This window comes from Acomys russatus, chromosome 13 (assembly GCF_903995435.1).
Source record: "Acomys russatus chromosome 13, mAcoRus1.1, whole genome shotgun sequence".
NCBI classification, from domain to species: domain Eukaryota; kingdom Metazoa; phylum Chordata; class Mammalia; order Rodentia; family Muridae; genus Acomys; species Acomys russatus.
In genome coordinates, this window is record NC_067149.1 from 12,861,429 (window position 1) to 13,147,903 (window position 286,475).

The window sequence follows — 286,475 nt, forward strand, 5'->3', positions numbered from 1 at the left end:
TTTAAATCACCAGGTTTGCACAACAAGCACTTTCACCTGGTGAACCATCTTGCCAGCTCTGAAAATCTTAATAGTGCACAAGCTTTCACTTTCTGCCTTCCCGTGTCTCCTTTCACTCTTCTCTAAGGCAAGCCACATAAACTAGATCAAAGGAAAAAAAAAAAAAAAAAAAAACCCTCTTCCATAAAGCCAGTCATGATGCCCCAAAAGATCACTTTGGTCTTCCTCTCCTTTTCTGTTTTGGAACTTATAGTGGTTAGTTGTCATTGTCAACTCATCTGGAATTGGAATCACCTAGGAGACACACCTCTGGACCTGCCAATGTGAGCATTTCTAGACAGGCTCTACCGAGGAGGGAAGACTCACCCTGAGTGTAGGCTGCAGTGGTCCATGGCGCTGGCATCCAGGACTGCAGATGGAGAAAGCAAGTGAGAACTCGTGTGCTCCTGCAGAGTCCCATCTGCAAATGCAGTGTGACCAACTGCCTCATGTCTCTACCATCCAAAATAAGCTCTTACTTACTCCATAAAACACCATGGCCAAGGCAACTCAACTTATAAAAGGAAGCATGGGTATCAGGATTCGTGGTGGTGGAGCGAAGGGACAGCTGAGAACTCATCTTCATCCCCACCCATGAGGCAGAGAGAATACACTGTGAATCCTAGGAACCTTTTGACATCTCAAAGCCCATCCCTAGCAATATACCTCTAACTAGGCCACACCTCCTAATCATTCCTGAATGGTTCCACGAATAGGGGAACCAACATTCAAATATGGCCATTCTCAGTCAAACTTTCTCATAACTCTTAACGTTACTTTTGTCAAATATTTTGCCATATAATGAGAAAACGATCATAGACCTAACTATAAAGAAATTCTTTGGGGCTGATAAGATGGCTGAACAGGTAAAGGAATATATTGTGCAGACCTGGTGACTTGGGTTCAATCCACAGAGCCCAGGTAAAGGTGGAAGGAGAGAGAGCTAACACCCCAAATTCACCTCTAGCCTCCACATATGCACTATGGTATAGACATGCCTTCTCCACCCCCACCCCCACACACTCACACTAAAATTAAATTCTAAATTAAAATGAAATTCTCTGGCCTCTTTCATAAAAGGTTGTAAGACTCTCATTTTAGGAAGGGCTACATGAAGAAGTACGGTACAGAGCAGAAGAGACGAGTCTGAGTGGGCAGGCCTTGCTGGGTATTGCCACACAGTTGCTCAGCTCATGCTCTCACCGTCTGTGGTGAGTCTTGTCAACTTGACTGGGTTGGCATGTACCTAGAATAGCAAATCATCTGTGTAGGTTGCTGAAGGGCAGGGAAGATTAAGTGAAAGGTCCGAGATCTGCCCTGTGAGTGGCTAGCACAGTCTCATAGGCTGAGGACCTATGTGAGTTGCTCTGTGGTGCTGCGCCCTCCCGGCCATGACTGAGTAACCTCTGAAACTGTGAGCTAACTGACTCCTAAATTGTCCTGTGACCTCCGCATGAGTTCCATGGCACTCACACCCACAACAAAGGAATGTAATTTAAAAATGAATCCACCCTTAAAAAATTTTTTTTAATTTAAAATTATGTGTATGTCTGTTCACTACATCTGTGCCTGATGCCTGCAAAGGTAAGAAGAGAGTGTTGGATTCCCTGGAACTGGAGTTTTGAGCATTTGTGAGCTGCCATGTGGGTGCTCTTTTGAGCCGTCTCTCCAGCCTGATCCACATTGGCTTCAAGTGCTTGTAGCAGGCATTTCACCACAGCAAGGAGGCATCTACACTATCGAATCACATCCCTGCAACAGCTGCCAATGCATCACTAAACTCAAGTATTAAAATAGGACTGGAAAGATGGCCCAGAGGTGAAGAACACTGGCTGCTCTTCCAAAGGTCTTGAGTTCAGTTCCCAGCAACCACATGGTGCCTCACAAGCACTTATAATGAGATCTGGTGCCCTCTTCTGGCCTGCAGGTGTGTATGCAGGCAAAACATTGTCTACGTAATAAATAAATCTTAAAAAAGAAAAAAGGCTGGGATCAAACCTGAGTTCAGTTTCTAGATCTTGCTCTTCATTCTGAAAGTCTCCTGTGTCATCAAACTATGATCAAATAAATTTGTTGTGTTCTTCTCTTGTTAACCCATTCTTTGGAATAGTGGTGTCTGCTATGACCCTTTAGGTGGGTAGGTAAGATACCACCTTCACTTCTTGCCTCTACACAGGGCTATGGGGTAGGAGGTCAAATTGTTCAGTGTACTTTCCATAGCCATATGTGGAAACCTGATATTTATCCTTTCATGTCTTGGATAAAGGATAAACCTCAACCCACAAAAATCCTAATCACACAGACACACACCTCTTTCTCTGGAGAGTTTTATGGGCTCCATCAGAACTCTTAGCTCCATACTCCCCACTCCTTCCACTCCTGCCCTTATTCTAATAACCCCAAAGGAGAGGAAATAGAAATATTGAACACCAGCGTGCTTAGTAAATCTTTACTTCATAGCCAAAAAGCATCAAGAAATAGAACTGTCTTTTTTACTTTAAACAAAATGTGCGAGAACTCATCACAGAAACAAACAAAAAACCGCAGTGCTGTTGAGATGGCTGGCTGTAGCTATGGCAACCAAGCTGAGGGGAGGGGGAGGGGGGCATTGAAAACTAGAGGTTGAGAGGCCGAGACTTAGGAAATGGGTGGCGCGGGCAACAGGATCCCAGCTGTGATCTCCGACCCCCATCAGGAAAAGGCTAACATTTGCTGTCTGTCGGAGCTTCCACTGTTGACTTCCTAAGGTTCCTCAAGGAATTGAACTCAGCTCTTAGAACAGTTCCTTCTCTGTGTGTGTGGGTACCCCTACACAGTGGCAGGAAGCCCTGGATCTGGAGCTTCCAGGAGTGAGGCAAAAGTTTCCATTTATGAAAGTTTTGGAAAGGGTGTTTATGAAGGCAACGGTAAAAAGTAAGAGCTGGAAATGGCAAATATCTACCCCAAGGACCAGCTCTGCACTCCTGGCAAGGAGGAGTTAAAAAGTGGAAAGACAGTGACAAGAAGGGTTGTAAGTGTGTCTCTGTGTTGTTCCTTAGGCATTTCCTAGTAGGCTAGACTGACTGCTGAGTGAGCTTGGGCAGCCAATTGCCTCTGTCTTCCCAGCACTGGAATTATAAACAAGTATTCCCGCATCTGGCTTTTTTTTTTTTTTTTTTAATGTGGGATCTGGAGGAAGAGGGATTCAATTCCTTATGTTTATACTGTGATTGAGCTGTCATTCCAGCCCCGTAAAGGTCTCTCAGCAACTCTAATTGCCCTCATCTCACATGCTGCTCACTTCTTTTTCAATAATTGAGGCACTTGTCCACTTTATTATGCAGGTGACTCCTGTGGGCCATGTCCCCATTTCTTGGTCCCAATTCCAAATTCATGAAACAGATAATCTTTTCTGTTCAGCTAGAGTGGTTTCAGAGAGAGTGGGGGGTTCTTTCTAGAGAGAAAACATTAAGCATGTCCCATACACTGAGAAATGAAGACCGAGTAGAAAGTTTGAATAACACCTGCTGTATAAAGTAAAAAAGCCAAGGATGGGTAACAGTTCTTTTCAAATTGCCTTAGTCATGCTGTGATGGTTGAAATGGCCCCCATAGGTTCCGCAATTGGTGGAATTGTTTGGACAGGATCAGGAGGTGTGGCCTTGTTGAGGAGCTGTGTCATTGTGGGGTAGGCTTTGGTGTTTCAAATGCTCACACCGTTTTTAGTTCTCTCTGCCTCCTGCCTGTGGATCAAGCTCTCGGCTATTGCTTCAGCACCATGCCTGCCTGCTACCATATACCCCACATGATGGCCATGAAATCACTCTCCGAAAACTGTAAGCCCCCAATAAACTCTTATATAAATTGCCTTGGTCATGGTGCTTTGTCACGGCAGTGGAAAAGTAAGGCACGCATCACATTTGAAGCAGCTAGCTGAGGGCCTCTCCGATCCGGTTTTAGCTCCTCTATTGTGTTACTTCATGTTACATTGAGCATCTGCATAGAGCCAAACTGTACTTCTTTAAAAATAGACTACAGGGGCCTGAAAAATGGCTCCCAGGGCAAAGGTGCTTCTCAGCAAACCTGATGACCTGTGAATCCACACCGTAGAGGCAAAGAACTGACACCTGCAAGTTGTCCTCTTAGCTCAACACGTGTGCTATGGCACACACGCGCACACGCGCGCGCGCGCACACACACACTCATTTAAAATAAATAAAAAATAAAAGTACCCCATAATGTGGGCTCCCTCTGCTGACACTTGGCAGCATCCCTGCAGGTCTCCTGCCTTGCCGGCTCCTGCACCCTTTCACTTAGAACCCGTTACTTTCTTCTCTCTCTCATCCCTTCCGGAGCTCAGTGCAGGCCCTTCCATCCCTTCTTTCTGAGGAGATCGCTTCCTCTGCTCCCACCTCAGCCTTGCACCACAATCCCTAATTGCCCTGCGGGTCCTGTCTAGAGTACTCACTGTCTAGAGACGTCACACAGTTCCCTGTCCGCTTCCACTCTTCTCCATCTTAGGTCTTTAACTGCACTTGTTGGTTTGGATTGGCGTAGGACTGACTTCATCATTCAAGAAATGTCCGATTTTTTCCCCCTAGCGAAGTAGAAGCTCCCTGAGGCCAGAGGCTATGCAGGTTTGCTAGGGCTCTGACAATGGATAGCGGTGACCCAGTGGCTTAAATGATAGCAATGTGTGACCCACGGTGTCAGAGACTAGAAGTCCGAGCTTAAAGACATTGGGAGGCAAGTATGGTTTCTTTTAAAGCTGATCTCTTTGGTTTGCAGTTGGCTGTCTTCTTGCTGTGCGGTCTTCACATGGCCTCCCCCCGCCCCTCCAGCCATGTGCACACATATCTAGTTTATCTCTGTGCCCAAGTTTACTTCTAGAAGGTCATTTGTTGGGTGCTGGAGAGATGGCACAGTGGTTAAAAGCATGTATTACTCTTCCAGAGGACCCAAATTTGGCTCCCAGCACCCATGCCAGGGAGATCAGAACCTCAGGGATTTCCAGCTTCAGGGAATGTGACATCCTCTTATGGTCTCCTTGGGCACCTGCATGTTTGTGTTACACACACACACACACACACACACACACACACACACACGCAATTTTAAAATTAAAAGCAAATCTTAACAAAAATAAGGACACTAGTTAGACTTGATTAGAGATCACTGTAATGGCCTCATTTTGACTCAATCACCTGCTCAAGGAGCCTATCGCCAAATTCAGAGGCACAGGGTGGGGGGTGGAGGGCTAGTGGGCTGGCGATACAGCTCATTAGATGAAGTATTAGCCATGCATATGCGGAGTCCCAGTGCCATACCAAACTGTGGGTACTAACCCATATCTGTAATCCCAGCATTTGGGAAACAGAAGTTGGAAGGTCAGAAACTCAAGATCATCTTGGATCACGTGATCAATTTGAGGCCAGCCAGAAATACACGAGACTCTGTCTCAAAAACAAACAAAAATGGGGTTCAGTTTTTGAGATAGGAATTCTTGGGGAGGAGGCACAGATAGAAGCATAACAGGGACTGTATCACTTCTGCTCGTATCCCCATCATCCAGCACAGTGCTGGATTTGAGACCTGACTTACACCCCTTGGTAAAGTATTGCATTCCAAACCTGCACTTTGCTCTTCCCCGCAAGCATGGCTTGTGTTAGAGGTAAAGAAAATCAGAAGGCATGGATCGAAGCGGAAGGAACTTCTGTGGTCACAGGAAATGTTTGCTGTCACAATCAAGCCACTGTTGCCTTCTCTTAGGACTTCCATATGGAGTCAAACCAGGAACTTATAGTTGGTTGGTTCTAATGCCCTGGTTTGTCTGCTGCCCTAATGGACGGCTGGGGAGGTTCTGCTGACAGCTGGTGGCTCACCCTACGGCCCCTCTTTAGAAGATGAGTCACAGATGAGCTGTGGGAGGATGGATCCCACCAGGTCCAGGAAAGCAGTTTAGTAATGGATACTAGAAGAGGATGAGGAGGAGGAGGGGGGGAGGAGGGGGAGGAGGAAGAGGAAGAGGGGGAGGAGGGGGAGGAGGGGGAGGAGGAGAACAAGAACCAGCAGCAGCAGCAACAGAAGAAGAGGAGGAGGAGGAGGGGAGAAAGAAGAAGAGAAAGAAAAAAATCTTATAATCCCACAGCCAGGAATTCAATCTGAGTACCTGGCAGGGCAGGGGTTCAAGATCAGAGGGGGGAGATCAAGATAGGTTTATATCCCAAAGTTAAATTCTTTTTTTCTTCTTTCATTTTCCTTCCTTCCTTCCTTTTTTTTTTTTTTTTTTTTTTTTTTTTTTAAGATAAGGTCTCTGTAGTCCTGGCCTGGGAGTCATAAAGATCAACCTGCCTTTGCCTCCCAAGTACTGGGATTCAAGGTATAGGGCCACCATGCCCCAGCCCCAACCCCAACCTTAATTTCTTTAGAAAAACATATAAAAAAATCTTATTATAATAGTAGCAAGAATCTGGGGAGACTGCCTAGTATGTAACAAGAGGGGGAAGCTTTGTGAGTTCAGTGAATTGAAATTATTGCAGTTAATGTAGCTATTGGAGATTGTTTTAAGAGTGTGTGTGTGTGTGTGTGTGTGTGTGTGTGTGTGTGTGTGTGGTGTCTCCTGTGGAAATCAGAGAACAACTGGCTGAGCCTGTCTTTCCTTCCACCATGTGGGTCTCAGGAATTGAACTCAGACTTGGTAGCAGGTATCTTTACCTGATTAACTGTCTCATTGGTCTTGAAAAGGTTGTTTATGAAGAATTTGTTTTAGACCTATTGTATGCGTATGGGTGTTCTGCCAATATGTGTGTATGTGCGCCTTGAGCTTGCAGTGCCAGAAGAGGCCAGGAGAGGGCATCAGATCTCCCCAAACAGAAGTTACAGTGCTCTTAACAACTGAGCTCTCTCATCTCTCCAATACTGTTTAGGAAGACTGTTTAATGATACAAGAGGAAAGTTATGTAAAACAGTAGGACATGGCACAGATCCTCTGACTTAGGTAGTCAATGCAAATTGTAACTTGCATGCCTTTATACGTCCAAAGGGGAGCCTGGATTGTTTTTGCTTTTTGGCTTTTTGAAACAGGGTTTCTCTGTATAACCCTGGATATCCTGGACTTGGTCTGTAGACCAGGCTGGCCTCAAACTCATGAAGATTCACCTGCCTCTGCCTCCCGAGTGCTGGGATTAAAGGTGTGTGCCACCATGCCCAGCTATCTGGATTGTTTTTTGTTTACTGTTTTTTTGTTTTTTTGGTTTATGTTTTTTTTCCAGGCAGTGTTCCTCTATATAGCCTTGACTATCCTGGACTCACTTTGTAGACCAGTCTGGCTTCAAACTCACAGAGATCCCCCTGCCTCTGTCTCCCTGACTGCTGTGATTACAGGCTTGCATCACTTGTGCCTGGCTCCAGAGCCTGGATGTTAAATATTCAAATCTTATTTTAATACAATTTTTGTTTTATTTTAAGGATCCAGAGATGTCTGTCTTCCTTTGTGTAGGTTGTGTTTAAGAAGTGGAGGCAGAGGCAGGCGGGTGGATGTGAGTTCGAGGCCAGCCTGGTCTACAAAATGAGTCCAGGACAGCCAAGGCTACACAGAAACCTTGTCTAGAAAAAAAAAAAAAAAAAAGTGGTTTTCAGTCGGTGGGTTGTGACCATTTTGGGATTGAACAACCCTTCTACAAGGCTCACATATCAAATATCCTGTATATCAGATATTTTTACATTACAATTCATAACAGTAGTAAATTACAGTTAATGAAGTAACAACAAAAATAAATTTATGGTTGGGGGTCACCACAATGTAAGGAAACTGTATTAAAAGGTTACAGTGTTAGGAAAGTTGATAACCACTGTGTTAAATTAAGCATGTGTTACTTTTACCACCAGGAAAGGAGGCAAAAATTTTAAAGCCTCTGCGCTGTCCACCAATGAAATTCTGAGCTCTCAGAGAAAGCGCCAGAGGCGCGCCTGCTCCCAGCTTTCTGCCCTGGATCTCTCTTCCTCCCTGGGGCTGTCTGACTACTGGCCTCTGAGGAGCTATCACGTCCCTATGACCACTGCAAGCTACAGGCGAAGCCAAGCTTAGCACAGCTCCCAGCAGAGGTGGAAGGTCAGGGGAGGGGCCGAACTTTCTTCTGTCCGGAGCACTATCTGAGCTGCACTGGGCGCCTGAAGCCCTGGTCCTCCTGCGGGCCGTCGCAGCCACCGCCTAGCCCGCAGCTTCAGGGTCTAGTGCAAAGTGCCGTGTCATTGGGAAAGCTGGTGGCTGGGGCATTGAATTACAGTTCCATGGAGCTGGAATAGGACTGCGTGGGTGGGGAACGAACAGAAGCCCCTGTTCTGTTCGCAACGCACTCTGACTAGCCTGACTAGCTAGCGGGGTGAGGCAGTTGGAGGCGGGGTCCTAGCCTAGCCCACTGGTGCCGCTTGGACTACCCAGTTCCTCTTCAGGACAGCACCTGTGAGGCAGGAGCCATACATCCAAGTCAACCTCGCTCCGCTTGCGTCTTGACCCTGTCCCTCCTGCTTCGCGATGCTGCGAGTCTTCATCCTCTTCGCGGAGAATGTCCACACCCCGGACACCGACATCAGCGATGCCTACTGCTCCGCGGTGTTTGCAGGTAGGACCGCCGCCGGAGACCCAGTCAGGCACTCTGGCAGGATCAGGAGTAGGATCCTGGGGAGCGGATTAAGGCATGGCTGGAAGCCAGGAAAAAAGCTGCCTGGCTCTACCAGACTGTGTTGGATATTGAAAAGATACAGAGGAGAGGGGTAGGGCGACTCGGGAGAAACTGAGGCTGTGGGATAGAAGTGGCCCGACTGATCTTCAGCGAGCCAGGGTAGCATTGTGGCAGATCAGGAGGTCGGAGCCATTAGCCCTCTTCTCTAGATCTCTTAAAAGATCTCTTTTCCCTCTTGGCTACACAACCCTGTGTAGCAGGGTTTTGCCCCTCTCCCCGGAAGGCCTGGGCCTCTGCCTATTTATAACTTCCCTGGGCCTTTGCTCACTATCAGAAGCTAGCCTAGCAGACTGGCGGCTGCCAGTGAAGGCAGAAAGCACAGCCACGCCTCCAGAAATCCTATTCTCTCTCTCTCTCTCTCTCTCTCTCTCTCTCTCTCTCTCTCTCTCTCTCTCTCTCTCTGTGTCTGTCTCTCTCTGTCTCTCTGTCTGTCTGTCTGTCTGTCTCACACACGCGCGCTCACGCGCACACACACACACACACACACACACACACACACAGAGGATGGGGGAAGTTTAGATGTCACCATTACCAACCTTTTAAGACTGTCTTCCTTACTCCACAGAATGGCACCTGTTGGGGTGGTGTTTAGGGTTCCTTAGACTGGGATCCCCTAATGCCAGCAGCCTGCTCCTCTCTAGTCCTGAGACATCCCACTGCAACCTTTGGTGTACTTACGCCTGCACTTTTCCTTTGGGATGTGAAGGCTGGCCACGTCTACTTTCCCAGGACAACACTTCCCCACTTCAGAACCATACCAGGACTTCATAGTCTGTCTTCCAGCTCTTAGACATAACGGGGATCAGGAGTAGAGGGAGAGGGTTTGGGTGATGTCACCGTCTGCCCAACATATCCCCTTCTCAGCCTTCTCTTCCCTGCATGCCTGGCCCAGGAGATTGACAACTTCAGTCAACGCCTGGCCACCCAGTGAACGTGCCCTTTCCGTGCCACCAGTCATCAAGCACGCACATGTGCTCTCAGAATGTGTGCACACCCCAGAGTCCCTGGGACATCTGGGATGCCCGTGAAGATTGGCTGCTCTCAGAAGGCACGCTTGAGGCAAGCATGGCACATGCAGATGTGTTGGGATGCTGAGTGTGTAGAATCGGGTGCATCTTTGGACGGAGACCCAAGGTGGGCGGCCAGGAAAGCAGCCTGCACTAAGAGAAGGAACAGAAGAGCTTAGAGAACATTCCATATGTGTGCCTCCCGGCCCCTGCTCCCCCCACCCCCACCCACCGTGCTTTAACTTTGTCCACCAGGCTTCCCATAGGAGCCTTTGGAAATGAGCTTTTATCAATGCATTTCCAGCAGACGGGACAAGGGCATCTTCCTGAGAGGTTGGGTTGGAGACTTTTGTGTTTCCTATGTACCCTCAGCTCTGGGCAGACCATCCAACGGCCTGGTTTAGCTGCCTAGCCGAGGGTTCTGGACTCTATGTGGTTCTCACCTGTAGGTCGGGACCCCTTTGGGGTTGAAGTGTCCTTTTACGGGGGGGGGGTCACCTATCAGATATCCCATATATCAGATATTTACATTAGGGTTCATAATAACAGCAATTTCTTTCTTTCTTTTTTTAAATATTTATTTATTTATTTATTTATTTTTGCAATTTTCCAGTTGTGAAGTAGCAACAAAATAATTTTATGATTGGGGGGTTCAACATGAGGAACTGCATTAAAGGGTCACGTCATTACGATAGCCGAGGACCACAGTGCTAGCGGGTACCGCTGGCGCTATATCTCCTCCTCTCTACTCTTGCTTCCTGGCTACACTTCCGAGAGGCCAGCCATGCTCCTTCGGTATTAGGCCAGTCCCTGCACCCCTTCCGCACTCACTGTCTGGGAGTCTGAACAGCTTTTGTAAAGGCACACCTCCATACTCCCACCGTCTTTGTCTCCTCTGGTGTCCACCCAGGCAGCCCCGAGTTCCTTTCAGCTTCCCTGGCCCCCTCCCTTTTCTGCAAAGGTTCATAGCATTCTCTTCCTCCTGTCCACCCCACCCCCAGGGCAGACTCAGGAGCTCCAGTGGGAGAAAGGCTACGAAGAATAAATAACCACCGGGAGGGGGCGCTGTGGCTGATGCAGTTTCAGGCCTGTCTTCATGTAGCCTCTGGGACGTCTCTGGAGCCTTCCTGCAAGCCCACTGGGAGGAGGGCATCCATAGTCCTGCCTTTGCTGCCTGGCTCCGGTGGGCATGCTCCCCTTTCCGGGAGCCTAGAGCTCACTGTGTAGAAAGGAAGTGTTTCTTCCGGCGCTCTGAGCCTGAGAAGCAGGCTCGTTGGAACTCTGAAGCCCAGGATGTCATTGTCAGGCAGTAGGGAATGAAATCTCCCCCGCCCCTCCCCCTGGCCCTGGCCACCTTCCACCTCCTGCATTAGCCAAACTCTTAACCCATGTCTAAATTTGGCTGTCTTGCGGTATTTAAGCTTGCTCACCCTTCTGCTGTTCTCGGTCAGTGGCCAGACTGGTGACTGATCACAGAGCAGGCTCTGGCCTGGGACAGAAATGCAAACTGCCCTTCTGGGAAGCCTGTTCTCCCTAGCTGACCTAGAGCTGCCTTCTCAGTGGCGGTCACAGCATCTCACAGGTCCTCTGTGGGAGAGTCAAGTCAGTCATCTCTGTAGGGTGGAAGGGCAAGGCTACCAGTCCCTTTACTGATGAGGATTTGGCCCAGAGAGATGCAGGGGCCTTCACCAAGGTGGTACACTTGTCAGAGCCTTCCTTCACAAGAGGGCCATGAATAGGGCTCTGGAATGCATGCTGTGTGCCACCCACACCAACCAGGCTGGGTGCCCAGTGTAGGCCTGAGTCTAGGAGAGGGAACATAGGCTTGTGAGAACTGCAGTATAAGACGAATGACCCAAAGTCTGAGAGGCCTAACTTCTTTTTCTTGCAGACGGGGCTTTTCTGTGCAGCCTCGGCTGTCCTGGAACTGACTCTGTAGAGCAGGCTAGCCTTGAACTCAGACATCCGCCTGACTTTACCCCCTGAATGCTGGGATTAAAGGCGTGTCTTGTTCTGACTTAGTATGTATTTATTACAAGGAAGGGAAGTGGACATTGGCTAATCATAAGTAAAACAGCATTTTCAGAAATTGTTCCTGTAAAATGCTACAAAAATACCATGGACAAGATCCAGACTTATTATAACTGACGTGCTTCTGTATAAAACATATAACACAAGCTATGTCCTAGTCCAGTAGCAAGCACAGTTGGTAGCAACCTTCATTGCCCCACTTCATCAGACAGGAAACCGAGGCACTAAGCTGAAAGTGACTAGCCAGATGTTTGCTCCAGTACGGACTGGACCTGGGGTTTCATGCCCAGGCAGCCTGGAACCAGAGCCAACTCATCACCATCGTTACTAGCTCTACTGTCTTATTCCAGCTCTAGGTCTGACTCAGAGACAAAAGGAGGAAGGAAGCCGGGCGTGGTGGCTCACGCCTTTAATCCCAGCACTTGGGAGGCAGAGGCAGGCGGATCGATGTGATTTCGAGGCCAGCCTGGTCTCCAAAGCGAGTCTAGGACAGCCAAGGAAGGCTACCCAGAGAAACCCTGTCTCGGGGAAAAAAAAAAAAAGATTGAATTTAGGCACGTTGACTGATACCCCCCCCCCCCCAACCTGTCCCCCCTGCCGCATTACATGCATGGTTCTTACTCACCTAGGGCCAGAGGGCCTCAGTTCTTGCTGTGTGGCCTTAAGGGTGCCTTCTCACTTCAGCAAGCTTCTGTCCTGACTCACCTTTCCATATCTGATGGGCCAGTCAGATACCACTTAGTGCAATTCCCAGGTGTCCCAGCCTTTGTCACAGTCTTCACATACCTCTGGAGGTGGCTGCTTAGGATATGATGCTCTGAGTGCAGGGTAATGGGTCATATGACTCTGAGCATGATAGCCTTTTGTGAGTATAGCAGGGCCCCTGGGGGAGGGGACAGTGGTGTCACTGTGGGCCCTTTTTTTTTTTTAATGAAATAAAAGTTGGGAAGGGGACTAAGGAATACAGAGAGCTGGCAGCCCTAGTCACATCCCAGTATCATAAAATTATTGCGAGAAGGAGAGGGGGGGGAGAGGGGGGTGCCACTTTTCAACTGTGTGACCTTGGACAAGTCACTCAACTACTGTATGTGTCGTTTCTTCCACTGTGACGTGTTGTAGACCCGATGAAGCACTTTCAGCAGTGCCTGGGCCCCCACACTCGTTAACTCCAGGGCTGGAAACATAGCTTGGTTGATAGAATGTTTGCAGAAAGAGACCCTGGGTTTGGTCCCCACCTCTGCATAAAGCCAGGATTGGTGATGCACGTGTGAGAGCCCAGCACTTGGGAGATGGAGGATGAGGATCCAAAGCTCAACGTCATCCTCAGCTACATAGAGTCCCAGGTTGGCCTAGGTTACATATGACTGTCTCAATAAGCAGAGAAAAATTAATGCATGTTAGCTATAATTATTATTTATAATTATATATTTTTATAATTGCTATTATAGTTAACATGTGCATATATCAAGGGATTTTTTGTGCAGTCCTATGAAAGCTTTCAGTATTTGTTTTGTTTTGTTTTTGTTTTTCAAGACAGGGTTTCTATGTGTTAGACTTGGCTGTCCTAGAGTAGCTTTGTAGACCAGGCTGGCCTCGAACTCACAGCAATTCACTTGCCTCTGCCTCCTGAGTGCTGGGATTAAAGGCTTGCGCCACCACGCCCGGTGCTTTCATTATATATATATATATATATGTATATATATATATATATATTTAAGTTATTTATTATTATGTCTACAGTGCTGTGCCTGCACTCAGGCCAGAACAGAGCATCAGATCACATTATAGATGGTTGTGAGCTGCCATGTGATTGCTGGGAACTGAACTCAGGACCTCTGGAAGAGCAGTCAGAGCCCTTAACCGCTGAGCCATCTCTCCAACCCCTCAGTATATTTTTTAAACTGAATCAGTACTATCTTTAGCTCCATTTGTCCATCCAATGGCTGCATGGCTGGTATCTGTCTGCCCATCTGCAGGGACCCTCGTCTCCTCTATCTGCCACTTCTGTCTGTCACCTTCTGAGCCAAGGCGCTGTCCTCCTGCACAATGGCAGGCCATGGACTCACAAGCTGCTATGCCTCTATGAGTGCATGTTTCTATAGAGACACGCCCCCCCCCAACCCCGGGCCCTCAACCCTCCTCAGTCCTTCCCTCTCCTATGCTCTCCCTGACTGTTGGCTTCTGTCCACCTTTGTCTCTCAGAGGAAGTGCTAACTGTGCTGAAGCCATCACCTTTGCAAAGCATCGTCCCTTTGTTTTCACAGATGCTAGGTCAGACTCTGCAAGTTCTGGGTCACCCACCCCATGAAGGAAAGGTGGATGGATGGCCAGGAGCCTGCATCATCTCCATCACTCCATCCGAGGTCACATAGTCATGGCTGTAGCTAGACGACATGAGTCTTTACACTCTCAGCAACGTGAAGGTAGTGACTGGACTGGGGCGTCCAGAGAGAGGCAGGGGTAGAGGAGACAACACATGGGGGCATCCATACTTCTGGAAGATTTAGGGGCTGGCAAGTGTGTCCCGAAAGAACCCTTCAAACTCAGTCGGAGCCTCCCTCTAAAGAGTGGTGTCACTGAGCAGAGGACAAGGTCTTTGCCTCAAGGTACTTGGTGTTTAGGTCTTGGGCAATCAAGGCTCCAGACAGTATGAGAATGTGGTCAAAGAAAGCTTGTCTTCATTCCCGGTCAGGTGGTAGGGCCACCAAGAGATTACAGAGAACAGAATTACAACCCCCCATGTGTCTTGGGAGCCTGGCCAGCAACGCCATCTAGATTAGGCTATAGAGAAAAAGACGTGTGCTCATAGGGTAAGTGGGGGCTAGTGTACCCCAACATGTACACAGGTGTTAGATTTGTGTTAAACTGGCTCCTTTGCCAGGTTCTGATTTTTCTTTCTTTTCCCTTTCTTTCTTTCTTTCTTTCTTTCTTTCTTTCTTTCTTTCTCTCTTTCTTTCTTTTGAGACAGTGTTTCGCTGTATAGCCTTGACTGTCCTGGAACTCATTTTGTAAATCAGGCTGGCCTTGAACTCACAGAGATCTGCCTGCCTCTGCCCCTCTAGTGCTGGGATTAAAGGCTTCTCTGGTTTTTCAAAGGAAGCCATAAGAGGAGATTGGTATGGGAAATCTTCCAATACTTAACTTGGGCACACTTTTGCTATGAAGCATCTGTGGGGGACATCAGTGTGTTGTCTGATGCAGTGGAAACTACAGGATAGCATCCTTCCCCTTATCCGTTAGCACCCGTGAGTGGTGACAAACATTAAACCCAATGAGGACTTTTCATTTACTTTTTTCCTTACCTTTATTGGTATGGAAACATGAAATCTAAACAAAACAAAGCAAAACAAACAAACAAACAAACAAAGCCCCAAAACAGCTGGGCATGGTGCTGCACACCTTTAATCCCAGCACTTGGGAGGCAGAGGCAGGTGGATCTCTATGAATTCCAGGCTAGCTTGGTCTATAAAGTGAGTTCCAGGACAACCAAGGCTACACAGAGAAACCCTGGCTTGAAAAACCAAAAACCAAACCAGACCAAACCAGTCCCACCTGGACTTGTCATACAAACCACTTCACAACTGGTTCCATTCCCACTGGACTTGCAGCTCATGAGCAGGTTGCTGTCTCTGTAGCTGCCAGTCCATGCACACCCAGTATTGGGAGATCCCTAACGCCTCCATGATAAACCATGGTAATTAATCACTTACATATTGGCATCCTACGTCACAAGCTTCTGGTGCATCAGGTTGTCCAAGAGCCTTCTGCCTGCTGCTCTGTTCTCTCCACAAAGTGTCTTTGACAATGTCGTCTGTGATAGCACAGCGTCATAGCTCACATCCCAGGCAGAATGAAAAGGCACTGGGGTACTGTGTTCACAAAGACACATCAGACAGTTACATACGTACTTTCCTCCTCCTATCTCATTGATCTCATAGTCACATCTAGCTGCAAGGGAGGCTTGGTATATGGTTTTCAACTTGGATACCAAGTACCAGGTAAAACTATGGGACAGATCAGTGGAAGAGAGGGAGAACAGATGTGGAGGGTAAATCCCGTTCTTCACTATGGCTTTATTCTGTGTCTATGTGCACATACACACATAAGCAGGCTCTACAGCGCCTGACTTTCCGTTACGTGGGTTCTGGGGCTGGAATTCCTCTCCTCATGTTTTCACAGCAAGCACGTTACCACCTAAGCTATTTCGATAGCCATATTGCAGCTTTATCACTGAGGCAAATCCCCCTGAGTGGCGGCCCCATGGAGTTTCTAGGCCCGAGTCTGAAGTCTACAAGGAAACAGCTCTGTTTGCAAGGAACAGCAGGAAGACCAGGACGTTGGAGGTTCAGATGGGAAGAGGCCTCAGGATGTGTTCAGGGCTTGGGTCACCAGATGTTGCTTTTCTGGTTTATAGAAAAGGTATGTTTTTTGGACACAGGCCAAGGGTTTGTTGAGGTCCCTTGGAATATTCTCTAAAAATATTAGATATACCCCTTGCAGATTTCCTGTGCTGACTGTGGTGGGCTGGAGTTGGGACAGGAATATATATATATATATATATATATATATATATAGAGAGAGAGAGAGAGAGAGAGAGAGAGAGAGAAGAGAGAAAGAGTGTGTGTACACAGAGAGGGTAGGGGTAAAGCTCAGTCTTAAAAAAAAAAAAAAAAAAAAAAAAGAAGCCCACAGTATCTAGAATTTCCTGTAGAGGGCAATGCTGTCCTCTCTGAAGAGCATTGTTGGCCTCAGGAGGTGGAGCCCTTTCTGGGAGCCCTGTGTAATGTCTACTACTTCAACTCCAGGCCAGCCCTGACCTACAGTATACTGGGAACACCAGGGCACTGAGCCAGCCCTGGCCTCTGACAATGAACAAGCAGTTTTGCAGACAGGCCTTCATTACAATTGCCATGAGCACTAGGGAGCAGTGTCTCTGCTGAAGTGGCTACTTACCAGAGTGACCCAACCTAGAGGGAGGTCAGGGACTTTCTTCCCTAGGGGGATTGCTGCTTGAACTGAGACCCCCATGGGTGGATGGAGGTGGAGTTGTGGGGTGTGGTGGGGGGACAGCAGGAAAGCAGCAGCAAGCAGACTTCCAAGCTGGGCGAGAGCTTGGAACATTGGGGGAATGGGTAACTCTCTGGAATTGGAACTCTGGGGTCAAGGACCTGAGTGGCCTTGACCTCTGTCACAAGGATAAGAATGCAGGGTTTTCCCAGCAGAAGACCAGGCAAGGGAGACCTTCATCAGGGCAGTGACCCCACACTGCTTGATGATCTCGTGACTGTGGTGTGGGTAATGGACCATATGTGGTTGGGATGATGGTGACATGGCCAGTTAGGAGCTGCCACCATCCGCAGGCAGAAGCGGATGTCAGTAGGAGGCACCAGGAGCCTGTGGACACACCATAATGAGTGCTAACATAATGAGTATTCAGAAGGGTGACCTAAGTCGCAATCAACTGACATTATTCTTGGCTCAAGTAGACTTAAGTGACAGTTCTAAAGTGAGGAGTCACTCACCTGAAAGCTTGAGACAGGATAAATTCTGGATGTGTTTGTGCACTGTACACTGCCCAGAGTCATCCGGAACCAGGCTGATTCATTGCTTTCTCTGATCTGCTGTCCAGGCTACCTGGATACTTGGGTCTCACTGGCAATTGGCTCAATGCTACCTTGTTTACAGGAAGCAGGAGAAGGAGTTTGGGGTTCTTGGTTCAGGACATATACGTGGGCCTGTGCCCTCACAAGAACTTAGGATGCAGACCCGTGGTGACCTTGTCATTGGCAGGAGATAGAGCAGCATGGAGCCAAAGGTGAGCATCGAGTCAGCTAGGTTCTGCTAGGAGAGAATCGGGAACCACGGGAGCGGAGTAGAGTCAGGGAGAGTAAGAGAATGGGTCCAAGCAGCCAAAGAAGATTCTGGAAAGGAGACAACCTCCGATCCCACTCCTGCAGGAATTACCACCCTTTCAGGGGGCCTTCTTCCTCCTCCTCCTCCTCCCCTCCTCCTCCTTTTCTTCTTCTTCTTCTTCTTCTTCTTCTTCTTCTTCTTCTTCTTCTTCTTCTTCGTTTTTTGTTTTTCAAGGCAGGGTTTCTCTGTGTAGACCTGGCTGTCCTGGACTCACTTTATAGGCCAGGCTGGCCTTGAACTCACAGAGATCCACCTGCCTCTGCCTCTCCAGTGCTGGGATTAAAGGCATGCGCCACCATGCCTGGCTGCCTCCCTCTTCTTAAGAGCTTGTCCCACAGTGCCGGCCACTGTCTACATTCCACGATGTGGAACATCATCATCTGGAGGTGATCAGTGAGGAATGTGGGGCTCAGTGTCCTCTTAGGGAACTGTTTAGAACACACTTATAGAGACCCCACCATGTGCAGAACCCCATTTCAGGTGCTAAGCAGGCCACAGTAGCTAAACAAAACTCCAATTTCTTAGAGCCCATCCAATATTGTACTGGGAAGAGTGGAAAAGAAATAAGATGCAGCCATTACGTAGTGATTGGTGCTGAAAAGCAGCCGTGCAAGGGAGTCTCGGGGTGGGTGGGGGGGAGTGTGCTGTGTGGCTTAGTCTGGCACTGTAGCTCAGGCAAAACAGGCAGTGGCTTCCACCAGGGTGATGATGAGAGAGCTGAGAAGGGTTATCTGTGTCTGTTTTTAAGTTCTTTCTTTTCCTTTTCTCCTTTCTTTCTTTCTTTCTTTCTTTCTTTCTTTCTTTCCTTGAGACAGGATTTCTCTGTGTACCCTTGGCTGTCCTAGAACTCACTCTGTAGACAAGGCTGGCCTTGAACTCATAGGCATCCATCTGCCTCTGCCGCCTAAGTACTGGGATTAAAGGTGTGTACCACCACTGCCCAGACCTAAACCATTTCTTTTAAAAATAATTATTTATGGAGAACCTGCTCATTACAGTTTTTTTTTCCTCCTCCTCCTCTTCCTCTTCCTCTTTTTCTTCTTTTGGTCATATTTTCAAGCAAAGCCCATAGCACCTGTGGTTTTGGTGGTGTGATAAGAGTTGGAAGCATGACTTGACGGCTCAAGAGAGTAGAGGAGACAGAAAGTTTTTGAGGCTCTTTGAAAGAGTGTTGCAAAAAGTGTGTGGTTGGGGTTTGGGTTTAGTGGTTGAGTGGTGTGGTACCTAGCACGTGTGAGCTATCAGGAGCGAGGGAGACTGGGCAACTTGAGAATCACAGTCTGATTGTAAACCGCTAAGCATCCTTTTGAGACGACTGTCTTCCCTGCTGAGCCACACAGGGTGCAGGTGTGGAGTGCACAGAGAATGCTGTGCCCCTCAAAATGAAAAGGGGAGGGACCGTGTCCTTTCCTCAGCTACCTGCTGGAGTGTGTGTGTTGGGGGGGGGCAGCAGAGAAAAAAAGAGGGCCTTCTGTGGAGAGGCCCTTCCTAAGCTGTTAAGGGGTCTGACAACACGCAGAAGCTTGCTATGGACCGAGATGACTTAAGGCTCATGACTTAAGTTAATTTCTCCACTAGAGTGTGAGGAGTGCAGAGATTGCTACAGTGGAGAACTGCAGGAGATCGAATGGGCAGACGCTGAGAATGCGGTATGATTTAAGTGTAGACCTCCACAACTCCAGGCGTCACCGGGAGATCCACTCGGGTGGCGCCGCCGCTGGGAGCAGCGCAGAGCCAGACCTGGCTGCACCCGGCGCACGGGTTCACTCTTCTTCCGCGCTCAGCGCGAGACTCTTTGGACCCATGGTGCCCCAGGCGTCTACCCTGTCTGTGCTGTCCTTGTCCAGCACCCGGCAGCAGCGTTTCCTTCCCGGGAGACCCTTCGGACAAGGGCCCCGCTCTTGCTCCTCCCCAGCCACCGCCCTGAGGGTGGGTCCAGGCCGGGCTGGAAGGGAGGATCCGCCCCGTGGGTGTACCTTGTCCCAAGCGCAGCCCTGCATTCCCGGCTGACCAAGTCTCCGCGGAGTCGCAGCGGAGTCAACCGCTCTCTTGTGTAAGTCATCCCGGATCTGTACCGGCCGGGTAATAGTAGTAGTGGCCCTGTCCCGCGCTCCTACTCCCTCTCCCTCCCGCGCTCCGGTGTTGCAGAGCCATGCTCTGTTGCCTGCTGGCAAGAGCCAGCAACCTCCCCAATGTGAAGAAAGACCGGCGGCCCGACCCTGTTGCTAGCCTGATTTTCCGAGGTAAGAGCCCTGAGGCCACTTTATCCACGCTTGGGCGTCATCCGTTTTTCTGCATCCATCTTCGGGGGTGGGGGGGTTGTCTGTGGACCGGCCGCACTCAGACCAGAATCCACTCTGGGATTGACAGCCAGAAAACCTAACAGCAAATGCTACAGGGCTTAGGGGAAATGGAAGTACTGTGCTTGGCCAGTTGTTCTTACTTTCCTAGGACTATACCAGAAGGAAGGAAGGCTTGTACTTCCTGGGTAGCGGTCACAGGGTGGGTTGGAGGATGGACACGGAAGGTAGAGGTGTAATCAGGGCCACTTAACTGGTCTGTGGGCGTTTTAACAGTTCTCTGGGAAAGTTACGTCTCATCCATCTACCCATGGATCGTGACTGAATACAGTCAGTTTGAATGGCCAAACCTCAAGCAGAAGAAAATGGAACTATGGCTATGGCTTTGGCTCAGAAAGTCTGAGGGGGTACCTGGGAAGCCTCGCTTTGTGCTGCTTAGACTAGAAAGGCTTTCTCTGTTGAGTCTGCACTTTGCTCCACTCACCAGGCCCCTTCACCTTGGCTTCAGGCAGATTCCCAAGGGAGGGGGTGTCTCAGGAGGGGAAAGGGAAGAGGAAGGTCCTGTCAGAATCGGGAGAAGGAACAATTGTGGTGAGTCAGGACCCCAGTTCTGCAGCGAAAGATAAATACGGGAGAGGAGAGGGGCCTTCCTCTCACCAGGAGCTCTGCTCTGGGCCTCTGTGGGATTGGAAGATACAGAAAAAGCCACTGAAGAGGGCTTGTCACAGAAGCGTTAACCTTTGTGACATCAGTTGGCGTCACCAGGGACCCAAGGTTTCTGTCTACTCTACCAAGCCGTCCCCAACCCCCCCCCCCCCCTCAAGTAATAGTTACAGATGAATGACACAGTGAACAAATTGAACTCTAGATCAGGTTGTTGTTCTCGACAAGGGTGACTTAAATGTTTATTTTCTGCAAAGTGTGATTTAAAACATCTTACGTGGTGCTGATAGTTCCCTTGACTGGTGACTTGCCAGGGTGTTCTTAATGTAAGGTAATTTTAAGACAGGGGTCTTCCTTCTCTCTCCCCCCGCTCAGGTGTTGTCTAGAGTTTAACTGAAGAGAAATTGTTGAGAGCAGTTGGATGTAGCTCAGTGGTAGAGCACTTTCTTTGTATGGTGTGTGTATGTGTGTATACATATGTGCACACACATGTATTGGAGGCTGAGGGATAACCTCTGATTGCAGGTGCTATTAACTTTTTTCATTACTTTCTTTCTTTCTTTTTTTAAAAAAGGGTTTCTCACTGGCTTAGAATTTGCCAGGTCAATGAAGCTGGCTGGGCAGCAAGCCCTGGGGTTTTACCTGTTTCTGCCTCCTCCCAATGCTGGCCTTACAAAGATATGCCACTACAGCTGGGTTTTGGTTGTTTGTTTATTTTAACATAAAACTTTGGTCCCTCCTGCTAGCTAGGCAACTATTTTCCTTCATCAGGATCTCGGGCCACTGGCAGAGCATTTTCCCATCACGAATGAATAAGCCCTTCAGTTTTATCCATAGCCCAAACCAAACCAGAATACAATGCCAGATACAGCTTTCAGCACTGAGAATGGGCACTGCCCTTGTGTCAGGTAGGTGACCACAACTACCGAGGCCCCAGTTGGCTGTCACCCTGGCTCAGGTCATCCTCCCCAAATCTCAGCACTCTCACCTGTATGGGGCCTCGCTGTTTATGTGCGCAGATAAGAAGCATGTAACGTGTCCAGCAGAGCTGAGAGTCAACCTCAGCATCCGTATTACCACCTTCTCCAAGAAGGCTCCCAAAAAGTCCCCTGGCTTTCAGTAGGGCCCCTGTCTATAGCTGCAGCAGAACTTTGTTGGGTCTAGTCAGACGCCAGGACTCCTGGGAACAGCCACCTGTCTTGGTAATGGGCTAACCTATCCTCTGCTTAGCAGGATATGGCGTTCCACATCTGGCCCCTAGCCTCCCTCAAACTGGACATGGTCCTCATTCTTCCTGGTACCTGAGAGTCATCTGCAGAGTATGTTTGAAAATTGTTCTGGATACCACCTGGGAACCTAAGAATCTCCTTTAACATATATCTGATACATGCCATTCTGGAGATGCCAACTGGGCAAAATAAGCATTCTTCATGGACTCTGGGGTTGAGTTGACGCCTCGCCACTAGAACCAGACCCAGGGTTTATGAAGCACCCAGTTTGGGGATCTCCACCCTACGGTATACCAGAATGGTGGAAAGACCTTTATTAAAGTCCATTGCCAAAGCTCACTGGCCCATGGGGTGGGGCTCAGCAGGGTATTCCTGATCAGGCACAGTGAGGGGTGATAGGCAGGGCGCTCAATGCCTTTGAGTCATAGAGGGCCAGAGGCCTGCTTGCTGAGAAGCCAGCATGTAGCTGAGATATGTGGGTCTGGACTGGCCCCACCCTGCAGTTGTTGCCTGGGCATTCCAGCTTCAGATGTAATTTCAGGACCTGCCTCCTAAAATAGATTCTGGGCTCTGGGACGTTGGTCTGGCTTCCCCATTTGAGGACCTCAGGATACGGGCTATTAATTAATGCCGGTCATGTCTTTGTTCATGTAGTCAATGAATAAATGACTTAACCGAAATTGCCATGAATGACTGGGTACACATAGATCTTTTTTGGCCATCATTTGTATGAATGAGCAGTTTCGGCTTCCTTTCCTACAGCGCTTGCCGGCTCTCTTCTGCCCTGACCATTTTCCATCCTGTAATGCAATTATTTATATCTCTCTATTCATATGTTCTGTTCACTGAACAAATATTTACTGAGCGCATTTACTAAGCACCTATTGACATTCTGGATGCTGGAGATGCATCTCAGGACAAAACCAGTCCCCTGCTGCTTTGGAGTCCACACGTTCCTGGATTTGCACATCTTGGCTAGGAACCCAGGAGGCCTTGCTCCCCTTCCCTGTCTCTCTCTGTCTCTCTTGTTCATTGATTGGGTCCCCTCTCCCCCTGTACCCCCTTCAGTCTCCCAGGCAGGATCTGGGGTCTTACAGGACCAGGTGTCCCCAGGGAGTACTTGTGCCTCACTTGTCAGGAGGAGCAGGAGGGCCACTGAGGTGATTTGGTTCCTTGGGGGGAAGCTGTGTCAATGTCTGGGAACATTTTGGGTTGACATTCCTCCAGGAGCAGGTGGCTACTGGAATGCAAGTGCTCACAGGCCAGCACTGCTGTTCAACAGTCCACGGTACGTGGTGCAGGCGCCACAGAGCTCACAGCAAGGATTTGCGTGGCTCCAAATGTGAATAGTGCAGGGCACAGAGACTCTGCTGTGATGGATGGCATCGTGGTCCAGGCTTAGAGCCTGGCTGTCTGTGCCCTGCACTAGAGTTCCCCAGACTCCCTTCCTTTTCCTCTGGAGGACCCCAAGAAGTTTGCATATTCAAAAATAAGCCAAGGTAGCACACATAGGGCCTGCATAGGCCTAAGCCAGAAGGGATCCTAGGGCTGAGAGGGGAAGTGGACACAGGCCCCATCCCTAACCCAGAAGTTATCTCCAACAATAACCACTCACAAAGGAAAGATCAGTTTTCTCAAATGAAGTCTCACTGGGTTTACGAACCATATTTAAGAGCAGGCCCTAGGCCCAGCTCTAGATGGCCAACACAAAACAAACTCAGTGGTATTTTTGGAGAATTAAAAAAAAAAAAAAAGATTTATTTCTTTATTGCTATGTATACAGTGCTCTACCTGCATATACACCTGCAGGCCAGAAGAGGGCACCAGGTCACATTATAGATGATTGTGAGCCGCCATGTAGTTGCTGGGAATTGAACTCAGGACCTTTAGAGGAGTAGTCAGTGCCCTTAACCTGTGAGCCACCTCTCCAGCCCAAGAACTTCTTTTTAAACTGTGGAAATACTTAAGGACTCAACGTTGCATGCATAGTAGTTTCCTTGTACTCAGAACCCTGCTTCCCCAGTGGCAACATCTTTATAACCTAAACGCTTTTTTTTTTTTAAAAAAGATTTATTTATTTAATGTAATGAGTACTCTATCCGCATGTACCCCTGCAGGCCAGAAGAGGGCATCAGATCACATTATAGATTATTGTGAGCCGTCATGTGGTTGCTGGGAATTGAACTCAGGACCTCTGGAAGAGCAGTCAGTGCTCTTAACCTCTGAGTCATCTCTCCAGCCTCTTGAGAATTCTTTTCTTCTCGTGATGCTTCATCTGGGAGGGACAGGGAAAGGGAAGAAGGGGAACAAGGCCCCCAGGGTTCCTAGCCAGGCATTCACCATGTAGGGGGCATGTAAGTCCAGGAACGTGTGAACTCCAAAGCACCAGGGGGCTGATTTTGCCCTGAGATGCATCTCCAGAATCTAGAATATCAATGGGTACATAAAATACGATAAAGTATTATCACACACACACATATACATAAATACATATATTGCAATATATAATATATATTGTCTTATAAGTCTTTTGTTCATATATTATGGTTTTCAGTTTCGTGCCTTTATGGGATTTCTGTGTGTGCAAGTATGTGAGCCTCTGTGTCTGTATGTGTTTTCTTTCGCTCTTTTTTTGCTATTTGTTTTGTCCTATTCTGGCTTGTTTGTTTGTTTTGATCTTATCTTATCTTGCTTTATTTTTTAGATACCTATTTATATTATAATGAGGGAGAGAAAGGAAGGATGTGGATTTAGGTGGTGTCTTAGAATTTCCAGCACAGAATTTCCATTGCTGTGATGGAACATCAAGACAAAAACCAAGATGAGGAGGAAAGGGTTTATCTGGTTTGCATTTCCGCACTGTAGTCCATCGCTGAAGGAAGTCAGAACAGAAACTCAGACAGGGCAGGGATCTGGAGGCAGGAGCTGATGCAGAGGGCAGAGGCCATGGAGGGGGGAGGGGGGTGCTGCTTCCTGGCTTGCTCATCATGGCTTGCTCAGCCTGCTTTCTTTCTTTCTTTTTCTTTCTTTCTCTCTTCCTTTCCTTCTCTCTTTCTCTTGGTTTTTCGAGACAGAGTTTCTCTGTATAACAGTCTTGGCTGTTCTAGACTGTCTTTGTAGACCAGGCTGGCCTCGAACTCACAGAGATCCGCCTGCCTCTGCCTCCTAAGTGCTGGGATTAAAGTCACGCGCCACTATGCCTAGTTTCAGCCTGCTTTCTTATACAACCCAGAACCACCAGCCCAGGCTTGGCACCACCCACAGTGAGCTGGGCCCTCCCACACCAATCCCTAATTTAAAAAATGCCCTACAGAGCCGGGCGTGGTGGCACACGCCTTTGATCCCAGCACTTGGAGGCAGAGGCAGGCGGATCTCTGTGAGTTCGAGGCCAGCCTGGTCTACAAAGCTAGTACAGGACAGCCAAGGCTACACAGAGAAACCCTGTCTCCAAAAAAGAAAATGCCCTACAGCTAGATTTTATGGAGGCATTTTTTTTCCTTTAAATTGAGGTTCTCTCCTTTCTGATAACTCTAGCTTGTATCAAATTGATATAAAACTAGCCAGGACAAGTGGGTGGAGAAGTACGGAAAATCTGGATGGGTTGGGTGAGTTGAAAACCATAGACAAAATATATTGTATAAAGTATATTTTCTAAATATATGTATGTTATTTCACATGCATTGGTGTTTTGCCTGCATGTATGTCTGTTTGAGGGTGTCAGGTCCCCTGCAAGTAGAGTTACACACAGTTATGAGCTGCCATGTGGGTGCTGGGAACTGGACCTGGGTCCTCTGGAAAAGGAGCCAGCTCTCTTAACCCCTGAGCCCTCTCTCCAGCCCCTCCCAATCTATTTTCGATTAAAAAACAAGTAATAAAAACAAAATGAAAGAAATAATCTGCCGGGCTTGGTGGCGCATGCCTATAATCCCAGCACTCGGGAGGCAGAGGCAGGTGGATCGCTGTGAGTTCAAGGCCAGCCTGGTCTACAAAGCGGGTCCAGGACAGCTAAGGCTACACAGAGAAACCCTGTCTTGAAAAACCAAAAATTAAAAAAAGAAAGAAAGAAAGAAAGAAATAATCCAAGGGTACTTTCTGTGTTGGTTCTTATTCTTCTACAAAACTCTTTCAGAAAGTCTGTGGAGTGTTTTATTTTGTGGATGGACAATAATTAATTCAATTAATTCTCCTTTGATGGGTGTTTAGATCATATCACTTTTTCTTTCTTCTCCCTTCCTCCCCACCCCCTTTTTGAGACAAGGAAGGTCTTGCTATGTAGTCCAGACTGGCTTTGTACTTTGATGAATCTTCTGTCTCAGTTTCCCAATTGCTGGCATACATGTTTTTACCATGCCAGGCTCTATGTCACCTTTAAATAGTTATAACTTTTGTTTGTTTGTTTGTTTTTGTTTTTTGTTTTGTTTTTTTGAGACAAGGTTTCTCTGTGTAGCCTTGGCTGTCCTGTAACTCACTCTGTAGACCAGGCTGGCCTCGAACTCACAGAGATCTGCCTGCCTCTGCTTCCCAGAGTCTGAGATTACAGGTGTGTGCCACCACCATCTGGCGGGGGCTCATTTTCTTAAGATCTGTAAATTTCTGACTATCTCTTGAGGTTCATATAAATTTGTTGGGCTGCGGGATACAGCATAGGTGGTGAAGTGCTTGCCTAGCCTGCATGAACTTCAGAGTCCTGTGCCCATCACTGCGTAAAACCAGGCATGGTGATTCAGATCCTTAACCCCAGGTTTTGGAGGTAGAAGCAGGAGGATCAGAAGTTCTAGGTCATTCTAGGCTCCACAGAGAGTTCAAGGTCAGCCTGGGTTATCTGAGATCCCATCTTAAAAGGCATTATAAATGATATTTCAAGATAAACTATTAGCATTTATTTCTTACTGGATTACCCTTTAAGGGGTGGGAAGTATTTATTTTTAAAAAGTTTATGTGTGTCTCTGTGAATCCTATGCGTGCCTGGTATCCCTGGAGGTCAGAGGTAGACATTGGCTCCCCTGGAATTGGAGTCAGAGATGTTGTGAGGCACCGTGTGGATGCTAAGATTCAAACCCATGTCCTCTGGAAGAGCAACCAATGCTCTTATGCACTGAGCCTTTTCTTTTTGTTTCTCTAGTTGACAAAACTGCGTAGGGCTGGGTGTGGTGAAGCTTGCTTATTATCCAAGCACGTGGGGGGCAAAGGCAGCAGGAGCTCAAGAGTTCAAGGCCAGCCTGGACTGTATGAGCCCGTCTTTAAAAAGTAGCAACAAGAAATTTTGTATACGACTCTATTCTCCAGTCCCAAGTGGACGTTTTACTTTGGAGAACACCTCTCTATGAGAGTACCCCTGGGCAGCCATGGTAACCATCACCCAGTGTTCTTCCCTGCCACTTCTTTCCTGAGCTGTATGATTCTACCCAGGGTTAGACACATGAGGAGGGGTGATTGAAGGTGGGAGGGGCTGTGCTTTGCTGGTGAGGTGGGTGGCACACATGTAGGTCTTGGGATGCGGAGGCCTGAGTCCACAGACAGGAGATGGCTGTCCCTCATCAAGTTTAGGGTTACCTTTTTTTTTCCCCTCTGTTGACCGTGGTCTACTGACACTGGGGTTTCTATTGTTTTCTTTGACTTGTGACTAACGGGACTGGGGCATAAAGAGAGCACTGCATGTAGCAAGGCCACAGCAGGTATCTGTGGGATGAGCAAGAGGCTCCTGTGGTGTTAGAAGCTCTGTAACTTCTGAGCCAGAAAGTTCTGCCCCCCTGGCTCAGGAGCAGAAGCAGCCATGACCCTTCCCTGAACTGGCAATTTAAGGAAGTTTTGGCTCACAGTTTGAAGCTAGGATCCATCACAGCAGGGAAGTGATAGCTACAAGGTTTGGAGTGTTTGACCACACTTAGAAATCAGGAAGTAGAGAGAGATACAAAAGCTGGCGTGGAGCTAGCCATCTCCTTTTTATTCAGTTGGGCAGTTAAGGTAGGCCTTCCTCAGTCAGCCTTACCTAAGAAACACTCAGACACGCCCAGAAATTTGTGTCCAGGGTGATTCTAGATGTGCCAGGTTGACAGTGTATTAACAGCTAATGTCTCCCTGTTGTTGGTGTTCTCTGTTTTCTCTCTAGTGGGGTTCTCAGGGGCTCCCCCTGTGTTCTCTAGGTCAGAGCCTTTACGCACCCTCTGTCCACTCACACTTGGCAGTAGCCCCCAGGCCTACTGACTTGTCCTTACCATCTTACCCCAAGGACTTTAGAAAGATTGTGATAAGATGCATAATATATAATCTTAATTCTTCCTCTTTCTTTCAAAGGTAGGGACAAGGTCTAGCTATATAGGCTTGGCTGGCCTAAAACTTATATATCGGCTAGCTTTGAATCTACAGTAATCTTTCTGCCTCTGCTTTCTAAATTCTGCGATTATAGGTATGTGCTATCATGCCTGGCTAAAATCTTAACCCATTTTTTTTTTGGTTTTGTTTTGTTTTTCGAGACAGGGTTTCTCTGTGTAACAGTCCTGCCTGTCCTAGAATTTGCTCTGTAGACTAGGCTGGCCTCTAACTCACAGAGATCCCACCTGCCTTTGCCTCTCTAGTGCTGGCATTACAGGTATGCATCACCATACAGCCGTTTTCACCAATTTTAAGTGTTAAATTTGGTGGTATTAAATATAGTCGCGGCCTGGGTGTTGCAGCACATTCCTTAATCCCAGCACTCAGGGGCAGAGGCAGGCCAGTCTCTGAGTTCAAAGTCAGTGTGGTATTAGTAAGTCCATTCACAGCACAGGTCTTGGGGTGAATCTCAGGGGGAAAGCGTGTGCTTGGCGTGCACTCAGCCCTGGGCGTCTTCCTTAGCACATACTTCTCCCAAACAAACAGCAAAACCTTCCCAGAGACAAAAACTAAAACCCAGCAAAACTAGGAAAACCCCATCCAGATGGTGGTGCCTTTGTCACCATCTTGCATCTCTAGAACACTTTCCAGAGTTCCATACTCAGTAAACACTTTTATGTCTCTCTCCCCAACCCCTTAGGCTACCACCATCTTCCTCTGCCCCTGCGATCCTGACTGATCCAGGTACCCTGCACCCAGGATCATACATTTCCTTCCTTCCTTCTTTCCTTGTGTGTGTGTGTGTGTGTGTGTGTGTGTGTGTGTGTGTGTGTGTGTGTGTGTGTGATCAGCAGATCTACACAGTCTGGATGAGACCCAGGCGTCCCTACAGTTATCTTGGGTTCTGGGCACCTGATGAGCTGTGTGAAAATGTTTCTTTCCTTTAAAAAGAAAAAGTTTGATGCCGGGTGTGGTGGCTCAGGCCTTTAACCCCAGCACTCGGGAGGCAGAGGCAGTTGGATCGCTGTGAGTTCAAGGCCAGCCTGGTCTACAAAGTCCAGGACAGCCAAGGCTAACACAGAGAGACCCTGTGTTGAAAAACCAAAACCAAACCAAACCAACCAAACAACAACAACAACAAAACAAACAAAAAACCTAATTCCTACGAACTTATTCCTACAAACATATACACACACAAACACACATGCACACACGTGAAGGCCTTAGGTCAGCCTTGTATGTTATTCCTCAGGAACTGTTCACCTAGTTTTTTGAGACAGGATCTCTTGCACTAGAACCTGGGACTCACCCATTCCATTAGGCTGGCTGGCCAGCAAGCCCCGGGGAATTCTGTCTCTGTCTCCCCAGCACTAGGTTTACAAGCGCAGGCTACCGTACCTGGCTGGCCATGCGTCCAGTGAATAGAACGCAGGCCCTCATGCTTGTACGGCAAGTCACCACAGAGCCTTGGTGTCTCCTTTTTTGCTTGTTCTTCTTTGGTTTTGTAGTCCTGTAAGTGGCTCCTTCGAAGCCCATCTGGAAGGGTCTGAGAGTTCACTCTCCTAGTCAAGACTTCATAAGATCCCACTATGGTCATCATCTGTTGTCTTCATCTTCAGGGAATCCAGAAGGTAGAAAGTAGTTAAAAGGCACTTAGGTCAGGGCTGCCATGCATATTGCCTACTTACGTTAGCAGGGAGCGCCAGGAAATGAGTTTCCAAATGGGCCACTCAAGAGGGACAGTATGTGGAATGTTCCATGGTACTTGTGGAAGCCACAGGAAGTAGATCCATGATAGGGGAGAGGAAGTGGATACTTAGGTTTCATCTCCTGTCTCGTCAAACCTTTACAGTAGACACTGGCCAGTGCGCTGCTGGGAACTGAGGCCTAGGAGGCACACAATGCCACAACGCTTGTGGATGTCAGAGGACAACCTCCGGTGTCAGTTCTCACTTTCAGCCTTGTTTGGGACAGGGTCTGTCTTGTTTACTGCTGCATACGACAGGCTACCGGCCTGTGAGCTTCTGGCAATTCTCTGGTGTCCAGCATCCAGCTCCTGGTAGGGGGGGCTGGGATTGATATTATTGTATTCAGCTTTACCCCATGTGTGATGGAGATCCTAACTCAGGTCTCTAAGCTCATGTGACAAGTGCTTTACCCCTGAACCATATTCACAGACCCCAGGGTTCCTTATCAAGTGAGAGCCATGACAGCATGGAAGCAACCTACCCAGGGCAGGCCTAGGAAAACACTGAGAAGACACCGGTGCCCTTTCCAGCATGCCTCTGTCCCGTGGTGCCTTATTTATTTATTTGTTTATTTTTTATGTACAGTGTTCTATTGCATGTACACTTGCAGGCCAGAAGAGGGCATTAGATCACATTACTGATGCTTGTGAGCCACCATGTGGTTGCTGGGAATTGAACTCAGGACCTCTGGAAGAGCAGTCAGTGCTCTTAACCTCGGGGCCATCTCTCCAGCCCCCCACCCCACCCCCGTGGTGCCTTCTTTGGCCTCTCCATTCATCTGAACCGTCCCATGCCAGTAAACAAAGCCTCAAAAAGTGCTTCTGTGTTTGAGAAGAAAGAGAAGAGTCTGTGCAGTTAATGCCCTGTTACCGGGACAGCTCACTATGGAGTGGGGTTGCTAATATGACAGAGGTGTGGCGTCTGTCCTCTGAAAACAGTCACAACCTAGTCACCACCATATAGATAGAGAGGCACACAGTAGCCTGCTGCCCCAGGCTGGGGTCCCACATGCCTTGGGAGTCCCAGAGAGAAGAACTATCTCTGTCCTCCTCGGTGATAACAGGGCATGTGGGAAGCTTGTCTGGGGAGTGACCAGTAGGATGCTTCCAGACAGTTCGTAGCCATCTCTCCATCCCCACCTGCTGTATTCTTTATGTCTGTGTACTCAGAGTCTCGTTCAAGGAGGCCCTTGATAAAGCAGAAAAACGACTACTTTTAATCCTCAAAAACACACAATATACAATACTACCTGCAGTATCTTAAATAAAGTCTCATAGTTTTATACAATACCATGTCTTGTGACATAAAGTGAGATATATGTTTGCAAAAAATTTTTTTCAAACCCCCAAATGGTGACTATGGAAGAGCGAAGCACAGCGTGACCACTTTAATTACAAACTGTCCTGGCTGGTTTTTGTCAACTCGACACAAGCCTGAACATAGCTGGGAATACATAATATTGACTAAGAAAATGCATCCATCAGATTGACATGCAGGCAGGTTTGAGGGTACATTTTCTTGATTAATGATTGATGTGGGAGTGCCTGGACCACTGAGGATGGTGACCCCACTGGACAGATGATCCTAGGTTGTATAAGGGATTAGAAATGTGCAAGCCGTGAGGAGCAAGCCAGTAAGCAGTACCCCTCCCTGGTCTCTGCTTCACCTCCTGCCTCCAGGTTCCTGCCCTGACTCCCCTCAGTAATGGAGTGTGACCCGAGAGGTATGAGCTGAAATAAACCCTTTCCTCTCCAAATTGCATTTGGTCATGGTGCTTTATATAGATATAGAAACCCTAACTAAGGGCTGGAGGGATGGCTCAGAGGTTAAGAACACTGCCTGCTCTTCCAAAGGTCCTGAGTTCAATTCTCAGCAACCACATGGTGGCTCACAATCATCTATAATAGCGCCCTCTTCTGGCATACAGGCACACATGCAGGCATAACATTGTACACATAAATAAATACTGGGGAAAAAAAGAAAAAAGAAAAGAAAAAAAGAAAAGAAACTCTGAGACACAAGCCACCCAGCCATTGGCCAGTTTATGCTCACGGGACACTATTTTAATGGAAGAAAAGACTGGATAGTTGATTGTTTAGGCTCAGGATCTTGGCAGTTTATTTTTAAAAATAAACAAGCCAGCCTGGCCCATTTGTGGACAATGCCTAACATTTATCACTTGTTGCTAATTGTAAAGTTTGATTTTCAAGCAAAACTAGGAAGAAACTTTAGAAACCCTATCTCTCTCAGCTTTCTACTGTGTAGGTTCCCTCACTGCATCAAAATATGTGAATGCTACACAGTCATGAGGAGGTATGAGATTCATTCCAGAGAGTAGGAGAGAATAACTAATTTCAAAGTAACCAAGAAAAAAATGTTTATTTACCTCACGTTAGAATGCACATCACAGCTTTTAAGGAGTGTTGAGTATGGCCTGTTGAGTATACAATGTGTTATTTCAAAGACGATTCATACTTACCTGCAAGGCCACTAAGGCACATGCCTCCTGTACAGTTACATATCTGGCTGGGTTCTCTTCACAGATGTTCATCAAAACAAAACCTCACTGGATGCACAGACACAAAAGTAGATATGGACACCCAGCCAAACATTACAGAGATTTGCAAACACATAAAAGTAACACTTTTAGTTTCTCCTTGTATTATAAGTCATTTTCCATATAAATATGACACCAGTGCTAATGTATTGAGTTTCTTATCATTATTTTAAATATTTATTTTTTTTAAAGATTTATTATGTATAGTGATCTGCCTGCATGTACACCTTCAGCTCAGAAGAGGGCGTCAGATCTCATTATAGATGGTTGTGAGCCACCATATGGTTGCTGGGAATTGAACTCAGGACCTCTGGAAGAGCAGTCAGTTCTCTTAACCTCTGAGCCATCTCTCCAGCCTCTAAATATTAACTTTTGTTCTTATTACTTTCATTTATTTTGATTACTTGTTTCTCGTGTGTGTGTGTGTGTGTGTGTGTGTGTGTGTGTGTGTGTGTGTGTGTGTGTCTGTGTGTCAGCGTGACTGCTTTGCGTATGAGGGGACATGCATGTGCATGCAGTTGTACTTACTGACCAGAAGGGGGCGTTGTATCCTCTGGAGCTGGGGTTATAGGTGGTTGTGAGCTGTCTGATGTGGGTGCTGGGAATAGAACTGGATCCTCTGCAAAAGCGGTGCATGCTTTCAACTGCTGAGCCATCTCTTCAGCCCCTTACCATTATTTAAAATTGACTACCAGTTTTGCTTTGAGACAGGCCCAGGCCTCAGCCTCCCAAGAGCTAGGATGACAGTCACGTGCAGCTAAATTGATTACTAAGTAAATCAGTTTCAGTTTCTAAATCCCCAGTAATTTAGAAGAACGGCATTCTGGGACCCAGAAGTTTGAGAGTGTGCACAAACTGTTTGCTGCTTTACGCGTCTTCAGAGCCCACCAACCCCAGGGATTTACAAACAGGAGTTGGGTGGGTGCTGGGGGCCTCATCCTCTTCCACAATCTCTAGGGGAACTCGAGCAGGCTGAACAACTAGGAGACTGGCTAAGCCCAGACCCAGCTCAACTCTGGAGGACTCCGGCTCCGGCTCCAGGAACACACTCTAGATCGCTAAAGCGATTTCATGCTCTGTGCACCCGGTGGAGACCACAGGCTTCTTAATGGGGAATCTGTGGGTACTACAGGAAGGGCTGGAGGCCAGGCAGAGGTGAGGGTTCCTTGGCTGGCTGACCCCTTCCCTTCTGTTACTGTGCGGTCAAACACCATGTTCCTGATGCTCCCTAAGAAAGTGGGGCAGGTGCCGCGGTCCATGCGCCTGTCTGAGCAGAGTGGCTGTGCCTAGCTTCATCAGCTCCTCCAAACTCATAGCTATCAGCTCCTTTGCATAGCTGCTTTCTCTCTAGTTCCAGATGTCTTTGCGGGAGGGAGGTCTGTATCATAGTGCACTTGGTGAGACCCTCCTCACTCCGGAACTGTCAACCCACTATAGCCTCTTTCTGGGGTTCACCCTGAGAGGAGAGCAGATCTGCCTGCCCCAGCAGAGACCAGGGCTGCAAGCCAGGCCCAGCTTTGTTATGAACCCAGTCTATCCACATAGTCTAGCACTCATCCCTAGAAACAGTTTTCCCTTGGGCATCTTCTGCATCTTTCCTTCAAAGCTCATTGGCTCATTGCACTAGGGATGGGCACCCAGTCCTTTGTGCTCCCTGCTCCATAAGTGCTGCAGTTGTCTGCCACCCAAGGTCACAGGGGTCAGCTCTCAGGCATCAAGGTGTTAGTTCTTCTAGTTGTCTACCCCAAAGCCAGCCTGCTTTCCTTCAGCGTCATGAGTCAGAGAGGGTTACTTGGGTCTGCTGGTCTCCCACAAACCCTTTTTAGGTTCTCAGTGAGGAGGGCACATTTTGTTTTACTGCAGGTAAAATTCACAATCAAATCCATCATTTTAACCAATTAAAGTGGCCCCAGTGGCATAGATCTGTTATCCTAGTTATTTGGGAGGCTGAGGCGGGAGGATCCAAAGCTCTAGAAGGAGTTTGCTAAAGACACCGACTGAGAGCCGGGCGTGGTGGCGCACGCCTTTAATCCCAGCACTCGGGAGGCAGAGGCAGGCAGATCGCTGTGAGTTCGAGGCCAGCCTGGTCTACAAAGTGAGTCCAGGATGGCCAAGGCTACACAGAGAAACCCTGTCTCAAAAAACCAAAAACAAAAAAACAAAACAAAACAAAAAAAGACATCGACTGAGATTTTATCTTAAAAGAAAAGAAATATAGGTCGTGGCTGTGGATTAGTTGTGGCTCAGCAGTATCAGCAGTAGAGTGCTTGCCTAGTGTCCGAACAACAACCCTGGGGTCCATCCCTGGAGTCACAGAAAACAAAAAAACAAAAAAAAATGGACACTCTAGGTGATTTTAGGTTAACCTTTTTTTTTTTTTTTTGGCTTTTTCGAGACAAGGTTTCTCTGTATAGCCTTAGCTGTCCTGGACTCGCTTTGTAGACCAGGCTGGCCTCAAACTCACAGCCATCCACCTGCCTCTGCTTCCCGAGTACTGGGGTTGAAGATGTGCGCCACCACGCCCGGTTCTTTAGGTTAACTATTACACATCAATTACGATCTAATTTGAGAACATTGTCCTCCAAATTCATAGCTATCAATCACTCCCACTTCCCCTCCTCCCTGCTGTACCCCTGGGAACACCATGTCTGTGGATTTGCTCACTCTGGACATTTTATATAAATGCAATAACATAATATGTAGAGGTATCTGGTTCTTAAAAAGCTTTAAAAGATCTTTAAAAATCTTCTTGGAAGATTCTTCATGTTTGTTTATTAATTTTATTTTTATCATTTAAAATTTTTGTTTGAGACAGTCTCTCAGGTAGCCTAGCCTGGCCTCAAACTCACTCTGTAGCTAAGGATGCTGGTCCTCCTGCCTCCATCCCCTGATCCGCCTCCTAGCACATCACCACACCTAGCACAGAGCACAGAGCCTTGGACCAACTGAGCTCCATCATCAGCCCTTAGTGTCCATTTTCACAAGAGGTCTGAAAAGTCAGGAAGGGGTTGGAGATGTAGTTCAGTAGGATGCTTGCCTAATACAGTGGGGACTACATTAACTTGCAGGGCAGAGTGGTGGTGGGGAGGAGGAGCTGGGAGAATAAAGGGCTAGACATGACAATGGCCATAGTGACTTAACTCATGAGAGGTCAGCGCAGACATTTTCTGTTCTTTCTCCTCCTCCTCTTCCTCCTCTTCTTCTTCTTCTCCCTCATCCTTTTCTTTTTTGAGATAGTCTCCTGGCAGGCCTGAAACTCTCTCTATAGATCATGCTGGCCTTAAAGGCACAGAAACCAACCTGGCCCTGTTTCCCAAGTGCTGGGATTAAAGGCACACACTACCATGCCTGGCAACGGGACATTTTCTTTCAAAAAACATCCTTCTGGTCACACTGTTGTTTAATGGCTCCTAAAATCAAGAGAGAAGAAGTGTGACAACCATTGGGCTGGTGTTCAGAGGCCATACTGGTTTTGTGAACTTTCCTTTGGAGCTGAGTCCAAAGGCAGGTTTCTGCAGCTGAACCTGGCAGGGTGCATGGGCCCAGTTGGGACGCTGTCATCACGCTTCCTTCTTTGTCTCCCACAGGGGTGAAGAAGAGAACCAAAGTCATCAAGAACAGTGTGAACCCGGTGTGGAACGAGGTACAGCAGTTTCTTTTCCCTCCTTCCCCTCTCTGCTCCTGCTGCCTCTGCAGGGGGCTGACGCTAGAGGCCGCATTCCCGGGAGGGTAGGGAACAGCTCCTGAGCATCACCCCACAGGGAATGCTGACCCCGCCCCACCTGGAATGCTGACCCCGCCCCACAGGAAATGCTGTCCCTGCCCCACAGGGATTGCTGACCCCGGCTCACAGGGACTGCTGACCCGCCCCACAGGGTGTGCTAATAGGGGCAGAGGCTTGTTTTTGCTTTTGTTTTGTTTTGTTTTTCTCTGCTTTCCAACTCTGCCAACCACAACTCTCTTGCCTGCCTGGTCTCCCTTTCACAGATCAAAGCTACCTCCTCTCTCTCCTTAGCACTTCCTCATCTACTAAGTCCCCCAGTTCTGCTCCCTCCTGTAGTTTCCTGGAGCTATGGAGCATGAGGCCCTTCTGAGGCAGAGGCACAAGCTGCATGTTTGCTCTGAGGAGGATTAAGGAGGCTCTAACCAGCCTTCCTTAACTCATCACTTACTCATCCTGCCCCCGCAGGGCTCTAGCTTTAGGATGACTGTATGATCTTGTGAGAACCCTGAAGGGTCTCCTGGCTACTTTGTTTGTTTTTCGATACAGGGTTTCTCTTGTAGTTCAGACTGTCCTGGAACTCACGCTGTAGACCAAGCTGGCCTCGAACTCACAGGGATCCTCCTGCCTCTGCCTCCCGAGTGGTGGGACAAAAGGCGTGCGCCACCACTCCCGGCTTTTAATTTAATTTAATTTAATTTTTTATTTTTACCATTGTGCTTTTGAAGCCGGGCGTGGCCTTTAATCCCAGCACTCAGGAGGCAGAGGCAAGCGGATCGCTGTGAGTTCGAGGCCAACTTGCTCTTCAAAGCAAGTCCAGGATAGTCAAAGCTAAAACAGAGAGATCCTGTCTTGAAAACAAACAAACAAACAAAAACGGCTGCGCTTTTCTTCTGGTGTCCTGGGATGAGAGGCTACTGTAGTGTGGCTTCTTCTTTTTTGTTGTCTCTAGTTCTTACCCTCACTACTGAAGCTCTGGAATGCTGGTATCCATCTGTCCATCCATCCATCCATCCATCCATCCATCCATCCATCCACTTATTCATATGTCTACCTTCCCACCCATCCAAACATCTACCCACCCACAAACTCACTAATCTATCCATACAATCACCCACTCATTCATCCTCTTCTCTTTCACTCATCTATCCACCCTTTATACACCATACATCTACCCACTCATAAACCCGTCAATCTGTCCATCCACTCACCCGCCCACCTGTCCACCTATCTATCGTCCACCTATCTATCCATCCACTCACCCAGTCACCCATTCCCACCTAGCTACCTACCCTTTATCCAAGTGCCCACCCATCCATGCAGTCACTCACCCATTCATGCAAGTACCCAGCCATTCATGTTCTACCCTCCATCTCTCCAATCTAGCCACTCATACACCCTTCCATTCACCCTCTTACCTATGAATTCATCCACTTACCCACCCACCCACTCACTCATCTATGCATCTGTACTAGTCTGGGTTACTATTGTGATGAAACACCAAAAGCAACTTGGAGAGGAAAAGATTTATTTGGCTTACACTTTCACATCACTAGCCTCGAGGGAAGTCAGGAGAACTCAAGCAGGGCAGGGACCTAAAGGCAGAGGTTAAGAAAGACTGCTGCTTACTGGCTTGCTCCTCATGGCTTGCTCAGCCTGCTGTCTTATAGAACCCAGGACCACCAGCCCAGGGGTGCCCCAGACACAATGGATTGGACTTTCCCACATCAATCACTAATTAAGAAAATGCACTACAGGCTTTTCTACAGCCAGATCTTATGGAGGCATTTTATCAACTGAGGCTCCTTCCTCTCCAATAACTCTAGCTTGTGTCAAGTTAACATAAAATTAGTCAGCATCCACCTCCCATCCATCCATCCATCCATCCATCCATCCATCCATTCACCCATCCTTCCACCCACCCATCCTTCCATCCATCCATTCTTCCATCCATCCATCCTTCCATCCATCCATTCATCCATCCTCCCATCCATCCATCCATCCTCCCATCTATCCATCCATCCATCCTCCCATCTATCCATCCATCCATCCTTTCATCCATCCATCCATCATCCATCCTCCCATCTATCCTTCCATCCATCCATTCATCCATCCATCCCATCTATCCATCCATCCATCCATCTATCCTCCCATCCATCCATCCTCCCATCCATCCTCCCATCTATCCTTTTATCCATCCTCCCATCCATCCATCCATCCATCCATCCATCCATCCTCCCATCCATCCATCCATCCATCTATCCTCCCATCCATCCATCCTCCCATCCATCCATTCATCCTCCTATCTATCCTTCCATCCATCCTCCCATCTATCCATCCATCATCCATCCTCCCATCTATCCATCCTCCCTTCCATCCATCCTCCCATCCATCCATCCATCCATCATCCATCCTCCCATCCATCCATCCATCCATCATCCATCCTCCCACCCATCCTTCCATCCATCCATCCATCCATCCTCCCATCTATCCATCCATTCATCCATCCTCCATCCTCCCATCCATCCATCCATCCATTCATCCATCCATCCATCCATCCACCAACCCACCTTCCTACACACTTGTCCCCTCTCTTTGATGTCTGCTCTGGGGCCACAGTTTAAGCTGCCCTTTCTTCTTTTCTTCCAGGGCTTTGAGTGGGACCTCAAGGGCATTCCTCTAGACCAGGGCTCAGAACTGCACGTGGTGGTCAAGGACCATGAGACGATGGGGAGAAACAGGTGAGTGGGCCCAAGAGTGATCTGGGAACTTGAAAGTATAGGGTGGGTTTTGATGAGTTTGGACACTGGAATCAAAGCTCCTGAGGACTTGTTCTTTATGTCACATTTGTTGAAGTCTGCTTTTCATGGTCTAGTCCAGTAGTGGATGCTGGCACGAAACCTTGCTGTAGCCTCAGGAATGTGGCTGTCAGTGCTGTTGAGGAGCTGCGCAGGCTGCAGGGGAGGGAAGACTGCTAGGATCAGGTGTCCGGGAGGATTTTGTACAGGAGTGCTGGCTCTGGGGAACAGGCAGGAGCAGGTTCCCTGCTTTTTCTGTAGCCTCTCTCTGGGAGGGGACACTCCTTACCACTTCTTAGCTGGTGAAGGCAGCTACACACTCACTTCAGGGGTGGGTAGACAAAGAGAAACTGTGGCTAGCAGGGAGCAGTGGAGGAGGGCTGCACGGAGGAAGCAGAACCTAAGGTAAGAACTGATGCTGAAGTCAGAAGGGTAATAACAGGCAGTAGACTGCTCCACCCTCTTACCCCCCTCCTCCCACCCCCTCTCCACCTCCGTGTGTGGCTGGAGTTTGGTTGGGTTGATAAATACAGAACTCTCAGAAGCAAAATCTTACTGGCAAAAGCAGTCTCTGTTTAGGCAGATGGTGGGTGGCTTCCTTGTCACAGGCGATCCTAAGCCTAGTACATAGATGGGCAAGACCTCCAAAGCTCAATGGCCAGTTGACTGTGGGTGTTAAGTGGCCAGGAGACAAAGCCTGGGAAGATCTATGGTGACAGGACTTAGGTAAGGATAGGGGGGGTCAGTGGTCCCTGGTGGGTACAACAGGGGAAAGCTGTGTTGGGTGGGCTCAAGTGCATGGTGCTGTTCACTGAAATCTGGCCCCAAGGAGCGTGGGCTGGCTGCCCACAGACCTGCCCACAGGGGAGCCTTTGTTTGGGAACTGGGTCAGCTGTATCTGAGGCAGTCTTGGCAATGTGAACCTGGAGTGGGGGTGGGAGTTGGGGGGGGTGGAGGAAGAGGGGTTATGGGGAAGAGGGTGGGGTCAGGAACTCAGGGATGGCCTCCACCTGTGAAACACCTTAAAAATTTGGAGAAAGAATCCGAACCCTTACTGTTTCTTTGTGGTTCAAACTGGCCCTGAGTGCATGGCCTGGCATCCCTAAGGAAGGAGAGGGCACTGTCCCTGTGCCTCTGAAGTGGTGCTGCAGGGTGGGGAGCCCCTCCTGCTGCCGAGGGTACTCCGTGCATCTCCTGTCTTTTCCAGTCACAACTCACTTTTGCCTGAGAAACGTATACACGACTTTGAGCATATAAGTATATATAGTGGGTAAATGAAATATTTACTGATGATAGCTCATAAAGAAATTTATTTTAGGCCGGGCGGTGGTGGCGCACGCCTTTAATCCCAGCAATTGGGAGGCAGAGGCAGGCAGATCACTGTGAGTTCGAGGCCAGCCTGGTCTACAAAGCAAGTCCAGAACAGCCAAGGCTACACAGAGAAACCCTATCTCAAAAAACAAAAACAAAAACGGAAAAAAAAAAAAAAACCAGAAAGAAATTTACTTTAACCAGCTATGGTGGGGCACGTCTTTAATCTCAGCACTTGGGAGACAGAGGTAGGCAGATCTCTGTGAACTGGAAACCAGTCTGGTCTACGTAGCAAGTTTCAGGCTAGCCAGGCCTACACAGTAAGGTTTTTTTTCTTCTTTTTTACATTTTGGTTTTTAATTTTCTTTTGTTTCTTTGTTTGCTTTTCCAAGTCAAGTTTTCTCCATGTAGCCTTTGCTGTTCTGGACTCACTTTGTAGACCAGGCTGGCCTTGAACTCATAGAGATTCACCTGCCGCTGCCTCCCGGAGTGCTGGGATTTCAGCTGTTTTTTTTTTTTCTTTAACATTTTAATTTTATATTATTTTACATATAATTTTACCAGTTACTGAAGATGAAAGGAAATTTGCCTCTTGGAATAATCATGCTTTAGTTTTACCTGGATAATTAAGTCTTGGCTGAATATTTGATACTGAAGGGCACAGAATAACATTTTGTAGCTGTTTGATATTTTGATTTTAGAACCATCAGTGTTGAAAAAGACATTTCAGAGGCTGGTGAGATGTCTCAGAGGTCAAGAGCACTGTCTGTTCTTCCAAAGGTCCAGAGTTCAGTTCCCAGCAACCACATGGTGGCTCACAACCATCTATAATAAGTTCTGGTGCCTCTGTGGGCAGAACACTGTATCAATAAACAATAAACAAACAAATCTTTAAAAAGAAAACATTTCACTTAAGTACACAGTGCTAAATGACAGAAGAATGGCTAGGGCCATTTTAGAAATTGTTGGAAAGCCGAGTGTGCTGTCACATGCCTTTAATCCTAGCAATCTGGGGGCAGAAGCAGAGACAGAGGCAGAGGCAAACTCTATGAATTTAAGGCAAACCTGGTCTACAAAGTGAGGAAAAATTTTAGAAAATTAAAAAATTTAAAAAAAGAAAAGGAAAAAGATATTATTGAAAACTCTCTTCTAATCTTAATTCAAAATTAAATATTTTAAAAATAAAATTCAAGTCAGCAACTCAAACAGCAGTTATTAAATAAAACATATGAACACACTACAATTTAAAGTTATACTAATCCAGCACTTCCTGTAACAGGACCCACCCCTCCCCGCCAGACCTTAGCACCACTGACTCCATGATGGCAGTACCATTCAGACTGTAGAACTCAGCAGGTAGACAGCACCACTATCCAAAAAGACAACAAAGACCTAATCCACCAAAGCCCATAGTTCTGGCAAAGTCTCTAAATGTACTAACTGTGCTTTTTGGCTTCTGTAGTTTGGCTTCTGGGTAACTCTTCTTGTTGATGAAAGTATGCCAACCTGGAACATGTTTATCAAGAACATGTTTACCTAGACATGTTTACCTCTGTATAGCCCTGGCTGTTCTGGAACTCACTCTATAGACCAGGCTGGCCTTGAACTCAAAGATCCACCCGCCTCTGCTGGAATTAAAGGTGTAGGCCACCACCACCCAGCTCAGAACATGCTTTTTGTACTTAAAAACTCAACAGAGAAAGGCTTGGTGCTACCCTGTAATCCTAAACACCCGGTGTAGCCGCTGGCCAGCTAATAAAGACTTTCCACTGGCTTACCCCGTGTCCCAGCAGTCTTCTCTGGATACACCACCACACTTAGATGCTGAGGGGTGACAGTAATAAAGTAGTAGGAGAATGAATGCTTTCTATAAGACCAGAAAACTTTGTGCATACACTTAAAAAACCCTGGGGTCTCCAACATACAGTAGTCTTAAACCTGAGCCCAGATGTGGGTTTTGCTTGGCGTGGTGGCATGCATAACGTAAGGTGTATGTGTTGTGTGCTCAGAACCAAGGCTTCAGGGAAGCCAAGCTCCTGGAGGGATATGGGCAAACACTGCCACTATTTTATTTTATTTCAAATTATTTTTTGGTCAAGGTAGGCTTAGAAACCTTTTCCTTCCTTCCTTCCTTCCTTCCTTCCTTCTTTCCTTCCTTTTTTTTTTTTTTTCTTGAGACAGAATCTCTATAGCCCTGGCTGTTCTAGAACTCACCATGTAAACCAGCCTAGCCTTGAACTCACACAGATCTGCCTGCCTCTGCCTCCAGAGCACCAGAATTAAAGACGTACCCTACTACAACTGGCTGGGTTTAGAAATATTTAGCGTGGCTAAGTGTTTTGCAATGCCCACGTTGTGTTACGAGATGGTATCTAAACCCAAGGCTTAAGAAACCATTGCCCACAGCTGTTAAGATGGCTCCACAGCTAAGGGCCCAACCATGGCACATGCGATATCTTCCCTTCATAAATACATACAGTAAATAGTAATAGTAAAGTAACAACAACAACAACAACAACAACAACGACTGCGGCTTTTGCTACCATCTCAGGGCTTTGTGAAATGCAGGCAACTCAATGAGTTTGAAAGTAGACCAGAAGTCCAGGGAGGGAACAACCCTGGACCGTGGGCAGTCTGGGAAGGCTTTCCAGAGAAGGGCCCATACTCACCCAGGGCCAGGCTTTGGAGGGAAGAGTAGTTCCAGTGTGTGCAATGTGGGAATTCAGAGTTGTGACAGGGGCAGCTTTGTTGGAAAGGGCGCTGCGAGGCCAGTCCCAGGCTAGGGGTAGCAGTAGAAAAACCTCCCAGCTGGCACTTAGCAGAAGCTTAGCTCGGTTCCTGGCCCTGTGGAGGGCTGGTATATAAGGTGATCTTTCTCTGGCAGATGCTGCTGTTGTCATCCTCACAGAAAAAACAGAAGCTCTCAGGTTAGACTGATGATGCTCCCAAAGGCTGTATTGGAGCTGTGTGCGGCCGGAGGGCAGGCGTTTGTGTCACCTCTGCATTTCACAGGCTCCCAGGGGCCCCAGGCAGCTGGCTTCTAGATGCTCTGCAGCTTAGTTCCTCTGATGACGTAGGAGTTGAGGGTTTAGTGAGGCAAAGGTGGACAGCCTGGGTGTTGCAGGCCGAGAGGAAATGCAGGTTTCGTTTTCATTACTGTATTCAGCACTGTCCTAGGAGCTGAGGAATATGTCAGAGACCCCAGAGGTAGCTGGAGAGCAGGGCATGTGGGCTTAATTTGGTATTTTTGGTCAGTTCAGGGGCCAGGTTGGATCTCCAGGGGGCAGCTCCAGGCTACACAGAGGCTGTCTGGCTTTGTGGATCTTAAGCCTTGCAGAGGGGGTTGAATGCACCCTCCCACTGGGCCCTGGTGTCCTCTGGCTCACTAGTTTCCTCCTGAGCAGGTCATTATAGGCCAGCACACTGGGAAAGCAGTTCCTCAAACCTCCTTGTCCAGAATAGCCAGTTCACTAGGCAACATAGCTTACCAGAAGTTTCTGTCTTGCAGGAAACTTTGATGTGATTTTTAGAAAATTTCCAAGCATTTATCTTCTAAAATTTTTTTTTATTAATTTATTCATATTACATCACAATTGTTATCCCATCCCTTGTATCCTCCCATTCCTCCCTCCCTCCATTTCGCCCCTACTCCCTCCCCTATGACTGTGACTGAGGGTGACCTCCTCCCCCTGTATATGCTCATAGGGTATCAAGTCTCTTCTTGGTAGCCTGCTATCCTTCCTCTGAGTGCCACCAGGCCTCCCCATCCAGGGGACGTAGTGAGTGGTTCACAAGAACTCTGGTGCCCCATATTTGACCAAGCATTTATCTTAATCTGCCTGTTCTAACAATTAAGAATTACATTGCGATAGACCACGTTTAAATTTAAGCCCACATTCATAAATATCTTCCGATTTCAGAAGGAAAGAGCTACCTAAACACCCTATTCTGGTGATGAGAGCAAGCAGATCTGTGGTCTCTGTGGCAGCCAGCTTCAATGGCTGTGCCTGAGGTGACTCTATTTAGAGAAGCAGGAGGCGACCGGGTTGCTGCATGGTAGTTTTGTAATGGCCTCATGTTTGTAAACTACACTCACAAGCTTGTATAAGAAGAAAAGTGGGCTACAGAGGTGGCTCAGCTGGTAAAAAGTGCTTGCTGTACAAAGGAGAGGACCTGAGTTTGGGTCCCCAAACCCACATAAAGTCTGTGCATGACAGTACACAATTCTAATGCCAGTGCTGAAGCACAGAGACAGGAAGCTGGCTCTCTAGTACTCACTGGCCAGCCAGCCTAGCTGAACCGTGAAGCTCCAGGCTCAGGTGGAGAGTGAGTGAAGAAAGCACCCCAAATCAACCACTGGCCTTCCCAAACGCATTCCAGCCACATGGTGGCTCATAGCCATCTATAACAAGATCTGGCACCCTCTTCCTCCTCTGGCAGTAGGCATATATACATGCAGAACACTATATAAGTAATACATAAAGAAATCTTAAGAAAGAAAGCATATGACACATACAAAAAAAGATAATTAACAAAGATCTATTTTTTACTTAAATGTTTGTCCAATACAACTAACACTCACAAGTCATGCAGCTGAAAGAGACACTCCAAATATTGCAGGGACAGAGTTGTGTGTGTGTGTGTGTGTGTGTGTGTGTGTGTGTGTGTGTGTGTGCGCGCGCGCGCGCTCGCGCATGTGTTTCAAGACAGGATTTCTCTGTGTAACAGCTCTGACTGTCCTGGAACTTGCTCTGTAGACCAGGTCGGCCTCAAAATCACGGAGATCCGCCTGCTTCTGCCGCCCAAGTGCTGGAATTAAAAGCACGTGCCACCACCGCCCAGCTCAGGGACAGACATTTATTAAATGATTATTCCGGAGGCTGGAGAGATGGCTCAGAAGTTAAAAGCACTGACTGCTCTTCCATGGGTCCTGAGTTCCATTCCCAGCAACCACATGGTGGCTCACAACCATCTATAATGTGGTATGATGCCCTCTTCTGGGCTGAAGGTGTACATGCAGCCAGAGCACTGTATACATAATAATAACTCTTAAATGGTTATTCCTTGTTTATCTTGCATATACCTTAAGGGGGAATCCCTATTTTATCTGGTAATTTGCTCCCAGTGACTGTGTCTCCCTTGGCTTTAATGAAGCCAAATAGACAGAGATCCTGGTTTACACAAAGAGCCAGGGCATGTGTGATGGCCTTCGCTGGCCTTTCCTCCAGGTACTCACCAATAATATTTTCTGGGGGATGGCATGCCGCCTCACCACCTTCATGACTGGTGAGAATCTCCTATATACACACAGACACCTGTCGGCCTTTACCCTCTCTGAGGTTTAAGCATCGATCATGACACCTGTAACTGGTTGGGCCCAACAGGCAGCTCAGGTGCTCCTTAAGCACTGATGCTCCTTCAGATTTCTCTCCTCCAGCTGCTCCTCCCCAACACCCACGTCAGGCTGGGTAACCGGGTCTCATGTGAATACTGAGGCTTTGAGAAGAGCTAGGGACTAGTCATGTGGCCTTGTGCAGGTCACTGCGCCCCCCCCACCCCCCACGCCCTCAACTTCCAGTTTCTGTAAGGGACCTGCTGCAGAATGGGTACTCCACCCAGGTTTGCGCTTAGCGGTCCCCTCCTCCGTGCTGCTCTTCTGTCACCCAATTGCTTCAAGTCTCCAGTGATGTCGTCATTTCCCCTTGAAGGCTGATCTTGGCTGTGGTTTCAACAGGGACTGCCTCATTCTGGTTCACTGATGGCAGACGTAGCATCATGTTCTTCTGTGGGAATGTGGAGGGTGCTGCTCCAGAGTCCCGTCTGTGCTTGGATAGGATGTGCTCTTATGAGTGTCCAGGCACCACAGTCAGTGAGGAGGGGCCACCTGTGGCAATGGAGGGCCTTTCTCACATAGAATTGTACTGGGTGGGCTTCAGTCTTTGGGGAGGAGGTGAGGGTGACCTAGTGCCATAAAAGTAACTTTTATTCACCTGATGTAACTGTCGTCTCAGAGGCTTACTGCCTCCATCTGCTAACCTAGGCCTAGTCCTGGAAGCTTCTAGCCTCTGTACAATCTAATCTAGGCCTAGAATGTTCTCAGCCTCTGAGACGTCCTGCTGAATAAGTTCACCCTTTCTAGCTCTTTCTGAACTCGGACTGGCTGGTTCAACTCAGCTATTCTGGCTCAGATGCTTCTCCAAGCTGACTGATTCAATCTGGCTTCTCTCTCAACCTCTGACTGAATTGCTTTGCCTGGCCTCAAACTGACACTAGCAATCTGTTCCACTCTTCTGGTTCCTTCTCGTTCTCTGGCTCATGTTGTCTTTACTCCTGTCCAGCTTGTTCTGTCTTTGACTTGTCTCTGTAAAACTTTTCCAGTAAAAGTGCCTCTGAAGTCCGTGAACTGAACTGCCACAAACTCAAGTATACTGCAGTGCCTACCAACTCACTGACCCAACTGACCCGGCTGAACAGCACTGGCTAGAACTCAGAGATCTGTATGCCTCCTGAGTGCTGGGGTTAAAGGTGTATACCACCACACCTGGACCTAAGCTTTTCTTTGCCTGAAACTTGCTCTGCCAGGCTGGCCCTGAACTCAGAGATCTGCTTGCCACTGTCTCCTGGGATTAAAGGCGTGTCTGTATTCCAGCCAGGTTATACAGACCTAGAAGGTCTTTGGATGTGATCTATGGGGAGATCAGCCATGTTCTGAGTTAAAATTCTGCTACACAGTGTAGACTGTGACACCGAGCTTGGTCTAATGTGGGGCTCTGAATACAGTCCTCTAAGGTGTGAAAGGGATGGCAGAATGCCTAGGGAGGGAGGGGCCCGTTGGTGTCTGCCACTGACCCTGGAGGATGCGGATGGAATTGAAAAGTCCCATCCTGGGAGGACTAACTGGTCCAGATCTTCCAGGCTGTCCAGGACCTGGGTAGTGGCATGAGAATGAGGTATGGTAGGGGAGAGGGTCAGGAGGAATGGGCTGGCTCAATGGTTAAGAGCCAAAGACTTAGGTTAATTCCCGGCAGCTACATCAGGCAGCTCACGACTACCCTGATTCCTGTTTCAGGGGATCTAATGGCTCTCTTCTGGCATCTGTGGACACTTGCACTCACATTCACATATGTACATAATTAAAAATAATACATAAACTGAAAGAGAGAGATGGAGAGAGAGAGAGGTTGGGAGGACTTTAACTCTGTTATTAGCAGTGAGTCCCAGGCTAGTACGATATGGGTCTTGGATCCCTCAGACTATTTTCTCACTGGGACACTGGAATAATATAACATATGTGAGGCAAGGCTGTGCTGAAGTGTGAATGACAGCGTGTCTGCCAAAGTCCCAAGGACAGAAATGCTGAAGAGGTTGAGTATGGGGGCCTTGGTTATAGCACAGACATCAATCTCACAGCACACGAGCATGTTCTGCATGCCTTGACGTGCATACTTGTTCTTTTTTTTTTTTTCTGAGACATGGTCTCTCTGTGTAGCCTTGACTGTCCTGGTCTCGCTTTGTAGACCAGGCTGGCCTTGAACTCACAGCGATCCACCTGCCTCTGCCTCCCGAGTGCTGGGATTAAAGGCGTGCGCCACCATGCCCGGCTGCATACTTGTTCTTTCATTAAAAGGAAAGAAATGGGCCGGGGAGATAACTTAGTGTTCTGTACAAACACGAAGACCTGAGTTCAGTCCCCAGAACTCATGTAAAAGCCGGGTGTTGGTGTATGCCTGTAATCCAGGGCTGGAGGACAAGAGACAGGTGGGCCCTATGGCTGGCCAGCCCAGGCAAATTGGTGAGCTCCAGGTCCCAGTGTGAAACCCTGTCTGAAAAAACAAGGTGTCTTGGGGAATGACACCCAGGATTTACCTCTGGTCATACCTGTGTACTTACACATATACGAATATACACACAGGTACCCTACACTTTAAAACCTCCATAAGAATGTACATGTGTGTGTGTACATGTTTGTATGTGTATAAGCATGTATGTGTGTGTGTGTGTGTGTGTGTGTGTGTGCAAGCTCTGTTATTAAAGAGGCATTCTTTCACTCACCCATTTCTTCCCTCTCTCCCATGGTATCCATCATTAGCAACTTGCTTTAGATTCTGCTGCAATCTCATGAGCCAATGAAGCACTTTTTTTTCTTTTTTCTTTTTTCTTTTTTGTTTTTGTTTTTTTTTTTTGAGACAGAGTTTCTCTGTGTAGCCTTGACTGTCCGGGACTCACTTTTGTAGACCAGGCTGGCCTCAAACTCACAGTGATCCACCTGCCTCTGCCTTCTAAGTACTGAGATTAAAGGCGTGCACCAGCACCGCCCAGCATGAAGCTCATTTTCACACACACACACACACACACACACACACACACACACACACACAAACACACAGAGAGCACACCTGCTTATGCAAAGTTGACATCGTATAGTGTGCATTGGCCTGCACTTTGCTTTTCATCACTTTTCATATCAATGTGTCACTTGACAGTATGTCACATTCATTCTTCAGTCATCTCATGTTATTCTGACATGAACGCACCTCTATTTGTGTCATCTTGCTGCATAGGGGATACAGATAACCCACACGCCTCTTGTGTGAAATATGCTGCTGTGCATTCCGGATTTATCTCACCATCATGCTCTTACTGGCTGGAGTCTGGGTTCCTCCCAATTTTTTTGTTTCAAGTGATTATCCACTGAACAATTTTATTCCAATGTTTTCTTATTCAAGTGTTTTTGTATTTTTAGCATTGGTCCCTAGAAGTGCGGTTATTGGGATAAAAAGAATAAACATATAAAATGTTTGAAGGGCTGGGGAACTGCTTGCCGTGCCAGGAGGACCTGAGCTTTATCCCCAGAACCCAGATAAAAAGCCAGGCGTGGTGGCGTACACCTCTAATCCTAGCCTTGGGAAGGTGGACACTCTCGGACAGATCTCTGGGTCCTTGTAACCAGTCAGCTTAGCCTACTCAGGCAATTTCAGGCCAGTGAGTGATTCCGTCACAAAAACCAAGGTGAAAGCTCCTGAGTGTGTAGGCACACATGTACACACACGTGACGCTCCCCCCAACACATAGACGTGCACACACATGTACATTTGCACAAAATAAACCGTGGAGATTCTTCCAAGTTGCTTTTCAAAAATAACCGGATTTATGTCCACCAACAGTGTGGAGAAGAGGTTTGTGCTAGTCTTTTGACTTTTGGACAGTGTGATTATCAAGAAGAGAAAAATTGTAGCTGTGTTTCCTTGACTTACAGTTAAACATCTTTCATATGGTTATTGCCCCGTCTGTGCTTATTGTTCTGTTAATTGATCCTATTTATTATTTATTTACTTAGAGATAGAGTGTAACTATGTACGCTTGCTGCATCTGAGTGCTGTGATCACAGCCCGCCACACCTGCTTATTTTATTTACCAGTATTTACTTAGGCAACTTCTTACTACATAGCCCAGGCTGGCCTCGAACTCTTCCATCCTCTGGCTCAGAAGTGGTGAGATCATGGTGTGACTCTCTACGTGAGGTTTTAGTTTCTTTGACCTCTTCTGACTTCATCCTAACTCTGCACACTTGGGGGCTCATTAGCATTGGAAAACCCTTGGTCCGTTCTGAGCCTGGAGGACTTTTCCCTCTCTGCTCGCAGGCTTGTCTGTCTCAGGGCACCCGCTCTCAGATAGGCACTCACGAGGCTATTTCAGAAGGCAGAGCATCAGGGTGCTGTTGTGGAGTTGAGAAGAGCAGGCACAGCAGGACCAGCCTCCATTTTGTGGAGTGTGTTCTGGATTCCTCAGGAGGCAGTTTGGAGCCTACATACTTAGTGCTCACCATCCCATTGCTCCCAGAGGGCTCAAAAGTGCTGGGCACACCCTCATTTTCAAGGATTTTAAAAGCTATATTTGCCCTGGATTCTGTCCAAGACATCCCTGGATTGCAGGATAATCTTTCTTTTGTCTCTCTCTGGACTGAAGTGGAAAACTATTTAGAGTTACCTCTGGGTACCCTCTAGGGAGTCAGGTCCCGGACGGAAGGCTGCCTGAGGCCAAGAGAAATTAGGGGCCGGGGAAGGCCCTGCCATCGCCCATTTCCTGTCCTTTCCTGCCAGGCATGCATAGCTGAGGACTCATGAGGCTCAGATCACTGGTATTTCTTCCCTGGAGTGTGTGTGTGTGTGTGTGTGTGTGTGTGTGTGTGTGTGTGTGTGTGTGTGTGTGTGTGCACCCCAGGATGGACAGGGGCCTGATTCATGATGACAGGATGTGACTAAGTCACTGGAAATTGAATTGTGATATATATGTGTGTGTGTGTGTGTGTGTGTGTGTGTGTGTGTGTGTGTGTGACACATCAGCTTCTTAGTTTCAAAGATGAGAAACTGACTCATGGTGACCCTCCTTGAATATTAAAAATATGGTTTCAGCCAGGTGTGGTGGTGCACGCCTTTAATCCCAGCACTCGGGAGGCAGTGGCAGGTGGATTGCTGTGAGTTCGAGGCCAGCCTGGTCTACAGAGTGAGTCTAGGACAGCCAAGGCTACACAGAGAAACCTTGTCCCAAAACCCAAATAAATAAATAAATATGGTTTCATGATTATTAAAAAAATCAGCACACAGATGACCCACATACCTTTTACTCAGAAACGTGCTGCTGCACACTCCTTCTGTTGATTTAATGTTCTCTTCATTCTCCCCTCCTCCCTCCTTCTTCCTCCCATTTGAAGATGCCGTATTCATCCTAGTTGCCTGGTCCTGAATAGTCCAGGGCAGCAGATTTCCTAAGATGAGGGCTACTTCTTCTCACAGCTGTGATACCATGTTAATGTCAGCTGATGTCACATGGATAAACTTGATAGGTGGAACCTACAGCTTATATCATCCTATGAACTGACCAAGAAATGCTTTGCAAAACGGCGTCCTCTCCTCCCTCAGAACCAGATCCAGTCCAGAGTCCCACACTGAAATTTGAGTCATATTTCTTTAGTTCTCTAGTTTGTTTGTTTTTAAGTTTTGTTTGTTTGGTTTTTAGAGAATCTCATTGACCCAGGATGGCCTCCAACTTGCAATGTAGCTGGGGGTTACTTTGAGGCCCCAGTCCTCCTATCCTCCTGGCCTCTATCACCCAAGTGTTGGTATTCTGGGTGTGGACCATCAAGATCTTCTATCTTCCTCCCCCTCCTCTTCTTCTTCTTCCTCTTCCTCCTCCTCCTCTTCTTCTTCTTCCTCTTCCTCCCATTTTATTTGTCCAAAGTATTTTTTCTTCTGTCCTTCTGTCTTTACATGAGCTTTGGTGAAGGTCGTGGTGCAGCACCAGCAGGTCTAGACCCGTGGTGGGCGTGCTCCGTTCTTCCTGGCTTCACGGCCTCAGGGGATCGATTCCTGACCACCCAGCTATGCATGGCACAGCTCACGCAGTAATGCAGCTTGACACAGAGCTTGGGAAAGATGTCCCTGACAGCAGCGGCCTCTACACTGTTCTGGCCGATGAACTTAAAGGCCTTGTCCTTGGGCACGCACTGTGCGCTGCTCATACAGAGAATTGGCTGCACGTGGCCGTGGCCCTTTTTAGCATGACCATTGTTTCTCCTTTTTTTTTTGGTCATCTTGGAGCCAAGACCCAAAAGAGCGATCTTACTTTTCTTTAATCCCACCGTCCTTATCTTTTATGACAATTTATGTTGATGTAAAACATTTTAAAATAAGATATATGTATGTTGTATGTGTGTGGGCGCTTGTCTATATATTTATCTCTGTGCCATCCGTGGGCCTGATGCCCACAGAGGCAGAAGAGGGCGTAAGTAACGCTGGCACTGGCATTACCGATGGCTGTGAGCCTCGGGTGGGTGCCTGGAGTTAAACCTGATCTCTATCTCTCCTTCTTTGGAAGTCAGTCAATGTTTTCCCAGGATTAGATCACCGCAATGCTGCTGAGGTGCTGTGTTTGTCTTAGGCTCTGGGGACACAGGTGTCTCTCTGGGTATGTGGCTCTCCATGGCCTGGCTTGGTGCTGATTTCCTGCTGTGTTTTGCTGTGTATTCTTCCTCTTGGAGTTAAAGCTATGTTCTGGGACCATGGAAATGATCGCCAGCACTCCTTCCACCCACCCCCCCCCCCCCCCCCCCCCCCAGCCTCCCTCCCCAGTCCCCTGGGAACTCTTCTATGCAGGCGGCTGAGGTCACAGTGGAAAGCCAGTCCTGAGCACCACACACTGATCCCATGGGCACACTGCGCTTTGTCCAGTGGGGCTTTCCCCGGAGCTCACCCTGGCTCTGGTCCTTTGGTTTCTTGTCTCATCTTTACCATGGAGGACATTCTGGAAGGGGAAGAAGCCATTCCTTGGCTGGGCTGTTCTGCTGACGTCTCCCCCTGCTAGGCCACAGTCCCCCTGTGTCAGGAGGGCTGGTGTAAATCTGAGGCTAATTTTGGGTATTAATCCTTAGGCACGTTTCAGCTTGTTCCTTGAGACAGGGTCTTTCACTGACCTGGGCACCCTCATATGGGCTGCATCGGCTGTCCATCGAGCTGCACCACTCTGGCACTGGGGAGTGCTGTCATGCTTGGTTTCTTACACAGATCCTGAGGATCAAATGCAGTTCCTTATGTCTGAGCAGCAATCACTTTACCGACTGAGCCATCTTCCCAGCCTAGCCCGCACGCTCGGACTTTTGGCATTCAGCCTCCCGCCCGCCCCCCAGCCCAGAGGCCAGACCTAACAGGAGCCTCAAAGCCATTTGCGGCCAGTTGAGAGTGTGCGGAGGGCAGTGAAAGGGCAAGTAGGGTGGGGGAAACGGAAGCAGTCTTTACCCTGCTAGCTGTGCTCCAGGGCATGGCCTGCCTGCTGGGGATTTTCCTTTGTTGTCTCTAGGGACTGGCTACTCTGGGAGGGTCAGTGTCTTCAGGTCAACAAGGCCCAGGATGTTGGAGCATCAGGAATACAGCAAAGCACCAGGCATGCATGCGGGGCTTGTACCTGCGATACCAGCACCGAGGGGGCTGAACTCATGACGCATGAGTTCAAGGGCCATTTGCGTTATGTGATAAGACCTTATCTCAAATAAGCAAAGCAAAGCAAAATCACCAGAAAACAAAAGCATGAATGAGGAATGCAGCTTGGGACTAAATGTTTTGTTTTGAGCCGAAGCAGACCAAATTAATGAGCTGTATGTACCCGTCCCACGACTGACATATAATACACTTTTGCAGGGTCCAGTGTGATCGTTTGTATATACAGTATTCTCTGACCACACTGGGGCGATGAACAGTGCCATCTCCGTATCACGCCTTTGTATTTGGAGCCCTCAAGCCCCTCTCTTCTAGAGCTCTTACTGTGCTATGGACACTAGGGTATATTGCATCCATTTGTGTTTAAGTACCTACTATCCTGCTTGCCACCTCTCCCCCTTCCCCCCTCCCCCTTCCCCCCCCCCCTTCCCCCCTCCCCCCCTTCCCCCCCATCCCCATCATATTACTATTAATCACTTTTATACATTCCAGCCAATTTTTTTTTTTTTTTTTTTTTTTTTTGGTAACAGGGTCTCATGTAGACCAGACTGGCCTCAAAATCACTGTGTATAGCCAAGGATGACCTTGAATTCCAAATTCCCCTTCCTCAATTTCCCAAGTGATGAAATTATGGGTCGCTACCACCATATCTACTTTATATGGTGCTTGAGATCAAACCTAGGGCTTCTAGCATGCTAGGCAAGTGCTTTACCCTCTGAGCCTCTCCTCAGCCCCATAATCAGCTTAAAAATTATTTTAGCTGTGTGAGTATTTTGCTTGCATGTGTATAATATGCACTGCATACGTACAAAGCCTATAAAGACTAAAAGAGGGCGCCACAGCCTCTGCAACTGGAGTTATGGACAGTTGTTAACCACCACGTGGGGGCTGAGAACCGAACCTAGGTCTTCTACAAAAGCACAAAGCGTTCTTAACTGCCGACTCATCTCTCCAGCCTCCCACTGTCGACTATTTGAGCACCCACATATGAGAGGAGATATGCAAAATTTGTCTGCATCTATTTCATTTAATGTAGCTCTCCCTACTTGCATCCGTTTTGCTAACGTGGCCAGTTATTCATTTTCATGGCTGAGTAACATTTTATTGCTATCCCAGATTGTATATATGTATATATGATGTTTAATTATCCATTCACCTATGGATGGGCACCTAAGTGGATTCCACCCTTAGCTGTTGTAAACAGGTACATGCAAGTGTGTCCCTCTTTTTTTTTTTTTTTTTCTTTCGAGACAGGGTCTCTCTGTGTAGCCTTGCCTGTCCTGGACTCGCTTTGTAGACCAGGCTGGCCTTGAACTCACAGCCATCCACCTGCCTCTGCCTCCTGAGTGCTGGGATTAAAGCATGCCCGACTTTTTTTTTGCAGGGGGAGGGTGGCATTCCAGAGCTCTTCTTGCTCAACTACAAAGCTAGCGTCCGGGTTTCCCTTTTCTCATGCAGTGGGTAGTATGTTCTAACTCTTTTATGGGCTTTGCTTTTGCACCTGACCATGGGTCTTGAGAACTTTCCGTAGAGATGCATTATTTTATAGCAAGATTTTGTAGCGCAGCTGCACTATGCAGCATCTGCACAGTCTTGGGTGGTGGACGGCGCTCTTATGCTTTGTTCTTACAAACAACAATGTAGTAAGACGCAATGTTCTTCAGCCAAATTGTTTCCATTTTTTATATTTCATTAGCATAAGCAGGCACCGCCCCCTCAGGTCCCGCCTTCACACATACTGCTCAAGCCTTGGGTGTGCAAGCCCCCACTCTCTTACAGGGCACCGATTGTCATGGGTGAATTAGGGAATCAACTCCTTTTTCCCGTGGCGGGGGAGCTTTGTGTCCTGCCAATCTGCAGCTGCTCCCCGCTGCTCTGCCCATTCTTATCTTCTGCTTCTCTGGGACGTCAGAGTCTCTTTCAGCCCCCACGCATTTGTCCCCACATTCTAGCAGCTCTGAAACAATAGGGCAAGAGAAGTGAGCAGAGGGGGAAGCTAGGAAGGCCTGTGGTGTTAGGTGGGGCGAGGCCCACTGGGTTGCTTCTGACCTCGTAGGCTCTGCACATACCCTGCTGCCTCCCACATCCCTGGTCCCTCCTTGATGCACTGGACTCTTGATGACGCCACAGGGCACCTGCCAGATTGGTTGGAGCTTGGCAGACAGCTGGCCCTAAGCTTGTACTTCAGGGTCTCTCTTCAGGTGAGACAGATCAGGGTTTGGGCCCTGAGTAAAGTCTCAAGGGAAGGAAATTTAGGGAGGGGCTTCAATGCTCTCTTTCCTATGCATTATGCAAAGGAAATACGGAATGGGTGAATCCATGGCTTTCACCCCAGACCTCATTAACCCAGCTCAATAAACCTCTGCCACCTGCCCCTCCTTCCTGAGCCATGGTCCCTCATCACTCACACATATGGGAGGCTCTGTCTCTCTGACTCTTCCAAACTTGTCACCACAGCCTTTCCCTTGGGTCTTTGTTCAGGTAGCCTCCAGACTTTCTTCGTTGGGATATAGGACAACCTAGCACCTTGGAAGGACTGGCCCTAGCACCTACGGAGGCGCCAAGGCCACGTTCAGCTGCCCCCAAAGAGGTATCAGGGAGGAAATAACAGCCATTCCTAGCCAGCTCTGGGGGCAGCCGGAAGGGTTAGGGCTGGCAGAGGTGGAGCCGGGACTTCCTTCTGCATTTCCTGCCATTGTTTCTCACCCCACTTCCGGGAATTCTCCCTGCCTGTCTGGGAGGGCTCTGCCAGCAAGCCAGGCTCAGGTGGCTCACCTTTACTCTGGGCCTCAGAGGTCAGGTCTCCTAAGACCAGCTTTCAGCCACACTAAGCTATTTAGACTCTGTCTGTTGTTTTTCTTCTGCTGTTAGGCCCCATCCTTCCGTTGCCAACGCCAGAAGCCTCAGTTGTAGACACTGCCCACATCTGCCCACATCTGGAAAGTCACTGGGGTGGGCTGCTTGTCTACTTACTTCATCAAGTCACCTCTGGTCTGCTGCCCAGGATCCCTCAAAGAACAGAGTGCTTCTGAACCCTTACATCACAGGGACTCCTGTTTGGGCACACTCTGGTCACCATACTGGGGACAAGCGCTGCTCCCACGATGGTCCTTAGGCTACACCCACCGAAAGCCCTTGCTTGGGAACTATAGTGCAAAGCTTCCTGCAGACGCCAGGGGATAGATTGCCCACATTCTAGAAAGCTTGACCTTCGTGGGAGTTTAGAGTCCTGGAATGCCTCCTTTACATGCTTTCTTTAAAGAAATAAATGCAAAGCCAGCTGTGGCAATGCACGTCTTTAATGCCAGAACTTGGGAGGCTGAGGCGGGCAGATCTCTGTGCATTTGAGGCCAACCTGGTCTACAGAGTGAGTTCCAGGGCAGCCAGGACTACACAGTGAAACCCTGTCTCAAAAAACCAAAATAAAGAGACTTGTAAGAGAAGGGCTGGGGCCCTGGCTCAGAGGTAAAAGCATGTGCTGTGTAAGTGAGGACCCAAGTTCAAATCCTCAGCACCCATGTAAAGGCTGGGTGCTTATTTTGAGCATCTGTGATCCCAGCATTCCCACAGGGACACAGAGGGAGAGGCAAGAGAATTCCCAGGAGCATGAAGGACAGTTGGCATGAAGTATGGAGCAGAAAAACAATGAAGAGACCTTGCCTCAAATGTGTGGGAGGGGAGGACCAACAACACCCTGTCCTTTGAATGCAACACATATGTACACACATACACACCCACAAGCATGCACCCATACACACAAATAGAAACACACAAAATACACATGAACAAAATTCACACATACTCATTAACACATACATACAAATAAACATGTACACATAAACACACACTTAAACACATACACAAACAAACATGCAAATATACAAACGTACACACAAGCACACACTTAAACACACACACACACACACACAGTGTTTATTGTCTTTCTAACAAGGATAACTGTAATGTGATTGAGACCCGCCTGCCCCAAGAGGGCCCAAATACATGTATTTTACTGCCATGGAATTTAGTAATTATTTATTTACACAAGTTTATACATTATTTAGTCATTTTAAAATAATTAATTAATTTTACCGTGTATGTGTGGAGGATGAGCATGCCCATGTGTGCATATATGTGTGGAGCCTGGACGTCAATTGTGGTGTCATTTTCAGGAGGAACACTGCATTCTAGAAATCTTTAAAACGTACAGATTCCTCTGTAGATCTTTTCCCTCTTCCATGTAGAAAACCTGAACCTGTTAAGTAATATTTCCCCCTTTCCTCCCTCCCAGCTCCTGGTAACCAGCGTTCTAATTTCTGTTCTTATGAATCTGACTAGGCTCTTTATGTGCGAGAGGTCAGATGGCATTTATCCTTCTGTGTCTTCAATATTAATCCCTTTTAATATTTTTGCACAGTCCTGGGGATTGAACCTAGTAGCCTCACAGATGCAAGGCAAGTGCTCTACCACAGAGCTCCAGCCCAGCTGTCCCAAGCCTTGTCCCAGGAGAAATGTCAGGAATTCCTTAATAATGAATAATATTCTCCATGTATGTATATTTCATTCTGTTTGTCTACCAAGCGGCTTGGTTGCTCCTATCTTTTATTTATTTATTTTAACATTTATTTTTAAGTTTTATTTGTTGTATACTTTGCTTGCATTCATGTTTGTGTACCGATTCCATGCCTGGACCCTCAGAGGCCAGAAGAGGGCACTGGACACTCTGGAGCCGTAGTTTCAGACAGTTGTAAACCTCTGTGTGGGTACTTGGAATTGAACTCAGGTCCTCTGGAAGAGCAACCAGGGCTCTTAGTCGCTGAGCCATCCATCTCTCAAGCTTTTCACCATCTTTGACCTTTTAAAGACAATGTCTCGTGTATTCCAGGCTCGTGGTCTCTGCTCTCTCTTATCTACCTAAGTGTTTTCTTCAAGAGTCTGGTTTCCCTAGGATGGTACCCTGGAAACCATTTTACATGGGTACATGGCACTCATGGGTACCGTGGGTACGGGGAAAGCCCTAGAGTAGTCCCAGCGGACTGGCCACCCTGGGTAGATGGGTTCTCCCTGGGCTGTGGGGGAGGTGGGAGAAGAGGCAGGCCCATTAGGCCAGGTCTCACCACTGGCCTTCTTTGTCTTCTCAGGTTCCTGGGGGAAGCCAAGATCCCACTCCAGGAGGTCCTTGCCACCCCCAGCCTGTCTGCCAGCTTCAACGCACCTCTTCTGGACACCAAGCAGCAACCCACAGGGGTAAATACCCGGACTCCTTTGCCCATAGCCAGCTTCTGTCTGAGGCCACCTGGACCCTTCCCTGTGCCTTATGTCAGGGGCCAGCTCCTGAAAAGCCAAGCCTGGCTCTCCTTGACTGTAGCTTAGGTTGCCAGAAGAGATTCACAGTCGCGATCTGCAGGGCTCAGTGAAGCCCTCTGCACCCCAACTCTAGCCCACACGGTCACCTCCTGTCCTGTGTTCTAGTCAGCCTTGACTGGCTTCCTTTGTCTGTCTGGCAGACTGCCCTTCTTCATTGCCAACCCCATTCTCCAGATGGGGAATATCTGAGTCATCTGGGTCACAGATCACCAGGGGAGGGAGGGAGGGAGGCAGACAGCTCCCCCTGTCCACCTGGAGCCAGGCAGGACCCCTTCCTTTTCCTCTCTTGTTTGTCTAGCCCCTCCCCCAGCTTTCCCATGTTCTCCTGGTCCACACAGCCCCTTCCCTGTCCTCCTTGCTGGCCTCCTGTTATTTTTAGTGGTCTAAATATATACCCTGCAGGGTTCTTGCATCCTGTTCACTAGAATTTTGGGTCTGCCTACATGACAGGATGCACAGGGCCACTGCTGAGATCGGGATGTACTTCGTTCCGGTGAAGCTGTGGACTGTTAGCCTTCATAGACTCTCTCTCTCTCTCTCTCTCTCCTCTCCCTCCTCTCACTCCTCTCTCCCTCCTCCTCTCTCCTCTCTCCTCCTCTCGCTCTCTTCGCTCGCTCTCTCCTCTCCTCTCTCTCTCTGAGTGTGTGTGTGTGTGTGTGTGTGTGTATGCGCGCGCACGCGCACGCGCACGCGCCTCTGACTGGTTGGAAGAGTCAAGAAGAGATTAATTTGGGTTAGCCTGAATGGGACCACAATGGGTCCTTTCATTGAGAAAAGAGAGCAGCTGGGGCTCCAAGTGACCAGGTGTGTAAATGGGGATGCGACCCCCCATTCACCTTTAGAATCTTTTTTTTCTCCGGGGTGGGGGGGGTGGGGTAGGGGTTGTTGTTTTTGTGTTTGGTTAGACAGTGTTTTTCTGTGTAGCCTTGGCTGTCCTGGACTCACTTTGTAGACTAGGCTGGCCTCGAACTCACAGAGATCAGCCTGTCTCTGCCTACCGAGTGCTGGGATTACAGGTGTGCACAACGATGCCTGGCTCATTTTAGGAGTCTTAGGGAGGAAGATTGCAGAATGGGATGCTAGTCCCTGTGTTCCTGGACTTGCTCCTAAGGCGTCCTAGGCCAAGGATACCGGTTGCTTCCTTGATGTGATGTAATTCCCAGCCGCAAACCACCTGCCCCAGATAATGTCACTCCTTGTGGAATTCCGTTTTGCCTTGGACAGTGCTCAATGGTGGCTCTTTTGCTTTAGTGTAGTGTCTTCTGAGATGGTCTCAGTCATCTCCGGAGTCACCTCTTGCCTCCCTTGGAGCTCTGCAGCCAGCTATCACTACGCTAGTCTAAGAGGCTTCCAGAGGCTTTTGAAGCTGGCTCTTCTGGGACCCTGAGGAAACTCCCAGCTGGCTGTGCAGCCTGGGACACCAGAGGATCTGCAGACATCAAGCTTTCTGTGGAGAGCAGCCCTTTGAGTCAGGGGACCTATTTGATGCTTTCCGATTACCCCTCAGGTTGGAACTGCCTCCTCCCCACAGCCTTCAACCAAAAGGTCTTACCTCCCTGACAAGACGTCTGTATTTCTCCGCTCCATTCTCTGGCATCTATGACACAGATGTTTTCTGTACTTGTTCCTTCCAAACTCATCTTGCTCTGGGATGGAATCTTTCAGCCTGGTTTTTGTGTATTGCCTGCATTCCCTGCCCTTGCTCTGGCTTTCGTATTTTGTCTACGCTTCGTACTCACTAGCTGAGAACCTTCTGCCTCCTCTCCATTGGCCTGAGACCCCAGGCTTCCTGTGGAGCTTGACAATCCTTCACCAATAATGGCTCCAAGATGAATACATGAGTGTCAGGATGTGGTGAACGGGAGAGGGGGGCTGGGCCCCACAGCTAAGTCTGCTCAGAGGTGGGGAGAGGTGAGGAGTGGCAGGGAGAGGTGAGGAGCCCTCTTTGCTGCCTGGAATGCAGTCGTCACCTCTTGGAGAAGGTCCAGGAACAGACTGCCATCCCACCGTGGTCCTGATGCAGCACTGGCAGGCAGAAAGAACCTCTGAACTAGGGTTTCCTGCTAGGACTCCTGCTGCTTGGCCTTTTGCTCCTGGGAGCATCCCCAATGTCTCTTAGCACCTTTAGCCTTCATATAGGTGCACACTATATATATATATTTTTTAAATGAATGACTAAATTAATGGAAGAATGGACAAGCCAAGTAGTCAGGCAGGGGCTGTCATTCCCTGTTGTCAGATGTGGCCAGGACTGCACTGGCCCAAACAGGCACCCCTCTCAGGCATGCCCCCAAAGGGCCTTGGGCTCAGTTTAATTCTCTGTTGCTACCATCTTGCAGTTCCAGACAATTGGTTCGTTTGGGTTTTGTTTTGTTTTCTGTTTTTTTTTTTTTCTGAGACAGAGTTTTTCTATGTAGCCTGGACTGTCCTGGATTCCCTTTGTAGACCAGGCTGGCCTCAAACTCACAGTGATCCACCTGCCTCTGCCTCTCGAGTGCTGGGATTAAAGGTGTGCGCCACCACACCCACCTCATTTATTTCATTTTGTACCAGGCCTGAACCTGGAGCCAGTGTCGTGGGTGTAGGCTTTATTTATCTCTACGGAGTTCAGTTCCTGTGGCACTAGCATCACCACCACTTTCTTATCCCACCCCCACCAGCAGGGTCTCTCTGTATAGCCCTGGCTGACCCGGAACTCAATATGGAGATCAGGCTGGCCTTGAACTCAAAGAACGTGGCCTGCTTCTGCCTCCTGAGTGATGGGATTAAAGAGGGCGATCAAGGCAAGCACAGGATACAGGGCAACATAATAAGAGATTCTGTCAGAGACAGTGGGGGAAGAGAGAAGCTTCCAAAAGTAGTCCAAAGCACTCAATGTCCCCAGGCACCTGAAACCATGTTATCACCTCCTAGCTATCACCATGGATGCCAGAGTGTGTGTGTGTGTGTGTGTGTGTGTGTGTGTGCGTGTGTTTAGTTATTACTTTCTCCTATGTGACCCTAGCATCATTTTAAAGGGATGGAAGCAATGTCAATATAGGCTTACCTCAGCCCATAGACCTCCTCCTGGAGGCTTATCAGGTGTGTGTGTGTGTGTGTGTGTGTGTGTGTGTGGTGTGTTGTATGTACCTGTTCGTATGTATCTGCATGCATCGATGGAGGCCAGAGGCTGAGGTTGAAATATCTCCCCCCTTCACGCCCCACCTGGTATTTTGAGGCAGAGTCTCTCACTGAGCCTGGTGATCACAGATGTGGCTGGCTGACTAACCAGAGGGTTTGCCTGTCTACATGTCACCAATAGTATGGCTATCTAGGCATGTGCCACCATGCCTGGCTTATGTAATACTGGGGATTAAACCCAATGCTTCATGCATGCTATTGGGACCCGGGCCCTAGTCCCCTGGAAGAACTGGCAAGGGCTCTTAATCCCTGAGCTATTTCTCCAGCTTCTTCTTGTCCTTTGGTTGTGTTTCTGTAATTTATTGAGACTTTCCTGGAGCAAAGAGATGCTTCTAGACATATCTTGTACAGTTAGTGAATTCTCCAAATAGCCCAATTTGGCTTTTGTTGAATTAGGGGAAAGATAACCAGCTGTGAAATACCCAGGTGCCCAAGCTCACCCAAGTGGTTCTTCAGCTGTAGGAGGGAGGGCATTGGGGCCTGAGGAGTTGCTTCAGGTTAAATTACCAGCTGACCCATATTAACACTCACTGCTCAAGTGGCGACACCTGGTGGTAGCTTCCAAACATACAGGGTTACAGCAAAGCCTTGACAGGGAGATTAATAGGGTGCCAGTTACCCCTCGGCCTCCTTCCTCAGTGTTCTGAGCCTGAACTGTTGCCTGTCCTGCCTTTGTTAGTCTGTTTCCCCCCCTCCCTGGTCCCCAGTCTGAAGGATGCAAGCCTGAGATCTGGATACAGTGGGGCCTGGCAGCTTCTCAGCCACAGGGCAGGGTTTGACCCAGGAGTCTGGGTATCTACCTCACTACCGATGCTCTGCTATGATGTCCAGTCACTCAGATGAAGAGTATGTTAGTACACTCTTGTAAAGGATTTGCCAAAACCATGGCAAATGCTTGCAAACGCCAAGCCAGCTGCTTGTCTAAAAGAGGGAGGTGGAGGGGTTGGAGAGAGATGGCTCCAGAGTGGCTAAGAGCACTGTCTGCTCGTCCAGGGTACCTGGGTTCAATTCCCAGCACCCACATGGCAGCTCACAACTATCCATAACTCCAGTTCCAGGGCTTCCAGTGTGCTCTTCTGGCCTCTGTGGGTACTGAACACACACACGCGCGCGCGCACGCGCGCACACACACACACACACACACACACACACACATGCAGCTGTACATATAAAATAAAAGTGACTAAATCTTAGAAAGAGGAAATTGTATCCACATGGGAGGGAGGCTGGAAGGACTCCCACAACTCCTGTTACATAGGTTTTCCTCCTGGGGCTGTCTTAGTTTCTTTTCCTGGTGCCGTAACAAAAATGCTCTGAGGGTGAGAGGGTTTATTTGAGCTCACAGTTAAAGATGCAGTCTCTCATGGCAAGGACGTCAAGGCAACAGGAGTGTGAAGCTGCTGGTCACACCAAATCCACAACTAGGAGGCTGGGATGGATGACTATTGGGCTCAGCTAATTTTTTTTCTTGGACCCAATTTTATTGAATGGAGGAGCCATTTACTTTCAGCATGTGTTTTTGCATCTGAATTAACCTAATCAACAAATCCCCGCCCCCCACAGGCCTGCTTAAGGCTTGTGTCCTAGATGATGCCGTCGCAAGAGGTTCTGTGCTTTCTTAAATAGAGCTCTTGTTATTTGGGTGTGGGATGGGGAGGGAGGTGAGAGATACATTCTTCTATGTACAGGCTGGGCTTGAACTCCTTAAGTAGCTGAAGACGGCCTTGAATTCTTGGTTCTCCAGGTCCACCTCCCAAGTCCTGGAATTTCAGGTGTCTACTCCCACACCTGCTTTTACTTAAGTTTTTTGTTTTTTGTTTTTTGTACACAGAGACAGGGTTTCTCTGTGTAGCCTTGGCTGTCCTGGACTCACCTCAAACTCACAGCGATCTGCTTGCCTCTGCCTCCCAAGTGCTGGGATTGCCACCGTGCTTTTCCACAAAGGCTTCTTCTGGCTCTGGGATAGACTCAGCCAGGTCTCTAATGGCTTCTAGGCAGGAGGCCCCGAGCCTCTGGTTTCTCCTGGGCTCCCAGCCGCCTCTCTGGAAAATGGAATTGCCAGGGAGGAGGTGACCCCAGGCAGCCTTCCCTGCTCCCCTGAGAAGCGTCATCTCTCTCCTTGTCTGAGGATGTGGTAGGGGCAGGGCTTCCAGGAGAGAAGAGGGTTAGGGGAGCTGCACCCACAGGTGTCTCAAGTGTGAGCTGCAGCTGGAGCAGAACGTACGTGGGGTGGGGGCTCGGTGGTGAGCAGAAAAGTCGAGGAGCTTCTTCCCAGAGCTGGGCAAATCCTGTAGGAGAGGTGGGATCCCTCACTCAATTTCAAACTCATGAGACCTGTTGCCATGGCAACCCTCTTCTTACAAGTGAGGAAACTGAGCCTCAGTGAGGTTACAGCAACTTGTCCAGTGTCACATGCCTCCTGAATGGGGGAACCAGACCCAAGATGATGCATCCATAACTGCTTGGCTGTGCTTACAGGCTGTAAGCACACTTCATCTCCTCCCTGGATGGCATCACTCCAGCCTCTGGAAGCCCTGACTTTGGAGAGGGATAGGGGCCTAGAAAGGATGCTGAAGGGAGGATGTTGTTTCTCCTTTATATTTACCTGTTGCTAACTCATCTCTCCTAGGCCTCTCTGGTCCTGCAGGTGTCCTACACGCCACCCCCTGGAGCTGTTCCCTTGTTCCCACCACCCGCTTCTCTGGCACCCTCCCCGACGCTGCCTGACATGGACCTGGTTGCTGGTGAGGAACCCACTCACCGCCTGAGAGGGCAAGGTCCCCAGAAAGACAGCCAGCATGTCTCCTCAATCCTGGGGTTAGGAGATGGCTACTATGGAGACAGGCTATAGGAGGGTGGAAAAGAAGAAACAGGAAATGGGTCCCTAAAGAGGCTCCTCAAATCCAAGATGTCTGGGAAAGGCAGGGTCCAGCCTGTACTCTCCGCTGCCCAGCTCTGGCAAGAAGTGTGACCTGAGACCTAGCGCTTCCCTGCAGCAGTGATACAATGTAACTATACAATGTAATTAAAGAGCTACTCACCCCACCTCCACCCCCACCCCACAAAGAGCCTTGAGCCAAAGTGAAGGAACAGGAGTTTCCATCTTGCCTTTGACACTGAGTAGTTGTGCGGCTTTGGGCTGGTCATTCTGGGTACAGGGATGCTCAAACGAGAAGTGAGAGTCAGCCATGTTCTGTGCCTGCCTCCAGTCTCTGCTGGGCTTGTTAAGTAAATGTGCAGGCCAAGAAGGTGGTGCCCCGGAAGAGCTAGCCTGACTGCTGGGCAGTCTGGTAGGAAGCAGCTTGAGACAGGACAGTGCATTTGCTTAAGGGGACGATTCTAGAGTTTATCTTCTGGTGAAAGTGGTGGCAGGGTGGCACCGGGGGGGGGGGGGCGGTGTGGGGGAGCAGAAGCAAGTCATAAAAGCTTGAGAAGCCTTTGCCCTCCCTGGGTAAACCTAAGCCTGTTTTGTTGGACAGCCCTGTGTGGGTTTCTGGGGAGACGGGAGGCAGAGGGAAGTCTTAGTCTATCCAAGCCTGGAGATCACTAGGCTTAGGATGCTGAACTGGAGAGAGAAATAGTTGGGCTAGGCTCAGAGAGGAAAAGAACTGTTTCTGGGGGTGGAAGTGGGGGTGGGGTGAGGATGGGGATGGAGGACAGAGGTCCCCAGATGCTCTGAGTGTGACCAACTCTGCCTCATTGGCAATGAGAAGGGCCAGCCATTTCTGAGCATGGTGCTCAGGCTGGCTGGGTGGGTGGGTGGTGAGGGTGGGGATTCGGAAGGATGGGCTTTGCTCATCCCAGCTCCTTCCTGCCCCTCCCCCCTTGGGCTATGCCCTGCTGCATGCCAGGTGGGGGACAGAGCCGGGCTGAGACTTGGTCCCTGCTCAGTGACAGCACCATGGACACACGATACTCTGGGAAGACCTGGCCAGCCCCCACGGGTGAGACTCAACCAGATCCCACCACCTGTAACAGTCTCACCTGGCGAGGTGTCTAAAAGGGCCTGATCTCAGGGCCGGGGTGGGTGAGTGAGGGCCATCCTGTCATCTTCCTGCTGACTAACTGACTACTGACTCTTTTCAAGGGCCACCTGTGGCAGCTGCTCTTCCTTGACTTCATCCATCTTGGGGACAGGAGGGCAGGCTTAGGGTGCGGTACCAGAACATGCATGCTCTTTGGTCCTCCCTCCGAGGGACATGGTGCTCATGAGGGGCCTGTATCCCCACAGACACAGGAGGGGAGGAAGACATCGAGGACCAGGGGCTGACTGGAGATGAAGCCGAGCCGTTCCTGGATCAGAGTGGTGCTGTAGGCCCGGTGGGACCGACCACACCCAAGAAGCCACCTTCCCACCCTCCTCCACATCACCCAGGGGCTAAAAGGAAGAGAAGCTCAGCCCCGCCCAGGAAGCTGCTGTCTGACAAGTCACAGGACTTTCAGGTGACAGTGGGGGCCTCTGTGGTCCCTGTCTTCTTTAGTTCCTCAGCGGTTAGTAGTGTTCTGTGCCTGGCTGGGTTGTCTAGTCTCTGGGCAACGTACTGGAATTCCAGAGGCCTCCCATGAAGACGTTAGGCTGCCCTGGACCCTGGCAGCTGACCTGGGAGTATGTATTTTGGGGGGGTCAAAGCATACCTCTGCCAAGTCCCAAGGAGTTTGATGTATGGACAAAGGATGAAGGAGTTAGCCTGTCTCCTTTGTTTTGGTAGCTGGGCTTTGTCCTAGGGCTGGCTGGCTCCCTGCTCTTCAGGGAGTGCATGCACCAGTGGCTCCAGTCGCATCAGCAGTATCAGTGTCCTCTGAGCTTTTCCAAAAAATCAGTGATTATTTGTTTGTTTATTTGTTTATTTATTTATTCTGTGTGTTAAGGGAAAGCATACAGGTGCCACTGTGACCTCCACTGGAGGTCAGAGGAAAACTTGTGGGAGTTGGTCTGTCCCTGTGGATCCTGGATTTTCAGACTTGGCAGCAAGTGCCTTTTCCCATGGAGTCATCTCGCAGGCCCACTGTTTAAAAATTTAAAAAAAATTACATTTATATTCATATATGATGTGTCTGTGTGTATGCACTTATGTGTGCCACAGCACGTGTGTGGAGACTGGAGGATGACTTTCTGCTCATTCTCTTCTGTCCTCTTGTTGGTCCTGTTTTGAGACAGCGTCTCCTGTTACTCAGGCTGGCCTCTAACCCTGTATAGCTGCAGATGATACTGAGCTGATCCCCCAGCTCTGCTTCCAAAGTGGCGGGATTAGGCCTGGATGGCTCTCATGCCTGGCCAAGGTCCTTAGAAATGTAGACCTCTGTCCCTACTCAGAGGTGCTGAGTCAGGTGCCTGAGGCTGAGGATCTGTGTCCAGCAGTGGAGGAAGAAAGACTACTCCAAGTTTGAGGCCAGCCTGGGCTACATAGTGAGTACCAGGCCAGTCTAGCTACAGAGTGACCTATTTAGAAAAATAACAACAGCAGGGTGTGTATTAATAGGGTCTCCGATGATGATGTCTGTTCTAAAGGAAGGCAGGGCTGGCTTTGTCCTTCTCCCTGAAGGTGGTATGCAGGTGACCCAGCTCTTCTGGGAAGCTCTGGAATTTTCTAGATGCAAGGGGGAGCTGGGTAGGAAATTGGTTGTTTTTTTTTTTGTTTTTTTTTTTTTTTAATTTATTTATTATTATGTACACAGTGCTCTGCTTGCATGTACTCCTGCAAGCCAGAAGAGGGCGCCCTATCACATTACAGATGGTTATGAGCCACCGTGTGGTTGCTGGGAATTGAACTCAGGACCTTTGGAAGAGCAGCCGGCGCTCTTAACCACTGAGCCATCTCTCCAGCCCGGAAATTGGTTGTTTTTGAAAGCACTCTTTCTAGTATCTTTTGGTAATTCTTTCTGAAGTTGTCAGTGAGCTGGTCCTGAGGTTTCTGCCTCCTGAGGCCAAGCAATGGCTTCCTTTCTCACTTCTTTTTGCTTAATCCCTTCTCCTGGCTTTCAGATTAGAGTCCAGGTGATAGAGGGACGCCGGTTGCCTGGGGTGAACATCAAGCCTGTGGTCAAGGTCACAGCTGCTGGGCAGACCAAGCGGACTCGTATCCAGAAGGGAAATAGCCCACTCTTCAATGAGGTGAGCGACCCCGGGCACCAGGCATGGAAAGCCCTTGAGAATGACTCTCAGGAGAGCAGATTGCAGGGCATGCATCCAAGAGTGCCGTCCTGTGGTACCAACCTTGAGTGTGTGAGCCAAGACCAGTGTAGATGATCACAGATCTGGAGAGCCCTGTTCCCCACAATCCCAGAATCCTTGTCCTGGAAACGCTAGCCTCTGTGAGACAGAGATGGAACAGCCAGGCCTGTTAGATCCCTATACCTTGGCACTGGGCTGCTGAGCTCCACCAGGCTCCTCAACTCAGGCTTGAACATTAGTGGGTGGCCACGTCCCTCTGCATAGCCCGAGGGTCAGAGACACCTGATTCTTTTTCTCTTCCCCATCAACAGACTCTTTTCTTCAATGTATTTGACTCTCCCTCAGAGCTGTTTGATGAGCCCATCTTCATCACGGTAGGCCTCAGGGGTTCTTCACGGGCTCTGGGTATGCACGGCAGCCGGCAACGGTGTGATGTGATATCCACAGACGTGTTGCCGTTGTGCCTGTAAGCCTGTGTATGTATGTGCGTGAGAGAGATGGTTGAAGAGCATTCCCCTGAGTGAGTGAAAGATTCACAGAAGCTCTGCCAGTGGCAGAAAAATGCCCAGGTGCCTTATTAGAGGCCCGAAGAGCCTGGCTTTTGGCTTGGTTTCTCTGTGCTGTGGCCTCAGATTCCTGCATGCTGCTGGGAAGGGATGTGCGCTAACTGTACGGGTCCACCCCGGCTGTGTGCCCATGTGGGTCTGCACATGCGCCGTGATTTCCCTGTGGGTTTGTCCCTTCATTTGTGAGGTGGGGATCACGCTGGCACGGTCAGGGTTCTGAGAGCTGAGACATGGCTCAACACCATCTCTGGGATGGAGATAGTGCCAGCTGCTGCCTCTTATTGTCTGGGAGAGACCCGGCCAGAACTCTCACAGGAAGATGATCTTTCCTTGCAGGTGGTGGACTCACGCTCCCTTAGGACAGATGCCCTCCTTGGCGAGTTCCGGGTAATTGTTCCTTAACTTGGAAGCAGCTGGTTCTCACTTCCCCTTCAGGGGCAGGCTGTGCTGGGAGAACGTAGTATCAACCCAGCTTCCTAAAAACCCCATAAAAATATCCCAACTCACAAAACCGTTCACCAGAGGTGGAGAAGTAAAACACGTAGTATTTTGTTTCAGTCAGAGTTCTCATCTTGTAGTTCAGACTGGCCTCAAACTTATGGTGCTCCTGCCACCTCAGCCTCCAGGAAGTGCAGAGGAGCGAGCCACCATGTCCGGCCTCACTTTTTATTATTGAATATGCAAGTCTACCAGGAGGGGGATGTGTGTCATAGGCAGTCTCTGGGACTGGAAAGACAGAAGGAAGTCAGGTGGGTGGAGCCCACATACCCCATCACCTCAGCCCAGTGTCCCTCCTAGGCTCCTGTGGTAATTGCCGTGGCCATGTAAGTCTGTGTTGTTTTCTTTTTATTCACAGAAAAAAAACCAAAACTTTGGCCTCTATGACAGGTTGCTTGGCTCTCTGGAGCTTGGTACCCTCTGAGGTCAGGCTCCCACATGTCTCTGGGTTCTTGAATGGCACCCCACAGCTGGAGAAAGTGCTTATACATTTCCATTTTTCCGAGGTCAGGGTGTGACAGAAAGAGAGGGAGTAAACATACCTTCATCTCCACCAGAGTGGATTAACCGCCCCCATTTTAAGCCCCCACCCCCATCCCTGCACCCTGGAAGGGAAGCAACCCTGACTCACTTTTGGCTATCTTGCATGTCTTAGTTACTTTTTTTTACTGCTGTGATAAGACATCATGACCAAGGCAACTAATTTGGGACTCACAGTTCCAGAGGGCTGGTCCATGACCATCATGGGGGGGAGCATGGCAGCAGACAAGGTCGGCGTGGTGCTGGGGCAGTCGCTGAGAACTTACATCTGATTCACAAGCATGAGACAGAGAGCGCTAATATGGAATGGCCCGGGCTTTTGAAACCTCAAATCCCACCTCCAGTGACACACCTCCTCCAACAAAGCCACACCTCCTAATCCTTCCCAAACGGTTCCAACAACTGGGGACCAAGTATTCAAACATATGCGCCTATGGGGCCATTCTTGTTCAGAGCACCGTATCATATGATGTGGCGCTCTCCTCCCCGATCCCCAGCTTCCCTGTGGGTCTGGAGTGGAGTTCTGAAATGCACCCAGGTCAGGAAGCCTGCTCTAGCCTGCTTACTTTTCCCAAAGGCCAGAAGTGGACAATGGATAGTCCACTTCTAAAGTACTGAGTCCTGGAGACTCCAGGGTGGCTTTAACAGACCTTACAGACTGTAAAATTGGGGTAGGAGAGATGGCTCAGTGCTTAAGAGCACTTGCTGCTCTTGCAGAAGACCCAGGTTTAGTTCCCAGCATCAACATGGCAGCTCACCACCATCCATAAAGTTCCAGGGGATCTGATACCTTCTTCTGAGCTCCTCAGGCATAAGGCAAATATGTGGTGCACAGGCAGACATGAAGCAAAACACACATACACATATATTAAAAACAAATAAATCTTTAAAATATATTAAATGGCATTATGTGGCTATCCATCCAACTCAACTCCTTGGATAGATTTCTTAGTCTGTTAAAGACTTATTTGTTTTATGTATATGGGTGTTTTGCTTCTGTGTAGGCAGTGTTTTACTTCTTTATATGTCTGTTTTGTTTTGCATTTATTTATTTATTTTAGCAGTGGAAGCAAGGCATTTATCGGGGGATGAAGAAACACACACAAGCTGGCATACAGAGAAAGCAATCCTCTGCAAAGTAGAGGAGGGGACTCAGGAAACCAAAACTCCATTGTTTGATTGTGTCTTATCTCTGTTTCAGATGGATGTGGGCACCGTGTACAGAGAGCCCCGTGAGTTCTTCTTCCCTTGGCCAAATCCGGACATTCTGGTTCTAGAAGCTGCTTGGGGGCACTCATTTGGGGGACTCCCTTTTCTTCCTGGTGCTTTAGAATCTAGGGTGGGGGCTACACTTGGAAGAGAAGGTGGGGTTTTCTTGTGCAAAGCAAGCCTCCAGGCACTGTGCGCTGGTGGCTTCTTCAAAGAGGATTATTCTGGAAGGTATGGCCAGGGTAGCTGGAGGCTGGGCTCCTTCAGAGTCACTTTATGAGTCCAGTGCTTTTCCTTGCTTGGGTCTGCTGATTTACCAAGAAAGTGGAAGAATGGGCCTGAGTTTGGCTTTTACCACCTCTAGTAGAAGTTTCTGGTAACACTTCTCTTCTCTGAGACACAAATGTTCAAAGTACTTTTGGATTGTCCAATATCAGCAGTCATGGATCCTGTGACTGCCAGTCTTCCATGCTCCAGGAACTCTGGCTCTGCCTAGGAACCATGGTATGCATCCTATGGGCAACTCTTGGCCTCACACATCCGTGGGGTGTGAAGCCCAGGTCCTCTGCCTGGTAGTCAGATCTTCTGTCTTATCCTTAATGGTCTACCCTAAGCTCCTGCCTGTCTGCAGACTGGAACTTCCACTGTCTCCTGCAGGACACGCTTATCTCCGGAAGTGGCTGCTACTCTCTGATCCTGAAGACTTCTCTGCAGGGGCCAGAGGCTACCTCAAAGCCAGCCTGTGTGTGCTAGGGCCTGGAGATGAAGCTCCTGTAAGTATCTGCCTCACAGTATAAAAATACTTAACTTGATTTTTTTTTTTTTCTTGTCTGAAAGGGGTACATGGTAGTCATGAGAACTGCATAACACACAGAAAATATAAATAACAAGCAAACCACCTGAAATTCTACTGCTGGGATGGCAGGGCTGCACTCTCTGTCCTTCCTTGCAAAAGAAAGAATTTTTGTTATTGTTGCTGTTGTTTGTTTTTGAGACAGGGTTTCTTGGTGTAGCCTTGGCTGTCCTGAAACTCACTCTGTAGACTGGGCTTGCCTCAAATTCACAGAGACCCACCTGCCTCTGCCTCCCAAGTGCTGGCATTAAAGGTGTGGGCCACCACCTCCTGGTAGCACACATGGAAGACCACGTTAGGGGGGAAGGATGCTTGAGGTTAAGCCAATTTTGTCAAAGCTCTCCTTAGCTATAAGCCAGGAAGGGGCAGGTCAGGAGTGGTGAGAGGTGAAATGGTCTCAGGGTCTTGAGCCTGAGGAAGGGAGGGAGGAGGGGTGAAAGGAGATGCGTGGAGGACAGCTCAGCCACTTGAAGGTTGCTGAAAGTGGAGCTACAGTAGATGGGTTGGTCTGGAGACACTCACAGACGCGTACCCCACATTAATAAGTGCCACAGGCTCTCTCGCTCTCTTCATTGTAAATGGCTTGTACTTTTCTCACCCACCTATTCAGCCATCCCTCCTGCATCTCCTCTGTTTCTTTCTGGAGCCACACAGCCAGCCCCCCAACCCCCCCAAACCCCCCCATACCCCCCCCCCCCCCGCTTCTAGGAGGCTCTCCCTTGCCTTCCTCGCACTCTTGCCTTGCTGCGAGCACACGGAATTAGGGGAGCCGCACCCTCTTGAGTGTGCTGGGATCAGATGTTTTGCTGCAGATGCTGAAGTGGGGTTCCACGTGGGGAGCAGGCTGAGGAAGCAACAGGCTACAGCTCTTTGGGCTAGCTTGCTAAGGAGTGGGCTGCTGGAGCAGCCTGACCTCACCCTCTCCTGGGCCTCCACTGCCCACTTGCCCGAAGAAGCCACAGGCTGCCCTGTGTGTCCCTCTGGTGTTAGGCACTGTGCTTACACAGCATTACTCCCTTCCTTTGCAAAGATGCATGATCTTTCTGCAAGGGGTGAGCTCTCAATGGAGCAGAACCTCACTCTCCCTTAGGTGGGGTGTCTCTCACCTTTCAGCAATGTGCTTGACTCTGAGGTCACTGGGTCAGTATTTGTGTGAGTGAACACATAGCTCCAAAGATAAAGTGTGTTTAGCTTAGACCCCTGCAACTACTATGTTGCTCATTATTATTATTATTATTATTATTATTTTGGTTTTTCAAGACAGAGTTTCTCTGTGTAGCCTTGGCTGTCCCTGACTTGCTTTGTAGACCAGGCTGGTCTATGTTTCTTTTTAACAGTGGGGTGGGATGGGGGGTGCTAAGGGAAAGAGGATGCTAAGGGTCAGGTTGGTTGGCTGGGATGCCTGCTGTGTGCCAGCTATAGTTGTTACTGTTGGAGATGGTCCTCCATGCAACTAGGAAGTTTGTGTGTGTCTTTGTCCCCGCTACTCTGTTGAGAGCTAAGCCAAGAGACGGACCAAGGGGCAGTGGGTGCAGGAAGAATTCACGATGCCGCTGATGAAGAATCCTGAATGTTTCCTTCATAGCTTGACAAGAAAGACCCTTCCGAAGACAAGGAGGACATTGAAGGTAACCTGCTTAGGCCCACCGGTGTGGCGCTTCGTGGAGCTCACTTCTGCCTGAAGCTCTTCCGGGCTGAGGACTTACCCCAGAGTGAGTGTGGCGCCCCCTTCTGGAGGCCTACAAGATGCTCCTGTCTGTTTGGGAAAAGAAGAGGCCTGAACCCCTTCTCCCTGCTTCTGTTCCTAGGGACCACCCCCTGATCCTCACTTCCCCCCCTTCCTCCCCTAGAGTCTGGTAGTGTTGCCAGTGGTACCCATCTTCTGCTGTCTGGCTGATGTTGCAAGCCTTTATTTTACACCCTGCCCTGGTGGTGTTAGGTTTGACCCCAGAGCCCCATGCAAAACTCCATAGTGAGTGTCACCCTCAGCAGAGCAAACAGGGTTTAATGGAAAGCAACACATATAGGTGGACTTAGGCAGATGGAGGAGCCTTGAGAGCAATAACTGCCTCATGGCTCTACTCCAGCTTTCCCGAGCCTGGTCTGGTGGCATAAGGAAATGGGAAAACTTAGACTACACGCTGGGCCTCTTTTCTTTTCTATTTAAAGCAAGGTTGGCCCATGGGATGACCTACTAACAGATCATTGCAGCCATGGCATTAAGGGTATGCTCCCAGAGCACCTCCACTCTTTTCCGGATTGCTTACTGCTCTTAATGGCGTGGAGTTTGGATTAGCCCCACAGGCATTCACCACACGTGGACAGGCTCTGAAGCTCTGGGTGTGAGGGGGCAGTGACAGATGTGTGTGTTCGGGGGAGGGGCGGCGACTCCTGAGCTGCTGTCCTGAGTGCCTTCTTCCCAGAGAACCTGAGCTGATTCCCTCCTGAGGGACCACAGTATGTCACTGCCTGGAGACACGGGGATGGGCATGTGTGGCGGGCGACAGAGGCTGGCAGGAAAGGATGTGCCGAGGGATGGTGGGGTCTGGAGGGGTTAGCAGGAGGCCAGAGATGGGTACAACACAGGGCAGTTGGTTCTGGAGTGGGCAGCAGAGAGGCAGTGACCAATGTATTGTGGGGACATTGGCAAGCAGTGACAGGCATGTCCCTTCCCCAGTGGATGATGCTGTGATGGACAACGTCAAGCAGATCTTTGGCTTTGACAGCAACAAGAAGAACTTGGTGGACCCCTTTGTGGAAGTCAGTTTTGCTGGCAAAATGGTGAGGAGCAGGCGTCAGGGGGCTTGTGGGTGGCAGAAGGCCATGGGGTGGCAGTTCCAGATAGAGCAGGGCACCCCTGGCAGAGGTGCACATAGAGGGGCCTCTGAAAGCAACATACCAAGCCAGGTTGGCTCTCTGGGATGCTACTCCTGAAAACGGGCAGGTGTACCAAGATGTCCAGGCTGAGAGTAGTTGTGGCTGGACAGAGAGGAGGGGTGGAGGTTTGGCAGGGAGCAGTAAGTGGAAATATTAAGCAGTAGTGTGGGGGCAAGAGGTGAAATGCATCAAGACAGAAACTTAAAAAAATAAACTCATTTATTTCTGTGTGTGTGTTGCTGAGATGGGGGTACAACCACAGTGTACATGTGGAGGTCACAGGATAACTTGTGGGAGATGGTTCTCTCCTCCTTTCCCAAGGATTGAACTCAGCCTGTCTGCCAGGCTTGGCACTTTTACCTGCTGAACCATCCTGCTGGCCCATAACAAAAAAAAAAAATATGATTTGTGTGCATAATGTGTGTTTATGGGGGCAGGCATGCCATGGTGTGTGTGTGAGGTCAGAGGACGTCTTTGTGGAGCTGGCTGTCTTTTTCCACTGTTGCTTCTGAGGATTGAACAAGTGTCTTTATGCTCTGAGTCATCTTTTTGGCTTCCAACTTTTTACACACACACACACATACATGCATGCACACATGCATGTGCACACACACACATGTGCACGCACACATATGCACATATGCACACACACACATGCACACGCATGTGCGCATACACACACACTTATTTGACACTTTAAAGAAATAAATGGATTGTTTGTCCTTCTGAGCGAGCCTGCCTATTTCACCTTATAGTGGTGTCCAGTTACACCCGTTTCCCTTTGAATGCTGTAATTTCATTTTCTTTAAAGCTGCATAGAACTCCAGTGTATATGCACCACATTCTCTTTTCCATCCATCTGTCAAGACAGGGAAACTCTTTTCTTCAAAGTGTGAGGAAGCATAATAATTATTTTATACAGTTGTGACAGAAGGGGGAGAGAGAGAGAGAGAGAGAGAGAGAGAGAGAGAGAGAGAGAGAGAGAGAGAGAGAGATATTTAGTTGTCACCCAAGGTTGTCACTTGCTCATCCCTATCTTCTTGCCCAGGGTAGGGTAGGGGTACCTGTCTCTGTTGATTTCTGTCCCACACCCCACAGCCTCAGTGTTTTCTCATATGTGTCACAGGTCTCTCCTGTAGCCATGGCCACACCCGGGCTCCTGCTGCCTAGCCGCAAGGACTCCACTGACTTCTACCCGAATAAGCCAGTACTTGGAGTTACCCAGGGCCCACTTTCTCATTTCTAGCCCTCTATTTTATTTAAGTTTTTAAAATTTAATTTTTTCCAATGTGTATGAATGACTGTTTGTGTGTGTGTGTGTGTGTGTGTGTGTGTGTGTGTGTGTGTGTGTGTTGGTTGTTGTGGCCTGGCCCTACACAAGCACAGAGGCAGGAGGAAGATGTTGGGTGTCCTGCTTTCTACCCATGGCACAGGATCTCTTACTGAGGCTGGAGCTAGGCTGTCAGCCGTTGAGCCCCATGATCCTCTTGCTTCTGCCCTGCAGGGTTGTAGACCCTTGCAACCATACCTAGCTTTTTACATGGGTGCCTGGGATTTGAACTCAGGTTCTTACAATTGTTTAGAGAGCTCTTTTTCCCTCTGAGCCACCTCCCCAGTTCTCTTTAGACTTAAAGAAATACTTAAAAAAATATATTTTTAGATTATAGTATGGTTACATAATTTCTTCCTTTTCTTTTCTCCCTCCCCCCAAAACCTCCCCTCCACCCCCTCTTTCAAATTCATGGCCTCTGTTTTAGGTCTCCACTCAGCATGCTTTTTCCTGGGAAGGACTGTTGAGCCCTATCTGAGCTATCGTGGGCTCCCCTCCATGTTAGCATGTCCATTGGAGTCGCCCTCATTCAGGTTGTGTGTAGACAGCCATATTGGTGAGACTTCATGGGTGTAGCTTCTGACATGCCTGGGGGTCACAGTCTCACAGCAAAATCCCTGTTCTTCTGGCTTCTACAATCTTTCAACCGCCTCTTCTTCGATGCTCTCTGAGCCCTAGAAGTTCTGTCGCAGATGCCTGGGTTGGGACTAGACGCCTCTGCAGTACAGAAGCGCTTCCTCAGTGAGGGTCGGGTTTGGCTGGCCTCGAACTTGCTTTAGTGAGGATGAACTTTGAAGATGAGGATGACCTTGAACGTTTGATCCTCCTGCCTCCAACCCCTGGAGTTCTAGGTCTGTGTGGTGCTTGGGATTGGACCCACAGCCGCATGTGTGCCAAGCAAGCACTTCACTAACTGAGCTACTGTGTTAGCCTGCTCCTGACCTGTTGGTGGTGGGAACCCCCCTGTAGCATGCCCACCTCCCCAAATTCACAGAGCCTAACACAGAGACTTGGGGCCCAGTCCCTCGCTCAGCTTGCAGGCTTGATCCCTCTGAGGTGGCAACATTCTCTACAGATCCTTACTGGTTCTGGGCAGCTGTTAGCTTGGGCTTGGGGTCTGTGTATGCTGCTTTCGAGTTGGCCTCCTGAAGGCAGGAGGGGATCATAGTTTTCCTGGACATTTGTGCTCCAAGGCTGAGGATTTGACTTTCCTGTTGACAGCTGCTGGAAGCTTCCTAGTGTGAGTCAGTAGTGGCGTCACCATGTCACCTTCAGGTCACCTACTTGCCTTGGAGCCCAGGCTGAGCCCTGCGTCCCACCAGCACCTGTCAGTGCTCTGGGCCCTCCCTTCTCTGATGCTCTTATCTGGCCTTGGGGATTTTTCTAGAGTCCTGGTGTCTGGGTTGGGTGGGGGAGAGGGTTACTTGGGAGCTTAGATAAAGCTTGAGAGGGTCGGGGCTGAGGAGGCAGCTGGCAGAGAGGAGCAGCCAGCTGTTTCTGTGGTCCTTAGGCTTTCCTGTCTTCTCCGACCCTCGCTCCAGTCTCCCTCCCACCTTCACCCCATTCTGCTCGCCCTCATCTCTGGCTCTAGAGCTATGTTTTTATTTTTATTTTATTTTAATCTTCTCTTTATACCTATTTAATATCTGGGGAGCCTGGACTTTGCCAGTGTCTTCCCAGCCACACTCGGATGCTTCTGCATTTTTGCTTATGGACGCTTGGGGGCACTGTTATCCAACATATAGCCAACTACACAGTGGGTGGAGTTATTGAAGGGGCTGGTGTACGTGTGTACATTGCATGTGGGACAAGGAAAGGGGCATACATACTTCAGGGCAGGACAGACGCTTTAGACTTTATTCTGGATCAAAGAATGAAACCCATTTATTGTAAAATTTAAAGAATATGACAAAAGATCAGAGAGGGGGAAAAAGTGTCTATGTGCCTGAGGCAAACCTTTTTGGTCTGTTCTCTCTGTGGCTCTCACTTCCCCTTTCACAGTTCTGTGACCGAAAGCTGGGTGAAGGGTGGAGTAGCACTCAGCTCTCGTGTTATACATGGGGCCTTTCCTTGATAGATTTGGTGGCAGGCTTTTGAGGGGCGAGCTACTTTCTGCCTCTTGTCATCGCTCAGCGTGCCACGAGTAATGAGAATCAGTTTTCTGTGAGCCGCTGGGGACAACTTGTACTGTTTTTTCAGGTACTTCCCAGCCCATGTGTGTCCTGTAGTATGGATGGATGCAATTCAGCTTTTTTCTTTCTAACTCCGTCAGCACACAGACATCTTTGTGCATGTTCTGCTTTCCATAGAAAAGTGTCTAGAACTAGGATTATTAGTCAGAGGTCATAGACTTAGAGCCTGAGACAAGAAGCTGTGTTGGCAGGACCTGCCGCTGTGTATGTTCTTTCACTTTTATTTAAAATTTATGTTAAGCCGGGCGTGGTGGCGCACACCTTTAATCCCAGCACTCGGGAGGCAGAGGCAGGCGGATCGCTGTGAGTTCAAGGCCAGCCTGGTCTACAAAGCGAGTCCAGGACAGCCAAGGCTACACAGAGAAACCCTGTCTCGAAAACAAAAAACAAAAAACAAAACAAAAAAAAAAATTTGTTTATTTTTAGATTAGATACTGCTTGTATCTACTACATATGCTCTATCTACCTATCTATCTATCTATCTATCTATCTATCTATCTATCTATCTATCTATCTATCCGTCATCTCCCTCTGCTCTGGCTGCCATTCAACAATCTTCCCTTGAAAGTGAGTTTCCCTTACAACATTTTTTGGTTTCCTTATGTCACATCAGTGACTGGGATCCCGGATTCCCAGCTTTTACCACTCCAGTCCAAGTGTTTGCACGCTGCTCACTGCTCTGCCCTTGCTTTTCTACTTTGTGCTACAACTCGGAGCTTGTTTTAGGTCTGTACACATAGGGCGTCCTCCTTTTTGAAGCTGCAAAGCACTGTAGGTGGACTGTACTTTCTTTAACTCACCGTCTATACTCACTGTGGATACCTGGGCTCTTCCAGGTCCTTGCTAGCTCTAGCCATGCTGCAGTAGTCGGTGTCACTCTGAGCATACAGGTATTTCTGGAGAGAGTACGAGGGGTGTGTGTGTGCGGGGAGGACTGACAGGTAAAGAGAAACAGGAGTTTCTTGGTTTGGTAGCTCTCAGCTGCTTCCTCTCAGCACTCAAATTACTTCCCCTGCAGTCTTGCTGACAGTGGGTGTCTGGCTAGAGAGGCATTTATAGATCTGAGGTGGGAGTAGGCAGTCTTTGGCTTTCTTCTCTGGTCCAGCACCTTCACATGATCCCGAAGGATGGTGGCTGCTTTCCTGCAAATGTCACTCCTTCTTTTCCTGCTCCTCTCCCTTCCCCCTCTTCACCCTGCCAACCTCTTGTGCCCCACCCTGGCGCCTTTGGCTGGGCTCTTTCTCCAGGGAAGAGGGAAATGGGAACAGGGGCTGAAACTGGATGCTTGGGAGCAGAGCTGAAGCCTTCGCCCCCAGGGACCCAAGTTCTGCATCTAATTCAAATGCTTATTATTGAGATAATGCACTTTAATAAAACTCCAGATGAGCATGTGTCAGGCCTATAGGCCTGTTCACTGTTGTGAGGGGTGGACTCACTTGCCTTCCAGAAACTGTGTAATCAAGACCAAGGCTCTTAAACTGTTCTTGTTCTCTGTCTCTGTCACTGTCTCTGTGTGTCTGTCTGTCTCTGTCTCTCTGTCTGTATTTCTCTATGCATGTTTGTGTGTGCATGTGTTGTACGTCATGTTAAGATGTGAATGTGCACATATGCTTGTGTGTGTGTGTGCTGGTGTCGTCCACAATAACTCTTCACCTTATTTTTATTTTTTCATTTTGAGACAGAGTCTCTATTATGTAGCTCTGGCTTGTCATGGAACTTGCTGTGTAGACCAGACCGGCCTAGAACGCACAGAGATCTGCCTGCCTCTGCCTCCCGAGTGCTGGGATTAAAGCTGTGCACTGCTACCACTCCCAGCTGTTCACCTTCATTTTTGAGACAGAGTCTCTCACTGAACCTGGAACTGATTAGAACTGCCTGGCCAGGGAGCCCTAGGACCCTTCTGTCTCTGCCTTTCAGGAGCTGTGGTTCTAAGCGTGTGCTACCACGCCCGGCTTCTACATGGTTCTCTGGACATAGAACTTGAGGCTTCATGCTTCGGTGGCCAGGATTTACTCACTGAGACACCTCCCCTGCCCTTGAAGCGGAGTCTTTGCCTTTTCCCCACTTGTGGATGCAGGCTACCCTGGGGCTTCACGGGTGCCAATGTGAAGCCCCTGGCTTAGAACTCTTTCCATTCTTGATGTTTCTTGTTTATAACAAACCTAGTCCTTCAGGCAGCATTAGTCTGAAGCAAGCTGTGGCTTCAAGTTTTCCTTCCCTCCTTCCTTCCTTTCTTACTTCCTCCTCCCTTCCTTCCTCCCTCCCTTTCTTCTTCCTTCTATGCTGAGAATTGAATGTAGAGTCTTGTTCTTATTGGGTCAGTGGTGCCTCCCCAGTGCCTTATGGAGTTTGTATCTCCACTGAATTCTGTTTCTCTCTTGGGTGCTGGGTGTGTGGGCCTGGGCATCTGGTCTTAATGGGAGGTGGGGGTGGGGCTAAGGGTGCCTCCAGCCAGAGCTGTGGGTTTAGGGCAATGGGGCTGTGGCATTTGTACCAGCCACCCTGTTCTGGGTCTTATCTTGCTTTGGTCCTTGTCCCTACAGAGACTCCCTGCCTCTGAGCCTGCCATGCAAGGCTCCGAGACCCGGGGTCTCAGGCCCAGCTATAAGAGCAGCCAGCATGGCAGAGGATGGCTTCCGGGTCATATGGTCACCACAAAGCTGAGCCTCCACACGGAGTTCCATACCCCAACCCTTTGTGTCTCCTAGCTCTGCAGCAAGATCCTGGAGAAGACAGCTAACCCTCAGTGGAACCAGAATATCACATTGCCTGCGATGGTGAGTGGCCCTTGAGGGGGGACTCAGCACTCCTCAGTCCCTGAGTCCTGCAGATGTCCTTGGCTGCTGCTCAGTGCGGGGCCTGCTTCCTTCTAAAACTCTGTTCTCACCTGGCTCCCTTTCCTTCTCCAGTTTCCCTCTATGTGTGAAAAAATGAGGATTCGGGTCATGGACTGGTGAGTTCTGGGTCCTCGAGGGGGTGTCTCCAGGGGTCCTTGGGCCTGTCATTTTCACGCACTCAGGCTGATGATATGACAGAGGGTACATGTGTCAAGGAAGGATATGAGGACTGTGGAGAGTTATAGGGCAACCCGGAGCTGGGATGCTGTGCTGACAGCAGATACAGAAGGCATGGCCAGGGGGCAGTGAAGAGCCTGTCTCTGGAGGGTTTCTGAGGATGTGCTTGATAAGTCATCGGTAAGGGCCCATGTGCAAGGGGTGGAAGCCACGCCAGCTGCTGTGTCCCTGTGGAATGGAATGGAAGATGAGTCACCCCACCCCCCAAGTTGGAAATGTGGGTTATATTTCCTGAGTAGGGGGTCATTATTGTAGGTGTTGAGTAGGTCAGGACAGTAAGTAGCCTGTGAAGGTCTTAGAATTTTACCGCTTGGTGAACACCAGCTTGCAGGCCAGGCCTGTGTGCAGTGAGCACCCTCCACCCATAAGAGTCTATCTGAGGACTGGAGAGATGGCTAGGAGTTAAAAGCACTGTCAGCTCTCCCAGAGGTCCTGAGTTCAATTCCCAGCAACCACATGGTGGCTCACCACCATCTATAATGAGATCTGATACCCTTTTCTGGCCTGCAGGTATATATGAAGGTAGAACATTGTATACATAATAAATAAATGAATCTTTAAAAAAAAAAAAAAGAGTTTATCTGACCCTCGGCAAGGTGATATGGTCCTACTTCCCAGAAGAACGCACAGGGAGCAAAGACCAGTGACAGTTCAGAGGCCCAGTGTGAATCCCAGCCAGGGCTGGGATTTTACCTGACCATGCTGTCTCTCATGGCAACAGCAAGGAGGTGACCTTTCTTACACTTGAGGGGACATCGGGGACTAAGCTCTTCGAGTAGCTCGGGGACACTAGGCTTTCCACAGAAAGCAAGCTGTCCTTTCTCTGCCCTCAGAAGTGCTGGTCATGCGGCTCCCTGGCCATTTTCCTTTGGTTGCAGGCCCATGGCACCCCCAACCAGGAGGATAATGAGAGACCAGGGGAAAAACCCCAGGCCGCAGAGCCATTAAAGTGTGTGCCAGTTCCCCAGGCCTAAAGAAAACAGATTGAGAGAATTAGAGGGAAAGACGTGTGGGTAGGGGGCAGGGAGAGGTCCCGAGGTCCTCCGTGGCTGGTGTGAGCCTCGGGAAAGGGGAAGCGGTTTGCTGGAAAGGGACACTTTGCGTTTCCAGAGCCATCTCTGCATGTCAGCTGGCAATGACTGTACTGTGTTGACTGGGACAGCCCCGTGTACATGTGTGTGCGTGCCTGCATCTGTGTGGGTGCGTGTGGGGGAGAGGTTGGCCCCGTGGATTGCGGCTGTGCCTGGCCTGACTCCGTTGGAGCTGTGTCAAAGCTATCAGCATACTGTACAATCCAAACACATTACGGAATCTGGTGGCTGCATCTCTGGCTTGGGTTGAAGTGGCACTTTTATTGTGAGTCTATTTTGAGACTCACTGTTTTCCAAAAGCCCTAAGCCCCCAAACCCAGCTCTTGGCCAGAAAGCATGCTGCTGCTGGAAGTTTCTATCCAGAAAGCCCCTTCTTCCCAGAACACACAGATGAACTTCTCCTTAGCCTTAGACACATGAAGCCGTCCATGTAGCTCCAAAACTTAATCTTTCATTGGAGTCTTCAACAATTCCTTTTTCATTAAAAAATGAAAATTGCTCAGGGCTGGAGAGATGGCTCAGTGGTTAAGAGTGCTTACAGCTCTTGCAGAGGATCAGGGTTCAGTTCCCAGCACCCACTATGTGCAGCTCATGATTGCCTGTAACTCCTATTCAGAGATTTTGACATCCTGCCCCCCCCCCCACTTTTTTTTTTTTTTTTTTTTTTTTGCCTCTGTGAACAACTAAATCATACAGTGTACATAAACTTGTTCAGGCAGATATACGTAGATATAAAAAAATTTTCAAAAAACCCTCCTCAGTAGGAGCCACCTCTGTAGAAACAGCAAATCCCACCCACGCGTAGTCTCCTCCCTGTTTAGATAGGGCTTGAAGTTGGGAGCCCAGTCCCCTTTAAGGATGGGCTTAGAAATGTTTAAAAATGCCTCCAGCTTGCTTAGTGTCTTTGAGGCCTTGGGTTAGATTTTCATCCGCGTGAGAAGAAACCAAGAGAAGGGGCACCCAATGTCGGGCCCTGGTGCCAGTCCCCTCTAGGAAGTTTCCTCATGGCTCGGCTCACTAGGAACCATGTTTTGGATCTGGGCTGCCTGGCCACTCACTCCTCATTGCAAGTCCTGTGCCAAGGGACACCTCAAAACTCCAACTGAATCCTCCTTTCTGGGAAATCCAAAGAGGGAGGAAGGAAGGGCTAGGGCCCGGGCTATCGCCTGGAGTTAGGGTTAAGAGAAAAGTGAAAGCAGCCTGTCTTGGGTGTCTTCAGAAATGGTGTTGGATGAATCTGCCATGGCCAAAGTGCTCACAGTGGAAACCAAAAAGAAGGGTTGGATGTGTGATAGAGAACCTTCCTGAGGGATCCAGGCCTGCCCTGGCGGCACTGCTGACCTCTGGTGTAGTAATTCTTGTCTGTGGCTCTGTCCCTTGCATTAAAAGTTGTTTAGCACCTGTGGCCTCTGGCCACCGGAAACCTGGGACCCTCTTCTTCTCATACAAAAATGTCCCCCGACATAGTCATATATGCTCCGGGGTCAGAGCCACTAGGTGGAGAATCCTGGGCCCACCCTCCAGAGGAAGGGACAGGAAGATGGGGGGGGGGGTAGTTAGGGCTCTGGATTTCACACAGGTATCTTGTCTCAGAGCCCTGTCTGTGAGATTTTGTGTGTGTGTGTGTGTGTGTGTGTGTGTGTGTGTGTGTGTGTGTGTGCGCGCGTGCACGTGCAAATACAATGCTTTGCCTGTGGAAGTAAGAGGACAGCTTGGTGGAGTCTATTGTCTTCTCTGTTCTTTCACCTCTATTGGATTACCAGGGCTCAAACTCAGGTTCCGTGGCTTTCAAGGCAGATGCCTTTACTTGCTGAGCCATCTCACCATCTCTCTGAAAAACGATTGATTGTCTCAATGCCAGCACCATCACCTGAAGCTGGGTGTGTGTGTGTGTGTGTGTGTGTGTGTGTGTGTGTGTGTGTGTGTGTGTGTGTGTGTGTGTGTATCTGCTAGTGATGAGGGGATCCTGAGAGCTAAGTAACGGGGTGCCTTTATTGACTGGTTGATTGATGGCATATGTGTGCACCTGCATGTGGGGGCCAGATGTCAAACCCTCAACTTTCTCTACTTTATTTTTTGAGATAAGGCCTCTCAGCAATCCTGTGGCTTGCGGTTTAGATGACTCTGGCTGGTCGGTGAGCCTTGGAATCCTCTCAGGCATGGCCTACCACACCTGGCTCTGCTCCTCCCTCCCTGACTGGGAGTGGGGGTAGGGTGGGGAGGGTGCTGCATGCCTCTGCCCCTAAGTTTCCTCACTCCATAGAGGATGTTAAGGGACATTTGGTCACTAAGAAGTTGTGAGACTCCTGCAGCATACAGGTTGAACATGCCTTGTCACAGCTAAAGTCTCTGTACAAGACACAGTACGCCAGCACTAAGCCCTGACTTGGAGGTGGCTTCCGGGAACACCTCTGGAGCTTAGCATTTCTTGAACTCCCAGGACCTTTTGGGTCTGAAAACTGCTCTTCATCAGCAGCCTCCTTCCTGCTCCCCATCCTGCCTGCCTCTGGCCTCCTCCCTGTCAACCTGGGATGGTGGCCTCGCGCAAGTCAGCTGACGTGGTGGCGCACAAGGCTGTCAAGAGGAACAAGTTTCCCTTCGAAACGTCTGGAGCAAGCTTCCCCTCTACTCTCTTCTCTCCTGGCCTTTCCAGGCCTCAGTAGAAGACTGGATCCCTAGCAATCTGTCACCAATGTCACATTCTTCTTGAGTAGGCTGTGTCCTGTGATGACCTCTCACTCTTTGCATCCTTGTTCTAGGGACCGCCTCACTCACAATGACACTGTGGCCACCACCTACTTGGGCATGTCGAAAATCTCTGCCACTGGAGGAGAAATAGAAGGTATGCTTGCTTGCCCTGTCTGTCCTCACTCTAACTTATAGCTCAAGACTTGAGAGCCTCAGGAACATTGTAAGGCCCCTGTGATTTGTTTTTCAGTGAGCGCTCACTTACAGATACTTTAGGGTGCTGTTCACTAAATAGAGGGTACACACTAGATAGTTCAAAGGGGGTCCTCTCAGTCCCAGGGGGGGCATTATGTGCTGGGTTTCACCCTGGCCCTGAGTGCCCCAGTGGTTCCTGTTTTGCAATGGCTTTTGATTGGTCTGTTGAAATGTAACCCATTGTCAGTTTGTTAAAAAGTTAACTAGTGATCTGAAAAAGACAATGACATTTACCTATGAGGCACCATTAAGCCCATCGCTGCAGGCAAAGTGGTACCCTGAGCCTTCTGGGGACACACACACACATACACACACATACACACACAGCCACACACACACAATCACACTCCACACACACATATGACACATACCTATATACATTAGAATGAGTTATTTGGTTATTGATTTTAGCAATATATTTGGCAATATTAGGCTGAGATCTCAGTTTCTTGTGATTAAGTATTTTGGCAGTACTGGGGATTTGAACCCAGGGCTTTATACATGCCAGCTGAGCACTCTTATCAACTGAGTTATGCCCCTAATCCTTAGAATACAATGGTAGTAAATGTGTATTCCATTGTGTATGTACACAGTCACCTGAGCTAGTTAATGTGCAGTGCTCAGGCATCTTCTGATTTTTCTTACTTATAAATAGCTTTGCAATGAATGTTTTTATAGCCATGCTTCCTGCTGTGCATAGTTACAACAACAACAACAACAACAGCAACAATAGCAACAACACAGGTCTGGAAAGATGGCGTAGAGTTTAAGAGCATCTTCTGCTCTTGCCGAAGGCCAGGGTTTGCTCCCCAGTACCCACATTAGGCTGCTCACAGCTGCCTGTAGCTCCACTTCCAGGGGATCTGACACCTTCATCTGGCCTTGGAGGGTACTTACGTGCGACTGGTATACATACATACGTGCAGGAAAGCACATAAAACGAAGTGAGTTTGTGCTGTTGGGGAACCAGACTCAGTATCTCAGATGTGCTAGGCAAGTGCTCTCCCACTGGCCTGCATCCCCAGCTCTGGAGCATCCTATCAGGTATATGTCTAAAATCAAAGCTGTCAAAGGATTTAGCACTTTCAAGGCTTTCGGTCAGCACTGAGTTGGTTGACCAAGAAGGCTGAATTTATGCTCAGAAACTCCCATATACTTGATGTATAACACACTGTTTTTACATGGCTGAAACAATACTAGAGTCGAGAGTGGTTGTGCGTGCCCGTAACATCCAGTACTTGGGATGTAGAGGCAGGAAGATCAGGAGTTCAAGATCGTCCTCAGTGACAAAGTGAATTTTAGAGCAGCCTGGGCTACCAGAGGCCCTCACTAAAAAGACCAAACCAACCAAAGCAAACCCAGCTACAACAAAACCCCGAAGACAATAACAAAGAAAATTTTGTTAATTTGAAAGTAAAAAAATGAATGATTTCGTTTCATTGACACAGTGAAGTGGGCCAACTGCATACATTTCAGACTTGTATGTGTTGCATATTGTATATACATACATGTGTATGCTATATACGTCACATATATTACATATTACAATTATTCTGCTATAAACACACATTCCTAGGATGTATTTCTGATAGTGTGTTTGTCTTTAAAAAAAAATTTTTTTTTTCCCCACTATCGTCTATGACCATGGGCACTAACTTTGAGCTTGTTCATAAATAGTTCTTGTCAGTTATATTTGAAACTTTCTGGCAGATAGAAGTTAAATTTGCATCTTGCTAACCCTGTTAATCTCTTACTTAGTGGGCAAGACAGTAAACTACCATCGGCTCCTCAAAATTGGTCTTTGGTGATGTCAGCGATGCATTTTGACTGACCTGTTTCCTTTTCCAGATGTCATCCTTCTCACTTCCTAAATCCCATGGCGTCTCTTGACCTCAACCCTTGAGTTTCTGTTATCTTCAGCTGGTCTTCTTATTAGTGTTGCTTTTGGTATCTGGGTTCTGCTGGCTCTGTAAAATTAATCGGAAAGATTTAAAGTCATTTAACATCTGGGAACAGTTTATATAACATAGACTATAGTCTTTTGAGGGTTTGAAATAGTTCACCCATAAAACCATGTGGGCTCGGTGCCCTTTCTGAGTGGGCGTAGTGATGGCTCGTTATAAACTTTTCAGCTTCTCCTGTGATCACTGCTATTTTTAGGTTGTTATTTTTGCTCTTGTCAATTTTGATAATTTGTATTTTCCTAGCAAAACACCCATTATGTTGAGGTCTTAAAATATGTTCACAGTGTTTCTCACAGTGACTACTAGAATGTAGGCACTTTCCTCTACCTGTGCTGTTTGTCTTTTCTTTAACGTATTTGAATTTTCTTCTTTTTCCCTCAATTAGTCTCTCAGCTTTTAAATAAAAAACTTTATTGGATGGTTTAGCTCTGGGTTTCTTCGTTCTGTTCAGACTTATTTTACTATTTCCTTCTCAGGTTTTCTAACTCGCTTATGCTTTAAAATTTTTCTTATTTCAATAACAGAAGCTTGGTTTCTGCTTTATAGGCCACGTATAGATATTTGGCAAACCTCTAGGTTGCATTTAAGCTTTTCTCCCCCTTTTGAGTCAGGGTCTTATGTAGTCTAGGCTGCCCTTGAACTTGCAAGGATGACCTTGAATTTGCAAGGATGACCTTGAACTTGCAAGGATGACCTTGAACTCTGGGTCCTCCTGCCTCCACCTTTCAAGTGTTGAAGCGCTGGGACACAAGAGGGCGCCATCACACCTGGTTTATGTGCGGCCAGTGAAAGAAGCCAGGGCTTTGTGCATGCTAGGCAAGCACTCTGCCAAATGAGCAATACTCCCAACCTTTACTTAACTTTATTTACTTATTTTTGGTTTTTTTTTTTTGAGATAGAGTTTCTCTGTGTAGTCGTGGCTGTCCTGGACTCCCTTTGTAGAACAAGCTGCCACCGACCCGACAGCGATCCGCTTGCTTCTGCCTCCTCGAATGCTGGGATTACAGACATGTACCACCGAGGCCGGCTTTAACTTCATTTTAAAACTTATTTTCCTCTTCAGTACTTAAAACACTTGGAATTTGTTTTGGTGTATTTTCTGAGAAAGGCCTTGATTCATTTCCTGCATGGGAATCTGACTAGATTATGAATGTGTCCAGAAGAAACCAGCCATGCAGAATTTATCTGTAACTTCCCAGAACCAGTGTGTTGGGTGATCCTGCTGTGTGAGTGTTGCTGAGTGTACCCGCACAGACCGAGACACCATGACATGCTGTGCGGCCACCCTTGTGCTGGGAGGTCATGGGTAGCCAGAGCATCTTCTTAGATAAGCCCTTGCCACGACTCTGCCATGGACCGCCGAAGGCGCGATAGGGTTAGTGGGAGAGAACTCTGGTTCTGCAGCCAGATGGGGCTCAAGTTCTCTGTAACCTGGAGAGCCGCTCAATCTCCTGTCTGTAAAGTGGAGCTCCTCAGCGTCTTCCTCTTAGGGACCCGTGGGTTACCCACTTGCAGGTCCTCGGGTGTTGTCAGATATTCATGCCACCTCACCCTCAGCATCCTGCAGCTGATGGTTTCTTTTCTGTCATCAGTTCTGCTCCTCTTTGGTCCAGCCCGTCTCTCCTCAGAAGTTATCCCAAAAGGCTGCATCTCCTTGTCTTCTTGCCTGAACGTGAGAACCCCACACGATTTCTTGTAGCGTTCAGATGGAGGCTCCCCTGGACCTTAGGGACACGTCCCCCTGATTTGAGGCACCCTGTCCCCTTCTAAGATGGGGGCTTTCATGGATAGCAAAGCCCTGCCTGGCGTTCCATCCCCTCTTCCACTGTTACTCACTTACATGCTCTGTGATGGTATTTGCAGACAGGCTAGGGTCTCCGTAGCTCTGTTACCCTGCAGCTTTGGTGGTTTGTGTGTCTCATTCCCTGTGGTCTCGCATTTCTTCTTTAAAAAAAAAAAAAAAAACAAAAAAACTCCTCTGAAACATTTTTCAAAATAAAATACTTTTTGAGAAAGAGTCACACTATGTAGCCCTGGCTGGCTTGGAACTTGCAGTTCCTCTGGTGCCTGGTGTACAGCGTGGCTTTTAACACATAGAGATCTGCCTGCCTCTGGCTCGAGTGCCTGGATTAAAGGTATATATTCCACACTTTAAAGGTAGGGTCTCATGTATCCCAAACTGTCCTTGACCTCACTGTCTGGTAAACTTCTGATCCTCCTGTCTCTGACCCCCGCCCCTTCCCCTAAGTGCTGGGATTACGGGCATGTGCCACCATGTCCAATTTATGTAGTGTGGGAGACTGAACACAGGATTTAATGTATGTTAGGCAGCTACCCAATCAGCTGAGTTATATCCCCAGTCCTCAAAGGCTTCTAGTTACAGAAAATCCCAAATGCACTGCAAAGTTGAGAATTATCCAACACACTCCTTGGCGCTCTCCCCTCGGTGTCTAGCATTGATCTGTGGTTCTGACGCATCACTGAGTCTTTGAGCGGCCTAACGCATACAGAGATACTGTTAGAAGGTGTGCATTTGGGGAGTGGCCTTCCCTCCCGGCTGTGAGGACTCTGTCCCAGGGTGTAGCCCGCCACAACAACCTGGTCATAGGGTTTGGTGAGCTGTGGCTTTGCACATACAGGCAGAAGCGTGAGACAAGGACAACATCTTATGTGGGTGATGCTCAGGCAGCTCTGGCCATCCTCAAATGTCACGAGTCTTCTTCAGTTTTCAGATTGGGTACTGTCTCTGATTACAGGAACTAATGATGGTCAGGGCACAATATAGCATTTTTGCATGTTTTTTTTGGGGGGGGGCAGGTTCTGCTATGACACAGCTGTGCCTCTGCCCTCAGCCATATGATGAGAGTTTAGGCTCTTCCCCAGCCCCATTACCCTCCATTTCTGATGTATTCTTTTAATTGTATAATTATTTATTCTTTTTACTGCCTTTATTTATTTATTTGTACTGGGGATTAGGTTTAGGGCAGGCACCCTACCACTGTGTGGTGTGTCCAGCCTCCTGTCACCTTGGTTTTAATGAGGTGAGAAAGTTGTCTTCATGGTCACTAGGTGGTGCTCAAGCCCTGAGCAACTCCAGTGTGCTTCAGAGATGGTGTCAAAGGCTGGACCACAGATTGTTCTTGCAACCAGATAACCACTTCTAGAATCTTCTAGAATGTTCATAGAAATACCTAGATCAATGCGACAACAGCTGAACTTATTGTTCAAACTGGGTTATTCTTTGGGACTTCCCAGGTTCTCTGAGGGTCCCTTCCTGTAGAGGTGGGTCCCTTTCTCAGGTGGTAGCCCCTGTCTAGTCTGAAGGTTGTCACTTTCTTTGCTCCTGGCTAAGTTTCTTTCTTTAGCACAAAAACCCCACTTGGAGCATGTCCCTGCCATTTTTTTCTCTCCTCTTTTTTTTTTTTTTTTTTTTTTTTTGCATTTCTTCTTACTGTGGTGGGAAGGCATACTGCCTTATTTTCTAGTTTGTCCCAAAACACAACACAAACTGGCCTGTACGTTGGTAGAGTGCTTGCTCAGCATGCAGGAAGCCCTGGGTTTCACTTCCAGCGCCATGTAAACAGGGCATGGTGTCATGTGCCTGGTAGCCCAGCACTTGAATGGTAGAGGCAGAAGGATCAGAAATCTGAGGGCATCCTTGGTTATATAGTGAGTATAAGACCCACTGGAACTAACTAACGGAGATCCTGTCTCAAAGCAACAACAAACCAACCAAACAAAAGCCACTTTTTTCTCTTCCTGGCTCCAGGTTCCTGATGATTTGGTTCAGCCTGGAGGGTGTGTGTGTGTGTGTGTGTGTGTGTGTGTGTGTGTGAGAGAGAGAGAGAGAGAGAGAGAGAGAGAGAGAGAGAGTGTGAGTGTGTGTGTATGTGTGTGTGTTCGTTCTTGTTTTTTGTCCCCAGTAAGGACAAGACCTGCCACTAACCTCTTAAGTACTTCTGCCCACAAGTTTGCCTGGGCACTCTGAAGTATTCTTTGGACCCTGTGCACCAGCGCATTAAGGGAAGACTTTATTTTTTATTTTTTTTATTGAAAAAAGGAGTGCACCCTCTCCTTGGATGTGGCAGCTCTTTTTGAAAGGTAGTCGGCATATGGGACCTGTGACACTGGCAGGCATCTTTGATGTCCTCACCTACAAAGACATTGTGCCACAGAACAGCACCGAGAAAGGCAAAGTTGTCTTTGGACTATGGATGATAGTGAATTTCCCAGCAGTCTCTTTTTCCCCCTCCTGCCTGGCCTGGCCGAGTGTCGGGCAGCCAAAGCCGTGGGCTTGGGGCTCTGCCGAGCCTTGGGAGCTGGCAGGGCTGGCTGAAGGTAATGGCTTGGCTTCTCCAGGGTACACACGTGTCCCCAGGGACCGCCTGCTGAGCCGTGTGACTTGTGGCTGGCAGCCTGCTCTGTCCCCTCCAGTTCCTCCAGGTGAGGGAACCGGGCCTTCAGTGTCACAGTAAAAAGCTGGGTGTGTTCACTGGGGACTTGGGGCTTCCTTGGGCCCAAGTCTCCAAGCTCAGGGAAAACACAGCGAAAGAAACACTTGTGTTTTGGCAGAAAGACGACCAGGACTAAATAGTGGCTTTGTGTTGGGTTGCTTCTCTGCTCACCCTGCCCTTGACTTTATGAGCTGTCTGCAGACACAGGGGCGAGAAGCTGGGGTGAACTGCATCATCAGAGACTTATGACCTGATGTTGAGCTGAGAAGCACAGGCCTAAGACGTCAGCGGGGCCGTGCCAAGGTCTACTGTCATCTCTGCTTATGGTTCCTAAATGGACAGATGCATGGACGAACAAGGAGGCCTGTGCGGGTCTAGCCACCAGCAGTAGGTATTGGTTAGCTTGCTGGTGGGCCTGGTAAACAACTGTCTCTGACTGGCTGCCAGATTAAAAGTCAGTCCCTGAAGCCAGGCAGTGGTGGTGCATGCCTCTAATCCCAGCACTCGGAAGGCAGAGGCAGGTGGATCGCTGTGAGTTCGAGGCCAGCCTGATCTACAAAGCGAGTCCAGGACAGCCTAGGCTACACAGAGAAACCCTGTCTCGAAAAACCAGAAAAAAAAAAAAAAAAAAAAAAAGTCAGTCCCTGGCAAGAAGCACACAAGGGTCCCATCTAGGACTCTGGTTTCATTAATCCAAGAAGCTCCTCCTGAAAAGCATCCTTTGGAAGGAATGTAATGTAGAATCCAGGGACCAAAGCTGTGCCTATGTAGGTCACCCTTCCAGAACTCACCTAGGTCAGGGGCCCAGCTCAGTTCCTGTGGACAGAAAAATCTTAGTGAGATACAATCTCTGCCACACTGATTGTGCCAGCCAATACTGCTAGCCGAGACCTGGCTGCAGAGATCTGAGGGCCAGCCCAGGGCCTTGCCCTCTTTAGGCCTTTGGCCTCAGTTTCTCCAGCCCTGTCTTTACCTCTAGATGACTGTATCTGTGACGTACTCTTCCTTCACACCCCCCCCGCCCCAGAGCCTTCCAGAGCTGTCCAACCTGGATTCTCTGGGACACACAGGATGAAGAATCATCTTGGGCCACATTAAATACAGTGTGTCTAGGCCACACCTTGAGGGTTATGAGAGAATACATGTATTTATTTTAAGTGACACTGGAATATGACAAGCCATTCTGGGCTGTACATGACCCGTGGACCGCTCATTGGGCAACCTCTGGCAGCTCCTAGCAACCATCATGAGTCTGTGGGAAAGTAAAAGGGTTAGAATATATATTTTTAAAGATTTATTTATTATTATGTATATATTATAGATGGTTGTGAGCCACCACGTGGTTACTGGGAATTGAACTCAGGACCTCTGGAAGCGCAGTCAGTGCTCTTAACCACTGCGCTATCTCTCCAGCCCTAGAATATTTTTTATTACATTTGTTTACTGCGCATGCATGTATACGCTCATGCGCATATGCTAGGTGACAGCAGCTGTCTCTTATCTTCACTGGCAGTGGCTGATGCTAGGAGCAAGACCCAGGTGGCCACTGTTGAGAAAAGTTGCCGTCTGTGGCAGTACTAGAAATGCCCACTAGGTGGAGATGTTGTGCCTTGAATGGCCTTGGCTCAGTGCGCTGGAACCCAAGTGTCCATCTGATGCTTGGGTATGGAGGCCCGGGTGTTTGCTTGTCCACAATGGCTCTTTCATGTTTCCCTTTTCGTGTTTCTGATTCCGCACCATTCCACTAATTTACCTGTATATAATGTAGAAAAGCCACATTTTTCTTCTTTGTATTGTTTCTTGAGTATATTGAATGGAGAGGTTCAGGGCACAGAGATGCTGAGGGCTCATCTGGTTGGAGTTGTGGGGGGGGGTGTGTCAGGGTGTGTGCCTTCCTTTGTTGTACCTTCACAGCGCCTGTCTGCCAGCTCTCCATCCATCCAGACTCCTGTTCATGTAATCATTCTCCACCCAGCCACACCCATCCTAACCCCTCTTCCATTTCTTTATGCTTCAGAGGAGCCTGCAGGTGTACTCAAGCGGCCACAAGCCACAGACCGTACGTTGCTGTCACCTAGGGGACCGTGAGGGGATGGGACATTGGGGTTTCTGCTGAAGGGGAATTTTATGACTTGCATGAAGGGGGCTGAGCAGCAGCCACCACTGGGGAGTCACAGCCACTGGGTAACCAAGGGCAATTGCTTGTGATGCTTTAAGGCCAATTTCCTCTAGCTCTCCCAGACCTTTCCTATGCTTGTTGCCCCGGCTGATGCTTCTGACAGGAGGACATAGTGGGACATGGGGACTGTGAGGTATCTCGAGGATCTGGAGATGGCCAGGGGAATGAGAAAGGCTTGAAGCATAATTCACAAAGGAAATCGTAATTGTGATGACTGACCCAGCAGTTAGAGCTGTTCCTCCCGAGTTCCAGTACTCCAAGGATTCCTCGTTCGCTTCTCAAAGCTGAGCCCTGTCTGCACTGGGGTCTGGAGGAGAAAATATGTGGCGAGGTGACAGGCAGGAGAGCTCCCAAGACCCTTGCCTCCCCTGCCTCCCCCCTGCACTGTCTCAGCACCATGGTTTGGGGTGCACAGCCTCATGTCCTGCTGAACAAGGTCTCTGTGGAGGCTGTTTCCCCAACCCCGCCTGCCCCCTCTTGCTCTGGCTCATCCCTGTGTGGACACAGACACCTCTATGGTCCTGGTGGTGGTTCTGCCTTGAGCGTTTCTGGAAATGTCCTCTGAAAGGAATGTCCTGCCTCTGCAGGGTTTCAGAGTCTAGCCTGTGAGGTCCTGTCCGAGGGAGGGCGACTGTGGCGTTGTCAAGAGAACACAGGCCAGAAGAGGGCATGAGAAGAGGACTGGTTCCTTTATCTATTTCCAACTCCCCCAATAAGAGTGTGTGTGAGGAGGGAGGAGGCGGGTGTCTGAGACATGGCTTCTCTGGTCACCCGGCTCTGGGACCACCTCTGTTCCCCCTCCTCCAAGGCCCAAGCTTGTGTGCAAGCCAGCTGAGTGTGATGCGTCCTTGCTAACCCATGATCAGTCACATCTCTAAGCCTCAGTTTCCACATCTGTGAAACAGGACTAATGAGATAATAGAAATAGCCTCACTTCATCATACTGAGGACCCAAGGGACAGAGCAATATCAATATAGTCATTGCTAGTGTCTTATTAATTATCATATCCAGGGGCCACACATGGTGCATATGGGGGAAACTGAGGGCTAGAGACGGGGTCTGATCTGAATGTGGCTGGGTTGAATCCTAAAAAGATCCACAGGACCACAGGACCACCTCTCTGATACCTGCTTGTGCCTTCCAGTGGACGACAACCTGGGCTTCCTCCCCACTTTTGGGCCCTGCTATGTGAACCTCTATGGCAGTCCCCGGGAGTTCACGGGCTTTCCAGATCCTTATGCAGAGCTCAACACAGGAAAGGTGAGCAGCCACGGGCACCCCTAAGGGTTCCCAGCCCGGCCCGGCAGTTTTCCCTGGGCCTTATGAGGCCTGAACAGACCTTCCGGAGGACTGCCTCCTGTCTGGCCCTCTCTGGCTTCTTTCTCCCGGGCTAGTTGGGACTTGTTTTCTGTCTCTTTCAAGACACCCAGGCCCAGGTTCAATTCCTAGCATCCACATGGCAGCTCACAACTGTCTGTAACTCTAAGATCTGACACCTTCACACCAATGCACATAAATTAAAAAAAAAAAAAAAGACACCCAGGCCTATCTCCCTCAGGTTACATGCCCTTGGACAGGGCCGGAGGGTCAGTTCATCCCCCCCCCCCCATTCTGTAGGGGGTGAACTATATTATGCTGTCACGTGCTGCGTTTCTCTCTCCCTCACCCCTTTGCTGGTGACACTGACATGCTCCTGCAGGGAGAAGGCGTGGCTTATCGAGGCCGGCTTCTGTTGTCCCTGGAGACCAGGCTGGTGGAGCACAGTGAGCAGAAAGTGGAAGACCTTCCTGCTGATGATATCCTGCGAGTGGAGGTGAGGGCACGATCCGGGAGAGAGCTGGGTCCCTGGGGAATAGACAAGCTAAGTACGGTAGCAGAGGGCCTTCTTCAGTGCTGAGTCACATTTGCCATGGTGGCACTTCTTGGGGCCTTTGTGTCTCAGCTGTAAAGGCGGAAGGGGGAAAATAGTGTGATATCCCACCACAGGGAATTGAGGAAGAGAAATAAAAGGTTTTGTTTTTGTTTTTGTTTTTTTGAGACAGGGTTTCTCTGTGTAGCCTTGGCTGTCCTGGACTCGCTTTGTAGACCAGGCTGGCCTTGAACTCACAGCGATCCACCTGCCTCTGCCTCTCGAGTGCTGGGATTAAAGGCATGCGCCACCACGCCAGTAGAGAAATGAAAGGATTATACAAGTGCATAACTTGCTACAGCTAACCATGAAGTCAGTTAGAATCCATTTACCATTGATGTCTTCAAACCCAGCGGGCCACAAGGTGGCTGCTGTTAAGCCACTTACAGACGAAGCCTCTAAGGTCCAGGAACATCACAGCCATGCGTGGTCTCCAGGAGCAAATGGACACTGCAGTCAGCTACCTCTGGTGTCCACGCTGTCCCTCCTACCTGACAGTCGCCTCAGTCACCCTGTCTGTGGTCGTGTTTACCTTAAGAGATGATGGCGAAAGAGGCAATGATGTACACACACAGCAGGCACTCTTTCGCATTGTCTGTCATCACCGTTCACGTGGCCCAAAACCCAACTTTTCAGCTCCTTTGCCCCAAGCTTTCTGAAGAAGTGACTATAATAAAATCATGTCGTTTCATGCCAAGACACATGGATGTGTCACTTCGTCCCAGCCCTGTGCTTTGGGCTTGGAGGGGCCAACTTGAGTTTCACATTCTGAGCACTGAGGCAACCTACACAGACTGCGGGGGCTGCCTGATGTGTGTGTGTGTCTCTGTGTCTGTGTGTGTGTTTGTGTGTGTGTCTGTCTGTGTGTGTCTCTGTGTGTGTCAGTGTGTGTGGGGGCAGGGCATGATCATTGAGATCTTTCAGTCCCTTTAAGGAGCAGATGAGGTGTAGGCTGCCCTGAGGGACGCTGTGGGAGACCCTGCTCTGTGGACATGGCGGTGCCATCGATGCTGGTTTGGATTAAGGGGTAGCCTGACCTTGGAGGAGCAGCAGATCGTATTAGGAAACCCGAGCAAACGTGCACGGACCTGAAATGAGTTTGTTCATTCAGTAACCAAGTCTGGAGGCCGTTCACTCTCTGCTCAGCCAGAAGGAGTTTCTGAGTCCCGGTCATGGGTTAGGGTCTGCCATCTATGGCATCCACACTGCTGGGTGTCTTGCCTGTCTCCTTGTGACCTCCGACCTGCTCTTTCTGCCTGCAGAAGTACCTGCGAAGGCGCAAATATTCCCTCTTTGCTGCCTTCTACTCGGCCACGATGCTGCAGGATGTGGATGATGCCATCCAGTTTGAGGTCAGCATTGGGAACTACGGGAACAAGTTTGACACTACTTGCCTGCCGCTGGCCTCCACCACCCAGTACAGCCGGGCAGTCTTTGACGGTAGGTGACTCTGGAAGGGACCTGGGTCATAGGGCAGATGCCAAACTCTAAACCCTGCCCCCTGTGGAAACCACAGCAAACCTTTTGGGGTGCTCCTCTCCTCCACTCCTTGTGTTGTCCCTCATACTCCTCTCATGGAGGGCATTGCACCCACAGTTTGGATTCCTGCAGACTTCGCAGTTGCCCTTATCATCACATGTTCTGTGGTCGCCCTCGTCCTGAGCCATCTCCATCATCACATGGAGTCTGGGGCTTGGCTTTAGAGACCTTGGTGATGTGAGCTTGCGGTTCCCAGAGGCATTCAATTTATTACATATACAGTGTTCTGCCTGCAGATACACCTGCAGGCCAGAAGAGGGCACCAGATCTCATTATAGATGGTTATTAACCACTACATGGTTGCTGGGAATTGAACTTAAGACCTCTGGAAGAACAGCCAGTGCTCTTAACCTCTGAACCATCTCTCTTGCCCCAGCCCTCTTATTTTGATATGAGAGTCCTAACAGTATGCTCCCCTATAAAGTGTGCTCAGGCACCTTGTCTGGATACTGGGGACTACCAGCTGCACCACAGCATTTAATGGGAAAAGGAGTTCAGGACCTGTCTCCTATCTTGAGTCCTCTCTCAAGCTGGTTCTAGAAGCTCAGTGGCCTGAGCTCCATGTTCTGCAGAGTGGCATCTCACTGCCCCTGCACCTCTGCCCAGTGCTTAGGTCCATCTTCCCCACTGACCACCTCCCTCCCCCGCCTCCCGCAGGCTGCCACTATTATTATTTGCCTTGGGGCAATGTGAAACCAGTGGTGGTGCTTTCCTCATACTGGGAAGACATCAGCCATCGAATTGAAACTCAAAACCAACTCCTCAGGATCGCTGACCGGCTGGTGAGTGGGATCCTGTTCAGACTTGGTGCCTGGTCCCTAGCCCTGCCAGAAATATCTGCAGATTTGTAGAGACGGGGGTATTAAGGGTGCTGGGGACACCCCAGGTGGATGTGGGAGATGACTGAGGGACATAGGGTTGAGAAATAACTGGAGTGTCAGGATATGCCTGGTGTTTATTATGCCTCTGGCTATGCCAGAAACGTCTACTCAGAAGCCAGAAGCTAGCTCCAAACTTACATACAGGTGGCCTTCGTGGCTGTTGAGGTGGAGATGTGATGTATGGAGGAGGGCATAGCTGAGGAGCATCGGGAGGATGTCATGGGGGCAATGGGAAGATGTGGGGGTGGTCTGTATCTGGGATGTCACGGCAAAGACTCAGGGGAGGGCAAGGAGCTCCTGGGAGGAGGATGGCTTTCTAGGGCGCTTGTAGAACTTAAGCCACCAGACCTTGGTACATTTGTCTTGGGGTGATGAAGGGCTGTGAGAGAAATGATCTGGGGTTCAAAGCTGGGAACTTGGGCAGAGGGGCAGAGCCTTTGATTGTGTGTGTGTGTGGGGGGGTAGTTCTGCTTTGGGGCAAGGAGAGGCTTCTGGGAACCCCTCTGTGCCTTCAGGTCGGCCTGGTGCTTGGACAGGGCACACGGGAGAATGTTGAGAGGGCTCAGATGCAGAGGCTGAGGGAGGGGAAAGGGCTGCTAGGAAGCTGCTGGCTGATTCGGGCAGTGGCTCCAGGCTCCCTTCTAGGGAGCATCCCCCCAAGGGAGGAAAGTGGGGCTACTTGGCAGGAATGAGGGGCAGCCCTGGGGGTGGGGGGGCGCGGCGGAGAGGTTGAACAGACCTGGGGACTGCTGCTGGACACAGCGGCGAAGGGAGGTAGAAAGGCAAGGAAGGGGGGTACGTCCTTGACATTGGCGACTGGTAGTGGTGGGCAGCTAAAGCCAACGGGGGAACATGGAGTTGAAGATGTGCAAAATTACCGTCCAGCTGTCCCCTGGACTCCTTATTATGGTGCCAGAAGATCACAGTTCCTGCACAGCAGGGACTGCGTTTTCTTTCTAGGGTTTGTCCCCTAGGGTGGAGCACACACGTCATATGCCCTGGAAGGCTGACGTGTAGAGAGGGCTGCTCAGGGTATGAGACAGCTGTGGGCCTGACAGGTATTTTGAGGTTGGCCTCTGCCTTCCAGTTCAGAGCCTTTGCCCTAAGGATGTGTGCCAATAGAAGGGGGTCAGATGAAACTCCAAGAGAGCCAGCTTTGGAGGTCTGGTCCTTATGCCTAGTGGTGGCTGCATGGCTGCTGTGGGAGACTGGCTAGATCTGGATCTGGCTGGGTGGCTGACTCAAGGAAGGACTGACCAGAGTAGTCTCAGAGAGGTCTACTCCCTGTGGGGAGTCAGGCCTGGCCTTGAGGTGGCAGGTGGGACAGGATGCACTCAGCTTGTGAGAAAGCTCTTGTGTCCAGGTGTGAGACTGGGGACCTGGCTTGAGAGTTGGGGGCATAGGGAGTCCTGGAAGGTTCAGGAGCCGGGGATGGTGTTGGCAGGTTGAGTCTGGCTTTGCCTTTTCCTGCTCCTACCATCTATTTCTTTCTGGCTCAGTGACAGGGCCTGGGGGCTGGGTTCCCCTCCATGGTGATACTCCTGACCTAGGTTTGCCTGTTCCACAGGAAGCTAGCCTGGAACAGATCCACCTGGCTCTGAAGGCACAGTGCTCCACCGAGGACATGGACGCCCTGGTGGCTCAGTTGACAGATGAGCTCCTTGCAGACTGCAGGTAGGGGGTACTTGGCACCCTCAGATGCCTCTCCTGGCTCGGCCAAAGGCTGTCTCCTCCTCAGGAGTGTTCGTGTGTGGTGGTGAGCAGAGGCACGTCTCCCAGCCACGCTTGGCCAGCAGTCTGGCCAGCGCTGAGCCCAGAGGTGGTGGAGCCGGCACCGGGAGTTGAAAAGGTGACGTTCAGAACAGGTCATAAATCTCCCTGCAGCAACAGCAGCAGCTGTGGGCTGGGCGACAGGCTCACCTGAATGGGACGCATTGTGTGTCTGATCCCCGACCTCATAGCTCCCTGATGGAATCTCCAGGAGAAGCTGGGGTGAGGGCACCCCTCCTTTTCCCAAGGCCGTTGTCAGGGACCGTGGTTTCTGTTTAGGCTTTCACTGAACATGGCTGCCTGTCAGCGTCAGGGAAAGGGGGCCTGAGAGTGAGAGAGGTTGAGAATGCAGGTCAGCAGAGGGGGGTCGCCCCAACATCTCTCCCACATCCAGGAGTGCTAGGGGTAGTCATGGCGAAGGGAACTGTCAAACTTGGGGTGAAGAATGGCTACTTAATAATATCTAGTCAACAAAAGGCTGGCACTGTGGGGAGGCTTTAGTTAAAGGTACTGTGATTCACAGTGACAAATGCAAGGAAACCAGGGACCCTGCTCCTTGCCGCAGCCTGATGGCTTTTAGTGGCTCTGCTTCTTCAGGCTTGGAAGCAGACTTGGCCATGGCCACTCATCTGCACACACAGGGTTCGGTGTGAAGGGACCTCCCACCCCCCCACCCCCCATGGATTGCATCTTCACCTCTCTCAGGCTAGCTGGAGCGCCCTGGAGAAGGCAGCCAGAGAAATGCCTTTGTCATGAGAGACGTATAACTGGTGGCTTGGCACTTGCATACCCTGGTTAGGAAGTGCCCTTTTACCAGATAAAGTGTTGGTGCCAAAGGACTGGCTCCACCCCTGCCCCACCCCAAGCAAGTCATTCCTCCAAACCTTCCTGAAACCGGGCTCAGCTCCAGCTGGGTTGATAAGGGAACAACTTCAGCCCTATCGGTCTGATGGGGAGTGAGAGGTGTGGTCTGTGGGAGCTGGGGGCAGATGCATCTGACAGTGGACCTCAGGGAAGCTTCCCAAAGAAAGGATGCCTGGTGGGAATGTTAGGGCATGAAGTGGAGACTCCTCAGACCAAGGCAGGGGTTGGATCCCACCCCATTTTCAGCCCCATAGGCTTGCCTGTTTCACAATTGCCATGAACAGTACTGCAGAGAGCCACGTTTTGCTAGGCACTGTCCCGGAAGTGGCATCACTGGGCTGGTGCCTAGCAGGGCAGGCCTTAGGGGCTTTGTGAAGAGCTCACGCTTGGGTTATGTTGAGGAGTAAGGAGACCGCAGAGGCTTGCTGTAGCTTCAGGGTGATGAGAGAGGAGACACAAACTGCAAAGTGACCTAAGATACAGGCAGCTAAGGCAGTGGTGCTGGGGACGGTGGATGTGGAGAGAGCCGAGGGCAGCTTGGACTTTGTGATAGGCACTATGCCGGGAAGTTTGTGTGCGTTCACTAAGCATAAAACTCTGATCATACCAATCTCTGAGGGCCGAATAAGGAAACTGAGGCACACTGAGATTTGACAGACACACTCAGATTCACAAGTCAAGTAAGTGGCAGATTATCCTTGTCAGAGATAGGAGGAGTAGGGGCCCGGAAGAGGCCCAGGATGCTTCTCTAGCTGTGGGCCACCACAGCTGGGTTGGCTTTCAGGCCATTCCCTGAGGGGCTTAGCAGGTGGGGTCGATGAGGCATCAGGAAGCTGGCCTTGGTCTGAAGGTGGAGGGGCACACAGGGGCACATGAGCTTGCAGCATCTTCTCAGCACACCCTGCACCCAGGCCATGCCTACATAAAGGCTGCTATGCCCAGTGATGTCACTTCCGGGACAGTGGCTGGCAGAACAAGGGTCTCTGCATTTATGGCTCATGCGGATTGTGCGGTGGACTGGGCAAGTCTATGGAGCAGGAAGTGGGTGGGACTCACTCCCTGACAGGTCTGAGTCACTGGGACACTAGGGACTGTGGGATTTGATCCCAGGCTGTCCTCAGTGCCCTCCCTGGGAGAATTTAGCTGAAACACTCAGTCAATCTAGGGTCTTCTGTTATTCCCCTGGGGGTAGGAGGATGCCCAGGTCTCTTTGGGGGCATTAGTCCCAGGCAGGAGCTTGGAGTCGGGGCGTGGGATGTGGGTTCCCATCCTATCAGGGTATCTGACAGGATCTTCAGGGGTGGGATTCCAGATTCATCCCTTCAGCCATCACCATGCTGCCCGAGGCTTTAGCATAAGCAGGTGTCATGGTGGCCGACCAGAGCTGATTGCCTACTATCAGCCTTACTATCTCCAGCTGGGGCCCTTCCCTAGCTCACCCTGAGCCTCCTCCAGCTGTGCCAAGTGTAGCAAAGGCCTCTTCTTTGGGCTCTGTAGTCACTGGGCCCTCTCTGCCTCACGTGTCTGTCCTGCCAGGCTGTCAGAGGCCACACATGCCCCACACAGGCTCCATCACCATCTCCTGTCTTCTCATGGATCCACTGGTCCACCACCTTCAGAGATCACAAACCTTAGCAACTCTCACAACCTTCATCTCTCCTCTTCCAGCCCAGTCACCTTCCCTCCCTCCCCCCCCCCTCTCTCTCTCCCTTCCTCCCTCTGGTTTTTGCTTCCATTAGCATCCTGGGGAGGGCTGTTTTCCCTACAGGGTGCCTAATAGCCTTCATCCCTTCCAGTGTTTGCTTGCTTGTTGGACCCTCCCCAACCCATAATGTACTCCTTGCCTCTGTGTATTACGTTCTACCGTCTTGCTGTTCCATCAGCTACAAAGCCTTTTCTAGCATTCTGCACCTGAGTCGCTCCTGTCAGTCCTGCAGCTGCAGATCAGGAACACGTTTTTTGGGGGCGGGGGTGGGACTTCAAGACTGTTTCTGTGGAGAATGGCAGGCTGCCTCAGTTTCTCCTCAGGAGGGGGCAGGATTGGGGGAGGGTTATCACTTCCGACTCAAGAATGAAGCCAGCTCATTCTCCAGGGGAGGAGTGCAGTGTCCTCCTCAGACTCCATTCCTTTCTGTACCCCTGTATTGGACCTTCCTGGGGAGTGGGAAAGAGCCAGGGCATCTTGTGAGCATGAGGACTGGGCTTGGCTGGTCTCGGGGAGTCTGGGATGGGTGGTCTGCTGGAGGGTCCTCCGTATTCTGACTTTGGCTGGGCTTCTCCAGTCCTCTGCTCCATGGCGCGGCGCGCCCGGGGCCCCTCACCCACCATGCGCGGCCTCCGCCCGCTGCCGCCGGCCCGGGGCTGCCGTCCGCGGCACCCTCGGGGCAGTAAATATTATATTACCACAGGGTGTGCAGTACGTGACCTGAGACGGGCCCCGGGGCTTAAGTTTCCCCGAGATGGAGCTCGTGCACCCGCTCCCCCCACCCTAAAAATTCAATTAAAAAAAATAACAGGAAAGACGCAGCGCGCCGAGGGCCTGCCAGAGCGGTGCCGCGGCGCTCCGGCGGTAATTGGTTCTGCATAGCTCGGGGAAATTGGCAGAAAAAATAAATCAGCCGGGAGCCGGGAGTCCAGACGCTGCGGGGAGGGGCCGGGGGCTGCAACGCGGAGCAGGCCTGGCGCAGCGTTGACGAATGTCCTGTTTGAGGGCAAGGCCTGGGCCAGCTAGAGGGTCTTGCTTGGGGAGGGAGAACTGGAGCCCACCCCTTCTTTTTTAGCATTTCTCCTGGCTGTGCAGATCCATCCCTGGGACGGTGTGGATCGTCCATCTGTGGGGCTTTTAGAGAGCCCTGTGTGATGGGGTCAGGCATCAGAGATCTTTGCCCCGACACATGATGGAGTTTAACTTAACTCCTCACTTGGGCTTCAGCGCTGTTATTTGAGGGCCGAGGTACCCCAGCTGTGCTCAGAAGGCTTTCCAAAGCTCTGGATTCTGGGAGGGCCATTTGGGGGCAGCCAGGGTGGATGCTTCTGTATTCATGGCTGCTGGCCTCCCCACAGCGTCTGCAGTAGCTAGTCAGGGGTCCATAAATTTCCTTCTTGGAGAAAGTGTGCCTCTAACACAGAAGGTATTTATTTTAGTGTGGGACAACTTAGCCTCTGGCCTCTGCCCTAGACTACATAAGGGGGCAGGAAAGGGACCTTCTAGGTCCCCTGAGAGCTTGCAGTCAGCTTTGTGGGGAGGGGACACACACACACACACACACACACACACACAAGAACGCACTAGATAGGAGGTTGAGGGAAACCTCAAAAGGATTGTCTGAAAATAAGGAGGCATGTTTCAGAGCAGGAATAGGAGGGCCAAGGTGTGTGAGAAAGGCTTCCTGGAGCAGGCAGGCCATACTGAGGAGGTTGGTAGGGGACAGGGATCCTATCAATGTACATAGTCATGTGTCTATGCATACATGCACCTGCCTCTGTGGTGTGTGGAGCCCTGGTGAGCAAGCACATTCCACCTGTCTCTCATAGCCAGCCGCTGTGTGACATCCATGAAATACCTTCTGCCACCCACCTTGACCAGTACCTGTTCCGGCTACGCACCCGTCACCTGAGCCAGATCAAAGAAGCTGCTCTGGCCTTGAAGCTTGGCCACAGTGAGCTCCCTGCCATCCTGGAGCAGGCTGAGGACTGGCTCCTACATCTCCGTGCCCTGGCTGAGGAGGTATTGAATCCTGAGGGGCCTTTCTTCAGCCTTCCTGTCTCCTGGAATGTAGACCAAATGTTTTACACCCTGGTGCATTCCTGGGTCTGTTGCTAGGTGACCTCGGGTCAGGCCACTTAACCGCCTGAGCCCTAGTGTGCCCATTTGCTAGACACAACAGTATACTTACTGGGTGTTACGGTATCCCACTCGGAGCCTGGCACATAGTAGGTACACAATAGATAGCCCCTAACCCGCTGAAGGATGTCAGAGCAAAGCTGGTACCACAATCCTGGGTGTCTGGCTCTAGGTTTCATGTTGAACCCTGCTTCCCCAGGCACCTAACTCCTTCTGGCCCGCTAGTGTCTGGCTGTAGGAAATATTGATGGAACCCATACAGGGAGAGGGTGTCTGGACCAGAGGGCTGTAGACGGGAAATGGGAAAAGCTGCTTGGAGAGGGGTGATGAACCCTAGGCCTTCCCTGGGCAGGGTGCTAGACACATTCCCTGGTCATATCCTCATAAATTTGGGGACTGACTCCCCCCCCCCCCCCCCCGGCCCCAGGCTGGCCACTGGCTGCTTTTGTGGCTGGGAGAGGACAAGGACAAGGACAAGGGCCAGTCCTCCTCAACCCCTTTCTCTGAAGAACCCTGGGAAAGTGGTGAGGAGCCCCTGTTGCAGTGGCATCTACTCCTCTGAGCCTGCAGACCTTAGAGAAGGAGGGTCATCTGGTAGACCGCATCTTCCATGCTCTACTATGTAGGAGCTAGCATCTTCCCAGAAACCCATGGGCATCCAGAGGCATGGGGGTGGGGTCGGGGTGGGGGAGGGGGCTGCTCTAGAAGCTGAGGGCCAAAGGCAGGGCCCTGAGTGTGCAGTGTAGGATGGTCACTGAGTGAGGCAAGACCTTTGTGGCCTTGGAGTCAGAGATCAGGCAGGGCTCTGGACATGCCACCATCCCCACCCTGACTGCTACCCTCCTCTCCAGCCCCAGAACAGCCTGCCAGACATCATCATCTGGATGCTGCAGGGTGACAAGCGCATGGCCTACCAACGGGTGCCCACCCATGAAGTGCTCTTCTCCCGGCGGGGCCCCGGCTACTGCGGCAGGAACTGTGGGAAGCTGCAGACCATCTTTCTGAAAGTAAGTGTTCTCTCTGCCACGGCCACTGTAGGATTTCCTCAACAGGAGGCTTTTCTTCTGCTTCTCCGGGTTCCCCATCCAGTCCTGTTCTGGAGCGATCTAAAAGTCCTCAGACTTTCATCTTGGGAAAGGAGGGAGATTTGAGTAAAAGGACTTTCTTTTCCTTTAGCTTTCCCCAAACTCTCCAGACCCCACGCGGGAAGTCTAGGAGGCTTGCCTGTGGGAGCTGGTGTGGGGCTGGAAGTGAAATAGGAAAACAGAGTGTGGGGGCGCTTGCCTGTAATCCTAGCACTTGGGAGGTAGAGGCAGGAGGATCAAGGATTTAGGATCATCCTTGGATACACACAGAGTTTGAGAACAGCCTGGGCTACATAAGACCCTGTTTATTTTATTTTTTAAAAGAGAAGCATATTAAGGGCCCTCTGTGTGTGTGTGTGTGTGTGTGTGTGTGTGTGTGTGTGTGTATGTGTGTGATTATTATTGCTTACTGGCGCTGGTCTCCTTCAAGAGTCATTCCTGGCTTCTAAGATGGCCTCCAGATCTATCCCAGTGGCCTCAGCTACTGTTGATGGGAGGGAAGTGAGTGGGTGCTTGTGGAGGAGCTCCCATCTTTTCATCTGGAGCAATGTTCTGATACAGAGCCCAGGTGGCTTTGGTCATGGCTGTGGATGCAGCGAGCACCCTCAGGAGATGATGTACAGCCATGCTCTGGGGCCAGGAAGCCAGCTGTTTGCTGCTAGTTGCTCCTAATGGCTCTGTCTTCAAGTCCTCCTCAGCCTTGCCTCCATCCCAGCCTGGCCTGTTTCCTCCAAACCTCCAGAGCAGCTGTTCCCTTGTTTATGTCTTATCGCATACCTCTGAGCTTCAAGGAGGTCCTCATTGATCATAGTCCAGCCTTCATCCTTCTGAGCAGCATCTAGTGGCTGCTGACCTACCTGCTTTTTTGTTGGCCAGCCATTTTTCTTGCCCTTTGGGGTGGGAAGAGAGGGCTGGCTCCAGCTGTACAGCCTGTTGAACAGATTGCCAGTGCTGGTTGGAGTTCTGTCTGGACTTGGGTAGGTCACCAAAGCTCTGAATTACCCACTGTGTTCCCACCTATTAAATGAAAGCAAGGCCGGGCATGGTGGCGCACACCTTTAATCCCAGCACTTGGGAGGCAGAGGCAGGCAGATCGCTGTGAGTTCGAGGCCAGCCTGGTTTACAAAGTGAATTCAGGACAGCTAAGGCTGCACAGAGAAACCCTGTCTCGAAAAACAAACAAACAAACAAACAACGACAACAACAACAAAAACCAAATAAACGAAAACAAGGCTTTCTACCTTACAGGAGTTGAGGATTGATTTAGACAATGCAGGTATTACTTTGTGAGTTAGGTGGTCCACGGATGCTTATTCTCCACCTCTGCACTCCTCTTCCTTTTGGGGTTGTCCCTTGCTCTGCAGATGCCCCACTTGGAGATCTGCCCTAGGCCAGTTGTGCTGGATAGCTTTATGTCAACTTGACATGGCTAAAGTCATCTTGAGAGGAGGAAACCTTAGTTTTAAAATCCACAAGATTGGGTTGTAGGTAAGCCTTTTCTTAATTAGTGATTGATGAGGGAGGGCCCAGCCCATTGTGGGTGATGCCATCCCCAAGCTTGTGGTCCTGGGTCCTATAAAAAAGCAGCCTGAGCAAGCCATGAGGAGCAAACCCAGTAAGCAGTGTTCCTCCATGGCCTCTGCAGCAGTTCCTGCCTCCAGGGTCCTGTCCTGTTTGAGTTCCTGTCCTGACTTCCTTCAGTAATGAACAATAATATGGAAGTGTAAGCCAAATAACCCCCCACCTTTTTTTGTCTTTTTGTTTTTTGTTTTTTGTTTTTTTTTTTCCGAGACAGGGTTTCTCTGTGTAGCCTTGGCTGTCCTGGACTCTCTTTGTAGACCAGACTGGCCTCAAACTTACAGAGATCTGCTTGCCTCTGCCTCCCTGAGTGCTGGGATTACAGACATGCGCCACCACACTCAGTTCCCAAGTTGCTTTTGGTTATGGTGTTTCATCGCAGGAATAGTAAGCCTGACTAAGACAGCCAAGACAGAGATAATCAGTACACTGGAAGATTGGCCTTTCAGAGGGGGAAACCTCAGTGCGTGCGTGCGTGCGTGTATGCGCAAACATGACCTTCCCACCTGTTCCTGGCCCATCTGCGACACACTCTTTGTTTGATCCTAATATCAAGTTCTGTCCTCAGATTGTCCTTATGGGCTGCCCCTCTCCTTGTGTGTGTGTGTGGCAGTATGGGAATGGGCTGACGGGGCAGTGGGAGGTGAGGGTAGAGGCAGGCTGTATGCAAGCCTGGTAGACTCAGGAGCACCTCTGCCTCTGTTCTGACCTCTTGGCTCTGAAGCCTCCAGGAGAACATGGCCTGAAAATGTTCCCTGATTCCAAGCAAAGGGGTACAAAAAAAAAAAAAAAAAAAAAAAGAAAAAGAAAAAAAAAGAAAAAAGGAAAGAAAGACAGAGAGAGAGAGAGAGAGAGAGAGAGAGAGAGAGAGAGAGAGAGAGAGAATTGTTTCTCGAAGTCTTCCCCCCTGAGTTCATGAGCCTGCCAGTAGCTCCTGAGCAAGCGCTGCAAAAATGTTGGCAGCGGGCAGAGACCAAGCAAACACTGGTGTTCCTTAACTTAAACCCAAGCTGGAAAAAGTGAGCACCAGCAAAGGAGAGGAACCCCAAACTAGACATTTCTTTATTTGCTGTTGCTATTTTGGGTTGGGCAGGCTGGCCCTGTCTGGGGGAGGTGGGTGGTGGGGAGCTTGAGGTGGAGGGGGGAAGGGGGAATGCAGGCATTCCTGTCATGTCCCAAGGGCTGGTGGCTTGGAGGGTAAAGGACAGTTAGCCACCCTGAGCTGGGGGACAGCCGAAGTGAACACCACAGGGAGTTTCTGGGGACCGGTGGGGGTAAGAAGTGCCTCTACATTTGACCCAGGAACGCCTGAGAGAAGATGAGGCAAAGAATGGGGGAGGGCCAACCAACCATGGTCTGTGCCACTTCCCAAGCCTTCTGTCAGCATGGGCTCTACCTCCAGGGGTCTAGGCCTTCCCCACTTCCTTGGGAACCCTCACCCAGACTCCCAGTGAGATGTCTCTCACCATGCTGTCTCTTCGAGGGAGCAGGGTGGAGGGAGGAACTCTGCTCCCCAAGGCCGAATCTGACCTTTGGTTTCAGTCAAATGGTGAAGTAATCCTAGGGAACACATATATGTTTTTAAATGTTGGGTTGTTGTGGTTATCCCGCTTGGCAGAGCTTCTGAAAGCCTTCAGGATAAAAACCAGCTGAGCAGCAAAAGAGCGGTTAGCGTGCTGATAAGCGCTTGAGATTGTGGGGACGTTAGATGTGACATTCACGTCCAGCCAAAGCATGGAGCTCTGAAAAGATGAAATGAAGCGTCTTTAATTGCTCCTCTTCTGGAGCTGGGTCGCTGCTTGGCTAAGGTGGTGCTGTCCAGCGCGGCTGCCACGTATAACTGTTTCAATTAGTTGACATCAAATAAAATGAAAACTGCGTTTCCCTTGGTTGCACCAGCCACTTCTTAGATGGTTTGTGGCTGCCCTGTTGGGCCATGCAGATGCGAACCATTTCCAAGTTTCCTCAGATGACAGAAGTAAGAAGACGGCCGTGGTGGTGGTGGTGGTGTGGAGAAGGGGATGTTAGAGACCCTATTGCAAACATGACCCCATCTATAAAGAGGTCCTACATGGTTGCTGTGGTCTTCTTTAATGAAAAGAACGCTTGGGGAAATACTTTTTGGTTATGTATCCTAGTACTGTGACATTTGGTGTAGTACCCCAACAGAGTACGCCTGACTGGGTATTGAGCTGGTATGCCCAGGCCTGACAGAAAAACATGTTTGTTTGTTTGTTTGTTTGTTTTCTTATCCCAGTATCCTATGGAAGGTGTGCCTGGGGCCCGGATGCCCGTGCAGATCCGGGTCAAGCTCTGGTTTGGGCTCTCTGTGGATGAGAAAGAATTCAATCAGTTTGCCGAAGGGAAGCTCTCTGTCTTTGCTGAAACGGTGAGTGAGCGCGTCCCCGCCTCCTAGCCCTTGAGTCCTGAAGCTCTGTGACCTCTCTTCCTCCTCCTTTGGTTTGCAGTACGAGAACCAGACAAAGCTGGCGCTGGTCGGGAACTGGGGCACAACGGGCCTCACCTATCCCAAGTTTTCTGACGTCACAGGCAAGATCAAACTGCCAAAGGACAGCTTCCGCCCATCAGCTGGCTGGGCCTGGGCAGGAGACTGGTTCGTGTGTCCAGAGAAAACGTGAGTGGTGGTTCCCACGGTGGTGGAGGGCTAGGCCAGGATGTCCAACCATTGGTCCCTCTTTCTCCCCAGCCCTTCCTCCTAAGTCCTAAGTCCTGAGCTCTGTAGATCCTTCTGCCTGCTCCCTGTTAGACCCTCCTGGGGCTAGGGCTTACCAGGGATGGCTCACTCAGAAACAAAGTGCTATTATGTGTCTGGGGACGTCTCAGTGGCAAAGCACTTTGTCACACAAGCATGAGGACTTGATGAATTCAGTTCCTTGGAACCCATGATAAAGCCCAGTGTGGTGCCTGTCTAGTAATCCTATGGGGAGATGGGAGCAGCTGAGGCCTTTGGGCCAGTTGACCTGGCATACTCAGCAGTAAAACAACCAAGAGACCTTGCCTCAAAGAGGTGGATGGTGACAACTCACACTCAAGATTGTCCTCTGACCTCCACATACATGCCATAGTATGTGTGTGCACCCTCCCAACACGCCTGCATCCACTGTGTGCACGCATCTGCACGTATTCATACATATACAGAGTTCTTTCTTATTAAGCGTACGTTGGAGTTGGCGCCCAGTCATGTGCCTTGTCCTCCGTCATACAACAGACGATGTCCTCTCACTGCACATACATGACCACTCCTGTGCCAGTCAGCTCACTTGCTCCCCAAATAGTCCCACTTCCTGCAGTCCTTCTGTGCTGCCCCAGACACTTTCTCCTCTCTTCTATAGTTGAGGGACATTTAGTAACTTTTTAAAGCTTGAAGAGTAACACAGAACCAAGGATTAAGTCTTCACTGTACAGCTTGATAATATTTTTGTTGTGTTACTTGTTGGGCTTCGGTACCTCCTATCGGTCTCCGTTTTCTTCTTTTATATCGGGTGACACGTTCTTTGGTTTGTGACTGTCCCTTCCTGTTCTGGGCTCCCTTTTACTCTGTCCCAGTCTCTCTGTGCTGCCCCTCCATCTGTGTAGGGAGGTGGACAGCGCAGGTGGCATGAGGTATGGTGCTGTCCTCTGTGACCCTGTCACTGTCCTCCCTGATAGCCTGCTCCATGATGCTGATGCTGGTCATCTGAGCTTTGTGGAGGAGGTTTTTGAGAACCAGACCCGGCTACCCGGAGGCCAGTGGATTTATATGAGTGACAACTACACTGACGTGGTAAGGGGTGCTCCGGGTGGGTAGTGTGTCCTGGACGTCTGGTCCCATGAAAAGCCTGTGATTCAGAAGACTGGGTATTTTCTCCCCTCTTCCTACCTGCCGAGATGATTGTTCTGTGCTGTAGAGGGATGGTGACCTCGAAGTATGTGGGTGCCCAGTCTGTATCATCTCACGCTTGCCTATTGTGTCTCTAGAATGGGGAGAAGGTGCTTCCGAAGGATGATATTGAGTGCCCACTGGGCTGGAAGTGGGAAGATGAAGAGTGGTCCACAGACCTCAATCGGGCTGTTGATGAGCAAGGTGGGAACACACAATGCCTCGGGTCCTACTCCAGCCAGTTCCTGGGTGTGCCGTTGAGACAGTCAAAGGCCCCAGGCAGTTGTCCAGCTTTCATTGGGTTATTTCACCCCGGGGAACTTTCTGAACACGCCTCCATTTCAAGCTGCCAGTTAGGCCCAGAGTTTTTAGCTGTTCAAGGTCTGGCTATGCCATTCAAAGAGAGATTAGCTTACAAGAGAGATGGGGATTTGGTGACAATGGCTAACAGGTTTTATCCCCACCCCGCCTAGGCTGGGAATACAGCATCACTATACCCCCGGACCGAAAGCCAAAACACTGGGTCCCTGTTGAGAAGATGTATTACACCCACAGGCGTCGGCGTTGGGTCCGACTGCGCAGAAGGGACCTCAGCCAGATGGAGGCACTGAAGAGGGTGAGCCAATGGGAGGTGAATGGGAATGGATCTTCCAGATGGAAGAGGCCAGTAGAATAGGGTAGGCATGTGTGCTAACAGTCATGTGGGTATACATGCAGCATGCCCAGGGACACAAGACCTTTATTAGTTACTGTTCTGTTGCTGTAACTTATGGCAACTTGTGGAGGAGGAGTTTATTTGGGCTTATGGTTTCAGAGGGCTAGAGTCTATCATGGTTGGAGGCACAGGTGCAACCAACAGGCATAGCAGCCAGAACAGGAAGCCCAGAGCTCACATCTTGAAACCTAAGCATGAGGCAGAGAGAGAAAACACACACACACACACACACACACACACACACACACACACACACACACACAAAACCAAAACCAAAACCAAAAAAAAACCCCCAAAACAGGAAGTGGTAGGAGGAATTTAATTTCAAAGCTCGCCCCCAGTGACACAGTTTCTCTAGCAAGGCTGAACCACTTAACCCTCCCCAAACAAGCAGTGCCATCAGTCGGGGACCAAGCATTCAAATGCCATGGGGACATTCTCATTCAAAACAGCACAAGACCCAGTGCCACGAGACCCAGTGAATTTGCTGACAGGTCACACCCAGATCAGTTTAGCATACATACGTACACATCACACTAAAAATATGGGTCACACTTTGCACAGAGATCACGCCCCCACAATACAGACCACACCCGAGCCATGTACATTACACCAGCCCCCACAGATCACACCTGATGCTCACAGATCTCCACGAACAAATAAAACAGATACAGATGTCTGAGGACCTCAGGGATTCACCTGTATACAGTCCCAGAAGGCTCAAGGATGTCAAAGGAAGTACCATGTGTTTGGCTTCTCAGAGGGAGATGCCGTGATATGGAGGCTGTGTTTTGGGTAGGCAAGGTTGTGGCCTGGCAGGGATCCCTTGAACCTCACAGATATTCCTCGCCTGGAGGCAGGGGATGGGGTCTACACCCTCTGTGCTGTCTGCTGCTGGCTATTGTTAGTGGTGAGCTGGGTCCAGAGCCCACACTTCAGGCTGCCAATGATAGGCCACAGTGCCAGTGTGTTGGCTAGTGAAGGACCAGGTAAGAGGCACCGGTGTTCCTCTGAGCATGCCACGGAACACAGGACAGGCCCACAGTACTTCCTTGTGAGCACACATGACCACATGCATTTGTTCCAGAGTCTAGGGGATGCCCAGCCTTGGCTCCTGCCTTCCCAGGATCCTCTTGACAGCCACCTTGCATTCCGAAAACACATTTGGGTTTTGGTAGCAGAACTAGGCCCCTCCCACTCAAAGTGCAGTCTTTAGGGGACCCAGCTTTCTTCTTCCTTTGAGCGGGACCTCTAGAGAGGGATGTCTGTGGTCTGGGGAGAGGTAAGTGTTTTGGACAGGCTGCTGTGAGCCAGGCTGACAACTCCTTCTCTCTGTGGAGGGACATGCGGTTGTTAGAGGTATAGGCTTTGCTTGGGGGCCCAGACTGAGTTGATATCCAACAGCAGTGCTGTGTCACCCTCTCACAGGGCCCAGGGCCAGGCACTTCCAGGCTTCCTGTGGGAAAGGGTCCCTTTAGAGGAGAGGTGGGGGACCCTCTCACAGTTGGCCTAGGTCCACATCTTGGTGAGAGGTAGTCTGACCTTGGGCAGCAGGCTTTTGGTTTTGCCTCTGAACTGTAGACCCATTTCTGTGTTTAGAAGCTGGGGTGTGAAGGAGAAAAAGGAAATGACACGGAAAGCTTGTGTCTGGCCAGTCCACCCCTAGTTCAAACAAACAGCCTCAAAGGCCAGTGCCTAGCTCTGCTGTTGTCGGCCTTCCTGGCTACCCTGTGGCCAAGAGCCTCCTTTCCCTCCTGGGCTTCCTGCTCAAGGCTGCTCAAAGCCACCTTCTTCCAGGGGGCTTTTCCAGGCTTACCCCCCCTTGGAAGCCTGCCCTGTCTCTCCCTCTCAGTTTCCTCCTCTCTCCTGCAGCACAGGCAGGCGGAGGCTGAGGGCGAAGGTTGGGAGTATGCCTCTCTCTTTGGCTGGAAGTTTCACCTGGAGTACCGCAAGACAGATGCCTTCCGCCGCCGCCGCTGGCGCCGCCGAATGGAGCCGCTGGAGAAGACCGGGCCTGCAGCTGTGTTTGCCCTTGAGGGGGCCCTGGTAACATCGGGTTGCATCTGGCTGGGCTTGGGTGGGGTGCAGCTTGCCTTTCCAAGGCTGATGTGGGCCAGGCGTGGAGCCCCCAGGGTCATGGCTTTTAGATGGAACATTGGCCAGCCATCCTGGGCGTTGGTCCCTGTGGGGTGGCATGTTGGGAGAGTGAATAGCATTCTCGGTGTCTTCCTAAAATAAGACAGCTTCTTCCTTGACACTGGAAGACCCACTGCTTCTCTGAATGTGAAGATGAGAGCAGAGAGGGAGGTGGCCTGGGCCTTTGAGTGGCTCACCAGATGGGGAAGCCAAGGGACCTGGAGCTTCCTACAGAGATGATGGGCTGGCCTAGATGGGAGAAACCTGGGAATGGCCGGAGAGGCCTGGTGACCCTGCCATTTCCTTCACTGGACACAGTTCTGCCCAGGCAGAGATTTCGTTAGGGTTTTGGCGAGACACGTACCCGGGAAAGGGAAACCCTGGATGGCTACCTTTTCCCCCCAAGGCATCTTCCATAGTTAGTAGTACCGGGGTTGGCTCAAGTTACTCAAGAAGTGAGTAATGAGCCCCGGGAAGTGATGAAGGCAATCGGAGCAGGCACGCTTGGGGCTGGTGTACAGCCTGTTCTCTGTTCTGCTGGTCTAGGGACTCCTGGAGACAGGATGAAAGGCCTGAACGAAACCACCACTTCTGAAATACAGCCAGTATTATGTGTGCGATCTTTGTGGTTGCTCTGGGGTGTGAACCTGGGAAGCAGGTTTCATTAACTTTTACACACAGGGTTGTCTGTAGCCATGTATATGAGCACAAGGGCTGCTGTAAGTAAGGCCTGTGAGAGTCTCATGGACTTAGGATGTGATGAGTGGAAACAGACAATGAGGTGGAAGCCAGTGGTGTCCCCAAAAGGGCTGGCTAGAGAGGCCCTCCATCTCAGTAGTGCGGGAGAGGGAATCCTCTGGACGCCAGGTGGACGACTTGTAGAGGGAATTTGTTAGTTCCAGATAAAGCCTGGGAGAGAAACAGAGTCATCCTCAGCCCAAACAGTTGTCAGCCAGGACAGGAGCAAATGAGATAGATCTGCTGGTTTCAGGTTCGTGTGGCTGTCTTTGTCCTGTGTTGGGCTGGTTTGGGCACTTGGTAGTCCTGTGGCTGAGGCTCAAAGTAGGGGAGGAAGAGCTTGAGGAAGGCCCAGCATGTACTGAAGGACTCGAATTCGTTCCCATTAGGCCAGGAAGATGGCTCAGTAAATAGTAGATTGCAAGGGTCTGAGTGTGATCCCGAGTGCCCACATTAAGAAGCTGGGTGTGGTGGCGTGTGAGTGTACTCCCAGTATCAGGGAGGCAGAGGCAGGAGAATTCCTGGGGCTCTCTGGCCATCTGGCTTAGCCTAACCATTGAGATGCAGGTTCTAGCAAGAGACAGTCTCAGAAAACAATCTGGACACTACAGAGAGGCTCCATTCACATGGGCTGACTAACACGGGGCGGTAAAGGGGGGCTTTGGGCCTCACTTGTCTGGAAAGTGCTCTGGAGAGAAGCCAGGAATTAGGTGGCAGGAAATTGAGGTTTTCAGGGCTGGTTTTCTTCTCGGTAGCAACGATGGTGCTAGTGGCAGGAGACATGCCCCATCTTGATAGCCACAGCTAGACAAAGATATACTGCCCTGAGTACCTCTACTCTGGGAAGAAAATGGCCATAGTCAGTTGTGTGCCTGCACCAGACCCTGTGCCTGGGGTGATGGGTGACGGGCTCTGGATGAAAACACGGGGGCTCTGTGATTGTGACACCACTAGGCTTGATAGAGGAACTTCTGAAGAGGAAAAGAAACTAGAATAGTCATAAGCAGAGCGTTCCAGAGGGCAGGCCCAGGACTCTTATGGGTGCGTACTGGGGAGCTGGAGCAATGGGGAGCTTAGGTGATCTCTGGGTAGAGCAGGCACTGGGGACCATGAATAAAGTATCTATGGGAAGTAATTGAGGGAGATAACATCCCATCGGAAGATCCAGGGATGAGGCGACCACGTCGGGAAGGAGCTGTGCGACCAAAGGTGGTATTCGGAGAGGCAGAGGGGCACACAGGGCTGTCAGAGGCTCAGCAGTGTAGATAAGAAGGCAGCGGAGAGTGCTAGGCCACAGGGTGAGGCCGGAGTTGCTGTGAATTAATTCACTGCTGGCTCTGGCAAGTCTGATGTTGCTCATTCATTCGTTCGTGTGGCTGTGTGAGGAAAGCAGAACCAGTGGCTGCCCGCCAGGCAGCCAGGCCAGGGAAGCTGCAGGAGTTGGGATTGAGTGTCAGCTGGGAGGGACAGGACACACCGCCAGAGGTGACCAGAGACACATGCATGAAGGCAGGTGCTGGGGCAGAGTGGGACTTGGAGAAGAAAGGCCAGCAAGGCCAGGAGACATGGCCCTAAGATTCTTAATGTGTGACTGGGAGGCTGGGGCAGGGTGCTAATGGAATTTCCCAGAAGCAGAGATACAGTCTGTTATTTATGGGAGAGCATGCCATTGGGGAATTGCTGAAGTCAGACTTCAAATGGACAGACACAGGAGGGTTGATGGACTTAAAAAAAAAAAAAAGATTTATTTATTATGTATGTAATGTTCTGCCTACATGTAGGCCAGAAGAGGGCATCAGATCCCATTATAGATGGTTGTGAGCCACCATGTGGTTGCTGAGAATTGAACTCAGGACCTCGGGAGGAGCAGAAGGTGCTCTTAACCGCTGAGCCATCTCTCCAGGCCAGGTTGATAGATTTTGATTCCTTTGTGATTAGCTTAGGATGCATGAAAAGGGCCATCCCCAGAAGCTCTCTCTCTGCATCCCCAGGGAACATGACTGCCAGAGAATTTGGGGGAGATAGCTTGTGATTGCTAGAATGGATCTCAGTGCCTTTAGGAGTTTGGTGTCTGGACAGAAGCTGTCACCCTTTTCTGTATAACTGCCTGGATCACTTTGTACCTGAGTACATGGAACCCTCTCAGCCCCAGCACAGACTCATCAGGATCACACCGATGACTCCTTTTCTATAGTCATCGTCATGTGCTTCCAGCCTGGTCAAAGAACGGGCCAGGCTTCCTTCTCTTAGCTTATTGGCCTTGCCCTAGAACATTCTGGTGTCTTGGCCCAGGGACTGGGACTCTCATGCTTCCTCCACATCACGGGACAGATTTCCTGGTGTTCTGTTACCGGGACCCCACAGCTGGTCCCTGATGTCTGGCTGGTACCCGCCCTGCACTCGGTGTAAGTGTGATGGGATGACAGGCTTGAAGGGTGCCCTGGCTCCTTCTGCTTCTGCCTCCCATGCCTCTGGGGCTCTGTTATGTCACTCGTGGAAGAGATCACATCTCAGCAGTACTGGAAGGATTAGCAGTGACTGTGCAGGCGAATGAGCGCAGAAATCAACTAAGGACCTGTCACAATGCGGGCTCTGAGGCAGTGTCTGGGTAGGGTCCCGAGCATCTTTATACTTAACAAGGTCTTAAGGGCTGCTGTTGCTGCTGCTGCTGCTGCTGCTGCTGCTGCTGCTGCTGCTGCTGCTGGCTCCAGGGCCACCCTTAAGTACCAAGGACAGATGATAGACTGTGTTGGCCTCTACTTAGATGCTTTTCTGAGGGAGGCTGGTTGTGTGACCAGAGTCATGGATAGTGAGGTGAGATAAGAAAGCTTGTTCTGGTGCCCTTCGGTGGATCTTGGTGCTCAAGGCTTGGTCCACGGGGGGAGATCCTGTGTGATTGAGGAGAGATATTCACATGTGAGTTCAAATAAACCTGCTGCCTTCTGTATCTTTGCTGCTCTATAGTTATTCCAGAGTGAATCATGCCAGGAAGAAGATGCTTAGAGGAGGTTATAGAGCTCTTGAAAGAGCCAGAGGAGGACTGTGGGTGGGGTTAAGGGAACCTCCTGGGAATCTAAGGGGTTTGAATGTCTGGGCCCCAGGACCAGGCCTGGTTATGCTTTGCCTTCTGCCGCCCCTCCCCTGGCCTGTGCATCCTCGGCAGGGCTGGGCCTGGCCTGCCAGCTCCCTCTGGAAATCGTCTCTTTGGAAGGCAGGCCCTGTCTGCTCGTTAGCACCAGCAGCAGGGGCCAAGCCTGGCTCCCTTCTCAGAGCGGGAGGCCCTGGCTCAGTCTGCTAAGTGTCTGCTGTCTCCATCCCGCGCATTATTTTATTTTCGTATTATTCTTTTTCCAGCTAATATCCTGGCATTCCCAAAGACACCGGGTTTCATAATCTTCCTGGCGTTCCCAGGGAGCTGGGAATCGGAGTACAAAGCCGCTATTATAACGCGTTCCATCAGCCTCCTCCTTACCCCACACCCCTCACTGCCGCCACAGCCACCACCACCGGCTCCCATCCAGTCACCCCCTCCTGACGCCACCAGCCTCTCTGGGAACTCTGGTGACGGCTGTTGGGGATGAGCTCACGGAATCTATCCTGTCGCCCTTGCCCTAGGCCTGCCTTCCAGGCACAAGGATTTTTCCAAGCCCTGCCTCTGCACTTGGCTTTGCAAGAGGGGCAAGGTTTCCTGAGCTGCAGAGGCAGCCTGGCTGGGAGGGAGGGAGGAGACAGGCCTGAAGCGTGTGCTGGTGGCCTTGGTACCTTCTAGAGCTGAGAAAGACTTCCATATTCAAAGGTGCATGTGAGCCTTGCATCTGCAGGAGCCTTGGGACACTGGATGCATCTCTCTGTTTCCCTGTCCCTGTCCCTGTCCCTGCCTCTGCCTCTGCCTCTGTCTCTGTCTTTCTCTGTGAATGTACTCCTGCCCTTTGGCAGGCCTGACCCTTGTGTCTGTGTGATGGTTAAATTCTGGTGTCAGGCCCCTGGCATCATCTGCTCCTCTAGGGCATCCAAGTCTCCAAGAAAGAATTACTAAATCTTGGGTAACCACGTATCATGAATTAGGTAGGTAGGTTTCCATGTTGTCCTGTATGCTGCCATTAGCCCATTTTACAGCTGGGGCAGACTGGGGCTGTGAACCCAGCTCCTATCACCTTTAATATCTTTTCTAAAGCAGCCAGAATAAGAAGGCGCAGTTCCTGTCACACTGTGTGGTGCAGCTATGGGGTACTGATGTCATTACAGCTACTGTTACTGTATCTGTCCTAGAATCTCCCCTAGGGTAGACAGTTGTCCTCTGTTCTCTTCTCAGGCATTTTCTGATTCTTGGCCAGGCCCCCCAACTGCTACTTCCCCCTTTGCTTTCACTAGGGCAGAGTGTATATCTCTCCTGCCCCACCCAGGGCTCTTTGGGGTGGTCCTAGGGAGAAAAGATCTGAAGTGTCAGGAGCCTGGCACGTGGCTAGCATCCTTAGTTATCCTTGCTCCCTGTATTTCAGACAGGCATCACAGTTCCTGGGGCAGCCAGTGTGATAAATCCATCTCTCCACTCAGGGAGGCAACCCCCCCATGCCCACCCCCACCCCCCAGGAAGCCTGCAGTAGGTCGGCATAGACCAAAGTCGTGAGAACCCTTAGAGACAGGTGTCACCACCCTGGGCCATTGGCAGGGAAGGGCATTTATGAGTTGGAAGGGGGCTGGGAAGGGGGTTAAGGAAAGGCCAGTGCCAGTGTGAAGTAACTCAAGACTTGAGCTGGCTGGAAATGAGGTTCCACGGGGCTTGGCCAGGGTGGGGCCATCTCTGGACCTGGATGAAGCCATGCTGTGTGTCTGGTATTCCAGCCCATTTCCCAGATCTGTCCCCCTTGAGTGAGGCATCCTACAGAGATTTGCCTTCTGAATAGCTATGGCTGGGGTGTGACTGACTTATTGGAGGACCACTCTGTGTATCAGTCTCCAGGTTTCTTTCTTGAGGTACGGTTTTATGTATCCCAGACTGGCCCTGATCTCACTATGTAGCCTAGGTTGACCTTGAACTTTCAATCTTCCCCTCCTCCTCAATGCTGGGATGACAGGTGTGCACCACCCTTTAAGGTTTTATACAGTGCTGCCTACTGAACCCAGGGCCTTGTGCATTCCAGCCAGGCTCTCTGCGTACCGAGCCCCATCTCCAGATCCTATGGGCTCCTGACCATCTGGATCAAGCACTTGTTTCCTACGTGGCATTGTGCTGACTGGAGCTTCAGGGCTTGTACCCCATTCACACAGAGGCCTCCCCATCCCTCCTGTTTCCCTGCTCGGAGAGGACAGTTCGCTTAAGTCCCCTAAATGTATGGGTCCTGTATCTGTCTTGCTCCGACCTGAGTTTTAGGATGTCGAGTCCCCGAGTGTGTGTGCCTGCACAGTTGGAGCCCTTGAGTATGTCACACATGAGGGTCAATGTTTCTCTATCCCCCATCCTTTTAAAAAAAAATCCGTCCTGGGACATTATTAGCAGTCATTCTAAGAAAACAGATGTGAAGAATCCGGGCACGTCCAGGCAAAGTGGGACAGACTTGTTGAAAATTCTTGAGGCAGCTGGCACAGGAACAAACCTGCCCTGCTTATGTGCATGGAGGGAGCGCTTGGGAGGATACTCACCCTGAACCAGCCCACACGTGGCTCTGTGCTCTCTCCAGGTTCCCTGGTGCCCTCCCAGCAACACGGGGCACTCAGGCAAAGGCTTCAGTAAAGACTTTAGCCGCTGATGGTTCCAAATTCTGGTTCCAGCTGCAAATTGAATGGGGTTGCACCCTTGCCTGCTACTCTACTTAAGACCTGATGGGGAAGGGAGGTCTCCAGTCCACTCCTGCTTTTAAAGAGTTTTCATGCCTTGGCCTGGCCTGCCGTCTTGTGTGGGGCTTCTGGGTAAGTGGTGGCAGTCGGGACAGTGCCCTGGGTCCTGGGTGTGACTTCTGGCCCTAACCTGGCACTTAGCCCTCTGTAAGTCACTCCAGAACTTTGCTTTAGGTGGCTCTGAACTGCTGGAAGAGAGACCCTTGTCTTTTTAGGTAATCCACGGTTTGAGTGCAGGGAAGAGACAAACCTCTCCGAGTCTGGGATTTCTCACCCATCGCATGGGGAAGATAATGACAGAGCAAAACATTAATCTCCCTTCACACGGCAGGGTTGACACGCTGTGGCTCTGGTGGCCTCTTTTGGCAAGTAAACCTCTCTTGGCACCCAGCCAAAGTCACTTCTGAATGGCCTGTCACCATATTGTGTCCTGAGGGCCATTGATTACATCTGTGATTAGATCCTGTAGAGGCCACAGTGGGAAAGGTGTGGCCTCCCTGGCTGCTCGTGGATGTCCCACATGTCCTGCCCTAGGACACGCACCACAAGGCGCCTGTGGCCACTGACACTGTTTATAGATGACGTCGTCTAACCAGCCCCAGGAGGCAGGCTCCGTTAGGAGCCCAGTGTGAAGAGAACTTGTTTCAGCTGGACTGCCTTTAGATGGGAACCAGGGACAACTGTCCGTCACCATGTTGTTCTGATGTCCCTACAAAGCTGCTGATGAAGAGAGAGGGAAGACAGTGAAGATTTGGAGGGTCATCTGAGGGTTGTGCTGGCCAGTGCTCAACTGCCAGCTTTCCAGAGAAGGCCAAACCTGTGTCCCCAGTTCAGGCTTGGAGCACGTGCTTTCTGCGGGACAATTCTCAGATGTGTGTGGACTTTTCCTTCCTTCCTTCCTTCCTTCCTTCCTTCCTTCCTTCCTTTCTTTCTTTTCTTTTTGTTATTTATTTATTTATTTATTTATTTTTAAAGCTTTTTAACACAGAGTCTCATGATAACCCACACTGACTGAAAACCTACACTGTAACTCAAGGCTGCCCTAGAACTCCTGCTCGCTCATGCCTCAGACTCCCAAGTGCCAGGGCTACAGGCATGCGCCACCACCTCTGTCTTGAAATATAATTTCTTAAGTCATAAATGTAGACACTTTCCCCTTTGTCTAACCACTACCTTGAGAGCCCTGCGTCTACAACTGACTCTGTGGGCTGTGGAACAGCTCTAGCGCTTGCCACCCTGGGCTCTCTGGTCCTATTCACATGAATAGAGGAGGAGGAGGAGGAGGAAGAGGAGGAGGAGGAATGGGTGATGCTTTGTTCCTGCTAGTAGGGTCCTTCCCTGCTCTGGCTTCCTGTCCTGTGGTGGGAGTGGTCCTCCCTGGGAGGAGAAAGAGGGCAGCCACTGGTGCTGGGCTGCATCTCTCTGCTTGGATCAGGGAAGGTTCCTGGGGCCTCTTCGATGGTCCCAAGATACCTCTGAGGCCTTGCTGACTCCTCCCCCGCTGGGAGGCACTGCCCCTAGCCTTCTAAGTTCTGCCCACTTCTAGCTCTCCATACTTTTTCCCTCCCACCTGCCGACATGGATGCGGACAGAGTCCTCCGGGCTATGGGTCACTCAGGGCTCCCCTTTGAGGCTGGAGCAATCTTCCTGGTGGGTGGTATGTAGCTCAGAAGGAACCTTAAACATGCAGTTGGGCCTTTTCTAGGTCCCAATCTCATCTGGATAATGGGGGGGGGGGTGTCCTTTTTGTAAGACATATCTCCCCAGAACCTGCCCATCTCCTTTTGGTTGAAGGAATTAGATAGAGGTCAGGCCTGGCCAGATGAAGCTAGACTTGGCTTCATCTCGGGAGGTATTTGGGGGCACTTCATAGCATCGCTGAGGCCCAGTTTCTCTTCCTTACTGCCTCAGGCTCCTTCAGGGATCCATGGCCTCCTGCCGGGCAGCAGTGGGTTGGAGGCTGCCCAGCCTCCCCCCCTCCCCTCCCCTGCACCCAGAGGGAGGCACAGGATCCCATACACAGCTTGCCCTAGGACACAGTGTGTGGCCACAGACGGCATGGCTGCCAGCCCCAGCCTTGGAGTCTCCGCATGAGCTATGGAGTGAAGAATGTGACTGTGGGAAACCCAATGCCCTAGGCCAGTAGGGCTGGGCAGGAGCGGGTGTGAGGGGCGCATGGGCAGAGACCCCAGTGGTGGCATACTATGAAGCCAGAGTGACTACAGAACTCCACTAGGCACCCCCACCCCAGTTTTTTCCACCTGCCACCTCAGCCCTTCTTTCCTGCAGCCAACCCCCCCCTGCCCCCGAACCCCTGGTCATTCCATTTCCTATCACAGGGAGCCTTCCCAAAAGGGAGGCTCCAAAAGTCCCCCTCTGCCCTTTCAACACACAGAGCAGCCTGTTGGTTACAAAGACGGCCTGGGGTTTCCTCCTTTGGCAGAGTCTGACCCTGGCCTCCTGAGATGAGGGGAGCACTCACACAGTTAACTACCTCCTGCTTAGGGTCTTTGGTCCCTGAACTGCCCATATTGCCCAAGGCAAGGGCACCGATGGGGGTTTCCTTCCCTGGAGCCAGCTCTAGGCCAGATACAAGGCTGAGGATGTGTGATAAAAGGCCATGCATGCCTTTCCTGCTTCCCTTCAGAAGACAAACTGGCAAGGTCGGGAGCTTCTGAAAGCCAGTAGCCAAAAGAGCACCCCTGCTCCACAATGATCAGAGAGGATGTGCAGAGTGGCAAGGGCAGCCAGTGCAAAGGCCCTGTGTCGGACAGAGGAAAGCAGGCGCAAGACATTTAAGAAAACTAGAGGGGAGGAAGTGGAGGTTTGGGGTGAGGAATTGCTTAACCCAGGACTGGAGAAGTGACACGATTAAATAGACACACTGAATGCCAGGTACCTACTAAGGGCTATGGGCATGTCATCTGGTTTAATTGTCTGCTAATGTTTCTAAATGAGGGGTACTGCCCCTCCCTTCGGTGACATCTGACGGTTCCTGGAGACATGTTGGCAGCCGTAACTAAGTGGGGTGTTATTGATATCTAGCTAAATCACTAGGGCTGCTTCAAACATGCTTGGGGTACCAGAGGCCTCACCACTGGAGATGTCTCAATGTGGAGTGCTCACAAGACCAAAGTTAAACACCTGCATGTCTCACAGGTGAGAACCAGGGTCTCAGGAACTCACCCTTGGCCATGCCAGCTGCCTTTCCACAATCCACAGAGCTTGCCCTCCTGCCTCACTGTAGCTGTGTGTAGCCTGGGCATGGTCCTCAGTGAGCGTCACCACCTAGAACACGGACCTTTGCCCTGCGGCAGCCCACTGCAGACTTTATTTTGCACACGCTGAGAGTTCTTCTTCCTTTGTGTGAACCCTGGTTTCTGTCTTCTGACTTGAAAGTTTCAGGGGTCCAGCTCTGGAGATGGTCCCTGGATTTGGGTACTATACAGTGATGATGGTGAAGGCAGGCAGTTGCTTGTTGTCTGACTGGTGCCAGCGTTGCTATGCCCCCTTTCTCAAGCTGACTTAGTTGGCGTCTCTCTGGGCTCCTTCCCTCAGCTTAGCTCTGAGAATTGCTTCAGTTCTAGTTTTCCCTCAGGAGGAGGGTCCTTTCAGGGAGGGTGGGCCTTGTCTTAGGTTAGATACACTGGCTCAGTGAATGCTCCTAGTGCCTCGTTGTACCTAGTACTGCAGGAGGTGCCTGGTCACGGCCGCACCCTTCTGGAGCCCATGCTGGCCACGATCAGAATATCTGGTATATTAACCAGCATGCCACACACCCATGCCATGGAAAGGAGCAAAGCCGTAAGAGGCCCCTGAGTTCCCTTAGGGTGTGTGAGGGTATATTTCGGAGTGGATGTCCCTGATCCCTTTGAGAGGTGATGATGTCTCCTTGAGTGATATCTCTGGGGTAAGAAAGGGGTCCCGGTGTGTCCCTGCTATTTGAACATGGGTGGGGTGCTGATGTTAGGGTGTCACCACCCTAAAGCCCCAATTCAGTGCCTATAGAAATTCAGGAGGGAGGGCAGCTTCCTCTCTCCTCTGAGACATTGATGGAGACCTGTTTATGGTGATGTTCAGACACCATGGGAGGGTCAGTGGCCCAGGGCTATAAAGACATTGACCTCGTCTGTCCATCCATCTGTCCATCTGTCTGTCTCTGTCTGTCTGTCTGTCTGTCTCTGTCTCTGTGTCCATCTGTCTGCCTCTGTCTGTCTGTCTCTGTGTGTGTGTCTGTCTGTCTGTCTCTCTCTCTCTCTCTCTCTCTCTCTCTCTGTGTGTGTGTGTGTGTGTGTGTGTGTGTGTGTGCCCAGCAGGTGAGTCAGAGCCAGGCTAGGCTCTGGGTTGGCTCTCTGCCTGGCTCTAGGAGTGTCTCTGCTCTGCCTCCCCGAGTGCTTTCCCCTAGCAATCCCTCTCCAAACCCTGAGACATGAAAAGGCGAAAGGTCAGACCACACTGGTCCTAGATCAGATGGGGATGCCTGGAGGACCCTGTGGATTACACGGGGTAGCTGGGCCCTCTTTGGGAGGCAGGACATGCCAGGGAACCCAGGCCCCATATAAGACATTCCAAGAGTTCTAATAGTTCCTAAGCCATGACTGGAATACCTGGTCCAGCCCCCATGTAAACCCCAGGGAAGTGATACCTCTTCCAACTTCACACTGCAGCCCCAGTGCTTTCATATGGACCCAGAAAATGCTGTCAGAGGCTCAGAGGGAGGCACTGTGAAGGGAGGTACAAAATGTGTGTGTGTCCTGGTAGCCTCAGCAAGCAGTGATGCATTGTGGGTCCTGTGAGGTGGGCAACTTTCTTGCATGTGCTCAACCCAGTACTCTGCCTGCTTGTAAGATACCTGTGTATGGCTGGGCTGAGGCCAAGGGCCTGGAGTCCTGTACTGGACATCCCCAGAAAGGCCTGCTCCCTGCTCCTACTAAAGCAGTGGCAGGGGTATCAAGGTGTGTGTGTGTGTGTGTGTGTGTGTGTGTGTGTGTGTGTGTGTCTAGAGAGAGAGAGAGGGGGAAGGGAGAGGGGGAGGAGGACAGGGACAGGGAGATGGAGAGGGAGAGAGGCAGAGGCGTAGACTCAGAGAGATGGCACAAACACCAATAGGATACACTTCTCAAAGGCACCAAGAAGGCACTTGCTGTTTGTCTAGGGAAAACTGGGTCCTTACTGAAATATCCATGTGTCCAGCTTCCTGTAATAATTAAAAAACATTTTTTTTTTGTTGAGATAAAGTCCCACAGTGTAGCCCTGGCTAGGCAAAAACTCACTAGGTAGAACAAGTTGGCCTTGATCGCATAGAGATCCATCTGCCTCTGCCTTCCAAATGCTAAAAGTGTGACATCATGTCCAGCTGGAATAACTTTCTTAATGTGTTTACATGTGAATGTGTTATGTGTGGGAGTGGTATGTGTTACGGAGTGATATGTGTGTGTGTGTGTGTGTGTGTGTGTGTGTGTGTGTGTGTGTGTGTGTGTGTGTGTGTAGTCTGGAAATCAACCTCAGGGGTGGAGGTCCTCACAAGCCACCTTTTTTTTTTTTTTAAAGACAGTTTCTCCTTGGCCTAGGGCTTGCAATTAGGATAGGCTGCCAGTCTCCCCTTCCCTAGCATTGGGATTACAGATGTGGGCTACCACATCTGGCATTTTTACCTGGGCTTTGATTATCAAACTCACATCTTCATGAGTGTGAGGCAGGCACTTTACCACGTAAGTCATGTCCCTCGCCACTCCTGGAGTGATTCTGAAGAAATGGGAGAATACCTCAGAACACCTCCCACCAGCCTAGCTACACAGTGAATAGTCTTGGTGTACATCCTCTCAGTCCGTGCCTTGCTCCCTTAAGATCAGGATTGCTAACATTCTTTGAGCACGTACTGTGTGCCAGGCAGTGATCTAAGAAGTACCAGTACCCATCTACCTCTAGCGGGCATAACAACTCTCTGAGCTGGGCACTGTATAGTTATCTCTGGTATACAAAAAAATTGATTCAGAGTACTTAAGGAACTTGTCTGTGGTCACAGGGACAGTTAGTGACAGGAAGCACCCAAACTCAAGTGATTCAGCTTTAGAGCCACGTTGAAACGGTGGCCAAATGGAGTGGAGGCATGCCCTGTGTTCCTCTCCCTGTCTTTAGGGGAGGTGCCCTGTGGTGGGGAGTCAGAGCCCAAGCAGCTGCAGCAGGACCTTGGTGCACAGCCAAGGGACACATGTGGTGTGGTCTCTTTGTAAGGACAGAACAAGGCAAGACCTAGTCTTAAGAATGGTGAAGGGCAGGCTGGAGAGATGGCTCAGAGGTTAAGAGCACTGGCTGTTCTTCCAAAGGTCCTGAGTTCAATTCCCAGCAACCACATGGTGGCTCACAACCATCTGTAATGAGATCTGGTGCCCTCTACTATATAAATAATAAATAAATCTAAAAAAAAAAAAAAAAAAAAGAATGGTCAAGGGGCAGCTGCAAGGAGCATGGCTTGCCTGAAGCCCAGGGCTGGGTTAAGGGCAGCAAGCCTTGGTGTCAAGTGGGAGAGATGGGGTGGATCACCGGGTCTGAGGGGGAAGGACTGACCCTCAGGTGTAAGATTCACAGCTGGCTCTGGCTTGGAGGTGTCTGTCCAGAGTCTGAGGATCAGCACCCAGGGATCCAGGGTCAGTTTTCCTCTGTGCCCTGATAAGATTTGTGTCCCCAGGGCGGCATGGTGGACGACAAAAGTGATGATTCCATGTCTGTTTCTACCCTGAGCTTTGGCGTTAACAGACCCACAATCTCCTGCATCTTTGACTGTAAGTGACACTCAGTGGCATCTGATTGTGTGTGCATGGCCTCATACTTGGAGTGGAGTTTTACAGTCAGGAGTGTGTATGTTGAGGCTCTGTTGATCAGATTGTGTCTGCTTCCAGGCCAGTCGGGCCTTTCTGTGTGTGTGCCCATGCACATGTGGGCGTTCGTATCCATGTGCCGTGTGTTGGGGATGGGATGTGCGTATTCACGTTCTTGTCAGCATAAGTTTGGTCTTGCTCTCCTGTCTCTTTCCCTGGGGTTGAATAGGCTCAAAGGATGCAAGCTGCTACCTCTGAGCTAGGGTCTGTCCTGACTGGAAGAGGCTCACTTCTGCATGATGGCTGTTCCCAGAGTCTACTGCCTGTCCTGGGGCAGACCCTCCTCTTCCTGTAGCCCTTAGCAACCCTATTCATCACATGACATCTTTGTTTCCTCCTGAGTGAAGATGGAAACCGCTACCATCTGCGTTGCTACCTGTATCAGGCCCGAGACCTGCCAGCCATGGACAAGGACTCCTTCTCTGGTAGGTGGGAAAAGGGGAGACTCCAGGACTTCCAGTGGGAGGGTGGAAAGTATGTGCTGTGGCTAGCAGGATCCTTGAGGGGCTGTTTTCTGTGAGTGCTGGATACTCTTTCCAGGTGCTGATGTCTCCTGGTCTCAGAGAAGCTGCCCCTCCTGGGAGATCTTAGCAGAATTTGGCTTGCCTGACAGTCCCTTCCTTCTCAGGGGCTGTTCTTTGTTGGATCCCTAGAGATGTCCTTCTCTCTCTGTGCAGGTCACTCTGTGCAGACTCAGCGTCTTTAGTCCCCTACCCTTCCAGACCCAGCTTCTTGAGGCCTGACTCCTCCTACACCTAGCTCCCAGGCTCTCACACTCTGAGACCCAGTTCTTTTTTTTTTTTTTGTTACTTGAGGCAAGGTTTCTCTGTGTAGCCTTGGCTGTCCTGGACTCGCTTTGTAGACCAGGCTGGCCTCGAACTCACAGCGATCCACCTGCCTCTGCCTCCCGATTGCTGGGAATATAGGTGTGTGCCACCACGCCCGGCTCTCTAGATCCAGCTCTTGCATTGCCTGCCTGGCCTGGGGTCTTTTATGGAAGACTTGGCTACCCAGCTCCATGCATTTTTGCCTTCAGCAGCACACTGATCTGGCTTGTTCTTACCCACTTCCCTGCCCTCTTGGTTCCCTTCCACACTGCCCCAAACATACCCAGACGTCTTACTCGTTTTGAAGCATAGACCCTAGCAGACGGACCTGCCACATTTGCCCTGCCAGACAAACCTTTGGGATGTGGGGCCTGTGGTCTTACTGGTTCCTCATCTCCACTCGCACCCTTCACCCACGAGCCCCGCCCCCGCCAGCTTTGAGCCACAACTGCAAGCCTCCTGCCTGTGCCTGGCCTTTGCATTTAATGTTCTCCCAGCCTAGGATGCGTTTCTTTCTCAATTTCAACTTCAAGACCCAGATCACAGGTCCTCTGACTTCCCAAACTGAGCCAGTCCCTCCTCCCCCAGCGCTCGACACTCTAGACATTTCTCTGAGCCCTTATCCACTGTGTGGCTCACCTGTGGTATGTCGTCTATAGTCCTCCCATCAGCTGGGGCGGGGGGATTCACTCAGAGAGGTGCCTTGTTTCCCCCTCTGAACCTTCAGCACTGGACATCTAAGGAATAGGCATTTACTGAGCACCACTGTGTACCTACGCAGCTAGGTGTCCCATCTCCTTAGTTTACAGGCGAAGAAATGGAGACCCAGGTGGCTTCCCTAAATTGCATGAGTTGACATTGCTAACAGGTGACAGAGTTGGAAGTAAGTCCAAGGCTGTTGCCCTGATAGTGCCTACCCATGGCTAAGGAGGATTGGGTTCCATGAGAGTGGCCGTCTGGTGACAGAGTGACCGCACAGCTTATAGCCACGTGTCCATCCTTCCAAGCCCAAGGTCCCTTTCATTCTTATCAGCAGCTGTAGTTCATGCTTAAGTCCTGTGCTCTCAATGACCTGCTCTTCAGCCCCACTCAGCTAAGCACCCATGGCCGGAGTGCTTCCCTTCTGGGTTTTGGGGCTGGGTCCTGAGTGAACCCTTGGCACAGTGACACTGACAGGCTTGGGAGGAGTTGGACACTTACAATGGCTGCATCTAGGACTCTGACATTGGAACAGACCCTGAGAGAAGTAGAAATGGATGTATTCCCAGCCCAGCCTCTTTCCTTTTAGCAGGGGTTTGTGGGTGAGGGTAGAAGGCTGCCTGTCCTCTGTGAACTGAGCTGGTTAAGGGCCCTAAAGGGCAGAGGCTTCCCTGGGGTTGTAGCCTGGGGCAACCAGAGCTCAACATGTGGACTGTGCAGCAAGGTCAGCAGGCACTGGTCTGGGAGACGTCATACTTTCCACCCAGATTAACGTCCCTTGAGCTTTGAGGGCACTGCCCAGGGCTTCCTCAGAGGCCGTGGGCTTCTGAATGAAAGGCCTGATTGAGCAGCAGCTGGAAAGGAAAACAGCAGCCAACACGGGGGAACCTATAAAACTCAGAGTGTTTATTTTCACTCCCAAACCCTAAACCAAAGCGATTTCTCCCCGGGAACTGACCCTGGGCTGGCTGGCTGCTCGACGCTGTGCCTAGCCACTGGCTGGCGTTTCTGAGGAAACTGGTGTTTGAAGGCAGATTGTCTGAGGCCAGGGGAGGGTCCAGCTGTGACTGCTACTGCTGGGAGCATCTTCCAGCTGCCTACCGCTGTCCAGAGCCAAGCAGTCCTCCGCTTCCCACCGTGTCCCCACCAATACCTGTGAATGCGGAATTTGGAAGAGACGCTTGTGGGATGCTGCTGTTCATATGGCCTGAGTTAGGGCTATACCTCAGTGGTATACCTCTTGTGACCACATCTGCTCTCTAGACCCATGGAAGGTGTCTGCAGTGTGTGCATGAGCTGAGTGTGTGCAGGAGAGATCAGGCAGTCAGACTATAAGATACATCTCATCCCGGTTGACCTCTGATATCGGGACGGGCTTTGCTCTGAGCTGAAAGCCGTGACTCCAAGGGACTGAGACATCACTTGCCAGCAGCTCTGTCCCTGGCTCCATCTTGCCCGACCCTTCAAAGTGACAGCATCTTGTCACCTCCCAACACAGTCCAAACCCACATGTTCCTAGTTCTGTGTGCAGCGATGCTATTGAAGGTAGACGCTGTCTGCTTTGCAGCTTCTGCGTTGGGTGGAGCCATGGCTCTGCTATCGAATGCCACTCCATACGGAGGGTCTTCAGGAAGTGTTGTCTTACAGCATTCCAGGAGCCCAGATATGTTTATTATATAGACTCTTTGGGGGGCTCACAGGTCAGTGGGCCTAAAGGTGTAGCCCAGTTAAAGAGAGATGGCCGATAGGCCTGATGCTACATGATTTAGTGGCCTATGAAGTGAGGGAATCTACTTATGAGGTCAGCAGTCCTCTGCTGGCCTGTGGCCTAGAGACGCAGAAGCACTATGGTTCTGAGATAGTCTTGCTAGGGCAGGCCACAGTGGGGTCTGTCGAACCCCAGCTCATCCATACTGTTGTGACCTCTAGATTTGGGTGTCACTGGGGCCTTTCTGCTCTTGGGCTTCTGATGCCGCTTGGCCCCTCCCTCTTCTAACTCAGGCTCTTTGTTCAGGTTGGCTCTGGAGGGGCGGGGGTGGGGGTGGGTAGGGGGGGGGGGGGGCATCCACCTGGCAGACAGGGGAAGGGATTTTCCAGATTGCCTCGGGAAGCTTGTGAAATGCTTCACTTAGAAAGGGTTCCTGGGAAAGTGACTGGGAAAAGGACCCTGGCTTTATGATGCACAGCAGCTTAGAGGTGTAGGGAGGTATAGCGGAAGCTGTCTAACTTGTTCCAGCACTCCTCAATGCCTTCCCAAGAACTGGGGAGTGAGAGAGTTGGGTGGGACTCAAGCCAGATTTCTCAGCACCAGCCCAGGACCCTATGCTATCTTCCCCCTTCCCATCCCCCACTGCAGCATCCTGGCCTCTTCCTGTCACCCAGGTCAGTTGCCTGGGTGCAACCAGGCAACACAGGCCCTAACACTTGGATGTTCCCTTCTTACTGGTGTCACTTTGTCTCTTGCCTTGGGTGGTAACCATCCTCACCCAGGAGTCACATGATTCAAGAGTGTGGTTGGTTGGTGCTGCCTTCATCTCTGTATCCCAGGTACCGGGCTACCCTACCTCGCAGTAGCATGTCAGTACATGAGTACTGAATGAGGGATGTGTTACCACAGAGCCACGGTCATGACGCCTTTGGAGTCTTTGGCTAATTTGGATGATGCCCAGGAATGCGAGGAGGAAAACGTTCCACGTTTTCAGGGCATCCTGCCCAGGGGTTCTCTGAAGGGTTGGAGAAGTAGGAAAGAACACTCATTTTGCCCACTGCTTGCCAACACTGAGTTTGATAATTTTAATCATGTCCCCCCCAAATAGTAATTTAATTTATTTTTTAAATTTTATTTTATTTTGTGATAGGGATTCATGTTGCCCAGGATGGTCTGGAACTCACTACGTAGCTAGAGATGACCTTGGATTCCTGATTCTCTTTTCTTCAGTTCCCCAGTCCTGGGCCACAGGCAGGCACCATCACACCTGGCTTTCTTTTGGTTCTGTAGCAACAATATTGCTGTGTATGGCATAGTTGAGCTTGCATTGTCTTGATTTCTGGGGTATATTCCCCCTTCGTTTCCAATGGGGGATGGAAATGGGACTCTAGACTAGGACTCCAGGCCAGCCCCAGCCACCTGGGATCTCAGGCTAGTGTGCCTGGATACAATTCCCTCTCTGGCTGAGCGGGTACTGCTGTCACTCATAGCCTCTGCTCGGGTACTCTGGCTGGTTGATGGAAAAGCCAGTGCCATCTGAAGTGTCAGGAAGGTCCAATCAACAGGGCTAGCCTAACACCCTGGTGCAAAGCTCCGGACCCGTACAAAAATGTTCATGTCTGAGGCTCTGTCACAGGTGCCCCCTGGCTCTTTTGTAGGTAAGCTGGTGGCATCCTCAAATGGCCTATGCCTGGAGCCTCCCAAAGGTAGTTTGTGATCCTCAGCTCCATCTAACCATGCCCCCCCGCCAGGGGTGGGTGTTGCTGTCGCTGTTTGGGTCCTGCAGCCCTCAGGCTGGCTGGGCTCTGAATTTGGGGACCTGGATCTTTCTCTCCGGCACCCCATCCCCTGGTCTTTGCATCTATGACAGAGGATGTGTCTGTGAGTTCATCTGTGGCCACCTTGCTGCTGCTTATATCTTTTGCAGGGGTGGGAATGGGGAGATGGGTGGGGGGGGGGGGGGGGTGGGCATGGAGGCTGGGCCCTGGGCACACAGTAGCCCAGTGTCTGAGGCCCAAGGCCTCCAGGCCTGTTCTTTACAATGCTTTTGTTGTCCTTGTCCCTCCCATGGGTGGGTGGGGTGTATGTGTGTGGGTCTGGGTGAGTTTGTTTGTGAGCTGCCCCCCCCCTCTGTCCCCCAGCGCTGAGCTCATTGCCTGAGCTGCTGGAGCTGCTGGAAAGAGCCAGCTTGCTCGGAGGCTGGCGTGGGGGGGTGCTGCCAACAGCAATACAACGTGCATGGCCGCTACAATGTGCAATTGTGACCTTTGTGTAAACGCGGTCGGTCTGGGGCCCGCACGCTTATAAAAATAAAGCGTTGGGAAGCATGGGGGGTGGGGGGGGGGGGTGGGAACAAAAGAGGCTTTTTCGCTGGCTCTCTAATATGGTTTTATTTATCGGAACGCGCCCTCCTTCCCTTACTGGAACTGGGAGAGGTTCTCTGCCGAGCTTGGAGCTGATGGTATCACAGCCAGACGGTTTCATTAAACGCACAGACGCCGCCAGGCCTTGCCAGGGGCAGAAGGAAGAGGGCTTGGGGCCAGCCTGCCAGGGCCTGTGCGTGGCTGTGGGAGTCCCATGCCAGGCAGGCACTCCCCTGGGGAGTCTCTCTCTCTCTGCTGAGGGCATCCCATTGCCCTTTTCTAACCACAGAGGTTAGAGGTTAGAGGTTCAAAGCCAGTACCCCAGGGGATGCCCTGTATGGCTCCCCTACTAAGGGCAGCTCCTGAGCTAGCAGTCTGGGCTCAGGTTTGGGGCCCATGGGCTAAGCCAGTGTGGTTCTGCCACAGGTGCCTAGAGCTTTCTGGCTGTGATGTAGATGCCCTCACTCTTACAACTAGCTCTTGAGTGACAGTCGAAATGTTGGGCCTTGCTGTCTGCCCTAAATGGAAGTCTCACTCTTACGTCACCTTCCCACATCTTCTACAGTCACTCGGTGCCAACCCCTTTCTCTGTCATCTCCTGGGCAGGAGTTTCAGTTTGTCTCTTGGTCACCTTATAACCAGAAAGCTGGCCTGGGATTGTTTAGATAGGTCTGAGCCTTTCAAGGCCACTGGGGCTCTCTTGGGTCACACACAGGAAGTTACTGGCTGTGCTGGGGCTGGCCTGGGGGCTTGCATTTGGGATAGGGTTGGGGCTGAAGGTATCAACTGTGTTAGGGACCTGTGCTTGGTGCTTCTCAGACACCCAGCACAAGCCGCCTGCTTCCTGTTCATATGCCCTAAGCGTTCGTTTGGAATAGGGACCCTACCCTGAAACTGATGTCCTCTGGGGAGAAGCTAGAAGCAGTCTGCCACCCTTCCAAATCATGCACATACATCCCATAGACCTCACCCTGGTGTCCAAGCGTTTCCCACAGCATTGCCTAGAACTCACTAGAAAAGCAAGGACCCTACCCAGCTCTGCTGCATCACATGTGCAAGAGGATTGTGAGAACGTCCCAGGTGATGCCATGCTGCCTTCACATTCGAACACCACCATCTTAGAGTCTGCTCCAGTCATACCAGCTTGTCCTTGGACAAGGCGGAGAAAATGACTGGCTGGATCCTAGGCTGGTGGGGCTGGAAGGCTGCACAGGAATCTTGGGCCACACCCACACCATGCCGTGCCTGGCAACCCTTGACTGTGTGCATCCACCTACGACCACGCCACCTCTGCACCAGTGCAGTAGCCTCATGACTGGTTCATACTGTCACGTGTGCATCTCCTGTCTGTTCTCCCTGTGACAACTCCATGTTCTATTGATGGTATCTCAAGGCCCCTAGAACCTAACACCTTGGCCCTACATCCCCCACGCGCCCCCACCAAAGAATCCAGATCTACCACGAACATACATCCTGTCTTCTGTATTTATTCTGCCATGCTTTCACTCAAATTGTCATTGGTTTGCGAAGGTATTTTATGTTTTGTGCCAGTTGGGTCCCCATCTCCCAATGCTTAGTCCCTAGTGTGGCGGGCAGAAGGTACTCTGGAAATACTTGTTGGATAAATGAACGGGCCACTCAGGCACCCGCTTTCTTCAGCACGCCTTGCCCCAGTGGCCAGATAGGAGTGAGAAAAGGAAGGTTTGAAGTTCCATGTCATCTATCTCCATGTGGCTGTGACTGGCCTTGGAGATGGCATCTGGCCTGAATGTCCGTGTTCCAGAACGGCAGCCACACCTGTGCTCTGGCCTTGTGGCTCTGTGACTCCCAAACCACGAGCTGAGTCGTGTCTCCATTCTCACTGCCCCACACAGATCCCTACGCCATCGTCTCCTTCCTGCACCAAAGCCAGAAGACAGTGGTGGTGAAGAACACCCTGAATCCCACCTGGGACCAAACCCTTATCTTCTATGAGATTGAGATCTTCGGTGAGCCAGCCAGCGTCGCCGAGCAGCCACCCAGCATTGTGGTGGAGCTGTACGACCAGGACACCTATGTGAGTATGCTCACCTGCGACTTTGCCCCTTTGTTGCCCATCTCCAGGACCCTGGGGAGAGCTACGCTGTGAGCATTGGGTCCCCAAGGCCTGGGCTGGTGGCCTCCCCCAGACTGCTCACTGAAGTGATTGTAGAGGAGTTGAAAATAGATGGCTGGCACCTGTGATAGGACCCTTGGCAGACATGGCTAATCAAACACAGAGAGGGGAGCAGATCCAGAAAGGGTACAGAGTTGTGGATCAGTAGTATGGCTTTTCTCTAGCTCTACCTTGTCCCTTCTCCCCACAATTACTAATCAAGCACTTGCTATACTGGGTTAAGCGGTCCCTTGCCTGAGGTTTGCTGTGGAAGTGGAAGCTGAGATAGCCTCTAGGTGAGACAGAGTGTCTGGAGTACCATATGGCGCTGTGGTAAGGGCAGGGCCTTTCCACGGTGCTGTCCAACAGAATTTCTTGTGGTGATGCTGTGCTTTCTGGCTGTGCTGTCTGGGAGGGGAGCCACTGGACTCATGTGGCTGGGGAGCACTTGAAATGCAATGGTACCCATGGAGAAATTGAATTTTAAATTCTGTCTAAGAACTGTAATGAGGGTCTGCTATGCATGTGACATAACTGGTGGTGGTGGTGGGGGGCTTGCTTAGTATGCACAAAGCCCTGGCCTTCACCCTTAGCACTGCATAAACTGAGCTTAGTGGCCCATGCCTGTAATCCCAGTATTCGGGAGGTAGAGGCAAGAGGATCATGAATTTAAGGTCCTCTTTGGCTACATATCACGGTTTAGGCCATCCTGGGCTACCTGAGACCTTGCCTAAAAACAAAACAAAACAAAACAACACCCCCCCAAGCCCCCCAAACCTGAAGGTGGCTTATGCTCCAGTATAAGACAGTGCTGCAAAGTACCAGGGGGAGCTGTGGTAAAGACAAAAATCCCAAAACAATGTGGGGGGCTGCTGGAGGATGAAGAGAAAGAAGAGGGGCTGGGTGGGGGGCGGTTAGGGTCAGAATACTGCTTTAAGTAAGGGAGGCCATGTGGTGCCAGAAAAAGAAGACTGTGCAGAGAGGTCAGGTCTGGGCAGGGGTGCGGTGGCAAGGAGGAGGGGTTAGAAGACGTTTCCAGTAAGAGTTACCATCGTGACATGTCAGAGGTCCTGAGAAAGTGTGGCAGCCAGGGGTGGGAGGAAGGTGATGTTGTGTAAGGCACCTCTCAGATGATGACAGATGATGACAGATGCTGGCAGTGGGCAGAGCAGGTCTAACCTGGAGACTCAAGAGGAAGCTGAGCTCAAGGACAGGGCACAACTGTCTAGTGTCATTGGGGCCATCAGGGGAAGGAAGAGTGCTGTCCTGGTGCTTGTGGGGTAGTGGGAGGAGGGGAGGGGGACCTGGGAGGCACTGGACTACGGGTGCAAGGCAAGCTGCTCGCCCACACTCAGCCATGGCAACTCTTTCTATCTTACTGCCATTCTCTACTCAGGCAGGGTCCTCTTTGCCATGTCCCTGGCTGGCTAGCCAGAAGAATCTTCTGGAAATGTTGCTCCAAGTTGCCCTTCTCACACTTGTCTGGCAAGGGAGAACCATGCTCTATCCTGGGGTTGTGGTGGCTCCAGGGATGAGCTGGAGCTGTGCCCTTTGTGCATCTAAAGTCACCATTACGCTGAGCTCTGCTGCTCCGCCAGCCTTGCCCTTCTGCAGGACTCAGCAGCCAAGAAGGCCACACCTAGCCCTGAGAAGCCACAGACCCTTCCCCATGCTGTGGCTACTGTCTACCCCCAAGTGATGGTTCTGGATTGTCACTCACTAGTGGGGCGTGTGCTGGAGCTGGTAGTCGCTCCAGGATGGCTCAGAGAGATGTTGAGGCCCTCCTGCAGTATAGCGTGAGGACAGTCAAGGCTGTCTCCCAGCTCCTCTCTGGGGCCAGGGCTAAGTGCTTAGGATGCCCACAGCACCATCTGTCTGAGGCCTGGCTCTGTTGACTGTCTACTGTGACTGAGGTGGGGAGAAGTGGGTACCACCACGAGGCGTGGGAGCAAGAGCTGGGTGAGGCCAAGAAGCTAGCTGCAGTGGAGCAGGAGGAGTGGGCATGGGGGTAGGCTAGGAAGAACGGGTGTTCAGCGACTGAGGGGAGGGGGGGGTCTCTGTCTTGTGGGCAGCCTGTGTGAGGAGGAATCCAGATTCACGATTTAGGAGGTAAAGATATCATTTTAGTAAGACTCACGTTGATAAGCAAGCAAGATCACACTTTTTCATCTGAAAAATGGAGACATTTGGGGTGAAACAAATGGTTAAATGACACGAGAGCCCCTGACATGTCAAAGGAGGGTGTAAAGGAAGTGCGAAGTGTAGGTAGCCTGTTTCTTCCTGGTCTCTGATGGGCTCAGGGATGGGTTAAGCAAAAGCATGGGGAATACTAGTTGGAATACAGAAGGACTTCCCAGCTGTTGCAGGATCTCCATCCTAGTACCGTGGCTAGAGGCTGCTAACATCTTACCCTCACAGTTCCCCCAAGAGGGCAATGCTTGCCACTCCACACGAGAGGCTGCCCTTAACTTCTGGGGCCCTCTCTAGTCCAGGGAGTGGGATGCAGGCCCAGTCTCTCAGGGGTTTGGGGGAAGACACCGACTCTTCTTTTTTCTACCCTGGCCTAGGGTGCTGACGAGTTCATGGGTCGCTGTATTTGTCAGCCAAGCCTGGAACGGATGCCCCGACTGGCCTGGTTCCCACTGACCAGGGGCAGCCAGCCTGCTGGCGAGCTTCTGGCAGCGTTCGAGCTGATCCAGAGAGAGAAGGTAAGGCTGGCTGCTCTCCAAGCCTGGGAGGCCCAGCTGGGGTGCAGGCCAAGGGTGGCAGGGCTGTCTACATGCTGAACTCGATAGGAACTGACATCAGCTCTCTTACTGACATCTACGCTGTCCATCCTTTCTAACCTTTAAGTCAGGACACAATCCATCAGAAAGTAGAAAAATGACTGCAGATTTTCTTCCTGGGTCATTTCCCGTCGTGGTTTCCAGGAATCCATGTAGTTGGGGCAAGGGGCCTCAGGTGTAGTGAATGGGTGCCTGGGACAGGTAAGGGCAGGATCCTGGCCTGGCTCTGGACCTTGTAACCAGGACCGTAGTCTTAAACACCAGGCTGTGTTGAGTGCTGCCCTCAGGCTTGCCAGGGGCTCATGAACTGTGATTGTAAGCTGCCCCGAAGGAAGGAAGCTCTGGGCAAGGTGTCTGGAGGACACAGCCTATTGCCCTTTCAACTTGGGACAGCCTGGATCCCTGGCCTGTCTGCTACTTGACACAGTCTATGGGTGCTGTCCCAGGGTGGAACTGAGGGGTCTGGGACGGGTGATGAGCAGGTGACCAACACCATCTTTCCTCTACTCTAGCCAGCCATTCATCATATCCCTGGCTTTGAGGTAAGTCTTGTTCGGGTGTTTCCTCTCCAGTCTCTTTCTGTTTGTAGACCCTTCTAGGTTTAGAAGGGGAGCTGTTAGGTCTTTGCCTTAGCCCACTTGAGGGCCCAGGGAGCTCCTTCAGGCTGATGGTGGCTCAGTGGGGCCCCAGGGCAGGTGGCCAGGGGCTGAAGTCCTCATTTTACTCAGTGTCACCATGGCTACCGCAGGTACCACCTACCTGGAGATGGCTGAGCATCATAGATTCCAGACTGCAAAGACCTCAGAGCCTTCCACCCAGGGGTTCTGAGCTAGGCTGGGCATTCAAGTCACAGTGGTGGATTTATGCCACAGCCTCTGGGGGTGCGACCCAGGCTCAGGGTCTTCCAATACTGCCCCAGTCCCTTAACATGCAAGCCAGGCTGAGGACTGTGGGCGCAGGCCATGACACAGAAAGTGGGTTTGAGAGCATCCCAGTACTGTTAGAAACGCCAGCTTCTGGGTCCACTTCCAATCAGGCCAGGTTCGAGGGTAGAGACCAAGCACTCTACACCTCACCCAGCTCTCACCCACAAAGCTTCAGAGTTTCAGAATGGTACTTAGGCCCATTGGCCTACCTCCTGTGACCCTGTCCTTGCCTCTGCTGGCACTGTGGAGTCTCAGGCTTATTGGCTTCCTTGTTTCATTACAGACAAGGCTCAGAGGGAGATTCTCGGGCTGCGGGGACCCACAGGGTCTGAATGGCTATGACCGCACGAGCCCTTGTCACCCGCTTGCCTTATCCCTACCTACTCCTGCCAGTCTTGCCCTTTGTCTTGTCAGATCTGGGGCCCTCAGCTTTGATAGTCTTGGGATTCTAGATGCCCTTCCATAGCCCCCCAAGTCCACGATACAATTCCACAGCTTTGCCCGAGGCCCGACTTTCTCCTGGGGCTACTACTCAGGGTCCCAGGTCACCCCCAGCATCTGTCTGATGCTCCCTCCTGTCACTTCTGGAGAGGGTCCAACTTCCTTTCAGACCAGTGGCCCTTCTTCATATGGGAGCCCCTGGAGGGTGCGGTGAGGTAGCCAGCGTGCTCACCCTTGGTGGGAGGGCTTTCTGTGGGCGTCATCTCTGTCCCAGCCAGTGCTTCTGGTTACTAATGGAGACCTTTTGCTCCCCCGGCTCTCCCACTGTCTCCCGGATGTGGCCCATCCCAGATGCATGAAACTTCAAGGACTCTGGATGAGGTGAGTTGGACCTAAGGATGGGCAAGGTGGTAGACTCGGAGGGAGAGATAAAGACCAGCTTTCCCAGCTCCTGTCACAGGGCGACAGGTCTGGATTTTAGTCCTTTTGCTTGGAATGGAGGCACAGCTGCCTAGGGTACCTCCTGTGGGGGTGATTCTAGCCCCAGAGGCTTGATGCCCTCTTAGTAGTCCAGACATATACAGATCACTTGAATGGTAATACTAAGTTTTGTCTGGTTGAGAACCAGACGGCATATTTTCAAGCATAAAATGTTGGGCAGGTGCCAGAGTAGCCAGGGAACCTTTCTGGTGGTGAAAGCGGTGTTAGGAGATTTTGACAAGCACCGAAAAAGGAGGGAGGCACGTATCTTTGCTACGAGGGGCCTAGGTGTGGTGTGAAGATGGGTGGGAAACAGGAACTTTGGGCAGAGACCGAGCAGGAAAAGGTCATCCATGTCCTCCACCAGGGAGTCAGGGACTCCTGGGGCTGGGCTGAGAGCGGATACCACTTGACATTTTCGGTGCAATTTGGACTTGAAGTACAGGATCAATCAGGATGTGGGATTGTAGTTGCGCCCCCCCTCCCGCCCCGATTCCCTCACTTCCTTTCACTCCCAGGCAGAGGTGGGGGCCTGCCAGCTGCTGGCCCTCTTCGCGCCTGACAGGCGGCCTCCTGCTTCTGGCGGCCATGCGGAGAGACTGCCGATTTGGAAGGCAGCATAGAAACCGAGCCAAAACCCACAGCCTGTGCTGAAGAGGACCCAGCCTAGGGATGCGTTATGACAGACGCAGAACCCTTCATGACCGGATGTGTCATATGGAATATAGCAAGGGCACGGACTCTGGGTGAGGATGCGGCTATGGCCTGGCTGTCAGGAAGCAAATTAAAAAAAAAAAAACAAAAAACAAAAAACTCTGCAGCTTGGGGCCAGACCCTGAAGGGCTGAGCACCAGAGTTGGAGAGGCCCCTTGCTTAGGCCTCCTGTGGTCAGTGGGGCCAGGGGAGAGCGATCCTTGTGAGTTAGCCCAGCAGGTTCAAAGGGTTGGAGGCCCAGGGAGGTGACCCATCCTATAAGATGACCTTGTGATGCCCCTTGTCCGGGAGGGTGCCAGTGTAACCCTTGGCTCCGAACTCAGCATACTTCCCTGACTGAAGGTCCAGTCTCCTGCCAAGAGCTTGGGACTTACTCAGTTTTAAGGCTCCCCAGAGGCTGAGCTGAGGCGGGTCCTTCCCCTGCTATTCTGTTCCTACAGAAAGCCTGCAGGCCCAGCACAGGGTTTCTGTCTTCTTCCTTTTGGTGGCTCACCACCTGCTTATCACCTCACTAGCTTCTTCCAAGCTCCCAGTCCAATCCCTGTGCATCTTGGGTCTACTCCCCTGGGAGCCTGAGAGTAGGGCAGGCCCTGGAAGTGATAGGAGGTTCTGCCCTGCAGGGGTGTGATGGAAGGCAGACTGGTGGGGAGGCTTTTTACACAGCTGTGGGTGTGGGAGCCTGCTGGAGCCAGGCCAGGAGGAACAGAGAGGCGGTGAGTCCAGAGTGGTTAAGTCCAGGAGCATCCTACAGCTAGCGCAATGAGCTATGGCGAGAACCCCACATGCCGAAGGGCCTTCAAGTGAGGCATGCGGCCCATGTGAATGGCTTCTGGGTCGGGACAGAGGATGGGTCCCTGGAAGAGAGGATACTGAGCTAGCATTTGAAGCAAGGGCACAGCAGGAAGGTTTTAAAGCAGTGTCTTGTGTTAGAGACACAATGCACTTAGGGACACTGCAGTAGCAACAACGGCCCCTCTCCTAGGCTTTCTGTGGTGGGAACACAACCGCTCTGTGGAGGTCCTGGTGGGAAAGCCAGGGTGCTTTGCTTGCGGGTGCTTTACAATGTGCAAAGGCCTGAGCCCTTGTGGAGAGCTGAGGGTGCCTGTTGGCCTTTATTCTCCTTCTTTTTTGAGCTCCTTCCCACTCTTCTTGTCTCTCCCTTCCTCTGTGCCCTCCTTGGCCCATCTTCCCTCCCACCTCTTCTGAGCCCCCCTCTCCCCCACATCCCCTTTTCTTCTTCTTCTTCTTTTTTTTTTTTTTTTTTGGTCTGGAGAACAAAGGCAGTTCAGGCTGCCAAGGGGAATGAGTTCAAAGAAACTGCAATTTTAGATTTCCTGAGAACTGGCGAGTCTGCGCATGCAATGCGCATGGGCATGTTGGCGAGAACATGCATGCGCACACCCGTGGTCGGCGAGGTGTTGGGGGTTCCTTACTAGCGGGGCTCTTAGATCTGGGAACATGTGTAGAGAGTCTTATCCAGGGGATGGAGGATTTGACTGTCCAAAGGACACCGATAGTTGTCCCTGTAGAGGGTAGCATACGCTCCTCGTACATACTGCCAGCGTGGTGGTCCAACTACTCACCGATAGACACCTTTCCAAATCTCAGAGGTGGCAGGGTGTACAGCTTACTCTGAGACGTATCCCAGGTTCACTCCTGTACCCAGCATCCACTAGAAGGAAACATTTGGTGTTTTGCAATCAGGAAAATAAGCTCAGTGCTTCCCCCCCCCCTCCAATCCCTCTTCTCCTCCCCCAAAGCCTTAATTTGAAACACTATTTCCCTGGGATGTGTAATTAGACCAACATGTTGTTCCTAATGAGCTGGGTGGGGCTGACAGACAATGGAGCCTCCTGCTGCCTGGCTGCCCTCTGCTTGCAGCTCCCCATGGAACTAGGATGTGTCCCTCTTAAGTGAGGTGGGGGTCTGAGGGCTACTGAGGACAGGACAGTCCAGCTGGCTGCAGAGGCATGCCAGCACCTGCACTACCCGGGAAAGGAACATCTGTTTAGCATAATGTCACCTAGGTCTGAGAGTGTATCTGGGCCTTCAGCTGTCTGTGCTGAGCTGGCCATGGGGACATGTAGACTGAGAAGAATCTAAGGGTGGCTTCTACTGGTGAGAAGAGTCCCTCAGTTGTTCCTGGAGATCTGGGTCTGAGATGGATTGATATGCCCACCTGTGAACCCCACTGGTAGGTGGTCCCAGTTTTGTTCTGTATTCAGGGCAGGCATAGGAGTTAGGTTAATATGGCTCTCCCTGAGGGTATTGGCTTGTCCTTGGGGCCTGGACTTCTCAGTCCCTGTCACCTGTAAGACAGCCACCCAGACACCGTGGTTGCCTTTGCTCTGCTCCCTTCCCTCCTGGTGGTGCAGATATGCTGTCCTGTTTTGATAAGGGTCACAACACCTATTCTGTCCCGGAGAACCAGCTTTGGGTCTGCTAGGTGGCCTGGACCAGGAAAAAATTGAGGCTTAGGAGCTAGCAATATGGCCCAGGCTTGTTTTTACCTCCTGAGTGAGATGAACAAAAGACAGGTTCATTGGAACTGTGTGAGGTGTGTGTGTGTGTGTGTGTGTGTGTGTGTGTGTGTGTGTGTGTGTTACAGGAGTTATTTAGGCTTAATAGATGTCAGAGGGCAGGGCTATAAGAAGTTTCTGAGTGTTTGGAGAAATTGGGAGGGAGCTTGAGGTAGACCCTGAAAACCATGCCAACTTCTAGGAGGTAGTGAAGGAAACTATCTCAGCAGTGAGCGGGCCCAGCTAGCAAGGGCTCAGAGAGGAACTGATTATGACGGCAGAGCAGGTGGCAACGCAGACAAGGAGAGCCACTCCTTAGCCCATCCTATCCCCTCTTAGTCCATCCCTTACTCCAGTTATCTTTTTACCATCCCTGCGTATTAATTCAGAGTTGCTGGTTAGCTAGAGACAAAGACAAACAGAGAAATGGCGCAGGGTAATTGATGTGTCTTTCAGTGGGACTAAGGTTTGGGTGGACAGAGGATAGGGGGCCATGAAGATACTGGAACATAAGCTTAGGGCACTTAGGAAGATTCAAGTGGCATATTAAGTCCAAGCAGGAGGTGTTCAGATGCAGAGGGACAGAGTGTATCCATACAAATGGCTAGTGAATGCTAAGTCTCGAGGTTAAAGAGAACACAGTGCCTCCATTTAAGAAGGGCAATATTCCAGAGGTGGCTAGTCACTCTTGGGGAATCCTGGAGGAGAAAGTCATGTGGCAAGAGAAGTCGCAGCAGCTGAAAGATGACAGGTCTCTTCAGGCTTTTCATGTGGCTCGAGGGCAGGGCCATTTGAGTGACATCCTAACGGCATGTGCACATGTCATGGGCTTTGTTAGCTGAGGATGTGTACGAAACTAGAAGCAAGGAGACAGTAGAGTGGGTCACTGGGAAAAAGAAAAGATGTGGATGGGAAGGAGTGAAGGAGACAGAGAGGAGGAGGAGGAGGAGGAGGAGGGGCGGGGGAGGGGGAGCCGGAGTGCTCGAGAGATCACACAGAACAGAGATTTAGGGAAAGAGTGCTTGGTGATCAATCAAGCAAGAAGGAGGGACCAAGGGTGGCACTGGTTGTCTTGGGCCAATGTATGAGATGACGTTTGAAGGGAGCAGGTTTTGGGGCGATGGACAAAAAAGAAACAAAACAAAACAACAACAAAAAACTAACCCCCCAAAACACAAACAAACAAACAAACAAACAAAACAAAACAAAACAAAATGTAACCACGGAAAAGTTAAGTATGAGAGGCCATTAGGAGGCTTGGATGAACTGAGTGGGAAGATGCTAGGAAGGGGGCTACGGGCTTAGGTGGGACACAGGCAACAGGATGCTTACGAGGCAAAGAAGTTTAGCTTTACAGGCCTGAGGGACAAAGGGGTGGAGGTGGCCTGGGAGGCTCATCCTTGAGAGGAAGAAGGGACAAGTAGGCAGCTTTAGAAGAGACACTGAGTTCAACTGGCAAGTGCTGACAGGGGATGGGAGGGGTGAGAATCTACAGGTGACCTTGGTCTTGGTGACTGTTGACTTAGGAGAGAAATTCCCAGGGAAGAGGTGCTGATGCAAAGGCAGAGGGCAGACACCGGGGAGGGGACTCAGAGGAACTGTGCATGGATGGGGTGGAAAGATGGGAATGGAAGGGCATATGGAAAGCTGGAAGGGCGGTGTGAGATGGGGTCAGGGACCAAGAGAGCACTGGGGACTGGGTACACAGTCACAGCTACGTGCTGGGTGGTGTGGTACACATGCCACAGCATTGTACCGGAGGGCAGGACCATGACCATGTCTTGCAGGTTGGGCAGAGAAGGCCACCAAGAGAGGGATGCTGAGTAACTGTAGCCTAATGCCTCAGGGCAGGAAGTGGTCCCTGGATGTCCTCTAACCTTGTCTCTGCTTCTTTCCCTTCTGCCTCCACTTGGCTGGCTCCACAGCTGTGTACTCCCGCCTTCTTCCTGCAGGGTTTCCTCCAGACGGTACTATACTAACATGTAACATGCATCCCTGCCTGTATCCTCCTCGGGGAGTGGCCTGCACTGTGGCGAGTCTAGTTCACTGCCCCCCCCCCCCACAGTGCTTGGGGGGAGCTAGAAGGGATGGTGGAGCATGACCCACAGCCAGCTGGTGGTTTTCTTTGGTGATTGTCAACGAAATGGGTGGCTGGCTTGGTGAGAAAGATTGTCCTGCCTTCTTGTTTGTCAAAGCTTGGAACCTAATACTTCCTGCTGCCACCCCTCCCCCACCCCTCACCTTTTGGTCTAGGTCTCTCATGGCTGGGCATCGGCCCTGAGAGGCTAAAGAATGTGCCACACAAAGATTGGCCCTTAAAATAGGCCACCCCACAGCTCATGGCCAATGCCATAGTGCGGCCCAGGGTTCTGTTAGCAGCCCAGCTTCTATGGTGGTTGCACAGGCTTTCTGTGGGTACCTGTCCTGGGCTCTGTCATGGGCACAGCTCCCATGCAGGTATGCATGGAAACCCTACCTATAGCATGTCACCTACTGTGGACTAGGAGTAAACTAGCTGGTTTCCACCTTTGTCCTGGTGATTTAAGAGTGGTTATGAAGCCGATATTGTTCTGAGAGATGCTCCGGGCAGCCCGGTTCTCCTCAAGTGACCCTTTGGAAGAGCAGTCGGAACACCAGCGGTAAAAGCCATGGTGCCGACAGCAATGGCAGCCGTAATTACAGTCGCCACTTATTAAGCTGGTGCCTCTTGCTCATCTTCTCCTTTAAGTCTCAGAGTGACTTTGTTCAGCATAGTGTTATCCCTGTCTTTATGAGGACCCTGAGTCACGGGTGCTGAGTCATCCTCCCAGGCCCACACAGCTAGGAAGCAAACAGAGCTGGTGTTAGAGGCGGGGGGGGGGGGGGGGGGGGGGGGCTGTCTGGTCCTGGACCTGAGGTCCTTACCACCATGGCTCAGGGCGCTGTGGTATCGTCAGTGGGCCACTGGGCAGGAGGTAGCTGGAGTTGCTGTGAAACTTGACATGGGCGGGAGGAAGCTGGCCTTTTTCTCTGTTCCTGACGCTCCTGTCATCCGTGTTGGCAACTGCCTTCTGATATACCTGTTACATACTCAGAAGCAAGACGGTGGGCGAATAAGTCAGAAGATTGCAGAGCTTATTTAAGCCCGTTTGGTCATAGTTAATCTTTGTAACATCAGCACCTCCATGTATGGATGTGCTGGCTGGGCACCGCACAAGGATGGCGTGTCAAGGAGGGACGATTCCTAGCACAACCTGTATTTGCATTTATTCTAAAGGTCTCCCACTAGGTGGCAGTGGAGTGTCTTGACCTAATAAGACCTAATAAACATAAACTACGTGGAGTCACAAGTCTTAAGAAAAGGGCATTTTACTCTAATTGCCCTCCTACTGCTAGTGAGCATTTACCTGCTGCAGAGACTAGTTGTGTGACATGGACTTCTCAGCTCTCATGGTGGCGACTGGCTAGAGACTGGGGGTACTAAGAGTAGCCCATGCAAAGAAGGTGAGTGACAGAAAGGGAGATGGAGTGAGTGTTCACACTTAGAGCCACCATGCTATGAGCTCATAAAGCAGAGATCACACTTCTCTCTTACTGTCTGGCCCCACTTCCCACAGTCTTAATGATTACTGCCTACCTCTTTTTGGGAAACCCCTAAGCCAGCCAGTGTCACCACATGCCTTGCTCACCCCTGGTCTGTGCTGGTGAGGGAGCCTCCTCTGGAGTAGTGACAATGGTGGCCTTATATGCCACGTCTTATAAGGACAGTGGCCATATATCTCTGTATCTCTTTTGCCATTGCCCTGTTCTCCCTGTCTTCCTATGAGTGTGCTCCGTTCTTGTGGAATACAGGTGTGACAACAAGGTTGGGGGTTGGTGGGTGTTTGGGTGGAAACCAGGGTGTGTCTCAGCTGGGGGTGGGGTGGAGAGCAGGAGAGCCAGGGTGGAAGGAAGTGACTGAGACGCTGAAGTCAATAGGCCAGGATGGAGCAGGATGCTGTGTGTGCGAGGGTCCCACGAGTGCATTCATATGTGAGCACATGTGTATGCTGAAGAGGAGGAGACACGGGTGGCTCAGGGGTGTTCTGGAGCCTGCGTTGTGGGCAGACCCCCTTGCCCTTGTGCAAAGATGTAAGCCTTCTGGTCCTGGACAGATGGGTGCCCGGCTGAGGTTAGCCCAGCACCCTCATTTCTGCTGCTTGCTTGCCCATCTCAAGCTTGGTCCTTCTCCATTCCAGGGTCTGTCAGTGCATGCCGTTGCTTTCTGCCTGCCTATGCGTTCTCATTTCACGGCCTTGGCCTTCTGCCCACTGTGGTCTCTTTTCTGCTTGCTGTCCCCTGCAGACGGAGGACACAGACTTGCCTTACCCACCACCCCAGAGAGAGGCTAACATCTACATGGTACCCCAGAACATCAAACCAGCGCTCCAGCGTACAGCCATCGAGGTGAGCCTGGCTGTGGGACAGGGGCTGCCGGCCTGGCCTTTCCACTTCCTGACTCAGCCTCACTCAGCTGCTCTCCCCCACTCCTCTGTCCCTAGATCCTGGCCTGGGGCCTGCGGAACATGAAAAGCTATCAGATGGCCAGCGTCTCTTCCCCCAGCCTTGTGGTGGAGTGTGGTGGCCAGACAGTGCAGTCCTGTGTCATCAGAAACCTTCGGAAGAACCCCAACTTTGATGTCTGCACCCTGTTCATGGAAGTGGTGAGCCTTACCTCCCCGCTGTTTCCATCCAGAGTCCTGAGGGGTACAGTGACCTCATGATCCCAGCAACCCCCCAGGGTTCACCTCCAGATTCTAGAAGGCCCGTGGATGTGTGGCCCCATCTTTACATTCCGCCTTCCTGTGACTACAGGAATTACTTCTTGTCTCATTGAAGGCTTTTGTCCTAATTGCAATGCATATGGCTACCTCTCCCTCTTGCCTGATTCTGAGTCAGCAGATGCTTCAGGAGCCATTCTCAACCTGTTTCCTTTAGGGAAGACTTTCATGGTCAGGGGCTCCTCCCAGGGACCCACCAGGGCTGACCTTCAACCCTTCCTCACAGCTTTCCCAGCCTGGTTCTGTCTTAGCTTGAGCCCTGCAAAGAATTTCAACCTCCGGTCCCCAGCTCCCTAGTTTCTGTTCCTCAGCCCCCATCCCCCAGCCATTGGGCTCTCAGCACCAGCCCCATTTCAGTCTTCAGCTCCTATTCCTTAGCCCCAAACTTTCAAGCCCTGGCCTCCAGCCCCCCAGCTCTCAGGCCCTAGCCCCCACACCCTTAGTTCCCAGCTTTCAGTCTCCAGTTCTCCAGACCATGACCCCCAAGTCTTGTAGCCCTTGGCTCTCAACCATCAGCCCCCCCCCCATCCCCAAGCCCTTGGCTTCCTAGTCTTTGATACCCCAGGCCTTGACCTTCATTTATCAGCTCCCAGCTCCTGTCCCTGAGTCAAGGAGTGCTCTACCTTTGTTTTCCCCAGCCTCTCCCTCATTCCCAAGTCCTCAGTGCCCAGCTCCTATACCCTTAGCCTTACCTCCAGTTCACAGTCCGGGCTCCCAACCCTCCCTGTCAGCTAACAGAGCCTAGGCTGCCAAATCTCCCATCCCTCAGCCCTGGCTCTCCTAGGCTGCAGCCTCAGCTCTGTGTCCCAGCGCCTAACTCCCCCAGCTCTCACCCCCACAGCCCCCAACCCTGACCCCCCCCCACATTGTGGTCCAAGTCCATGGTCTCCCAACCCCTGTCCTCACTGGCCTCCTAGCTTCTGACCTCTCAGCCCCCAGCTCCCCCACCCCCAGCCCCACATTCTCAGCCCTAGTCTCTGTCCCCACCCTCTGCTCCAGCCCCTTGAGTCTCTAGTCTTTTGCTCCAACCCTAGCCCTGAGCCCCCCCGAGCCTTGAGTTTCCCACTCTTCACCTCTCCAGTTCTCAGCCCCAGCCCTCTGCAGCTCCCTGTGCTGCCTGGGCCCAGTGGCCCCAGTATAACACAAGTCTGAGAAAAGGAAAACTGTTTGTGAGATGAAAGCACAATAGAAATTCCAGGCCCAGTGGCTGTCAACGGGAGCCTTCTCTTGCCTCAGCCAAGACGCCACTGAAGGAGTGCATATAAATTATTTCAAGTTGTATTCAAAGTGCTTTTGGGGCAGGGGGAGAATAATCTGGGTCTGTAAGCCAACTCCTGAGTATCCACTTGGGGCGGGGGGTGGGTGGGAGGGGGACCGTCTGTAAGAAATGTTGAGCTGCAGCCCAACTCGCCCCTCACCCTCCAGGCAGGGCAGGTTCAGAGAAAATAGACTCGCTCAGACTTCAGGCTGACCTGGGTGTGTTTGGAGGCAAAGCTATGGGAAAGCCAGCCTTCACACAGAGCAGCCAAGGCAGTCAGGAAGGTCAGTGGCCTCTGTGCCACAGGCCAGCACCTGGGCTGTTGGCCACCATTTTGGATTTTGGGCTCTTGGGGACTCTCTGTGGGTTCAGAGCCACCCTCTGTTCCTTGGTCCTCCCTCCCTCCTTCCCCTGAGACTTCTCAAAAATGAGCTGAGGCCCGTGTTTAGAGTTTCCCTCTTCTTCTCTCCCCAGATGTTACCCCGAGAGGACCTATACTGTCCCCCTATTGTGGTCAAGGTCATTGATAATCGTCAGTTTGGCCGCCGGCCAGTTGTGGGCCAGTGTACCATTCACTCCCTGGAGAGCTTCCTGTGTGACCCTTACTCAGCAGAGAGCCCGTCCCCACAGGGTGGCCCAGGTAAAGAGCAAGAAGCAGCCTTTACTGAGTTTGCCTAAAGGGGGGGGGGGTCTTCCCTGCCTCCAGTTGGCACATCTGGGGCAAGTGACCCTACCTGTGACTTGGGAGCATGGCTCCAAATAGGGCTGGCAGTGGAGAAAGAGCTGGGGGGGGGGGCATGGGGAGACAGAGAGGAAATGGAATGGGTGGGGAATGTGGGAAGATGGGAGAGATAGGATCAGGGAAAGGAAGGGCTGGGGGCAGAGAGAAGCACCTCTGCCTGGGTGTGGGGGGCGGTGAGATCGAGGGGTCTGGTGACAGGCCCCTGGCTGAGTCCCTCATAGATGTGGACCTGCTCTGTCTGCAGATGATGTTAGTTTACTCAGCCCAGGGGAAGATGTGCTCATTGACATCGACGACAAGGAGCCCGCAGCCCGTCCAGGGAGATCGGGGGGCCCTGCGGCCCCACCCCCGGGAGCGGGCCGGCAGGCCCGACCCGGGAGGGCGCAGCTCCTGAGCCCCAACCCCCACAGCCAGAGACCCATCCCCCCAGACACCATGAGACCCAGCCCCCACCATACACCCAGGAGACCATCCCCCCACCAGACAGCCGGGAGACCCAGCCCCCCATACACCAGTAGACCCATCCCCCACCAGACAGCCATGAGACCCACCCCCCACCAGACACCCTAGGAGACACCCCCCACCCATACAGCCAGATACCCACCCCCACCAGACACCCATTATACCCACCCCCACCATACACCCAGATACCCACCCCCCACCATACAGCCATTATACCCACCCCCCACCATACACCCATATACCCATCCCCCACCATACAGCCATTATATCCATCCCCCACCATACAGCCATTATATCCATCCCCCACCATACAGCCATATACCCAGCCCCCACCATAGCCATATACCCATCCCCCCCATACCCCATTATACCCATCCCCCCACCAGACACCCATTATACCCATCCCCCCACCATACAGCCGTTATACCCATCCCCCACCATACAGCCGTTATACCCATCCCCCCATACACCATTATACCCATCCCCCCACCATACACCCATTATACCCATCCCCCCACCATACACCCATTATACCCACCCCCCACCATACAGCCATTATACCCATCCCCCCACCATACACCCATTATACCCATCCCCCCACCATACAGCCATTATACCCATCCCCCACCATACAGCCATTAATCCATCCCCCCATACAGCCATTATATCCATCCCCCACCAACAGCCATTATACACCCCCCCACATACAGCCATTATACCACCCCCCACCCATACAGCCATTACCCATCCCCCCACCATACAGCCATTATATCCATCCCCCCATACAGCCGTTATACCCATCCCCCCACCATACAGCCATTATACCCATCCCCCACCATACAGCCATTATACCCATCCCCCCACCATACAGCCATTATACCCATCCCCCCACCATACAGCCATTATACCCATCCCCCCACCATACAGCCATTATACCCATCCCCCCACCATACAGCCATTATATCCATCCCCCCATACAGCCGTTATACCCATCCCCCCACCATACACCCATTATACCCATCCCCCCACCATACAGCCATTATATCCATCCCCCACCATACAGCCATTATATCCATCCCCCACCATACAGCCATACCCATCCCCCCACCATACAGCCATTATCCATCCCCCCACCATACAGCCATTATACCATCCCCCACCATACAGCCATTATACCCATCCCCCACCATACAGCCATTATACCCATCCCCCATACACCCATTATACCCATCCCCCACCATACAGCCATTATACCCATCCCCCACCATACAGCCATTATATCCATCCCGCCATACAGCCATTATATCCATCCCCCACCATACAGCCATTATACCCATCCCCCCACCATACAGCCATTATATCCATCCCCCACCATACAGCCATTATACCCATCCCCCCACCATACAGCCATTATACCCATCCCCCCACCATACAGCCATTATACCCATCCCCCCACCATACAGCCATTATACCCATCCCCCCATACACCCATTATACCCATCCCCCACCATACAGCCATTATACCCATCCCCCACCATACAGCCATTATAATCCCCCCATACAGCCTTATATCCATCCCCCACCATACAGCCATTATACCCATCCCCCCACCATACAGCCATTATATCCATCCCCACCATACAGCCATTATACCCATCCCCCACCATACAGCCATTATACCCATCCCCCCACCATACAGCCATTATCCATCCCCCCATACAGCCATTATCCATCCCCCACCATACAGCCATTATACCCATCCCCCACCATACAGCCATTATATCCATCCCCCACCATACAGCCATTATACCCATCCCCCCACCATACAGCCATTATATCCATCCCCCCATACAGCCATATCCATCCCCCACCATACAGCCATTATACCCATCCCCCCACCATACAGCCATTATATCCATCCCCACCATACAGCCATTATACCATCCCCCACCATACAGCCATTATACCCATCCCCCCACCATACAGCCATTATATCCATCCCCCACCATACAGCCATTATATCCATCCCCCCACCATACAGCCATTATACCCATCCCCCCACCATACAGCCATTATATCCATCCCCCACCATACAGCCATTATACCCATCCCCCCACCATACAGCCATTATATCCATCCCCCCATACAGCCATTATATCCATCCCCCACCATACAGCCATTATACCCATCCCCCCACCATACAGCCATTATACCCATCCCCCCACCATACAGCCATTATACCCATCCCCCCATACAGCCATTATACCCATCCCCCACCATACAGCCATTATATCCATCCCCCACCATACAGCCATTATATCCATCCCCCCATACAGCCATTATATCCATCCCCCACCATACAGCCATTATACCCATCCCCCACCATACAGCCATTATACCCATCCCCCCACCATACAGCCATTATATCCATCCCCCACCATACAGCCATTATACCCATCCCCCACCATACAGCCGTTATACCCATCCCCCCACCATACAGCCATTATATCCATCCCCCCATACAGCCATTATATCCATCCCCCCACCATACAGCCATTATACCCATCCCCCACCATACAGCCATTATACCCATCCCCCCACCTTACAGCCATTATATCCATCCCCCACCATACAGCCATTATACCCATCCCCACCATACAGCCGTTATACCCATCCCCCCACCATACAGCCGTTATACCCATCCCCCCACCATACAGCCATTATACCAATCCCCCCACATACAGCCATATACCCATCCCCCACCAACAGCCATTATACCATCCCCCACCATACAGCCATTATACCCATCCCCCACCATACAGCCATTATACCCATCCCCCACCATACAGCCATTATACCCATCCCCCACCATACAGCCATTATACCCATCCCCCACCATACAGCCATTATATACCCATCCCCCCACCATACAGCCAATTATACCATACCCCACCATACAGCCATTATACCCATCCCCCCATACAGCCATTATACCCATCCCCCCATACAGCCATTATACCCATCCCCCACCATACAGCCATTATATCATCCCCCACCATACAGCCATTATACCCATCCCACCACCTTACAGCCATTATACCCATCCCCCCACCTTACAGCCATTATACCATCCCCCACCATACAGCCATTATACCCATCCCCCACCTTACAGCCATTATACCCATCCCCCCACCATACAGCCATTATACCCATCCCCCACCATACAGCCATTATACCCATCCCCCCACCTTACAGCCATTATACCCATCCCCCCACCTTACAGCCATTATATCCATCCCCCCATACAGCCATTATATCCATCCCCCACCATACAGCCATTATACCCATCCCCCCACCATACAGCCATTATATCCATCCCCCACCATACAGCCATTATATCCATCCCCCACCATACAGCCATTATATCCATCCCCCCACCATACAGCCATTATACCCATCCCCCCACCATACAGCCATTATACCCATCCCCCCATACAGCCATTATACCCATCCCCCCACCTTACAGCCATTATACCCATCCCCCCACCTTACAGCCATTATACCCATCCCCCCACCTTACAGCCATTATACCCATCCCCCCACCATACAGCCATTATACCCATCCCCCCACCTTACAGCCATTATACCCATCCCCCCACCATACAGCCATTATACCCATCCCCCACCATACAGCCATTATACCCATCCCCCATACAGCCATTTATATCCCCCCACATACAGCCATTATATCCATCCCCCACCATACAGCCATTATATCCATCCCCCACCATACAGCCATTATATCCATCCCCCACCATACAGCCATTATACCCATCCCCCCACCATACAGCCATTATATCCATCCCCCACCATACAGCCGTTATATCCATCCCCCCACCTTACAGCCATTATATCCATCCCCCACCATACAGCCATTATACCCATCCCCCCACCATACAGCCATTATACCCATCCCCCCACCATACAGCCATTATACCCATCCCCCCACCATACAGCCGTTATATCCATCCCCCCCCCTTACAGCCATTATATCCATCCCCCACCATACAGCCATTATATCCATCCCCCACCATACAGCCATTATACCCATCCCCCCACCATACACCCATTATACCCATCCCCCACCATACAGCCATTATACCCATCCCCCCACCATACAGCCATTATATCCATCCCCCACCATACAGCCATTATACCCATCCCCCCACCATACAGCCGTTATATCCATCCCCCACCATACAGCCATTATACCCATCCCCCCACCATACAGCCGTTATATCCATCCCCCACCATACAGCCGTTATACCCATCCCCCCACCATACAGCCATTATACCCATCCCCCCATACAGCCATTATACCCATCCCCCACCATACAGCCGTTATACCCATCCCCCCACCATACACCCATTATACCCACCCCCCCACCATACAGCCATTATACCCATCCCTCTGTACCCTGGGTGCTGCTTGATGGAAGGACGTGGGTGGGGGCTCTCATTCCGAATGGAGAAGGGTGTTGTGTAGTTCTTAGGGTAAGATCTAGATTTTCCCGGGAAGCATGTGGGGAAAACGGAACATCCACCTTGTGGCTGCCACAAAGGCTTTCTGTCTGAGCTCCCTCAGGGAGAAGAGAAGGGAGATGAGAGGGGTATCGATTGTTCTCTGGTCTCATGCTTGACAGCTCCTTGGAGGTAGCTGAGAGACAGCAGGTTGTGTTTAGAACTATAGTATATCTTTCTTACTCTCTCTCCCACCCCAGGACCAGGAAGGGAGGATTTGGGGGAGGGCCATTGCAACCTGCAGGTAGTTGGTCATCCTTTTGCTGGGCACTCTGCAATCTTGGGCCTGCTGGGGCCCCATGACATGCCAAGGCACGTGGCAGGAATCCTATGACAGGAATTTACCCAAGGGAACATTGTTCCTGTCTTGAGCCATAGATGTGCTCTGCATCCATCTAATACTTGCCCCAAGAGAGGTGGGAAAAGCCCTCCTGTGAACACTGGCCTTGAACTTGTGCAGACTGTCACCCTCCTCTGTGGCTATGAATGCCGCTGCTCACTCACCTGATGCCTTCGGTGCTCCCAGAGCTTCAGGCTACCTGAGGCAGAGCCTCCCAGCCTGTATGATGGTACCCTAACCTCAGGCTGCAGTGGACAGATGGGAGGTGGATGGTTGGACAGACGGATGGAAAGCCAGGTAACGCTCAGCTGCTCTTCAAGCCACCTAGTAAAGTTAGCTTTGCACTTGAATGCTGAGACGTCCTCAAGAGCCTCAGAGCTTAGCTCTGGAGTCCGCCTCCTGGAGAGACTGAGCGCCATTTTCTGCCACTTTCTCAATCTCCCATCTTCCTGCTATTTCCAGGGGAGCATCTCTTAGGTTTGCTCCTGGAGCCATGCTGCCTCAGAGGCAGGAAGTCTTGCTCTGTGCTTTCACGGATGCTCAGAAAGGTGTCAGAAGCCCCAATCCCTTATCTCTCAGCCTTTGGCACTCACCAGGTCTCTGCCCTTCTATTCCTTCTGTTGAGGCCTCTGTCCTCTTGCTCAGTCCATTATTTGAGACTGGTCACCACTTCTCTGGCAGGATCTTGGCTACTGCATCAGCTCTAAGTCCTGCGTGTCTCTCTGTATCTTCTCTGGAAAAAAAATGCACGACAGCAACCAGGTGTCTTCGTTTTATATCCCTAATGCCCAGCATAGGACCTGTTTTAGAGGACATATTCAATGAGAATCTGCCTAGATGGACAGTAGATGGACAAATGAATGGATGGATGAGTGAATGCGAGGATAGATGGGTGGATAGGTAGATGGATGGATGATGCATGAACAGATGGGTGGATGGGTGAATGGATGGAAATATGGATGGATGGATGGATGAGTGGATGCACGGATAGGTAGGCTCATGGGTGGGTAGGTGTGTGGATGGACAGGTAGATGGATCGGTGAACAGATAGGTGGATGAATAGGTGAGTGAAAAGACTGATGGGTGTATGTATGTATGTATGTATGTATGTATGTATGTATGTATGTATGTATGTATGTAGGTAAGAATAGACAGATAACTTGCCCATTGTCTGCATGAGTCTTAGGAAGATGTCTCCTAGCAGGGAAACCTGAGTGGAAACTTGAGATGGCTCCACAGTAATGTCAGTTCACGTTTGTGCTTTGCCTTCCTCGTTGGTGGATGTTTGTTGCTATGTGAGTCCCAACCCCTGGCTCACCCTCCCCTTGGCTCCTATTTCCTGCCCCCGGCACAGGCCTGTCTGTGCTACAACTTAAGTGCAGGGCTTCTCAGCAGGACTGCTGCTCTCTGTGTGCCGCCTTCAGTGTCCACAGGCTCAGATAAGGAGGAACTGTTTTGGTCCTGGTGGCTACAAGCATAGCCAGACGTGGAGAGTGAGAAGGTCCAGGCAGGACAGCCTCTTGACCTCGACAGGAGCAGACAGGGCTGGGACTGAGCAAGAGCCAGAGCTAGGCCTGTGCCATGTGCGATCACATGGAGCAGTGGGCAGAAAGGTGGTGGCCAGGAGCTGGGCTCCTGGAGGCAAGGCTGGCTTTGCCTAGGTTGGGAGGTAGCGGGAAGGAGAGGGAGAGAAGAAGGAGGAGGAACCAGCTTGCTTTGATGGAAGAGGTCTGGGCCCCATTCTTACTGGACATACCATCTGGGGGATGTGTTTAGATAGCAAGATTGTATGTGTGTGTTTGCATGTGTGCAGTGTGTGTGTGTGTGTGTGTGTGTGTGTGTACACATTTGGTATATTTACAGGGATATGTGCATGTAATAAGATTGTGTGTGTGTGTGTGTGCGTATGGTGAAATAGTATGCATGTAGTAAGGTTATGTGTGTGGTAAAGTGTACATGTGTGGTGAGGTGGTATTTGTGTGTATGTGGTAAGGTGCTGTACATATGCATGTGTGTGGTATGTAAATTACTCGGGACACACCTGGCAGGTGGCATGGAGGAGCCCTGAGAAGGTGGCGGGGACCTTCTCTTTCATGGTGGGCTGAGGTGTGGGCAGCTCTCAGGCTAATTTGGGGCTCACGGCTCCAGTTATAGTCTTCAGGCTGCAGGCTGTCATGAAGGTGGAAACACAGTTCTAGAATTGGAGCAGCAAATTATGGCCACAGCCCGAAGGGGAACGTGTAATTTCTGCAGCTGCACAGGGCTTTGGCACTATGTTTAGCCGTATGTGTTCCTTCGCTCTGGTGACCTGCCTGTCCCCTCTCACCTTCTCTGAAAAGGAACACTTTCAAAACAACAGTGAGGACACTGAGGGGTCAGGGCAAGAAGGGGACGGGCAGAGCCATCTTTGGCGATCTAGGGGCTGCTGGTGGCATGCACCAGTCTATTCTGGAAGGTTCTACTGTGGCCACTATTGGTCAGCATCCCCAGCTGGTTGCCATTTAACCTTTCCTACTTTCCCACACGTAGGCTCTGGAGCACCTCAGTCAAGCTTCCTGCCCAGAGGGAGAGGGCTGAGAGTCCAAAGGCCACTATAGGTCTCAATAGAGCCTCTCCTACACTCTGCCCTATGCCTGACCTTTCCTCTATACAGAAGGGAGTCTGGACTGGGAGTCACCATTTTGAGGGCCTTCTTGGAGCCTCTGAATCACTGAAGAGGGAGGCTGGTGCTGTGGCTGTGGGTTCCCACTGCCCTCTGGCTCCTCCAACCTCACCTCCCATTTCTTCTGTTGCAGGGGCCTGTTTTCTGGCCTCTTTCTCTCAGATCTATTGTGTTGCTTTTTACTTCTGGACCCCTCCCTCCCTCCGTCTCCTGCTTTATCCAGCTGTTCACCCAGCTGAGCCCTATCTCATCCTGGCCCCTTGCTATGGCTTCCAAGCATGTCCAAGGCTTTCCTGTAAGACATCAGATTACAGTCTGGGAGTTACCAAGCGAGGACTTATGGTGGGAAGGCGTTTCTAGGAGAGGCGGCAGGGCTGTACTGCGAGACTCCTTCAGCCTCCTTCATGTCTGGAGAGCCATGTGGTCCCTTGCTTCTGGAGGATGGAAGCCTTGCCCTTGCTTGGCTCGCCTACTTGGTGTGTGTGGCCATGTTAAGCGACAGAAGGAGCAAATGAAGGGATGGTGGGGATTAGAAATGCCTCTGGAGCAGGCAGAGTGGCTGAGCAGGTGGCACCTGCACAGGTGGCAGCAAAGGCCACAAAGTAGCAGCAGGAGACCAAACTGGGCTGGCAGGGCAGCAGTCAGAGCATTTAGGCTTGGACTCACCTTGCTTGCTGTTGCTCTGGGCCCTTGTGATTCAGAGAGGTCCTGGAGCTGTCCAAGGTCACATAAATGGTTGGTCCATGGAGCCAGGGGTGTCCAACTGGGGACTGCATGCTCTTCCCCCAGCTGGTGCAGAGGGTGCCTGGAGGGAAGGAGGGAGGGAGGGAGGAAAGGGAGAGAGGGAGGGAGGGCTGGTCAACCTCTCCCCCCCCCACCCGCCCCAATCACAGGTCCTCAAACTCACCCTTGGATCCTGTTGCTAACTGGCGTGTTTAATTTGTAGCTTGCAGATGGGCTGTCAAGCTTGGCCCCCACTAACCTGGTGCCTTCTCCATCCAGTCCTCATGTATGTATTATTCACTATTTGTTGGCTTCATTTTCCTTGGCGTGTCTGGGAACAAGAGTGAAGAGTAGGGAGGAGAGGAGACCTTCCTGATCCTGGTGCAATCACGGAGGGGTGGGGGTGGGGAGAAAGCTCTTGGGTGCAGACCTGGAAACCTCTGGCTCTCAGGAGTCTCCTCTAGAGCCTAACTTCAGCACTGATTATCCATGTGGGCCGGTGTTGGGCGTGGCTACCAGGGCCAGAGGAAGTGGGCATGTCCCCAGCTTCGACCTTGCCCTCTAGGACCTGGGGGCCTGAGAAGGCTCTTCAGGTGGCAGCAGGCTAGCCCCCCTTGTTCCTCCCAACACACGAGCGTGAGTGTGGCTGAGGACTCCGCGTGGGCCCTGGTGTATTCTGAGTCCAAGCGGTTGGGGGCAGTGTCAGCACCGTGGTGCCTAGCAGGGCTACTGTCTTTGTGTCTCTGCTGATCTACCAGCTTCAGGCTTCTTTCTGAGTTATCTTTTGTGGAAAATACAGACAAGATGGAGTGCAGGGCAGAGGTGAAGGTATCGGCATCTCCATTCGCTGCCGAGGCTGTTGTATGTCCTTGTGTATATGTCCAGTTTTACAATGTTGGAGTCCTACTGTAATTCCTTATAATCGGCATTAAAGAGCTTAAAAAATACAAGATGAATGCGCTGCCACTCCACACACGCATGCGTACACACATGCGCATGCGCATGTGCACACGCACACACACACACTCACACACACACACACACAGGCTCACTCACACTCATCTATGGCTGAACGTCAGTCACATGGACCCTCTGGAAGCACTAACTGTAATTCCCACTGTTGCCCTCTTTTACATCCCTAGAGAATTTAGTTGACTGTCCATAGGGCCAATCATGTAATGAATATATCCCTAGGTGTTTTGTAGTCTTTATTACTATTATCAGTGGAGTATTTTTTTTTATGATGTAATTCTTGCCTAGGAAATCCTCCTGTCCCCTCCTCTCCCCTCCCCTCCCGCCCCCCCCCCTTCCCTCCCCTCCCCTCCCTTCTGGTCCAGGAATTAAACCCAGGGCCTGTGCATGCTAGGCAAGTGCTGTACCACTGAGATACACCCCTAGCTCATGAAACAGTACTTTTACAAACTTGTGTTTCAACTGTCTCTTTATTAAGCCTCTTCCTTTTAGCCCTTACTGATATAAGAAAATTTCTAGATGGATCAGACTGTTGAAACAAGCATGGCTTTATTCCTCATACCTATCTGTCTGTCTATCTATCTATCTATCTATCTATCTATCTATCTATCTATCTATCTATCTAATTTTCCATTTCAGAATAATATTTGACAGCAGAGGTGCCACTGAGAAAAGTTATTTGGCCATTACTTAATGAGAATAGTTCTATTATTTTCTTCTAGCAGTGGTGACAACTAGCTGTTTCATACAGATAGTCTTGGCTTTGTCAGGATTGTGTCTTTTATTGTTAGTTTTCCAACAGCTTAAGATTGGAATGAGGACTGGCAGGATGGCTCAGTGGATAAGAGTGCTAGCTGCACAAGCCTGAGGACCTGAGTTCAAACCCTCAGCACCCACATAAAAAGCCAGGCATGGCCATGTGAGTCTACAACCTGTGTGAAGAGCATGGTAGGCAGAGATAGGAGGATCCCTGGGCTTGGCTGGTGGCCAGCTTATCTCTGGCTTCAGAGAGAGATAGAGATAGAGAGAGATGGATGGATGGATGGATAGATAGATAGATAGAGATGGATGGAGATTATACACACACACACACACACACACACACACACACACACACACACACACACACACATATATATATATATATATAGAGAGAGAGAGAGAGAGAGAGAGAGAGGCCCTGTGTCAAGGGGATAAGGTGCACATCGATGGACTAAGACACTTGATGTCTTTCTTCAGCCGCCACATGAGCACATGGCTTGCATACCTGCACATACATGTGTCTATAGCCATCCGTCAAAATACAAAAGACCAATAAGTATAAGACTTCATTCTTATCGGTGTCATTTGGTATTTCTCAAGATGATACTTCTCTTTACACTCTTTTGATACGATAACACACAATGGCCCTGTGTCCCCGGGGTAAACTGAAGTCTCCACTCTGTCAAGGGCTCATAGCTTACTGAGGCTACAACCCTTTTCTTTAACACAAGCAGGTGGTCAGCCGGCTGATCAGGAAGATTGGTTAGCCTAGATCGTTACTGCTCCTGCACTGTGAACGCTCATCTACCAGTCATGTTCTCAGATGCCGCGAAGACATCTGAGTGTAGAGTTCTTTGAACATTTAAGATCTGTTTGCCATCTTTATGCCATTTTGTTTGTACTTAAAAAAAAAAAAAAAGAAGCTGAAAGCATTAAATTCAAATGTTATAGTTTTGTCATATTTATGTCATTACATTATTAGCACAGCTGGCATGAAGAGGCTGGAGGCAGACGCATTTGACTGTGGTCGCCAACACAGCTTGCTTGCCGGGAGCTACTGCAGGTCTTCTGCTGGCGCTGGCCTCTGTGTGGCAGACGGCAGAGAGTGTAGAGGGCGTTTCTCCATCCCATTCAAGGGATATCCAGAAGGAGATATTCTTTCGTATAGTGAGCTAATCTTGCTGACACTTGCGTAGAATTCCTGCACCTCGCTGGTGTTGCTTTGCGCGGTCTTGGCTAGGTTTCGGTGCCACAGTTATACTAGCTCCCAGCATGTCTTTTACACCCGCCACTTCTACCTCTGCTGTTGAGCACGAGGATTGTTTTTCTTTTTAATTTCTCTCCCTCCCACACTGTGTGTGTGTGTGTGTGTGTGTGTGTGTGTGTGTGTACATTAAAGGCTAGATCTGCATTTGAATGAGAACATGCGTTTTTGTGTTTCTGAGTTTGGTTAATATACTTTTCACATCTACCCATGCTCCTGCAAGTGTTATGATTTTGTTTTTCTCTCTAGCTAGCTGAATACAACTCCACCGTGTAGATGTATTGCATTTTCATTACCTGTTCACCTGCCCATGTGTATCTAAGGCCGGCTCTTCTTCTTTAGAGATGCATTTTTCAGTTAGCTGTTATGCATGTGTAGGTGAAATCAGTACTTGTGTATGCTGCTCCTATTTTTAAGACCTTTCCTAGGACTCTTACTCAGCCTACTGATTCAAGTGTTCTGAGTTTTAGTCAGTTATATACTTTGTGATTAATCACATTTGCTTCTTTAAGTTTGTCTTTAAAAAAAAAAAAACCTTGATTGTTTCCTTTTCTTGCCTTATTGTACTGGCTAGAAAACCCCAGCTGGCTGCTTTGGGTGACTTACTATTGGAAGTATTCTTCTTTCTGTTCCTGCTTTTTAAATGAATGTTTTTGGCTCATCAAGGAGTATGAAGCTGATGAGGCGAACGGTGACTAGCTAGCTAGTGTTTGTTGTCAGGAGTGCTGATTTCATCGAATGCTTTTCCTGTATCTGTCGAAATGATCATGTGATTTTTCTCCTTTGATCTGTTAATGTGCATCACTTTCACCTATTTTCCTTTTCTTTCAGTTTAGAAACAGCTTCATGTGTTTGAAAGGAACCAACATAGTCAAGACTGTTTTTTTTTTCAGCATTTCCAGATTCCATTTCCAGATATTTAGTTCTTTCTTTCTTTCTTTCTTTCTTTGTTACCTTGCTCTGCCTGCCTTAGAACTCACAGAGATCTGCCTGTTTCTTCCTCCCTAGTGCTGGGATGTATGGCGTGTGCTCCACCACAGGATTTCTTTTTGCATCTCTTTTATGAATGATAACAGTTTGAAACTTGTCCTCCATGCCCGCCACGTTTTAGTGTCCGGGTAATAGTCATCTTATAAAGTAGCTTGGGTGACAATGAGCTTGCTCTGGTTTCTAAGAAGACAGAATAAGCCTGGCCTCATCACTGCCTGTGTTTGGCAAATCCAGCTGTAAAGCTGTCTAGACTCGGCATTCTTCTTGGGATATTTTAAATTGCTGTTGTAATTTTAAGAATCTTTATAGGACCTCTGAGATTTTCTGCTTCTAGGTGAGTCACTTTTGGTGATTTATATTTTATAGGAATGTATCCATTTCCTCCCCAGATATTGGCATGGCATCTTTCATAATGCCCTCTTAACTTTTCTAGCCCTTTCCTTCCCATCTAGGCCTGTCTCCTTCATTTTCAAGATTTTATTTTATTATCGTTGTCAGACTTTGTCAGATTATTTTCATAATTTTCAAAGAATCAAATTTTCAGTTGATCTTCTGTTTTGTTTCCTTATTTCCTAGCTGATTAATTTTTTATTATTTCCTTCCTCCTATTTGGGGGTGTTTATTATATTTTTAACCTCTATGTAAACATTGAAGGCTATAAAATTTCCTGTTAAGTATTGTGTTATGCTTCCCAAAGGACTTGGCAAGTAGTTTTTCCCACCCCCATTTCTCTGTTCCAAATATTTTTGTATTTCTATTATTTCATTTTGACACCTAAGTTATCTAAAAAAGCATTTTGGAAGCTCCTAAATTATATTTTAAATTATCTTTCTTCTGTTGTTGTTGATTCTGGCTTAGCTTAGCTGTTCTGTGGTCCAGAGAATGCCGTCCATGTGTAATAACACTAGGAGTGACCTTTATGGCCCAGGAAAAGGTCTGTCTTTATAACTGTCTTGTGGAAGCCTGAATAATGTGTATTCTTCAAATGTGTTTTACAGGGCACACATATCCTTAGAACACTTTGTTAATGTCTTATTCAAACTTGGGTTCCTCTGTTTTGTTTCATTTTTAAAATCTCTCTCTCTCTCTCTCTCTCTCTCTCTGTCTCTCTCTCTCTCTCTCTCTGTCTCTGTCTCTCAGTCTCTGTCTCTGTCTGTCTGTCTGTGTGTGTGTGTCTGTGTGTCTGTGTGTCTGTTTGTCTGTGTCTGTGCAGGTGCCTAGAAGAGGACAGCTGATCTCCAGGAGCTGTAGTTACAGGTGGCTATGAGCCACCTTACGCATTCACTTTCTTTCTTTCTTTCTTTCTTTCTTTCTTTCTTTCTTTCTTTCTTTCTTTCTTTCTTTCTTTCTTATATAAGGTTTACTGTGCACAGTACCCAAGGCTATAGGCCTGGCTGGCCTGGAACTTGCTCTTGGTTTCAGACTCACAGAGAGCCACATGCCTCTGCCTCCCAAGGGCTGGAATTGAAGACATGTATCATCCCTGCCCTTGGATTCTGGGTTCTTTTTTTTTTTTTTTTTTTTTTTTAAATGAATCACTCTGTCATTTTGTAAACTGATTATTTGGATTGATTGCCATCTTACTTTGTATTTTTATTAGCTTGCCCCGTCTCTCTGCCTCTGTCTCTCTCTGTGTCTGTCTCTCTTTGTCTCTCTGTCTCTCTCCTCCTCCTCTCTCCTCCTCCCTCTCTCCTGTCCTCTCTCATTTTGCCCCTGTAAAGTTGTGTGTCACTTTTATTCTCTTAGTGACTAGTATAGAGTTCTTTCTTTTTGTTGTTTGGGTCAGACTTTTACTAGGTGGCACAGGCTAGCCCTAGCTTCAGATCTTCCTGCCACTGCTTCCCGAGTAAAGGGAATTATATGTGTGTAGCACACCCACTTTATTTAATCTTAGTCTTTGACTCAGCAAAGTCTAAATTAATTCACCTGTACAGCTTCTTCCACAATGTGATTACTAGCTTAGGGTGCTCTCTAAATAATTGCACTTTTGTTGGGCACTTTAGTTTCACCTCGTAAACTGCATTTAAGCCTGTTTTTGTTTTGTTTTGTTTTGTTTTTTAAAGTAATCTGCTTTTCTCTTAGAAAAGTTCACATTTGCTATTCCTTTGTGTGGCAGCTTCCGTCCGCTTATTTTACTTTTTCTTCAAGTCCAATCTTTTGAGATTCTTCTGTGGGAGTCAGTTGACTTCATGCTTTTCCACTTTCTAACTGTTTGAAAATGCTTTTATTTTGCCCTGTTTTGAGGACTCCAGTCTCGCTGATGTTATTTCTGTCAACAGTGTCTCTGGTTTCAGCTGTGACGCTGTCATTCTAACTCTGAAGACATTTCCGTCTTCATTGGTTTTGGGGTAGTTTTCAATTGTCATCTCTTCAGATGTCATCCAGCCCTTGCTCTCCCCACTATTCCCTCTGGGGCACCGAGAGGACACACTGTGGACCTTCCCAATCCTCTGTGTCGGCTACATTTGCAAGTTACTTCTGAAACTTTATTGTGGCTTCTGCATCCATAGGCGCAAACAACACAGACTGAATGTAGTTAAGACCGTGCCCATGGCAAATACACACAGGCAGCTCCTCACTCAGTGCAGCGTAGTAGCTGTTTATGTGGTCCTTGCTTCACACGGAGCAGCACAAGCAATAGAGAGGTGATTGACAGTTCACAGGAGGATGTCAGAAATGCAAATTATGCATCATCATAGGCTTACGATCATCCAGGGGTCCAGCGGAAAACATGATTTACTGTGTTCACCTCTTCTTTTTTAAACGACTTGTTTTGTTATTTATCATGTGCATGTGTATGTATCAGTGTGCACACAAGTATCCACATAGGCCAGAAGAGCGGGCATTGGTGTGAAGAGGCAATTGTGAGCCATCCCTAGTGGATGCTGGGAACTGGACTTGAATCCTCTGGAAGAGAAGCAAACACTCTCTCCTTTTTCACTTTATATGTCATTTCATTCCATTTCATGTATAATATAATATCATTTCGTTTTACTTCATTTCATTTCTCCTTTTTTTTTTTCTTTTTCATTTTTTCATGCAGTTGCCAGGAATTAAACTCAGGATCTCTAGAAGAGCAGAAAGTGCTCCTAACCACTGAGCCATCTCTCCAGCCTCTGGTGTAATTCTTTTTTTTTCCTTTAAATAATTTATTCAGATTACACCTCAAATGTTATCCCCTCACTTGTGCTTCCTGTTCCCACTCCCTCCTTCCCTCCCTCCCTCCCTCCCTCCCTCCCTCTCTCTTTCACTCTATTCCCCTCCCCTAGGTCTGTGACAGAAGGGGACACAGCCTATCAAGTCTCATCCTGGTAGCCTGCTTACCCTTTCTCTGAGTGCCACCAGGCTCTTAACTGCTGAGCTTCTCTCTAGCCCTGAGCTTCTCTCCAGCCTGCATGGGGTATGTGCATGGCACTGCAGGCACCCAAAGAGTCCAGAAGGATTGGGTGCCCCCTGGAACTGGCATTCCAGATTGTTTTGTGCTGGAAACTGAACTGGGGTCCTCTTTTAAGAGCAATGCAAGTTCCTAACCGCTGAGCCATCTCTCCAGCCCCATGTTTGTTTCTTGATGTTATCCTTATGCTGATTTCTAAAGATGAATCTTTTTGCTTAATGTTACTCGTTTCTGATCTGCTATTTAAGCCAGTTTACTGAGTTTGTCATCCAGTATTTACATTTTTTATTTTTGAATGTTCTTTCTTCTTCATTCTGTTTAGTTTTGAAGGTCTCTGTCTGTCTTTTGTTTCCTGGAGGGTACTTTGGTTCACATGTTATTTTTGACACTTCTGCAGTCGGCTGATCCCCGCTGGCACCCGCTCATGGCATCTCGCTCCTCATGTGTATTGCTATTTTTTGATTGTGAACTCATGCTCGCTGGAACTTTATCTGAGAATTCTTTGAGGCCTGGATGGAAGTTGCATTCTTCCAGAGAGGATGCGTGTTTACTTTTACCAGAAGCCTGGAGACACTACAAACCCAGATTCACTTAAAACCAAATGCTCAGCCGTGGCTTTTCGCGTCCCGTAGTCAGTATGCATTTGGCTCCTCACTTCTCCAGATTTTTCCTTTTTCTTTATGCCCCTCATCATTTCCAGAGTGAGTCCAGGGTTTAAAGATGCCTGTCACTGTGATGTTCCTGCCGGGAAGATTTCTCTGGTTCTCTAGTTTGTCCATTATTTGGAAATCAAAATCTGTTTCAATTCATCAGTCTGACAGCCCTGTTTCCATCAGGCAGGTTATATCTCCTTCAGGACCCAGAGCTCTGATTTCCTGTCTGTGGTATCTTCTCCAGTCTTCCTATGAACACGAACAAAGCCATTTGTTCTCTTCTGTTTTGGACTCGGCCCTTTGGCGTGGGCAAACATTTTTCTCAGTCCTCAGACCATTCCCTTCTTTTGGCTCTCAATGCCATCTTCTTGTCCTTCCCTCAGCCTTACAGGGCAAAGTTCTCGCTTGCCAGGCACTGCGAGCTAAGGAAAATCTGTCCATGAATGCGCAGACCCCTTTGTTAAAAAAAAGTCACCTCAGATCGAAGAAGGATGGAGGCAATTTAGAGTTGCTAGACTCTTACTTTGCCAGTTGGGAATGTAATAGGGTGGGAGAAATGAGGAGGAACCCAGAACCGCAGGCGCCTACCTACCATGGGCTTTTCTGTGAGCACTGTGTTTGCTATGGCAGCCCAGTATTATCTAAGAAAGTTAGAGCCACAGTCCTTGCTAATGATCTCCTGTGTAAGTCTCCTACGGCAAGCATGCCCTGCAGTGTTGGTTGCGTAGATCCTAAAGTCTGTGGTGCCTCCTCGCCCGTTCAAGCATCCCCACACAGCATGCCAGCTTGCATTTGCAGTGACAGCTATGGCTGCCTGGATCAGGAGACCCTGGACACTGGTCCAGCTCATGGCCTCCCTGCAGAGAGGCAACTTGTGCTTGGAAGTGGGTAAGAATTTTAATGGTAGCTGACCAAGAATGACAGACGCATCTATCTTCAAAAGTGGGGACAGCTTTATTGCTTGGAGCCTCGCTTCCCTGGGGGTGCTTGCATAAACAGGATCAGTATTCAAGGCTGACTTCTTTTCCCCTGTCTCCAGGATAGCTCACTCTTCTTTCATTTCCTATCCCTAGATTTTTTTTTTTCTCTTAGGAGACTGTATGAGAGGACGTTTTTTCCTATAGAGGTGGGTGTTGCCGCACTTTGTCCTGACCTAGCACTCGTTTACATCAAGGTTACTTTCTCCAAGGACAGCCTTAGTCCTCTCAATTCCAGGTTTGGAGAGAACGCATTACTGTGCTGCATGAGTCCTGACAGCATTTTATCCCAAGACTTTGAAGTAGATGTTTTCTGACCAAAGCAATCAGTTACGGGGTGTCGCTCACGAGTGAGAAGCATTTCCAGAGGCCGTTTGTCTCTGAGCTGCAAGTTATGAGGCTGTGCTTCTGACCTTGAGAGCTAACTTTAACCATGTTCATTGTGTGCGTGCATGTGTGCGTGTGTGCATGTGTGTGTGTGCACACGTGCGCACATAGATGTCATATGGAGGCCATGTGTCCAAGTCAGACACTTTCTCTACCACTCCTCTTTTTTGAGACAGAATCTCTCTCTGAGCCCGAAGCTTGCCTGGCCAGCCAGCAAGCTGCAGAGATCCTTCTGTCTCCACCATCACTAGGGTTACAGGCATCCTGCTTCTTGCAGGGTTCTAGGGGATTGAACTCAGATCCTCGTGCTTGTAAGACAAGCACTTTACCCACTGGCCATCTCCTCAGCCCCCACAGCCATAGTTTTTTTTTTTTTTTCCTTATTCCTGTATCTATTAACTTAGAAAGATTGATGTTGGCTTCCTAAGGACATGTACTCATGGTATTGGAGATGTTAGAATCATGACAGATGTTGCAGACTCTCCTGCCATTAGCTATATCCCTTTTGTCCATGGTGTGGGTGCCGCCTGGTCTCCTTGACTCCCATGAGTTCTGTTTAGGTGTTTGACGCCTGTCCTTGGTGTCATTTGGCTCTTCCTCATGACTCATTCTCTCATTTTCTTTTCCTGAACAAATACAAATCGCCCATCAAATGACAAGTGAAGGCATGGGGTGGGGTGGGGTGGGGGCGAGGGGAGGGAAGTCAGAGCTGCAATCTGTTAGCTATTTGGAGTAATTGGTTATTTGCTGTGTGTGCGGCTTGGGAAGCCCGGCACATACTTTACGGTCTCTCCTGTTACGGGGGCTGGAGTCACCCGCCGATATTGGATCCTGGTTGCTGGAGCCCTTGGCTCGGGGCGCCTTTCCCCTGCTTGGCATTCCTGTGGTCTCCTCGGGGGGCGCACCCCTCCTCCCTCGGTGCACACTGCAGGGGGGACAGCCTGGGGTGAAACGTCTGGCAAACTCTAGGCCCCCATCAAGGAGGAGGCAACCCTAGCTCCTTCCAGCCAGCCCTCATTGTTTCTGCCCTCCCTGGGCTACCACCCTCCTCCCCAAGGGGTTTTTCTCCTGGCACGAGAGACTTGCTTGTCCCTCCATAGAAAAACGTTCTTCTCTTTCTTAGATGGATGGCCATGGCTTTCTCTGACAGCCTTACTGGCCAGGAGGCTTACACCAGCATTTAGCATAATCCTTCCTGGTCCTGCTTATGGTCTACTCCCTAGCCTGGGAGCTTGGACCTTTGCAGCCCTCTGTGCCGAGAGCACAAGGCAAGGCTCCTTTGGGGACTCTCGGTGAAGTGCCATCTCTCACCGCTTGTCTTTGACACAGCTCTACAGGAGCGGAGGCACGGGAAGTCAGAACCGAGGAACAAGTTCACAAAGATTTGAAAAGTTAACGTGATTTTGCGTATGAAAATGCACACGGTAACTAGAAAGTGGGTTGACTTTGGCACAGAGTGAGCTCCCCCCAAATCCCTTTTAAATTGAATTTAAGATAGCTAATATTAGTGTCTGTAGTTTGATGGATGCTTCTGCAGCCCTGGGAAGGCCTTCAAAAATAGTTTTTCTCTTAAGTAGATTGCTGAAACTCTTGTTAAGCAAAACTGTACCCATAAGCAGAACGAAGGTTAGGTAAGCTCCCACAATCCCCCAGGCCCTTCTGGAACCATCGCGGATTCCAAATTAGAGATATTGCATTGCTTTCTTCATAGGATTGAAGGATTGGAGCCTTCTTTCTCTCAGCCCACCGGGTAGATTCCATTCTCTCAGGCACCCTGCAAGATACCCTCAGGGAGCCAAGCTGTAGGCCAAATGCTCAACTTAGTCTTCTGGGTCTGGAAATGGCTAGCAGCCCGGTTCCCTCAGGCCCCTCAGCAGTGTGTCCAGAAACCTCAGTGTCCTCAGGCCCTTCATGCACGTGGCCAGAAGGCCAGCTTCTCCCAGGTCCCCCACCCCATGTGGCCAGCAGCCAGGTTCCTTCTGACCCCTCACCTCTGTGGCCAGCACCCTTGATTTCCTCAAGCTCCTCATTCATATGGCCTCCTCATCCATAAGGGTCCCAGGAAGGCCCCTCACACATGTGGGGCGTGTGTCTCAAAATAAAAATTAAGCTAAATGATGGGGAGAGGGTATATAGTAAGCCTGGATTCACTATTGGGCCTTATTTATAAGCTCAGCAAGTCCAGTTCCCTGTAATCTCTTATGGTTATGACCAGAAAACCTGGGTTCCCCAAAGACTCCTTGCTCACGTGGGACCCTGTTTATGAGAGACTGGCCGATGATCAGACCCTGTCTTTGCTAAAGCTCATGGGCACATATTCACTGGGCCTTGGGAAGCAATCCAGCACTTGAGTTAAAGACCTTTCTCTCCTCTCTACTGGTCCAGCTGGAGGCAGGACGCATGGCACAGAGATCCTTCTACTATCCAGGGAGTGTCAACAAGGCTGGAAACCCAGCATTTTACTTGTGGAATGATTGACATTTGCTGTGAGTGTGTAGATTCTTCTGCGTCACTGGTAGTGGGATGTGTGGTTTGGGGGCGGTATTGAGTGGTTTGGTGTCCACGGGGTGAGGTAGGTTTTAAGTCATGTCTGGGCTGTCAGTCTGAGGACATGTATGTTACCTGCATGTTTGTGCTTGAGCGTCAGGAGCAAATTGCCCTCAGCTTTGTAGACCTCAGGAGATAAATTGATGTCCTGTGACATCATTTGAGCAACGAAGATGTCATACCCGAGTTAGCAAAAATTGGTTCTCAACACTGAGGGTGTTGGTACTCTCAGTAGGAACAGTTACCATGGTAACCAACATCAGGCTCACAATAGTTCTCAGACACCAACACAGAGCGTCACAATTCCTTGTTGTCCAGTTGACTGGAAACCATTTCTCTAAGGAAGGAATAGCTTTCTGTGTAAGCTTAGATTTCGCTTAAGCTCACACACGGCAGCCCATCGCTTCACTTAGCAGAGGGCATGTGCTTCTGTACAGTGGCCTCCAGCCTAACTCTATAACCTTGGTGGTTATAGACGATCAGCTTGGCCAGTAGATTGGTCTCTTTGATTCAAGCGAATGTCCTGGGGGAGAGAAGCTCTGTCCACGAGCTGCAGCAGGAGGCACAAACTGTCATCCCAGCCACTTGGGAGGTTGAGATATTAGGATCAATAGTCCCAGACTGACCTGGGAAACTTAGTGAGACCCTGTCTAAAAATAAAAATAAGCTGAAAGTGGTGGTGGTGGTGGAGTGTTCATTAATAGCACACTTGCTTAGCATATGCAAGGCTCTGGGTTCTATCCCCAGTATGGGGGGGGGTTTCTCTTCTGACCCCCAGGTCCCACTTCCTGACCTTACAAGAAGAGTTAGAATTTTTGCTGCCAGTTTTGCTTTCCATGGTCATGACAGGCAGTAGGCACCGGGGTGGTGATGGGGAGTACATGTTTGGACCACGCCATGCTGACTCAGGTCTTAGAGGATTAGGATGGTTGTCAGACTGACTGTCTTCGTTGCTTGGCTCTGTTTGCTCAAGAACTGGAGGTTGGCGATTAGTTCAAACCTGTGGGGCTTTAGTCCATGCCTTGATAAACTGACTTTTTTGGTTGGTGGAGAGATGATTGGCTTTGAACCTTGGGTACAGGATGAGAGTGGCAGTGGTCAGACTTCTGGTTCAAGCTTCAGATGACACTTTAGGAACCAGTCCGTTGTGTTTCTTCCTCTTCTTTGTCATGATCCAAGGTTGATGTTCAGCTGTTCCCAGGTGAGGTCAAGGACACACCTGGCATTGGAGGCCACGGGACTGGCTCCATTCCTTTGGAGGGGGGGGGTGCATTTCTGTCAGTATCAGACACTCAGATGCCGGGGGACACTTGGCTGAGACCTTGAAGGCTCCCCTCAAGGCTGTTCCAACTTAGTCTGGGCCTTCCTTGGCAGGTTAAGGGAGAAGTAAACTTGAGGTGACTCCATCAGAAGCCAGGCTGGGGTAATGGCAGCAATGATAGTTTCAAGCCATATCCATGAGTGTGTGTTAAAAATATCACTTTATTTTCTGTAAGTCAACTTAATCTCCCTTTTGAGCTCTCATTTTTTCCTAATGGTAGAAAATCCCTGGTAATCTTAGGCATTTTAGGTTTAAACTTAGTCACTTTGGGCTTACTTTTCCCCTCCACACCCCAGAGGGAGGGGGAGGTTGGTGGTGGCAGCTGCATTTTGGTTTAGACTTTCTTGATGTTGTTATTTCTCCAGGGAGGGCAGTCTGGTTCCCAGTACAAGTCCACCCTGGCATCTCTGAGCTGTGACTTCAGGACACATGGATCAGATTGAGTTTGCTGACATCCACTCTTAGCCTCACAATCTGGTCAGGTCTCCTGGTTCCCTCACTCTCTTCTCTCTCTCTCCTTCTCCCTCTCTTTCTCCTTCTTTGCCCTTCCCTCCCACCCTCCCTCCCTCTTGTCCTGACCTGCAGGCTTAGCTGTGGAGTGTGTAACACTTTAATGTCCCATGCCACTCTGAGGTCTACAGGAAGTGCCAAAGACTCTTTCTTTGATTATATTTGTGCCTTGGCACAGTTCCTATGGAGATGTCTGGCTAGCTATATGTTACCAAATTCTGCAGTTCATGGAGGAGGAATCCAGAAAAAGTTTGGATGGTTTGTCGGAAGCCACCACACCTCCCTTGTTCTTGCTTCTGTGTCCACATCTTCTTATTTGATGGAGAAGAGCAGGATGAACAAAATGTTACCTTAAACCCACTGTTACTGTTTGTTTGTTTTGAGATAGGTCTCATAGATCCCAGACTGGCCTCAGATTCACGAGGGAACTGAGGATAACCTTGAACTCCTGGTCCTCCTTCCTTGGCCTCCCATCTGCTGGGATTACAGGTGTGCACCACCATACCTGGTTTGTGCAGTGCTGGGGATGCAACCTAAAACTTTCAAAGTCACAAGTGCTATATCACCAGAGCCATGTCCTCAGCCCCTTAAATTCGTCATTTGATGACACATGGTCTATTCTTGGGTACTCGAAACCTACGATAGCGACTCATTTCCCCTCCTCTGACGTCACATACCTGTCAAGTATTTCCTGAGATGCCAGCTATTACCAAGAGCTGATCTAAGGGTTGAGACTGGCCCTGTGATCAGAGGTAATGGGACTGTGGTACTCTGGCCCCATTGAAGGAGACACCCAACAATAAAGACCTAAGTGAGCTCTAGTTAATGTCTGGTGGGGATCTCTGCTGTGCAGACAAAGTGAGGGTTGAGGAAGGAAGGTAGACGTTGCCGGGAGGGAAGCTGTAGCTTGAAACACAGACAACAGGAGAGACAGGTTGAGAGTTCATTGGAGGCAAGCTCGAAGGGGAAGGGAGTGGTCATGGATGCAAGTTGCAGAACACAGTCCTTTGAACCAAACAGATGCCATCTTTATCAGGACAGCTTTGCCCACTCTCAAGAGGCCATAGGGAGTGGGCTGTTGACTGTTGACACTTCCTCATTGAAGGAGGAGGCACAGAGGGTCACTAGACCCTCACTTGTAAGTGAGGCTACTCCCGTCAGCCATTTGGATGCAATTCTGCCCTAATTACACAGTCACTGGGAGCTTGGGAGGTGCTAGAGTATATAGTTTGATGAGGTTAGTTGAAGGGGCCATGTGGTTATGAGGAAGCCATCATCCATCCTAGGTGAAGACTCCCCAGTGCGGCAGCTTTGAGGTCACCCATGCTTCTGGCAATAATCTCTCACTGGTGGTCTGTGAGCAATCCCAGTAAGCTTACGGGTTCCCCATGGGGAGCTTCGGTGGAAACACGCTTTGGTTTGTAGTTGGAGTCATATGAGGAGGCTATAGGCGTCATTGATTCCTCCCCTCAGGAGACCCTTCAAGAGAAAGACAAGAGAGTGCCGAACAAGCCTGGGACCAGGAAGGGTAGTATGGCTGGACGAGGGTGAGCTGGCAGGAGGGCAGAGGATGGGAGCTGAGAGAGCTGTAGGCTCTGACACTGAGTCTTGTGAGGTTCTCGTAAAGGCTTTAGCTTATTTAGCTTTTGTGACAAGACACCAGAAGGCTTTACACTGAGGGGGCTAGGCTCCATTTACAGATTATAGGGTTGTGGTAATAAGAGTGGATTTAGAGACAAGGTAGCAAAAGGAGAGAGATGGGAGGCCAGTTGAGACCAATGTGAGAGGACAGGACAGGGCTGGACCAGAGTAGCAGAGACAGGGTCAGGGTGGGGAATGGCGGATTCCAAATACGCTCTGGAGCTGGGTGTGAGAGATGCTGAGGGCTATCTGTGGGTATGAGGAGAGGAGTCTAAAGCTGGTCTGAGCACCTGGAAGGAGGGGCTGCCAGTTCCTTTATGGGAGGAAGGCTACAGTAGGAGCCAGCTGCCAGCTGATAACTGGACACGGCAGGGCGTTAAAGAGGCTCATTAGGCGTGCAATGACAGGCATACACAAGGGAGCAGGAGTTTGGAGGAGTCTTAGGCTGTCTATCATGAGACCCACCAATGTCCATTTTATTTAAAGATGTGGGACTGGAGGAGAGCTCTAAGAGAGAGTGTTTGTAGAAAGGAAGGGGTTAATGAGGGATCAACAGTAAAGCTGAGAATGGGAGGAGGACACTAGGATGCTCTGGACAGGCAAGGAGACGTGCACCAGGGACAGAGGACATTGACTTCTGGGTGCTGCTCCATTAGATTTATGAACGTGTAAGTCCTTGGTGACCTTATAAGCATGTTTGGGTGGACTAGGGAGAAGGACAAGAATTATAGACAAAGCTGGAGGTGCAGCTCGGTGGGTAGAGCACCAGCCTCGCATGCTCAGAGCCCTGAGTTCTATTCCAGGTGCTCTATCAACTAGGCGCCATGTCACACGTATGTGATCATGGCACTTGGAAGGTAGAGGCAGGAGGATCAGGTTATCTTCTGTCACATAGCAAGTTAAAGAGTGGCCTGCTGGACGTGGGACTCTGCCACAAAACAACAACAGCAACAACAGCAATAGATGGTCTTGCTGTGCATAGCAGCACATTTCTTTAATCCCAGCACCGGGGAGGCAGAGGCAGGCAGATCTCTATGAGTTCGAGGCCAGCCTGATCTATATGGCAAGTTCAAGTACAGCCAGGACTACACTGAGTGGTCCTGCCTCAAACAAAACAAAATAAATGAAAAAAAAAAGTTGATCTTAAGAAAGCTTCAGACACTGTTTAGTGCTCAACTACTTGTCAATTAAAAGCAAAATATACACTTTATTTTCTTAAAAGTTAGTGCATGTGTGTTTTAGAGACGGCGAGGGGGGACAGGACATATGTGGAGATCAAAGGACAACTTTTGTAGTTATTTCTTGCCTTCCACCTTGCTGAATCAGGATCTCTCATTTCTGACTCACTGTGAACTCTAGGCTAGCTGGCCCGTGAGCATCTGGCATCATTCTGTCTGATTCCCATCTCTCCATGGGACTGCAGGGTTTGCAGATGCCCACCACTATACCTGCCTTTCATGCAGTTCCAGGAATTGAACTTGGGTAGTTAGGCTTGTGCAGCAAGCACCTATAGGCACTGAGCTGCCTCTCAGACCCCATGCCACCTCAGTTCTTGCTTGCTTAGGATATGTCCTTGAGATGCCTACTTTGTCTTTAGCGTGAGTGGGCTTCTAAGCTTGTGTTTGCTCATTTGTCCCTTTTTTCTAACAGTTTTGTTGAGATATCTGTGTCAACACAAGACCGTCTTTATTTATTTATTTTATTTTTTGGTTCTCTCAGTGATTATTTTTTTTTAATTTATTTATTATTAATTCATTCATATTACCTCTCAATTGTTATTCTATCCCTTCTATCCGCCCATTCCTCCCTCCCTCCTACTTTCACCCTATTTCCCTTTGACTATGACTGTGACTGAGGGGGGCCTCCTTCCCCTGTATATGCTCATAGGGTATAAAGTCTCTTCTTGGAAGCCTGCTATTCTTCCCCTGAGTGCCACCGGCCTCCCCATCCAGGGGACGTGGTCAAATATGGGGCACCAGAGTTCATGTGAAAGTCAATCCCCACTCTCCACTCATCTGTAGAGAATGACCTGTCCCTTGGCTAGATCTGGGTAGGGGTTCAATGTTTACTGCACATATTGACAAGACCATCTTTAAAGTGTACCCACCCTTGTATTAAGAGTTGTACAGGCATCCCCACAATCCATTTTAGAATTCTTTTCTCGTTGCAGGAAAGACACCAGCTCCCTGTAGCCTTCTACCATCTCCAGTTCTGTGAGCCATTTCTCTGCTTTGGGTCTCATTTCATCTAAATGCGATCATGCAATAGGTGGTCTTTTGTGATTTACTTATTGGCTTAGTATATTTTCAGAAAATGGACTTTTAGGTCACGCCCTCCTGATGGCCATTGTGAAAAAGGCTGCTTTGAGCTTTCAAGTCCATGCTTTGTATCATGTCCATTTCTCTAGGATGTGTACCAGGAGCAGAATGGGGGTCACACGGAACGCACTGCTTGCCACTTTTCAGAGTGGCTGGGGTGTTCCACAGTGTCCGTCCGCCATGTTTTATGCACCCGCCAGCTTCTCGCATCCCCACTGATGCTGTGTTCCCTGAATCTGAGGACGGCCATCCTTGTGTGTCACCTACTTCTCATTGTGGTTTTTGCTTTGTATTTCTCTGATGACAAGGTGGACAGAGACCATGTTTTTATGTCTGACTGGCTGTTGTGTGTTTTCCCTGGAGGAATGTGGTCTTAGGGCCATTGCCCACTCCTAAAGACTTACTCTATTGTGTTACTTACACATCTCTGTGTGAGTTTATGTGCACCGTGTGCACGTGGGAGTCTTTGGAGATCAGAAGGCCCTGGATTCGTCCCCTGGAACTGGAGTTATAGGTGGTTCCGAGGAGCCATGTGCGTGCTGGGGTGTGAACCGGAGCCTGCAGGAACAATGAGCGTCTTTAGCTGCCGAGCTATCCCTCAGACCTCTCCGCCCACTTTTAGGTTGTATTTGAACAATTCATTGAGTTGTGTGGGTTCGCTACACATTCTAGGTACAGTTTCTTATCATATGTATGATTTGCAAATAATTTTCTCCCATTTTTGCCAATTGTTCTCATCCCCTTTCTTGGTAGTGTCTTTTGAAGCAAGCTCCTAGTCGTCACTTATTAATGACAGTGTGTGTGTGGGGGGGGGCAGGGAAATGGCTCAGCGGGTGAAGCATCTGCTGCACAGGCCTGGGGGAACTGAGTTTGATCCCTGTAACCCAGGCAACTAGGGGTGGAAGGATAGACCCAACTCAACAGTGTTGTCTTGAGATCTATGGCATATACCGCTCCTCCCCCACCTCTCTCTCTGTCTCTCTGTCTCTCTCTCTCTGTCTCTGTCTCTCTCTCTCTCTCTCACACACACAGAGTAATAAATAATCATTTAAAAGCCTCAAAAGCCAGTTTTTAAAAAGTCATGCAAAGAATACCTCTAAACAACAACAACAACAAATCAAAATTATTTGTGTGGTCCATAAAAAGCACATAAATAAAAATACTTAAAGTCTGTTCGTTTAGAAGCAACAGCTTTGAATATTTTGAGTTTAGTCTTTATACTAAAACAAGGCCATATAATTCATGTTTTATTTTATTATTTAGAAAGATGCACTACTTGTTTTTATTTTATGTGTATGAGTATTTGCCTGTTTGCAGTGCCCGAGGAGGCCAGAAGAGGGCGTCGGATACCCTGGACCTAGAGTTACAAGTGGTTGTAAGCCAGCACTAGGTGGTGGGAAAGAAACTTGAGCCATCTTTATGAGCAGCTCTTAACCCTTGAGCCATCGCTCCACCGCCTCAGACTACCTTCTTCTTCTTTTTTTTTCCCCCTTGAGCCAGTGCCCCATGTAGCCCAGGCTGACATCACACTGCTGGAAGTGCTTCTGTCTCGGCCTCTAGAATGCTGGAATCATAGGTGTGCCCTGGCTTACCTGGCCCAGGAGTCTTAGCCATCTCTAGTGAGCCATTCTCACTTCCTAGAATGACTCAGCTAGAACTCACCAGGTCTGTCGCTGCAACCTGTTCGCTCAGAATCTTTATATTCAGGAATGAGAGCTATTTGTATTTCCCTTCCCTCCTCTGTATTTCTTTGTCAGGCATTGTTTCCTAAAATGAATGGAAAAAATTTTTTACCTTTTTCCCCTTCTATGCTATGCACCAAAGAATAATTTATCTTTAAAGGCTGGCATAACTTTCTCCCAAACAAAAACTCTCCTGGCTTGATAGCTTCCTCAGAAGGTATTTTTATTTTTATGTTTGAAACTGATTTTACTTTCAAGGCCCACATACTCTTCTTCTTTCCTGCTATTTCTGCATTGATGTTGGCATTCGTATTTTTCTAGAAAACCTCCTACTTCATTTGGATTTTCCAGGATTTTTGTCATAGACTTAGGCCTATTTTATTCTCCCCCCCCCAAATCTTTTCCACTGCCAATATGGATCTACTCTTTGAAATTAGTTTGATAAATATTTATCTCTTCTTTAGGTGGGGTTAATTATCAATTGCAATATTCCTCTTTCTGTTATGGCTCATGTCCTACAATTTTACTTTAAATTTACATTTTATGTTTTATTTACACTTTTCCTGTTTTTTGCAATTTCATAAATTATCAGGTTATTTATTTTCATCCTTTTTGAATAAAAGTGAGAGCATTTCAGGTGAAATTTTCCTGTGCACACGGGCCTGACTGCCACTCAGGTGTCTTGAATTTAGTTTTCATTTTTCTCTGACTCAGTGGGGTTATAAGAACGTGCCTTGGATTTTCATTTTATCCTTTCTTATTAACTTTAAGCTTTATCGAATGGTCAGAGAGGTGACCACCATGAGTTTATTTCTGAGGTTTTATTGAGCTTTGCTTTTGGCTTTTCCCTCCTCAGTGCTCCAAGGGTGCCAGAGCTGAAGGTATACTTCCTGTCCTCGGTGTTCACAAAGCCTGTCTCTTTGGCTGTCACTGCTGATGATATTATTACCCTCTGTCTCCTAGTCCCCCCTCACCCCGCATGTATGTTTAAAGATAGAGAAACATATAATGTCTTTTCTACAACTCGTGTGTTTCTCTGTGTGTGTGTGTGTGTGTGTGTGTGCACACAACACACTGGTTGGCTGCCTGTTTTGTCTGACTTAAGTCAAGTGGGAAAGAAACTAAGCTTTAGGAAGAGCCGAACAGCTAAACGGGGTTCCATTCTACCCACTACCTAAGTCTGTGTGCCTGTCTCTGTGTTCCTGTGTGCCCTCTGTGCGTTTTGTGTGACTACATGGATGACTTGGCATGTCTGTCTCTCTTGGATGCGACTGTGTAAACATTGTCTCCTGTGTGCTGGTCATTGTGTATGAGTTCAGTGTGTATCCGTGTGTGTCCGTGTATGTGTGTGTGTGTGTGTGTGTGTGTGTGTGTGTGTGTGTGTGTGTGTTACAGCAATTCTTTGCATTGCTCTGAGCATATGTCTTCTGGAGCATTGTAAATCCAGAAGCTCTGCTGTCCTGCACTTTAATCCACCTGACCCTGTGGTTTTTTTTTTTTTTTTTTTTTTTGTGGCTGCAGAGGGTCCTCTTGGTAAGTGACAGCTTCATGCTGACCCTCATTCTCTGCTCTCTGGGGTACCTCCTGGGGGTGCTAGGACCACACCTCCAGGATGGACGGGAACTCTGGGTGCCTGTGCCATCCTCACTGCATGCTTGGTCCCTTGGCCTGGTTCATTCAAAAGTGGGAACTTAAAGGGTTTGGCTTAGAGGAAAACTAAGCTTTGTTAAGCTTTGACAGATACTCATTTCACTACATAGGCTGGTGTAGCTGCTGGGAAATGTCTAACTCGGCCCTTCAGTCATGGTTCCAGAATGTTCTCTATAGACATCTCGTTCTTAGCCCTTCTCACTAGGCTGGCTGGGTTTCAGTGGTATGGGTAGGCCCCAGCCTGAGAGCCTTGCTTTGGGTAGGTTTCTGGGGCAGACCCTTCAGGGTGTTTGCTAATTCTCTAAGAGAGAGGCACAACCTGAGGCACAGCTGGGGAAGAGCAGAGCTGGAAGGTGCAGAAGGAAGTTTGTGGGGCCGGCAGTGGACCCCTTCCAGATAACATGACTGATGAACGACAGAAAGGACACAGTTGTCACAGCTTCCTGTCTGCTCACCCAGCTCCCCGCACTTAATAATCATGAATAAAGTCATTTGGTGAATGCTTGCTGATCTTTGGGGACTCTGCTTTGATTCCTCCTTGACAAGTCTGGGTCCCAGTGCATACAGCAGAGCCGTGGGCTGGATTTTGAACTTCCCTGGCTTTACCTTACCATGCTTTTAGACAATGCACTCTTGACATCTTCCGTGCAGAGAGCTGCACATCCTGGGACCTCAGCCAGTTTGCCCCTGGGATGCCACTGTGGTTATGCCTGCCTCATAAGGCCTGAGTAGGGAACTGGGAGTTGGGGGTGGAGCACGTCCTGAGCCTCTGGTGCTTAGTGCCATCCAGGTGTTACAAGCTTCCTAGTCTGCATGTTCCTTTGCCCCAGAGAGGCAGAGGTCTCTGGCTCCCTGTTTTCCATGCCCCCTATTTTTTGTTTGTTTGTTTGTTCGTTTGCATTGTTTTTTCTTTTGTTTTTGTTTTGTTTTTTTGCTGTTTTGTTTTGTTTGTTTTTTGAGACAAGCTTTCTCTATGTAACAGCCTTTGTTGTCCTGGAACTCCCTCCCTAATCTTAATTACTTGCAGGCAAGCCTTGGGATCCAGGTCAGCCTAAAGACTCAAGATTTCAGAAAAACCCCATTCAGACGGTCTTGCTTGACAGGTGGTCTCCTAAACCTTCCCTTTGTTTCTCTTTGCTCAGGAGGAGGAGTTCATTGACTGGTGGAGCAAATTCTTCGCTTCTGTCGGGGAGAGGGAGAAGTGTGGCTCCTACCTGGAGAAGGACTTTGACACCCTGAAGGTAAGACCTCTCTTCAGAATGCATCCCTGAGTCGAACAGGTGTTAGGTGCAGGGATGAGCAGTGAGGGTTCAGTGGGGGACCAGAGAAGTCTTCACGAGTCTGAATCAAAGGTCGGTCTAACGGTCGGCCACCCCACTTTAGAGCATGGACTTGGAACAAGAGATCACTGTGGGCAATGGTAAGCAAGAAGGTATCTGTGGTAGAGTGTTGCCAACACTGAAGTCTTGGTGGTGGGAGGAGCTCTACAGAGCGCAGGCCTGCACTTGTGAGGACCTGGGTTCAATCCCTCATTGCAAGGGATGAAAGAGAGCTAGAAGAGACCAGCAAGATGGCTCACACCAAGGCCGACAGCCCACGTGTGAGTGCCTGAGCCCGCCTGATAGAAGTCCATGTGTGTGTAGAGCAACAGTTGGTGAGTATGTGTGTACACACACACACACACACACACACACACACACACACACACACACACACGCACGCACACATCATGCATGCATGCACACTCCCTCAATCAACCAATCTGAAAACACCGAAAGAGAAGAAAATGTTGAAATATTTATAGATGAAATAATGTTTAGGGTTCATTTAAAATGCTTTTTCAAGCCTGGTGTGGTGTCTTGCGTCTTTAATCCCAGCACTCAGGAGGCAGAGGCAGGGCGATCTCTGTGAGTCAAGGCCAGCCTGGTCTACAAAGGGAGTCCAGGACAGCCAAGGCTACACAGAGAAATGCTACCTTGAAAGAAAAAACAAAACAAATAAAAAGTACAATAAAATAAAATGCCTTTTCAGCATTTTGTCCCCCTAAAGAAAAAAAGAAAGTAAGGATGCCCCTTCCACAGAGCTTCAAAGCAAAGACTTGCTGAAACTGTGAATCACTGATGTTTCTAACCATGGTGGGTGCTGAGAGGTTTGCAGTGTCCTTCTCTTGCTTTTGGGGGCTTTTGGAAAACTGTTCTGCAGTAGGAAATCTGAGATCAAATGTGAAATCCGACTGAGAATATACCTCAGACCTCCAACCTTTGATCCTTAGAATAGAGACAGAAATTACCTATCAAGTATAGTTAAGATGCTAAACTTTGTTTCTGTGGGGGAGAAAAAAATCAAAACCAAAAGAGAGAGATGTGTCCTCCAATTTCATGTATTTTGAGAAAAATTTACAAATATAATTATGCTTTTTGTAGGCAGACTAGTTTTTATAAAGATAACCAAAGATGATTCAAAAATTGTTTCCCAAGTTGTTATATGGTCCCCATTGTAGGGTGGCCAGCTACATCCAAATGTCAGATATAATATGTGATTTTTAATGTTAAGTATGCCTTAAATATGGCAAGGGGATATGCTTACCTTAAAATTATTTCTTCTTTATCTGAGACTTGAGTACAATCAGATGACTTATATTGTCTCTTCTGGACTCTAAGCGAGGGTGCATTTATACTCCATGGAGTTTTCATGGCTAGGAGAGCAAGCACAGGACACATCTAGGCGATGGAGTACTGTCAGGGGCTGGATTAGGGAAAGTTTCAGCTAGTTGGGGTGGTGCAGGCTGGGCCCTCTGCCTTTGGGCTCCCCTGGGTGGGGATCCTGGGGGTAGTTTCACAAAGCGGCGGTGTCCCTCATGTCCACTGGACTCTTCCTGGTGTTCTGTACCCAAAGTCCTGGCAAAGTCCTGGCAGTTAGTACTTCTGGCTTTGGGGCTGGGTGTGTGAGGCTAGGCAGACAGGCAGAACTGTTTGCACACCAGGAAGAAGGTTTGGCCACTTAAGTCTGGCATGGGGTACTGTGGCCTTGCCAAGAAATGTGACAAAGGAAGCAAGGGTGAGGATTGCTGCCAGGGTGGCTGGAGGCCCCAGCCCCTCGGTCCTCAGGAGGATGCCGGATGTGGAGCTGGCACTCGGCCCCCAGCATGACCTCTCCAAGGAGGTCTCCAACGGCTGCCAAGCAAGCAGAGGCTCTCCAAAACAAAGGCATCCAAACTATTTCTGGGGGAAAACTGGACCTGGAAGGAATGCTGGCCCTTTAATATCAATAAATGGAAGAAAACCACCACTACCAAGAAAACCAGCTTATAGTATGGCAGAGAGAGGAATACATATAGGGAGAGAGAGAGAGAGAGAGAGAGAGAGAGAGAGAGAGAGAGAGAGAGAGAGAGAGAGAGAGAGAGAATAACCCTATATTTTGCAAATCACTAGCAAAGGGGGTAAAAGCTCATGGCCTAACTAGCAAAGTAAAGAAATTAGAGTGCACAGCAAAATTGCATTAAAATCAGAAATCAGAAAACAATACAGGAAAAGTGAAGAATATATTAGTTTTTCTAGTAAACAGGAATGGACCAAATGCTCCTGCTAAGTGATAAGGACTTCTACTACGTTGTTAGACTCCTTAAAAGACACTTAAGAAAATAGAATGGCTGGGGGGGGGGGGGGACAGCCTTTCAGGAAGCAATATTTTGGTTCTATTTTGGGAGATATAATCAGGTAAGTGTAAATAAGGAGGAATCTGGAAGAATTTAAAGTAAAAAACAAAGAACCAAACAGTGGGTTTTTCTTTAATAAAAGATGTATTTCCCAAGCAAAGATCCCAGGACATTGAAATATGTAGGGCAAAAATAGGCATATATAAACTTGTATTTGATAAAGTAGCATCTCAAAATGACAGAATTAAAGTTGAAGAAGAACGTTTATTATTACTACCCTTTTGACCAAACAGACATTACATAGGAGTAAATAGAAGAACCGAAGAAAAAGCTTGGGATTTAAAAAAAGCTACTGCTAGTTAAGTTGCAGCTTAACATAATGCTAAATATGCAGCCTTGAGACAGGGAACAATAATTATTTTTTTTAAAAAAGAAGACAAAAGTAATAAAAAATAAAGAATACATTTCCTTCCCAATGCTCAGAGAACATTTACAAAACCTGATCACAAATTAGGTTAGTAGTAAGTTACCCAAGACAGAAATCAGTCAGGACATATTAAAGTGTATTCAATTGAGAAATTAATAAGTTTAAACAAAAAGTCCGTCCAGTTGGAAATTTACAAAGTATTTCATTCGGACTCCCAGTATGAACATGGCTGCATAAGTCAGCATTTTTTCCCCCCTTTCTCTTGGAAATCATTCAAACCCACAAAATCCATTTTTCAGAAAAGCTGGAAACAAATAAAAGCCACAGACTCCAAAATATAAGTAAGGGCTGCTCAAGGACAAGTGAGATTGGGCAGAGGCCACGGACATCATGAAGGATGATGGCAGCTCATGAGGACAGGGGCTCTCTCAGACTCCAGAGAAAGTGTTCTTCCAAACGGGAGAATGCTATTGCTGTTTCTCTTTACTTCCCTATATCCTGGGAATTTTCATAATAGTTTCAGGATGAAGTACTTGCAACAGGAAGCAGGAAATATTGCCCCTTCTTCCCAAAGCTGCAGGAGCTTCGAAGGCTGGTCAAGCTGAGGACAGAAGCCTAGACCTGGTTTGGTTCAGTGGAGCTGTGGAGGTGGAGCGACGTGGAGGAGCCATGTCTGTAGGAGGCCTTGCGCCTCCATGGTGAGAAGGAAGGAAACAGGCAGGCAAGGGAAAGCCAACTCACTTAGTGGTTAGTAAACGTAATTGCGTAGCATTACTTCAAAAATCCAAAGTGGAAAAAAAAAAAAAAAAAAAAGAAAGAAAGAAAGAAAGAAAAAGAAAAGAAAAGAAAGTAGAAATCAAAGTAATGAAAGAGGACACGCGCCTACCAGAACTGTTTTGCCTAGGAGCAGAGGAGAAGGAGTGCTTTGCTGTGGGCTTTTTAGAAAGGAAAGTTTGGGCTGGAGAGATGGCTCAGTGGTTAAGAGCGGCGCCTGCTCTTCCAAAGGTCCTGAGTTCAATTCCCAGCAACCACATGGTGGCTCACAACCATCTCTAATGTGATCTGATGTCCTCTTCTGGCCTGCAGGTGAACATGCAGGGAGAGCACTGTATACTTAATAATAAATAAATAAATCTTTCGAAAGGAAAGTTCAGAACGTGAAGCGTGAAAGATGGCGCCCGGGAACGGACGAGATCCATGAACTGGATGGACTCCAGTGAGAGAAGAAAGCATAATCCTGGATGGCGGACAGGGCAGAATGGCCACACAGAAAACACAGTTGGGCATAGAAGATAGAGATAATAGGCACGAGGAAAAGAAAATGGAGAGAAAAAGTTCTGAGGAGTAAAGAGAAAGTGGCAGGTGTATAAGCCAGGGACAGGAGACCAGATGCTCCTATAATCAGTCTTGGAGATGACACACCAAACAGTGAAATTAAGCAGAGAAGCAGGTAATGGTTTAATCGAATTTCACCATTGCGAAAGAACACTTGAATATATGGTATCAAAAGGTCCATTGTGAGTGAGGACAGTTGGCCCAGATTGGTCAACTTCAGACATAGTCAAGACTAGAACCCAAAGAGGAGGAAGGGATTCTTCAGGTAGCCACACCTATTGTTTTCACCACCTCCCCACCTGCCCCTATCTGGAAAATACCAAAGCCATTTAAAATAGAAAACAAATCAAGGTGGCTCCAGTTTTCCCAACTATGAAAATCCAGAGGCCCTGAAACAGCACACGTAGGATTGTCAGTGATACACGGATGATAGTGTTTTAGGGTCAGCCATGCTGCCTGCCAAGCATGCGGGCAACAGCCAGCTGGCAAAGAGGCTCAGCATCTCCCAGGTATGGATCCTGGGACCAACCAGATGGGACTTGGGAAGAGCACAGAAGAACTGCTTGTGATCATATTGTCCCCTGGAACTGAAAGGGACACGTGGGAGGATCAGGGCAACAAGACCATGGGAGTGTCTTCTTATTGAGGAAGTAGGAGGGTACCAATGACAAGAGCTAGGTGGGGAAGGAGGAGAGGTGAGGAGCACAATAAGTGCACTAACTGTCATGCTTTAGAATAAATAGCGTTGACAGATCTTTGATCGAGCTGACAAACTATGTATATAAGTAGATTCTAAGCAAACACTATCAAGGTAAGCACTGAGAAGGAGAATCTTGCCCAAAACTGGGTGATGGGGGTGAGGAAGAAGAAGGGAAGAAGAGGGGGAGGAGGAATGGGAGGAGGGGAAGGAGAAAGAGAAGAAGATGAAGAAGAAGAAAAAGAAAAAGAAGAAGAAGAGGAAGAGGAAGAAGATGAAGAAGAAAAAGAAGAAGAGGATGAAGAGGAAGAAGAAGAAAAAAGGAAGAAGAAGAGGAAAAGGAAGAAGAAAAAGAAGAAGAGGAGGAAGAAGAAGAAAAAGAAAAAAGAGGAAGAAGGGAAGAAGAAAAAAAAAAAGAAGAGGAAGAAGAGGAAGAAGAGGAAGAAGAAGGAGGAGAAGGAGAAGGAGACCCGTGATGAGTAGGGAGAACAGACCATGGAGAATTTTAGGAAAACAAATAGGAAACTAGAAATTTACATCACTATCTAAATATAAAATGTACTTAATCCTCAGACCCAAACAATCTGCCTTATCAGTACAGATAGTGCCCGTCACTCAGTACAACATTTTCCTTCCACTGCTGCCCCACCCCCTTCCTTATGTAGTCCTGGCTGGCCTGGAACTTGCTATGTAGACCATGCTGGCCTCAAACTCATAGGATCCACCTGCCTCTGCCTCCCAAGTGTTGAGATTAAAGATGTGTGCCCCGATCCCTGGAGTTATTGCCATATTAACATCAGATCTTGAAGTGACTCTAACTACAATAGAGATTCAAGGTAGACGAGCTGACCATGTTGCAAGCTGTGAAGAAAGCCTTGATGAGTTTTTAAGAAGAGCCGGGGAGGGTGTGTGTGTGTGTGTGTGTGTGTGTGTGTGTGTGTGTGTGTGTGTGTGTGTGTGTCCGGTGAGCTATGCAGGCTATCCAGATGAGTCCTGATAGGCTGTGATCATATGGTGGGAGAGGAGGCCCCCTTCTGTCACAGGTCTAGGGGGAAGGAAATTCGGTGAAAGAGGGCGGGAGGGGGGAACAGGAATATACAAGTGAGGGGATAACAATTAGGATATAATCTGAATAAATTATTTAAAAAGTAAAAAATGAAAAACAAACAAAACAACCAAAAAAGAAAAGGCGATGCCTTAGGTACCGCTTTCTGACCATAAGGCTTTAAGACTAGAAATTAGTAATAAGATTAAAAAAAAAAAAAAATCTCTGTAGCCTCCTTTACCTGGAGAATTCAAAAGAATCATGTTATTTATTTAATTATTTATTTATTACAATTTTAAAAATTAGAAGTCATGTTTTAAAACACTTTTTTCCCTGGGAGCACAGGACCTTATGTGCCCTGGGCTGTCCTCAGTGTTACCATGTAGTGATGGCTGTGAACTTCTGGTCTTCCTATAGTACCTGAGTCTGGGGGTCCAGGCATGCACCACCACACTCCCCCTCACGCTTAAAAATGTTTTTTTGTTTTTTGGTTTTTTTTTTTTTTTTTTTGGTATTTTGAGATAGGGTTTCTCTATGTAGCACTGGCTGTCCTGGATCTCATTTGGCAGACCAGGCTGGCCTCAAACTCAGAGATCCGCCTGCCTCTGCCTCCAGGGTGCTGGGATCAAAGACGTGCGCCATCACTGTCCAGCTTTAAATTTTCGTTTTTCTTTTTTTGTTTTGTTTTGTTTGTTTTTGTTTTTACTTTTTTTGAGAAGGAGAAACAAAAACAAACTGTTGAATATTAAGGAGAGAAAAATACAACCCTTTAACTTTACTTAGAGCCAAGGCAGCATTCAGAAGCCATTTTTAACCTTAAGAACTCACATTAACTGTAAGAGATTGGAAGCCAATTAGGCAGCCAAGTCTGAAATCAAATAATAAAAATAGGACAAATTATAGACTATATGAGGTTTCTGTCTCACCCTTCACACAGATTAACTTTTCATTTGTTTGTAGTCTCAATGTGTCACTTTTGTGAGTCTCAGATAACTTGAAGATTTGATTAAGCTGAAACCCTACATCCTAACAGACTAACACATGTCCTCTCCCTCCCCTCCCTCTCCCCCTTCTCTGGGGTTTTCTTTCCATCCTGTCTTTCCATTTCTCTCTCTCCTCTTTTCTTCCCTCCTCCACCCTCACAACCCTGCCTTCTGTTTGCCTTTGTTCTTCTGTTAATTATTGTTTGGAGACAGGGTCTCTCTGTAGCCTTGGGCTGTTCTGGACTCACTTTGTAGATCAGGCTGGCCTCGAACTCACAGAGATCTGCTTGTCTCTGTCTCCCTGAGTGCTGGGAACACAGGTGTGTGCCACCCTGCTGACTTCCTCTGTTGATTTTTCATCCTGTCAAAGGCACTGTTTTCTCCTCCACCTCTCCTTTCTTTGCTCACAGTGTCCTGTTTCCCTCGCCAGTTCTTCCCTTTCTTTCCTCACTCTTACTTTCTCACTCTTTTCTCACCCCTATGACAGGTCTATGACACACAGTTGGAGAATGTGCAGGCTTTTGGGGGCCTGACAGACTTTTGTAACACCTTCAAGCTCTACCGGGGCAAGACTCAGGAGGAGACAGAAGACCCGTCTGTCATTGGAGAATTTAAGGTCGGTCCCTGGCATGGTTGTGAGGGCGCAGCAATAACTGAACAGGCAAGGGGTGGTGGCAACAGTGACCATGGTGCTGCTGCTGCTGCTGTCCTTGTGGCTGATGCAGAATTGGATGGTGGTGTGGGGTGCTTTGAGGCTAGCTGGTTTCCATGGTGATGGTGCTCAGAAACAAGAGTAATGGCCCTGTTGGTTGCTGTATTACTATCAATGATGACAAAAACAAAAATCAAGTCCCCATTTCTTTTAGGGTCTCTTCAAAATTTATCCCCTCCCAGAAGATCCAGCCATCCCCGTCCCCCCGAGACAGTTCCACCAGCTGGCTGCCCAGGGTCCCCAGGAATGCTTGGTCCGTATTTACATCGTCCGAGCATTTGGCTTACAACCCAAGGACCCCAATGGCAAGGTAATGTTCTTGGAGCCCTTGATCCCCTGAGAACAGCAGCAAGCCTGGCTTGAAGAAGGCAGACAGAATTTCTGTCCCAAGAAGCCACAGTAAATCAGGACACCCAAAGACTCCTGCAGAACTGAGAGGGAGCTGAGAGATCTTTTTGAGCAACCCTAGGAGGTCAGGGAAGGCCAAAGTCTGTTTGGGCCTCTGGAAAAATGGGGGAAGTGTTGAAGGAAGGAAAAAGGACGCTTATGGGCATAGGAGCATTGGTAGGCCGGGGGAAAGTTGCACTTTAAGAGAGGCCTGGAGCATAGATGCTGGTCTGAAAGCTGACCGCTCAGTTCACAGGTAGAACTCACCTGTGGCATGTGGTAAAGGTTCAGGCTGAGTCTGGCAAGGTTTTGGTGCTGGGTAGGAAGGGGTACCGGGAGGGGAGGCACAGGATTGGTGACTTCCGTGGGCCATGGCATTAGATGACCAGGAAAGCTTGTTCTGTCAGTGTTAATGGTCTATTCATCATGGGCTGTTGGTGCTGATTCTGTAAACTTTATTATTATTATGATTTTATGTGTATGGGTATTTTGTGTGTATGCACCACGTATGTGCCTGGTGCCCACAGAGGCCAGAAGAGTGTGTCATCAGATCCTCCGCAACTGGAGTTAGAGACAGTTGTGAGCTGCCATGTGGGTGCTGGGAATAGAACCGGGTCTTCTGGAAGAGCAGCAGCCAATTCTTAACCTCTGAACCATCCCTCCAGCTCACGAAATGCCACAATAAGATACCATTTATCTGGTTTACTGAGCTTTAGACCTTTCCTTAAATGTCATGTCTGAAGCAAGAGACAGAGCTTAGTTCTGGCCAGATAGGGAGGCGGGAAGTCTGAAACAGATGAGCTAGCCTAGAGAAGAGAGTTAAAAGGGAGAGAGAACAGCAGGACAAGAGTGGGTGGGTGGAGTTTAGAGGTACAAGTCTGGGCCCTTTCTTGTCCCCTTAGATGTGTTCAGGCCCCATATGTGTCCCTAAGGTGAGTTGGGGGGGTAAGCTTGTTATCCACCCCCCCCCCCATGGTCCTCCTGCCTTTCAAAGACAAGAAGACATATGCTCCCAAGGGCAGTGCAGATGATTGCTGTCTGGTCAGGGCAGCACAGATGGCCTCTGGGGTATGGCTGTCATCCTGGCTTGTATCTATGAAACCTTCATGGCGTTGTGCTAGCCCTCGTTCCTCGCTCATGTCCTGGTCCTGCAGGATTGTGGGAAGCCCGCTGCCGCTTAGAGAGAGCATCCCGAAGACAGGCCCAGGCTGTTCTAGGTAGACAAAACGTGTCCGTCTCCCCCCCCCCCCCCCGCGCCCCATCTTTGGAAATAAGCCACTGGAAAATGAAGAGGACCCCCTCCCCCCAAAACCTGGCTGGGGTCTTGTGTGTCTGAGGGTAGAGGCCTGACCACACCCACCTCTTCCCGAGTACCAGTGGGTCAAGAGTACAGGACACTCAGGTGCCCCTTCTCGTTGATGGGGAGTTAGAAGACCTGTCCAGGCATAGTGTGTGACAGGGTGAAATGTGTTGTGTTGTGCTATACTGTATGGAGTGGTACAGTGTAGTGTGGTGTGGTGTGGTAATGTGGTAGGATGTGATAAAGCATTTGGTGTGGGGTGGTTTGATTGTTACGGCATGGCGTGGCGTGGTATGGAGGATGGGCCCTGGCCTGCCACGCCAATCTGCATCACAGATCCCTGATGGCCATTGGAAGGCAAAAGCCCCGAAGGCACCTTGACCCAGTGATTTTACTTGTCTATTTCTGTGTCTTCCAGTGTGACCCTTACATCAAGATCTCCCTAGGGAAGAAATCTGTGAGTGACCAGGATAACTACATCCCTTGCACTCTGGAGCCGGTATTTGGAAAGTAAGTGGGAAGTGCCTTCGGCTTGGGGCCAGAGGGGCCAGTGTGAATCACTCACAGTTCAGTGGGCAGATGTGACTGCCACGATTTGGCTACTTGGGAAGTCTCTATGTCCTGGGGCAGGGCCGTTGTCTTGGATCTTTTGATTGTGAGCACAAGCTTGAACCCTGTCAGAAGCTTCTGGCTAAGCACAGAAGCAATCATCTCAAAGACCGGAGACCTACGAGCACTCAGAAGATGCATTTCTTACAGTCTGGAGTCCCCGTGTGCCCTTCACCCTACTTCCCCATTAGTGCCTTATGTGACTGGTACATTTGCCCAAATGAAGACATTGTCACTGGTATGCTGTGATTAGCTAAGAGTCTTTATGAGGAGTTAACCATCTTCCACCAGTGTCCCTTACTGTCCTTGTCTTTCCCAGGCACCATGTTACCAGCAGTTACTCTTTTAGTGCCCCATATGCTTCTGTGGTAGGCAGCTGGGGCATGGAGGTAGACCTGAGGCCAGCCAGGGCACATGGGACTCTAAGATCAAGGGAAGAGGGCTAAGTGCTATGGTATGTGGGTGGCTCCTGGGTTCGGTTTGGTCATATGTTTTGGGGTGAGGGAGGCCTATGGCTGTTGTTTCTCTAGCACCTGTGGAATCCTGGTCTCCCCATGTAGCAAGGAACACATTGAATCCATACGTTGGCATCCATATGGTTGTTAAGTTAAGGTGTCTTTGCCTGAAGCTTTGGAGAGAGTTAGTCCCAGCCAGCAACAGTTTGCCACTACCATGATTAGGAGAGGAGAGAAAGTAGAGAGAAGAGGTTTGATGAACTCTGGCGGTTGGTGCTGGGATGGTGGTTACATGGAGGGTGGTGTGTGTGTGTGTGTGTGTGTGTGTGTGTGTGTGTGTGTGTATGTGTGTGTGTGTGCATGTGTGTGTGCGTATGTATGTATGTGTGTGTGTATGTGTGTGTGTGTGTGTGTGTGTGTGTAGACCCCACAGGAGCTTCCTCCAAAGAGCTCTTTCCATAAGTCTTCCTTCTACTCCATCTTGGAAGCTGGTGTACAGCCCTCAGAGTTCCTGAAAGTAGGTCCAGGGTATGCCCTCAGTTACAGAGTTTCATATCTCTGTCTCCTGTGCCATGTGTTCCATTTTATTTGTCTGTTTATTCACTATGGGGTACATAAACCAGGCATCCAGCTCAGTTTGGGAAAACCTGGCACACATGTATACACACACACACACACACACACACACACACACACACACACACACGGCGGGGTGGGGGGAAGCACAAAGGCATGAGCAGTACAGCTGTACTGTGGGCGGCTTGTTTTAGGGACTACAGGAGACCTGAGGAAGGCAACCTCCCTAGGATGGCTTTCAATGTCCTGCCCTTGCCCTGATGCCCCTTGACTCCCCATGGGGTGGGTGGCATCAGGTCTGCAGTGTCCTTGATGCCACTGGCCCTCCTGTAGGATGTTTGAACTCACCTGCACCCTACCCTGATGCCCTGTGACTCCCCACGGGGTGGGTGGCATCGGGTCTGCAGTGTCCTTGATGCCACTGGCCCTCCTGTAGGATGTTTGAACTTACCTGCACCCTACCCTGATGCCCTGTGACTCCCCACGGGGTGGGTGGCATCGGGTCTGCAATGTCCTTGATGCCACTGGCCCTCCTGTAGGATGTTTGAACTTACCTGCACCCTACCTGTGGAGAAGGACCTGAAGATCACACTCTACGACTATGACCTCCTCTCCAAGGATGAGAAGATTGGGGAGACAGTCATTGACCTAGAGAACAGGCTGCTGTCCAAGTTTGGGGCTCGCTGTGGCCTCCCACAGACCTACTGTGTGTAAGTGTCCAGAGCTAGCTGCTTCCCAGTGGCCAGCCAGCCGCGCGCGGATTCTTAGTACAGCCCAGGTGTTCTGTCCAAGAACCCAACTCCGGAGCTCAGTGGTTCCCACTCCCCAGATGAGCAAATGGAGGCTTGTAACTGGCAAGATTAGAATTGGAATCTGTGTATCTGGTTCTTTGTCATGTTATCCCATTTAGCCTTGTTACACCCTTTTTTGAGATAGGGTTACAGTGTAGCCCTGGCTGTCCAGGAACTCACTTTGTAGACCAGGCTGGCCTTGGACTCAGAGATCCACCTGCCTCTGCCTCCTAAGTGCTGGGATTAAAGGCGTGTGCCACCACACCTGACTTCAGTCTCTGGTGACATACACCAAGGTCCGCAGGGTACTGGGTACCTGGAAGGAGAGACGGAGGGAGGATAGAGAGAAGGAAAGAAGAAAATATTATAATGTGACTGCCGGGCCATTTTTGCATTGGATTTGAGTTCCAGTTTTATGAGTCCTCCAGTCCTTTGCTCATTGGGACTCTGTTCCTTCCTCAGTGAAGTGGGGTGCTGAGCTATCAGAAAGGGCACCAGCTGGGACAGTGAGTGGTGGACGATGTTGTGTGAGTGAGGGGTACAAAGGCTATTGAAAGCTCCTCACTCTGTGACCTTGGAGTGTCTCATCTTATAGTCTTGTACTTGGGCCCTAGCTCTGGACCAAATCAGTGGAGAGACCAGCTCCGCCCCTCCCAGCTCCTCCACCTCTTCTGCCAGCAGCATAGAGTCAAGGCCCCCGTGTACCGGACAGACCGAGTGACGTTCCAGGATAAGGAATACACCATCGAGGAGATAGGTGAGCTGCCCTGGAGCCCCACACTGTGGTGGGCTCTTCATCTCATCACACCGTACGTCAGCAGAGTAAAGAAATGCCTGTTTGTGGGTCAGAGGTCAGGGTGGAGCCAGGGTCAGAACTCTGTCCAGAGCCTTGGTGAAGTCATCCAAGGATGTCCTGGTTAGCCTTGATTGTCTTCTCGTCACGGCCCAGAGTCATCTGAGAGTAGCCTCAACCGAAGAAGTGTCTAGATCGGGTTGGTCGGTGGCCAAGTCTATGAGAGATTGTCTTGATTGATGCGGGAGGACTCAGCCAGCTGTGGGCGGCACCATCTCTAGGTAGGAGGATCTAGGCTGGGAAAGCAAGCAAGCTGATGCATGAGCTCCTGAGCCGACAAAAGCAGAAACCTCCATGGTTTCTGTTCAGTTCTTGTCTGACTGCCCCTCAGTGATAGATGATTTTAACTTGGAAGTGTAAGCCCAGTCAGCACTTCCATCCTCTCTGTGTTTTTGGCCACTGTTTTATCATGGCAAAAGCCAGCAAACTAGAACAGAAGGTGAGATTTCAGGCAACTGTAAAGGCGGGGTGGGGTCGGGGGCAGGGTCTGCCTCCTTTTGGCTTTGGTGGTCAGAGCTTGTGGTATATCCACCTCTGAGGAGCCCTCCCTACTGACTTGTGCTAGCCTGCTTGCTTGACCTTGGAGAACATTTCCAGCCCCCTACACCTAAGCATCCAGGGGGGTAGCCAACAGGCCTTGCCACACCCCACCCCAACCCACCCCACCCCACTCCGTCCCTTGGCTCTGCCCCATGTGGTAGCCGACATGCCCTGCCACGTGCTCTCCATGTGTCAGAGGTACCCACACTCCCACGTCGCCCACCCAGAGCTGTTCCAACTCCCTGAGGTGTTTACAGGCCCAGCTGGCCCTATGCCTCCTGCTTGTTGCAGAGATGTTTGATGTCAGCGCTGGTGCTGAGGTTATAAAAGGAAATGACAGCTTTGATGCTTGGGCCCCACCCCCTCCTCCTCGGTCTGTGTTCCTGACTCTCTCAGGGCTTGAGCCAGGCTCAGCCATTAAGAATGTGCGTCTGGTTGAGGGGGGAGTCTCATTTCCTCCGGGGGCACCCGCTGCTCGGCTAGCAACTTTAGCACAGGGGCTCTAGGTTATAAAAATCCCGAGGTCCAGCATCTGCCTCACCGTACAGATGAAGCCATTGAGGCCAGGCTTACTTAATGACCTGCCCAAAGCCACCAACCAGCTGGGAGCAGGCCAAACTCCTGGCCCTGAAGCACACACCATATGACCATGTGCTTGGCTCAAAAGAAGAGTGAGCCAATAGCCTATGAGGGTGGGTATGTGGATGCGTGCGTGCATGCATACGTGTGCACATGTACGCATGCATGTGTGTCGTCTCCTGGCAGTGAGGAGCTGCCCCACAGGAAGTAGGAGGCAACAGAAGCATGTGCTTACCTTTCCTAGATGAGTAGGGTCCCAGCTGCCCTGATGCCCAGGTGTAGGGATTCTGCAGGGTCCATGTCTGTGAAATGGGGATGGCAGTGATACTCAGGTGCTCGCATTAGACACGCTCACATTTATGTGAGCAGTGTACAGCACACGGGTCCTCTGTAGAAGTGTTCGCTGTGGTTTCTGAGTGTAGCTATTGTCGTTCACAGAGCAACTTACATGAACCCGATCGTTATGAGCACTGAGATGCCACATTTGTGGGTACACGTTGCTGGGGTTCAGAGTTGGGAGCAGTTAAGAATAGATGGATGAGTGGGCTTTGCCAGACAAGGAAAGTTAGTGTGATGTAAAACAATATTTTTTCCCACAGAGGCTTGGTAGAAAGGACAGTAACAGGGAACTTGTATTCGAAACCTGGAGTCTGTGGGCAGTGACCTTTCCCTAGTACAGGCATAAGGACCAGCACAGTGCACCTTTGTGGGGATGGTCTGTGGTGATGAGGGATTCCCTATGGCCCTCAGGAGCTCTACCCAGCCTTCGAGAGGAAGGTAGCCCTGCTGTCTTGTCTCTCATACCCTCAGCCACTTTTTGTTCTTTCTGGAGCAGAGGCTGGTAGACTCCCAAACCCACACCTGGGCCCGGTGGAGGAACGTCTGGCCTTGCATGTCCTTCAGCAACAAGGCCTGGTCCCTGAGCATGTGGAGTCGCGGTCTCTTTATAGCCCTCTGCAGCCAGATATTGAGCAGGTAAGTCCTTGCCCACTCCCTGCTCCGTGGAGTCCTCAGACCCCAGAGTGCTGCATCCTAAGGATCACCAGAACAGCCAAAATACCACCGGGCACTTTGCGATCTGGTCTCCCCCTCTGTGGCTCATTTCTTCACAGAGTAGTCTACTATGGGTTCTCAGGGCCTACTACATACTGTCTGGGAAATAACACTAGTGTTTGCTTTAGGCTCATGTAGGCCTTGGCTTCTGACTTGCCTGGGCATCTGAAATCTTTCCATTTCAATCTGATCAAAGGGTGTCTCCTCTGTCTCTGCCATCGTAAGTGGTTTAGTCCCAGAAGGTCATCCTGTGCTGGGCTACAGTTGAGGTCTCAGACTAGATCCAGGAACTCTAGAATGGCAGAGGCCCAGAGAGTGGTTGGGAGGGCTGGAGGCTTCTCTTTTGGAAGAGAAGGGAACACAGACAGCAGGCTTAAGACTGGCAGCCAAGGCAGGCTGGTTTGAGGAAGCAGGCTCAGTGCAGGGTGAAGAGAGGTGAGAGAAGCCCAGGGGAAGCTCTGAGGATGCCTTTGAGAGAAACAGGCTCCTTCCTAGGTAAGCTGACTCCCAGCCTCCCAGAGCAGCCCAGGTTAGACCCTCTTGTCCTCCAGCCTCATGATCTTGTAGCTATCACTGAGCCAAGGTACTTTAACTTTTGCATTTTAAGGGAGAGGCAACAGGTTGGTTCCTGGGTTTGCAGAGATGGGGGGTGGAGGTGGGCAGGGAAAATGACTTCTGTCACAGAGGCCCGAGTCCTTATGACTAAACCCTGCCTCCCTGGCCCTCTCTGGCATTGACTTTACCATTGTTTGCACGCTGAGCCTCAGTTGACACATCATGTCCCTGAGCATCTCATGTCGGGAGGGCAGTGATCTCTCCTCTGTAGTGGGTCCTCCATCTGTCTGTTTAGGGTCCCTCCATTCCTGGATGCTGAGCCTCTTCTGGGAGGCAAGCAGACAGGCCCGAGTTTCATTTCTTTTGGCCTGGTCCCCAGGTGTGTACTGTACACTAGGCAGGTGTACAGAAGCTCTGGCTGCTGTGCGATGTGTGTGTGTGTGTGTGTGTGTGTGTGTGTGTGTGTGTGTGTGTGTGTGTGTGTAGAACATGAATGAATGAACTGCTCATGTCTTTACAGGGGAAGCTACAGATGTGGATTGACCTCTTTCCAAAGGTGCTGGGCCGGCCTGGACCTCCTTTCAATATCACTCCACGGAGAGCTAGAAGGTAATTAGCCTGGCTACAGACCCTAGCTGGGTCCGGGGCAGGAGGGCCATCACAGCTGTGGGAGAGAGGAAAGATGGTTGCATGTTAGACAGATTTTGGGCTACTAGGATCTTGGAACAGCTTGTTTGGATCTGGCTAAGTGTCCAGCCAGCCAGGCAGAAGGACTCTTTGGATGAGCTGGCCAGTCAGCTGGGGATATCACATCCTTTCCTGGAACATCTATGCAGAGACAAGTCATTCCCCCTGCCAGGTTTTTTCTGCGTTGTATTATTTGGAACACAAAAGATGTGATCTTGGACGACCTCAGCCTCACAGGAGAGAAGATGAGTGACATCTACGTGAAAGGGTAGGGTCCCCTGGGCCAGCTCCCTACCTCCCAGGGGTGGGCGAGCTCTCTCTCAGGCTGTGGTGTGGACATGGGGAAGACCCTTCCAAGGAGGAGCTCACAGTGGAGGGTCTATGCCTTTAGGGTGTCATTTCCCTCAAATTTCTTTGAGCTAAACTGGAAAGGACTGAGGGTGCTCTTGGGGACCCTCAGAGGCCTTAGATGGTCCTACTCTGTGGTGCATAGTGGGCTGTGTGAAGATTTCCTGGGGACTCCCTTACCAAGTTCTTTCACCTCCCCAGCTCTTCATGGGTCCAGTTAGAGGTTGCCCGCCTTGTGGTGCAGGTCTGTGGGAAATGCCCTGTAGTTGTGACCTTTGAACTGATGAAGGCTATCCTCTTCTGTGTGTGGTTAGCTGGATGGTGGGATTCGAAGAACACAAACAGAAGACGGACGTGCACTACCGCTCCCTGGGTGGCGAGGGGAACTTCAACTGGAGGTTTGTCTTTCCCTTTGACTACCTGCCCGCCGAGCAAGTCTGTGCTGTTGCCAAGAAGGTGAGTGACCCTTGACCTGTGGCACCAGGATCTGGGGGCTTCACATGCTAATGTGATCCCCTAGCTTTTAGCATTACAGCTGACACTGTTGCATGCTCTCTGTTGCTCCTGCGGCTGTGACCCCTGTCTCTGTTACCCACAGGGGTGCCCTCACCATCTCTGTACTCCACTTCTCTTTCCTTCCACCTGCCCCCAGTATCACTGTTGCCGGTGTCTCTGCCTTCCAGGATGACCCATAACTACATAGCATACACTTATTGTAAGCTCAAGTACTGCTGCCACTGCCTGTCTCAGCCATCCACACATACACTGAGAAGCATGGAAGGGCCTGGGACCTGAGGCAGAAGAGTCTAGAGACCCAGCATGACTGTCACAGGGCCAGAGGGTACAGCCAGCTGGGTACACCTTTGAGGGCAGACCTGGCCTGGGCCTGATGGTCGGGGTAGGGCTTAGATTCTTAGCAGCTCCAGGCTTAGGTCTCATCTGAGCATTAGTCTCTGCAAGTCTTGAAATGGTCCAAGAGTGGCAACGTCTTCCCCATACCTGGTCTACCCTCTGAGGTCAGCGGAGTGCAATGCATGGGTATGGGACAGGCTGGTTCCAAGACTCAACGATGCTTTCTGCTCCTTCCTGACACCAGTGGACAGGAGGTGTTCCCGGGCCCTCAGAGTACATGCCTGCATGCATGTGCCTATGTCCTATTGGTCTGATTTCTACCCAGAGGCAGTTCATGGTCCCAGTGTCACAGCCTCAGCGATGCCTCCCTCTCTCCAGGCTACAGTGTGGCTTTACCTTGAAGGGAAGCCCGAACGCACTTGGCTTCCTCGCTCTCTGAGTTCTCTTCAATACATCTCCCCAGCCCAACACACAGACTCATCTGAACCTCAGAGAAACCAGAGTGTCAAGCCAAACATTCAGGAACCATCAAAGGATTAAAAAACTTTTAAGCTTTTTAAGGGCTAAAGGGATTCTTCCACCCAGAGGTGGCAGTAGGTCCTACCAGAAAAGGCAGGCAAGTGTCAAGTCCAGCAATGCCCAGGCTCTCTATAGGTTCCGATCTTGCCTTTCCTCAGAGTTTGTCTATTATAAGCCTATTTCCCTCATGAGCAGATATTGTGCATGTCCGAGAGCACTCACCAAATGCTTAAGTACCTCTCTTTTTGCTGTGGACAGGGAGGATGAGGCTAAGAGCAAAACAGAAAGGGCTGAGGCATCATTCACACCGTCTCCAGGGTTCAGTGAGCCCTATAAAGAGAGTAGGCCTGGGTGAGGAAATTGAGGCAGAGATGTACATTGGTTGCTTGAACAGGAGGGGCCACAGTATTTTTTTTTACCACAGTGGGGGGGGGGGATGTCGCCAGGCCTTCCTGTTTCCTTTGGTGAAGAAGAGAATTTGGTGCTATGACCAGTGATTTGAGACTGATGGGAACATGGGGCAAAGCTGTAGTGATGATGCGAGACATGCACCCGTGCACACACACGTGGCTGCACACAGAGAGAGTGGAGTGGAGGAGGGGTGGGACGAGAGAGTACTAGTTGGCAGCTGGGAATCGGCACCTGGCAGCTCAGAGGGTGCAGTTGCAAGTGCTAGTTAAAAAGTCAGGCAGCACCTCTCTAGCACCCATGGTGAGAAAGGAAAGCTGGGTGGCTTCCTCATGGGGTGGGGGTCGGAGAGTCCAAACAGAATGACTTGTTGAGGCTATAGGGAAAGAGAAGGGTTGTCCTGGTGGAGGAAGGGAGAAACTCACAGGAGCAGGGTGCAAAGGAGCATGGTGCCCAGGTGTGAGGGGACACACATCTGGGAAGGAAGAGAAGACAAGTCCCCATGCAGAGGATGTCTAGATCCAGGAGGCAGGAGGGAGGGATCAGGCAGAACCAGCCAGGAGGGCAGCAGGGCTAATAGGTGCTTTTAGGGGCAGATCCTGAGAGGCAGGTGGGGCTTGCCCACAGTGGGAGCACTGATTAGCTGGTCTGAAGGGCAGGATGAGGTAGGCGAGGTGCAGGGGCTGCCAAGGCTATGGGCTCCCAGGCTCTGTTGCAGAGGCAGCCTTCTGCTGGTGAAGTTTGGGGCCCCTGGCAGGCGGGGGGGGGGGGAGGCCCTCCAGGGACCCCATTAACCAGCCGAGACTGTCGTAAAGTACAAGGTCTCCTTTCATCCCACTTATTTGAACCACCGCTGGTTGCTCAGCCTTATTCCCCACCTGGAGCCCAGCACACCCACTGGGGCCTGCCATGCAGTCAGGCCCCCACCCTGCAAATAAACAGCTAGTAAAAGGGCCCAGGCCAGGAGCATAATGAGCGCCTGGGACCTGGGGGGCTCATTCTCCAGGCTGAGCCCCTGACCAGCTGCTCCCACCAGGGGCCGTTTGAACCTCAGGCTCATTACTGAGCCCCTGAGCCTGTAAACCAGCCTGCTGAGGAATGGAGGCTGCTGGCAGCCCTGCAGGCAGCCTGGAGCTGGCTGTAAAAGCCGGTTAGAGGAAGCGGGCACCTGCAGGAGGCTGGGCCAGGCAGCCCTGTGGGAGGCAAAGGCAAAGAGGGGTGGCTGGGGCCAGCCTTGCTCTGCTTTCCTTCAATGCAGACTGCAGCTCAGGCCATGGGACTATGCATGATGGCGGGCCACTCTTTGTGGACAGTGGCCATGGGCTCCTCTTAGGAAGTTTGGTGATGTGTGGGTGACTGTGAAGGTTGGGGGGGGGGTGTTCATGGCAGGCTTAACGGATGTTGTTTGCTGTGGCTGCTGTGACATGGTACCTGATAGAAATGTAAGAGAGAAGAGGTTTATTTTGGCTCATGGTGAGAAGAGGAACAGTCCATCACAGTGGGCAGGCACAGTGCCGTGACTGCATAGTGTGGGGAATGTGGCTGCTAATATATCCACAGAACAGGATGCAGGGAGTGGGGCGATGCTAGTACTTGCCTGTCTTCTTTATCTCTCCCTATATATTCATTCTGAGAACCCACCCCATGGGATGATGCCTCCTGCAGTTGATGGTGGGTTTTCCCTCTGTTAAACCTTCCTGGAAACACCCTCACAGGACACTACTAGGTGTGTCTTCTAGGTTATTCTAAACACTGTCAAGTTGACAGTGAAGATCAACTATCTCCTTGGTGTCCGGGGCTAGACACGTCTGTGGTTACCTGGGCTGCCCAGCTCTTACCCATATGGGTCCAGGTCTTAGGTTGGTCCCACAGGATGCTTCCTATACTTGCCACCTGTTCAGGTAGAGCCACAGGGAACAGATCAATCACTATGATTGCCCTGCAGGTTGAGAGTCATTAGACCCATGGGTCAACTTGCTCTCATCCTCCCAGATGCCTGGTTCCAGAAGGTGCTGATCTCTGGGATATGGGAGACAATCCAGGTGGGAACTGCTTCCCCCAGCAGGGTGGGGAAACGTCTTGGCAGGCTCTAGGGGTGGAGGTGGGTTGGAGGAGTGGGAGGGAAGATCCGGGGACCTGCCTCAGTGGCAGCTGCTTATAGCAGTGCCTTGCTTCCTTCCAGAGACAGCTGGGATTTATCCTGATGCTCTCTGCCAGCCCACATGTTCCAGAGACCACATGGGCAGTACCCATTTTAGGGCTAAGAGCAGGACCCTGGAACCCAACCACCTGCGTTTGAACCCCAGCTTGCCACTCCCTGTGCTGTGCGTCTGGACATTCTATGTGCTTTGGGTTTCCTCTTAAGTGGTTGGAAGATGGTTCAGGACCCAGCCTAGGAGATGGTGCCACCCACCATGGTCCTCCCTGTATCAGTGAACAATTAAGACACCCCCCCCCCACGCGCAGACAGGCCCATAGGTCGACCTCACCTAGACAGTTCTTCAGTGGAGACTTTTCATTTCAGGTGAATCTAAAGTGTGGCAAGCTGACGTTATTAACCAGCCATCACCTCCCCCCTCCCCGAACACTGCCAAGCTCTTCCTAGTCTTCCTGATAGGACCTGGCTTGGGCATGACCCTCAGGGATACACTGCTGCACAGCCGCTGCCTTCTAGCCTTCCAGGCCAGAGGGACTTCCCAGTTTGCAGCCTTGGAGAAACCTTTCTAACCTTGCTTCCCCAATCCTCCTTTGGGTCAGGATGCCTTCTGGAGACTCGACAAGACAGAGAGCAAAATCCCAGCACGTGTGGTCTTCCAGATTTGGGACAATGACAAGTTTTCCTTCGATGACTTTCTGGGTAAGCCTCAGTTCTATCATTCTGAGCTGCCCAGGACCCCGAGTTCAGGGTCGCATGGTCACCAGCATAAGTGAAGCATGCAACACAGAGATACGTCAGAGAGAACAGGGTGGCCCTGGAGTGGGTCCTCAGCAGAGGTGATCCTTGAGCCATGTCAAATGGTGGGACTCAAGAAGGAAGGGGTCACGGTGGGGCCATGCTGGCACTCATGGCTGCCTGGCCTCACTTCTAACAAGGAGGTACCAAAGATCCCAGGTCATGCCAATCTAGCAATAGAGAGCCCAGAAATGATGGGGGTCAAGTCACTGTTTCTCCTTATGCCCCAAGGGCTGTCCTAATGACCAAGGGCTCTGACTGGGCAGCCTGAGAAGCCACGCTGGGGCACAGGGAGTTGGGCTGAAGGGTAGAAGTGAAGATGAGGAGGGCATTGTATAAGGCCAGCAAGGAGTGCTGAGAAAGAAACAAGTTGGTAGCAGTCCTGCTAAAGGTAGGAAAATTAGTGCTGACACATGGTCTGTCCATACATGGGATATTATCCATATATACAAAGAAAAGAGTTGCTGCTCCTGACTCCATTTGATGGCCCTTGAAAACATGCCAAGTGACAGAAGCCAGCAGAGGAAAGACAAAAGTACTGCGTAAGTCCATGTCTCTGAGATGCTCACACCTGACAGATCTAAAGAGGGCAAAAAGGCTGAGGAGATGGCCCTGCCACTAAAGTGCTTGGAGTGCAAGCTTGAGAACCTGGCTTCAAGCCCAAAACTTACATTTAAAAAACAAAACAAGCACAACAGTCAGATGTGGTGGCATTTACTTGTAATCTCAGAGCTGAGGAAGTAGAGACAGGATTTTGGATACTCCAGTCAGCATAGCCTACCTGGCCAGTTTCAGGCCAGTGAGAGACCTTGTCTCAAACAAAACAAAACAAACAAACAAACAAAAAAACCCCACACACAAGGGGAACAGCACCTAAGGAATAATATCCAAGATTGACTTCTGGCCTGTTCAGGCACATGTACCTGCATACATGAACGCGCACATGCAACACACACCCATGCACGTGTGCATGCGCATGCGCACACACGCACACCCAAAGCAGGGAAGAGTAGATTAATGATAGTATAGGGAGCAGTGTCAGTGGACAGAAGAACAGGTTCCTTTCTAGGTGCAGGAAATGTTCTGTAGTTAAGAGGAGGTCTATGGTTGTGTTACTCGACTCTAGGTTTGAACATGCGTAGAGTGGTGATTTCTTTTAAATTGAAGATTTTTTTTTTATTTTATACATATGAGCATTTCGTCTGCATGTATGCACACCCCGTCCATGACCAGTGCCCACAGAGGCCAGAAGAGGATGTCAGTTCCCTTGGAACTGGAGTCACAGATGCTTGTGGGGCATCCTACGGATCCTCCCAACACTCACCGGTGGTGATTCTTCTTCATGGTTTTGGGATAGGTTCATTTTTAAATTATTGACCTCCATATATATTTTTTTATGTATCAAAAATACGGGACACATTGCAAATAGTTTCTACCATTTTAATTTTTAAAAACTATTTAATTTCTAATATGTGTGTCTGTGTAGGTTTCTACACAGGAGTGCAGGTGCCGGTGGAGTTCAGAGGCATCTGCTTCTGCCAGAAATAGAGTTACACGGGGCTGTGCACTGCCCAACATGTGTGCTGGGAGGAGCCTGTGCAAGTGTAAAACATGATCTTCACTGCTGAGCCATCTCTCCAGACCCTGCCTTTAAAATACTATGAAGTCTTTTTTTTAAAACTGATTTTAGGCATCAATATATCCTTTATAAATGAGGCTTTAGAAAATTTATTTCAAAAGAAAATGTCATCTTTATTGAGAAAAGAAGCAACATTCAAAACGATAGTTTTTTTAAAAAAAATGAAACTTAAACCTTTAACAAACACTGCCTTTGGACTCCCTTGGATTTTGCTTCTTTACCATCGACTGCATTTCCTAGTCACATATTTTTTTTAAAATATATTATTTATTTATTATGTATACAGTGCTCTGCCTGCCAGAAGAAGGTATTAGGTCATATTATAGATGGTTGTGAGCCACCATATGGTTGCTGGGAGTCGAACTCAGGACCTCTCGAAGAGCAGTCAGTGCTCCTAACCTCTGAGCCAACTCTCCAGTCCCCTAGTCACATATTTTATATCTCAAAAGAGAAACAGAGAACATGGCCCATGTGGGCCAGCGTTCACCTGCCCATTCAGATGTCCATAGTTGTTACAGGAAGATGATTCACGCCCAGAGACATTTGAATGGGAAAATGAAATGTATTGTCTTCCTATGGTAGCATGATTCAACTGTACAAAACATATCGGCACCTAAGGACAGATGTTTGCAACTACAAGAGGCATGTCCACATGGACAAGACAACGCTGATGTCCAGGGCTGAGGGGACGAGGGAGTTGCTGCATAGTAGGCAGCGGTTTCTTTTAGGGGACAGGAATAGCTGTGCAACTCCATGACTCTACCTAATGTCACTGAGTGGGTCATTTAGAATTAGTGGGGGGCTAGGAGATGACTTGGTGGGTAAAATGGTTTCTGTGCACAAAGGCATGCTGCTTACTGGCTTGCTCCGTGTGGCGTGTTCAGCATGCTTTCTTGTACAACGCAGGATCACCTCCCTAGGGGGGGGTGACCTTGCCCACAGTGCCTGGGCCCTCCTACATCAATCGTTAATGAAGAAAATGGCCCACAGAACAATCTAACGGAGATGGTTTCTCAATCAAGATTCCCTCTTCCCAGATGACTCTAGCATGTGTTGAGTGGAATAAACAAACTTAACTAGCACGCGCACGCGCACGCACACATCTATACTATATGGACGTGCATATATATATGTATATATACATACATATATGTGCATGCATGTATTTTGCCATTATAAAAATCATGATGGTGTGTGGAGGCCATGGGCGTATGAATTTAGAAGTACTGGAGAAATGGCGTCTGTTCTCAGAGCGAGGAAACAGAACGGGGAGGTTACACACTTATGCATGATCGGATGGTGAGGGCCTGAATGGAGAGAGCAAGAGGCCGTGGACAGGAGCCAGGGAGCTGATGGAGCTGACCCTTGGCTGAACCGTGAGACAAGCTGAAGAGGGTGACAATGAGCTCTTAAATCTGCCCACCCAGAGTGGCCCTAAATGGACAGTGACTGGGGCATCCTCTAAGAGCATTGCTCTTCCACAGGCTCCCTGCAGCTGGATCTCAACCACATGCCCAAGCCAGCCAAGACGGCTGAGAAGTGCTCCTTGGACCAGCTGGATGACACCTTCCATCCAGAATGGTTTGTGTCCCTTTTTGAGCAGAAGACGGTGAAAGGATGGTGGCCTTGTGTGACAGAGGAGGGTGAGAAGAAAGTCCTGGCGGTGAGTCTTTTCTCTCTAGTCCAGGGGAGGGCATGGAGCTATCTCTGCCATGGAACCCAGGGGCACAGGCACGTGCTGTCCTCTCTTCTCTCTATTATTTTTCTCCCTGTGTGCATGCTCATGTGTATGTGTGTGTACAGGTATGGGGTGGGGGTGAGGCCAAAGGTCAGTCTTTGGTGCTAATCCTCGGTGCCAGCTACTTTATTTTCTGAGATGGGATCTCTCATTGGCTTCCGGCTCTCTCATTAGGGTAGGCCATCTGGACTAGCAAGCCAACAGGGAACTGCCTGTCTCTGCTTTCCAAGTCCTAGAATTTCAAGTGTGTCACCAGGCCTTGGTTTCTATGTGGGTTCTGAGGATCTAGCTAAGGTCCAAAGGCTTGCAGGACAAACACTTTACTGACTGAGCCTTCTCCTAGGCCCCCCTCTGTCTGTCTGTCTATCTTCTAAGGTGTTTCCCCTCTTCCTATTCCAGCCTTCCTCTCTCAAGGCTCCTATTTCAGGGGAGACCTGTTGAATCGGACAAATGACCTTAGAGAGATTAATTCTAAATATCTCTGTGATTGGGGCTTCCTGCTGGATGGACAGAGACCATGCCTCTTCTGTTCCATGTAGGACCCTCTCAGGGATCCCCTTTCCTCCTCCTCCTCCTCCTCTTCTTCTTCCTCCTTCTCCTCTTCCTTTTGGTTTTTCAAGACAGGGTTCCTCTGTGTAGCCTCAGCTGTCTTGGACTCGCTTTGTAGACCAGACTGGCCTCAAACTCACAGAGATCCATCTGCCTCTGCCTCCCGAGTACTGGGATTACAGGCATGTGCCACTGCGCCTGGCTTCAGGGATTATTTTTTGCCTGACAAGAGGTCTGCTCTGGTAGGTGGAGGATGGGTGGCTGGAGGATCAGGATGAGCACTCCTTTCCTGGAGTCCACAGCACCCCCAGGGACAGAGTTAATCCCTGACTGGTTCCTTAGACAGAACAGTTGGCCAGCCCTCAAGTGGCCCTTGAGGTAAAATGCTCTCGTTGTACAAAGACTTATGATAACCAATAAGAAATGCATCCCAGAAGGAAAACTAGCAAGATACATGCACAGATAACTCACAGCATTATTACTGTGACTCATTACATAACACAAGACAGTCAGTTCCCTGGCAGTTAAAGAACTATTTTATTTTATTTTTTAAAATATATTTTATTAATTTATTCATATTACATCTGAATTGTTATCCCATCCTTTGTATCCTCCCATTCCTCCCTCCTCCCATTTTCTCCTTATAAAGAACTATTTTAAAAGATGCTTTTTGGTTTATTAAATTAGATTGAAAAATGAAAAACAAAAAAGAGAAAGGTTCATGCTGGTGAATTTACAGGAGATGAGCCTCGCTCCCTCTGCTGGGGAATGCATGGTCTGCCTCACTGTGTGTGGGGCAATTAAGTACCACACAGTGCAGGATTTAGCAACATCTGTGCCCTTGGACTCTGCCATCCCATTTCTAAACTCTCAGCTCAAGAAATAACTGGATAAAATTAAAAATTTAGGTTCTGAGTTGTTTGTTGTGCTATTATTTATTTATTTCAAGGAGCCGAAACAACATAAAATGAGCCAAAATAAGCAGTTACTAAATAAACTATGGTCAACCAACCTTAGTCTGGTTTGCAATCATTAGAAACCAAACTTTAAATAATATATAATTATATAGTGAAATACCTCCCCCAGTGAAAAAGCTATGGAGCTGCATACACAGGGCTGTGTCTCTGTGTCTCATATGCTTGCAGCTCTGATGAATAAGAACTTTGGAAATAGGGGGCTGGAGGGATGGCTCAGTCCTTTTCTAGAGGACCCAGGTTCGGTTTGCAGCACCCACATTGTTTGGCTCACAGTTACCTGTAACTTCAGCTCAAGGGAATCCAGTGCCCTCCTGGCCTCCTCAGTCACCTGTTTCTCTCTCTCTCTCTCTCTCTCTCTCTCTCTCTCTCTCTCTCTCTCTCCTCTCAAGTAAAATAAATTTAAAAAATAAGATAAAATAAAGGTTAAAATGGTAACAAAACAAAACATGCTGGGAACACCTGTCTCCATGTAGAATAAGTGGGTGACTGCCCCCTTCTGCACATATTTCTGTAATTTTTGAATGCTTCTGTGATTAGAACAACCCAATGTGAGATATATATATATATATATATATATATGGAGAGAGAGAGACAGACAGACAGACAGAGACAGACAGACAGACACACACACACACACACACACACACACACACACACACAGAGAGAGAGAGAGAGAGAGAGAGAGAGAGAGAGAGAAAGAGAGAGTCATAGCTTGATTTTCTGCTCTTATTATAAAACACAAACAAATTCAGCCTGAGGAGGAAAAGGTTCCAGATTATAGCCCATCACAGAGGGAAGCCGAGGTAGAACTTAAGACAGGAACCTGGAGGCAGGAACTGCAGCAGAGGTCATGGAGGGGAGCGATTTGCTTGCCTCTTCTGGTTTACTCAGCTACCTTGCTTATACAGCCCAAGGCCACCTGCCCAGGGACAGCACCGACCATGTCAATTGACAACTAAGAAAACACTCCATAGATGTGCTCACGGGCCAATCTTTTCTAGACAGTTCCTCAACTGAGTCTCTCTTCCCACTTGACTCTGCTTTGTGTCAAGTAGGCAGTTGAAGCTAAATGTGACACGTGTTTATTTTATCTGATGTTTATGCTTGTGTGTTTGCATGTGTACCATATGTGCATAGGGTCCAGTAGAAGACAGAGCAAGGCATGGTCATTGTGAATCGTCATCTTTCTGTGAGTGGGGAATTGAACCAGGTTCCTGGGCAAGACCAGTACGGACTCCAAACTGCTGAGCCATCACTCTAGATGGCGCACCACAACCCTACATTAAAAAAACAAAACAAAACAAAACAAAAAAAAACAACAGTGTAGTTCTTCTGTTTGTCCTGGTTTGGCTCTGCTCTGGGTCACTGGCCAGATGTCCCAATCAAGCTCCATTGATGTCCACAGGGGAAGCTGGAAATGACCTTGGAGATCGTTGCAGAGAGTGAACACGAAGAACGGCCTGCTGGCCAGGGTCGGGATGAACCCAACATGAATCCAAAGCTAGAGGATCCAAGGTCAGTCGATTGGCCCTGGAAGCAGGCCGCTGCCACCTAGGAGGCACCCAGTAGGTAGCTTTACAGAGGCTATGTGGTCTTAATGGTTTCGAGAGATGCAGGCCATGGACACAGCCTCAGTGAACACTGGGTTCATCGATTAATTCGTGAAGCAGGTGCAAAGCCAGGCACAAGGTGCAGGTGGCTGAGGCAGGAGGATAGCAGGTTCCAGGCCAACATGGGCTACATAGCAAGATACTGTGTCAGAATCCAAAACACAAAAACAAGCAAACAAAGCAAAAAGAAGTGGGCCCCATAGAAGCGGTTCCCTGTGGGTTTTGTGTCAAGTGTACTGCATTAGGGTCCTGTATCCTAGACTCCGCCCTGCTGGGTAGTTCCGCTATTCACAGAGGAGACTTGGCTTAGCAGCCTTAAATGCAGTCACTCCAGCTAAGAAACTCAAGAGAGGAAGCTAGGGTTTTCCAGCCTCCTGGGCAATTGCTGAAGATGCTATGGGGACTCAGTTCAGGGCCGTGTTTGGCGCCACCCACCATGGTGCCCTTGAAAGAGAGTGTAGGTGGCTAACTTTATCAGGGTGCTGTCCTCGTGCCGTGGGGCTAGAGAGTGGGGAGAGGCACCTTTGGCCCAGGATGTTGGGATTTGATGGGCAAAGAGGGAAGTGCCACGACTCAAGGCTAGCCAGCAGATGCTTAAAAAGAACAAGACTGAGACACAAAGCCCCTCTGTGTTCTTTGAGTTGTGGTACCCACAGGAGTGTGCAGTTCTTCCTTAGGAGTGAATGAGTGAAGATCGGCTTTTCTGGCCTCTCTATTCTCCATCCTTCCAAAGCCCAGCCCAGCAGTGTACACGGGGTCAATCAGCCTGGCTTATCTGGGGCCCAGTGTACTCTCAGCAAACATGGCATCCTGGAAACTCAGCCCTGCTCCCAAGCATGTGCTCTGTGACTGAGGATAGGTTCAGAAGGAGAAAAGGACGTAAGGAAAGGGTCCTGAAGATGGGGCTCAGCAGCACCAGGGATGCAGGTGACACAGGCAAGCATCATCTCAGCAGAGGCTCTGGGAGGATGGGCTGAGTGCTCCTGCCATAGTCAGACTTTTTAACCTACCATCCCAGCTGATAGCAGTGTCTGGAGGAAACAGTCCTACAGAGGTGCTCAGCTGACCCCTGGGATCTCACTTCTAGGCGCCCTGACACCTCTTTCCTGTGGTTCACCTCCCCGTACAAGACCATGAAGTTCATCTTGTGGCGGCGCTTCCGATGTGCCATCATCCTCTTCATCATCCTCTTCATCCTCCTCCTCTTCCTGGGTATCTTTGTCTACGCCTTCCCGGTGAGCAGCCTGTTGTGGGGAGGTGCTACCTTGGGAGAGTCCCTTGCTTTTCATATGTTCCCTGGATCTGGTGGCATCCAGGTCACTGGTTAAAATCAGAGGTGGTTGCACCACTGAAAAGTCCACTCCAGCCTGGTGGGGGAAACACTCAGAAACTGCATCCCTGGAGCTTCCAGCATGACTTGCACAGGAAGTCCACTGGTTGGAGAATCTCTCCTTCCTAGCACTGTGTGATGCTGGGATAGCTTTGGGGAGAGACTTGTGACTCTTATAAGTTTCAGGAGCATCCTGAGACTTGTAAGTTTTGTTTGCTTCCTGAGCCTTATCAATATCAGTGTGGACGAAATTCACACAAGAGGCTTGGGCCTAGTGTGGCAGAGCCATACCATCTAGGGATGCTGGGGCCCTGTTTCTGCCTGTGGTGGTTGTTGGGTAAGCCTCTGCCCTGTCCCTGCCTGTGGCTTTCGCAGCTCTCAGAGGATCCTAAAAATGGCCAGCCCGGAGTCTCTTGACACTTCAGGCCTTGAAAGTGTTGAAGTACTGTTGAGCTGGGACTTGAGTTTTTCTGTTCTTTTTATATGGGGGAAACCCCACACTTTTATTTATTTATTTAATCTATTTATTTTTTAAGATTTGTTTTTATTAATGTGTGTGCATGTATATGCCCATGTAAATGTATGCCACATATATGCAGGTACCCATGGAGGCCAGAAGGGGGCACCATTGGATCTCTTGGAGCTCCAGTTATAGGTGGTCCTGAGTTGCCTGACATGAGTCCTGGGAACAGAACTTACCCTGAGCCATACCGCCAGCCCACAAACGTTTAGCATCAACACTTCACAGCTACATCAGATCCAGAAAGGGGAAGGGACTGGCCGTAGGCTGCACAGCCATCTGTGTGCAGTTCATGACCACAGTTTGATATGGCTGTCACTGAGGGCCATATGCATCCGGGTCACCATCTCCGACCAGAGAGGTGGCTTGGAAAATTATTCCCAGGTGTACTGTGTGATCTGGGACTCCCTGCAGGAAGAAGTGGATAGAAAGGGCTCTTCCACTGAGGGCTAGACACTGGGATGCCTGCTCAGTGCACCTTGCCTCCTGGGAGGAAAAGTTAGGACTACAGCTCACCCTGCATGTTCTGCACAAACCTTAAGTAGCAGCAGAGCTGACTTCCGGGTTTGGCTAGTCAGTCCCCAGCTGCCTTTGAGGCCACATTGGCAGGAAAGCCTTTAATGGCATGCCTGATGGCTGTGGTTATTTGCTGTGCACTGGCTGTGGTCACCTGGCTCCTGTCACAATGTCTGCTGGACTCGGCAGGACACTGAAGTCAGGTGACCAAACTGACTGGGGTCCTGGGTGGGCCCAGGCTGTGAGGGCTGATGTTTGTGCCATTTCAAGGGACACTTTAAGGACAAGAAGATAACAAATACACAAATACAGCATCCTTGTCAGGTCTCCCAGTGAAAGCCGGGTGGTGGGGGAGGGTAGGAGTACAGTCCCCTCTTCCGGCGTGGCTCAGGTCACCTTTTCTCACTTGGTATGGTCAGCTTCTACTCAGTGAACTGAGTGCCTTGAATTAAGTAGGGATCTGTGCCCAGGCAGGGAGGGCCTGGGGCCACAAGGGAGAGAGTGTGAGGCAGAGACCCAAAGGAATAATAAGGTTGCACTGAGATTATAGCTGCGAATTAGGAATCAGGGCTTCTCCAGGCATGGTCCAAGGAGCATTAGCCTCCATGTCACTAGGAAGCTTCTAGGAGTCAGAGTTCTGGCTGGCTCAGCAGGAAGCTGCCCTCTAGCACAGTCAGAATGGAGTAGCCCGGTTGTTGTAGGAGACGGAGCATTGCTCTTGGACCTGGGAACATGGGCTCCACCAACATCTGTGTGTGTGACCTTAAGTGTGGAAGAGGCTGGACTAGGTGAACCCCAGGCTTCTGGGGGGTTCAGGTCAGGTTCTGCTTGTGTTTTCAAGCTGTTGCATCTTAAATAGAATCCCTTATTTAATTGCCTAGAGGGCAGGATCATGTCCTAAACGCCATCACCACAGCTGTTTGAGTGTCTACCCAGTCCTGCCCCGCTTGGCCCTGAGTGGTAGTCTCAGGGCTGTGGCTGGAAGAAAAGCCAGTCCCTTCTACTCCGGGAGGGGGTGGCACTTCTGAGGAGTCTGAATTTCCTCTGGTGCCTAGGATGCTCCTTTCATTTTCCTGGAGTGTCTCCTTTATGTCCTGACCTCTCAGAGCAGCACGTGGAGCACAGGTGGATCCAGGCCAGGCCTTCAGGCTCCAGGGGCCAGCAGGATTAGGCTACACACCTTTTGCTTGTAGGCCTGGCTGCAGTCCAGAATCCCATCACATAGTCGCTTGGCCTGTCTTGTACCTGGGCCTGTCGGCTCACCTGCTTTTAGTAGGTGGGGCAGAGGGCCTACTCTAGCCAGTGAAGGCTACCCAAAGTGAAGCTGCTCCAGCCCTGTTAGACCACCCCCACTGTCTTGGAGGGTCCCCTAGGAGGGATAAGGGGGGCCCTTCTGACTCCTCTGGCCCCTCCGAGCCTACCGGGAGCAGGGCCAGACTGAGGCAGCAGAAGCGATTTGGCGGAGAAGGAGGGCCGGCTTTGTTTCCAGGGTTGGCTTTCCAGGCCAGCGCTGGAGAACATACTGTCCCAATTAGGAGCCCTGTGTTGTGTTGTGTGTTTTCATGGCACTTGAAGGGGATGGTGGGGGAGGGGAGACTCCGTCAGGGCTCTGTGGAGGATGAACCTGTCTCTGATGCCAGCCCCTTTTATGGGTTGCCCTATGTACCCGCACCCCACCTTAAGGCTTTCTGGACAGTGGCTTGGTGATGGGATTAGCCCTGAGCCTCCTGTTTGTGGGTATGAGAGTAGGGGTTGGGAATCCTGGAAATGGCCAGGGTCGGCTTTAGCTTGATGGGTAAGGAATGTTTTAAGGGTGGGGTGTGGAGCCTGCTGTGGGCTAGTAGGTGGCAAAGGCAGGCTGCAGGCAGGTGGTGGAGACCCGGAAGCCCAACCCCTTACCTGCAGCTTTACCCTCAGCCCAATGACAGCAGCTCGCACCCATGTTGACCCTGAAGGGTTCACCGTTGTCTGCGTCTTTGTCTCTTCTTTCTAGAACTATGCTGCCATGAAGCTGGTAAAGCCTTTCAGCTGAGGACATTTGCTCTGGAGAAAGGGGCGCAGGCTGCCTTCTGGCCCAGGACCATCTGCTCCTCCATTCCTCTGGGATCTGGTGGTCACCCTATTTCATCATCTCTTCCCCCCCCCCCCCCCATCCAACACTCCTATGGATGAACTCTTGGTTTTCTCAATATAAAGCAGACAGAAACACAGACTCCTTGACTATGTGTCTACAGTCCCTGAGTGAGGGAGGCTGTGGGTGGGAGGGGGTTGTCTGGGGAAGATCACGGTGCTGGTGGGGTGTTATCACTTCATGGCCAGTGTTTTGGAGGCAGAAACAGCTAGGGCAGGAGGCTTTGAGGCTTAGTGTCTGGCCCAGTGACCGGTATCTTCTTTCTCCCCTGCCCCTTCCCACCCTCCACCTCCCATCCTCCACTTGTCAAGTATGTGCATGTGTGCATGCACGTGAGCACACACACACACACACACACACACACACACACACACACACACACACACATTTTCTGCAGAACTCCCCCCCCCCCCATTTCTAGGGAGTTATCATGTGCTGGTAAGAGCCTCAGGCTGGGAGGGTGGCCTGACCCCTGGCTTTGACCTTGTCACATACACTTCTGCAATCCCTCTGCTCGGCTTCCACACCCTGCTGTAAATATCTGGCTGGATCGAGACACCTTTTCCTTGTGGTCTGAAGCTTGGCCTTGGCGTGGGTCTGAAATTTCCTGCGGGAACCAGACTTAATCCGCAGGAGCAGCAGGACCGCACTCACAAAACGCAGAGCTGGAAGGCTCCCCTCCAAGGCTTCCAGGAGAGAGGCCTCTGCCTCAGGGCTTAGAGTGCTGGCTGTCTCCTGTCACCAGGAGGCTTCTCCTATTTCCTACTGTGAGCTGGTTCCCCTGGCCCAGGTCCCTGGGCCCAGGAGGGATTCTCCCCCTTGCCCTCCCATTATCTACCACCCCCACACTCTACCCCCCCATACCCCCCCAGCTCCTGGGGCTGTGGGATTCCAGCTGAGGCGCCATCTGATTGACATGAGGAAGCTGGTACCCAGTTACTCTTGCTTCATGTTGGGCCAGGAGAACCTGGCAGCCAGGCCCCCCTGTCCCGAAGGCTTGCTGCCTGAGCCCAGGATCCAGGGGCACACCTCACCCAGAAAGCAGAACAAGGACCGGCCTACAAGCTCTTTGGGATGGTCCTACCTAGTGAGGAGGCTTTCTTGGGTCTATGCTGTGCCCAACAGTGTATGGCAGGAGGGACAGGAGCCTTTGGAGGAACCAGAGGAGAAGAAGTAAGGATTGCCTCACCTCAGGAAGGGCCAGGGAACTTTGAGATTTCTGAAGATGGGGAAGAAGCAGATACCATCTAGGTATCAGAGACATAGCGGAGAGAAGATGGAGTAGAGCTGGTTTTTGTAGATAGAAAATATTAGCTTGGAAAAGAAGGGAGGAAGGGCGGGAGGAAGGGAAGGAGGGAGGAAGGAAGGAAATAAGGAAGGAAATAATTACATCTGTTTTCTCCAGGTATTAGAACGTAAGAGAAACCCTTTAGCCTCCCAGCTGCTTTGAAAGGGTCTGGAGGGCTACTGTGAACACTATTTCTTTCTCTATTCTGCATGATAAATAATAGAAAATCTATTCAGATGAGTAAACAGACCTCAGTGGTTTCACTGAAATAGAAATATACTAAAGGACGGGCTTCAGGCAAGGACTGATCCAGCTTCATGCCTAGGGATTTGTCTTTCCACTATCCTTTGGGGTGGTTTCTCTTTATAGTTAACCCTGTAGCTAGGATTGGGCTTGAAGCTGCTTCCTGAGACGACACTAGCCATTAAGCAAATCTCAAGCATAGAAATGGGGCTGTGGGATGGATAGCTAGGAGACAAATGTCCTGCCAACACATATGATATTGAGATACTTCATGTGGCAGGCCCAAGGTGAGCTCCAAGGCTGCCCCTGTGAGAGGAAGATGACTCCCACAGGCCGAGGAAGCACCTTTTCATGTTTCAGAGAGGCTCTGGGACTGGGAGGGTTGGAGACCTTCTTGGAACACAGTGGTAACACCTGAGCCGGACAGAATGGTGTCCTACGCAACAGGAGGGTTGTTCCTAGCACTGACAGAAACAGAGCCTTGGAGTCCCATGGAGTGTGCTAGTCATCAGGGCAGAACTGTGAGTGATTCCAGAGAAGATGGCAGTTGTGGGGGCGGGGAGGGGGAAGGGGAGGTTTGCAGAAAGAAGGGCAAGGCCAGGTGTGAAGAGCCCTGGCCAGTCATTGTGGCGAGTGCCTTTAATCCCAGCACTTGGGAGAAAGAGACAGGTGGATCGCTGTGAGTTCGAGGCCAGCCTGGTCTACAAAGCGAGTCCAGGACAGCCAAGGCTACACAGGGAAACCCTGTCTTGAAAAACCAAAGGCAGGGGGAAAGAAAGAAAGAAACTGAACTTCCATTCTGAGGCAACAAAAGAACACAGGAGGGTGTAAAGGTAGGCTGACTTTGTTCAGAACCATGTGTTTAAGAAAAAAAAAATCTAGTCTAGTTTTTCTCCTGGGAGATGAGAGTTCTCTTAGGGACAGAGTAGCTTTAAGTATGTAACCACACTGGAAGATTGTCCTGCTGGAGACAGCTCTGGTGAGCTCACCCAAATTTCAGTGTGGCCTGAGGTCACAGAGGCCAAGCAGGATACTGGGCAGCTGGCATGTGAAGGCTGTTCTAGAAGACTGGCTCAGTAATAAGAAGTCAGTGGTGATTCATTTACTCATTTCTACAAGACATCATATACAGGGAGTGTGTACGTGTGTGTGTGTGGGGGGGGGCACGGTGGCAAGGTACAAGGTTTTATAAGATAAACATAGCTCTGAGCGTGGATCAGGAGGTATGGGCTGGCAGGTGCACCGAGAGCAGCCATCACAAGTTAAAGGCAAGGAAATAGGAGATGGAGAAGTTTGCAGAGACAGACCCTCATAGTAAATGGAGTCCCCACACAGGCAGGCAAGCTCAGACACAGGCTCCCAGCTCCACACATCTTGCTCTGTGGCAAGGTCTGGTTCAGATCTCAAGAACTGCTGTGGAAAGAGCAGGGCGTTCCATGCAAAGCTGGGGCGGTATGGTCCCTGCCCCAGAACCCCGGGGATGAGTAGGATGGCCCAGTGCAATCCCCTCACATGGCCTAAGGTTCTGGGAATGTGGGATGACCAGATAAGCCCCAAGCCACCCTGTATTGTTTGATTTTTATCACCAGCAGACAGTGGGACTGTTTATCAAATCACACCTGGACAAGAGGATTCAAATACTTTCAGGTATTTACAGCTGGGCTCTCTCGCCTTCTATTATAGAAAGTTCTAGAAAGCTTCTTCTCTAGAGCCTCACTTCACCCTCTCTCTTTCATCTGCTGTGGTCAGACAAATCAAAGTATAGCCGCTGTCCTTGGCAATGGCAGGTTTGGGAAGAGGCCCTGTAACTAGGGAAAGTGGTGGGGAGATGAAGAAGGCTTGGGTGTTTCTAGAAAGGTTTTCTAACAAATAAAAAGCATAACACAAACAGATAGACAGACAGACAGACAGACAGACAGACAGACAGACACACACACACACACACACACACACACACACACACAGAGAGAGAGAGAGAGAGAGAGAGAGAGAGAGAGAGAGAGAGAGAGAGAGAGAGAGAGATTGATTTTCATCTTGCTCTTACTCTTGTGGGGATGTGGAGCAATGGCATCAAGGCCACTCCCCTGTGACTGAGGTGGGCTGGCCCAAGGAAGATGGCAGAATGGAGGGAAGGGGCCAAGCCCTTAGCTGCCTGACTCCTGGCCGGATGCCCTGCATGCAGGTCACAAGCTCCCTACAGCTGAAGCCCCCATTGGTTTGTGTTGCCTGGCTACAGAGCTCCACTCACCCCCTGGGAGCTGTCTTGAATAAGGCATGCATGGGTACTATATCTTCATATGGTGTGTGTGTGTGTGTGTGTGTGTGTGTGTGTGTGTGTGTGTGTGTGTGTGCATATACAGCCAGAGCTCACCAATTGGCTAGGCTAACTAGTCAGTGATCTCCAGGGACCTGCCTGTCTCTGCTTCCCCAGTATGGAGATTACAGACATGCACAACCAAGCCTGGCTTTTGAAGTGGATGCTGGGGCTCTGAACTCAGATCCTTTCACTTGTGTGGCAGGCATTTTACCCACTTGGCCATATCATACACATTATTTCATATAATACTTTCCCAACAATTGTAGCCAAGTGCTTTATTCTAATAAAAAGCAGTGTATTACAGGTGTTTCCCAGTAGCATAATTTCTCCTCCAGGAAGTGGTGCCTTTTCCTAACTCATGCACGGGGACTGCCTTTCCCCCCCTGAGCCTCTGCCACCCTTCCTGGCTCTCAGAGCTGAGGGATGCTGGGCCTTTTCATAAACAGTCCACAGCTTCCACAGCTTCTTTCTCTCTCTAGGCCTGGCTTCCTCGTGAGTCTAGAGTGTCCCTAGGGTCCTTTATGGCTCCTGATCTCCCACCGAAGACATCACAAGCCACCTCTCTGGCTTCCCTTGACCAGAGCGACTGATTCCACCAACCTGTCTAGTCCAGTTATTATGAACTGTTGACTTGACACAACCCAAAATGACCCCTAAAAGAGTCCTAAGCCATCTTTATCAGGGTGGCCTGTGGGAACTTGTCTTGACTGTTAATTGATAGAGGTGGCACAGCCCACCAAGGTCAGGCATTCTCCCTGCCAGGCGGTCCTCAAAGGTATAAAAAAACAGGCCGAGTATGAGCCAGGATGTGAGCGAGCCAGCAAGCGGCATTCTTCTGGTGATTTCTGTTTTGGCTCCTACAGCAAGTTCTGCCAGTGCTGGGTTGTGACCTGAAAGTATAAGCCCAATCTCCACCTAAGTGAAGACTTTCAGGGGACATCTCTGTCGAGCTAATGTCCAATTATAAGTGAGTATATACCATGTGTGTCTTTCTGGGTCTGGGTTAACTCACTCAGGATGATCTGATCATTTCTAGTTCCATCCATTTGCCTGCAAATTTCAGGATTTCCTTGTTTTTAACAGCTGAGTAGTGTAAATGTACCACAGTTTCTTTATCCATTCTTTGACTGAGGGACATCTAGGTTGTTTCCAGGTTCTGGCTATTATGAATAAGGCTGTTTTGAACATGGTTGAGCATATGTCCTCATTGTGTGGTGGAGCATCTTTTGGGTATATTCCAAGGGGTGGAATAGCTGGGTCTTGAGGTAGCCCTATTTCCAGTTTTCTAAGAAAGTGCCAGATTGATTTCCAAAGTGGTTGTACAAGTTTGCATCCCCATTAACCATGAAGGAGTGTTCCCTTTTCTCCACACCCTCGCCATCATATGCTGTCATTGGAGTTTTTTTATCTTAGCCATTCTGATGGAGATTCAGGTAGATACTGAGGCTTCCTATTGGGACTTTAGGTGAGAGAGGTAAGGAAGAACAGGGAAATAGAAGGATCCAGAGGGTTCTAGAAACCGACAAGAAGACTATTAAGGCTGGCGGATCTGGACCCAGGCAGTTCAGCTCAAACTACTGTACCAACCAAGGACAATGCATGCAGTAAACCTAGAACCCCTATCCAGATCTAGACAGTGGGCACCACATTATCCACAATTGTGTGCAGAGCAGGGACATGAACTCTGGTGCCCCCTATTTGACCACTTCCCCTTGGTGGGGAGCCCTGGTAACACTCAGAGGAGGAGTAAGCAGGCTACCAGGAAGAGACCTGATAGGCTGTGATCTTATAGTGGGGCGGAGGTCCCCTTCTGTCGCAGACCTAGGGGAGGGGAATAGGATGAAAAAGAGAGAGGGGGGGGAATGGAAAGATACAAGCGAGGGGATAACAAATGAGATGTAATCTGAATAAATTACTTAAATAAAAATTAAGAAAAAAGGAAAAAAAATAGGTATAAGCCAAATAAACTCATTTCTCCTCTAAGTTGCTTTTTGGTCAGTGTGTTTTGTCACAGTGACAGAAAGAAAGCCAGAATGGGTCCTTTATTTCCTGAGGGTAATGGTGGATGCTCCTATATTCTTACATCCTCTTGCACAGTGTGACCAAGGTTTCTGCTCTGCTCTTACACACACGGCCCAGGCACGAGGTTGCACATGGAAGTGTACCGAAGCCCTGTCTCCCCAGACACCCACACTCCCTATATCAGCAGAGTTGATGCTGGGTCTCTGACAGCCTGCAAACAGGCCGCTTCCCAGCCCAGTGTCAGGGCCTTGCTTATTATCACATGTCCAGCTACAGGTCTCCCTGAAGATTTAGTGCCCTGCCTTTTGTCTTATCCTCAGTTCTCTACTCACTGCTCCCGGGGGTGGGTGGGTGGTGGGGGCCACCAGTACCATCTAGCTTCCTTCCCTACCCCCAGGGCGTGAGACTCAGCTCACTGCCCAGGCTGGCTCTGAGCTCCTCAGGAGTGCACTGAGATGGCAGCAGCTTATTGCTCCCTGACATGTCTCCAGGGCTGGGGTCACACCTCAGTCTTTAGTGGGTTCTCTAGTTCTTTCACTGAAGGTGAAAGCCAGGCCCTCAGACCCCACTAAAGAGGACTTTATGTTTTGAAACTGTCAGTTTGCAACACCAGAGACCATTCTGGCAGCAAAGTGAGGGGGACAAATTTCACTCTTAAAAACCAGTTCAGTCAAAGGTGTGGCTTCTTGTATCTCAAATGCTCAGTTTCCTGCCTCTGCTGCTTCTAAAGATTTTTAAAGAGAGATTCTACACACACCCAGACACACATACATCCCTACACAAAGATGGAAATGCACAAAAACACATGTATATCTACATGCAAAAATACATGCACATACATTAGCACAATTGTATACACACAAATATATACAAACATAGGTACACATGCACAAATGCACATACACAAGCACACAAAACACCATAGTGCACATATATAAACATACAAATAGGTATACCCCCTAGCAAATGCGAAACACAAACATAGATGCATACACATGCACGCATACAAATGTATGCATACACAAACATGTACATGCCCATACATACAAAAGGCACATACAAAACACTGTACATGCATATACATTAAACACAAATATGTGCCCATGCAATGCACATCACACAGACACATATAAACACATGCATACACACACACACACGGAGACATTGAAGCACATATCATTTTCTGCTTCTTTCTGGTCTGGTGTGGACAGTTCTGATGGGGTAGACAGGAAGGTGAGCAGACCAAGAAAGCACTGCATACACAGGGTGACCCCCTCCCCTTCTCTTTGTGCCCCAACTATGGAGACCTCAACTTTGTCTCAATCCTCTCTTCATGTGTTTCATAAATGTGGGATTATGGGATTTCCAGAGGGCCCAGGTGGGTATCCCCTGCCTGGGAACTGGTGACAGCCAGGGCGTGGCTCACCAGTTCCCTCCTCGCTGAGAGGTACTGAAGGTGGTGACTTTCCCGACTTGTTCTCTGGGGGAAACAGTGCCCACACCAGCTCCTCCCTGTGACCTGGTCTCTGGGTTTGGTCTCATTTCCTTGCCTTTTACTCTGGAGTCCCCTCCCCGGCCCCCAACAGCTGGCAGAGGAGGTAGATGTGGGCAGAAACTGACAGAGGCAGAGGCAGAGGCAGGCAGGCAAAAGGACAGTGGCAGCATGCTAGGAGGGACTCCACATGCCTGTGAGCTGGAGCCACCCCCACGTGCCTCATGCCACTGGTGGACACAGCTGGCTCTTCTCTGCCTTCACCACTCACTCAAAATCTGAAGAAAAGGAGGAAATAAGGAGATAGTCTGAGCAAGCCCCCCACTCAGCCAGCCTGGCCAGCACCCAGTTTTCCTACCCCAGTTGGCTGTGGGCTCAGGGCTTCCCTAGGGCTCTGCTTTCTTCCTGTGGGCGTGTGTGTGTGTTTGTGTGTGTGTGGTATGTGTGTGTGTGTGGTGTGTGTGTGTGGTGTGTGTGTGTGGTGTGTGTGTGTGTGTGATGTGTGTGTGTGGTGTGTGTGTGTGTGTGGTGTGTGTGTGTGGTGTGTGTGTGTGTGATGTGTGTGTGTGGTGTGTGTGTGTGTGTGGTGTGTGTGTGTGGTGTGTGTGTGTGTATGTGGTGTGTGTGTGGTGTGTGTGTGTGGTGTGTGTGGTGTGAGTATGGTGTGTGTGGTGTGTGTGGTGTTTGTGTGTGTGTGTGTGTGTGTGGTGCAGGGAGGCAGGTTCTGCTCTAGGAGAAGGCAGGAGCTGCCCCACCCCTTGCCTTCCTGCTAGCCTTGGACCCACCTGTGTTCTTGCCTGGCTTAGGCTACCTGCTACTTTAGCAGGTAGCCCTAGGAACTTTCAAAAGATCAATTTTCAAACTTGTCCAGATACAAATGGTAAAAGACCAAATTTTCTCTCTCTCTCTCTCTCTCTCTCTCTCTCTCTCTCTCTCTCTCTCTCTCTCTCACACACACACACACACACACACACCACACACACACACACACCACACACACACACACACCATACACACACACACAGGGTAGTGAGTCTAAATGCCTTCTATATCATTGCCACCCTGACCTGCTTGGTCCTTTCCACCAGACTAACCCCAGAGAAGAAGAGGAAGGAATCAAAGATGCCTCAGGCAAAGGGAACAGGAAAGGGCAGCACTGCCTGAAACTCCAGGGACAGTACCTTCTTGGACCTCCCCAGAAGTGAGGTTGCAGCTGACTGACTCAGGGACATAGCCACGGGGGATGGATGGCTTAGGAGCACTGCTACTGGCAGGTGAATGGCTCGGGAGCATCTTCTCTAGAGGCTGGCTGGCTTGCTGGAACTCACTGGTGTCCACTTTGAGAGGGTTCCCTACTGCAGCGACCGGAGTGCCAGAGCATCACCAGCTGGCAGATTCCAGGTCACAGAGCTTCTAGGGTATGGAGGTTAAAGACAGGGTGTCTGGAACCACAGACATAGTAGTATGTGTCTTATTTGACATGCCTCCAACCAGCAGTCCTTGGAAATGGTGGTGGCCCTCCCCTGCAGACACATGAGGAAATACAAGATGTAGGAAAGGAGCCAAGGTGGCTTCTGACACTTGAGCCTCAACTACCACCCACCCCAAATGTGCTACAGATCCTGTACACCAGCAACTCTCAACCTGTGGGTCGTGACCTCTTGGGGTGGGGTCAAACGACCCTTTCACAGGGATCGCCTAAGACCATCGGAAAACACAGATATTTATATTACGATTCATAACAGAAAAGTTAGAGTTATGAACTGGCAACAAAAATAATTTTGTGGTCGGGAGGTGAGATCACCATGACATGAGGAACTGTATTAAAGGGATGCAGCATTAGGAAGGTGGCCACATACAGACAAAGGCACACACAAGAGGGGCAGGCATCCGGAGTGTGCTTTCTCTCTCTGAATGTGCTTGCGTGCGTGCATGTGTGTGTGTGCGCGCGCGTGCGCGCGTGTTTCTCATTGTCAGCCAGAACACATGCTGGAAATGCGCAGTGAAAAGACTGCATGGACGTGGCCATCGTCGTCGTCATTGTCGGGGGCTAAATTAATCCCAGACGTGTAAAGCGCCTGCGCTCTTCATCCTCAGCTCAGCTGCAAATTCAATTACTGCTCTCTGCCAGCTACTGAAATGAGGGGACAAGGAAGTACGTGGCCGGGCCTGGAAAATGGGGCAGGGCAGGGGACCCTTTCGAATCTACCTCCTCTTCCCCCGGCTGTTGTCCCAGATCCAGGAAAGAGTGGCAGACATTCCCTAGCTCCCCAGTCAGCTCACACAAGCTGGAATGGAGGTGCTGGGGCGCAGTGTGGAAGTGGAGGAGACAATATAGGCAGGGACACCCTGGCTTGGGCTCCCTGAGGTGGCCTAGGGGCCTCAAGGGCCTGGGGAGGCTTCACCACTCATGTGCTCATCCATCAGGGAACGTTCACTTCTCAGATATTCTATATTGTCTCTGCAGAGCTTACCAGGGACCTCCCTGAATGCTGCAGAGGAGGGTCTGGCTTGTCTTTAGACCGCCCCCTAAACCAAGGTCTTAGTCTACAGACAGGCCCGAGGAAACCTCTTAGCTTAAGATGTCCCTCAGAGGTCAGACTGTCCTCGGGGATCCCCCTTTCTCTGGCTTGCATTCATGCGGTCCTAGATTAGAAAGGGAGTGCACACCTCAGGCGGCTGCATTCCCTCTCCAGCAGAGGACAGAGGTGCCTTATCCTCCTGTCTGGGCCTAAGAATGTGAAGAAAAGGACTGTGGTTGGGTCAGAGAAAGTGATAGTGCCTGAGTTTGAAAGGGGAGAGGTGAATAGATTGGTGGACATTTTTGAGTAGACAGGGTGTGGGGTTTTGGGTGGTCATTAGAGACAATGAACCTCAGAGAAAGGAAAGTGAGGGAGGAACGGCCTTGGTGAACTTAATACGGAGTTGCTAGTGGAGCCAAAGTCTCTGGAGTAGAATTCTCACTGGGGAGGCCTTGTAAGCAGGCTGAGACAGGGCCCCAGGGGCCTTGTATCTAACCTAGGCTGCATCCCCGAGAGCTCAGATTGCCCCAAGCATGAGACCAGGGCCCAAGGAACACCTCCAAACATGGAGGACAGGAAGAGGAGAGAGGGGAGGAATAGAGGAGGCTGGGAGCCAGGGAGTGTGTGTGGAATGGGTGCCTGTGGCCGCCCTCCTTCCTGGTTTATTCGGGGGTGAGGCTAAGGCTGGAGGCCAGACTCCCTGCAAGGTAGACAGAAAGTCTTGGAAGGAATCCTAGCTTCGTTGAGCCAGTATGGCACCAGACACATCGACTACTTACTTGGCAGTGGCAACAGGTAGCCATTGTTTTAATTAGTTTGTTTTTGGAGACGTTCTCTCTAGCCCAGGTGAGCTTCAAACTCACTCTGTGGCTGAAGACGGTTCTTGAACTCTGGGTCTCCTGTCTCCACTTCCCAAGGGCTGAGATCACAGGCTTGTGCCTCCATACCTGGTTGTGAAGTAGTGTCAAACCCCAGTTTTCAGATGAGAAATGTTATTAAGTCAGGGATATCTCTGCATGTCATCTTAAGGAAAGATGAACCCAACCCTGACACTGTGGCTCCCGAAGCTCCTAAAGGCCAGGCCTGATTGGGGTAGGAATAGGACGCGGGAGGCAGGAGGAGGCAGGAGGAGGCAGGGGCCACTATGCAGAGGAAGCACGGGTCCCATAAAATAGGCAGTGCTTGCCTTTACTTGGCAATGTTTATGGAGGAGCTGCAGTGAACTGGCTAGGAGCCGTGCATGAAAGTCTTTCCTGCGTGAAAAAGAGTCCAGTCATGGCACCTGAGCATGAGGACTTCAAGTGGTGACGGACTGACTGATGGCTGGAAAAATGAAGCAAGGTGATATTTTAAAATGGACTGTGTGGCTTTCTCTGAGGTGAGGTAGCCATGCAATCTTGGGGGAGAATATTCCCAGCAGAGGTCACAGTGTGTGCAAAAAGACCCAAGGAAAGAATAGGCTTGGGCTGCGGCCCCTGCCTCTTGTGTGATTCACCTTAAACTCCTGGGCCAAATGTGACCTGTTGGTCTTGCTTGTCAACTTGATGGGGTTTAGAATCAGCATGGAAACAAATCTTTGGCCAAATCTGTGAAGAATCATCTAGATTTGGTTCACTGAGGTGGGAAAACCACCCTAAGTGTGAACATACCATAAATGCTGGGCTCTCAGACTGAATCAAAAGTTCATCTTCCTATGACCTGAGCACCAGCATTCACCTCTCTCCCTCCAGACTGTGGATGCCATGTGACCAGCTCCCTCAGGCTCCCACGGCCATGGCTTGCCCACCAAGATGGACTGTACACCCTTGAACAATGAGCTAAAATCAACCCTGCCTTGTGGTGCTTCTGCCCAGTGTTTGCTTTGTCACAGCACTGCGCAAAGTAGCCAATTAAGGCAGAGCAGGAGTCTCGGCTCTATCTCATGGCTCCTTGCCTGGTCTTTGCTGCGACCCATGTGGACGCCCTCATCCACTCTAGGCTGGACTGGTGACGTGGGCACAGAGCCCCTTGGCTGTCTCCTTTGCCATGCTTGGCTGCCTGGAACCCAGCCTGGGCTCTGGGAAGTGCTTTAGAAGTTGACACTTTTCATGGCCCACTCTAACCCTCATTGGGGATTTAGACAACATACTCTTTCCAGATGGGCAAGAGAGACTATTTATTTTATTTTTAAAAATAGTTTTTATTGGTTTTTTTTGTCTTATTACAAAAGTAATATATGCTCATTATTGAAATTTGAGAAAACAGCTAGCACAGGGCAGAGCATAAAATAGCCACTAATCTCATTACCCAGAAAGAACTGTGGTTGGCACTTAATTCTAGAATTTCCCATATATAAAATACACACGGTAGCAAGCCTGGTGCAAGCACCTGTCTGCAACCATGCTCTGGGGGCAGAGACAGAAAGGTGTGAGTTTGAGGCCAGTCTGGGCCTTCTGAGGGACCATGTCTCAAGCAAACAAGTAAACAAACAAATTAGTCTTTTCCCTTGAAAATTGTTTTATTAAATGCTGAACAGGGTGGGCTGGCATGGTGGTACTCACCTTTAATCCCAGCACCCAGGAGGTAGAGGGCAGAGGGCAGAGGCAGAGAGATTTCTGTGAGTTTGAAGCCAGCCTGGTGAGTCTACTCACACTGTGAGCCTAGGCCGGCTGGGTTTACACAATGAGACACTGTCTCCAACAACAACAGCAACAACAACAATGCAGTAATGAACAACTATGAACATTTATAATGTATAAGACTGGCAACATAATGAACAGCAGTTTCCACACCAGCAGTTCAAAAATTTGAATGTTTTCTGCTGTTCATTTTGCATTTCTGTGTCAGACAGTATTTATATACCATGACAATAGTCTCTGTATTTTAGAGTCCCTAGGATCGTCCTTCCCAGCTCTGCTTTCTTTTAGAAGGAACCACTATTCTGAATTTATTGTTAACATCTCATTACATTCTTTTAATTTTTGCTAGCGCATATAGATGCAATGCTTAGTTTTAACCACCAACATCTCACAGTCTGGATTCACCTGGAGTAGAGTCTCAGTGAAGGACTGTCTAGGCCAGGTTGGCCTGTGGGCATGTCTCGGGTGGGGGGGGGGAGGGGGAGTCTTGATTACAATAGTTGATGTGGGACGATCCAGGATGAGAGTGGGCAGCGCCATTCCCTAGGCTTGGGAGCAAGGCTGTAAGAGCAGAGCAAGCTAGCTGAACACTGTGTTCTCTCTGCCCCTGACCCTGGGCATTGCTCTAGGCTGTGCTGTTTCAAGGCTTTGCCACTCTCACATCCCTGCTGTCGTGGGCTGTAACGCGGGATTGTGAGCCAAGACAAACCCTTTCTCCACTAACTTGCTTTTCTATTAGGTTATTTGATCACAGCAACAGAAGCTAAACTAGGTGTCAACAAAGGAATGGATAAAGGCATGGTGGCATGCCTTCACAGCGCAAGTTTGTTTTTGTTTTTGTTTTTGGTCATAAAGAATGAAGTTATGTCATTTACAAAAATACAGATGCAATCAGAGATAGTCATATCAAGCGAATTAAGTCAGACTCAGAAAGACAAACCCTGCATGTTTCCTCTCATTTGTTCTTCCTAGACTTTATATGGACACATACAGTTATGTGTATGTGTAACCTGAAAGCAGAAGTGACACTGTAGAGGTCACAAAAGGGGACCAATGGGCCTGCAGAGGTTGAGAGAAGGTAGGGGAGGGACAGGGTAGAGGGGAACATGGCCAAAATGCATTCTATGCTTGTGTATGTGAACATGGCTGTCTAGAACCTAGTGCTATGTACAGTGACTATAAACTAACAGAAAAGGAGGGCTGGTGAGGTGGCTCAGCTGGAAGAGTGCTTGCTGAGCAAACGTGAGGACTGGAGTTTGGATCCCAGTGTAAGGAGCCAGCCATGGCAGTAAGTACCTGTGACCCCAGCACTCGGGGCTGGAACAGGGAGGTAGAGAGAGACAGGCGCATCCCTGGACCCCATTAGCCAGCCAGTCTAGCCAATCACTGAGTTCCAGATTCAGAGAGAGACCCTGTCTCAAAAATTAAGGTGGAAACTGTTTGAGGAAGATTCTAGATGCCAATCTCTGGCCTCCATACCCCTTCACACCCATGCACACAATCATGTACTATATCATGGGCTTGGCGCTTTAGGATGACAGCCATTCTAGCTGGTCATATTCCACAGCTTGAAGAAACCAGCACCTCCCGCCCATTCATACCCCTCCCCCAATCACTGACACCCTCTTTCCCTTGCACAGAAAATTAAGAAGTGTGATTGCTGACCCTGACTTATGGTCCTATCCAATACCTGGCTTCTTCATGTTTCTTCTCATGTGGGCTAGCCCCGGCTAACTCACACACTATGGGAAGTCATCCCTGAAAGGGTATGAAAGGCAGGTGTCTTCCTTTGTCCTGGGGATTTCTTCTCTGTACCCTCATCACGCTGTCCATGATAGTGCTCGCTCTTACCTTAGTTAAAGCCATCCCTCTCTATGACCAGTATACTGTTTGGAGTGATCAGATGATGTCTTCTGGGAGTGCAGTCCTGGAACCTCATACATAGTCCAGGCTGCCTCAAGCTTGAGGCGACCCTCCTGAGTTCTGGGAGGACAGATGTGAGCCATCATGCCCGGGACTGCTTCCTAGCCTCCATGTGAGGCTGGCCCAGTGCAGGATGTGGGAAACCTGCCTGATGCTGACCCCTATGAACGTGAATGTGCAGGTCAGTAAAGAGGATTTTTTTTTAATGACTACTCGACTTTCCTCCCTGGTCCAGAGCACTTGCAACCCCTCCACCTCCCCTTCCTCTCCTGCCAGTGGGCGCCCCTGCCTGACCCTCATTAACTGGAAGTGTAAAGTCTGTCTGCAGCCCCCTACCCTACACGGAGTGTGGGGGCTGGAGCCAGGTCCGTCTTTCCCTTGGAACTTCAGAGCTCTGTGGCTTATGAGTGTAAACCTAATGGCTTGGCCCCATAGAACAGGCTGGGCTTGTTAGAGGACTGCCGGAGGCTCTCCAGTAGCCCTGTAAAGCGTGGGCGCTTCCCTGGGAAAGCCCAGCCTTTACCCCTTCTTCCTCTGAAGCCAGCAGGGCTTCCCTATGGGGTATCACAGGTTGTACACTGCCACTGCCGCTGCCTCAAGGGAAGGAGCCTAATCTTATGGACAATGGGGTGAATGGTGGGCGAGCCCCGCCTGGGTTGTGTAGGACTGAGTCCACGCAGCTGCAAGTTGACAGATATCCTCTCTGTCCCCCTCTTTTATGCTCAGCTCCGCCCTCCAGGGTGCTCCTGTCTCCAGGATCTCTGACCCCACATTTCCTTCTAAAAAGAGGGAATTGGTAATCCTACAGTACAGAGGAAGGGGACCCTTGACAGGAAGGAAGAAGGGGAACTTGGTTCTGGGTTAAAATTGTTACGTTTCATTGGTTCAGAACCCTACCAGAGTGTTGAGATGCTAAGGGTGAGGTGGAGGAGGCAAGAAGTGAGGAGTGGGGCCTGCCGCCTGATAAGGAGAAGGCCTTCCCAGAGTAGGAAAGACAGACATCCTCCTCTGCGGCCCAAGGCTCCTGAAGGCCACACAGATGGGGCACAGGGCCTCACTCTCCCTTGGCTTCCATCCTGGAAGGGTTGGTGGTCTCACCTCCCATACCAACCTCATCTTGGGCAGCCTAGCAGGGCAGGCAGAGGTGAGTGGTCAAATGCTGGCAGGGGACTGAAGGAAGCCAGGAGTCAGAGAGGATCGAGGTTGGTGGCAAGGAGCCCAGCCTGGCGTTGCTCAAGGAGACATTTGCTTTTTTTATTAGTCAGAGAGAGCCGCAAATGGTTGGTGAGTGTGGCTGGGTTTATGTATCGTAAGCATCTAGGCACAGGGTGTTCTACCTACTGTGAGGACAGGTAGGGGCCTTGTGCTGGCTACTGGAGGCAGGGAGAGAGGTGGCTTTGCATTTCTCTCCCAGTCAAAGGCTGGCAAGACACCGCTCCCAAACACAGTCACCGGGCAGGTCCTGTGAGGTAAGTGGGATATCCCCCAAGTCTTCCCTCTACCTTCCCTAACTTTGAATATCCTCAGCATATCCTCAGAAAAGAAGCAAAAGGGGCTGAAAGGCGGTGGTCTGTAGATAGAAATGGGGACAGAGCTTCATGTGTCACCAAGTCTAGTCCAGACTGACCCTGCCCACGAGGTGGAGGGGTGTGGGGGATGGTAAGCAAGGACCAGTGTGTATGTCAGAGACTCTGAGCTGGGGATAGACACATCAGTGACACTACTGGGGTCTGTCCCTGGGATGTGTTTGCTGGCTTCTAGTGGCAAAATGGGCTGCCTGGGTGGCCCTCAGCTGCTCTGGCCTGTGCCCCTACAACACTCACTTTATCATGGATGCCCCTGCCTAAGCCCTCCCTTGGCCCCGTGGTGGCTGCTCCACCACTCATTCTCCTGCTGACCTGTTCCTTGCCTGCCAGGGTAAAAATAGATGTTTCCACGGTGCTACCTCAGCAGCATCAACTCTCTCCCACTTGAGCACCGGCCAGTACTGGGCTCCAAGCACAGAGCACAGATTGCAGGGCCAGGCCTGGCATTACAGCCTGCCTTGCTTGGGAGCCAGGCTGCTCATGAATGCCTCGTTGTTCAGGAAGGTGACCCTGGGTGTCCTGCCTCAGGCTTAGTGCCTGCCCTGCTTACCTCCAGTTCTCTGGTCAATTCTCTTTGCTCCCTGGTCTGTCTCTTGCTCAGGATCTCAACCTCTATCCCACTGGGAGGTGTGGTGGGGGGGCTGCCATGGGTTTGTGCCTTGAGCAGTAGGCTGGGATCCCATGGCACATCTACACCCTGCCATTGTCATCTTGAATAAAGGCCCTTACATGTTATTTTATCCTAGGCTTGGTGACTTATACAGCTAGGGTCTGGTGGAGGAGGCAGTCTTTGCCTCTTCAGAGGCCACCTCTAGAGGGCCTATAGGTTGGACACAAAGGCATGGTAGCCCCTTGAGTCTGCACTGATGGGGGGGGGAGGAGAGAGAGAGAGAGAGAGACAGAGAGAGAGAGAGAGACAGAGAGAGAGAGAGAGACAGAGAGAGAGAGAGAGACAGAGACAGAGACAGAGAGACAGAGAGACTTATACCCTATGAAGCCCTGGGTGGCATGTGTTATAGGCTTCTTCCTCATTCCTAGGGACCCATTATCTGAAGGCAACCACAGTTCTTGGAACTGGACATCTCAACATAAACAAGGCAAGGCATTGTCCTTAGAGAACACAGATTCTGATGAAGGACAATGCTCTCAGTGAGCAACACAGTCATGTGGTAGAGACCCTTAAGACAAATGGCTGGAAAGGTGCTTGTGTGGTGGGGGCATACCAACAGGCATGGTTTCCCTAGGTTAGGTGAGGAGGAGCTCTGGTGAGGCCTGGCATGGAGGGAAGAAGATAAAGAAGAGGATAGAAGCTTGTCAGGGGCAGGCTGGACAGGGAGCAGTGCTGGGACAACTGGGAGACTCTTAGTGGACTCACTGAGTGTGGTAGCCCTTGGTTGTTCAGCCGTGGCAGTCCTAGAAAGGCAGGGCAGCTTGTAGCCAGAGTCAGGACAAAGGGGGGAACACAGCAAGCCTCAGGACAGAGCCTGGACATCTCACTTCAATGGTGATGCTCTCAGAGTTAGGCTCTGATGGGTGGCCTGGGCCCAAGGAAGACAGGTAAGGTGGGAGCAGCCCCATTTGAACCCTTCCATACCAGGAACCTCAACACAGGAGGCTTCCAGGAGATGACATGCTCAGAGCTGAGCTACAGAAGGCTCTGAGAGAGCTTCATGCTGGCCCGCCAGGGGGCCGTGGCTGCAGACCCCTCTGTAGAGTCTTTCTGGTGAGATAACTCCCAAGAAGGAACTCACTGTGGAAATAGTGAGAGGTCTGACTGGTGGGTGAGGGGCTGCCCCACTCTCTGAGGAGCGGACCATAGGTGGCAGAGGAGTGCCCTGGAGTCAGTCCTCCTGTGTGGGTGTGGGTGCTCCACTCTCGAGGCCTCCGTCAGCGCATGGAACAGGAGCAGAGGCTGTACGAATGCCTCCTGAATTTCCCTCCAGCTGCCTGGGGCAGTCAGCCAGCTGGTGCTCATGCCACAGGCAGCCAGGCTTTGGGGGAAGTTTCCCACAATCCTTTCACCATGAGAATGCTGGCCAGAGTCTTGAGGTGGCACCCCTCAGGTGGTCTGGAAGGAACATACTACATTATGGTCAGAGGCAGAGTCCACATGTGTGTTGGACAGGGCTGTGGGCAGCTCGCTGCCTTCCTCAGTCAGCTCAGCCAGCCCGCAACCTTCAACCCTCATGAAGTCAGTGAGAGGCCACAGGAGGAATGGTGTTCATACATGTGTTTAGGGCACTGGGCTTAGGGGGTGGACTGGACACCAGTGGGGTGAAGCTATGGTATTTTCACCATTCTGGCTGCTGAGGAGGATGTTGGGGGGGGTATGTTAAGAGAAGCCAGGGATCAGTGTGCTAAAAACAATGCTTGTATGTTAGCCGATCGTCTGCGTCCAACCATGGAGGTAGAACTAATGGTCTCAGCCACACTGTCCACTTTGGCCTGCTACCCTAAGTGGATAGCATCCTTCAACAAGAGTCCAGGGCAGGACATGTGTTATGCATGAGTCCTGCCTCTGCTGGAATAGTGGGTTGTACGTCAAATATTGGTAGGGTGTGGGGAGGAAGAAAGGAGTGCACCAGGGCCACAGTCCTGCACTCTCTCCTTGGCTGACACACTGAGCTGCAACTATGGCATCAGACAGCCGGAGGGAATACAGCCCAGTAGGAAGAACCAAACAGTACCACCAATGAAAGCATCCTGCACAAGAAAGGTAGGTCTGTGTGAAGTCTCTCATACCTGGGTAGTGAGAATGGGGACAAAGTCTGGCCATGCCTAAAGCCTATGGGCAGGCTTGGTACCATCCCCTCAGGGCAAGGCAGAGTCCTTTCCTTTATCCCAGATGCTTGCTTCAAGGCCCAAACCTCTGCAGCCTCACAGATGTACTCATCTTTCTCATCCCTTGCAAAGCAGTTCTTCGGTGCACCTTGCATGTGGGGAGAGGAGCACCCCGTCCTCAGCTCATCTGCTGGGACCCCTGAGGCGAGAGACACCAAGGAAATTGCCTAAGCCTGCATGGTGAGGTGGGGGCAGGCAGTAAACAGATCCACAGCCGCTTACCTCTCTGGGCTTCCCTGCCTGAGAGTGGCGCAAGGTCATTCACTCATTGTGTCCCCTGAGCTAAACATGGGCAGCAGGAAAAGAAGCAGAGACGATAGCGCTGAGCCAGCAGGTGTCCTTCTGCCCTTCAGAAGAGGCTGTTCAGTTCTCAGGAGGATGCACTTGCTCCTCCCTAGGAAGGCTGCTGGGTGGGTGGGGTGGGGTGGGCCTCTTGAACAGGCCAGGGCCCGTGGGATGAGTATGAATAACGGTCCTGGTGAGGGAGCCACTGAGGTTCACATGAAGAGGTCTGTGTGATTAAGGGTAGCCAGCTGCCCAGCTCTGCCTTGACTTTCTGCCCTCATGGCTGTGAATATGACTTCCAGTTGGCCCAGCCAGGCTTCCCCATGCTGAGGTCCTTCTTAAGTGGCTTCATTTGCATCCCCTGCCCACACAGCCTTCCTTCTCCTTTCTCTTCCCTCTTCTCCTCACCTGCTACTCATCGAGTGCGGCATGTGGGGAGACACTTGAAGGAACAAGGTTAAAGCAAGAGAAACGAAGCTGCCCTCACAGGGCCTAGTCCACAGCTGGGTGGAAACCTGGATCTCATTAACACCCCAGTCAGGGACCAGCATGGGGGTGTCTCGCCTCCCTGTCCTCCCCACAGGGACTGGGAGGGGCAGGGCATGCTGGGAGACAAAGCTTTGTTATTGGGAGCAGATGGGAGGGAAGGGGCAGGGAGGAGAGGAGAGGAGGGGGTAAAGAGAGAGAGAGAGAGAGAGAGAGAGAGAGAGAGAGAGAGAGAGAGAGAGAGAGAGAGAGAGAGAGAGCGCTTGAGTGCACTGGGTAGGGCACTAGAGGACTGGCAGACTCTCTCCTCATCATCTGTGGTCCTGAGCCCTTCACAGGAAGGCCCTGGGCCTGAGGGAGCTGGCCAGGACACTGTAGAGGGGGCGAAATATGGCAGGCACATTTGAGCAGACATATGGACCAGACATATGGAAGTCAGTGTCTGTTGGACCAGAGTTGACACTGTATGTGATGGGGACAAAAGGAGGTTGACTGATAGAGGGGGCCATTCCTAAAGCCTTGCTGATCACAAGTCAATGGTGGGTGACTGAGGTCTCAGCAGAGTGGAGTCCCTACTTGCACATCTGTCCAGGAAACTGGCTTGGGCAGAGCAGGGCAGCCAGGAGGGCTGGTGTCTGGCGTGGAAGTCTCTGCCCTTTAGCACCCACTGACTTAGGATCTTGAGGAAGAGGAAGGGTTGGAGGGGTATGGCTAGAGCTGACACTGCCCCCCCTGCTCACCCCCACTCTCGCCAGCCAGGCATTCCTCCCACGGAACCCTGCTGCTCAGGCAGCCCCAGCTACACTTCCTGTGCCACACGGTGTGGACCTTTATTTCTCCTTCAACATTTTAATTAGATCCCCCGCTCATTAGATGCTCAAATGCCTTCCAGACACCCCACAGCTGCTTGGGCCCTCCCCACACCTGCCCTGCCAGCTGGGCCTACCCCACACCTGGAAGCCATTGAGCCTCCAGCCAGGGCCTTTCTGATGCCCTCCTGCAGCTGCCACCAGAGAGAAGCAGAGATTTGCTGGAGGAAGAGTGGCCTCTTTAGTATTGGCTGCAGTGTCACATGATCACATGGGCCTGTACCCGAAAAAGAGATCTCAGGTACCCTGCCTGCTTCAGCCTGGTCCAGGGGAGCTAGTAAGTGTTCCTTGGGTTTTTTTTTTTTTGTTGTTGTTGTTGTTTTTGTCTTGTTTTGTTTTGTTCCCCCCCCCCACCCGCATTTTGCTTGGCCCTCTCAGCATGGTCCCCAGAGAGGCTCCCCAGGGTCCATCTGCCATCTGTCTTAGGCAGAGGGGACAAGCAGCCTTTATCTCAGCAAGGTTCTTTGAATGTCTAAGAGAGTCAAGTTCAAGGTGTTGGCCCAGGCTTGAACTTAGGTTGCTTTTATTTGACCATGATTCTCTTTCACAGTCTGTCAAGTTCTACCAACTCTAAGGTCCCCAGTCACATGGAACCAATGAATAAATCCAACATTTGTTCTAAGTGTTTCTGAGGGACAAGGGAAACACAAACCCTTCTAACCCTCAGGCTGACCTTGAGAAGGGATGCTGGTCTGGTGATCCCTACTTCAGGTGAGCATCAGGTTCTTGGCAGCTATCCCACGTCCATTCAGTGAGGCAGTGCCTAGCAGTGACAGGATCCCACCCCTGTGGTCTGCCTGTCCCTTGCCCAGCTGCTCTCCTGGAGTAGACAGTCCTGACCTAGTTCAAAGCCTTCCCCTTGGGAACTAGAGGTCTAGGGATTGCTACTACCACTCCTGATGGAGTCTGATGGTGTGGCCAGACCTCGGTAAGCCATTCCTCCTTTCCGGCTTTCGTAGTACAAAATGGAAAAATCATACTTAAAGCTTAGAAAGGTGCACATATGGGTGTGCACACATACGTGTGCAACATACACACACTCCTCTGAAGATAAAGTAGGGAAGGGCACGATTTGCCCACATGTGCCCATATCCTTCTGACTATGCCTGGCCCTGAAGAGACATGCATGCCCATGGCTGCCTAGTACTTCTGCTCCTCAGCTGACAACCCATCTCCTGAGGTTGTGAGTTACTGAGAAGTGTGAGGACACTAGTTTGGAAGCTCAGGTGGGAGCAGGGAGGAGTCGGGACTGGGATGGGGGGTGGGGAGGAGGGAGGAGGGATGGGCTGGAGGGAGGGAGGGCTGGAGGGAGGGAGCAGTACCACAGTCAGCAAGCTTGGGAAGGAAATGAGTGACTTTGGTGAGGTAGGGCTCCTGACTGTCCTGGGAACCAGGGTGAACTGGGGAGGAGATGCTTGGCCCCTGGGTCCTCTGCTGCTAAGCCTCTGTGCAGATCCTGTTCCTCATCTGTGGGACCTGCTGTCCTGACCTGCCACTGCACAGCTCTGACTGTCCAAGTCCTGCAGTCACTGCTGCATGTGGGGATGGGATGGATAGCAGCTGGAGGGAGCTCTGCCTGGCCAGTTCCTCTGCCACTGTCAGTCTCAGCCTGGTAATGTCTCAGAGCAGCTCCACTACCAGGTTCTGCCTGCCTGCCTCCCTCCCTCCCTCCCCTCCTTCCTCTCCCTCTCTCCCTCCCCTTCTTCCTCTCCCCCTTTCTTTTCTTTCTTAGGAGGGACCTAGAGCTGATTGGCCCTCTTGGTTACAGCAGTAGTCCCAGGTCCCTGAAAACAGCATTGCCAGCTGACGCCTGCCTCCATGTTAGTGTTTGTGGACATAATCTAACACAATCTGAAGCCTGGCACAGCCAGTTCTTTATGGCTCACACCTTCCCACAGCCTTCTAGTCTTCTGAGCCCTCAGCAGATCAACCCCTTGGGCTCTATTTGTAGCCATCTAGGGTTTTTTCAAAGGTGCTCCTCTGAATGTTCCTGAATGACAGGTTTGTCTTGTGGCTTTGAGCCTGTGAAACAAAGCCACTCATACCACGATCATCTGGCGAACACACACACACACACACACACACACACACACACACACACACACACACACGATGAGACAGACACACACCAGGGAGGGGGCAGGAAGTGGCTGGGGTCACCATCCTCCATTGACCTGAGGAGCTCCCACCGCCATTGTCCCCAGAGTTCCCACCATCACCACCACCCTGGGGACCAAGCCTCTGGGGTACATGGCAGGTCTTCACAGCATGCTGCTTAAGCCCTGCCTGGAAACCTAATGGGGAGAAAGCTCTCAGTGGGGTCACTCTTCATTTTCCACAGTGACTTTACATTGGTTGTCCTCCAAGAGAACTGGTTTTCAGAATCACAGCCGCTCAGCTCGCCTGGTGAGAGCTTTCAACTTTTGTTATTGTTCAGTATGGATTCTGAGTTGCGACATCAAAAAGTATGAAGACTCCGGTCTCTGGGCAATCGATGGTGGTGAGACAGGGACTGGCTGTGGTGACTTCCGCCTGCCTTCTTGACTGGCTCCTCCTCCTCCTCCACCTTGGGTTTCCAGGCCCTGACCACACACACCTTGTCACTACACCTTGTGGTTTGGGCTTTAGGGTGTGGTGGGGAGAGCCAGAACCCAAAAGAGGGACTTCTGAAGTCAACTCTCGTCTGGTTTATTTTCTCTTGTCCCTTCTCTTTGCTTTCACCCGTGTCTCTCACGCCTTGCCTCTCACGGCTGGAAGGCAGAGCCAAGGCCAGCTCTTTGGAGACGGGGGCTCTTGTTTCCTGTCTGAGATCCCTTCATATAGAGCACTCAAAAGACCCTTGCTCACCGTACACTGGCTCAGCCCCTCCCACTCCTGGCAGTTGGCCACCAGCCCTAGTCTGCCAGAAAGTATATTTGATCTTTGAACCTAGGGCTGCCCTGGAGACAGACCTGGAGACTGCTAAAGGCATTAGCATGGCTGCCATCACGAGAGGTGCAGAGAGAGGGCGAGAGGCCTGGCGGGAACTGGAGGAGGAGGAGACTGTCAGGCCGGCTGGGGCTTCTCCTGCTCTCACACTAAGCCTCTGATCCAGCTGAAGTCACATGCCTGAAAACACTGAACCCTTCCCCACTGCTGTTGCCTCTGTCACCAACATCATCATCACTGTCCTCTAGGAATGGCCAATGGTCGCCTGACTTATCCCACAGTCCACTTGCCTGGAATGCCTGGAGTTCATCCCTACAGTCTAGGCTTGTAGGCTGAGCCCTCACTTCTGTACATCTCTTGGGAGTCCATTGACCCCGCCAGTCTCACTGCTTGGTGAAGTGAGAGCCCTGTATCTGAAACCTTGGCTTTCCCCTCTCAAGGTCATTTCTGCATGATAGCCAGGACTGAGGTGAGGGTGGGGTGTGGTCCAGGGATACAGGCTCTTTTCTCAGGGTGGTCTCCAGTTTGGTCCTGTGCAGGCTTGCTCTGTAAAAGTTTGAACTTTGTGAGGGTAGAAGACCCAAGCTCCATCGTCTTAATGTCTTAATCCTTGTGAGGGTCTGTGTAGAGGGAGGAGTGGGCCAGTGGGCTGAGAGTTAGTGGGGTTAAGGTACTCAGCACATTGAAAGGCAGGAGGGGCCTTCAACTGGGGCTAGAGCAGCATTAACTGTAGACGGTGTGTTCTCGCAGGCACTTTTTGAATGTGATCTTGGCATTAAGGTAACGACTTTGAGGCACAAAGGTACCATAGAGGCTCCATGTATCCTCGCTCTTCCAAGGCCACCCATGAGTTTGGGGATGCTAGCATGCTTCTGGCTCTGTAAAGACAACCTGGGAGCTTGTCCAATCAGACCCCACAAGCCCAGATGCTTTGCTCTTTGGACACTGAAGCAGAACAATCCTACCGGAGGGATTGGAGTTGGGGCAAATGGATGGAGATGATGTGCCCCATGGGAACTCTGATGTGGAGATGCTGAGGGCCAATAGTGGGCAGTGGCTTGGCTTCTGGGATATTGGTTGCCAACTTGATGGGATGTGTGGTCGCCCTATAGACAAACCTCTGTGGATGCCTGTAAGAGAGTTTCTAGATAAGTTAGTCCAGGTGGACAGACCCACTGTAAACATGTGGGGTACAATCCCATGGGCTGGGGTTCTAGACTGAATACATATAGTATCAGTTCTGGGGCCTCGAGTTTGCAGGGCACAGTTTTTTCCTCACTGAACGTGAATGCCAATTAAGACTGGCATTGTGGGCCTGTGAGGTTTTGATGCCTCCCACAACCCCTGATCAAAGGCCAGAATCATTGTGGGTCCATGACCAGGGATAGTTTTGCAGCCAGGCCAGGCACGGCCTTTGATTAGGGTCAGTTCCGGGGCCAGTGTCAGACATGGTCTGTGGCCTTGGCTGAGGTCAGTCTGAGGTTACAGTATCTGACAGAGGATGCTGAGTATGACTGTGAGTCATTTTACTCTCACTGTAACTGGGACAAGGCAGATGAGATTGGCAGCAAAGTTGGTGTCTTCCCTCACCCCCATGTCCAGACTGTGAAAGGTCTCCTGGCCTCTCCATCATGGACCACGGGCCCAGAGTCAGCATCAATAGCTCTAAGCTCTCACATCTTTCTGAGGCCTGGAGAAGAGGTACAGGGCCATGGAGGCTTGCATCTCAATAGTCAGGTCCCAGAGGACAGGGCTCCTGCATTTGGCCACAATCTGAGGGGCCTCCCTTGGGCCATGGAAGATGGCTCCCCAGACTTTAGGCTCAGGATGTGGAGGCCAGGTTTCAGCTTGGCATTGCCCATGGCCAGAGCTCTTGAGATGGCTATGGGCTGAGTGATACCCTACATCTCAGCTAGACCCTCTCCTCAACCTTTAAGGCAACTAGAAAACCCATTTAGGTCCAAGGCAAGGAGCACATAACCCATTTCTTTGTCCTAAGGGCATGGGTGTCAATATGTTGCCTCAGAAGCTGCCTGTTCCAGCAGAAGTGGGGACAGAAAAGTGATTGGAAGCCTGGCAGGAGGCCAGATACCTGTGCTCTGCATTGGTCTGTGTCAGGAAAAGCTTACTGGGGAGGGAAGCCGGGCATCCTGAGATCCTCAGTGGTGTTTCTGGAGACCCCTCTGTGCTCCAGGCCTGGCCCAGGCTTTGCAGGGAATTCATAGGCAAAGTTGCTTTCTAGTCTCCAGGCTCCACGTTCAGAGCTAGACTAGCTGTATGGGCTGTCAGTCAGCAGTGGGCGGGGCTCTGAGGATGCTGGAAATGCTGTGGTGCCCTGTAGTCTTCAACCCAGATGGCGTGTTAGCTTTACCTGCAGAGTTTGAAAACAAACAAACAAACAAACAAACCAACAAACAAACAAATCTAGGCTATCCATTGAGGCATGGGCTTGTGTCTCCAGCTCTAGGAAGGGGAATATATGTGGATTCCTGAAGACAGCCAGCCTGGCTTACTTAGTTAGTTCCAGGCCAGTGATTGACCCTGTCTCAAAAGGCAAGATGGACAGCTTTTGAGGAACGACAGCTGAGGATGACCTCTTGCCTCCACACACATATCCACACCAGGGCACACTTGACCACTCATACACATTTGCAGGCATACCAATCCATCCATGTGCATCTAATCTATACTTGAATACACACGCGCGCGCGCACACACACACACACACACCCACACACACACCTAACCAACAAAACACAAAACCAAACAAACCAAACAAAAACAAACTAAGGACATCTGTCTGGATGTGGTGGTGCACGTCTTTAATTCCACAACTCAGGAAGGCCAGCAAAGATAGCCGGATCTCTGTGAGTTCAAGGCCAGCCTGGTCTACAAAGCACATTCCAGGATAGTCAGGGCTACACAGTTGTCTCAAAACAACAACAACAACAACAACAAAACTAAGGGACATCTGAACTCTATTCTTGGCCAGTTTGTCACAGCAATGATGTAGATCGATCCCAGTGGAGGAGGCAGGATGTCTCCTGAGCTCTGTGAGCAAAGCCTTCTGCCAAGCATCACCAGACACAATGCTGCTGAGCAATAGTGAAGATAATAGGCACCCTTCAAAGGTTTCCTGCCTCTTGCCCAAAAATCCTTACAACTGTGGTGTGTAGAAAACATAGTTGCTGAATTCTCTAGCCTTAAATCCGATGAAGGTGGTGTCTGTACCCCGCCCCTCTCCCATAGCCTGTGCTCTGTAATAATTGGGTTGAATATGGCTATGAGCTTGACACAAGCTAGAATAATCACCTGGGAAGAGAGTCTCAGTGGGGCATCTTCCAGATCAGATCTGCCTGTGGGCATGTCTGTGGGGGACTGCCTTGTTTGGTAATGTTAATCGATGTGGGAAGACCCAGCCCACTGTGGGCATCATCATTCCCTAGGCAAGGGATCCTGAAGTGTCTAACAGTGGAGAAAGCCAACGTGCCCTCGCTTCCCTTGTCTCTTGACTGTGGATATGACGCAACTAGCTGCTTTAAGGTTTCTGCCTTGACTTTCCCCAGAGCTGAAATTGTGAGCCAAATAAATCCATTCTCCCTTAAGTAAAATTTGGTTAGATTTTTTTTTTTAAATCACAATATGGGAACTGAAAGTGGGACAAAGGAAAAGTAACATCTCCACTTGTGCTGGTCTCAAGGCCACCTCTTTAGAGTGGGAGCTACTGCTTTGTGTCTTTTAAGAATGTTTGTCTTTGGGATTCAGAGGCCATGCTGTGGGGGGGGGCAGGCTGTCACACAGAGAGGGAACCTCTAGGTGTTCTGCCAGTTGATAGCCCTTCCCCAAATCAGAGAGACAAGGTCTACCTTAGACAATGAGGCAGTCTCTGCCTTGATCCGGCCTAGAAGACACCAGAAAGAGCAGTGGTGACCCATGCTGAAAGGTTGTAAGCAAAAAGACAATGGATGCTTAGCAAACACCACTATAAAGCATGACCAGTTAGCTGCCTCAGGACTGGTGGAAGTGCCGGGGCACTTGAGAATGAGTGGGTGTGGTTTGGCTCCAATACACCGTTCCTCATGTACAGCAACACTTTGATTCAATATAATTTAATATGTCATGAAATAATATTCCTCATGTGATGCTTTTCCTCTTGAAAACTTAAATGACACCAAGTCATGTGTTTTACAAAAACCAGGTGGGGCCATGGTTTGCTGACCTCTAAGCCATTGTGATGGGGAAGGTTGGTTGCAACTGGAGGTAATTGGAACAACGGCCCACTGTGGAGCTAGTTTTATGACATTTACGTGAAAAAAGAAAAGTGTTGGGCATTAAGAAAGCCTTTGAGTTTATAGCTGCCACACTTGCTTATGAGAGACACAGGTGAGGAGGGATGGATAGGTCAGGCTAGAAAAGATCAGAGGTTAGTGTTTTCTGGCCATGTTCAAGGACAAGAGACCTGACACGTGGGAGATGCTGGGGGAGCATCTGATATGGAATTGGGTTATTTTACTGAGTTTCTCCAGAGCAAAGAAAAGTCTCCCTCCAAACCACCATGCCTCCATCCCCTCCATATTCCCTGAGCAGTGTCCCGAGTGACAGATCTGTGTCCCTGCAGAGCAGCACTTGCTTCTGTCGATGATTGCTGGGTGCGCAGGCCACGAGCGTCCTAGACTCTATAACCCTTCCTGACAACGTACTATTCCAAATATGTAAGTGAGGAAATTAAAGTCTGGAGAATATACATTAAATTTCGGAGCCTAAATAAAAGAAAAAAAATGTTAAGATACAAAAGCATCATTAAAAAGCCAGCGGCCCCCTGACTGGAGAGACAGCATAAGAGCTCATAGGACCAGAGCTCACTTCTCAGCACCCCCACCGGGCTGCTTACAACCTCCTCCCAGAGGAATCTGACTCCTTTGGACTTTTGAATAATTGGCAGCCTTGCTGTGTGCCTACAGTGATTTATCTGAACAGGAATTAAAGAGACAATCAGCTCTGTGACAGATGCAAAGAAGATTCTCGAGGAAGAAATTTAATCAAAGTTTTGAGAGAGACTCTATAATGAAAACTATATTTTTCTATAACATATAGAAAAGTATAAAACATTGATAAAAAATTGAAGAGGGCACAAAGAACAGAAAGACATCCTACGTTCATGGATTAGGAGAATCAACAGTGTTTAAATGCCCACACTACCAAAATATAGAAGCGATGTCAATACAATTCTTGTCAAAATGCCCATGACATTCTTTAAAGAGTCAAAAAAAATTTTTTTTACAGCTTGTTTGGAACCATGAAAGGCAATCAGCAGCAACAAACACAATTCTGAGCAAATAACCAAGCAGAAATTTTACATATTGTTATCTAAAAATATGCTACAAAGCTACAATAATTAAAACGGCATGGACATTGACAGAAAAGTAATAAAAAGGGCCAAAGAATAGGATGGAGACTGTAAAAGTAAACTCTGAGCACCTATAACTGATTTTTAAGAGACATATCTAAACTAACAACATGCATTGGAGGAAGGAGAATTTCTTCAGTCACATATAGATCTAGAACCCTAAATCTTACTACTTACAAGAATCAACATGATATAAATTAAAGACATAAATGGAAGATGTGAAAATTTAAAACCATGAGAAGAAACCAGAGGAACAGTGCTGATGAGCACAGAATGTGTCAGACAAATCCTAAAAAGAGACACACTCCAAAAGAGACAAATGGGGGTCCTATTGCGCAGGGCATGTCTGAAGATGCAGCCCTGAGAAGGTGGGAAGATTTGCAGTTTGCCACCTGGCAAGGCTAGTAGCCATGTATCTAAGGAAGGCCACTAATGATACATCAAGAGCCAACACAGCTAACTAAAAAGACAAAATAGACATCAAGAGATATTTCTCAAAAGGAAGACCCCACTCATCAGTGATATGTTAGCATTTATTTCATTGCTGTGATAAAAGCCTGACAGAAACAACTTAAGGAAGAGATGACTGATTCCAGCTGCTGGTTTGAAGGTATAGAGCACCATGGAAGGGAACACATGGTGGCAGCTGGTCACATTAGGTTCTTAGTCAGAAGGCAGAGGAAGACAAGAGACAGACTCTGATGCTCAACTCACTGCCTCTCCTCCTTTCTTTATTTTTGTTATTAGTATTATTTTTGAGACAAGGTCTCACTGTGTAACTATGGATGGCCTAGAAGTTGCTGTGTAGACCAGGGTAGCTTCAAATTCATAGAGATCTGCAACATAGAAGTATCATATAGAAATAATAGGAGAAAAGGGTAGATTACTGAACAGTCCATTTAACTATGAAACGATTGTCTTCCTCAGATATTTGACACATTGTTACAGAATCTTCTATATTGATACAGGAATAGGTTATTTTTGATACATTGGCATAGATTTATTGTGTATTCATACATAATTTAAGTTATTTTGATACACACATGTTTCTATTCTTGTATAAGGTATTTGACCTTTACAGCTTATTTAAAAATGCAATGTTTACTTCAAGTCTTTTAAAAGGCTGCTATTACTACTGTTTAGGGTAGTTAAATAATGCAAGTTAATAGTTAGTCAATCAAACTCATAGTCATGTGAGTTACTAGTCTAGAGTCTCACCGAATTACACATCCTAGCTTAAACATAGTGAATAGCTTGAGACAATGTTTGCCTACTCAGATTTACTATAGACAGGTAGATAATGGTTAAACACTATGTAAATGTAAATAGGTAGGTAGGTGGCCTTCAAAACCCATCAGAGACCTACAGAATATGGCATTCAAATAGGTTTTTATTATTTTAAGGCTTTTCTGGCTATGAGACACTTAAGTTCCTGGCAGCACCCCATTCAACTTGAAAGAAGATGATGAACATCAAAGAGTCTCTATTGAGAGATGGTTTCAAATGTAGCAAGGTAGCCACCGGGCAAAGAATGCCCTCATTTCATTACAGACAGAATGCTGTTCAATATGGGCGAAATTTGAATGCAGGGAAGTTGACTGCCAAGCTCTGCCAAGACAAGGTAAGCAAGTCCTTCATAGTTGCTGCTTTACTAATATTTAGTCTGTCGGCTATACTGGGCCGGAAGACTGAAGAGTGTTGGTCCAATGTTATGTAGAAAATTGAGTGACTGTCCGTCTCTGTCATTTCTTAGTTTTGGAAGCTTCTTGCCTGCACTTCCTGATTACTTGCATAATAATTTAATTTCCTTCTCAAGTCTCTGATCGGGTTGTTGAAGACTTAATTGTAATAGTCTTACAATTAAGCTTAAGTTGTTGAGGATTTAAGAAGTTGTTTTTAGATCTAGAAGATGTTTTTAGGTTGTTAAATACAAGGTAAAATAGAAACTGATTTAGGTTCAGAACTCTGAACTCATCAAGATAGAATAATAGAATACTTTCTCCTAAGTTGCCAATGCATCTGGACTGGACTTTGTGAATGCGAATCTTACCTAGTAGTTTTCATAACTATTTCACAAATATTATTGTATATTGGTTTATTATTAAAATAAAAGAGCCTTTTATTGGACTAAAAAGGGGAAGTGAAGAAGGAATTTCATGTGTATTGTATGGATGCAATGCCTGTCAATTAAAAAAAAAAGCCTATAGTCTATGGCTGAGGCAGGAAATAGGTGGGACTTCCGGAAGACAGAAGAGATTCTGAGATGAGACAGGCACATGAGATTCAGTGCTAAGATGTGAAGAAGATGGATGCATGGTGCCTAGCTCAGGTAACCAGCCACGTGGCAGAATCTAGATTACTATAATGGGTTATTTAAGTTATGAGTTAGTCAGAGAAGAGCCCAGCTATATGCCCTAGGTATTTGTGTAACATTTAATGAGTCGCATGAGTCATTATCCCGGGAGCTAAGGGCCAGGAGGAAAAACCACCCAAAACAATGGCATCCAAATACTACAGAGACCTACCTGCCTTTGCCTCTCGGTCTGTGCCACCATGCCCTGGCTTTCTCCTTTCTACTCTGTTGAGTACCTCATCTCATAGACGGAGCCATCCACACTTAGGGTTTTCCCACTCAATTAGCCTAACCTAGAAATCCCCTCACAGCCATGCCTGTTTCCATGGTAATCCTAAATCTGTTAGTTTTCCGATCAAGATTAACCATGATGATCTGAGAAACACAAAACCACAATGAGTTACTATTACTCCCCTAAAGAGAAAAGCAAACCAGCCAAGCACTGTCAAGGAGGAGGCGCCAAGGGCCCAGCACTCAAACGCTGTGGGCTAGAACACAGATCAGTACAGCCATGATGGGACCCCCTGAAAAGACTAAAACTGGCCCTGTCACATGACCCAGCAACCCTGCTGTTGGATAGGCATATCAGTGTGTTTGTCCTTCACTGACTACTCGCAATAGCCGAGCCATCAAAGGAAACCACGTGTCTATCAGTTGGCCGGAAGGTAAAGAAAAGGTGATAAGTAAATACAGCAGAATATCCTTCACAAGTAAAAGGAAACCCACAACACCATAACTAGAACTAGAGATTATCATGTTCAGGGAAATAAGCCAGGCACAGAAAGCCAACAATGGCTATCTTCACTGAGACGCAGACGCTAGAAATCTTGATCTTTTAGAAGCTAAAAGGAGCGTGGTAGCTATTCAGAGGGTGTAGAGCTGCTGAGAGGGAAGACCAGGAAGGACGGATCAGCTGGCACTAAATCACAATTAAGCAAGGAGTAAACAAACTGTGGGGTGCAAATGCAGAAGAGATTAAAAAATAAGTAGCAATTATACATTGTGCGCTTAAGAAAAATAAACAAAAGATTCAATATTTCACTCCAAAGAAGTGACCAGTGTACAGGGAGATGGACATGTTTCACCTGGTTTAAACTTGACACAATGACCTGGTGCCTTGGGAGGATGAGGCAGGAGGATCTCAGTTCTAGGCCAGCCTGGACAACTTCCTGGGATTGTGTCTCAAAATTAAAAACTGAAAAGAGGCCTGGGCTGTAGCTCAGTGGTGGAGAACTCGCCTTGAGTGTGTTAATAGGCTTTAGGTTCAATTCTTAGTACCATTAAGGAAAACATCAAAACAAAGCACAAAACATACATACACTGAAAAAAAATCACATGGCACCCATGAATATATATACTTTTACAGTTTATATATCAGTCAAGATAAATTTAACAGAGAACTAATAAATATTTGTTAGAGAGAGCATGAGCCCAGGCAGCCTGGACCCCAACCCCACAGACTTAACATACTTTGCTGGTCTGTCCCCCAGGAGAGTGTGCCCTACATGAAGACACGTCCCAGGCACTGGGAATGCAACCAGTCATCACACTACGGCAGAAGAGCAAACTGCACCTGGCTAGCACTCTGACTAGCTTGAACTGGTTTATTCAAAATCTGTGCCTAAGGTGTCCCGAGAGCCTTCTTCTTCCCTGAGCTAGGCCTGCAAAAGCAGGTTGTCCTTTGGGGAGGTGGAGCCCTTAAGGCCTTGCTGGTTGCAGGGGACAGGTGCTGGGAGGACAGGTGCTGGTTGTCACCATGTGCTCCCAGGAGCCCTCAGTTCTCTTGCCTCTCAGTGACATGCAACTTCCCTTGTGTAGTGTTTCTCCTGACCTTTTCTTATCTTGTAAAACTGTCTCGGCCCCTGCAGAGATAGCTACTTCCTCGCCCTGACGTGGGGTCATCTCTTCTCACTCCTTTTCTCCTTGCTGTCATTTCCAGGAATGGATGTCTACTATATTCGTTTTTAAAGACCCGATGCTTGCCTCCATCATACCTACTGTGTCTGCTTTCTGTTTCATCATTTTGTGCTCTAGCCTTTTAATGTGTGTGTGTGTATGTGTGTGTATATGTGTATGTATGTGTGTGTGTGTATGTATGTATATGTGTGTGTATGTATGTGTGTGTGTGTGTGTGTGTATATGTGTATGTATGTGTGTGTGTGTATGTATGTATATGTGTGTGTATGTATGTGTGTGTGTGTGTGTGTGTATATGTGTATGTATGTGTGTGTGTGTATGTATGTATATGTGTGTGTATGTATGTGTGTGTGTGTGTGTGTGTATATGTGTATGTATGTGTGTGTGTGTATGTATATATATGTGTGTGTATGTATGTGTGTGTGTGTGTGTGTGTGTGTGTGTATGCAAACCAAGGCATATGTGTTGTTCGAGGACACTCTGGATATCCATTCTTGCCTTCCATGTTGTTGATGGCAGCGCCTCTTGCTTCTGGCTGCATAGGCCAAGCTAGATGGCCTGTGAACTTCCCGGCAGTCTCCTGTCTCCACCGATAGTGAGATGCCACTAAGGAACACCAGGGTCACAGATGCATTTGGGTTTACACGGGTTCTGGGAATCGAAACTCAGCCCCTCACACTTGGATGTCAAGTGCTTTACACACTGAGCTATCTCCCGAGCCCTGTGCCATCTCTTCAGAACCCTCGCTTTATCTGTGGAAGGCCTGCCAGATGTGAGGAAGGTCCTAGACGTTCATCTTCCCCATCTTGCCTGGGAGATGTGTGAAAATTCACAGCTTTGTTTCCGAGCTTTCCTTCAGACTGGCAAGTCCTTTCCACCTCTGGATTTGGCCTCTCTGTTCCTTACTCTCTTGGGAGCCGGTCTGTGCTGTTCAAGCTTATGGTGTATGTAAACACTGTATGGGGCTGTGTGTGTCTGTTCGCCAACAAGTTCAAGTGTTGCAGAGATCAAGGAGGCTAGGAACCCCTGGCGCTGGAGTTACTGGTGATTGTGAGTCACCTCTCTGTCCCCCACACTGTGTTCTTAAACACGACCCACATTGTTTTCCTTGTCCTCAGTGTAACTGATCCAGGAAGCATGGGTCAGTCCCACAGGCTCACTGTCTCCAATTCAGTCCCGTGCTCACGCTCGTAGGCAGGGGAACACAATTTGTTCTCTTTTGAACTTGTCCTCCTCAGGCTCATGAGGCATCGTTACCTCAGATCTCAGCTGGTCTCCCTGGCCTAGGCCTTAGATGCCCTTAGACATCCATGCTCCTGAGACACAGGCTTTCCGTTGCTCTTCCTCTTCCTCCATGGGCGCCAGGAAGCTGTTTTCTTGACTTTCTGTTGCTTCCTAGGACACTTCACACTCCTATGTCTACACACCCTCCCCTGAGCCTCCTGGGTGGGAGCCCAGGTGTTTGCTGGGTATTCCTCAAACTCACGTGCAAAGCTGAACTCGTCTGTTCCTCCTGTTTGTCCCCAGTAAAAGCCGCCCTGCCAACCCCCCCCCCCCGTCCCCTCCTCCCCAGGAGTGTTCATCAGCCCAGCAGGGTAGTTCTCTGAGATTTCTGCAAGCATGGGTTCAAGCTCATCTCCCACCTCAAACTCAGCTGTTGGAGACGTAACCTCTAGTACTTCAGAACGTGGACTCCTTTGAAGAGAGGATCTTAGTTAAGAGGGTGGGGGGGTTGTCTTAGGGTGTGCCCCAAGCCAGTGTGACTGATGACCTTATTAAAAAAAGAAATCATGAGATCATGTGGAAGGGGCTTCTCTCCCCTAGTCGGCAGGAGGCTGAAAGCGAGGCGCACAGGAGTAAACTAAGTGCCAATGGCAGCCTCAGGGGGAAGTGCTGGGGTTTGTGGAGCTCTTGCATATGGACTGCCATGTTGTGGGGCATGCGCAGTATTAAGGATTCTCTAGGGAATGCCAGGGAGCAGTAGCATAGCCGAATCTTGCATTTCTCCCTAAGGCTTCCATAGAGGAGACGTTGGTGTTCTCCACAGACCAGGATTCTGTCAGTTGGCTCGGAGAGCCGAAAGGACCTTTATTTCCTGCCTTAGCACATGGCTACAGTGCCCCCCATCAGACTAGCAGCTCCAGAGAATGCCAGCTGAACCTCTGCTCTCTGTTCTTTATTTGTTTGACGACTTCTCCAGAGGCCCAGGCTCACTGCCACCAGGGTCCCTCTGGTCCCTCCAGACCTGGCCTCTGCTCTCACTTCCATTGGGAACATCAGATCCGAGCCCATCTGGGGGGGTGGGGGGAGGGGGTAAGGCTTGTGGCAGAGGAGGCTGGCACAGCATCAGGTCCGCATGGTGTTCACGTCAACAGGGCTATATTTACCTGGCTATATTTGCTGTCCCAATCCACTTGTCCCAGCCCGGCCCCTCCCACCTCCAGCTTGTCCTGCATCTTTGGGTCCCTGTTGTCCCTGCTCACCCCGATCCAGCTGTACAATTGTGGTCTGGGCCACAGGCTATTTTTTGCCTGGTGCCAAAGATTATTCAGTTATCAGGAATGTGTGTTTAAGTGGCTGTCTCCGGTATAAGGATTATAAATAGGAACTTGGGGTCAAGGCTGGGGCCCCAGTGTCCTCCTCTTTGTCCCAGTTCCTGTCCCAGCTCTGGGATTTCATGTGGGGGTGGCCACCATGAGGCTGGGGTGAGACGGGTAGACCCCGAGGTTGTCTAGGGGAAAGAATCCAGGCTGGGAGGCCAGGGGCCCCCACTCAGAGAACATCATCAGCAGGGAAATTGTCTGGCTTCTCTGAGACCAGCTTTGTCCCTGGTCAAGAGGGACACTCAGAACCAGTAGCTCCATGGTAAACAGGTGGTGGGCCTCTGTCCATGAAGCAAAATCCAAGTCAGATGAATGGCTGTCTGGAAGGAGAGCCTGTCCATTGTCAAATTCTAGCTCTTTCTGGGAAAAGATCACAGGGAAGTAAACAGAGAAAAACAATCTTGGGAGAAAGAGGAGTAGGGTGGGACTTGCCCCAGAGAGCTCCCAGTCTGGTGGTGGAGGCCAGGCCCACACTTTACCTCAGGATGAAGGCATCATAGTCGAGTCCACATGTTTGGATTGAGGCTGGAGGCTTCCCCAGAGGAGCAAGAGGCTGTTTCTTGAGGTCCCAGGTCTCCTGGAGAAGTTCCAGGCTCAGGCTCAGGCCACGCAACAGTGGTAGGTTGGGGTGGGCAAGGATGCCTGGACAGCAGGGTCGACCTGCCTCCTAGTGCCCTTCCTTCCTGGAGCCATCTTCTCCAAGCCTGGACCATGGCTACCTTTGACCTTTGATTCCCTTCATTCCATCTGGGGTAAAGCGGACTAGATAGTCATCTACCACAGCGCAGGCACCATGCTGCTCCCTTGAGCATCTTACTGTGAACAAGGGTGGGACAGGGAAGAGACATGGTAACACTGATCACATCAACTTCTCTATGGAGCAGCAGGAATTGTGACTGACCTCACTCTGTGGATTGTCAAGTGTGAGATTGGGCCCTGTGTCCCAGGATAGCTTTGAACGCAACCAACACATTTGAAGATGGTAGCACCTTTTTTGTTTTTTGTTTTTTTTTTGCAATGGCCAAAGAGTGAGTAGAGATCCCTGGTCCAAAGGAATGTTGCTGTGATCAATAATGGTGACTTTCTGAGCAGAAGAGTATTGGAATTTGACCTGTTGCCAGCCTCCTGGTGCCACCAAACCTACCCAAGCCCACCAGTTCAGTGGCTTCTGTCCCCACATTCTGCATGTAGGTCTGTCCCAGATAGGTTTCTTTTTATCTGCTTCATTTCTACTCTTTCCTACCTTCCCCTCACGGTTGAGAAGTCATGGGCACAGATGACTACTTGTTCTGGAACACAACTACAGATCTGCTCCATTCTCATCCCTGAACCCCAGAGACACTTAGCCACACCTCCTCCTCAGGGTGGGATGAAGCGGCTGAAGTTCTGAGAAGATGGGCAACATCATCTTGACTGGGTCTAGGCTCACCCAGAAGCCACGACAACTTATAGAAGGAGTTTATTTGGGCTTATAGTTGCAGAGGGGAAGTCCATGATGGCGGTGAAGCACGGCAGCAGGCAGCCAGAGCAGGAAGCTGAGAGATCACATGGCCAGCCACAAACACGAAGCAGGGGCAAACAAAACAAAACACAAACGAAATGGCTGAGACCACACCCTTCAAAAGCTGCCCCCGTGATTCGCTTTCTGCCTTAAGGCCATACATTATAAAAGCCCCTTAACTCCCCAGCACCACCAACTGCAGGGGTTCAAACACAGAAGCCCATGGGGGACATTTCTAACTCAAACTACCACAGGGACTTAGCTCTGTCTGTATCTAGATTAGGTTAGCTGAGCTGGGAAAGCACAGCTACACTGTGGGTAGCCCCATGCCACGGGCTGGGGCCCTGGACTGAGTTCTAAAGTAGGAGCTGAGCACTGGCATTCATCTCTCTCTGTTTTCTGACTGTGGATGTTTTACAACACGGTTTCACATGCCCCTGCACCCCACCATGATGGTCTGTGAGCTCAGATAAACCGTTCCATCCGTCAGTTGCCTTTGTTAGATATTTTTATTATCATGAGAAAAAATAACTCTACACTTGTGGGCACAGGTGCTCCCTCCCCCAGTGCCTTCCACTGCAGACATAAAAGGTGTTTGTTCAGAGGTCCTGCCACTTCTCCATGACTGGGAAACAAGGACCCCCTGCTTTGGGGTGTCTTCTTCTAACTGCTGTAACTCATCACCCTGCCCCCCTCCCCATGTAGCTGGATCTGACCAGGGACAGCAGTTCCTAGCTGGAGCCTCTGGAGGTTGGAGTGAAACCTGGGTGGGCCCCTGTTAATTGTTTCTTCTCCCAATCCTCAGGCCCCATGTGTGAGGTCAGCCATATGCCACAGAGGGTGGGCCTCAGGCCTGTGGGTTCCTCGTGGGGCCCATAGCCACACTTGGTTCTAGACGAGGAGTCTGGTGTGTAGATGGGTCCCCTGGTGGGCGGAGTATTTTGTATGGGTGTGATCACACGAGACTGGGCTCCCAGAGTGGTGCTGACATCTTAATTTTTGAATGACTCAAATTATTTATATCAGCAGAATCCTGGTGAGAAAATTTCTTTTGGTCAGATTCCAGTCACCCTAGGGGCACTTCTGTCACCCCCTGACATTAAGCCATCTTGCTTCTTATTGTATTAATTGATTTTGTTCTTAGTTGCCTGAAGATCTCTTTAAAAAAGACCCACACCAAGGGAGAGCTCCCAGATTCCCTTTAGTACTCCTTCCTGCCATGTTTCACAATCCTTAGAGTTTAAAATTGGATCCAGATCTGCCTCGCAAGCCGCATCCTTCAGCTGAAGCAATCTTTCTTTGTGCTGGCCCAGTGGACACTATTTTGTCCTTCGCAACCCCTTAACCTTCTTGAAGAAGAGTCAAGAAGACTGCAGACACCCCAGCATGTCCACGAGACCAAAATGTGATCACCCTGCTAAGGCCTTAAAGATGTGTGGAAGTCATGGAAGGGGAGATCTTCAGCAAGCGGACCTCATAGGCCGGGAATCCTCTGCGGCCAGACCTGACTTTCTACCTTCACTGAAGCACACATGCTAGCTGGACTTCCATACTGGTGCTGGGATTCAGCCTTAGAATGGAACAGCCAAAGGCCCTACATCTGGGCTGCGATGGACCCCTGGGTGTTTGAGGTGAGTGTACCACTCCATGACCTGGGGCGATGGGGGGGTCAGTGCTGTGAACCCTTCCTTCCCAGAAGCCTCTGCCCTGGGCCCCATCTCTGAGCCTCTTTGACTCTGCCTTCTCAGCGGGGCTGTCAAGAGCAGAGCCTCACAGGTTGTGACTAATCACTAGCACATTTTTTTTTCCATCCAAGAAGAAGAAAAAGTCGAAGGAGATGAAGAAAGAAAGAAAAAAAAAAAAAACCCAACAGTGAATAACTCGGAAGACTTTCCAACATGTGGGTGTTTTTCTGGGACCAAAGATGAGGAAGATTCCAAATGTAAACAATCCCAAAATAACCCGGTTCTCCCAACCCCAGGCATTCCCAGGACTGGCTGTTCATGCTCCCTCCCTTCCCCCTTGGGAACTGGGGTCAAGAAGAGGTGGGGAGGCTCAGAGGCTTGCAGGGCTTGCTGGGGTAGGACCTTCAGCACGGTGTGAGCTCTGTGAGATTATGCTTGGACCTTCTCTTCAGAGAACTGTGGTGGCCTTCCTCTTTTGAGAGGGGGCTTCTTTGTGCCTCACGGGACCAGCCTTCACTGAGTTAAGGGCTTTCTTTGCTTGGTAATGTCCCACGGTGCTTACACCAAGCTCTTGGGACTTCTCGCCAGCACAGTGCAATGAGAAGACTATGGACTTTGAAGTCACACGGGGTTGGGGTCTTGGCTCCACAGCTTATGAATTGTGTGACGTTGGCCGTGTTTTTCCACATCTGGGACTCTCAGTTTCCTCCTTTAAAACTGAGGTGGTATTCCTTATCAGAGAAAAATACATGACAAAAAGTATCTACTGTGGTTGTTCAATGCCCAGGAAGGGCTCACCATGCCATTTCTTTGCTTCTCTCATGCTGCTTGGAGGATGCTTGATTTGGAAACATCATTTTAAATATTTCCTTCACAGAAGAATATTGTGTGTGTTCAGAGACAGAATCATTCCTCCGTGTTGTTGCCTACCTGTATTCATTACCTCCTCCCTTCCTGCTCTCTCTCTCTCTCTCTCTCTCTTTCTCTCCTCCTCTCTTTCAAATGGAACCTCACCACGCTTCCATGGACCAATTCCACATTCTTAGACTCTGCTGCCTCAGCTTTCCGAGTAGCTGTGACTACAAGGCCTATGACACTGCATCTGGTTGATTGAAATCCCTGGGGAAAGAGGGTACATTAACATTTCACATAAAACATCACTTTGGGGGCGATCACAGTGGGCGAGGGAGGAGACCTTGGTGAACACATTGGAAGCAGCGACAGTAGAGTTGATAGGATTCGTCATGATGAGGCAAGGACAGTGGAGGGTGTGGCTGTGAAGGTGGAAGGGATGGTGGTGATGGGAAACATGGAGAAGCTGATGAAGAACGTGGTTAGGGTGATGGAAGAGGTGGTGGTCGTCATGGTGATGAAGGCCAAGATGGAAGTATTTGTGATGTGAAGGAGAGGGTAGCAGTGGTGATGACGATGAAAGCCATGGTACTGATGGTGATGCGGGCCATGTGAAGGTCACAAGAACTCGTGTTGTTCAGCATGACAGATTAGGTTACACTTGATGTGGCCTCATGGTGACATATGGTGCTACGTGATGAGACTGCTCCCAGCCAGTCATCCACTTAGTAGATGAAGGCATGGAGGAGGCAGGCAAGGAAAGGTAGAAGGCGGCTGCATGATTAACTGTTACTTGGGCTCTAAGCTATAATAGAGAACATTAGACTGCTTAATCATAGTTGATTGAACCCACATGTTTATCTTGGCTACCTCCAGAAGTTCCACTAAAATGTCATTAATGGAATGTTAAAAAGAAAAGAAGAAGACATAAACCCACAAGGAAAACGAGAATGGGAAAGGAAACAGCAGCAGCGTGAGGAGCTAGCAGTTTGGGAATTAGAAAGTACATGGATGTATGGCGCCAGACTTAGCAGACCACAAGGAACAGAGAGGCCCAAGCCACAGAAGACAGAGGAGATCCATTGTATGAGGTGTGGGGACAGGCAGCAGGAAGAGATAGGTACCAAAACCACTGGGGCCCCAGAGTCCCAGAGTGACCAGGATGGACAGCACTGGCTCCTTCTGAAGGCAGGCAGGAATTTGGAATGAGGCTGGAAAACTTGGCAGCTGGAAATGAGTTCTTACAGGAAGCAGGAAGACTGTTGCTGTCCCAGCAATATTCGTCCACCCTGGGCACCTATGTAATCAGCCCCTCCCATGCTCAGATAATGCAAAGTTTCCAGCAAGGTTCTGGACATAGAGGCACCACACATGGCTGTGAGGTGGGAGATTAAGGGTGAATGCAGTTCTTGAAGGCCAAGGCTGTCTTTCTCAGTCTAGCTCTGGGATGCTGAAATCACACAGGAAGACCTTGGAAGAGTTTTTCCTGAGAAAACTAAATTTCTCAAAACAAAAGGCACTCGTCCCTCCCCAATAACTAGGTCCCACTCTGTCATCCAATGATGAAGCCCATGTGCCTGTACTTTTCTCTCCTCACCTCTGGCCACTTCCATCTAGAATTTTAGCATCTCCCATTTAAGAATGAAAAGGCAGGCAGCTGAGAATCATTTCATAGTTAAGGAAACTTTCAAGAGAGCACAGAAACCAGAGTAGACAGCGAAGAGAAAACAGCACAAATAAAGATTAATATTTTCAGGATGATCAAAGGTGGTGACTCTTAAATGAGGACTGGGGATCATTTTCTTAAAGGAGTAGGAAAAAGAAAGTTCTTGGGAAATAGAAATACAACATTCATATTTGAGTTAAACACCAAACCTAAATAAAAACAGGTAACATCAAAATAATTTTTCCCAAGGAAGAATGAAACTCAAAAGAAATATGACTTAATACAAAAATTATCTATGAGTAGAATCTAATAATGGAAGTTCTGGAGACATACACAAGGAAGGACCTGAATTGCAAGAAGGAGGAAGAGAAGGGAAGAGGAAGGGGAAGAAGGAGGAAGAAGGAGGAAGAGAAGGGAAGAGGAAGAAGAAGAGGGAGGAAGAAGGAAGAGAAGGGAAGAGGAAGGAGAAGAAGGAAGAGGAAGAAGAGAAGGGAAGAGAAGAAGAGGAAGGAGGAAGAGAGAGGAAGAGGGAAGAGGGAAGAAGAAGAAGAAGGGAAGAAGGAAGGGAGAAGGAGGAGAAGGAGAAGAAGGGGAAGGGGAAGAGGGGGAAGGAAGGAGGAAGAGAAAGGAAGAGGGGGAAGTGTATAAGGAGGAGGAAGAGGAGAAGAGGAGGGAGAAGAAAAGGAGGGGGACAATTATTTTCTAGAGTCAGATATCATGAAATTAAAGATTGAAATTTTTCTAAAAGTTCATGGTAAACTCAATTTTAAGAAAAAAAAAAAAAAAAAAAAAAAAAAAAAAAAAAAAAAAAAAAAAAAAACCATTTCAGCCAAAAGCACACTGAAGTACAATTTCAAAACTAGAGAAGAAAAATTTAAATCTTCCCAGAGAGGAGAAAAGTAGTTTGTTAAAAAAAATTATGGATAGTCAAATTGTTTCAAAATTTTCTCTACAACTACATTACAAACTAGAAGAAAACGAGGGTACCTTTACATCCTGATGCTCTGGTCTTCTAAGCCACAGTGTCACACTCAGCCACTGTGGCAATAAAGCTTGGCAAGAAAAACAAATGTAAGTTTGCACACATCTGACTTTTTTTCACTTTTTAAACCGATTTAAACTTTTTATTTTATGTATACGAGTATTTGCCTGTACACTGTGTGCATGCAACGCCCTCAGAGGCCAGCTGAAAGTTATCAGCTAAAGGTGCCAGAGCCTCTGGAACTGGAGTTACAGATTGTTGTGAACTACTGCATGGGTGCCAAATCCAGGTCCTTTGCAAGGGCCGTCAGTGTTCCTAACTGCTGAGCCCCCTCTCCAGCCCCTCATATTTTTTTTAAAAGTATAATTGAAAAGTATTACTTCTCAATCAACCCTCGGGAGGATGCTGTCCACTTTAGTTAGGAAGAGAAAGAGACAAGTAGCATAGAACTCAAGTAAATTCAAAGAGAAGTCCCAGGGTCACAGCCAAGGACAGCTTCAGGAAGAGGATCTTTGTGATATGTACAGAATAATTTGTCTACATTGTCCTAAACGCAGAGGGCTCTAGGAGCAAGGTCACCACCAAAGATGACGACAATGTATAGTTAGAAATAACTACTTGGTTTTGTTTTTGTTTTTCTGTTTTGTTTTGTTACAGGAGTTCTTAACCTCTAAGGACCCTTTCAGAAGGGGTGCCTGAGACCATCGGAAAACGTGGAGTCACATGATGACTCGTAATGAAATTCAACAGCGAAATTACAGTTATGAAGTGTCAATGAAAATAACATTAAGGTGGGGGGGGGGCGGATCACCACAACATCAAGCATTAGGAAGGTTTAGGATGAAGGGATGAATGGACCTGCTACTGTACAGCACATGGTACGGAGAACAGAAGGCACACGCTAAGAGAACCAGAAAGCTGTACTAATGATAATGAGGGTTGAGATGGCTGTACCAACACGCAACACGTGTGTTTATGTGCTGGGGGCACTGTGGTGGGTTGAATAAGAGTGGCCCCCACCGGCCCATATATTTGAATGCTTAGTCACTAGGACGTGGCACTATTTGGGAAGGATTATGAGATGTGGCCTTGTTGGAGGAAATGTATCACTGGAAGGTGGGCTTTGAACTCTCTCTCTCTCTCTCTCTCTCTCTCTCTCTCTCTCTCTCTCTCTCTCTCTCTCTCTCTCTCTCTCTCTCTCTCCTCCCTCTCCCAGCTCCCTTCTGGATCAGGGTGCAGCTTTCAAGTACATCTCCAGCTCCATGTCTCGCTGTATGCTGCCATGCTCCCCACCGTGATGATAATGGATCCAGCCTCTGAAACTGTAAGCCAGCCCCCAGGAAAATGTTCTCTCCTACAAGAGTTGTGTGGTCATGGTGTCTCTTCACAGCAACCGAACACTGACTGAGACAGGCTGTGTCTGTGGAGAGTAGTGGCATGAGAGGGCTGAAGCTTGCTGTCCATGTCACCAGGTCCATAGAACCTGGTGGGAAATGTTGTGAGAAGCGTCCATTTTTACCATGCTACTTGGAAAGACGGAAATAAAGACAAGACGGAGCTAAAATACTTCAAAGTGCTTGTGTCAGGAGAGGACCCAGAAGCAAGCAGGACTGGCCAGGAACTGTGCTTTTCATTATGAACCTTGTAGACATTTTACTTTCAAAATAGTACATGTATTACTTTGATAAAAAAAAAAAAACCCTAAGATTTAAATAGAATATACAAATGAGAACGCTAGTGAGCCATGCTAGATGACGTGGAGAAATGTCTTGACCAAATAAATCAGTCCAAATGGCCCAGAACCAGAATTCTCTAAAGACCTGCTCCATCTACTGCCTCCAGGTCCAAACCCAAGTCTTGGATGTGTCCACACTCCCCAGAAAGCCACAAAAGGAGCTCCAGAAACCAGGAAGGGCTTGCTTTTCCTCCACTGTTCAGGCCATTCCAAGACCATGTGGCTGCCACATGGAAGAGGAGGATCAGGGGGAAGGGCTCAAGACCAAAAGGAGAGATGATTAGGCTCTCCGTAGGGGAGCAGGCCTCAGCCTTCATCCTGTACCCACGTGAGCCAGGCAGACTGCCTCACTGCACCACCAGAGAGTCTTTGGCTGCATAACCACTTTAAAAGTTCGTGAGGGGAGAGTGGTGAGAGAGTCCCAGGATTCAACAAGGATAGTGCTAGAGAAACGGACAATCGCACTTTTTGATGTGTGTGTGTATGTATGTGTGTGTGTGTGTGTGTGTGTGTGTGTGTGTGTGCCATGTGAGAGCAGGTACCTGTGGGATCCAGAAGAGGGGGCAGCAGATCCTTTGGAGCTGGAGTTACGGGTGGTTGTGATCTGCCTAATATGAGTGCTGGGAACTGAACTTGGGTCCTCCGAAAGAACAGTATGTGTTCCTAACCATTGAGCTACGTCCCCAGCCCCATCAATATTGCTTTTCTTGTGTACCTGTGAGTACTTACATGAGTTGATGTGTGCCACATATGTGTAGTGTCCATGGAGACAGAAGAAGACGTCAGACCCCTTGGAACTGGAGCTACAGACACTTGTGAGCTGCAGTGTAGGTCCTGGGAACTCAGTCTAGAGGCTCTTAAATCCTGAGACATCTCTCCAGCCCTGACAGTGGCATTTTGTGTAATGAGAAGACACTGCAAATCATGGTGGGGTCATACTGGGAATACTGAGGAAATAGTAGAATGCTATGTCCCCTTTCACTTCTAATTATCTATTCGGGGTTTCTATCCTACCTTAGACCACTTAGTTCCCAAATAAAAGACACACAGATTGATTAGATGTTTTATAAACTTTAATGCACTAGAGCTGGTCAGATAACATCCCTCTAAGCTATTTTGCTATTTCCCCTCTATGTAACACAATATTACTTGCTATATTGTTCCTGTCTGGGCTGCTTCTTCCCCCATCAGGCCAGCCCTCATGTGCTCATGGTCCATATTGTCCCATGGTGACTTTCTTCTTCTTCTTCTTCTTCTTCTTCTTCTTCTTCTTCTTCTTCTTCTTCTTCTTCTTCTTCTTCTTCCTCTTCTTCTTCTTCTTCCTCTTCTTCTTCTTCTCTCCCCCCTCCTCCTCTTCTCTTCTCCTTTTTCTATCCTCCTCATGAGCCCTACCTGAGACCCCCAAGCTCAGGAACCAAAGCTCTGCCTACCTCTCTTCTTCCCAGTTACAGGCTGTCCAGCCTTTCTTTATTAACCAATCAGAGATAATTGGGACGTAAAGTTTACACAGCACTGTTTAGTGTACGTGAGAATGCACTTGTCTGGACTGAAGCCAGATCTTGGGGCCCAGAATTTAGCATCTGAATACATATGGCACCAGACCACCCCCCAATATTTCCCTGCTTTTTATTGGGTCTCGGGTCCTCATGTTTGTGCAGCTAACACTCTTTACCAACTGGTAAAGTAGCCCTCTCCCAAACTCAACTTTAGGTCTAGAGTTTGAGACGAGTTGGAAGGGGCCTGCTCTCATAGTCACTCATGTGCGCTGTGTTGATGGATGGTCTACTACATGTTTTCTGATCACCACGGTAGCCAGAAGGGCCTATGATGGACTCTGTGTGGTATCTGTGCTGGTCTGCTTGGGCTAGGGTGGGTGATGGCAATGGTAGACTTCAAAGTTCTGTAGTATGTGATGACAGAACTTCTCAATCACACCCTCCATCCTTTGCGGGCTGGCTGTGGCTTTTGCCCTGCAGCCTTTCCATTCTGGGATCCAGGCTGATGCTGGGGCCTCCATCTGTACCTCTGCCAGGTTTGTAGCAGGGAGAGAGACTGGCTAAACATGTGCCGGCGTTTCAAGTTTTTGCTCAGAAGCCACCATCTGTGACAACACTTTTACTAGGAAATGTGGATCATTTGGACCAAATTATTCTTTCTCCATCTCTCCCTCCTATCACTTCTGTTTATCCCTTCCTTCCTCTCCTTCTTCTCCCCTCTCCTCCGTCTCTATCTTCTTTTTTCCTTTGGTGTCCTTTTTCAGGACCCCATGCCTACAAAACAAGCAGTCTACCACAAAGCTGTATTCGGCACCCCCAAAACTAATTCCAAAGACCCAGGGGCATGTAGTCTTTACTTGTTGTAGAAGAGAACAGGGGATACCCATGACCTCCTTGTAGCTACCCCAGGCTCTATCAGCTCAGAGCATGCGCGAAGCACAGAGGAGCCATCAGGGAAGTAGCTCTTGGTCAGGTGGAGGGGTCTGGGCAAGGGAAGTTCACTGAGAAGGAGGAAATTCCAGGAGCAAGAGGCAAACCTGCATGCCAGTGGTCCTCTCCTGGAATTTCTGGCTTCCCAGATAGCTGGCTGACTTGGGAGTTTGGTTTACAGAGCAAGATAAGAATGAAAAAGCTGTCTAGCAGAGCACAGAGGGCTTGGGGTACCACACCGAGAGCATCTGCAACATGAACCACAAATGAAGCTGGCCTTCATCAAACAAGCTTGGGGGACACCACATGCCTCTTGGATATTAACTCTTTTCACAAGGCAACTGCTTTCTTTAGCACACGGCTTGCAGAGTCACCCTGACAACGCCCTGGCTGATAGAATTGGAGAGAGGGTGAAGAGCAGGCCAGGAAATAATGCACACCTCTCCTCAGATAGGAAGAAGGCAACCTAGCCATGTGGAAGTCCCTAGCTGTCAGAGAGGCTGGGTGTTTTCCAAAGCAAGAGAGATGGCGTGGCGACGTGATGCCTATAATCTTAGCACTTGGTGGGTAGAGGCAAGAGGAATAGGAGTTCAAGGTCATCCTTGACTCCGAAGCAGCCTGAGCTGCTATGTCTCAAATAAATAGTAAATAAATAAATAAATAAATAAATAAATAAATAAATAAATAAATGTTTGAAGAGCCCGAGTGACAATGAAGCCTGTGTTGTTCCCAGGATTCCTCAGAGAGAGAAAGCCACAACAAGGTGGGCACTGGTTCAGTGACATGGGCGACGGTCTCAGCTACTTTATTAGAAATTGTGAGCTATCAGGGATGGGAATGGCCTTGGGTGGGGCTTCGGAGACTTGAATTCTGCTTCCAAGAACACTCTGCTTGAGCCTCTCTACCTAGGAGGAACTCTTACGGGTGCCTACCCTATTTCCAAAAGGTTTTAGTGGCTAGAAATATCAACCACCAAATCACACAGGAATCTGTGCCTGGGAGCAAGTGAACAAAGGCCATTTGCTTTTAGCCCACTGGGCCAGTGTCCTTAACTTTTTCAACCACCTCACAGTCTAAATTTGTCTAAAAATTAAGGTCTTTTCAGCTGTCGCTTGTATTAGTGACAAAGGCAACCCAAGTGGAGAGGGTTTATTTTGGTTTATGGTTTGATGGTGCAGTCTATCATGCTTTAGAGGCAGAACATGCAGCTTCGTGATAGCTTTAAGAGGGATCCCTGAAGCATACTGCACTCATATGTCATCAACCATTCCCACTGGCTGCCTGCTCAGCTCCAATCTTTCTACCTGATTCCCGGGAATCCTCTCCTGGGCCCTTGGGTTCTCTTCAGAAGCCTCCCATGATCTGTTTTCCTGATTGAGCAATTGTTTTGATTTGTCTCCTGTCTCTCTTCCCTGAGGCTATAAACTACATGGATCCCCAAAGTACTTAGACCTTAGAAGAGAGGCCATGACATCCATAGAAGGCATACATACTACAGATCATTAGGGAAATAAGTGATTTCCTCTCCTACTCATCTATCCACCTGTGTGCATATGTGCGCATGTATGTGTGTACATTTAATACATATGTGTGTATGTATTTGTATTTATGCATGTGTGTGCACATATGTGTGTGCATGTAGAGGTCAACAGCAGCTGTCATTCCTTAGGCTCTGTCCATCTTATTTTGGAAGACATGGTCTCTCACTGGCCTGTAACTCACCAAGTAGGCCAGGCGGGCTAGCCACTGAGCCCCAAGGATCTCTTTCTACTTCCCAGTCACTAGGATTATAGGTATGTGCCACTCTGCCTGGCTTTGGAGTTGATGCTCTCTTGCCACTGTGGGTTCTAGGGACTGGACTCAGGTCATCAGGTTTTCGCAGCAAGTGCTTTCATCTTCCGAGCCCCCTGTCTCTAGAATAGAGACTCTGTCTCTAGGAAGAGGCCAGGCTTGGGTGTTCAATACCCAAGGGTACCTTTGACTTAAACACCCTGTGGTTGCCAATGACCCTGACGGTCCAACAATTTTTTTTTTTGACCTCTGGAAACTCTGCCTTGGTTTTCTTTTTTATGGTAGATGTGTATACAAGTGTATGTGTAGGTACACATGTGGGAGGCATGTGTACACATGTGTATGTACGTGTGCAGAGGTCAGAGAACAACCTCAGGTGTTGTTTCTCTAGTGCCATCCCTGTTGTTGTTGTTGTTTGTGTGTGTGTGTGTGTGTGTGTGTGTGTCTGTGGTGTGGTCTTTTACTAACCCAGAGCTCACTGTTCTCATTTGCTTCCTACTGCATGACAAACACCATGAACAAATGCAACTTAGGAATGAAAACGTTTGTTTCTCCTTACAACTTGCAACCCATCATGAAAGGAAGCCAGGGAAGGAACCTGGAGGCAGGAACTGAAAAGCAGAGGCCATGGAGGAGTGCTGCTTACTAGCTTGACGTCCTCGGCTTGTTCAGTCTGTTCTCTTATAGAACACAGGGCCACATGCTAAGGGGTGGCTCTGCCCACAGGGACCTGGGCCCTCTCACATCAATCACTGATCAAGAAAATACCTCACAGATGTGGCCATAGGCCAATCTGATGGGGGGGGCCATTTTATTCCTTCTTCCAGAGGCTCCGTCTTCCCAGATAGCCCTAGCTTGTGTCTAGTTTACAAAAACAAAAACAAAAACAAAAACAAAACAAAACAAAAAAAACAACCCCTCCCCCAACTTACACAGTCATCCAGTTGTCTGGGGTAGCTGTCAAGGGAGCCCCGAGAATCTCCGTGTCTCCACCTGCGCAGCCCTGGGGTTATAAGCACATGGCTACATCTAGCTCTCATCATGTTCTATTGTTTGCAAAGCATGCACTTCAGAAGTGAAGCCATCTCCCCAGCCCATGACTCTCTGGCTTTCTAGTTGAAACACTCTCAGGAGTGTGGACAGGGTTCCCCTCCAGGGATGTCTAAAGTCACCCCTCAGGTGCCAGGTCTGGAGGAGTGTCCCTGTGAGATGGTGATGGGCTGGCATGAAGCTGCTTCCTCCCGCAGCATCCCCTTGTGAAGCAGCACGTGCTCATTTAGATGATTAGAGTGTCCGAGAGCAGGACTCCAGGGACTCCAGGTCTCCTCCAGGTCGATGCTCATGGTCAGCTGAGCATCCCAGAACTCACCCAGGTGACCTCTAGACAGTTATTTTCCCCAAAGATTAGATTCACAAATCTTTACCACTTTTAAGATCATTGATTACATCGCAGTTGGGGGCGGGGGTCGTCATAGTTAAAGGGCCACCTAGGAATGGTGTCCCTCTAGCTGTGCAATGATACGGCCAAAATTTAAAACTGTCTGCATTAATATTATTTCCCTTTGAGTGCGAAGAGCTGTAAGGTGTTGAAGTGTTCATCACTGGGACTCTCAGAGTTCTCTATCTATTATTAGGTGAAGCTTCCATTTCATAGATGGGAAACGGGGGCTCCTGTAGCTTCCTCAGGGTCACACAGAATGAGTGGAGAAGAGCAAGCCAAGCCCACATCCTCCTATTTTCAGTAATGGCATCATCTGCATCATTCCATGACAGCTCTTTGGCTCCTATAGTGATGTCCTGATGCCACCAGACTCCTGTCCCCTCCACCAGCACCCTCTAGCTACTGCTATTTTGTGTCCAGGTCTCAATTGCTAAGCAAAGTCTTCACAGGTGTGTTCTAAGTGGCAGCCTCCCATACACTACAGTTCTTGGTGCCTTAACAGCAGGTGAGGGGTGTGTGCAGTGGGGGCATAGAACTCCCCCATTTAGCCCAGGGCTGAGAAGAGAGGAAGGAGTGAGGCTCTGCAATCCCATATCCACCTAGCATTTGTATCCCAGCCCCTTCTTGTCTTCAGCAGATGCTCCAAGCATCCAGAAATCTGAGATGCCTAGAAAAAGGGGAAGCAACAGGGAGCAGCTATGAGCTCATCCACACTGGCGCCAAGTGCCCCAGGGGGACCCTTTTTCCATGGAGAGGTCTAGGCTCTTCTGGTGGTGACGACTTCGGAGCTGGAGGTTCCCCAGCGGCCACCCCAGGGGATGGACACTGACTTGTGGTGCGTTCCAGCCATGCTCCCCTCAACCCTGGTGACATGAGAACTGGAGCCTCTGTCTCCCAGCTACTCTCCAGGGGAGCGTCTTACCCGGCTGGTCTCCGGCTGTGTACACAGCACATCTTCCTGACCTTTCCAGTCCCCATACTTTTCCTATTCTGGGATGGAATGCCCAGATCCAAAAGCTGGGTGCTTCCTCTTGTACATTTTGTTTTGCCTACCAGGCCTCATTTTCCCCCCTAGCCTCCTTGGTCCTGTCTAGTGGACATCAGCTCAGACAATGCACATCTCTATCATGGGGGTGAGGATTCCGTGCAGGCTGTGACTTCAGAAAGCAAGTTGTAGGGGAAGCCCTGGGAACCACCTGTGTGTTACTGACTTTGGAACTTTCTAGTAACTTCACCTACCTTTCCAAACCCTTTTGGGCATATTCTACTCCAAGCTACGAGAAGAGACCCAGCTCTCTAGTTGCACATCGTGGGTATTATCTCCTTGCTTCTGGCCCTCTTCATGATCTCAGAGTGTCATGTGATCCCTTTTGACACATCTCTTCTGCTCTTGCGAGCTAAGCCATCTTGCTAGGGGCTTCCCTTCTCTGCTGGTCTTCAGCATCCATTGTTGGCCACACACTACAGCCCCTTTCATTCACGGCCCACCTTTTGGAACCGTCTTCACTTGATTCTCACTCAACCTTCATCCATCTATGGAACCTGCTCCCTGTGTAACCAGAGGCTCATCCCCAAGTCTGTCTCAGACCTCCCCCTGACCTCAGCAAAGATGACTGGACTGACTTCCCCTTGGCCTCTGTGCCTTCCATCCAAGCCAAAGACCTTCAAGTATGGTTTAAGCAAGATAGAAACCCCAGCTTCAGTCTGGTAGAAAGCTGGGCTCATGCTTGACACACGAAGGGGGAACAGGACCATGGTGCACCCCCCTCTTTGTTGTTCTGTCTTAAAGCACTACTCCCATTTCTTAGTTTGGAGTAGCTGCTTGGAGCCGGTTACCCCACAGAAGGAGAGAGAAGGAAGCATCAGTTCTTCTTTGAAGGTAGGGCTGTGATGTGACTGCAGCTCATGCCAGTTCTGCAGGACATTAGCACATGGCTCCTAGCAATCAGCTGCCATCTGAAGCCAGGCAGCCGTGTGTCTGGTTAAGTCCATGGCTACGCTGGGAGAGAGCACACACTGGGAGGCCACTGTGTCTGAAGGCCCCCGGCTATTGTTAAGTCAGCTGGTTCCTCTGCCAGCCACTCCAGTGTTGGGGGTGCTGGAGGTTCCTCCTGGCCTGCATGTTCTCCACTGGGACCTGGAGCACTCCATGGGGTCACCCTCCCATCACCAAAGGATGGCACAGAGACTTAGGGGCCAGGAGAAGCAGAGCAGAAAGAACAAGATGGAGAAGCATCCATCCCTAGCACGCAGGTTCCTCCTGATCTTGGGCTACGCTCACCCCTGGCAACCAGTTGAATTCCCTCTGGGAAAATAAAACTCAGTGTGTCCTCAGCCTAACACATTAGTTTCCGCGTCTCTTCATTGTGACTGTTGCATCTCTGGGCAGCAGCCGTAGTAGCTTTAGTCTCTTTCTCCAGGATTTCTTGAGCGATCATCTCCCAAGTTCCCTCAGAACTGACTCTTCCTCTTCATGTCGCTTGCCTCCGTCTGTCTTCTTTGCTCTCCATGTGGCCTCGCAGCCACCTGTCAACTGTCCCCTTGCCTTCTCATGCCACCTGCCTCTCCAGACTCAACCTTCTGACATGGCAACATGTCACCTGCAAAGTTCCCGTCCAAGAACTGTGCCATATATTTACAAAAAAAATTATATAACGACCCCATGATGTTTCATGTAAGTTTATGATCTCTTGGGCCACAATCACTGCTATTCCCAGCTGCATGTGGCTTGGTTTGGACACACCTGAAAAAGTGTGAGCTTGTGCACATCATTCAATCCCAGCTCCCTGTGTTGGTAAGCCCCACCCCCATCTCCCTTTGCCTGCTGGGTGCTGTGCAGTGTAAGCTCCTTCTCTGTTTTTGCTCTATCTACTTTGCTTCTTCAGGCACCCAAACTCTGAGATCTGCATACTGCTTTCCTCTGGTGGGCACCCCACCCCTTGGCCTGTCTCTCCTTCTCCCCAGCTGCCTAGCAAATGTTCAGCACTCGGGACTGGCAAGACCTAAATGGAAGCCCCAGGGGACCTCTCTTTCTTCCCTACTTTCTTGGGGGCTAAGACCTTATGCAGGGCTCTGGCTTCCACAGCCTGGCCTCTGTGTCTCCCATACCAGGGCTGCATTGAGTTGATCTTTCACCTGTCCAGGAGCACTCAGAGGACAGGACCATGTGCTGCCTTCCCTGTCTCCAGCTCCCAGCATAAGACTGGAAGACAACCCCATCTGTAAGGTGTTTGTTGAAGGAACAATCACATGGCTTCTCTTTGACTCTCGGATGGACTTTCGGCTCTTTGCAAAAGCATTTCTGGTGACACACTTCAGGCTTTTCAGGCTCACCCCACTTCCTTCCTCTCGTAGACATTTGTACTTTGTGTCGTTTGCTTGTCTCGGCCTGGAGTTCCGTTCCCTCCTCTTCTGCCTGCTCAACACCCACAGATCCTTCAAGATTTACTTTTAGCCATCTTTCCTGACTCCCTAAGCCAGTGCTGGTTCTTTGGTCAGCATCCTCTCAGCTCACATGTACTATGGATCTTTCTTGTTCCTGTTAGGCACAGTGTCTAACTGTGGGGTTACTGTCCTTCATCTCTCCCTGCTGCTCCTTCCCTGTTTGATGGAAGACAGGGGACGCTCTGGTCTTTGATGACCTTGCCCTTGTGGCCACCATTGGTGGCCTTCCCAGACTAGGCTCACCTTTGTTCCTTACCTTTCTGGTTCTAGTTTTTTGATTCAAGACCAGCTGTCTCTCCTTCAGGCTAGTCAGTGTCCTTTGCTGGTATGTATTTTTAAAGATTTGTGTGTGTGTGCATATGGTTGATTGCCAGAAGAGGGCATCAAACCCCCTGGAAGTGGAGTTACAGATGGTTGTTAACTTCCACCACGTGAGTGCCAAGTCCTTTGGAAGAGCATCCAGTGCTCTTAACTGCTGAGCCATCTCTCCAGCCCTACTGATACATTTTAAAAGTAGGAATGGAGACAGAGAATGATGTGGAAATATGTAAATAGTAAGTATAACACTGGAGAGCTCATGGAGGCTATGTGTGTGTGTTTGGGGGGGGGGAGGCAGACAGTGACGGAGACAGGCAGACAGAGAAAGACAAAGACAGAGAGATAGAGAAAGAGACAGAAAGATTGATGGTGATGCTTAGCACTTTCTTGACTCCCAGTGCATGCTTGCTGTGACTTGGTTATTTTCTGAATGAAGAATACCCGCTTTCTAAGATGAAAAGATGGTTCAGTTGACTGTACAAGCAGGGAGACTTGAGTTGGATCCCCAGGACCCATGTAAGAAAAAGTCAAGGGTGGTGTGCACCCGTATAATCCAGCTCTGGGGAGGTGACGATAGGCAAATCCCTCAGGCTTGCTGGCCCAGCAGTCTGGCCTGAATTGGTGAGCTCCAGGCCAGCGAGAGACTCTGTTTCAAAGAAGGAGGAAGCTTCCTGAGAATGGCAACAGAGGATGTCTGCTAACCTTAATACACATATGTGGGTATGTATGTGCATGTGGGCCTATACGCAGGCACATGCGTACATACAAACACACATCTACCTGCATACATGAACATGCACACATACATACATACATACATACATACATACATACATACATACATACATACACACACACACACACACCCATGCACATGCAGAAATGGAAGAATAGCCACCTTCCACGCTGATATGGTTCAAGTTGCAAAGAGTTTAGAGTTCTGACGCCTGCCCACATGTCTATCATTACAGGCAGGAGTGAAGCCGAGTCGGCCCCACCCATGTCTCCAGGAAGAGAATGTAGCCCTCACCGGGCTGGACAGAGTCCAGGGACCTTCTCTCACTCAGACCCATACCCTAAGCCCTCTACTCTTGCTATTCAGTGACTGAGTGCCCAGCCAGTGGAGGGTGCTGTGCCATAGACCATAGTTTCATACCCAAACTTACTATCAGCAACCAGCAAATTAATATCCCGTGAGCCATGGTTGCTTATTGCATGTGTGCCAGCTCCTGTACTGCGGAGCCCTTTCTGTAGGTATCTTCTGCGCTGTGCTTAATTTATTCCCTCCCCTCTCCCCTCCCTCCTGCAGGCTAAATTAGTGTTTTTGTTTACAACGGAATTGAGCAAACTGAGTAGAAGTCTCAGAGGCTGGCAGCTAGCAGGTAGTGGGCAGCAGACATCTGAGTACTCAGAAACCTCCAAAGGCTGCTGGGGATGACATATCAGAGCTCAGGGTGCCACAGGAGACTAGCTAAACCTGTGACCCGGTGCCTTGCATGGCATGCCAAGCAAAATGATGATTCAGTTGGTGAAATGTTGCCTTGCAAGCAGGAAGGCCTGAGTTCAGCCCTCCCAGAACCCACATAAAAGGTCAGGTATGGTGAGGTGACACAAGCTTGTAATCCTACTGCTAGGGAAGTGACAACAGGAGAATAAACCCGGCAGCTCCAAGTCTCACAAAAATAAGATGGCCAGGAATGAAGTTGACCTCGGCACCCTCCCTCCCCATGCAGGTATGTGTGTGTATGGGGGCTGGATGGTGAGGCCAGTGTGTGCCCTGAAGGGGGAGTCTTAGGGAAAAGAGAAGTGTTCCATAAGGCAGATCACAGAGGAAGGCACTGTCCCGTGTTGCTGGCTGAACAGAGAGGGCTGTGATGGAGGAGAGGAGAGGAAAAGAGAGGAGAAAGGAGGGAAGCAGGGAGGAAGAGAGGAGAGGAAGGCGCTTTGGGGTGGGATAGTAGCTGGGTTCCCCAGAAAGGAGGAAGGGATCCTTTGTTGGAGCTGGAGCTAAAGTCTGGGCCCAGCAACCCATAAACCCTGGCCTCTTTTTGATGTACAAAGAGCAGCCCCCCGGCACCCCCCCCCAAGCCCAGGCCCGTCAGCAGGGTGTCCTCAGCAGGGAGGCAGTGCCACAGTCTTTCATTTGCCTCCCATGTGGCTCCCAGCTCATGGGAAGCTGTCTGGGTGGGGGCTACCAACCAGAGCTTGGCTGTCCCCCAGCCCTTGTCCTAAGCCTTGACGTCACCAGTCCAGACATCTGGTTGTCAGGTCTGATTGAGCTTATGCTTTGGGGGGCGGAGGCGGGGGTGGGGGGTGAAGACGACTAACTCTATGCATGTCCATGTCTGCTCCAGCCAGCTGCCCTCACATACAGGCCCTTTTCCCTGTGCAAGCCACTGGACCTCAAGGCACCTCGTAAGTACCATGGGACAGCAAGCAGCCACCTGGAAAGGGTGAGGATTAAGGAAGTGTGTGTGGAGGTTGAAAATAGCTCAGGTGCTTGACACCTGACCTACGACCGACCGTGAAGATCTAAATTCGATCCTCCAGACCTTCAGTTAAAAAAGGGGGAAGGTGATGCATATGTGTAACCCTAGCACTGGGAAGGCAGGGAGAAGAGGGTCCCAGGACTCCACAGACTAGCCAGTTCAGCCGATTCTGTGAATCCCAGTCTCAAAAAGCAAGTCGGATAGGTGGAGAGGAATGCCACCCAAGGTTGACCTTTGATGTGCATATGCGTGTGCACACACATTCACCCCCCCCCCAATAAAGATCACATGCTGACTGCTGAATATACCTCAAGGCAGGGCCTGATACTCTAGATGTCTGACTGAGGGCAGCCTCTGATGTTTCTAGTGGTGGTGGAGGGGAAGGCTTTTCAGGGGTGGAGCACCCACCTAGCATGCACAAAAAGATCTAAGACTCTCCTCTGATTCTCAGTAGTGCTAACAAGCTCTGTGACATTGAAGGACCACTGCTGCCGCTGCTCCTGCTGTCGCCGCCGCCACTGCCGCCACCGCCATCTTAGTCTGGAAGCCCCAATTTCCCTCATATGTTCATTGACAACGTTTCCATCAAGCTTTATTCTCCAAGCTAAGTTTATTTTTCTTGTCTTGATTGGGATGTAGAAATAGAGGGTTCGGGGAGAAGCGGCCCGGCCATCCAGATAAAGTCTTGCAAACGAACACTAATCGGTTCCTATGAGCCCATTTGCTTGTTAAGAGAGAGGAGGGTTTGGCTGGAAAGGATGCCTGGCCGAGGGATGCTGGAAGAATGTGCACCGCACAGGCATGTGGCAGAACCACACTTGGGACATCTCCAGGTGATTAGGTGAGCGGTTTGCAGAGACTCTCCAAGTCATCCCCTCTCACACTGTCCACTTCCACCCACTCACTCCTCAGATGATCTCTCACTTTGAACCAGAGTCCTGCAGATGCTACTCCTGCCTCTTCTCAGACACTCGAGCTTCCTGTGAGAGAAGAGTCTGGACCAAGATAGGGCCTAACCTGGGATTGGATGTTAGGGAGAGAACTCCATAGGAGGAAAGTCTGAGGGCAAACTTTAAACAACAAATGGTTATAGTGGTGTACTGCTTGCATGTATGTCTATGTGTTATGTGCATGTAGCAACCACAGAAGCCAGAAGGGAATGGCAGGTCACACGGAACTGAAGTTACAGATGGTTTTGAGCTGCCCTGTGGATGCTGGGAATTGATCCAGGGTCCTCTTCAAGAGCAGAGAGTGTTCTTAAGTGCTGAGGCATCTCTCTAGCCCCCAAAGGCAAACTCTAACTGACCAGTGACCCTACCTTGTCACCTTGCTGCTTTTTCTCATTTCAGTCAGTGTGTTCTTGGGAACCCCCACAGGGTCCAGGTGAGGGTTCCCCCACCCCCAATGCCACATTTCCCTTCCTGTCCTCTTTGACTCATCTTCTCTTTGAAGGAATAACTGCCAAGTTTTATGCATTCCAGAAGCAGTGTTGCCAAGACTCACTTTTCACACCTTGCATGTTGAGCATTATACATGTGGCCTTTCCGAATGTGGTGGGTGTCCACTGTAACCTAGGTTATGTCTCATGTCACATATGTTATGTCCTAGCATAGGTTCACAGAGACAAGGACTTGAGTGTTCCCAGAAGGCAATGGGAGAGTGCAGAAGTGAGAAAGGAAGGGGAGAGTCCCATAAAGGGGGGTGTCAGGGGGAGGGGAGGGTTTACCGAGCACCTACCAAGCCTTGCCGCTGGGGCACAGTTCAGCATCACAGAGGGGAGAGTGGAGACAGTGAGGGGTGTCACTTCAGCCACAGAGGGTGAAGAAGGGATTTGACTTCTGTCTTCTCGCTTTCCTTTGGCTGAGGACTACTCTAGGGACCATGCAGTCCCCAGTGCCTCAGATCAGAGTCACAAGCACGCAGCTGGGACTGTCCATCGATGACTACATTCTGGTTTTGCCTCAACCTCTCCAAGACTCAGAGATGCAATCAAGATTTGGGGGTCCCTGAGCTGGAGCATTGTGCCTGAAAAGTTACAGGAGACAAATAAAAGCAAGGTGCGACCCTTGTCTAGCTGTAGGTCTGCTCCTGTCCCCTTGGGTCTCCCTGTTCTGTGCTTCCGGTCAGCAACAAAGCCAGCTCCCTTTGCACCTAGCTTTTCATGGTTTTTGTAGTTAACAGCTTGGGAAGGACAGAGCAGCTCTCTTTACCAAAGGTAATATCTTCCCTGGGGCTAAGCTTGGACATGCTTTTGCCTATTACAAAAGACCCAGGCCCCACAGGCTCTAGGATCCTCCCACGACGCAATGTGTACAGTCAAGCATCCCTGGCTATGTAGTAATTAGATCTATGGAACTGGTACAAAGAAAAAAAAATTTGTCCTTTGTTTTTGAAGTCCGGGGTCTTGGGTCTCCCTTGCCATCTGGAAAACTGGCTATGTTACTATTCTGCACAAAGGGCAGACACTCAGTGTGCAGTTTTCAATACTTTCCCTAGACCTTTCACATGCCTGGTCATTGGGTAAATGGTAAAACGAGGCATAAGACTCCCTATCTGGGAACTACAAATCTGTAAGGAAAATAAGTGGGAAATATGAAGTAGCCCGCAACTCTGCCTGGTGCCTAGACTTCTAAGGGAGGGGAGTGGACCTGGTGCATGGGGGGAAATGTAGAGCGAGGAGGATGGGTTGAGTGTAGCATGTCCAGAGTGGCCTTGGCATGCGTGACGATGGACCCAACACAGAGAGTTGGGAGAGACCGATAGGGTTCTGTGGGCCACAGGAGCCAGTGACACACCACTCTCTTATTACCTCCCTTCCTTCCTGGGACTCATTGTCCTGACCTCCCCCAGCTCACTATGCCCCCATTTTGCTTGGGGGAAATCTCTAGAGAGGCTGTGGCAGTTCCTTGGGCACAGAGTCACTTGTGTGGCCAGGGAGTGGAGTCCAAGGTCTGGAAGGGCCCCCACCCACTCTTCCAGCAGCTGCCAAAAGACCACCGGGAACATCTGCCAGGGAAAAGATTTACGGCCACACCAGGAGGAGCGTCCGAAAAGATACCTACACACTCGTTCTGACGGCAGAATTTACAAGCTCCTCCTTCATTGCTACTGAGTGGAAAAATACATTGGGCCCAGAACTGTTAGCTCCCTGCCAAGGCCTGTGACTCACTCCCAAGTCATAAATAACGGGTCCCTCATGACAAAGCAGAGAAGGGAGCCGGGCCCAGGGCCACGTATTTATTAGAAAAGAGAGTGGGACCATTAGTCGGGGGCCTTGGTTTCCGGGAAACTCTCAACCCCTCCTCATTCGAGGTCAGGAGGTCCTTCCACAGGGATTCAGAGCTAACATTGATCTCCAGCTCCCTAACCTCTCAGGAGGAGCTCCGGCCAGCCAGCAGAGGCATCCCCGGCCACCCAGTTCCATGGGCTGAGATGAAGTGTTCCTGCGGCAGTCCTGAGGGGGCCTCTGCCCATTGCTGCTGCTCCTGTCCATGCGGACTCAGTGGAGCAGTGGCCTCAGCGGTATACACACAGCAGTGCTGTGCGTATCAGGAAACATTTAGTGCCTTCAAGTATGAGCTCTGACAAGTCTCTCTCCACTCCTAACCCCAAAGCGTGTATTTCGAAAACCTCCAGAGCAGCCAGAGGAATGATATGGCGGAAGCAGGTAAAGTCACAAGTGCAGCCATTAGGTGCCACTCGTGTTGGTGGGAGGCATGGTAGGAGGGCAAGGACAGGCAGAAGGGCTCTCTTGCTGTCTCTCTCCATCTCTGTGTGTACAGGAGAGAATCCACATGATAAAACACACAGAAGAGGGCCGTAAATCACTCACAGATTGTCTGTCGATGATACCTCTTGTGCTAGAAGGAAACACGGCCAGTGTGATTGAAAGTTTGTAAAGACCAATCAACTCCCTAGAGCCTGCTCCTGTGTCCCAACATCATCTCTCCAGCGACTCAGGCCAGTAATAGGACTGTCTAGGTTTACATCACACTTTTCTCCATACCCTGCAGCAGGAAGCAAGGCCTATGTTTGCCTCTCTTTACCTCTCTTTCTTCCTCCCCATGCCTGCCACCACAGTGCTGCCTCAGGACCCCGCCACCATTCACTGTTGTTTCATGTCCAACCCTCCTGCAGCCTTCTCTTGCCTTCTAATGAAGGTTCTTTCTTTCCAAAGCAGAACTAGACCCCACTGAGGCACAGGCCTGCTGCTGCTGCTGCTGCTGCTGCTACTGCTACTGTTCCATCAAGCTCCACTCTCACTTACTCACCAAGGCCCAGGCTGGCCCTCTACCGTGCTCCTTCTCAGAGCCACCCTCATGCCTGTGCCAATGCTCACCTCATCCTGAAGGCTGTGTGACCCTTCACGTCGCCTACATGACTGTGTACTCATCAGGGCAGAGGCCACCCTGGCTGTCCAGATGCCCACCTCCTGATGGCATGGGAAGAGCTCAAGCAATGAAGGGTGAATGGAGCCATGATTCAGTCTTGCCTTTGTGACAGCCCTTGGCACACACAGGAATGCGTGCTGGAACCGCTTCCCTGTTTTGAACTCTGCCCTATTTCCATCGCCTCTTTTTTGGCCTCCCAAGCCAAAGGCCTTAACCACTTGCCCTCAAATGTGGATGACTAACAGAAGCTCTGTGCTTGGGTCGAGGTTGTAATCGTACCACCTTGCCTCTTTGGGGGGGGTGCTTTTCTATGTCCACCAACCTGAGCATTTCAAGCCCCAAGTGAGGAGGGTAGGGGTGTTGAGTGACACGGGTTCCTAAGGTCCTGGTTTTGAGACGTGGGAGCCATACAGTGCGCCTTCCTGTTGAGTTATCTTGTACCCTGTAATCAACAGAGCCTGAGCATTGAGACAGAATACAAAAGTCAAATTTGCAAAGCTTCCCGGGGACTCTCACGAAGCTGAGATCTTCAGAGACAAAGGCCTGGTCCAAAGTCTTCACTGCTGGTGGGATAGGCAGACCCAGGACTCCAAGCTTCTAATACCTAGTCCAGCATGTACCAGTGAACCCTCCCCTTCTCCCTCCCTTGCTGTCCCTTTACCACTATCTCTCTTGTCAGTGAGACAAGACAAGTGAGGCAGCACCTCAGCCTGGTCCAGCTTTTCTCAGTCGATGCTCCCTTGGTTCCTAAGCTCTCTGTCCACTGCCCTGCCAGACTTGTCACTTCTCTTCGTGGGTGATACTCTGCCATGTTCCTGGCGGGGAGCAAATGACCTCAGGTCCAGGAAAAGCAGCTTTGGGTTTTGAAACTCAGGGTTTAGAGTTAGCTCCAGCCTGACTTGGAGCAGAAATTACTGCACTGTGCTGGACCTACAAGCTTTGCCACCCAGGCTCTCAGAACCAAATGGGATTCCCTTGAGGAAGACTTTCAGGAAGCGGCCCACACTCTGGGAAGGCTCAGGATGGTGATGACTGAGAAGATGGGGGCAGAGGAGGGGCCTTATGAGCCAGGGCTGGAGCGCCACCATGTGGGCTTGGGGAGCGGAATGCCTCACCCCTGTGGATCTCTGGTGGAGGTGGTCAGGGCAAAGAATGTTCTGGCTGGCTCTTGGGCCACAGTCAGTGGGGTAGAGGCTTTAACCCTATTTGCTTGTAGGTTCCATATGAATCTAACTCCCCTGAATGGCCTTCATCAACAGGCTCTCAGTCCACTGTTGCCCCTGACCATGCTAAGGGTGGAGAGCTCACGTTGTCATGTTGCTATTATTGTAACAGCGTTAAGATGTGGGAGCGGGCCAGGTCATGGAGTAGTGTCAATATGCAGGCAACTGTGGAACTGTTCCTCTGCCAGATGGAGAATTGTCCGTGTCCCCAGGTCACGTACCATCAGTGCTTGGCATGTGGAGGGCCGTGCCTGTAACATGGCTTGGCTGGATACTGGCACCTCAACCTTGGCTTCTCTCGCCTCCAGACAGAAGGGGATTCTGTCCTTTATAAATGATCCATTCTCAGGCATTCTGCTATAGCAACAGGAAACAGAGGGACGGCCTGAGCAGATGCCCTGGAGACCGACAGTGCCCGGGGAGAGGTTAGAGCAGCACCCTGGTGTCCTCCCAGCCTGCCAGGTAGAACACAACAGGGACAAGGTGACAGGATCTTGAGACAGGTAGTCACAGTGCCTCTGCTCACGAAAGCCTGCAGATGTCACTCAAGGAGATCTCAGGCTCGCAAAGGAGTTAGGGTGTGTGTGTGTGTGTGTGTGTGTGTGTGTGTGTGTGTGTGTGTGTGTGTGTGTGTGTGTGTGTGTGCGCGCGCGCATAGGTGGACGGCAATCTCAAGACATTGTTCCTCAAGATCTATCCAGCCATCAGTCTAGTCTGGAGCTATAGGGACCCTCCTGTCTCTGCCTTAGTGCCACCATGCCTGGCAAGTCATGAGGTCTCTGGGAATTAAAGTTGGGGCCTCATGCTTGCAGCACAAGCACTTATCCACCAGCTCAACCACCTGCTGAGATCAAAGCTCTTGGGTTTTAGGAACGGTTCCTGCCTCTACCTACCTTTTCACTGTTTTCTAGACAGTTCCTAGCTCTAAACTATCACTATAGGTGAGATTCTTACCTGTTCTGTTTTGTCCTGCCCATGGCAGCCTTCCTACCAACTCCCTGCCTCCATCTCAGCTTTCATCCCCTGCATAACTCCTCCTCCATCATCCAGAACCCACTCTCCTAGCAAACATGTGACAATTGCAGGACAAAGGCACCAAGCACCGATCCGGTGGTCATGGGAACTTAGCTGATTCAGGCTCAGTTCCCTGCGTAACTAATCCTCCACAGCCAGTTCAGCCATGACCTCAGGTAAACCACCTCCCCACTTTTCTGGCCTTAACTTTTTAATCTGTTGGATGAGGTGGCTGGGCCAAAGGGGGGCTTTGACACAGCCTGGGTGGCAGCAGGGCCAAGGTTCAAGGTCATGGCCCCACGTTCTCCCACTGGCTTGCTTTAGTCTCCCCAGCCGGGAGGAACATCCTGGACAGCGTTAAGAATAATAAACATAGGCTGATAAACATCAATAGGCCTGGCTGGTGCCAAAAGAGAAAGAGAGCGGACTGCGCTGTTCTGGCTCCCGTTCCGGGACCATGCCTTAGCTGCCAGCTCCTTAATCATCTGGAGACAGCCGGCCGGCTCCCCTGGCCCCACCCCAGGCCAGGGCAGGCAGAGGCCAGGCCAGGCCCAGGAAGTGGCCACCATCGGGTCCTCAGCCACAGGCCAACCCAGTCCAGGACCTCCCTCTGCTTGGGCTCTTATGGAATTCTCGCTTGTAGCATCAGTGGCTCTCCACGGCCCATGAGCCGGGAACCTATGTATCCTGGCCTCAGGGTATGAATGGGTAGACGCAGCCCTCAGCTCGTCCTGTGACTTCATGGCCCACCTGATCCACATGACAGCCATGGGGAACAAACACCATGCTGTTCCCTGGGAACATCACGTCCTCTGTCCTCTGACACCTCTCTCCTGGGGGAAAGCCTGGGTACATATGGCATCAGAACTGGCAGAGCTAGCAGGGCAGTACTGGAGCCTCGGTAGACCACACTCACAGTCCAGGAACTCCCTGACAGAGGACAGCTCGTCTAGGGAGCAGGCTCTGGAGCCGCTCAGAGCATGAGTGGAACCCGGAATCAGGTGGGGGTAGGGTTAGGATCTGTCTGCCACTTTACTATGCAGTCTTAGGTAAATGTCTGAACCTATCTGTGGCTCAGCTGTCAGTAAAATGAAAACAATATGAATAAAAAACAATGTCTCCCTTTCCAGCTTTCAGGCTGGCATGGGTTGATTCATGTAGAGTGCTTGGAAGGGAACTGCCATATTTTCTCCAAGGTGTCCATTATCGCTCATCTTCACACACTACAAACTGTAATTGCCCCGGATGTTTGTTGACTGGCTAAGTGACTCACTCAGAGAGAGAGAGAGAGAGAATGTACCGTAGACTTACCTGCACCACGAAGTCTGCCACAGGGGCTGTGCAGCAAATGCTTTGTGGAGCCAATAGCAAGGTCACAAATCAGGCGCCCACCAAGGATAGAGCCTGTGCTTCTCACAAAAGGATGTGGCATTGTTTCGTAAGGGAGAGGGAAGTTGGGGGCTTCGGTTTGCCTTGGCACCTCAGAGATGCTGCTAAACTCAGTTTGGTGGCTTCAGGCTAGTGCTGAGCCATGAGGTTCTTGGAGTCATCAATGGTCCTAGAGAAGGAAGACTGGCCAAGACAGGAAGTGACTGATTGGCCAGGGCAGACAGCCCTCCAACCTCCCATCAATGGCTCTCAAGGATATTTCCCAGAGCTGGTAACCTCGCCCCATGAATGAGATTGCGTGTCCAAGGGAACCACTGTCCCCAGTCCACCGGAAGGCTCTCATCAGCATCTTCCAGCCCGCCGCCAGCCTCCCTGGGGAAGGAGGGGCTCCCTGCTTCAGTCCAATTTTCCATGTAAGATTTCCGGAGACACGGGATAGGTCATGTGACAGGAGACATGGTTTGGGGACTCCATGCATTTCTAAGATTCTTAGTTCTATTTTCAGATGTCTGCTCCCCTGGGCATACCCATTCTGCTCCTCAGCCCGGACATACCCTTTTATTATAGGCAACAGGCTTCTTGCCAGTGGAGAATCAGGGTCACTGGTAGATGTTATGAGTCAGAGTTTTAATAGGTTGATTAGCCCTCCCGTCTAAGGTCTGTCTTCTAGAGTATGGTTAACACTCACCCAAAGGGGCCTAGTGGGAAATGCACCTTGGTGGCAAACACACGGAAGGAGATGTCCATACTTGCCCATTGGCTGTAGGTTGATTGGGACTGTCTGTGTCTCCAGAGTGACAGGATGCCTTGTGTTGACAATCAGGGACCTCAGAGCAATCTTGGGGCAACCCATCTCCTGCAGAATTGCACCCATGGCTCTGTGTCTGCAGCTTGTGTGTGCCAGGCAGAACTGGACTTCTGTTCCCGTGTCTTAGAGATGCAGTCTAGGAATGACTGTACTCGGAAGAGATGGTGCGTGGTGAGGGGTACCAGGGATTTGGTCCCTGAGCTAGGGAAGCTGGGGTTCTGGGGGGAGGCCGGTTTAACACAGCGGACAGGGAAAGATAGGGCTGGGAAGGAAGTTCCAGTGTGTGTCTGTCATTGTGATGACACCTTTGAACAAATCAGAAACAGGTTTCCCCTTGTGGTGGGGCACAGGTATCAGGCAGTGCAGGGCTTGGTGGGTAATGTCTGGGGTGTGTTTCAGCCCATGTACATCTGCACACCTCCTTTTGACGCCCTTATGCAGTGAAAGCAATGACCTCTGCAAGTTGGCACAGAGGCCCTACTCTTAGGAGCAGGCATGTCTGGCGGATTGTGGCTGGTCCAGCTTCTTCTCGTATCTGTGCCCTTCTGTTTTCCTTCCAGGGGCTCTCTGCTCTTCAGGGCTTTGCTGTGAGTCTAGCTGGGAAAGGTCAGTGGTTGTAGCCTTGGGTCTTATTAATGGAGTCCTGAATGTGGCCAGGGTGCCCTCCTTCTGTCTGCAGAGGTACCTCAGGATGGCTGATTAAGCAGTCTGGCACAGTGTTGGCAATGATTTACAGCCTGCTCCTGCCTGGGAGCTGGGCTCCTGCATTATTCATGGCACAAAGCCATAAATCTGCCCAGGAGCTGGCTGGCTGCTGCCTGGCTCTGCCTCGGAGGCTGAGGAGGAAGAGAGGAGGAGGCAGGCGAGGGAGGGAGGCCTGGAGAGGCAGGGTGCTCCAGGCCTTTGTAGAAGAACTTGACCCTGCCCTTTAGGTCCTGTGTCACCTTGTCTATCACTCCCCCTCCCCGGGGTTTCAGCTGTGAGATTCCAAGGCCCTCTTTGGCTTCTCTGGTCCAGGATCTTCCTCTCTCACCTGGAAACAGCTGTTGAAGCCCAGGTCTGTTGCCACAGGTGCTCTATAGGACTCAGGAACACCAGGCCACTTCTTTCCTTCCTTTCTTTTTTCTTTCTTCCTTCTTTCCTTCCTTCCTTTAAAAAAAGGCTTTTTTTTTTGAACAGCTTAAATTACTCTTTGAGAACTTTGTACATGCACACAACATATTTTGAGCCTACCTACTCTCAACTCCCCTCTCCCTCTACCTCATACACCCCAGCATGCCCCTTTCCCAGCTTTTTGATCAGTGATCCTAGCTGAAGTGTTGACTCGTCTTATTGACTTCATCTTGTGCGAGTAACCACAGGTGCTGTGACAGGTAACCACAACTGTGTGACAGGTAACCACAGGTGCTGTGTCATGTAACCACAACTGTGTGACAGGTAACCACAGGTGCTGTGACAGGTAACCACAGGTGCCCACAGCTGGGTAACAGGTAGCCACAGCTGTGTGACAGGTAACCACAGCTGTGTGACAAGTAGCCACAGGTGTGTGACAGGTAACCACAGCTGTGTGACAGGTAACCACAGCTGTGTGACAGGTAACCACAGCTGTGTGACAGGTAGCCACAGCTGTGTGACAGGTAACCACAGCTGTGTGACAAGTAGCCACAGGTGTGTGACAGGTAACCACAGCTGTGTGACAGGTAGCCACAGCTGTGTGACAGGTAGCCACAGCTGTGTGACAGGTAACCACAGCTGTGTGACAGGTAGCCACAGGTGTGTGACAGGTAACCATAGCTGTGTGACAGGTAGCCACAGGTGTGTGACAGGTAACCATAGCTGTGTGACAGGTAACCATAGCTGTGTGACAGGTAGCCACAGGTGTGTGACAGGTAACCATAGATGTGTGACAGGTAGCCACAGCTGTGTGACAGGTAACTATAGCTGTGTGACAGGTAGCCACAGCTGTGTGACAGGTAACCACAGCTGTGTGACAGGTAGCCACAGCTGTGTGACAGGTAACTATAGCTGTGTGACAGGTAGCCACAGCTGTGTGACAGGTAGCCACAGCTGTGTGACAGGTAACCACAGCTGTGTGACAGGTGAACACAGGTGTGTGGGAGGGAACAGGTTACCATAGCTGCTATGGGTCCATGAGTGCAATGGCCATGCCATGTTGAGAAGAGCAGTCACAGAATTCCTCCCCTTGCACTCTTACATTCTTTCTGCCCTCTCTTACGTGCTGTTCCCTGAGTCTTAGTGGGGCTGTTAGCAATGTCTCCTGCAGGGCTGAGCACCCAGTACTCTCTGTGCTAACGGTTGTTCACTGCAGAACCAAATCAGGTCACATTGCTCTAGAAGAAACTGCCTTGAGTCCAGTCATCAAGCGGTGGGGACCCCATTCAGCAAAGTGCACATGGAGCCTCTGCTGGTCTTCTTGTCCTGGCTGCTTCTGCCTCACTCACACGTACCCATGTGTGAGAATAACTGGGCAGCTGCTCATGTTTGAACTGTCAGAAGCACCTGGAGGCTTCTCAACAGATGGATTGCTGGCCCCTCCTCCATGGGTCTCGGATGGAGCCCATGAATCTGTAGTTCTAGCAAGTTCCTTGTGATGCTGAGCCACTGACAAATGGCTCATGTGGTAAGAAGGGCCACGTTAGTGTGAGTTAACAAAGCCTTGCTGTGTTCACACCACTCAGCGAGGGCAAAAACCATCCACAAAGCTTGCAAACCGTTAGATCCACTCATTCCTTCAACCCACCGAGTGGCCCTGCTGAAGTGTGAGCTTGGAGGACAGTTATGAAGAGCCAGGCACTTACCTCAGCGGTCGGCCTAGAATTCAGTTGCATGACAAGTGAGCTGTGAACATACTCCAGGTGTTGGCTGAGAGCTGAATCAAGAAATTTGTTGATCATGTCCCCTGGATGAGGAGGACTGGTGGCACTCAGAGGAAGGATAGCAGGCTACCAAGAAGAGACTTGATATCCTATGAGCAGATACAGGGGGAGGAGGTCCCCCTCAGTCACAGTCATAGAGGAGGGGAATAGGGGGACAGCGAGAGGGAGGGAAGAATGGGAGGTTACAAGGGATGGGATAACAATTGAGGTGTAATATGAATAAATTAATACAATATATTAATAAAAAAAGAAGTTTGTCAAATTCATCTTCAGTTTTGGGGGCCCTATAGCCCACCCCTCTCAGCGGTGACCTAAAAAAATGGAGAAGTCTGCATACTTTGTTTTTTTGGTTGACTGAAAAAAACGGCTAGAGATAGGATGGCCTGACATCAAATATCACTCTCCTGAAAGGAGATCCCCTGCAGATTGGGAGGCTATAAACTCTCAGGTAAGACATAAAGGTCTTAGTTAAAACAATTTTTTTTTTTTTTTAGAGTTTAGCTGTGGCTATAAATTGTGCTTACAATGGACACAAATGGTGTAATCTGATTACAGTCCATTCAACTATGACTTTTCATTTTTCATGAAGTTGGTAATTGCTTTGTTGTTGTATTTTCTCTGTTTATATAGGTTTCTTTGGACATCTAAGGTATTTCATTCCTTTCCAAGATATGTAAAATACCTTTCATACAGTTTTCTGATTGGTCAAACCTACTAAATAGTTTGTTGCTTTCATTTTGAGTTGTGTCGGCTTGGAATCTGTGTGTCTGCTGCTCCATCTTGTCCCAATTCTTTCAATGGCTTCTGCACAGCCTCATCCTGCCTCCCATAGTAAGACCCTGACATTCTCTAGGTCCCGCTCCATCCTGTTTGCTTATTAAATTCCATGAGGCTTTTTCTCCTTAACGGTCTCTGGCTTTGATAATGTGTATGTTCATTAGCTTTGTGAGAAATGGAGCCACAGAGGGAAATGTGAGGAGACTCAGGGTGCTGCTCTGACTCTCCTACTTCTGAGTGAGATGCCCCCCCCACCACCACCCCCATGCTTTGGGCTGCCTTTTCTGTCAAGGAGGAGCAGGATTCTTTCTGTATTGATGTTATTCTAAAACACAGCAGTGGGTCCTAGTGTAGGTTGCTTTTTATTTTATTTTATTTTATTTTATTTTTTAACTGAACTTCAATTTGGAGAGTTACTTTCTTTAATAGCACAAATTTTTTTTTTGTGGCCATGAGTTACCTTTCTTTTCTTCCTTCCTTCCTTTCTCCCTTTCTTTTCCACTTCTCCCCTCCTCTATTTCTACTTCTATCTCAGTCTTCTCTGCATACGTGCACACACATGCATGCACACATGCACACTCACACACTTTCTCCTGTGTTCTCATCTCTTCTTTCCTCCCTTTCTCTCTCTCTCTCTCTCTCTCTCTCTCTCTCTCTCTCTCTCTCTCTCTCTCTCTCTCTCTCTTTCTCGCGCGCTCTCTCTCTCTTTTATAGCATATTTCTACTGTTTTCTCTCTTTACTGTATAGGGAAAAGGCATCTTCTGAATTTGCTAATTTTGGGGGGCTTCTATTGTATTGTCCATATCTTTGGTCTTTTTTTTTCTTTATTACAAAAGTTGCTTTTTAAAATGTAGCCCAACTGTTGTGGTGCAGGTTTTTCTGCACTCAGCCTTCAGTGGTTCTGCATGGTCCCTGGTTTCTCCTTCATGCGGACTCTCTTTTGGCTTCATTGATGCAGTATTTTCTTTCATTTCTTGGAGAATGTTAGTTGTGTATTTTCGATGTTTTCCTCTGCTTTCCTTGTGATTTTTGCTTTTTCTAAATTCTCCTTTTGTTTGTTTACTTCTGGGTTTTTACACGGGGGAATTGCCCCCAGATGTCTGGCAATTGCTAATCGTCTGTTTCTATTTCCAAGTGAAGATGAAAAACCAAACCCACATCTGTGCAAGGAAGTAGAGTGTCATGGAAGGGGGTGTGGTGGGGATGGAGGAAAAGAGAAAGAAACAATGGTAGAACCCCAGCTACTTCCAGTGGGACCAACCCAGGCAGTAGATATCCTACTTGACCATCTTAGATGCTCTGGCCCAGGAGAACCCTCAGATAGCTACAGAACCAACCAGCATTCTACAGTGTGGTGGGTGCTGTTAGCTTACAGAATCCTGTGCAATAAGGTACTTGTTGTCTTAGGTCATTAAACTTTGAGGTGACTGTTATGCAGCAGTAAATAACCAAACAGCGACATGGAAAGCTCATCAGCTATGTCATGTGGTTGAATCCACAAATGGCTTCTTTCTGTACTTCATCCTGGTACTTTCTACTTCTGTGATAAATACCACAACCAAAAGCAACGGCGGGAGGAAAGGGCTGATTTCATCTTATACTTCCATGCCACTGTCCATCACTGAGGGAAGGCAGGGCAGGAACACAAGCTGGAATCTGGAGGCAGGAACTGAAGCAGAGACCAAGGAGGAAGGCTGCTTACTGACCTGTTCTCCATGGCTTGCTTAGTTTGTTTATAACAATCAAGGACACCCGCTGAGGCTTGGGGCTACTAATAGTTAGTTGCCCCCTCATGTTGACTAACAATCAAGAAAATGTTCCACAGATCCGACCACAGATAGGCCAATCTATGGGAGGCACTTCCTCAGCCGAGGCTCTTTCTTTCCAGACGTGTCTAGGTTTGTGTCAAGTTGACAAAAGCTAACTAGCACATGGGGTTTGGAGAATTATTAGCCCAGAGTGAACAAGTGACACCAGTCTCAGAGTCCAAGCTACAGCAGTGATGACCTCGTGTAGATCAAGAATGAAGTTTGGCACCATCTTGATCCTAATATCCAAATCCAGGATCATGGCGACAGAAACAGGCTTCAGCCAAAGTGTCTCTCTTCCCTAGGTCATCACCTGTCTTCCATCTTTAGTTGGTTTGTTGGTCTTTTTTGGGGAGGTGGGTTAATTAAAATTCCTTGTGCTATAATGTCCTTTCTAGTCACATGGTTCCCCAGGCAGACCTGCCAAAGACCTCTCAGAGTCTGTCTTGATCGCTTAGAGTGACTGGAGTTAAGATTCACAGATCCCACTACTGTGGCTCCCCACACACAGCCCCTGCTGTGGCCTCTGTTCTATACTTTCAAAAGCTACAACTTACAGACAAAGGCATGCGGTGACATGATTGAAAATGGAAGTGCTATCAGATGATAAGAGGAATTGACTGGACAACATAGATAAAACCGTATCACAAAATTAGGGGTGGGAGAGACAGCTTAGCCAGTAAAACATTAGCTATTTAAGGATGAGGTCCTAAGTTCTGTCTCCAACACTTAGAAGAAAGTTAGGGACACTGGTGTGTGGCTGTGATGCCAGCACTGGTGGGACAGAGACTGTAGGGTCCCTGAAGCTTGGTGGCTAGATAGTCTAGTCAAACCAGCAAGCTCCGGGTTCACCTTGACACTCAAAATAAGGTAGAGAGGGATTGAAAAGATACCTGCCATTGACCTCTGGCTTTCACATGCACGTGGCATCCCTGAGCACATACATATACATGCATGTGCATGCACAACTGTGTCATGTTATAAACAGATGACACAAACACACTCCTGTTGAGTGAGACAAAGTCCCTCCCATATCTCGCCAAACACACACTGAGACAGACTAATGAAAGAAATGAGCATGCTGTCCCACCGCTGCCTGGACCCTGCTCACTCTGCCTGGCTGTTGATGATTCTACATTCTTCAGGAAGCTGAAACTCCTAGCAAACCGTAGAGCATTGTGGGTGGGCACAATGGTGGGGACAGACCCTCCCAGAGAAGCATAGAGGTGCCTCATAGCAATTTATAATTTAAAAAACCCATAGACTCAGAGATTCTGGAAGTTTCAGGGGTGGGAAAAAACTTCACTGTGGTACAGAAGCACATGTAATAACATGTAACTAAAAGTCTATGAATCAGGTTCGGACTTGGGCTGCCACCTTGCAAGACATACCAATCCTACAGCGGCCCATCGCTACAGTTAGGGAAGGCAGCACAATGACTCCAAACGGACAGTGGCAGGGCCAAGGAAAGCATGTACATTTGTTTTCTGTTTCTAAAACAGGGTCTCAGTGTGTCTCTTTTATTTTGAAAATGAATAAAAAGGGAAAACGATGACTTGGTCTACAAAAAAAAAAAAAAAAAAAAAAAAAAAAAAAAAAAAAAAAAAGAAAGAAAGAAATGAAAAAGACAAACTGCAGAACGTGAGAAAGGAAACATCAATCATCCCGATGACTCAGAGGTGCAGGGAGCAACGAGCACAATTTTAGAAGTCTTTGGAACTCTTGACAGTCTACAGAAACTTTAAAAAACGTGTGGTCTTCATGAATAACTGGATAGTAGAAGGAGGAGAGAGAAACAAGATGAAGCTACTGGAAGCAAGAAGAACAAAGTGAGGAGAGGGGAAGCAGGCGAGTACCGGGTACTAGGGAGTGGGCCAATGAGCTGCCCTTTGCTCACTGCTCTGTAGAAAGGATTATGCAAGGCTTAACCAGGCACTTTGCCTCATGTGGGTGGAGTCTGCCCTAAGACATGGTACCATCCTGCTGGGAACCAGAATTCCGGTTTTTCACAGTGCTACCTCTGCTCCTTACATGTGAATACTAACCTTTATGTTCCTTCTCAATCCTTTGAACCTTTTGTTCCAAGATGGGTGGGCTGCAAAGATGGCTGCCAAGGAGTTCTTCTGAATTTGGCTCCCCTTAGCCACCTGGCTCCTGCTGGCTAGAGAATCATGCCCTGCCCTCTGCCAACCCCAAACTTATGGTTTGGTCTCTGTAGGGCATCTGGACCCCCAAAGTGGTAAGGGAAAGGCTTATTGGGAAAGGCTTTCCAGTTAGAGAAAGGATGAAAAAGCTAGGTAAAAACATTTCAGGTTGCTGTCAGGAAATTTTTATGTTGAGTGACATCAGAGTTCCCTGGTGTTCAGTGCTGGAGAGGAAGACGTCAATATCAGTTGTTAAGTTTGAGTTAGTAAATTTCCCAACCCTGGGAGCTCCAGAATGTGCTCAAGGATAGCCTCTTTGTCACATCTTACTGGTTATAGCAGAGTCAGCGGAGGTGTGGAGAGGAGACTTGCGCCATCTTGATAAAAAGCACACGGTTGCTCGCTTCAGGAAAACTGGTTGGCAGCCATCTTTGGGTTTAGTCCATCTACCTGAAAACTAAAGGTTCAAGGAAGGACGAGGAAGGAACTTAAAACTTAATACTCAAAGGAGGCGAGAGGCAGAAGTTAGCACTGAAAATTACTCTAGAGATATGAAAGATAAACACAAGCAGCTCTTCCACAAGCATGAGTGAGTAGTGTTAAAATGCTGACTGAGGGCACAAGCAGAGAAACAAGGGCCCCACGCAAACCCCTTTCTGCTTGTGGAACTCCCTGCACTGGACATCTTTGTGACAGAAATAGCCTTGCAACAGAGAATCCTCGCAAGCCAGAATCCCATTCTCTCAGGCTACCAGGAGACCAGCATAGGACCTCCATCAGCCAGTTACCCCCTGAGGAAATGTAGGATGGCCCAGGTCCATCTTGTGCTGCAAAAGGAGAATCCAAGTGTGTATCCAGATGTGTTTTACCATGTTCTAGGCAAGATCCTAAAAAGAGATGCCATCTAGACACTTCATGATGATTACATTTGGGCGTGTATGTGTTTGTAGGGG

General features: G+C 49.8%; 2 protein-coding genes and 1 long non-coding RNA gene across 3 annotated transcripts; 2 read left to right on the forward strand and 1 right to left on the reverse strand.

Moving 5' to 3' along the window:
* The first annotated feature begins 8,037 nt into the window (after positions 1–8,037).
* On the forward strand, positions 8,038–213,045 carry Dysf (dysferlin). Its single transcript, XM_051154820.1, has 56 exons — positions 8,038–8,638; positions 36,106–36,161; positions 38,889–38,980; positions 58,479–58,584; positions 64,514–64,628; positions 65,736–65,828; positions 66,116–66,327; positions 67,868–67,996; positions 68,368–68,430; positions 68,959–69,009; positions 70,862–70,892; positions 71,527–71,642; positions 73,308–73,434; positions 74,400–74,503; positions 80,830–80,898; positions 81,031–81,074; positions 85,046–85,128; positions 93,665–93,706; positions 94,972–95,087; positions 95,527–95,640; positions 96,999–97,176; positions 97,933–98,057; positions 99,724–99,830; positions 104,325–104,517; positions 105,486–105,641; positions 109,555–109,686; positions 109,766–109,932; positions 110,967–111,081; positions 111,276–111,381; positions 111,651–111,793; positions 113,765–113,938; positions 127,290–127,383; positions 127,827–127,904; positions 134,951–135,132; positions 137,778–137,918; positions 139,715–139,744; positions 147,400–147,501; positions 147,597–147,758; positions 149,608–149,773; positions 150,120–150,188; positions 166,146–166,153; positions 180,854–180,952; positions 188,341–188,469; positions 188,720–188,875; positions 190,671–190,762; positions 192,432–192,602; positions 193,298–193,440; positions 195,491–195,630; positions 196,784–196,872; positions 197,123–197,218; positions 197,613–197,754; positions 201,835–201,934; positions 205,154–205,332; positions 208,339–208,448; positions 209,631–209,778; positions 212,903–213,045. Exons 1-56 carry the CDS (start codon positions 8,551–8,553, stop codon positions 212,939–212,941), a joined length of 6,312 nt encoding a protein of 2,103 aa, XP_051010777.1. The 5' UTR covers positions 8,038–8,550; the 3' UTR covers positions 212,942–213,045.
* Positions 51,612–51,938, reverse strand: LOC127197095 (40S ribosomal protein S26-like). Its single transcript, XM_051154819.1, has one exon. It carries the CDS (start codon positions 51,936–51,938, stop codon positions 51,612–51,614), a length of 327 nt encoding a protein of 108 aa, XP_051010776.1.
* A 66,215-nt stretch (positions 213,046–279,260) lies between the features above and the next one.
* LOC127196809 (uncharacterized) lies at positions 279,261–280,012 on the forward strand. Its single transcript, XR_007831553.1, has 4 exons — positions 279,261–279,354; positions 279,470–279,553; positions 279,617–279,679; positions 279,932–280,012. It is a non-coding gene; the product is annotated as an uncharacterized LOC127196809 (long non-coding RNA).
* The last annotated feature ends 6,463 nt before the right edge of the window (positions 280,013–286,475 follow it).

Bases quoted from the DNA above. Each gene is read 5' to 3' on its own strand.
- Dysf (XM_051154820.1), top strand. From the start codon at position 8,551: ATGCTGCGAGTCTTCATCCTCTTCGCGGAGAATGTCCACACCCCGGAC. The intron at 80,899-81,030 runs GTGAGTGGCCCT...TTCCTTCTCCAG, and splicing joins ATATCACATTGCCTGCGATG to TTTCCCTCTATGTGTGAAAA. The intron at 111,382-111,650 runs GTGGGAACACAC...CACCCCGCCTAG, and splicing joins TCGGGCTGTTGATGAGCAAG to GCTGGGAATACAGCATCACT.
- LOC127197095 (XM_051154819.1), bottom strand. From the start codon at position 51,938: ATGACCAAAAAAAAAAGGAGAAACAATGGTCATGCTAAAAAGGGCCAC.